Source organism: Crocodylus siamensis, chromosome 4, assembly GCF_052110815.1.
Source record: "Crocodylus siamensis isolate JL-2025a chromosome 4, ASM5211081v1, whole genome shotgun sequence".
Classification (NCBI taxonomy): Eukaryota; Metazoa; Chordata; order Crocodylia; family Crocodylidae; genus Crocodylus; species Crocodylus siamensis.
The window spans coordinates 230303996-230571286 of record NC_143398.1 but is presented as its reverse complement, the minus strand read 5'-3'; the positions used below and the strand labels follow the sequence as shown (position 1 = coordinate 230571286).

Sequence of the window (267291 nt, the reverse complement as noted above, 5' to 3'; positions counted from 1 at the left end):
AGTATAGCAAGAACATGAGCCTAGATACGCCTAGATCATCCCTGACCAATGCCTTTTGAATCTGCTCTTGAACACATGCAATGATGGAGATTCAACAGCTTCTCTAGGCAATCTGTTCTGCTGCCTCACAGTGAAGATATTTTTCCTGGTATTCAAGCTAAGCTTCTTTACTGCAACTTCAGTTCATTTGTCCATGTCTTACTCTCTGCAGCAAGAGAGAAAAAGGTGTTTTTCCTCTTTATGGTAACCTGTGTGATCATGTAAGCAGGTAGTATTATAATGCATACACACAAATGAGTGGCCTTATAACGGCCACAAGTTGTTAGAGAGTAGGTTTAGACTAGACATCCGAAGACACTGCTTCACAGTCAGGGTGGCTAGGATCTGGAACCAGGTCCCAAGGGAAGTGGTGCTGGCTCCTACCCTGGGGGTCTTTAAGAGGAGGCTTGACGTCTACCTGGCTGGGGTCATTTGAGCCTGGTTTTCTCTCCTGCCCAGGGCAGGGGGTTGGAATTGAAGATCTACAAGGTCCCTTCCGACCCTACTTCTATGAATCTATGAGTGAATTTAAGGTCACCTAGGCTGTTGAGTGCTGGACATTGTAACCTTAATATTTGCTTAACATTTTTGTGTATAATTGAGGTTAATACCCATTGGTAGAAAAATAGTCTGGAACTTGTTTCATGATTCCATGTATGTATTTGTGTTATAATATCACGAGAAGGACCCATTTTCCTTTCCCTGGGAAATGGGAAAAATTCTCTCTCGCATGCCCTTAAGGAAGTTCAGTCCAAGAGGTAGGAAGTCCAGTTCAGTCCAGTGTTCTGTGCCAGGGGTATCAAACTTAGTTGTCTCTATGGGCTGGTTCTGGACTGTGGGGTGTCTAGCAGGTTGGATCTGGACCTGGCAGCAGTGCTGGAGTTAGTGCAGTCACTGCCCTTCTTCCCCCTACCTCCTGAGGACATATATGTCCATCAGGCTTCTGTTGGAAATTTGCTAGGTGCCAGGCCCTCTGCCAGCCCTTTGGGCTAGGTGAAACGGTTCTGTGGGCTGGATCTTAGGCATCCCAGCCTGCGATCTAGATTTGCCCCCTAGTGCCATGGGTCTGTGGGGAGCGCTGTGAGCCATGGCTTTGTGCATTAGATCAGGTGTGTGGAGGCAGCACACAGCTCAATCCTGGCATGCAGGGACAGCACAGGTCCCAATCCTAGGACTTGGAATCAGAAAGTTGAGCACCACTGGTCAATAGGATACCCAGTACTGCTAGGGAAGTGAGGCCTTGAGGTAGCCCTCATATCTAGGTCTTCAGAACGTGTGGAGTTGATGGCATGCTACCAGCATCAAAACAGAAATGCATGACCCACCAGAAGAAATGAGCATTTTCAACTATTCAGAGCTTATTTAAATCTGAATTATTTGTGGACTAGTGAAATGGCCTTGGCCATCTTCTGCTGAACTTCAGAACTCCCTTACAAACAACACAGGGTTGCGTTTTTTGTAGTGAACAGCATTTAGACCACCAGAATTGCCGGGGCGGGGGGGTTGCTGCTGGTTGTCTTACAACTGGCCTTAGCTCTTCTGATTCATGAGGGACTAGTTAAGATGGAGTTGCTCTGGGACTATCAAGGTGACACACTGATGGTAGCGAATATTGTGCTTCATAATCTTTTGGCAAGCTCTGAGGGGTGAATGGTGTGCATACGCTCTTTGATTAAAGTACGCTAATTAGTTCTAGCCTGGTGAGTGCGTATATTCCAGTGATCTGAGGGCATCCTATTCATGGTGTTGGCCATTACTGAATCAACTTCCAAACATTCTTGAAATCAGTCTATTAACCAACTAAATTTTATCTCAGAAAAGCCAGACTGAGGCTACCCTAGCCATACCACAGTATTCATTTGAGTTCCTGTGATCCCTGCTGCATGAGAAGCCTCATCTTAGTGGCTTTTTCCCTTTTGTATAACTGTTTTGATAGCGCAACAGGTCTCTTCGCCTTTAGAGAAGGCCTCCTTTATTCTTCCTAGTATTAGTACATATGTGCCCTTCCATCCTGGATGAAACATCCCCATGTGTATTCCAGCTACTGAGTGCTCTTAGTTCTATAGTATATGCTATATGTTTTGACTGGGTTTCATATTCCTGTACATATGTCGAATGTAGTGTTGATGGGGATTCCCAAATAAGAGAGCCTTGGAGCTAACGTTATTACATGCAGACTAAAGCAGAAATCCTTATCTTGGGCTAGTTGGAGGTGTTCATTTAAAGGCACAGTGGGATCTGAGCTGCAATCCCAACAATTGCACTTCTTACTATGCAACACGTGCATGGCAGAATGTGTGATTTTTGGGATCAGAGATGAGATTCTCGGCAGCTCTGGCTGGGGGGAGCCAAAGGACTTCTGCTGCTGGCGATGTTAAACTGTGCACCTGCAGGGATTTTATGCATTGCAATGTATGGGTATCCCAGAATCAGGCTGCCACTCCCCAGTCCTGAGATCCCCGTGTGTTGCAATAAGTAAAAATTGTTGGACTGACCAGCAGTTTTCACAGGTCCTGGAGCATGGAAACATTTAAAAACCACATGTGCAACTGGGCTGTACATTGTTATTGTCTGATGTCTCTGATGCCTGAGGATCATGGAGAGCGCCAGGGGTGTCAGCTAAACATAAGATTTTTAAATGTCCTGATGCCCAGGGAGTCCAAGATCAAGAAGACTTTCCCTAGTCATAGGATCCCATCTCACCAGGGCCTTTGAAAACCATGTGTGCAGCTGGGGACCCTGGGATTGGAGCATGCTAGGACCCTTAAAAACTATTTGTGCAGCCCAGCTGCAAACCAGCTTTTTAAAAGTCTGGGGATCAGTGAGCCTGAGATAGGGGAGATGTCCCTTGATATCAGTTCACAACACCCTCCCACCTGCCTCTAGGGATTGGGAGGGAATGTAGGGTCCAGGAGCTGGTTCTGCCTCCTGCTCCGTCGAGTAGGGGACAACTGCGTCTCGGACCTTGGGGCTGCTTTATGTTGGATCACAACGCTCAGCTGAACATTGAGATCCATCCTAGACTAGCCCCAACCCAACATTAAGCGGAATAACTTTGTGGCTTGTTTACTGTATTACCATGTGATAAATTGACTGAAACTTGTGGCTGGTTTACAATTTAAGGCATAACTTAAGGTTAATCACATCTTCAGTGTAACATGTGACAGGGACCTTAGTTACACTTGAATCTCATTTTCAAATTTTCCTTGCAGCCACATGAGCTATAAATCTTCTCCATGGGAGAAAGGGACTTGGCCGAGCCCACACCTGACCCTGCTGGGGGAGGGCCTGTGGCCTAGACCTAATCCAGTCCTGCAGGAAGGAAGAAGCATGGCTCAGACCTGCAGGGGAAAGGAGGTGTGGCCCAGTGCCATCCTGCCCCATGTGGGAAAGGGAACTTGACAGGGTCTATGGGCAGCGTTTAGGGGGCTTGACTCAACCCCATTTCAGCTTTGCAGGGGAAAGGGGGCGTAGCCTTATCCCAGCCTGGCCCGGCAGGGGGCATGGCCTAGCCCCATGCACCCATGGGAGTGGGAGCAGAGGACATGACCTGGCCCCAGTTGGCTGCACGGGGCTTGGGTTTTGGGAATTTGGCAGCAGGGCTGGGTTGGCCATATTTATTGCCACTGCTTCCTGTTGCCAAATTTCCTGATCTATGGGGAGCCTGTGGGCCAGATATGTATGGTTCTGCATTTAAGCCATGGGCCAGAAGTTGAGCACTCCTGTGCTAGGCTTTCATTACCTGACTCGTGAGCTGAGGCCTTCTTTAGTATATGGTTCTGGTCTTGGACCCTGCATATCATCTGTGGGAATGAATTCAGAAAGGTTTCATTTTTCTGGGCTTTTTTAGCACCTTGTACCCCAAAACTAGGTTTAGATTTTTTTGTGACTGGTGAACAGCTCGGTGTTAAGGAAATCATAAATCAAGAACAGATGCTGATTAAATACTAGTGAAAAAACTATACTGTGGGCCTGCATCTAATTTATTTTGGAAGCTGATAGGACTGTGGATTCCTTTTGGGGATTCAAGTCCAAAATGTGACTTGTAATGGAAACTTGGCAATAGGGAAGTATGGGGTGATTTCCTTCTTATGCCAGTCTACACACAATACTGCAGGCAGTGAATTACAGTAGGCATACATCCATAATAGGTAGGTATACATAAAATAATGATCAGGCTTTGTAATATACTGTATTAGCTGGTTGCAGAATTGAGAGAATATTTGAGCTTGGAATTGCCAGGAGCTTCTATTTGCAAACACCCCCCCCCCAAAAAAAAACAAACAAACAAACAAAGCAACACCTCTCAGTACCACCATCCCCAGCTACTAAAAATGTCTTGGTTAAGGGATTTCTTGTAGGAGCTGCACCAGCTTGGAGACTCTTTCTAGCCATCTCTTGATCTTTGATTGTTACAAAGGGAAGGGAACTTTTTTCTTCCTCCTGATTTAGTATAATTAATCTCTCTTTCTCTTCTATCCCTACACTTCTTTGTCTTCCTCCCATGTCTGTTTTAAATAGTCTTTCCAGTCAGCAATGTGAAGTTGGCATGATGGGTGTCAACCTAAGGGTTCTAATCTTTGGTACCTTGAATAACAGCATAAAGTTGTGATTAATCTTAAATTCTGTTTGCCAGTGGCGTGGGAAAAGTTCAGGTATGGCAGAAGTGATGAATCTGATTTTGTGAGCTCATAAAGACTGCATAGGATTGGTTTTTTTTTTTCGTAAGATTGGTTCCTATGTGAAGGTTTTCTTCACATTTTTCAAACTTTTAGTATGTAGATCTTTTGAACAGATATTTATTTTTTCTGGAAAAAATGAATGGGTTCATCCTTTTCTTCAAATAGATTCTCTTGGTAGGAGCCTGGTGACAGGAGTGCTTCTCAATCCTTCTGGCTAGGTGGCCAGGGATTGTTCATTTTCTCCATCAGAGCATATTTCTTTTCCCCCAGGCCTTTTTATGAGCTTTTTGGGTGGATTTCATATTTCAGAGATCAAGTTTTTATATATAATCCTTCATTTGGAATTATGGGGAGGTAGTAGGGGACTGCCAGCCTTCAGGTGGCTTAACGTGCATTCATGCCCAAAAAAATTTAATTAGCTTTCATTGCCAGGCAGAACAAAAGCAGTACTCTTCATTTATCCTCCATTCAGGGATGTCAGGCTAATCACCTATGACTGGCAGTAACCTGTCCCATCTCCAGAGAGGAAACGAGGTTTATATTTAAGGTAACCATAATAATTTGAGGAAAATTCAAGACAGGATAAGGAAATCCAGGACAGGGAGGTGTGGGGGGACACACGGGATGGGGCATGGACAGTATGGTGTGCACACAGCTCAACCCCAACTCTACTGTGCAAGCGACTCTACTCGTAGCCCAGGTCTGAACAAGGGAACAGACTGTTTGCTGGCCTCCCTGGAGAAAATTGAAGCAAAAGTCCCAGATTGGCATGACCCTACCTGTATGTACCCGGTTCCCGACTCAGGTTCCCACCAACCCGGGACTTTTGCTTCAGTTTTCTCCAATGGCCGTACTGCTGTGACAGCCTCCAAAATCTAGAACAGTCCCAGCCGATCTAGGATACATAGTCACCCTAGCTATATTCCCTATTGTTGCTGGACAAAATTCAGCAAACTGAAGAAAAGTTCTTGTCCTCTGGTATCTCAACAGGTCTATGAAGAAATTAAAGTTCAAAGCAAAGACCTTTGAAGGAGGACTTCATGAAATCACTATATTTAAAGAATATTTACCGCCATAATTCAGCAAGCAAGAAACCTTCATTTCGATAATTTATTTTTAACTTGTTTTGTGCTTAATTTTGCCTTTATAAAAAAAAAAATACTGATTCTCATTTGCTTACACTAAAATAGACCTTGCTTTGCAACTAAATTTGACACTATTTCTTGGACAAGAGGAGACACTATATATACATTCAAGCAATTAAACTTTATCATGTTTATTTATATTCATAATTTTACATGTTATATTAGAAAATTGTGAATATGCTTCTAATGTATTATACTGATTTTGGCTTGTGATATTTGTTGAGTTGCTTTTCATTGAAGATTGAAATTGAATTGCAGTGTAGAAGGCAAATGCGTTTTGATTTGTCTATGAGATAAAGATGCCAGACACATTTATATTTTTAAAAATTCCTTATGTTTTAAATTTAAAACTGATTGTTGCTGTTAAACAAAAATATCAGTATTTGTAGTTAATTAATTGAACTGATTAAATGACATGGTAAATGAAAATAACATTTTTGAATAGTGGATCTCACCCTTGCCACTTAGTTCTTATCTGTAGACTGGACGTTAATTGATCAGTGTACATTGTGATTTTACTTTTGTTTGTTTGGGTTTGGTTTCTTCTTCCCATCTTCTGATCAGTTTCTTAATATGAATGAACTAGTCGAAATTAAAAAAGAATTCACTTTGTACCTGCTAAAGTTTTTTATAACAGCCATTTAAAAGTTGGTTTATCACTTCTGCCCTTTGTTTTAGGTGTTTAGCTAATGATTTCCTCCCATTAAATGGCTTGGCTTCTTCAAGTTTTTGATAAATGTACTGTATAAATACTGTTTTAATTTTATTATAATAGCCTCCATTAAGTTTAAATATCAGTTGTCAAATTGAAGTAGGTGTAATTTCAAAAAGAACATTTTACATTTAAAATATGAGTATATTTAAAGAAAATCTTTTTTTATCCATTTTGGTTAATGCAGTCTTAGTAGCGTCTTTCTCTTGGTATGGAGCTTGGCATAATGTTTTTGAGGAATTTGTCATTACAGGAGAAGGTTAGTAGTTTTGCCCAAAAAATCAGTTTTAAGAGAAGTACTCATTCATTTGCGTTTTTCCCCTCTGGAATCAATAGTCTGTTGTATGGATGTTCTCTAATGGTCCTGTGCTCACATGAGGCCACTGCAGATGTTGGGCAATTGATATATGGGGTGCACTGAGAAGGATTTTTTTTTTTTTTGGCTGATACTGATGGCCAATTATTAACCAGCCATATCCACTGATACCGATCCAGTAGCTGATATGCTGCCAGGCAGCTTGGAGAGCAGCATTTGGCTGTAAGTCTGTGGGAGGGAAGGGAGTGGGGGGGTGGCAATCAAGGCCCCCATGGTGAGAGAGGGAGTGGGGCTGGGCAGGGACAGGCGCTGCCCAACCAGGGCAAGGTAGGGCATGGGACGGAGCTACAGGCGGCTTGTCTGGGTGTCAAATGGGGGTGGTGGAGTGCGGCTCCTGCCACTGCACACAGCCCTGGGAAAGCATGAGGGGCACGTTCCCCACAGATTTGTGTGTAGAGCAAGGGCAGACTGCCCACTGTGGACTTGGGGACAGGGCCTATGACAGCTTCTTCCTGGTGGGGGCCTGTGTCGGGGTTTGGGGCAGGCAGCAGTGACAATGGGAGGCAGGGCTACAGGGTGGCCTATGGCCACTCTCACCATAGACCCCCTCCCAGTGCCACCACCTCCCACTCTCCCCCAGGCTCAGCCCTGGCCTAGCCCCCTGCTGGGAAGAGGCTGCCACAGGCCCCAGCCCTGAGTCCACAGTGGGCAGCCTGCTCTCGCCCCATGCACAAATCCAGGGGGCACATGCCTCCCCCAGAAGTGCACATAGCAGCAGGAGCCACCCCCCATACTGCCCAGACTAGTAACCCATGGCTCCATCCCACACCCCACCATGCCCAGACTGGGCAGCGTCTGCCTTTGCCCATGCCCCACTCCCTCCCTCAGCATGGGGGTCTCAAGCTGCACCCCCCACACCTTTTCCCCCCTACAGACTTACTGGCCAGGCACTGCTTTCCAAGCTGCCAGACTGTATTTCTGGCCACATGCATGCTGCAGCTATGTACATGCATGCAACATTTATCAGTGACATCATTATTGGCTACACTGGCCAAAAAAGCTGATTGCCAATAATGTTGTTTCCTTTTATCAGTGCTGATCCAATATGGACTGATATATTGGTGCACCTCTAATTGATATCGTACAAAAAAGGTTTATTTTATTAAGATAATTGTAAGATTAATTCAGTAGGATCTTAGGTAGAAGGTGGTGTTGTGGCACCTTAGAAACTAATTCAAAAATTTCTCAGAAACAGTCTCTGAGGTGCTGCCCTGCTCTGCCTTCTGCCTGACTTCAGATTAACGCAGGTTAACACCTTCAGATTAACACCTCTCTTAACTAGGATTCTAGTCAGGCTTCACAGTCAGTGAACTGGTCACAAATTATCACACAGGTAATCCTGGGGCCAAGAAGTGCTCATACAAGGTTGAGGACTTTCCTTGGGACCTGATCCAACCAAAAGAGCAAGCACAATATTAACTTGATAAAGCAGTGATTCTCAAGGTTTTTTGCCTCCAAGCACCCCTCAGAAAATGCCAGCTTTTATTTTTCACTCTTTTTTTTTCACTACAAACAATATTAGAGTAATTCTGCTGCAAAGAACTTGGACCATAACAGGCCAGAATATTTTGAACACTCTAGATTTCTGTTTGAAATCTCTGGGTTTATCTTGTGAATCATGCTTGCACACCTGACAGTACTAACATTGTGTTGCACCCCATGGCACCTTTGAAAGGATCTCAAGGCACTCCAGGGTGCTGCGGCACCCTGGTTGGAATCACTGGAATAAAAGGAAAGTCTAATGGGTCTCAGACTTTTTGCTTGCATATCAGGACTCCCCTTATACTGGTCATGATAATCCTGTCATATCAACGGGCAAAAGGAAAGGAAGATGGGCGATATCCACTGTCCTGTTCACTTGGGAAGAAGAAAATCTGTGTTCAGCCAACTCTGTTTCATCTAAAGCGGGGCAGGTAATTATTTTGGACGGAGGGTCACTTACCCAGTTTTGGCAAGCTGTTGAGGTCCGCATGGGTGGCCCCACCCCCTGGTCACCATCTTGGGACCAGTGTTCCAGGGCCAGCACCGATAGGGACCAAAGCAGGGTGCAGGCTGGCAGGGGTCTGTGGAGCCAGACTGCACTGGACGAGCAGGAGGAGGGGGGAGCTGGCCTGGTTCCATGGAGCCCCTGCTGGCTGGGATCCTGTACCCCCACTGCCCTGCTCTGGGCCTTGCTGGCACTGGTCCTGAGACACTGGTACGGGCCCTGTGCTCCTGCGCCCGCTCACTCCCAGTGGCCCCCCACCCTGCCCCGTGGTACAGGCGAGGGGCAGCATATAGCCCTGATGCCCTGTTCTCCAGCAGGGAAGGAGCTGATGCTGAGTGCAGGGGGAAAAGTGGCCCCTCCCGCACCCCATGGCCCGTGTTCCCCGCTACAGCTGCTCGCAGCCCATGCAGGGCTGTCCTGAGCAGGCACAGGCAGCCCCATGTGGGCTGCAAGTGGCTGTAGCGCAGGGCACCAGCCATGGGCTGGGCGAGGGGCTGCTTTTTCCACACACTCAGCACCAGCTTGTAACACGCCCCTGCTGCCAGCCTGGGCCCCGCGCTGGCTCCGGTCTTGCCTGTCGGGGCTGCCTCGCGATGGCAGCAGCCGTGGCCCCCCGCTTGCTGCACCAGGCATTGTTTGCTGTTGCTGCCCACCCGGAGCTTGTGCGCTGGGCAGCGCAGAGGCGGCGGTGGCAGCCTCACCACAGCCTACCACAGCGCGAGCTGCTGCTGTCATGGTGCAACCCTGATGGGCAAGCCTGGAGCTACATGGGGCCCAGACTGGCATTGGAGGAGGGTTACAAGCTGGTGTCAAGTGCAGGGAAAAGTGGCCCCTCCCTCGCACCATAGCTGGCACCCCATGCTGCAGCTGCTTGCAGCCTGGGTGGGGCTGCCTGTGCCTGTTCAGGACTGTCCCGTGCAGGCTGCGAGCAGCTGCAGCAAGGAGCGCTGCCATGGGGCAGGGAAGGGGCCCTTTTCCCACCTGCACTCAGCACCAGCTCGTGTCCTGCCTTCCCCCTGCCACCTTACCTGAGCTTCCTGCCCCAGGGCAGGCCAGAAACCCCTGCTGGAGTTTACGGGTAGGGGCAGGGCTGGGCAGGCCCTGCTCTTGCAGGAGTCCGCTGAGGCTTCCCCTGGGTCCTACTGCCCCTGGTTCTTGTTATCTTTGACAGGAACCAAGGACAGATTAAAAAAAAAAAAATAGAAAATTTAAATTTAGGGGCCCCGCAGGCTGGATCCGGCCCATGGGCCATATTTTGCCCACCCCTGATCTAAGGGAAAATTTAGAGAATATGTAGTTGAGTAGCTTATCAGGCAAAAACTTAATTGTTCAGAATGGCAGCTACATACAGAGGTGGTATTACAACTTCTGGTAAAGGAATTCAGTTTTTCTATGAGAAATCATGCTAACCCTCTGTGTGAACCCAAAGATTCTAGTGCTGTCATCTTCTTGGCCTGGCTGTAAAGTTAAGATGATAGTTCTATAGTAGAAGTGACCAAAGAGATTCATTGTGACAGGGTGCTTGGTGCACACCTGTCAACTTAAGAGGGGAGGCAGCTTGGGGAGCAGCTTGCAGGTGGTGAAGAACGGGGCTGATTAAGGAGTCAGCTGAGCAGAAGGGGGCTGGGCTTGAGGCACATAAGCCCAGGACTTGAGCTTGTCAGGCAGTCTAACCCTGAATGCCACTGAGAGGAGCTCCTGGCAGCAGGGCTGCAACAGGGCTTCTGAAAACTGCTGAGCTGCACTTAAGCAGCACTGAGCCCAGCAACAGACCAGGTCTTGGAACAGGTAGGCCTGGAAATAGGAGTGGGTGAGGCCATAGCCTGGAGGGGCGGGCCTTGGAACACACAGGCCTGGGAACAGGAATGGGTAAACCCCTGGCCTGGAGAGAGGTGGTGGAGAGCGGAGGACCAGGCTGCCCAAAGCTCAGCTAGTGAGTAGAGCAGCACCAGAGAAGGACAATGCAGGCCTGGGAACTTAGCACTTGAGAGTGGTTGAAGCAGGCCTTGGAACAGATAGGCCAGGGACCCAATGCTTGAGAGGGGCTAACCAGGTTTTGGAACAGATAGGCCTGGGAGCAGAGGGGCCAGGGACCCTGTGCCTGAGAAGGCAAGGCAGACCTTGGAACAGATAGGCCTGGGGACAGTAACATGGGCCAAGAGGGTTGCTGAGGAGTGACCTGGTGGTTGTGGATGGGACTGAAGGGGAGATATGGAGGTCCCAATTGGCCCAGTACCCAAGGTGAGGCAAGCAGGTCTTCAAAGAGATAGATCTGAGGCCCAGAGAATGAAGGAGAAAGCTAGAGCCCATAAAGGACAAGGTACTTGGGGAGTATGTCCAGTGCCTGGGGAAGACCACAAGAGTCCAGTGCACAAGCGGGACTAGAACGAGACTGTCTGGTACCTTGAGGATGGAGGGGGACCAGGAGGGTCCGCTGTCCAGGGGGCACTAGGGTGCCCTAAGGGAGCTCAGGGCAGAGCATCAGGCTGGGAGCCCATAGCCCATGAAGGGCGCATGTTAGTAGATAACTTGTGAGGCTTGGGAGTAGGTACTGGAGAGGCTGGAGCCACAAACTAGCCCTTAAGGCAATGACCAGAAATACCTGTGATCATAAGAGTAAGTCCAGGTTTGGGACACCCTGGGGCAGCCTCCCTTTCATCAGAAATTAATAACATCAAGGCATGGCAGCATATAACAGGGAGAAGGCCCCAAGGAAAGCCAGGTTAGCGAGGGCTGAGTGGCCACCCAGGGGAAGGAAAGCCCGGGTCGGGCTGGGCTGGAGCAGAGCAGCCGCTGCAGTGTCCCAGGTGCTGGCATGGTACAGTGCTGTCTGCAGGCTGGGGCCAGGGTGGGCTCTGTAAAAAGTGCCAAATGCCAGAGATATGACTGGGGCAGGGAGGAGTGGGCAGAGATGAGCTGCCTGGCCCAGCTCAGCATGACTCGATCCGTGGTGCCCCGGGGATCTGCGCCCCAGGGACCAGAGCTAGAGCCTGGCGGGGGCCAGGGCAGCACTGGGCTTGCACGGGGCACTTTTACATGTGCTGCAGGAGTTGGGGGGGTGGCAGGGGTGGGAACTGGCTTTTTAATTAGAGCAGCTCCGAGAGTCGCTCTAAAGTGCCACCGTGTTTCTTATGTCAGTGTCCCCACACTTAGAAATGGCATTTGAACTAATGCTTGTTGGACAAGCTGTATTACTAAATATAGGTTATCAGATTGGTATCAGCTGATATGGCTGGTTAATAATTGGCTATCGGTATTTGCTAAGAAAATCTTTATCAGTGCACCCCTAATTCTGTCCCAAGTGCAGGAGGTCATAGTTGTCTTTATTGACTCTTAACTGATTGGTTGCAGAGCATTTTTCCAACTTATCCAGGTCATTCTGGATCCTGGCCCTACCCTCCAGAATATTTGAAGCTCCACTCAACTTGATGTCACCAGCAAACTTGCTAGCCATGCACTCAATCTCGTGATCCCAAATCATTAATAAAGATATTAGACAATACTGGGCCCAAGGCAGACCTCTGGGGAGCCCCACTTGATTCCTACTCCCAATTAGTCTTTTAGTCATTGATGACTACTTGTTGAATATGATGATCCAACCAGTTATGTATCCTTTACAGTACTTTCATTTAGTTTGTATTTCCTTAGTTTGTCAGTGAGAAAGTCTTTAGAGATGTTGTCAAAAGTCTTGCTAAAGTTAAGGTATATAACTCATTAAGTGAAGCTATTATTCTCTCCCCATCCACAGAGTCTGTCACCTTCTCATAGAAGGAAGTTGTGTTGGTCAGGCATGACGTGCTCTTGGTGGATCCATACTGGCTGTTCCTGGTGACCTTGTTGTCTTCTAAGTGTTTCACAATAGATTCCTTGAGGACATAAGCTGGCTAGTCTGTGATGTCCCAGCTCCTCCTCCTTCCCTTTTTTAAAGATGAGTACTATATTTGCCTTTCCAATCATCCAGGACTGCCCCTTTCTTCGACGAATCCTCAAAAAGGACAGCTAATGGCTCTGAAATTACCTTAGCCAATTCCGTCAGTACCCAAAAATACATCCAGTTCAGCCCGGGTAATTTGAAAGGATCTAACTTCTCTAAGTAGTCCCTATCTTGTTCTTCTATGATTCTGAGTTGTTTGACTCCTTCCCTATCTCTGTTGCCAACTGTACTTATCTGGTAGCTGTGCCCCTATTTTTGAAGACTGAAGTAAAAAAAAAAAAAAGCATTAAATATTTCGGCCTTTTCTGCATTGTACGTAGCTAGACTGCTTTTTGCATTCCATCGGGGATCTATGATTTGTTTGGTCTTTCCCTTACTCTTAAAATACTTGTAGGATCCCTTTTTATTGCCTTTTATGTCCTTTGTCAGCTACATCTCAAATTGTGCCTTCACTTTCCTAATTTTCTTCCTGCATGCCCATACAACACTCTTATACTCTTCCCTAGTACTATGACCAATTTTCACTCTTCATAGGATTCTTTTTTGGGTTTCAGTTAATTGAAGACACCTGTCTAGTCAGGCTGGTCTCCTTTTGCACTTTTTGTGACATTGGGATAGTTTGCTCCTGTACCCTTAGGGTACAGGTAGCTCTCCTGGACTCATTTCCCCACCAGAATCGCCTCCCATGGGATCCTGCACACTAGGTCCATGAGTTTGTTAAAGTCTGCTCTTCTAAAGTCCACTGTGCTTATTTTGGTGTTCTCCATCCTTCATCCCCTTAACACCTTAAAAACTATTATTTCGTGGTTACTGTCACTCAAGTTACCTTCCACTTTCACATTCTCAAACTATTCCTTCCCTTGAACAGCAAGTCAAAAAGAGCTTCCCCTTCAGTTGGCCCATCCACCATTTGTATAAAAAACTTATCCCCAACACACTCCAGGAATTTGCTGGACTACTTGTGCACTGTTGTGTTTACATCCCAGCAGATGTCCCAATAGTTAAAGTCCATCATGAAAACCAGGTCCTATTATTTGGAAGCTTCTGTCAGTTGTTTAAAGAAGGCCTTGTCCACCTCCCCTTCCTGTTTTAGAGGCCTGTAGTAGACTCCCACCATTACAATAGCTCTCCCTCCCTACATCGGCTCCCCCCTCTGGCCTTTACATAGAGGCTTTCAACAGGCCTACCTTTGCGCTGTATCTCAGAACACATACCTTATCTTTTTAGATGGACATCTCCTGCTTTTTCCTTCCTGTCTTTCCTGAACAAGCTTTACCCATCCATGACCATATTGTGCTCATGTAAACTATCCCAGCACATCTCCATAATCCCAATTACATCATAATTCTGTGATTTGTACTAGGACCTCCTCTTCTTTCTATTTGTTCTCCATACTTCTTGCATTAATATACAGGCAGTCCTCAGACTTATGACACAGTTAGTTGGTTCCTGAAAACCTCATCTTGAGTCAAAATGTCATAACTCGGAATCAATTTTCCCATAGGAACAATGTTATAAATGGGGGATTGGTTCCTGAACCAAGGCCTATTTTCACCAAAAATAATCCAGAATTTTGTACTCAATCAATTATAGATCAGTAATATAGCTACATTAATATATTTATATTGTAAACAGCAATTTTATTGATTTGGAAGGACATTTGAGGTGACTTTGCTGGACTTTTTGAAGGGCTCTTGGTTGGGCTTTTTGAAGGGCTCTTGGCTGGAGTCTTCTCAGGAGTCTTGGCTCTTTTCTTAAAGTATCCAAGGAGGTTTGGACAGATGATCTCTAGGAAGATGGACAGCACAGCAAACTTGTTCGCTGGCGTGGCATGGCATTGAATCAAGCATCATAAAGTCGAAACTGATGTCAGAAAGTTGAAGCAGGTTGTCAATTTATAAACGTTGTAAGTGTGAAATGTAAGTCGAGGACTGCCTGCATGACCATTAAACAATTAGTATCTAATTGACTGTCCTATCCTTCCCCTGAGAACAATGCGAAAGCTTCCACTTGCTTTCTCATACTAAGTTTTTATCCAAGGCCCGGCGCTCTTTACTTACCTCTGGGCTTTTGCCTGTATCCCTCAGTGTACCTAATTTAAAGCCTCCAACACTAGCTTAGCAAACTTATACACAAAGATACTATTCTGTTTTCATCAGGTGGAACCCATCTCTTCCCAGCAGTCCGTCTTCCCAGAATATGGTGGAAGAAAGCAAAGCCCTGCTGGCAATACCATCTACACAGCCATGTATTAATCTCCAGGATATGTCTCATGCTAGCCAGGCCTTTGTTCTTGATTGGAAGGATTGGAAAGAATGCCACATGGGCCCCTGTCCCTTTTACCTTTGTGTCCAGAGCCATGTAGTCGCTTTTGATCTGCTCAGGTTTACCTCTGGCAGGTATTCCCATCAGTTCCTGTGTGAATGGGCAGCATGGGATAGTAGTTAGAGGGCCAAATGAGTCGGTTGCCATTCAGAAAAAATTGCCCATGAGGTACTGCCATGTTTAAAAGCTGATCCAGGATTTTACAAAGGGGTTGTGGGAGCAGCAGCTGGCTCTACAGGAGTGGCTGTATCCCCTTCTTTCAGCCTCCTTTCCCCATCCCTCCTTCTTTTTAAGTCCCTAAAGCAGGTAAGAATTGCCTCCCTTCTCCTTTGCTCACAGGCGCATCCTCTCCTCTTCTGCCTCCATTCCTCCCTGATCCCCCACCTACTACTGCAAGTATCCTGTGGGGAAGAAGACCTCCCAAGCTGCTCTATCTGGGCTCCATGGAGGCTGGGGCCAGCTCAGAACAATGGCAGCAAAGGCAGTAGATGGACAAGTTTGCTCTTCCCACATCTGCTCCTGGGCTGGCAGGGAAACCCACAGGGGGACCAGGCAGGGCAGGAGGAATCCCATCTGCCTGCCACTGTTGCTTGCCTGGGCTGAGCTCAGCCCCTGTGCAGCCTGGCTGGAGTGGGATGGTAGCTCCCCTTGCCCTCAGGACAGTGGCGGTAGCAGGTAGGGGAAGGGAGAGGGATTCTTACCTTTTTTGGGGATTTGAAGTCCCTGGCTTGTACTGCTGCCAGGTGGTCAGAAAGGAGGATTTCTGGACCCCAACTGGATCTGCCCCCAGTCATGCATCAAAATGTGAAGGGCTGAGCTAGGTGACCGGGCTTGTGAATGGAGCCTATGAAACTGCAAAAGATAGTCAAAAGCAATTTCCATGCATGCATCTAGTCCTAGAAAGAAATCTAGTCACATGGCATAGTTGGGGTCCTTTCTGGTAGGAAAAGCTTTCCCCTCTACAACTGTATGAGCACTAAGATTTTCTGATTTCTTCAAGAAGGAATAGAGAGGTTAAACCTGACAGTTCAGGCATTCACAGGGCAAGTTGCTTTGTCTGGTAAGGAGTACCGGTTTTTGTCTTGTCCAATGTGTTTTGAAACCAGTATCTCTCTGACATCCAAGTTCTTTCATGGAATCTCAACCTATGACTTTAATACCATTTAGGCTCTTCTTCTGAACCTTTCATCAGTGCCTCGTTACCGTAGAACCCTTCAAGTGGCCTGCTTCATAGAATAACATTTCAGCTTGCAAGATGTCTTGGTTGCAACCTCAGTACTGCCCCTCTCGCACAGGTATAGGGTATGCTCTGAACACCACTACCTTTATATAAAATGTTCATTTGGTTCCCTGGATTGTAGAAAATTGTTCTCTTTTCTGCCTGCTCAGCTTATTTGCACCCCAAAGAGAAATTATTGCATATTTTTGATGTCTGTAGAGCTCCCAAGGTCTATTTACATCAGAGCTGAGTTCAGAAAGACAAAATATAAACAAATCATTTATTGTGTAACATCAAAGAAAAAGAAGCCTTTGAAATCTGTTTCCAGGTGGCTAAGATATGTGCAAGTCAAAACAAAACAAAACAAAACCAACATACTCCCATCTTCCAAATTCAGAATTTGCTTCCTCAGATTGGCGGCAGGTTCATGGGTAGTTCCTTCCATCTTGTCCTTCCTCCCACTCGGAAGCAGTGTGGCTATGCCAATCCCAGTGTTATGCGTCTGTGAACTTCATTATAAGAAAAAATAGAAATAGTTTTACTTCTTATCTGAAAACTTCCTTTATTAGTAATTTTTTTTATTATAGTAACACCCAAAAGTGCTAGTCATGACCCAGCACCCTGTTTTTCTGGGCACTGTGCAGTGTCTGCCTCAAAGTTTACTTTCTAAGACAAGAGACTGAATCCTGTGTCCCACTGTCTAAGACTTAACCCATCCTGAATGTGCTGTTTGGGCAAACATATGGGATTATGAAAGGACATTTTCAGGTAGGGACCATATGTTGCTATTTTAGATGTAATTTCCTGTTTTCTGAGGTAAATGCATTAGGGGAGAAAAAGTCTTAAAACTGCATTGCATTTAAATGTTTTGTTTGCCAGTTTGGATCATCAATAGGGTTTGGCCTTTTATATCTTGTAGCAGAAACCTCTGCTGTTTGAGCTAATGGAGGGAAGGTACTTCAGTGAGTTGAAGGTAGTGATGAGATCTCATCTGGAATACTGTATAATTTTGCATACCCTAGTTCAAGAAAAATGTGTATAAACTAGATCACATTCAGAGAAGAGCTACTAGGATGACTGGGAATAAAGAGCCTGTCTTACAGGAACAGACTAAGACAGTTGGTTTATTCAGTCCAGAAAACAAAGGCTGAGAAGGAGAGACTATTTCTCTCCCTGGTCATAATCCCATCGTGTACTTGGAGAGAACAGAGAGATAGTTAAAAGACAATCTTGGCAGAAGAACAGATAGAAACTGGCCATCAATAAATTTAGTCTGGAAACTAAGATGTTTCTGATCATGAGAGGAACAATTTTACAATGAGGACAGTAGGACAGAAAGCCTAGCCACTTTGAAGGTTGAACTTGATTAGTTTATGAAAGAGAAAGTGATGTGGTTGTGTCTTATAATGGGGAATAGGACCTAATCCAAGAGGTCCTGTATTCCTAAATGGCTCTAGAAGTCTGTGGTTATCCTTCACTACGTAAAAGATGAGAGACTTTGCCAAAGACTTTTCATAGCTATTTGCTAGCAAGAGAGGGACAGAAAAACTTGGGGTTTCTGAATTTAATTCCAGGCTATGCAAGAAGGTAGGGCAGGGTGGCACTCTAGAGAATAACTAATTCAGAAATGTATAAGCTTTTGTAGGCAAATTTGTCATATGTTCTGGAAGTGAGTGTACTCCAGTGGTTAAAAGCCAACCTGTCCCTGCTTTACTTAGGGTTCTGTCCTTGTGACTCTCTTTTACCTGTCCCAAACTTCTTGGTACCTGTCCCTACACTCTCAGTCCCTGGCTCGTGTTTCTTTCCCCCAACTTATGCGTTTTCTATGTGCTTTGGCCTCATTCCCTTCTCTCTATCTGTTCATTCCCTCTCTGTATCTGTTCATGCCATGCATTAGTATCATAGGAAATTAGGGTTGGAAGGGACCTCAGGAGATCATCTAGTCCAACCCCCGACTCAAAGCAGGAGTGTCCACAACTAGATCATTCCAGGCAGGGCTTTGTTGAGCCAGGCCTTAAAAACCTCCAAGGATGGAGATTTCACCACTTCTCTAGGTAACCTCTGTTGCTTCACCACCCTCCTACTAAGAGAGTTTTTCGTAATATCCAACCTAAACTTCCCTTTCTGCAGCTTGAGACCATTACTCCTTGTTCTGTCACCTGCCACCACTGAGAACATTCCCTGGTTGCTGCTCTTTCACCTCTTTTGCTTTCCTCTGTTCCCCGCCTGTTCTGTTTCTCCCTATCCTGTGGCTCCTGCAGTAGTCTCTTACTCCCTCCCAGTGTGGTGGCTTCCTCCTCCTTTATACTTTCCAGGGTGCCAGCACGGTGAAAACTGACAGTCTTCCTGCATTCAGGTCCAGTGTTTAGTGCTACAACTCTTCCTAGCAGACAGAAGAAAGAACTGTAGAGAAGAATCTGCCTAGTGCTTGTATCCTGTGAATAGAGAATGTGCAGTTCAGATGGGAGCTTCAGAATATTTAGCTTCCACATTCTAAAAACAGAACAAAAAACCCTCTTCAGATTACGAGTAGGTTATATGATTTCGAGACCTGTAATTTGGCCACATTTTGGCAATTTTTACTATGATGGTAAACGGTGCCTTTCGAAATGGTAGTGCCAGCATTCTTCCCCCTGTCAAATTTCAAGTCCATGCTTAAAAAGTGCTAGGTGTTAAATCTTTTCATTTGACCTGTTGTAATTTTTTTTTTTTTTTTGCATTGGCAGAATAGATTATTTTCCCCAACTGAATTGTTAGTAACAGCAGAAGTTAAAACATCTGGGCATGTTCATTTTAGCCTGAAAGGTTACATTTTGGAAACCTTTTTTATAAGTAAAAGAAATAGTCTTCTAAAAAGTCTAATAAGTATCTGTCCATTTTAACTATAGGCTTTGTTGTCTGTATTAGCTAAGAAAAACACACTAACAATTAGTGAAGAGAGCTTTAATTATCAGGGCAAGAGGAGAGTTGAGGGGCATTTAGTTGACATGAGTATTTTTTCTAATAGCTATTTTTCTAATTCTTCAAAGTTTACTTATGTGTTGTGGCAGCTAGAGGCTGTATTCTGGTTCTTTCTTCTTGGGTGCATGATTTTTAATTTTACTGCATGCAATACTTGTCTGGCCCAAACCAAGTTTAATACAAAAAATTTCACCTCTTTACCTCTTCTAATTTCCTTTTATCCTTCTCTCGGTAGTATTGCTGATTAAAAATAAATAATAAAACACTGGTCTGATCTTTGCTTGCTTTTTGATGCTTCAGATGTTGTAAAGCTGATGTTAAAAGGGGCAAGTTATTAAGAATTCTAATGAAACACAGCTTCTGCAATGCTGTTGAAAGCTGCTGTCAGGGGCTAGAGAGATTAATATTTCCAGTAAAAGTTTAGTTCTTAATTGCAAAGTTACATCTGTGAATTAAGGCTTTCAACTCTCTGCTCTTCACAAAGACTAATTTTTTTTTTTATGCTGCCATTCAACTCCTGAATTTCTTTAGACTCTTAAATTTCAGTTTCTGTACCTGATGTGGTAGGCTTGGGATGATGATTTAGCTGTGATAGTCTAGAAAAAGATCTGACAAGGGGCACATGGTACTCAAAAAGCTTATTTGTATTCCTCCCAGCTATACAGATAGTCCAATAGTCAGAGATGACCCGGGTAGGGTGCAGGGCCCCGCCCCTGGATGCAAGGAAGCCAGTGGCAGATTTTGGGGGGGAGGGGAGGATGCCGAGTGGCCAGAGATGACGCTGGCAGCAGCATGGAGTCACCACACTGCTCCATGGGGCCCCACAAAGCATGGGGCCCAGGCTGGTCACCCTGGTTCATGGCCCCTTAGGGATGGCCATGCCAATAGTCCAAAAAAAACTATCACCCACAAAAATCCTATATCTGTTGTATCACTTCTGTAGTGGTATTCCTGGCTTTGATAATAAGTACTAAGATAAACTACTATATTAAATAAGATACAGTGTTTAAGATCATTTTCTGTTCTCTTCCTTTCTTACTGGTCACCTGCCAGTGATATAACTTGCTCCTTTTTTTGAGGTTTGTGTTGTTGTTTTCTAAGCAGCCCGTTACTGGTCCTTATTATTTCTTTGTTTCTATATAGTTACCTTTGGAAGTAATTCTTATGATATTGTGGCTGTTCTTTCTACCAGATGCCCAGAAATGACTGCTTGAAGATTGATATTAAGAACCATCCCTCCGTAGCTAATATAAAATACTATATTACAACATAAAAGAGTTTGGATTCCATTTTTTTAAGTAGTTTCAAACTGCCAAATAGTATCTTTATAAAATACTGGAGGTTTTTCTTGTTACGTAAATAATTCTGTTCAGTATTAATAAGACTATATCCAACACATTGAATAGAGTAAAATGGATAATTGTATTTTTATTTGTGTGTGTGCATACATGCATGTGCACAATGGCTAGGGTCAGCACCTTGAGTTTTAACTGCAATGAAAGTTGAGGAATTTCAACTTCTCATATGCAGTCAGACTGTTGGCAAGTGTAGTAAGTCTGTGAAAGAGGTTTTAATCTGGATTTTAGTGTAACTAATTATGTTACTAGGTAGGTAGATAGGTTTCAGAGCACACCAAACATGCCCCCAAACATTTCAGTGTCTGCATTTCACCTTTTCTTTCAATAGATTATCTTCAAGTGTTCTGTCTACTGCCAGAAGCTGCTTTCACTGATGCTGCACAGTATTATCCCTCTTCTAAAAATGGGGAAAACTAGGGTGCAGATTGACTAAAGTAAGATCACAGTCATGTAAGTAACTCTTATTTTTCACTCAAGTGATGTAAATGCTGTACTAGGCAATATCCCTTTCACTTATCCTTTTATTAGAGGATAGCATGAGGCAGAATAACGTCACTAGTTTTATGCAGTTTTTCAGTTAATGGAATCTAAGAAGAAACATCCTTATTTACTCAAGCCTTCTTTTGACTAGGAAAAGTGTTTGGGTTTAGCTAAGCATCTATGACCAAAGCCCAGCCTAATCAAAACATGGCCTAATTTGGGGAATTAACTAACCTCTTTATAATGTAGAAAGTAATTTTATACTCAGCAAGATTTGCTTTTCTAAATTCTCTGAGCAGTTATCTAAGGCTTCATGATGTTTTCCCTGCTCTTCCAGGAGAAATCATGAGTGCACAGATGTTCAAGCCTTTTCTGCCAGAGTAAAAATGGCCGCTCCAAGAGAAAAATAATCTGGGAGCAACCAGGTTGAATCACTCCCAGCAGAGCTTCTCCTGGAACAGCAAATGTCTGTATGTAGTATGGCTTCTCCTAGAAGATAGTATAGTCCTCCAGCATTTCATGCATAGGGTCCTCCCCCAGCTGCATAGTTTACCGCTACAAGCTCTCTGCTCTTCAGGGTCTCGGCATTCAAATATCTGTACGCATGGCTCTGGGAAAGTTTCTCTACCAAGAGAATGAGCTTGGGAGAATTGTCCCAGATTATTTGGATGCATGTCTGCAGCCTAAGTGAAATAAATTCAGTAATATTATGTAAGATATTATTTTTGTACTAATTTGTCTAAATATGATACTGTAATCATTTTGATACTTGTGACCCAGAGGTCCTATTTCAAGATTATTTGCTTCCCATTACTTAGTATCTCGTTTTAAGTTTATTTTATGAAAGTCCAAGAAAAACATGTCCTTCAAAGACTTAATTGAAAATTTTACACTTAACTGATGGGCTGTACCTTGTCAAAACGTTTTGTTCTTGAGGCCTCCCCGTTCCAATATAAGATATTAAGAAGTATGACTTTCTTGTCTGCATGATATAAAAATGTTTTATCTCTAGAAATCTAGGTCTCTCTCAAAGGTCAGGAAGTTCAGAATTCAGGTTTCCTAGCAACATCAGCTCTTCTTCTTCTCTTCCCGGGTGCAATAAATAAAATATGGTTTATGTAGGTGTCACAGATCAAAATGTGTAGTTTAAACTAAACAATACAGAGCTCCATTTACTAATCCAGGATTAACAGGAACAGTAGTAAATTCATCTGATTTTTCTAGTAAATTCATCTACTGTTTAACAAACATGATATATCCACTTAAAGTTCTAGAAGGAAATCTTTAGTGCTGAAGAATTGATTACACTCAAGTATCATTTTGTATATTTCTGAAATGGATTAATGTGCACACTTTCAAGTATTGAAGCCTGTAGCTGCTTCTTAGAGGCCTTTGCTTGAACAAGGTCAGACTGATTATGACAAGTAAGACTGTTCTCAAGTATGCATCTGCTACTATTCAGATACTCATTTAATGTTAGTTATAACTTGTTCATCCAAGGATAGGCTGTAGCATCATTGTTTATTTTCTGTACCATTAATATTTATAAAATGGTACATGCACAACAGTTTTGCAAAGTCAGGTGAATTATGATAGGAGCAACAATTTTATAAGTTAAAAATGGCTTCTCTCTTGTTGAAATCAGACCACTGTACATGCTATGTATGACATGAAAAAAAACCCCAAAACAGCGCTTTGAGCTTGGCATGCCTCTACACTGAGTGCAGCACATGCCTAGAAGGGGCATCACCTTAGTTTGACCCAGCTTGTCAAACAGCTATGTAGATCATGTGCTTCAGTGGGACTTTTTGGCACTTTTATCTAATAGGTGATTGAATCAGCTTTAGAAAAAAGTGCCAAAAAGCTCCACTGAAGTGCCTGATCTATACAGACGCTGGGGATCCGGCTCAAACTTATGCGCTTCCTCTTACGGTAAAGCGCTGTTTTAGGTGGGGGGGAGGGTTTCGTGTCTGTCAGCAGCCTATATGTTTATTTTTTAAATTGCGGAAAGATTTGACAATTCGGACATAGGCACAGCTGAAAATATTTTTTTCTACATACTTCTAGGTAGCAGGCAGCTTGTGAATGCTGCGATGCTGGGGCGCATGGAGCATCCCACAGGAGCACAGGGGGCTCCTCTGCATGCTTGGCAGCAGACCCGGAAGTGGACCAGAAGCACTTCTGGTCCTCCAGGTCTGCTGACTGTCCCCCCACCACCCTGGCTTGGTGACTGGTGCCTCCTGAGTCTGTGGGGGGCACCCGGGGTCCCCCTGCAGCTGATTGCAAAGTCGGGCAGGCGTGAAGAGCCCCCCAGCATGCTCCCCAGCGGGTCCAGAAGTGGGCTGGAAGTACTTCCAGTCCACTTCCCTGCTCACCACTGAGCACGTGAAGACCCCCCACACTCCTGTGAGATGCTCCATGCACCCAACCATCGCAGACTTCACAAGCCATGCTGGTACCTCAAGGTATGTAGAAAAACTTTTAAAGGTGTGTCTACGGCTGATTCTCTGAATAGGCATCGAATCTTCAGGTTCGGATTCAGCCAAGTCAGATCATGGACAGTTATTTGAAACACTGTCCCTGATTTGGGCTGAATTCAAATCAAATAGGGCCCGCTTCACACACCCCTAATCTTTATCCCTGTCTAATGTCCCCAGTGACTACTGTTTCAATTTTCTTTGCAAGGTTTAACTCAGCTTCACTGTTGACATTCTCACTCTGTCCTTACATATTCTATCTTCCTAGCATTTTTGCTCATCGGCTCCTTTTTTTTACTCCTCTGTTTCTTCCTGATATCCTTTTAGAGTTACTTATTTATCTACAGGCAGTCCTTGACTTAAGACATTTCAAGTTGCCATGAACGGCACTTATGGTGTTTATAAATTGACACCCTGTTTCAGCTTTCTGACATCAGTTTTGACTTTACGACGGGGTGATCTGATGCGACCCCACACCAGCGAACAAATTTGCTACGTTACCCATCTCCCTGGAGAACATCTGTCCAAACTGCCTTGGACCCTTTCTTTAAGAAAAACCTACAGCCAAGACTCCTGAGAAGACTACAGTCAAGAGCCCTTCAAAAAGTCCAGCAAAGTCTCCTCAAAGCAGTCCTTCCAAATCAATGTTTGCTATTTACAATATAAATACATTGGTGTAGTTATATTACTCATTCATTGGCCACATGTAGGGGGTGCATGCAGGTGCACATGCACCCCCTGAGATTGGCTGCCACTGCCAATGCCAGCAGCGTCAGCGGGCAGTCGCTGTTCACCACTCCCCCTGCCCTCTGCTGCTGACACGGCCAGTGGTGTCTGTGGGTGGTTGCCAATTTCCAGGCGACACTTGCCACCCCCTGCCACCACCACCTCTGTGGCTGCCGCACCCCCGCCACTGACACCACTGCCGACAGGCGGTCACTGTGCCCCCCCCAGCTGTGGGAGCTCCAGGAGTTCACATAAAACTCATCTATAATTGATTGAGTACAAAATTCTGGATTATTTTTGGTGAAAATAGGGTATCGGGCCTTGGTTCAGGAACCAATCCCCCATTTATAACATTATTCCTATGGGAAAATCGGTTCCGAGTTGCAACGTTTCGACTTAAGACGTGGTTTTCAGGAACCAATTGTGTCGTAAGTCTAGGGACTGCCTGTAGTTTGGTTTGTGTTCCTATTTTGCAGGCAAGGCTTGGTTTTTTCCCCCACCTTGCTTGGCATTCTAAATCCAGATTGTGAAGAAATGGTCCCTGCCTTGACAAGCATATAGTCAAAATAAAAAACTTGTCAGAGGTATTAAAAATTATGTGATAGGAATGGTGACATAAATGGTGAAGGGTAAGCAGATACCTAAGCACTGCTATTAGCCATCATTTAAAAAATGCAAAACAAAAAACCACGCTTTACTGAAAGAAGCAGCGTGTTACTTTGCCCCAACTTTGCAGTGTCTCTATAGATCAGGTGCTTCAGTGGGGCTTTTTGGTACTTTTAGCTAAAGCTGATTCATTCAGCTGTTAGATAAAGCGCCAAAAAATTCCCACTAAAGTGCCTGATATATAGAGACATGGGGCAAACTGGGCCTAACTAAGGCACTGCCTCTTCTGGGCAGGCACTGGGCTCAGCACAGGAAGGCACCAACTTTAAAGTGCCACTTTTTTGTTTTTAAACATCTGCAAGCAGCTGACTAACACTTGTTTGTTTCCAAGGTTTCTAATATATCAGGAAGGAACTGTTAGTTTCAGGGCTGCTAACCCACAGCACTCAAAGTTGTGTCATTAATTGAAGAATGTCTATTAAGTTTGTATTACGTGCATACTCTGGATAAATCCATACCCTTTTTTGTAACTGAAACTGTGCATTTGAAGGCAGCATGTTGCATTCAGAATGTTTGTGTTGCCAATTTTTGTCTGACAAAGTTATAATGTACCCTGTGAACACTGAAAACATGAGATTTCCCTTTAGAAATGTTATTTTCTTTTCTCTTCCACTTCTCTCTGAAAATCTCCTCATTTCCAATGTAATGTGTCTTTGTGTGTGTCTGATTGCGGCTGACCATTTGTTAAGCAAGAGGGCAGTTCGGTTTGGTTTTAGTGGGGGAAGAAGAGGGAAGGAAGGAGTAGAGTTTGCGCAAATGTGAAATAATTTGGTGTCTCTGTGGTAAATGGTTGAGAATAAAAGCAGTGTCCATATCTTAAACTCTTCTAATCCATTTTTTTAACATATTAGGTTTTAATGCCTGGGACCAGTTCTGAAGCAGGAAAAGGTGTGCTTGGGAGATTAATTTATTGGTACATTAGGAACTCGAGCATTGCCATGAAGTTGTCAAATGAATGTAAACTTAAACTTTAAAGGGAAAAATAGCCTCTTTGCAGGGATGCTTGGAATGTAAACTAGTCCTTAGGGTTATTGAGCATGGGTATTTCAGGGATTTATTTAAAAAACAAACCCAAAATGTTAGTATTCAGCTCCCAACAGTGAGAATTGCTTCCTCTCTTGCCTAGCCCTGCTGTTATTTTCTCCCTTCCCCATGAACCCACTTTTGGGACAGCTTTAGTTAGAATCTTAATTCTTGGCAGACTTCCTTCACAGGGTTGCTTGTAATTTCAGTGCTGTGCCATGAAGAGAAAATCTTAGTACGTTCCAAAGTCCCCAAATTAACATTGCATCCTTCCCCTTACCTTTATCCCTCTGCTCCTTGGGGAAAATGAAATACAGCAGAAGAGGCTGAGTCCTAAGCAGTCCCCAAGAATGACCTCTCCTGCTCTGAGTACAAACTTTGGGGAATGAAGAAACATCTTTTTTTTCTGTGTGGTATGCCTGGCAGTGAGGCATCAGGCTGTCTGTCATCCCTGTAATAACCTTATCTTGGTGGTGTCTGTGCAGAGGTAGCAGGATATGGATTTTTGATGTACTTCTCCCTTTTAACTTGACCCTTGTAGGTTCTAATATCCTGTGGAGTTTTGGCTTGTTTTGGTTCCTGCCTTCAATGCTAAATACACAGGGTTAGTGATCCTCTGCAAGATTTGTTGCAAATTTATCACATTTGGGCACATCATTGTTTTGTACCTAAAAAAAAAAAAAATATGCATCATGTAGGCACAAATATTATATTTAAATATTCTATTTGATCTTCGTTCCATGACTAACATAGAATGCACATCATGGAACTCATGAAGTACTGATACTTGCAACTAAACCTAGGATTGTCTTCAGGAATTAATGTTTTCATGTCATGAATGTGGAATTTGAGTTGGGGTTGACTGACACTGTCTCGATCAAAATCTCCAGTAGTATTTCCTCCCCTGAAAGCTAATAAACTAATGAAGATCTAATTTGATTGTGGTGATGCAGCTACCATTAGTTATGAGGACTGTCAGTTGAGGAGTGATTTTTTTTTTTTTTTTTTTTTTTAGATACCCGGCTATTCTTGGATGATCATCTTACAGCAGTAATGCCAATTACCTTTTACTATCTGTGTCTGAAAGCAACTTTGATTTTTTTTCTGTTGTGGATTTCAGGTATCCATGCCTTTTGTGACAGAGCTGGTTGTTGCAATACATTCTACATGGTACTAATCCTTCAAACCTGTGAAGAGTTGGTGTAGCTTGCAGTAGCTCAGGCTGAGTTCCAGGATGTGCATTGGTTGTCTATTTTTTTTGTGGGCTTTGACCAGTCAAGTCCTAAACGCCCTGGGACTGGTCTCTTCCTCTTTCTCCAAGACATACTGCTATAGTTCCAGTAAACAGAGAGGCACCTAGGCTGTATGTTCCTCTGTAAAACAAGAATGTTAGCAATCTGTCTGTGTGGGTTCCAGAACTGTGGAATGTATTCCCCTGCCCTTCTCTATGACAACTGTGAATTTGTTAACCTTCAAAGCAAAATGCCAGTGATCTGGTTAGCTGTTGGAGTAAGAGTCTGAAAGGAATGGAAGGATGGAAAGAGTTTTTGTACATGGGTGACTGGCTGAGTTCTTATTACAACTGGTGTTTTAATACTAGCGGGCTTTTTGTTTTTCTGACAAATGCATAACTACTACTTAACAGTTGGCAATCAAACACTACGTTTTTTGCAAATTTAGTGTTGCACTGTCACAATCTGGAGTCTCATCATAGATTCAAGGATTACAAAGAAAGGTGCAGTACCTTTTGTCTTCTAATTTGATCTTGCGTATAACAAGCCACTGGACTTGCCTGAATAAATTCCTTTGTCTATGGAGCACAGCTTTTGGGAAAACATCCCGTTTTGATTTAAAAATTACCAGTGACAAAGAGTCCACAATCTTGAGAGATTATTTCAAAGGTTATTACCTTCACTGGTAAAACGTGTAATTTATTTCTCATCTGAATTTACCTACCTTCAACTTTCAGTCTCTAGACCTTGATTTCATAGATTTCATAGACATCAGGGCTGGAAGGGACCTTGAAGATCATCAAGTCCAGCCCCCCACCCCAAGGGCAGAAAGTCAGCTGGGGTTAATGACCGTTCAACCTCATCATCCCTGGGGGCGTTCTGGTGAATAAACATTCCCCCAGATACTGGTGGTCACCCCTGATAAACTTGTGTACTATTACCTGGTGGACTGAAGGGTGCTTCATATACTTATAAGCATAGGGGTTTATAAACTGACCCAGAAAACTTGTAATCTTCTCTTTGTTGAGTTTGTGAAGTTATCTCTATATAAGGCATGTTTTCCAGTCTTTTAATCATTCTTGAGGTAAGTCCTCTCAAGAGAGTACTTTCAAAAAGTGCAATTTATGGATAAATTGTAATGTTTTCCATATCTCCACCCTACTGTATATAGTGAAATGTTTATTCTGTATATACATTCTCTTCTGCTAAATTGCCTTAGTCCTGACTTCATAGGAAACTGGGTTACTATAGGAGATGTCCTCTAGAAATTTGCCATTGTAGCCTGCTCTTTGCGTAGTAATATACTCAAAATTAGTGTTACATCCATGAAGGATATTTGCTTTCTCTAACAAAGCTCACTACCCCGCATGGATTTTTGTGCGAAGTATATCTTGGATGGAAACTTCTGGTCTCAATCCATTAGTTATAAAATGAAATTTTACGACTGTTTTGTTTCTTCCACTCTTCCTTGTCTACTGATGATAACTTAGCAGTATATTCCTGTACACATAACTCCTCACGTGGACATGCTTACTAGGGCTGTGTGAAGCTTCATGGGCCATAGCAAAGAAAATTCTGTGAAAGGAGGGGAATCTGAGTTTGTGGTCCACACCTCTCAGAGTTCCCCTAGAGGCAGGTCTCCTTCACTGGAAGGCACTTCGGGGGAGATTGTGGAGGCAGGTGGCTCAGCTCCTCCTGTTGTTGTGCCTCTGCCTGGTGAGGAGGGGGTAAGGCAGGATCCCCACCCTCAACTAACATGGAATGCACATCATGGAACTCATGATGTTCTGATACCTGCAGCTAAACCTAGGATTGTCTTTAGGAGTTAATGTTTTCATGTCATGAATGTGCAATTTGAGTTGGGCTTGACTGACACCGTCTTGATCAAAATCTCCAGTAGTATTTCCTCCCCTGAAAGCTAATAAACTAATGAAGATCTAATTTGGTTGTGGTGATACAGCTACCATTAGTTATCAGGACTGTCAGTTGAGGAGCGATTTTTTTTTTTTTAAGATACCCAGCTATTCTTGGGTGGGTAGTATAACGTGGGATCATTTTGAGGTGGCAGATGATCCCCGGTATGCTACCTGCCAGCACTACCAAAAGCAGATCAGCTGGGGTGAGGACATAAAACACTTCACTGCTGCAGCGGTGCTGGTGCATCTCAGGAGGCAGCACCCCTTTGCCCTTGTTCCTCCTCAGCCTGGCTCAGTGGGAGCATGCCCAAAAAGAAGTCTCCCTCTTGCTCCAAAACTCCTGTCCCCAAGAAACAAAGGCAGCCCACCCTGGACCAGTGTGGGAAAGGTGGAGACAAAGGGGGATGCATTCCAAAGGTAAGCAAGGCCACCCAGAGCATTGGGGAGATGCTTACTCTGGATGACCAGCCCTTGTCCTTTGTTGAGCATCCAGGGTTCAGGCAGCTCATGGCCCCATAGTACCAAATGCCTGCATGCACCACCTTTAGCAGAGTGGTGGTGCCCTCCCTATATGAGGCATACAGGGAGTACTTGAGGGAGGAGCTGCAGAAGGCAGGTCTACAGGTGGCCTTGCACTTCACCTTGGACACCTGGAGCAGCCGTGGTGGAGATTTCATAGATTTCATAGACATTTAGGCTGGAAGAGACCTCGGAAGATCATTGAGTCCAGCCCCCTGCCCAAAGGGCAGGAAGTCAGTTGGGGTCATAGGAGATCATGCCTACCTCTCCCTCACAGGGCACTGGTGCGATCAGTCAGGGCATCAGTGGCCTCTCCTTCAAGCGAAGGTGATGGATTAGTCCCGTACAGCAAGGGAGATCATGGTGGCCATGAACTGCGTGATGCAGGGGTGGCTTGTTGGGCAGGGCAAGCTCATCTGAAGGTTCATGGTCACTGGGGCCAATATGGTGAAGGTGGTGCATGATGCTGCTGTGTGGCACACAAGTTCCACCCCGTAGTCAGGCATGCCTTGGAGGGGGAAAGGGCTCCTGGTGACAGTGCCATCACTACCAGTCAGCTTATTTTGAAATGCAGGAAGATGGCAGGCTACTTCCACTGGAGCATCAAGGGGGTCAAGATGCTGCGGGACAAACGGGCAGAGCTGAACATCCTGCAGCATAAAATCATACAGGATGTGGAGACTTGGAACTCCACATACCTGATACTGGAAAGGCTGGTCGAGCAACAGAAAGCCATCCATGAGATGGCCTTGGTCGGGGACTTTGGGATCAGTGGTCCCTTTAACAAAACCTAGTGGGATAGATCGTGGTGGTCCTCAAACCCTTCCTTGAGGCCACCGAGAGCCTCAGCGCTAGCAATGCCCTCCTTAGCCAGGTGATCCCCATAGTAAAGGAGCTTGCGAATGAAATGGACGTGTTCCGGGGGATTGATGTTCCTGGCTGGGACAAGTTGCTTTCACCAGAGGTACAGGCACTGGTGAACCAGCTGAAGGAGGGCATCAAAATTGGCTGGATCCATTGCAGTCCAGTACAGTCCACGTACTAGTGGTCATATGTTACCTGAGGGTGAAGGGGAGTGTCTGCAGTAGTAAAACCTTTGATCACTGGACAGAGATAACTTCATATATAGTTCTTTAAGAGTAGTAACTTTCTGAAAATCATTGGTAAAACAACTTTACAGATCATCTGCAAAAGAGCAAAAAAATAAGCTTGTGCCCCATCTTCTTCCTTTTCCCCCTCACTGTTTCCCTTCCCTTCCCCTCCCCCCCACCCCAAATAAAAATCCCACACCTACATTTTCTTGCTTTTACATCACACTGAGGTCATGGCTAACCGTAATGACATCAGGGAATTAGTAAAATGCTAATAGAAGCCAGGAGAATGATTGCTGACCAGGACAAGGAAGAGATTCTTGATCAGTCATATATATAAACCTGTTTAATACTTGGTTATAATTTCAGAGAAAAAGGCAAAATTCTCTCTCAGCTTTAGCACATGCATCTTTTCAGTTAAGCAGTTGTTTAACAAGATCTTCTTAGACATTCACTTGGTTATGCAGCAAAACCAGGGAAAAACATAATTATTTTTCTTGATATTTCTAAAGAAAAAGTAGCTTACAATTGACAAGGATAGCAGGTTATCATTTTTATATGTAATATTGAAAAGAAGCAAGAAAAAGTCACAAGCCTGTTTTTTCAGGTCTTTTTTTTAAGAAATGGCGACACAAAATTCCCTGCCTTTTGGGTCTGTATGTTGGTCTCTTATTTTTCTCTTTTGAAAAATGACTTAAAATGGTGGTTGTTTTTTTTACCTTTCCCAACTTATTTGTGACTGTTCCGGTTATGTCTGATATATGAATATTATTTACAGAATTTTGCCTAAAAATTAACAAGTATATTAAGCTTTTGGTTTTGGGAAAAATGCTTCTGTGGATCCACTTGTGTTTGTTTCAGAATGTCTCTGAGTTTCTCCAAAGGGTAAGCGGATCACAATACGCTGTTCTTGAAAGGGATCTGATTTTAAACTAATCTCTAAGGCCTGAGATTCTGATTTGCTAGTTATTTCCTTTTATCTTTGGTGTCTTTTGTGAAGCAAGTTTTCTAAATATGTTTCTACCAACTTAGCTGCACTTTAACTTCTTCTTTTAATCTCTCTCTTTTTTTTTCAGTGCCAGACATCTGTTAGCTAGAGGTAGATATAAAACATGAGGTTGGAGAGGAACACAGTGAGAGAACTAAGGAAGTGAGAGAGGTGAAATTTCTACTCTGTTGCTGTTCCTCTAGTCTGCTTGAAGGATCCATCTTTCATGTCTCCCTTGGGTTTTTGGGTATTGGACATCTGAAACACTGTTTCCATGCTTAAAAAGCAGTTAGCTGATTAAAAAGCAGTTTTGTCTCTTCTACCCCTGTAGAGCCTTCTTGCTGCTAACCAGTGGTGATGCGTAGGGGGTGCACAGGGGTGCACCTGAGGGCTACACTCACTGTTTAGGCAATGGGTAGGGGGGGCAGGTGGGATTGCCGGTGCCCCCCCTGCAAGTGCCAGCCAGTGGCTGCACTCGCTGCAGCCACTTTGGCCAGCCCTTGCTCCCAGAAGCGGCTACAGCCATTCCCGGAAGTGGCTGCAGTGAGTGCAGTGATCGGCCACAGCGGACACCCCCCACCCCCGGGACGGCAGGATTGCCTGCGAAGGGACTCATACCCACTCCCCTCCAGTCGGTGGGACCAGTCACAGGTGGGGCACGTGGCCCCACTCCCTGACTAAGGCGGCACCAGTCGCCCATGCTGCCAACTGAGGGGGAAAGAAATTAGAGGCTCAGCTACATCACCCCTCTTTTCAGCATCCTTTTAATTATTTCTCTTCTTTCATGCCTAGCTTCAGCATCTGCTTCTTGTTAGTTGTCACAGCTTTGACAGTCAACAGTAACATGGAATTGACATGGTGCTTAGCAATTTCAGTGCCGTTTTTTACAGGGTTCTGAATAACTGCTGTGAAACTGACCAGAGTCTTATTAACTTCAACCTGTTATAGTTGGGGAAGCTATGAGCACTAGAATTGTTCCTCTGCAGATTGGGTAAGATGAGAACACATTAATTCAAGTCTGGCTCATTTTGGGGAAGCTATCCTTACAAGTATAAGACCTGAGAGATGGGAAAGGGTATGGGGAAAGAGTTATAATGAAAGCTTAGATTTTCTTGAGGCCAACTGTATGGGTCTTCTCATTTACCATGGATGACTGGACATTTGTGCACTTTGACCTAGACCTTGGAGCAAAATTTACCATATTTACTTGAATTCAAGGCATTCTTTTCCCTATTTCATCATGGGGAGAAAGAAGTCCCTCATCTTGGATTCAGGTACAAGTGGGAGGAGGGGTGGTTGTGTGGCTCTGACTTTGGTCCTGGGTTGCAGCTGCAGGCCCTCCTCCCACGCCCTGCAGCCTCTGCTGCCACTGCTTTCATCCCATTGCCACTTCTGCTGTCTTCTTCCCTGCCCTCGCCCCTAATGTTTGCCTTCCTTTCAAGCTCTGGCTCTAGTCATACTCCAGCCCTGAGCACCAAAGCAGTGGCCTCAGCTCTGGGGCCAGGGCCAGGGCTGGAGCTGCCTCCATAACCACTGTTTCCTGGCTAGGCAGGGGCTGGAGCAGGGGTGGGCAAAATGTGACCCATGGGCTGAACCATCCTCTCTGGCCCGTGGGGCCCCTAAAAAATTTAGGAAGTTAATATTTATCTGCCCCTGGCTGCCTGTCATGCAGCCCTCTCCCTGAAATAATTGCCCACCCCTGGGCTGGAGTGACCATGTGCCCTGTGCCTCAGGTTAGAATGGGAGTGGGACAGGGTGGGCAGAGGCAGACAGTGGGCAGGAGCAAGTGGTGGAGGGAGCAGGTGGGGGTGGAAACAGACAGCAGAGGTGGCAGGCACTGTAGGGTCCAGGGCCAGAGCTGCTGCCACTATTGCTGATGTCTGGCTGGGCAGACAGCAGAAGAAGGGGGAAGTGGTGAGGAAGATAGGAAGCAAGGGGCAAGGGACAGGCCTCTTATTGCCTGCCGCCCCTATGCTGCTTGCTATATTGCTGTGGTCATGGTAGGGATGCAAATTTAAGATGACTCTCCAATAATTAGATTCTATGTATAGAAAATGATAACAAATTATAAGTTTTCCATATATAGATTCTAATTATTGGCTGAGAAGTTACCTTGCTTCAGGTGAATGACCTCATAATTTTTTTTTAAACCTGACCCTATATTTGCTGTTTTCCAGTCATCTAGGCTATGTGAGGAGTTTGTTCTGTAGTAGTGCATAATGTTTACAGTGCAGAATTAGAACTGAAAACTTCTAGGTATTAGGTTTGTAGAGAATGGGAAAATTGTAGTTTATATGACAAAAAGTATGTACTCAAGAGGCTAAGTGAGGGTTTGGAGTGCAGATCCATGGAACAGACCTTTAGAAGCTAGTGAAAGGATATAGTTTTGTGTCTTAGGTTCTTAGTGTAGTCTAGTCCTGCACCTGACCACTGGCCTGAGCCTGTGACAGACTACAGGTCCCAGCAAGCAGTGGGAGGGCACCCCGGGAAGTGGTTACAGGGTGCCATGCTTAGCAACAGCAGGACTGTTACCAGGTCCTGCTGCTACCACTGTGGCCAGGCTGTGTGTGCAGCAGGGGTCTGAGTGGCAGGCCTGCCCTGGAGATGGGCTGTGTGCAGGCGGGATAAGGTGCTGCTCGAGGGATGTTCCGCTCTGCCAGGCACTGGTCACCTTTGCATAAGCAGCTTCTTGCTAGTGGCCACAGGAGCTCAGCTGCACAGGGCCTACCAGTGCTGAGGGAGCAGCGTGCTCTAGGGCTCCAAATGCACCCAGTGCTGCTGTCTGCACAGTCGTCTGTGCCATCCACCCAGGATGGCATCACAGACTGCGTGTGGAGCAGGGCTGCAGGTAAGAGCTGTGGGTGAGGGGGTGATGTGTGTGGAAATAAGGCAACCACCTCCTTCCCCATTAAGGGCAGGAGGCAGCTCTGGGTACTTGATGCAACGTTTTGAGTTGCTCTGCGGAGCTCTAATAAAAGGCTTATTTATTTCAGTAGTTTAAAATGCCTTGCACTATTACTAAATATTGATTATCGGATTGGCATTGGCTGACATGGTTGGTTAATCATCAGCTATCATTATCAGCCAAGAAAATCTTTATCAGTGCACCCCTAATTCTCTTTCTCTCTGAGCTTGTATGCAAAATTTAAACCATCAGTGACTGCCACCTATTGGTTACAAATCAGAGTATTCTTGCCATTATCACCATCCCTTTGACACATTCTCTCAGCTATTTACTTGAAATAAATATGGTAATTTTGATCCAAGTTCTAGGTCAAAGTACTAGAACTTGGTCCAGTACTTTTCAACATCTTTATCAGTGATTTGGATATGGGCTGAAGAGCTCACTGGCCAAGTTCACAGACGATACTAGTTACGGGGAAGCATGGTCACGCTTGAAGATAGGCTAAAGGTACAGGTGGGTATAGACATGCTGACAAGTTGGGTGAGTCAGTACCAAATGAAGTTCAACACTGAGAAATGTAAAGTGCTCCATCTGGGGACAAACAACTCCCAACACACCTACAGGCTTGGCGGTACCAAACTGACCAGCACCACGAATGAAAGGGACTTGGGGGTAATAATAGACCACTGTATGAACATGGGTCAGCAGTGCGACACTGTTGCCAGCAGAGCAAATAATACTCTGGCATGCATCCATTGGTGCACCTCCAACAAAACCAAAGAAGTGATTCTTCTGCTTTACTCAACCTTGGTGAAACCCCAAATGGAGTACTGCGTCTAGTTCTGGATGCCACGATTTACCAAGGATGTGGTAAAGCTTGAGAGAGTCCACAGGAGGGCCACCCGTATGACCAGAGAATTGCACAGCAAACCGTACAAGGAAAGGCTGAAGGACCTGGGACCCTTCAGCTTGAAAAAGAGAAGGCTGAGAGAGGACTTGGTAGCAGCTTACTGCTACCTTAGGGGATTACATCAAGGGCTTGCTGAACAACTGTTCACCAGGGCACCCTTGGGGGAAACCAGGAGTAATGGTCACAAACTCCTGGAAGACCATTTCAGGCTCAACATTAGGAAAAACTTCTTCACAGTTAGTGTGCAGACTGTGGAATAAGCTCCCTCCAGAGGTGGTGCAATTGCCTACCCTGGAAATCTTCAAGAGAAGACTGGACAGTCACCTTGCTGGGGTCACCTGACCCCAGTTGTCTTTCCTGCCTGGTGCAGGGGGATGGACCAGATCATCTTCTGAGGTCCCTTCCAGCCCCTTACGATTTCAGTGCACAAATGTTCAGTCATCCATGGTGAATGAGAAGACCCATGTGGTCAGCCTCCAGGAAATCTTAAGTTTTCATTATAACTCTTTTGAGAAAGCAAAAGGAATAAAAGTAGAAGCTAACGTTTTGCACTATAGCCCAAATGCAATCAAATACAGCTCTGTTAAAATACAGAAATGAGTAGGAAATGTCTGAGTGAGAGCCTCCCAGATCTTTCTTGAGACGTTGAACTTGATACTGTATTTATAAACAAATTGCTTTGCGTCAGACAGACATCTAGTACCCCAGCTGTATAAGAGAGGTAAGTGTATAGGAGCTGTAGGCTCCTATACAATTCTTAAAAGTAACATTGCAGTATTATGACTGAATATAAATGACAATTGGAGCAGCTAGCTGAAAGCAGTTCACACTCAACAGAAAAAATTGTTCTAGTTTTCTTAGACAATACAGCCTGTGCTTTTCCAGAGTCTCTACCAGCTGCTGTTTCTGAAAACGTCTGGTTTACAGGAATATGGTATTCTTGGTTGCAGGTACCCCCCTGAAAGAAAAACTTAATCTAGGTGCTGTTTGGTGTCGAGAGAGCATTTGGAGAATTGCCTGAGAACCTCTCGCGTATCCTCAGTGTTCACAAAACCAATGGTCATCTCAATTTGTTCTCTGACACAGGCTTCTAGGTCCATTTATTGCTACCGGGATGACCCCTTTCAGAAGAGTTGTTCTTCCTTTTATAAATGGCCTGAATGCATACCGAAGTAATGCTTTCCTAGCTCTTGGAGACCCATCATTGCTCCAGGAGAAATTCATTAACATTTCTCAGTATTATATTAGTACCTGCATTAGTAAAAATGGAATACTCTGTTACTCTATTGCCTGTAGATTACCTGAAAAGCAGTGTCTAATAGGGAAAGGGTTCGTTGGATTGTGTTGTCTTATCCATGTTTCTTGTCCAGCTTCTGATCAGGAGAAGGTGACTTTTGGGTCTATCATACACACTTTTCCTGGTTCTCTCCAGTGAATCAGCAACTAATGGCAAAATTAGATAATTTCAATGAGATGGAGGGAGATGCTCCTTATTCCTTTCCACTTATTCTGTTTCAAAGTAATTGGTTTGAGTCTCACCATTTTTAATACCATCTTTGTAATTGCATCCTGTTATACAATTCGGAATATACATAGTTCATTCACTGTGATAGCATAAAGTGTCATGTCTCAAATAGGCTTACAGTAGGCAAAAGTATGTAATTACTCAGTGCCTGAACATTATGTAGCTGGTTTACAGGGTAAAATAACAAGGTAGGTCTTTGGGCTACAAAATGCTTTGTTTTAGAAGTTAAACATGTACAAGAATGGATATCAACAGGAATACTTGGGTTAAGAAAGACAAAGTGTTACAGTAACAGCATGAGTTTCTCAGTTTTATGTATTTTGTGTCCAGAACTCTAGTTCGTGATGGATTCTCCCGTTTCTGTAATCTGTTCATTTGCCGTATGACAGTTAATTAGTAAGGCACCTCTGAATCATGTAAAGGTAAAAGGTGTCCTGTTCACAGACTGTTAAGTTCCATTGGGATGGTGAAGGCAGACCTCCACTGTTTCTTGGGGTTTTTTTGGCTTTGTGTTTTTTTTTTAACCATAGGATGAGGAGGAATTGATGTGGTTAGCACCACTCTCTGGATCTTTACCCCCAGATAGCATCTGGTACCCTTTGGACTGGAGGCTGAGTGGGCGATGCTGGAACTAGAAATAATGAATGGAAATCCACTTCCTTCACCTGGAATAGAACCCAGGTTTTTCCAGTCTGTAGCCAGTCACCCTACCAACTGAACTATGTGGCTCCCCTTGATCATGTATAGAAATTTTTTTTAAAGTTTAACTCTATTTGACTTCTGAGGTCCAGAAAATCTGACTGTTCAGAAAATCAACCAGCATGCAGTTAATCATCAAAAGAAAATAACTGGTTCATGTTCCAGATCAATTGCCATGATGGCTTTAAATAAAACTTCTCTGTGCCAAGAGCAGCTTCTCTTGTGTAACATGTCCCTCTGAAACCAAGAATGTGTCTTTTTTTAGCTCTGATATCGCTATATTTTTACCAAAATGTAGGTGTCCCGGGTATTGTGGCAATCAGGTAATCTAATGTTGAACTGGGTGAATGGCTGAATAAATGCAGTTATCACTTCCAAGGACCTTCCATACCATACTTATAACACATTCATTCTAGTTAAGTTTCCTTTGTATTCCACCAGCATGTGACCTTCATTCCTTGTCCAGAACAAAGGGAAACCAGGGTTGGAATGGGAGGAGTGGACACGGTTATTATGTCTTTTCCTGTTTTCACCACCCTTGACTTACGAAAAACGTTCCCTGCACATCCTTGTCTATCTTCTTTCCCCTACTTGCTTCAGTAATGTCAAGACATTTTCCTTTTGAAAAATCTGATCTTTTTAGTGCTAATCTAGTTTCTTGAAAACTTTTGGTAAAATATGTCACAGATGTAGCTCTTGGTGTAGCTAAATGTGTATTAAGTCTGTAGAGTTTACTCATTAGTCTTGTTAGTATGGATTCCCTCTTCCCACCCCCACCATCTCCTTCAGCATAACTGGACTCTGAAAGTATTTTTAAAACTGGCTATGAAGCTGAATATTGTGTCCACTGTGTAACTGTCTCACAGTTTACTGAAAAAGTTTAATCCTTGAGGACAGTTGTCTGCATTGGACAGAGAACCACAACATGGATACTTTTTAGTCTCCACTCCTTAAGACACTTGGAGGTTTCAGTTGCCCTTAGGCCTTATGGCTGCTTCAAGTCATGTCTCTTTTTAATTTATGTAAGAGCCCTAAATTTATGTGGTATTTAGAACTGAATGTAATTAGCAGTCCTAGACCATTAAGTTTTATTAGCATCAGTATTTCTTGCCATACAGTACAGCTTCACTAAAAGCATATAGACCTTCACAGTAATTATCTGCTGACAGTAATGACATATATTTTATTTCATCACTATCTGCATTTGCTAGCATACCCTTGCTGCATTTTCCAGTTCTTATAAATTGGAGAACGCTGTTTTACTTCTGCATAATCCTCAAAAATAATTTAAGAATATTATTGCTTCTAGCAAAAATGAGGCAATAAGGGATGTATGCTTGTTTAGAAGTAAAACAATGGTAATTAGATTATCTGCTTATGGCAGAGAGAAACTGAGTTTGAGAGTGGTTTGGTTTTTGTCCAAAACCATTTGGATTCAGTCACAGTCCTGTTGTGGGTGGGTGGTCTTCTAGTCCAGCCCCTTGCTTAAAGCAGGATTATCCCTGACTAAACCATTCTGGCCAAGTCAAGTGCCTGTCTCTCTATAACAATTGTGGACTATGACATCTGTCTGCATCTCTTTTCCAGTTCACAGAATTCTTGGACAAGTAACGATTAGGATGTTTGTATCCAAAAATGTCTCTACTTTCTAACTGCTTGGAAGATGCATGCCTAAAAGAGTTCAGTTTAAAAAGGTCTGTGTGGATTCTTCTTTGTGCTGCTTAATGGATGTTAATTAATGTGAAACAACTAACTCTGGAGCAGTTTGAGCCAGAGTAAACTGCTTCCAGTCACAGTGTCTACACATTTGCCCAGGACAGCAGCAATTAGAGCTAGGATGGAGCAAGGACTGGGTGGCAGTGGGGGTCAGTTCTAGGTGGCAGCGGCAGGCAGCGGAGGGGCTGGCTGGTGTACGTGGGTGATGCATGTGCAGACTTTTGTGTGGCTAGGTGGCAGCCAGGGGTCTGGCTGGGCTAACTAGGTGCAATTTGCAACCAGGCTCACTATCTACATGTACCTTTAGTCACAGCAAAGTACTCCACCATAATATAGTACTTGTCCCCAGCAGTACTAGCTAACTGTGGTGTTAATTACTTTACTGCAGCATAGTACCACCACACGTGTAAACACTGATGCTGTACTGTGGTGCTAATTAATCCAGTCAGTAAAGCGCACATGCAGATGTACCCAGCATGTATAAGTTAAAGCATTAGGACTGCTAAGTGTCTCCCTTGAACCATTTTATAGAATTGAGAAAAGTCACTCTTTTTCAGTTCATAAGTGAAGATTTATTTTCTTTGTAGTTCTTTATGAGTTGTCTATTCCATGTGTATGAAGAGGATGTATGCCCCATTCATCTCCTGTTAACCCAATTGTTTGTGTTTGTGTTTTTAGTCTTCCCTGAATACTTCTTATTTCTGGTCCATATGTTCGCTGTATTGTACAATTATTGTCTTTTGAGCTCTTCATGACTACCAGAACTGTTCTCCATTTTCAGCCTCTCCTGTGGTCTGAAAACACAATCAGTTCTCAGTCTGTGATTATTCATATCTAAGCCAATTTAAATTAATTTTTAGGGTAAGATTTCATTAGAAGTAGTGTCAAATACTTAAATTAAGTAGCTATCTACTGGTCATCCTGTGGCACAGGCAGCCTCTGTGTGCAGCACACAGCAGATCAGGGAGATAGGGCAGGAAGCAAAATAGGAGATTGGTCAGGGAGTATAGAGTAGGGATAAGAAAGCATTAGGAGTCCATAAGGCAAGGAAGAGGATCTGCCTTTTCATTGTCTGCTAGTATGCCAAGTCTCTTTAACGTTTGTGTCTTTTAATCTGGTAAATTCTGCTCTTATAAATCAGAGGTATCAAAAGCATGTGGCCCTGTGGACTGGATGAGTAGTGCAGGACCAGTCGACGTGCCAGTTGAATGGCACAGGGCATGGACACCTTTCTTCTCACCACACAAGGTGGGTCTGGAGCAGGCTTCATGGGCGCTGGATCTGGCATGGAGGACACCTGGATTGGCCCCAGGCAGATGCCATGTACAGTGCAGCTCTTGGTGTGGGTGCCGTGCAGCTCTTGGTGTGGGTGCAGTGCAGTGTAGTGCATGTCTTGGGCTCTGCATGCAGGGCTAGTCTGGCATGCATTGTCTGTGGTGTATATATATGGGGTCAAGTCGAGACCCAGGGCCAGCACTAGGAGGCAGGTAATGGGGCTCTGTGGGCTGTATCTTTAACCGTGCCTATTATAAATCCATTATGCTTGTTGCTCTGATTTCTTGTATTCTAAAACATAAAGAGATATTTTTTCCTTCTTAATTATTATATAATTTTACTAGGAGCAGAAACTGTGCATATTGATTTGTAAAGTGATTTATGGGATCACTTTATTTCCTAGCTTGAAATAGTTACTATGTTCTTTCATGTCTAGGCTTTCAGCATAGCAGTATATTGGGTTCTTCTATTAAGAGGTTCTTCTATTAATGGTTGGCAACCTTTTCAGGCCGTGGGTTGGAATAACTCAGCATTGGGTCAAAGGCAGGTGGGCAGGTGCTAGAACACAGCTGCAGCTGCTTTCCATTGCTGCATCACAGGGAAAGTGCCTGCTGCCGCTGCTGTTCCCCGTTGTAGCGTGCGAAGTACCCATTGCTTCTCCCCATCATGGCACTGGGGAAGCCTCCGCCACCACCAAACAAGCTAAAGTCCTATATCCAGATCCAGACCATGGGCCATAGATTGCTGACCCCTGATCGAGAGAATCATTTGGAAGTGACTGGTGGTCTGATTGTATCTCACTCTTTTCTAACAGGTCTACAGTTTCAGGGTATCTGATCACTTGCTATTCAGGAAATAAAGAACAGTCATATTGATTATTCATTTATGTATTTGAAGAGTGTTTATTGCTCCTGAAATGTGAATCAAATCAAAAGTTGTTTTGCTGTTGTTTTGATATCTGTTTCTGAGATCAGAATGCCCCACGCTGCTGTTTTTTAAAAATATATTTGTATCCGTAGCTAATGGAGTATCAGTTAGCTTAAGGTAGCTAACATGTTTTTAAAGAATTATGTGGCTACTGCACAATGTGTTCCGATATGAATTTGTCATGCAAGGATACTTCATATTATACCTTCTTTCCTCCTTAAGAGAGAAAGTGTTAGGATAATTATGTTTATTATATTCAAGGTAAGTAAGTTATTATCCTGCCTTGCTTTTTTTTTTTTTTTTTTTTTTTTTTTGGACCTTGTTGAATTATTTTTCTATTCTTTGTACATAGTTCACATTGCATAGTCTCTGCATAAAGCGATTCCTAGCTTTTTAGAGTGTATTACAACATCTAGTGGGGATCTGTTACATTACATGTCTAAGAAGAAAGAAACTAGTTTTGGGTAATGGTTCTCTGTATGATACATACATTGTAATTAAAGACTGATATATCTTCCTAGCGTCTCCTAATATTAGGATCTCTAATCTTAATTTTAAGTATTAAGAATATCATAATTTCTTACCTTTTGCTTAGAAAGGAATTGATTGCTCAATATTCCAATATTTGCTTTAGTTTTATTGCAGTGGAAATAACCAATACCTCCTGCTGACACCAGTGGTTTTGGAATTTGTGGGAATTTTCTGTTGCACTACAGTAGAGATCTGATGCATATCTGTACCTTCAGTGAACAATTCCATGCTTTTTTAAAATTGTTCAGATCTGTTTTGTTCCCCATTCCCTCTTCCCCATCACCCTCTGGTCTCCCTGGTCCGTAATCACTATGTGCTATAGAATACTTTTTGGTGCTAAATTACATTGACTAAATGTAGCTTTTTTTCAGGTTTTGGAAAGGTAAATTTTATGTTTAATCTTGGGGGGGATGGTTTAATCCTTTCCTACTGTCTGTATCTGTAATGACTAAGGATATATAATATAGACATTATTTAGTTGACTGAAGCTTTTACAAATTGTTTCATAGGATCACTCTAGCTATTAGCTGATCACTGTTAATGTTTAGCTGATAAATGCTTTATGCTGACTTGTGGAGTCTTTGAATTGGCTCCAGATTTTAGAATAAAATTAATATCTTACCGGAGTAGCATTGTGTGAATTCACTTAAGCGGTATGCAACTACTAGTGTGGGGACATCTTGGTATACATTTTTTCCATTTATATTTTACCATGATCATTTAATTCAAAAAGACGTCTGGTAGTGATACCAGTTGGCAGACTTCTTTTCCATGGCAAGTACCAGTGTCTAATGATGTGTGGCAAGATTTTTTGTGATCCGTTGTTGTGGTTGGAACTGACGTCTTAAGGTGCCCACAGTTTTCTTCTGCCGGTACTGTGAGTACTTATCTTTGGTTTCTTATAGCATAGGGGGCTGCCATTTTCCCCAAGTTGTAGCACAGATTCACTTCTGTTACGAACAGTGAGAGAACAACCATTTTAAAAGAAGACATTATACCTGAAAGAAACTGAGGCCAGGACGTCCTTGAGACTCTTGGGAGATGTTGGCTGTTTTGAAGCAGTTCTTTCTTCATGGAATTCTCTGAAGAATATTTATCTTAGTCCCTCCCGTAAGTGGAACCTCTAGTTATGAAGATAACAGAAAAAGCTATTATTCCTAATTCATTCTCTTCCCACCCCTATGCCAAACTACCTGTTGGGCTAGAGGGCAGGAAGCATGGGGAAAGTGCATTGTGTTTATACACCCGTGTATGTGCTGGTTGGCTTGGTGCTATCAAGTAGTTGAGGTGGGATGGAGAAAGACCTTTCTCGAGATTTTCCAAAAAGGCTTTTTATAAAGAGAGTCTATTTGCTTTTATTTGTCCCATCACACTTGAGCATGGAGAAAAGTTTGTTTTTTTTCTTTTCTTAGTGAAGGAAGATTCTCTACACAGGAAGAATCTGGTTTTGGGCCAGCTGTACTCAGCAGTATTAATGCTGTGGAGTATAATTGCAGATGATACAAAGCTGACTATGTAGCAGCATATTTCCACTAGTCTGCCCACTCTAGCTTCTGAGAATGATTGGCTGTGATAGTGATGGACAGCATAATACTTGTCTTTTCCAGACATCTTTTTAGTCCCTCCTCTGCCCGTGGATCTGTTGCTCAGATCTTTTTTTGGATGAAGCGACAGTGGAATTGACCTGGTCAGGTTCACAATGGATACAGAGTTCAAACAATAGCAGTTATGATTCATTACTGATGGGGAAGTGAAGTTGTGGCTAGAGCAGGGGCGGGCAGTTATTTCGGGTGGAGGGCCGCTTGCTGAGTTTTGGCAAGCCATCGAGGGCTCCATGACAGGGAGCCCAGGGCAGATAAATATTAATTTTCTAAATTTTTTAGGGGCCCTGCATCCCAGATAGCATGGAGGAAAAATTACAGAGTATCATAATCAGTACACTCTAGTCCAGGGGTAGGCAAAATGTGGCCCACCATGCCATTCTGTTTGACTACAATTTAAAAGGGCAGTAGTCAAAGTAATGGCTTCCAGAAGAGGAATTGTGGGAGTCTGCTAGTTGAATCTCCTGTAAGTTGCACTAGGCATCTACAATATGTCATAGGATATGTGCTAAAATGCTTAGTAGAAACAATGATTAATGAAGACTGAGTTCAGCCCACACTGCCTTGTTATTTCGGTTTTATGTATGTTAGTCATGACAGCTTTATTGAGGTGTACTACTTCTGGAATCCTGGTCCTCTGATAGTGCAGTAAATGATAGGTGGAGCTTTTCTCGTGCATTTAAGTGTTGCTAGTTGTCCTGTTCCAGGCCCAAACACATCCCCTGTTCCAGAGGTGCAAGAAGCTCTAGTTTACCATTCTGCCATGTATCTCAATTCAGGTTTAGGGTATTCTTAATATATTGCTCGGAAAATCTCTGAGTGAGTAGCTTCATCCAGCAAACACCTCGGGGTAGCATGAATGCTGTCATTAGACATTTGTTCTCTTTCTGAGTCTAGCTGCTGGTATACTAAAGTAACTAATTTCTCAAGAGACATGGAGCAACCAAACTGACATATACTCACAGTTTATTTGCCCCTTGCAATTGAAAATGCAATAAAGAAGCGCTCGGCAGTCCAAAAGCTTAGATTCAGCTTCAGACTCCAGTTCAATTCATTGGGTATTAGGCACTTAAATGCCTTTGTGGATCTGGATCTTAATGTTCAGATATTATTGTGATGAGAGCCATATAAGTACTTAAGAGACAAATAGCATTATTATTTTTTGAGTGTTTCTGTGCCAATATTTATGATATAAAATGGAATAAGTAGATTTAGACTGTATTTATATATGGAGTTAGGAGGAAAATGAATACTGCACACAACACTGGTTTCATACAATATTGAATTTTGGGTTAATTAGCAGGAAGAAAAGAGTTGCATAGTATAAACTTTCTGGTGGGAGAAGGTCTGATTGCATGCCCCAGAATTTTAATGGGAAGAATGATTAAAATCCCTACAGCCATTTTATAACACATTCACAGCTTCACAAGGTTTTTGCATCACTTGCTACTGAATTGCTAATGAAGAGCTCAATATAGCCTCTGATGCATTTAGTTTTTCTGTGTGGTGACTGGCTAGAGTGTTACTGACATCACAACATACAGCTGTTGATTTTCTATTGTCTCTCAGGCTTCAGCAAGTGCCTTAACAGACTGCTTGAGCAGGTACCTACAAATGCTTGAATTATCCACTAAGTGTATTTGTTCAGTAAGCTCTTAAAAAGGAGCAATATAGAGCCTTGATATGATACTATGGAAAACCTATCTTCAGTAACTCTGCATAATGAAGGTAAATGCCAGTATGATGGAGGTATGTGAATTTTATAATATAATGTTTAAAAATATTTTGAAAAGAAGCTTTAAAAAGCCTCTACAGACTGATTACAGCCAATGATTATATTCAATTATATTTTTTCTCAAAAGCAGTTTCTAGGCCTAATTCATTAGCATAGAAAATGTAAATAAGCATGTTACAAACAGATAAAAATCCTTATGTATCATTTATTTCAAGGCAGATTAGTTAAAAAAAAAAAGCAAAAAAAAAAAAAAAAGCAGTAATTGTATGGCAGACTGGTTTGATAAAAATAATCTAGCGAAAATAGCATTATAAATTAATACAAAACCAGTGCCAGAATCAGAAAATCATTATAAATATATCATTTTTAAGAAAAAGGCACAATGTGCTTATAGGTTGCAAAATGGGGAGAAAACCTGTTCAGTTAATCAGTTTTTTAAAAAGTATTTTTCTTACATTACTGGCCTCTTGTCATTATAAGTAAGTTTAAGTAAAGTTAAAATATTTTCTTTTATAAAGAAACTAATAGATACATGTTTAAACCAGAAATAGACTCTTTCATCTGTCTTCAGCTTGAGGACAGGCTATACAAGACATGATAGATTTATAAAGCTATGCAAGGCATTAATCTCATTTTTGTATCATGTAAATCCAGTTTAGATGATAGAATCAGGTTGTTTTTTTTTCAGGGAGCGTGGGGATTAGAAATGAGAACTGATAATTTGTTGAAGACTGTGTCATTTCTGGGTTGTTGTGTTGGGTTTTTTTTGTTTGTTTGTTTTTTAAGTTGTAGAACTAACAAACAAAGCCCTGAACTATCATAGCTTTATTATAGCAGAAAGCTGTTTAAGAAAATCTGGTGTTAATCAAAGGACATTAATAGCTTTTTAATTTTTGTTATTCTGCATCTTGGTAATTCCGGCATCTTCATTACCTGTAAATTATATGGGATCAGATAATAGATGGTTACATTTTTTTTAACAAATAGCAAGAGTATGTATGTACAAGCTCTTTTACTGTACTTTTCCATTTTATAAGGCTTCTTGGTAAAATTAATTGATGTTGGCCTATAGAAACTTTGTGACTATGGAACAAAAAATAACAATCTTTCAATAATACAGTAATTTACAGATCACTAAATTGACTTGCTATAAAAATTTTGTGTTAAGACCTATGTTTATCATAATTCCTTTGTTTAAAAATTCCCTGGATATTATCTATTTTGGCTGCTAATATTGTGATGCATGATCCCTACAACCCCTGAATAAATGAAAGGTTTTGATTCTACTAGAATTAGAATACTATTAAAATTGCCAATTGTAGGACTTCAAAACTTAGCGTGTATGTATATCTTACAGAATTTTAGGTATGTATCCTAATTTTTCATTCTTAGGAATGGTGGAGAAATGAAGGGCAAAACATGGACTCCTGGGTTTCAGAGTGAAAATGGGATTGTATATAACCATAGCTTCTGTGTCATTTCTTTTTTAACAGAATTGCTATGCTGCCATTTTAACACGTCAGGTGTGGGATTTTTTTTAATTGAAATAAAAATTTGGGCCATTAGACAAAGCAAATAAATGTTTAAGCTATATCCATTCGAAAAAGGTCACAGGTGGTGCCGACACACATTTTTTAAAAGGATGCATTTGTAAAATATGAATGCAAGAATCAATTTCTGAATGTTTTAAGATTTTTAGGTGACATAAATTATAGTCTGAACACAAAGAAGCTTTTTACTTATAATTCCTGCTCATCGGGCATCACCTATTTTCACATAGACTTTGTGAACAATTTATATTGGATAATAACAGTAATTTTTATTGCATGCAAGGGTTAAAAAAAATGAGTTTTTGTTTTCTGTCTAAAGATTTTACTTAATGTTTTTAATTCTGATGCATTTAAAAATAATTGTAACTGAGCTAAAATAACTATTAGAGAAGATGTTTACTAAAATACATAATTTGGTAAATGTTACTATTTTATACAAAAAATAGGAAAACTTTTTAATAGGTTTTTTCCCCCTAAGGGCAGGGTGGTAAGAACTTTGAATAAGCTGTCATGAATATCACTTTAAAACTGACCTGGCTTTACATAGCTACAGTTTAGAATTTTTTCCATCATAAAAATAATACAGATTAGTGGTATAAGTGCTAATACAGATATTTTTATCTAGTTTTTAATCTTCATTTAAGAAAAGCAAGTGGGGGAAGGAAGCATAGGAAAGCGAGAGGGGATGTTTGTTTTAGTAAAATCTAATAAACAAGAATATCCCAAAGGAAGAAGACCTGCAGTATTTGAAAGCACACCTTGGCCCTGTTTGGCTTTTTTCTTCTCTTTTTCCCAATCCCTACTCTTGCACAAGAAATTCGGGTTCAGAAAGTATTGTGGCATGCATTATTTTAGAGCATGTGTTTAAAGATTATTAGTAGTATAGGTGTATAATTATATATGGTAACATGTAACAGCTAAAATCTACTATTTAATTTCGGCCCTGAAGATTACAATCTAAAGGCACAACCAGGTACCCTCTGGCATTGTACCCTGTGCTTGTATTGCACTGTTTGTTTTCTGTTGTTTGTATGTAGCCATATACCATGAAACAGGAGGGTCGTTTAAAGTTTTGGGCCTTTTCGATAATGAGCAAAAAAGTGTGCGTATAAAACAGCCAAAAAACCCCAAAATAGTATTAGGTAAAACAGACAAAAAGAACAGTCATAGAATGAATGGGTAACATGCAATTTTCAAGAAGGATATAGAGGAGCAGAATTATGTATTGGTTAGAACATAACAAATGTCTTGAGCTTTGGAAACATGAAAGTCAGAAATATGGGGCTGTAACAATAGAGGAGCTTGGCAGCATAATTGAGGTGTAGGATAGGTTAAAGTATATAATATTGGGCTGGCAATGCAATTAAGAGAGATTAATGAACTTTCAAAATACTAAATAATCAAGATGGGTCATGTATATAAGAACATAAGAAATGCCATTTACTGGGTGAGATTACACGTCTATGTAGCCCACTAGCCTTTCTCGAATAGTGGCAGACTGTATGCTGAAGGGGGGTGTGAAAAAGGGATGTCCAGAATTTTCTACCTTCTGCCATTGCAGGGTCTAGCAATTGGGGTTGGGAACTTCCGGTTTGCAGGTTATCTACTATGTTCACTGCCTTGCCAGCCCTGCAAGTGGGGGAGTTCCCACCTCCCGCTGCAGTCCAGCATCGGCTTAGCCCCACCCCCACAGATGCAGGGGAAAAGTCCCTCCAGCCTGGGGCCGGCCCAGGTCTCTGTGCCCTGTCCCAAACAGAGTCCCGTGAGCCAACTTGGGCCCAGGCTGGAGGGACCATTCCCCTTCCTGTACCTGTCCGGGTGAGGCTAAGCTAGCACTGGACCATGCAGAGGGCTGAGAGCAGAGATTTCTCCCTCTGCACCAGCAGCAGGGCTCAGGGGACCCTGCCCACTGGGATCCCTACCCCATGTGGGCTGATGCAGGGCACTGGCATGGCCTTGGGTTGGATGGACTGTCCCCCTGCACCAGCGGCTGGGGGCCAGGTGGCAGGGCAGAGGAACCCCCACTAAGGCACCAGGATCCAAACTGGCCCTGAGCTGGAGGGACTGCTCCCGCCTCCTTCCACCTGAGCATCAGTGACTGCGGGGTGCACATCTGAGGGGAAACACTCCTATCCAGGGATTGGGAAGGGAGCTCTGTTGCCCCTTTTCCCCCACCCCACGGAGCTGACAGGTACAGGCAAGACCAGGGCTGCAGAACAGAGGCTTTGCTGCCTCATCTCTGTGATGGCCTGGGAGTGGGGCTGGCCCTGCCCAGCTGGAGCAGGCAGCACAGGCAAAGGCTAGCCTGCCCACCTTGCCAGGGGGAGGGGAGGTTGCAGAGGAGATGCAAACCATCCTGGGATGCTGGGAGACTAGGAGTTAACTTGAGTTGGGAGGGGATCTGGGACAGAAGTGTGATAGACTGGTTTAATCTAAATCAGTTAAATATGATACTGCATTCATCCAGATCTATCTTAACTGGTTTGGGCCATTTTGAAACCTGTTTATATGAGCTGAACTTCTGTTCTGTTACAGGTTTAAACTGGTTTCTGACCACTTAAACCAGTTTGTTTAATGACTGTCCCTAGCCCAAGGGATAAACCTTCCTCTTTTAAACCAGGTGTCTAGTAGTTTCATTTTGTATCCACTTATTCCTTACAGTTTTGAGGGATCATAAATAATAAATCCCTTTCTCTGTGCTGTTTAATGTTTTGTAGGCTTCTATCATGTCCCTCTTCAAATCTCTCTTTTTCTAAGATGAAAGTCCTAATCTCCATGCCTCTCTGTGATCACCACTACTGTCTTGCTCTGTACTTTTCTAGTTCTTCTGTATCCTTTTGTAGGGTGTGGGGAACAAAGCTGTATATTATTCAAGGTGTGGAAGCCCCACAGATTTATAAAAGGGCATGGTGACTCATTTTGTTTTATGTACAGTTCCCCTTCTAACATTTTATTTGCCTTTTTGACTGCTGCTGAACACTGAGCTGATGTTTTTAACAAGCTGTGTGCAATGACACCAAGATCTCTTTTCTGTGCGATATTAGTCAGAACCCTTTTTTCCTCTATATATTTTTTTTTTTTTTTCCATCTCAAGATTGAATTTAACAGTTTGAGAAATGTTTAATCATCACTCAGCTGGCTATTTCTGTGACTCCATGGCTGAATGCATGTTCACATTTCAGATTTTTTTTGAGTGAATTTGAAATAGTTTTCAAGGTAGGTAAGTGGAAATAATTGAAGGCAGGGCTGTCAGCTCAGGTGTCGGATACAGCCCATAGAGCCCTATCTTTTGGCCCGGGTCGCTGCCCATGGGTTTTGAACTAAATTTGTGCCTTACTGTGGCACGTGCCGAACCAGTCCCACTCAGCCATTGCAGGTAGTACTTGCAGTTGGTCCATGCTGCTGGCTACACTCCAGACTGGTTCTGGGAACATGCTGGATCCAGTGCATGGGGCTGCTCTGCAGGCTTGATCTGGCATGAGGATTGGTTCAGGGCTACTCATTTGGCCACAAGGGTTAATGCCACTGCTATTTGCCATCCTGCTGCTGGCTGTGCCTGCACAACAACTCTAGGAGCCATTCTGACAAGCCCCATGGGCAGGATCTGGCTGATGGACTGGATGTTTGACACCACTGCTTTAAACAAAAGAGAAAAATGCACCCCGAGTGCATGTGACAAAGAGAGAAAATGTCTTTCCTAGGTAGGATGATGATTTCATATCCCGCTTGTTAGTCAAGATCCTTTATCTTGGGTGCATTGGAGCCCATTTCCTCAAAGTGGCTCTTGTGGGCTCAGATCAAGTATAGTCTGTGCTTACTTGGCAAGGGAAACATCGTGACCATGGAGGCAGTCTTCCTAGTTGCACCGGGGGAAACTGTTCTCCTGGCACGGGGACAATATCTGCCACGGTAATGTATAGTAAATCTCCCACTTAGCTGCTGGAGTGGGAAGGTCTTGCTTTTAAGCCCACTTTATGGAAAGACAAGACTTCTCCCTGGCTTGCCCCTGGGGCCTTACGAATGAGGGCAAGTAAAACTCAGTCGCATCTGAACCCCAGCCCTCTGGGCTTGGACCTGCAAGTAGGATGCCTGCCAAAAGTTTTGGAAACATCTGAAGCCCCAGATGGGGGTGGAGATTGTTTGCCAGCAGTTAGGGCCACTTATGGTTCTGGACTGACTCTCAGATTTGCTATTTGTTTGGAATGCGGAAATTAAAAAAAATATATCCTCAGAGTGGCTGTTTCTCTGATCAAACGGGAGGGGTAATCTCGCATATGGAGAAATATAGAACAGCCATATAATCATTTCTGCAAAACACTCCAGGCTTGATTAAATTCCCTTTTCATAGTAGCCTTTAGCAGACTCATCCAGGGCAAGCTCATTTGTAAATGTTTGGAATTAGTAGCCCAAGAGGACCCTTTCTGTGACCTGAAAACACTTCTCTGTGTTTATTTGCTTGCTTAGGCCACATAAGGGTTACTAGACAAAACTGTTGTTTAAAAATTAGTGTCTAGGAATGGAGAAATACGAACACATTTATCTGCTTGTTGATATTCTTTATTACCAGATAAAGAATCTAAATGAGCCACCCAGCCCACAAGCAGTTTGTACCCTAATCCTCCAAAATAATGCATTATCTCTTCATTGACCTCACTGTCTGTTCTCACTGATAGTTTTCAGACAGAAGAGGTATGCGTTTGCATTGTAAATGAAATCAAAATAACTAAATCATCTATTTCATACCTTGGATTATTTTGGTTCCAGTCTGTGTGAACAGTCTTGTTTTTGTTTCATACAAGTATCCACACACTGATTAGGACCAAAATAATGAAAGGTATGAATGGCAAATAACTTGGTTATTTTTGCCTTCATTTATCACATAGACAAGCTCTAAGCTGCAGCAATATTTGTGGTTCCCTTCTAATAGATCAGAAGACTTTCATTCCTTTTGCTGTCCAGTGACACTGTTTGTGAAGAGTTATTTAAACTATATAATAATATAGTAGAACCCAGACGGTTCATATTTGGATAGCTTGCAACCCACTCGGTTTGCAGTGGGCTGCCAAGTTGAGGATGAGCCATGCAGCTATTTAAATGCAACTTCAGCAACTAAGGATGCTCCTTTTCCCCTCAGTTCTAGCACCTCGGTAGTCCCATCCAGTAGTTTGATATGCTGGTTCACACATCCTCACCTTCACAAGAGCTAAGGAACCAAACCCAAAGAATGATCTAGGCTGTACTGTATGTTACCTTTAAGCTGAATGTATCAAAGTGATTTACAAACTTTCTCACATAAACCAAATATTGTGAGTAAACATTCTTCACTTTGCTAGGTCCGGAGATTCCCTACAATGCCTCAGTCTGCAGCATGGGGGCAGAACCGGTCCCGTCAGTCACGTGTCTGCTCTGGATTTTTCCCGTGAGGAGCTCCAAACTTGACGTTTCATTTCAGGCCAGCAGTTTGGCACAAAATGTGTCAGCTGTGTCCTAGGGCTGCAGTTTGCTGTTAGGAGAGATTGTCCACTCAGTTGTGCTTCACCCCATGATGTGTACTCAGTGACTGGCGCTCCTGCTTCTCTGCTTTCATTGCATGTTTCACCAGGGAGTTTGCCTGGCTTTGGACTGAGTTCATGTATCTCACGCAACCAAGTCTGGTGGTGGTTGCATCACCATCTCCTCCTCTTCCTCAGGTAGGGAGGCAGGTAAAATTGAAAAAAAAAAAAGGCTCAATGAGCAAGCAGCTCTTCCAGTTTTACAAAGATCCGGGGGGGACAACACTGTCAGCAGACAGGAAAAATCAGGGCTAAATCCAAAGAGACTGCACCAGTCAATCAGCTATGCTTCTGAGAACAGATCTCAGCTGTCTCCTCCCCTTTGGCTGTCAATCGAGAACACTAACCAACACTGCTAGTACTGCCAGTTCTGTAAGGAGCAGTAAAAGCTTTTGAGCTCAACTCCCTCTCCTTGCTACTGCATCTGTAATGGGCCTCCATGGAACATTATGTCCAAAACAGCAACCTTACAAGTTAAGAAGATGCGTTCAGCCTGAGAAGATTAAAGAAATTTCCCAGAACAGGACTGCTTGGCAAAAACTGACTTCTGCCTTTTGCACCTTTATGGTTTAAGAAATGGATTGGATTGGAAAAATAGTCAACTGAATTTTGTCAGTTTATAAATGTTGAAGCAGGATGCCAGTTCTGTGCAGTATTGTTCTGCTCCTTACTAATACTACCTAGATTTGAAACCTTGCAACAGGTGTGATTTATATTTTATCTTCTGTAGCTACAATCTCTAATCAGATGTTAAAATTGGAAGCCTTTTCTAATAGGAACTTGTATTGTGCGTTTTAAACAGGTAGTCTTCAGAAGTCTCCTGGTATTCATTCTCAATACGAACTCAAGAAGTATTTTTCCTTCTGCTAACCAGCAAAGTCTGTTTTTTGTTTTTTTTTTGAAACACCAGATCAATTCAGGACAGAAATGTTGTGTTTCTTGTACACAAGATTAAGATTAAGATCTTGTACACAGTCACATCACTATCCTGTCTTTTTAGCCAATATAATTTCCTTAAGAGAATTCTTCTTCACCTCTTCCTGCCTAGAATGTGGTTCTCAACCTTTTTAGGTTCAAGGCATCCCTTGGAAAATGCTAGATCTTCGTTTTCACTCCTTTTGACTATAGAAAAATACTAGAGCAATTCTTCTATCGCAAGGAACTCAGAAGGACCACAGCAAGTCAGAATGTTTTTAACACTATGAATTCCTATTTGAAATGGTCTAGGTTTATCTTTTGAATTATGTTTGCACACCTAACATTGTGTAGCACCCCATGGTAACTTTGAAAGGATCTTAAGGCACCGCAGGGTGCCAAGGCAACCTGGTTGATAATCACTGGCCTGGAAGAAAAAGGAAGCTTTTTATATAATACTTTGTCTGCATTTAAAGGGTGATCCCATTTTCTATTTCTTAATCAAAGTGCAGTGACAATTCCATTGTAATGAATCAATGGGCCTTAGCACATTGCAAAATTGGAAAACATATCTGTTCTTACCTGAAAATGTCCTTCTTTCAAATGAGGTCAACAGATCTGGAAACAAAGTAGAAGTGGCATTTGACATCCAAAGATGTTGGTTTCTTTCACTGGGGGAATTTCCCATGCTGTAGAATGAGAAAAATGTGCTTTTTCTTCAAATGTATTCCACCTGTGTAAATTAGGAAAGTAAGACTGAATTATCTTGATTGTAAGATATTTCAGATATAAGGATTTAAGGGCAATGAGGTTTGAAGTGGGCATTTCTTTTCTCCTAGCAACTAACTGGTGTGGTTCTAACCCCAAGCTGCAAGCTGGGTTAAGTACTCTTTTGAAATGGGTTTGTGGACGTGAGTACTGAACGGAAGGAAATTTTCAGGTAAACATGTATATGTTTCCTGTTTATGTTCATTCTACTGATATTTAAACCAAGTAAAGCGTAAAATGTGTGCTTTAGGCTAGGTGTATACATGAAATATGCATTAAGATATCGGTTGATTTTTTTTTTTTTTTTTTTTTTTTAAACTAAGTTGTGGAGAGAGCAAGGAACTATATATTATTCCTCAGGTGCTTCAAATATAATGAAGATTATATAGAGTAGAATCTGCATGTTTTAAATCAGACTACAGGACCGCTTGTACACGTGAGGGTGGGTTTAGTCTCAGTGCGGGGGAAAAGCAGCCCCTCCCGCTACCGGCACTCCCTTGTGTGGCCGCTTGGAGCCTGCGCAGGGCTGCCCTATGTCTGCCCTGTGCTGCCCAATGGGGCAGGTCAAAAGCGGTGGTGATGTGGTGGAGATGGGGGTGGGGGGGGAAGAGAGGCTGCTTTCTCCCCACACTGAGCAGCAGTTTGTCCCCTGCCACCTCTGCTCAGCCCACATGGGTGAGCGCGGGGCACACGGGGTCAGGGCTGCATGTGCTGGTCCTAGCCTGTACCAGGGGTTGGGGTGGGGGGGACTGGGAATGAGATTCCCAAAGTTGTTACAGCCTCTATGAACAGAAACATTGTTTTTAGATCCTGATTCTCCCAGGTTTGCTCTCCACCTTAAAAAGGTGATGTTCTTGCAGCACTGGCAAGAATGGATCTCTTTGTATGTTTTCATTTTGCTTTACCCTTCAGGCAGAATTGTTGCTCCTCAGTTCCTGATGTAAATGGAACAGTGCTGTATGGGAAAGTTGGTACAGGGAGGCAAGAGGAGAAGCAATGTTTAGTTTTCTGCTTTTTTTTTTTTTAAAACTTTGGTGTATTTAAATCCTAACCAATGTACTTTAGTGGCCATTTCTCAGAAACAAAAATGGCCTGCCCTAAAAGTAGGTAGGAGCATTTATTGCTAGTATAAACCTATTATAGAAATTACCAATACATATCACCTCTCGGCTACACAGCACATCAAATCTCATAGACCAAGCATAGTCATACTTGGTCAGAGGCTCCAGGTTCTATCGAATCAACCTGTTGTACTTCTCCAGTATCACTACAGAGGAATGGCTTCAGTGTAACATCAAGAGACAGTTTGTTGCTGAGCTGCTTCCTTTCAGGTGGTCTGTGTAAAATCAACTCCCCAACCACTTGTGATAATTAAAAGATCCTTTAGCATTTGGGGGAGGGAAGGGATACTCATTCCAGTGTACTAGACTACAGTCCAGTTTGGAAATGTTACAGTCTCTGAACCAAAACTCTTTTTGGAGTTTCTGTTGGATACACTATTACACTTCTTCTGAGCTATTGTGAAGTTTGGCTGTGTACAGTTTTAATGGCTGTTCCCTTCCAGCATGGAGCATGGGTGCACCCCAGTGATGGGTGAAGAGATTTCAGTGGATGTAGGTGTATACCTTACTGTGTATGCTGTCATAGTATTTATGTAATGATGTGAATCAAAAAGGACATATCTCTATGTGTGGAACAAGTTTCTTTTTCCTCATGATATAAGGCATTCAGCCAGAATTTGTTGATTTAAATGTTTCTTTTCCATTGTTATATTGACTGTTGTAGTCACCTTGTACTAAGGAAGTAGTACTACTAAATCCACACAGGTGATGCTGTACCATTAAAATTAATTTTCACAATAGGTTGTGTGTCCAGGTTTGTCATATATATCTTTATTCCCAATATCCCTAATGGCTTGATATTTCAAAGTGCTAAAATCCTACTGAGTTAAGGACACTTAGTGTTTCACAAGAGAGGAATTCTGCAATTTCTAGGCTTTGGCCCTATATATTAAGTGAATCTTCAATCACTTGGTTCTAGCGGGGACTTTGCTCTAGAAAATATTCTTTGTGTTGAAATACAATTCTGGATCTGCATGTTTTTGTGTCACTTTGTCCCTTGGTTGATTCCCGAGAATTCTCTGCTTTTTAGGGAATACAGTACAGCACTCATCTTCCAATGTTGTGTTTCAAGATGCCTTACTTAAGTTTAGAGGACAACATTACTTTTTCATGACTTAAGTACTTTTTGCTCTCTGATTCCACCATGTTCACAGATTGTATTTGGTTTAGTGCTCACTTCCTTCTTATATCTAGCACTTCTAATTTCAGCTGTGAGTGGTGTTATTTCTTGATGAGATGACTCTTGGAAAAAAGGGGTGATGGGGAACATTCACTTTTTTAGGATTTGTAAATCTTGACCGAAGGGTAATCATGAAAATGTCCTTTGTAGCAGAAGTTTTTGGCCTTTGAATATGGATGCATATGCTACTATTACACAGTTAACCGGGGTGGGGGGGAAAGAACAGCGCTACAAAATGAGTGCTAATACTAACTCGTTTCATGAATTCCAACAATCAAGAACTACTTCTTTTTTCCCAAGTCTTCCTTATAAAACAATCCTTTATTGTACATTCCATTCCAGAAAGAATGCCATGGGTGAATTATTTTCATCACTGTATAACTAGTAGTACTGTTAAAATGATTCTCTAGTTTGTGTTAATTTGTGTATTGAAATTGGTAAAAATCTTGTGGGGGGGGGAAATTGCAAATTTAAAAAGTAAAGTAAATAAGACAAGCACATTGAATCAAAATGAAAAACGCTGAGTTGTTGTATTTTTTGTTTTAAAAATAGACCTCTCCTTTTCCACTAATGAAAGTTATCAATATTTTTTGTTACTGTAGGCATCTAAAAGGGATGGTATTCTTGAGTCAAGAGAGTATAGTTCAGTCCAGGACTCTACATTGGTGACAAGGACATGGGACTCCTCCTGCCAGATTGCAGATGGTTCATTACAGCTGACATCTTCGTTGACTACTGTGAAAAGGAATTTTGGATTATTTTATTTTATTTTTGTAGAAGAACACACTCCCAAATCTGTAAAATACATCAGGTAACAAGGTCTATGTTTTGTATTTGACAGACTACTCTTAAGACATTTTTCTGATGGTGTGCTTAAAATCCCTTTGTATGTATTCAGTGGTATAACTTTTAGTCTTATCTATTTGTTTCTTTCATAAAATGAAACCTGAAGCACCAGTTGTTAGGAAGTAGTGAATTAGCAAGATAATATCTCCAATAATTTGTTTGGTCATTGAGATATTTCTATGTCTTCCATTGTTACAGGGTGTTATTTTTCCACCACCCTAATTTCCACTGATGTTTCTCTTCCCTTTCTTCTCTTGCTAGAGAGTATTTAATAATTTTGCAGGGGCTAGCTTTATTACCGTTGACATGTAACGTCATAACTGTAATTTTTCATCTGGAAATAGAATTAGGCAAAATGAATCTTCATTAAATTGATGAATTTTGTACACCAGTGGATTATGTTGGCTGCTGATCCACCATATATAATAAAGCATTACTATAAGTAAACGTATAAATAAGGTCTTTCCCCCTTTCAATTAGAAAAAATTAACTTTGCATATTGAAACTGGAGTCAGCTGCTGTATCTGAAATGTCCAATTTATTAGATATTGAGAGAGGGTATAAAGGATCTGCAGGCATCTACTAGCAGAAACGTGTGTGAGAGAGAGGGAATCTTTTTTAATCGGTCTAAAATGTAAAGTCTTCTTGGTAATACATATTTCTGTATCTATATCTACTTTTTCTCTTCCTGAAGGCTTCATATTTCCTGTAGAATTTTAAAGTAAGCTTCTCTAATGAGGATGTCTGATACTGTTCCTGTAAAAGATGAAACTGATGGAATGAAGGGTTCAGAAGCAGAATTTGAAGACATAACCCCTGTTGAAAACCTTATAAAATCAGAAAGCCATGAGCAAACTCAAGGAGAAAAGGATGAAAGTTATTCTGACAACAGAAATGATTTGCCGGTAAGAGATTTTTCTTTAATTTTTTTTTTTTTTTTTTTTTTACCAGTATATCATGTTAAATATGGACCTGTTTCTTGCTCTGCGGTCTTATAATTCGTATTCAAAGGCCAAGGAAGCTTAACCTATTTTTTACAAAACCAGAGGATGTGAGATGTTTTTTCCATTGTTTTACCAGATGCACATTTAATACATTGTCAGTTGTTTTTTAATAAGTTGAAGTCATATGGCCATTTTTCAGTGGAGTAAAAATGTTGCAGTATATCCTTTGAGTACATGTTTGAACTTTGTGGAAAGCTGTGTTTTCCTGGGCATAATGCAAGAGCTCACTTTCTTTCATTGTTTTCTTTATTTCCCCATTGTAGAATCCAGACTAACATTGTTAAATTCAGCAGTTTATAGTGAAACTATTTATTTTGTTTGGCTTTTTTTTTTTGTTAGGTTTTCTAAGGCTTCATGATTGTCAGTTGTAGAAATAAGGGATGTGACTAGGTTCCGTCCTGTTCTGTTTAGTATCAGAAGACAACATGATTTTAAAATGAGCACATCTATTATATAGCAGGGGTGACAGCTTGAGAGCCACAAATATCATGGGAAGCTTCTGTGTGTAGCATGGGTCAGATCAGGAAAGACAGGGAGCACAGCAGTATATTGGGCAGGGAGCGGAAAGCAGAGCAGCAAACTGAGCAGGGAGCACAAAGGAGGGAACAGAAAGCAGTGCATCAGCTTGAGCAGAGAAAGGAGATCCACGTGACACTTGAGCAGGGTGTGAAGCTAATATACATGACAAAAAGATGGCCTTCCTGTTATACAGAATGGCTGTATAACAGGCGAGTTTGGTTTAGAGCGCAATACGGGACTATGAATTGTTTGTCTGGTCCAGGGTCAGTATTGCACAGTCCAGCTATAAATTTGGCTTCCGTCTCCCCAGACGCCTGGGTCTGCCAGGCACATGCTGCTGTGACTGCCAGTGGGTGGCAGTTGCAGAGCAGGAAAGTGCTTTCAGAGATGGCAGCAGCAATTTTTGAGTGAAAAGAAGAAATGAATTTGCAGACCTGTCTGTCAGATGAGACCAAAGAATGGATAGGGGCTTGTAATGTTGGCAATGGAACGAATGCCTCTCTAATACTTTAACACAGCGGTTGCTTCTGCCTAACTGCTTTGTAGAGAGAGTTCACCAGGTTCTTATTTGTGACCAAGCAGCTGTCCTCCAGCTGCATTTGATTGAGCAAGCTGATCCTTTCTTTGGCAAGGAGACCTCCAGGAAGCAGATATTGGAATAGCGGAGAGAGGCTGCTGGGCCGCATTGGTTTGCCTTAGTCAGTTTGGTAGCTACAGGTCTGTTTTATTAGTTGCTACTAATATTAAAGTAATACCAGAGACTGCTGTCAAGATCAAGATTTAGCTATGGTAGATGCTCAGCAGCATCTACCATATACATTCTAATATGATGGGAAGGCGATAGATGGATGCATAGATAGATATGTACACGTACACACATATAATCTATATCTTCTTACTGTAACTCAAGTGCAGATGAGGAATAAAACTAGACAAAGTAGTAAGAGAAATGCTCCAAGAGTGTCACAGAATGTCTTATAATCAAAAGATTGTTGGAAAAAAGCTCATTTTTGTTTTTCTGATTTTCTAAATGGAGGTTTAATGAGCTTTCTGTAGCTATAATACTCCTAAGAGAATGTCTCCTAACTCTTCATTGTACACGTTTAAGCCACAGCTTGGCAAAGTAAAATTGCTTTGCTCAGCATTCCAGTATGAGGCACTGCAGACCAGGAGGGTTTCATTTCTGAAGTGGAGATCGAATCTAACTTGGTTGTTTTGTCCCATTGCTGCTGTGCTGGACAGCACAGACCCCAGTCCTCCTGAAGAGTATTTTGCAGTGGAGAGTCAGTCCTCCCCCAGTGTTACCAAAAGCCTTTCTCCTGAAGTCCTGTCTCAGCTGCCTAGTGTGAATGTTCAGACCAGCTGGTGTGCTGCACATCAATTAAAACAGGGTAATTAGCTACAATATTATTGAACGACTATAATTGTTTAAGCTGTGTAGTGTATTCACTGTCCTCACTTTTCTCTTCTACCTTCCAATGTAATTACCAGGTAACAGTCAATTTAACCACTTGGGTCCTGTTCTTGCTACACTTTCGCAGTGCCCCATGACCATTCAACTGCCCAGAACTATCCACGTTGGGCTTTGTGCACTGCAGGGATTTTGTTCCGTTAGCTTTGGCTGTCCCCATCTGGAGTCCAGGGGAGACATTTTGAAACCTAAATTATCATGACACCGGAGGCCCAAATACCAGATAATTTTGAGTTGCTGTATGTTTATAATTGATTTGCACCTGTACACATTGGTGTAGGTAGGATTTGAACAAGAAAATGACTCGTCAGTCTCCTCAAGAGCACATGAATAGTATTTATAACAGGCTCCTCAAGTAGGGTATGAATAATGTAATCAAATGTAGTGAAAATGATCAGAGAAGATGGCTGATTCTGTGACTGTCATTTATTTTATTATCTCTTAACACACTTCCCCCTCTTATTGCCCCTGCAGCCCTCCCAGAGTTTTCAGGCTGCTTGCTTCCTTTGTATTCTTATTTGACCTTTTGTGCCTGGCGTCCTACTGGCTTCTCTGTTCTGTGTCCCAGTGCATCAGGGATTCCCAAGCCATGCTCATCTGCTCTTAAAACCCTCCTTTAATTTTCCAGTAAAGTAACATTATTGTATTTATTTGTTGTAAATCAAATTAAGAGTAATTTACTTCATGGTTTGGTTAATGCTGTTTTCTGCCTCATCTATTTAGATAATGGCAGGGACCATCCTGTTCTGCATAATACAGATCAAATTGTCTGTTCCAGATATTATGTTTTATGTATGCTGCATAAGAAATCCACTCACTGTTTTAAAGAAGTTACATGGTATGGCCTTGAATTTGTGATTTAGGAAAGCAGTTGCTTTCTGAATTGCCCATCTCTTCCCTAGTGACTATCAAGTTGTATTTCAGCAGGTTTGGAAATGAGAGGCACTCCTGTGAGGAACGTGGTTATAGAACACTATCGTGATATTCTGACTTGTGACCAAACAATTTAAGTGAACTAGTAGCACACAAGATTACACAGTAAAAGTATTCTCTGTGCCAAATTCTTCCTGTAATTACTCTTCTAGTAATTCTGTCAAAGCATGCTAGGAGCAAACTCTGAGCAGTAGGAAAAATTAATTATTCATTTCTCCTTCATATTGTAGCAAACCTCCAATCTACAATCATAATATTATTTAGTAATTATGTATTTATTAATGGTGAAAAATGTTCTGTATGGATTAACAGAGAGAGATGGATACAGTCTCAGTCCTAAGGAACACGTGTGATAAGCGGTACCTTGCCTGGTACTGCCTGTGCTAGTATCCCATCTTTCAGACTGTGTGGCATTATTAGGTATGTTTTGAAAAGCTGTTTCTATGACTTTTCATATTAGCAAATATAATTTTTTAATGCATTAGTTATTATTAAAAGAGGGACCTGCCTTTTTTGTATTTAAGGAGTCTCACATAGTGCAATGTTTGTCATCTTAAATATATTGCTATCTTTATATTAAAAATAATTACTAATTTGTGGATGCGCTTTCTTGTTACTATCCAGTTACTGAAACAGGGCTGAAAACTCATTGTGTGACAAGCAGAGAGAAATGTAGAGGAAAGACTGTTGCTGGAAACTGGGGAAAGAGTACAGGGTCATTAGGCGGTTGGAGTAGCAACAGGCAGTGCAACAAGTGATAGAGGTAACCCACACAGGTAGGGATCTGTGACACTACATAATAAAACAAGACAGATGATATAATACACATGTGCATAATGTGCGCACATCCACATAATATGCATAATGTTTATTATGCAGCATACAATAGTATATAACATAGACAAGATAATTGGGTTTATAGGTCCATTTGGGGTTTATACCAATGATGCAACTCCCACAATCCTTTGACAGTTAGATGACCTCTTTTTTAACAAATGGCACACTCTCTGTCCTCCCTTCTCTCAAATATAAATGCTATACCTTGCATTGCTATGCGTCAGTCAGATGCTCTTGACATCAACTGCTCTTATCTCCTACTGCTCATTTTTTGTTAAGATTCCTGTTTAGGTTTTTTTATTCATCTACAGAATATTTTTTTTTTTATGAAGGCTGACATCAAGGCTCCCATTTCATGCTGTTTAATGCCTATCAGTGTGTTTTTAGTATAAATATTCTGAAATCACAGCCATTTTCTCTGATTAACTGAATTGGACAAAAAGACCAGTGCATGCATTCTTAACACTTTTGTTCTATGTGCCAAATTAAGAGCCCACTTTTTTTGGCTAGCGCTGTACAGCATTGTGCACTGTTACTTTGTATGTTCTATTTTGTACACCGCCTTTGTCCAACCTGACTTAATGATACAGCGATGACTGCTATAAAAATGTTTGTACATTACATTCACATAATGTTTTTGCGTGCAGGCATGACCCTTACACTCCTGACTGTCTTAGTCTTGGTGTCTTATAGTTAGGCTAGAATTCACATTTATGCGTAGTCATGCATAACAGTCCCATCTATTACTATTTGCTCTTATCCCTTGATTCATGTGCTTGTTAACATGGCATCTGAGTTATCTACCTTCCCTATCCCCATTCTTAAAAGTTAGTCTGTCTTAGAATTACTCTGTTCATTTTTATTGCCTTTCTAGCAATCTAGGGTATTTAGTTAAATTCTGTGTGAGCAGAGAGAAGCAGACTAGATGAGCAGCTGTTCAGTAACTCATATTTATACCTTGTGTTTGGATTCCAAAGCCTTGCTGTATGCACCTGAAACATAATGGAAATGTTAGCTCCCATGCAGAACATACTTTTGTAGTACTGCTACGAGGAAAGAGAAAGGAAAGCATGCTTTACTTAAAACTATGCCAAAAGGGAGCTTGAACAAGATACTCAAGAAGCTGTCTCCCCTCCCATTTTTCTTTCTTTTTTCTCGGTTTATTGTAATTCATTGCTGTTGCTAGCTTAATTGAATACGGAACGTAATCAGTTGTGAGGGTAGCATTTCCAGAGTGGACTATTCAGTTCTTTGTTGTGATCAGTGTCTTTGAAAATGCAGGTTGACCAACTACTAACTTCATGGGATATGGTTTTATTTTGCCAGAACTTGTTTATAGTTTTCATAAGTGTTGTCCTGCCTGAGAGGGTTAAATTTGGAATACATATGGGTAACTGGGAAAGAATTTATCTGAGAGAATCCTCAACAAATGAAGCGTGAATAAAAATAGAAAGATCTATTTTAAAATGTATAACTTCAAAAGCTTATTGACCAAATGGTTGGAAAACATTTCTAGTTTGCCTAAACGTAAGAGTTTTTAAACGCTTCTTGTTGTGTATGTGGCTATATATGGCCATGTCATCAATACATATGTTGCCTAGGTAGTCTTAAAGTTCTGTAGCTTTTGTAAAATGTCGTTTTATCCTCCTGTTCAAAAGCTATTTTTGAACTTTGTACATCAGCAATTTACTCATGAATCTCAAGAAGGATTGCTGTGACAACCAGAATAACAATGCTCTGTAGAAGGTCACCATTCACTCCTATATTTCTCCCCCTTCTTTCATCAAACGCTGCACTAATTATGGCACTAGTCCTTCTGCAAACTTGAAACAAGTTGAATTTGTTTGAGGAGAAATTAAATACTGATAAATGGATGTTATCTAGGCCCGTCTTGTCTACATTTTTCACTGTCCAAGAGATGCTACAGAAATATGTAAGGTGGACATGAAAGGTTTCATGCCTGCTCAGTTTTCAATGAGATATCCAGCTTGCTACATTACAGCTTTCTGAAGATTTATGCTGAAGGTGGGGCATACACAAATAAAACTCCAGTGGGTTCTCAGCATTTTCAGAGTTATGGCACCCCTCCACCATGTTTTTTGAAAGACCTGTGGTGCGTAGAGCATAAGTACTTGCTAAGGTTCACATTGGAAGACTGCAGTAGAACAGGGTTTTGAATCCCAGGTCTTTCAAATACTGAACTAGTGCCCTAACCATATGACCACCATTCCTCTCGTGATCGTTGGTGCTATAGGTAGGGCACTGATCTAGTATTTGAAAGACCTGGGGAGTCCAGACCCTGTTCTACTGCAGTCTTCCAGCATGAACCTGAGAAACTACTTAGGTTCTCTGCACCACTGTTCTCACCTGCAACATAATGATAAATAGCATTCCCTACCTTTCGGGGGAGTTGTGAAAATAAATATTTTAAAGAGTGTGAGACCCTCCATCACCATAGCATGTATGTGTCTCTAGGTAGTTCATGGTCCTAGATTGCTCTGGAATAGCTTTTTAGACTGTTGTTCAACAGGATATTGAGCCACCTTTCTAGGGCTGGGAATTTAACTGGAATGTAGCATAATAGACTGACCTTGTCAAGATCAGGCTAGATTTTCAATACCGAGTACAAAATTATAGTCAGCATGCAAAATGGAAAATAGGATACAAAATAGAGGTCATAATTTGATACAGATATATCCCACCCTGTGACAGGAGGTATTTGAAAAACGAGTCCCACGTTGGGGAAGGTCTTTACCTTGAATGCACCAGACAACTTACAGGAGCATGTCAGAAAAAAATCCTTGTACATGTGTTAGATTAATAGAGAATTAAAGTTGTCCATCATATTTTAAACATTAAAACTATAGTGGTTTAAAGCATCCTTATAAAGAATATAGTTTAAATGCTATATCCATTAGCAAAAAATCTTCATAAGCATCTGGTATAATAAAGAATCCATTTGAATCTGAGGTTCTGACTTCACTTTGTTTGCCATGAACAATACGTGTAGTGACAATGACATTTCAATTTCAGCTGCAGTAGGTTTATAGAAACAAACAGGCAAGGAAGAGCTGTGTGTCTGTACACAGGCCTCCCCTCTTCTAATCATAGCGTGTTTCAGCAGCAATATGTTTTTATCTCTCTCTTTTTTTGTAACTACTTAAAAAAATATTTGAGGTGTTGGTTATTACCTCCCTTTCCGTCTTACTGGCCACTGATAATTAATGTGTAAATTAAAGGAGTGATTAATAATGCAACATTAGAAATATATCAACTATATACCACCCCTCTTTTTAACTATGACTACACTGGTGAGCTGTTTGTTGTTTTGTTGGGGGGTTTTTTCCTTCTGCTGCTTATGTACCTGTTGCTGTCAATCTGTAAGGGATCAAAAATTGCTCCATCAGATTTCTGCCTACATTTCTGAGGGAAGGCACAGTGACTTCTGTGATGACTTAAGATTGTACTGCTTAATTCAGACTCATGTTAAATGCGTGAGTAACTGACTGAGTGGACTACATGGGGAATCTTCAACTTGTTTTGAAATGTGTGTTTTGGGCACATTTATTGTAATGAAGAATTCTTTCCAAATGCCTTGGTAATGCAACTCCACCATGTTTCTGCTTCCATAAACATGCAGAAAGTTCAAGTGTCTCTGCTTTTATTCATGGTTCTCTTAAGCAGCCCATGAAAACCGACAGAAGTTCTCATAACCTGTTTGATTGCTGGAGTCCAAAGCTCTTGGGTAGTGAAGTTGACAAGAATCATCTCAATCATGCAGTTGGTTTGATAAAAGGTATCACCCACAAAAATCCTTGCCCCTCATTTATTTCTGGAGCGTCACAGCTACATCTCTCCAATACTACTAGGTATTAAGTTAGCTCCATTTTACACTGTGTGGTATAGTCTGAGCACCACCCTAAGCAGGCACCAGAGAATTAGCTGCAAAGGAGGACCATAAAAGAGAGGGCTGGGAAGGGAATAGGTAAGTGGTGGATGCTTCTGCACAGCATTGGCTCAGGAGGAAGGCAGAATGTACCTGCTCTCTGGCTGGTAGAAGTGAGGCTGGGAGGTGAAAAGATTTCTCTGACTCCTGTTGGATGTGGACTCCAAAAAAAGAGTTCTGGGGTAGTGCTGAATAACCAGCACTGCTAATGGAATAATAGCTACACCCTCAAATGCTCAGAAATGATTGGTAAAAAGCCAGACACTTTCCATAGTCCTGCTGTTGAGTTAGGAGCACCACTTTTGTTTAGCCTTTGGTTACAGAGCACCTCACCAAAGGCTACAGTTCTCATTTGAGGGGAACACCTCATCTTAGTTTAGCCATCTTATTTAGAGAGTTAGTATCCGTCTTAAACTTCTTAAGATGCATGGAGGATGCTCTAGGTAAGAATAAGTGCACTGAAATGAATGGAAAGAATGCATGCAGGTGGATAGAGACATGAGAGTTTTGAAGGTGGAAAAGCTGAACAATGTGGAGAAGAATATGTAAAGGTGAACTATAAGATATAAGAACAGAGAAGGTAAAAGGAGGAAGAAGAATTAAAAATACAATAGAAAAAGCTCAGCCCATGGCATATAAAGTACCTGAGTAATTTGCAAGTTACAGTTGACTTTTTCAACAGGACTTCTGTATCTTGAAATTCCTTTATGGTCTTCCATTGCAGTGATTTCCCGAACTCTGATTCCTCTTTTGCAATCCAAAACATGTGGCAGGCATCTGCTAAAAATGAACTATTGCATGGTGCTGGCTTTTCTCATTATTTTTGATTGACATGAAGAATGCTCTGGTTGACTGACTTCTTTCAAAAGGAAGAAAAATCTGAATCATAAATCGTCAGCAATCCCTCAATTTGAGGTTTATCTCTACTACAGCTCATTGATGGATTTTGAAGTGGCTTAAGAGTCCAATCCTTGAGTCACAAATCCAGCTATAGAAGTTGCAGGCCTTTCCACAGGGGTGAGTGGGCTGTAAGCCAGGATTTTTCTCCTTTTTCTTCCTCCACTCTCTCCTTTCCATTTTGATGCTTTGCCTCAAAATGGACTGCCACTTGTTTGAGGTTGTGGCACCATTGGAGTTGGTTGGCAGCCAGCTCCTCCTGGTTTTTGATGTTGGCATCCATTTTCTTGAGATATGCCTTCAGTATGTCCTTGTAGCGTTTCCTGTGGCCACCGTGAGAGCTCAGGCCATTACAAAGTTGGGAATAGAGTGCTTGTTTTGGGAGTTACGAGTCAGACATTGCACGTAACATCTGGTCCAGCGACGCTGGTGCCTCTCCACGGACCGAGTGAAGAGGTCTGTGTCCCCCAATGATCCTCAGTGCTATGTTACTCATACTCCTGTTGGAGACGCCCAAGGCAAACAGGCCTGAGGGAAGGTTCCAGACAAACCATGGTTCAGCCCCAAGTCCTCAACAGTGGATCAGGAAGAAGATGAGATCAGGATCTCAGTGGCTGTAAAGATAGAAGAAGGTTGCAGCAAAATGGAGGCCTCCTGTTATCCCCGGGTTTCTCCTTTGCCACTGGGCCCAGACCTCCACCGTGTCAAGATAGCGTTTCCACGCACCAGTTTCCTCATATTAAAAAGTCATGCTCAGATTTCTACCACAGGAAACAAAAATCTTAATATAACATTAAAGATTAGCTATGTAATATTTTCTCAATGGTACTTTTTACAAACACAGTTGGGGGTGTGGGCACAAGTGGCGGGCTTAAACAACCCATCTTGAGTCCAAAATGGATCAGCACTTCAACACTTCCAACCTGCCTGCTTTTACCACAGCTATTGCTCACAGTCTTAGTGCAGGAAGTCCATATTTTCCAGAACATCTCCATACCTTCCTGACTTGACAGGCTATATCTGGCTCTGGGCTAGAAGTTGCTGACTCTTGCATTAGAAGGTTGGACTGATTTTTAACTATTTAGTTTAGAAAGTGACATAGTTAAACTAGTACAAAAACTAAGTGTAGACTAACTGTAGTTAAGTGTCTTCAACATGGTAGAAAACAATGGTAAAGCTCCTGTATCGCAAGGAAGAATAATTAAGTTAATCCAGGTGTAATAAAAGCCAGAGATGCATGGCAGGTTACTACTATAATTAAAAAAATGGGAAATGGGCAGTTGATATGACATGTTCCACCTAACTCTCTTCAGGTGTCAGGCTTTGTGATTCTTGCAGAGGACGGGATTGGTAGAGATGTTTCTGTTCTGGTTAGTAGTCATAGCCACTCCATTTATCAAAGCACCGCTTCTTAAATAATCAGTTCTACAGGTAGAACTGTCTTAGGAAATGGGAGCAAGAAAGATAAAGCCTGGTTTCATGTTATGTTGTCACAGAAATCATATAATGAGAACTGCAGGCATAGGAATGCCCTGAGACAGTTAACTGTCAAGATTTATTGGGCAAAACAATTGCATAGAAGTGGTAATGGGTTTTTCCCCCCGTGTCTATATATTGTAACATGATAAATGAAGAAGAAAAAAATAAGATCTCTCTCACTGAAAATGGGACAGTTTATAGTCCTTAGGCCAAAGATACTTAAATGTATTAAATGTAAATGATGATAACTGTGCAACTGCTTTCTCTCTGCCATGCAGACTTTTGTAATAAAAAATGGCTCGTACAGTCTGAAGTTTAATATGAACCTTTTTTGTTGTGCTTACCGTTCAGCGGCCAGTGCAGTCTTTTGGACAGACAGGAAAAAGGTCAAAGGTACAGTAGATGTGTGTGCTGGCATGCTAAGGAAGCCTTGCAATTTTGTGAATAGTGCCTTGAATTTACTTTTATCCTTTATTTTTGGCAATAAAGTTCTGGGTTTTTTTGGATTTTTGTCTTGCCTAGTTGTCTGCTTTTGTGATTTGCCTTTATATTTTTGGTGGCTGCTTATTGCTGTAGAGAGGGAAAGCTTTCAGTGCTTCTCATTTACTTTTTTATTAATTGGAATTGCTCTGTTGTGCTGGATGCTATGACTACTACAAACCTGTGACTGCTTATTTTCCCCCTTCAAAAAATAATTGATGATATTTTAAAATATTATACATAAACATTTCTGCCATTTCTATATCAACTTGGCAGTAAATTGAATGGAATAGACCCAGCTTGTGAGGTTCTGAAATATATATATTTGGGGGGGTGTTTTAACCGTAGTTTTTAATTGTAAATATTTTCTTTAGTCAAGTACAAAGTTAAAACTAGTTCGGAGCCTTGCTGTGTGTGAAGAATCTCCACCACCTCCCACAGCTGAAATAACACAGGACATCCAGGTAACAATTATGTGACTAAAGTTTGTGAAACCTAGCTAAAGTTTTTCTTCTTAAAGAATGTTTTAAAGCAAGACTTAATTGTACTCTAGTAGACTTCTATAAATATTCGAAGTAATTTACATTTTTCATACTCCTTTCACAGGGGGCAATCCTATGTATTTAGCAAAGAAATCTTTTTTCCCTCTTATAAATGTCAAATAAAAAGATCAGAATGTCCATTGGCTTAGGTAGTGATTAATCCATAAGTATGACTTAGAAAAACGATGTAGACTTGAAGACTTTTTTTTTTTTAATTTCCTATTGCCTTACCAAGGTTTTGAGGCAGCTTTAAACTTTCCAAGCACAAGTATTGTTGGTCTTAATTACTAATAATTGCATTCTTCTATGCCCAAAATGTCTATAGTTAGTCTATAGAAATTAAGGTTAATTGTTACTTTATTCAGGGCTTTTTTTTTTTTTTAAGAGAGGCTTACAAATGCTGTCTGGGTGAAATTATTATTTTTTTAACTTAGCTTTTTCTCTTTATTGTGTAATTTTTCCTGACTTCCTGTAGGTATGGGCATCCATACAGTTTGAGTCCTTTCAGAAGGGAAACAGTTCAAAACAGTAGCACTTGTTAGGTTCCAATTGCTACTGTGAACTAGTCAAGAACTATACAAATGTAGCAAAAACTGATCCAACTTTCACACTGCTTCAGCCAGGGTTCAAGTTGGAAAAGTTTTTTGGTGGATTTGCATCATTCTCAGCTCCAAATATATAGTGGCCCTGTGGAATTGCCAGACGTAGCAGTAGATCTGCTGTGTTTATGCCCATAGGAAGAGCATCTGCTATTTCTCATGGCTGGTCCACATTCTTTGCTGCCTCTTCTTCTGGCAGGTCTCCTCATTCTAGGAGGAACGCTAGGTCTCTGCTGCCTGTTCACCATTCTGTTATGGCCCATGCCTACACACCAGCTGGTTGCAGAATCAGTTTTATCCACGTCACTGTGTAGATACTCAATCCTGTTCCAGATGCCTGAGCTATATGCTCCCTCTGGGGTCCCAGGCCGAGTTTTGAAATTGTCACCTTGGTGCAGGATGCAGTGGTAACATGTAAACACCGTTCTTTGATTTCCCTTTGTTTGACTTTTATTTTCAGCCATCCTGTAGTGTAGATAATTGATAAACGAAGTTAAAAGGCATTAATAAAAAATTACTTGTGACAATATATAGAAGAGTTTTAATAGCCTGATTTTTTCGTAACTGCAGGCTGGCTAGCTTTATACTAGTCCTAAGCAAATTTTTGGAAAGGTTGCTAAGTGAAGCTAACAGTAAAAAAATTTAAAAATGGCAGCATCAGAATTAAAAGGTGCTAGACAACTTGGCTTTGGGGAAAATAGAGCCTGCCATGCAAACTTGATATATTTTCTTATGAGTTCACAAGTTTAGTTGATGAAGGTAGCTCTGACGCAATACATTTTCATAAGGCATTTGACTTTATACCATGTCATATTCTGATTTAGAAAAAAAACACTATACAAACACATTCAGTAGATTGAAACAAACTAAAGAATGTCATAAAATTGTCTGTGAACAACCACTATCTAATGAGGGTATTTCTGTTGGTGTTTCCCCTGAATTTGCGGCCTAGTATTATTAAATATCTTAATCGTTGACTTGAATAAGTCCTAAAATCATGGGTAGTTCAAGTTTTCAGTTGACACAAGTTGGAAAAGTACTAAGTAACTGGGGGGAAATTGCAGTTTTATAGAGCAATCTGATACTTATACATATATGAGGGGAATTAGCATGAGGAATTGTTTTGCAACCATCTGTGATATCAGTGGAACAGTAGCTGAAATAAGTTTTCTAGTTTTGGTATACATTTTTAGAATGGATTGTGTTAATTTTGAAAAGGTTCAAAAAAACTATTAAAATTAATTGAAAAATAAAAAAGAACCTTCTTTCTGCTTATAAGTACTTTATAATCTCAAAGCTGTAGCATTTATATTCTCAGGTTTAATAAACTTAATCTCTGTCTCTAATTATGTAAAGCAGGGATCTCAAACTCATCTGGCCCCACAAGCCAGAGGAGGGGCACAGGTCTGGTTTGCAGGCTGGATCAGACCCACAGACCAGCCTCTTGCACTGTAGCCAGTGCGCAGAGCCAGTCTGGCATGGGCAGCCCATGTAGCATGTTCCCCAGACCAGCCCTGCACACTGCACATGCCAAAACCAATCCAGGGCTTATATACAGAGCCAGCACAGGTCTTGCACTGCATAAGGTGCCATACTGGACTATTCTGTAGGCCTGATTTGGACTGGCTGTGGAACCAGCGTGCAGGGCCAGTTTGGCAGGGCACTGCATGCAGCGCACATCCTGGATTGGCCTGTGCCACATGCAGCTGGTCCAGCCCCATGCGCCACGTGTAGCTTGCCCCAGCCCTGGTCTAGGGCTCATGCTGAATGCAGTGTGTAGGACCCAGCATAGAACATTTGCAACATGTGATGCCTGTGTCCTGTCTGTGCACAGAGATGGTCTGTGGGCCAAAACCACAAAAACAGATTCCTCCCAGGTTAGCTGTGGCCATGACAAACTGTATAGTGTTTAAAAATATCCATGTTATCCTGAAGAATAGACATGAAAAGAAAGGTGCCTTCATGATACTAGAGCAATTTTAGAGGATACTGTTCCAAAAGTTTTCTTTATCAAAGCCTTTCCAAACGTCCTGTGAAGAGTAGAATCGGTGGTATGCCTGGTAGTCTAGGTTGTTACTTGATCTGCATATAGACTTTGTTTTTAAAGGTTAATTGTCTAAGAACAGCTACTCTGAGGGCAGCAATAGACTGTCCAAGGAGGTTAAAGTGTTCTGCCACAGGCCTATGCGTCTTTCTGGAGCTGATGTCAGATCAGTTCAGCTGCTTGCAAACATTAAAATAAAAAACAAAAACCCATGCTTTACCAGAAGAAGTGGCATGTTACTTCGACTTGGCTCTGCAGCGTCTGTATAGATCGGGGGCCTCACCAGGCCTTTTTGGCACTTTTAGCTAAAGCTGATTCAGTTAGCTAATAGCTAAAAGCCCCACTAAAGCGCCCGATTTATACAGACATTGCAGAGCCAGGTCCAGCTAAGGCACTGCCTCTTCTGGGCATGTGTTAGACTTGGCGTGAGAATGTGCCAAGTTTAAAGTAAAGTGCCTTTTTGATTTTGTTTTGTTTTTTTTAAGCATGTGTAAGCAGCCTTCATTCTTGCATGTAGGGGTCAGCCAGTCTGTCCAATGTAGACAATGGGCACTGTAAGCAGAGGATGGCATATATAATGATGGTAGAGGTGCTGCTGAATGAACCCTGGATGTTGTCATTCTTGTTGTTTGGTCCAGTGTTCAGTATTGATGAGGGGGCACAGATTGCGTGTCTGTTGCAAGGCCTAGTGCACCACCTGGTTTTCACCATGCTGACGTGTGGGGAGTTCATCAGCTGGTCCAAGTTGCTGGGTCCCATGGGAGCTGCTGAACAAGGCATGTTGAGGACTCAGGTTGCAGTAAGCCCTTCAGCTCACCACAGGCTGGCATGTTGCTTGCCTTTTCCTGCGTATCCCTTGGGCACTGTGGAGCGAGGCATGTTGAGGTGTAGTGTCCCAGTGAACAGTGGCCTGGTACTTGAAAGATCCTTGCCCCTCAGCTCCCAAGGGAGCTTTGAGAGAAAGCAGCCAACCAGCTGGACTTGTCTGTGCCTGGCGGGGCTGCTGGGCATGGGGAGACAGTTCAGCTCCCCAGGAGTCTCTTGGCTTCTCTAGGCAGGAATCTTGCTAACTCTCATTGGGTTGCAAAGTTAAAATAATGGCACAGTTGGGTTCGGTTCCTGATCCCAACAGTTGCACATCCTGCCATGTACATTTGGCATGACAGGATGCGCAATTGTTGGGCTTGGGGATCAGATCCCATTGCACCCTTATTTTAATGTCTGCCGCAGTCAAAAAGGTTTGAGCTTTCCTAAGCAACAACCTACTGTGTGAAAGCATAGAGGCCATCGCCTACAAAAGCTTATGCCTTTCTACATGAGGTAGTTCCTAAGGGGCCACCATGTCCTGCCTTCTGGGTGTTAGGAACTATATTTAGTACAACTTATCTTCCAAAATATTTATAGAGATATCTTATCTTATTTAGACAAATGATAACCATTAAAGAGCTGCTTTTTGTCCAGACTATATACCCTGAGATACTGTGCAAATTCTAGGAGATATAAATCCACATCAACTACATAGAGGAGGAAGGAGCCTTTCCTCTATTATTTATTTGCTTATGATCCATAAAAGTCTGTCTTTTCTCTAGATCAAGGCTGTCCAACCAGCAACATGTGAGCCTTGTGCAGTCAGCAAGGGTTAGTTAATATGCAGCCCCCAAGCTCCTATCCAGCCACTGCTCCCCCTATTGCTTCTAGCTTCTCCCTTTCTTCCTCATGTTTTGCTACCTGCTCTGACCCCTGGGGGTGGTGCAGCACAGCCCGTGGTGCTGAGCAAGCCCACAGTGTGGTGCAGGAAAGGAGCTGTGCAGGGTAGGGTGCTGTGGAGTGCAGTGGGAGGTGTGCTTCAGCCACAGGGCAACCCCTGGCTCCCAGTAGTGCAGCCCCCACTAGTGCAGCTTGTGTCGCATGCATCCCCCACCACCTAGAAGTTGGACAGCCTTGTTCTAGAGCAAGGGCTGTCAGTACCCCCGGGGGTACTTGGGAAGGCCCTAGGGGGTACTCATAGGCAGGTGGGGACCGAGCACTGCCACCCACTACCCTGTGCTGCTGCCTCCCAGGAGCAGGGGGCAGGGGGAGAGGGGGAGGGCAGCAGCACCCCTCTTTGGGCCACACAGGCACTGTCTGGCTGGCTGGACACGAGTTGGGAGGGAAGCTTGCACACAGCAGCCACTGTCGCTGCCCACCACCCCATGCTGCCGCCTCTCCACGTCCGGCTATGTGCCATCTCCCCCTCACTCCCCCCATCTGCTCTTCATCCAGCCACTGGAGGTACACTTATTAAAAAAGGCTGAAGACCCCTGTTCTAGAGCAACAAACCAACCCAAAGAGAAAATGAGTGCAGGACAGAACTGTTTTGTTTGTTGGCCTCTTTGGTAATGCTAGAGATGGTTAATGAATGCAGAAACCAGGCCATGGATCTTTTTTTAAATCACATTCTGTAATACCTCAAACCTCCAAGTCCGTTTCCCAAGCTGGAGTAATTTATTTACAAGCAGTCTAGTCAGAAATCTGGCTTCGGTGATAATTGCTTCCACTGCTATCCTACAATTGTTAGTATGTCTAAGAACAATAGTATTGGAAAGGTGTTGAAGCCCAAAGCCAAGTTAGCAGCAAGTGGTAGGTGCATTGCAAATTGGAATGACTTTTTAGACTCTTTTACTTACTGAGAGCTGTTAATAACGAATGTGAATAATATCTTGTTGACATTTTTATGTGAACAGACCAGAGAATTGAAAGTCCTGATGGCAAAGTTGGATCTGAGTTGCAGTGAGGATTCTATTAAGGCAGCATGCCTACCGTAGAATTGGCTGACCTAACAGTGTGTAAGGCTGAACCTAGGCAATGAAAGCTAAAACCAGATTTTTCTGCAACTTTCCAGGGAAGTGCAGTATTTCATTAGGTGCAACAGTTCTTACACCAAACAAAGCAGAAAGCATGGGAAGCTGTATATTTAGTAATAATGCATGATCTCAGAAAATTGATGTTGGTGGAGAAAATGTGTTTTTCCAAATGGGATGTTCCCTTTTGATCAGTCTGCATTGTTACAGGTTATATTTGGGAAAGAACTTAAAGTTTAATTATTTTCTTAGGTGTTTAACCTAAACAAATTTTGCATATTTTTCATGTTGAGAGAATTCAGACTAAGCAATTGCTAGATGAAACGTGATTAAGGTGAAAAAGCATGATTGGCATTGATGTTTTATGAATATTTTCCTGCTTCCTAAAACATACAAGTTTTGACTTGTAAAGAGGAGTGGCATCTTATTAGTGAACAAAAGTCATACAAACACAATCTCCTAGTAAGAAATTAGCTTGCTTTTATACACTTCCTTGAAAATGACTGTGTAGGTAACTAGAGAGCAGCCAAAGTCCAGCTTATTTGGTAGGGGGGAATGGATTGCATATGATATGTGCATTTGGGTTTATGATGAGCTGAGAAAAAACAAAAGTTTGTGTCAGGAACTAAAAGTCTTCCCTTTGACTGGAAAATAAATATGTAGAGAAATAATATGGTTGTGTTTAGTAGCATCTTTAGTACTAACTTAAAGATAGAGAGAGGAAAAAACCCAGCATATATAGTAGCTAAGTAGACCAATTCAATATTATTCTCCCCTGCTGTTTTGGATACAATCTAGGAAGTAAGCAACCTCATTAGAAATATAAATTTTAAAAAATCAGTGATTGTGCATAGAATTGTTATCTATTTATTGAAATGAAATAATAGAAGTTACTTGCTAGTATGCAAGTGCTGCAATCCTCCAAACGCTTTTTTGGAACTTTGTGCTTACTGTTATCCTTGTTGGCTATCTCAGAAGATTAAATAGGCATAAAAGCAAAATTATCCATTTTACTCATTGTTATAAGTCAGTCTAATTTAAAAAGCAAAATTACCGTATTTATTCAATTCCAAGACAAGTTTTATTCCCCCAGTTGGCATGGGCAAAAAGGCCCTCGTCTTATAATCAAATACAAGGAAACCTCATTAAATAGCAGTCTATCATTAAACTGCTGCCAGAAGCATCGTGTGCTCAACAATAGAAACCAGCTATGAAGTTGGTTAAATGCAGCCAACACTGAGCATAACTATAAAACAAATGGCCCACATTGGGCAAATATTGCAACCCATCTGAATAAGCCCTAAGATTTTGCTCTTTAATTGCAGTTTTCCTCACTGCTGAGACTTTTTCAAGTCATGGTGAGCTACTACATTGCATACCCAGAATCCCTCTGTTGGCCCCTCTTAGTCTGGTGCATGTGATTAATGTGGCCCCACCCATCACAAGCTAAAGCTGGACCTGGTTGCCCTGTGCCTCATCTGCACATAAGTTTTTGGAGACTCCCAGGACTTGTGACAAGAACACCCGGTTGCAGTCATGAGTGAGGACTAATGAGCACATGGATCTTTCGTAGCGGGTATCTGGAGCATATATACACACTCAGCAGTGCTGAGCTGTGGGGTCACTGGGGAGTGGAGAGCCATACTAATTGTGTGCGCCAGGGTGAGAGGGGTTGAAAGAGAGATTCTGGGTATACAATGTCATGGCTCTCCATGACTTCAAATGCTGTTGACTCTGGTGGCGCCCAGCCCAATGAACTACATGGTAAATCATGAGCCTTTTGGCTTTGGATTAATACTGTGCATAGTTCATGATCATGAAAGTAGTTTTCCTAGGATGAGGCCTGTCTCTTGCATTCCAGGCAGGCTGACCTTTGTGAGTTTCCCCAAATGTGGAAAACTTAGCTGCACAATTTTATGGTGATGGAGCTTACACCTAGATACCTGTAGTGAATTTGAGGAGTATCTAAAGCCCCAGACAGATGGGTCTGGGAAGGAGAATATTTGCCCAGTGGTACAGCCACACAGATTTAAACAATTGAGCTCTGCTCAGTGACATTTTAGAACTTGATTCAAAGTGAATTTGGAACTGATTTGGCCATTGAAAAGAAACTTGAAAAAAAAAATTTATACTAGATGTAAAAAAATAGGTGCCAAAGTGCTGCTCAAAAGTGTGTTTATGAAATACCTGTGCTAAAACTTGCAGCAGTTTTTTTAAAAAGGTAACACGCATCAATTGTGGATGAATTAAGTTTGTAAGTACTGTGTGCAAATTGCTACAGCCATGTTTAATTTCAAGGTTATTGTTTTCAAATTTGCTTCTCATTTCCATTTGCTCAGGGAGAGCAGGGTGTGACAATAAGGGGTGGGGGAAGGGGCTGCCAGGGAAAAAGGCGGGGAAGTAGAGAGCAAAGAACTACCTGATCCTCTAAATTTATTTTCCCCGCTGTAACAGTGAAAGGGGGACAAATTCCAGGCAGACTGCCAATAATTAGATTCTATACCTGGAAAATTATAACAAATTTTCCATATATGGAATCTAATTATTTGGAGTTTGTCTTATAATCAGGGCCACTTTCTATTCAAGTAAATACAGTATTTGTCTTTGTGAAATTAAATCTAGTTTGTATCTATTTGTATTTAAACATTTGGATTTTGGGATGGATTATGTAGGATTATACTTTTCCAGGAAAATATATATTAATGTTTAAAGTAAGAATTCTAGGCTTGGATAACGGTTGTAAAATCTGCTGTTAATACATGAAAGTATGTACTGTAAAAGAACGGTAAGTTGGAGTTTCACTGTGATAGCTTATTTTAAGAGTTCAGACTCTAGTTCCTTAGTTGGGGAGATATGTGATCATTTGAAATAAAAAACCTAATTGGTGATTGAGTGAGCAGTTCACTATTTAAAAATTAAGCCTGCACTATGTTTACTTAGGCATACAACATATATTCACACAATCTTGATTGATCTTTTTAAAATTTATTTTAAAATAGCAAACATGTTTTGAAGTGTATGTGGATTATAAAACATTAAAATGTATCATGTTCTATAGCCTAATTTTAATATTTTTTTAAACACTTGGATGCTGAAAGGATAAGAAGATAATTATTTATGGTTCCTTTTCTATTATACAACTAACATGTTACAAAGCAGTTTTAGGGTACAGCTATGGAGCAGTTGAAAATAGTTTACAGTATGACTGATTTTACTTTTCAACAGGAGAAAATTCAGATCCAGTTATTGCAGTCTTTTGAAAGAGAAGAGAAGCCCACAAAAGATGAAACGGAAAAGGAAAAATCCTGTGATAAATTATCCAGAAAAATGTTATCAAGAGGTTTGCTATCTATCAGTCTGTTTTATTTAATTGTATGTTTAGTTTATCTAGAAGTCCTTAATAACCTAGAGTGACTTTGGTGGTAAAGTAACTACTGTGACTGTTTCCATGGTGTTGAATGTCAAATTCATATTGACTTTTTACCCAAGACTAAAGGCTTAATTCTTCATAAGAACCACAGTCTGTGCTTGTGTACATGCTAATTTTGTGTGTATGCATACAATTTTTGATGCACTAATATAAGTGCACTTAAGTGATAGAAGTTATACATGTAAAATCCATTTTTGCAAATAATCTTGCTGTTAACAGGATTTAGTGTATCAATATTATTCATGCTGATGGAGATTATTTGCTGAAAATCAGGTCCCTTTTATCTCTTTTCCATGACTGCTCTTGAAAAGAGAGAGGAATTTATTTTATGTATTTTAGTGTCAGGACTGAAAAGCCCAAATGTGACTTGTCTGCAAGTGTTTTGGGTTTGTTTGTGTGCCCAGTATTACTATTTGTATTTGGTTAAAAAAATGTTTTAAGGTTATTGATTGCCAGAATCCCAGTATTAGCAAGGTAATATGCATGCACCATGCATAGAGAATAGGGCAGTTCATTACCTAAATTATTTAATTTTAACCTCCCAACATGCTAGCACATTATAGACTGAAATAATTTATATGAAATGAATGAAGAATATCAGAGATGGGCTTTTTGGAGGGAAGAATCCATTTTGGGAGGTGCAGTTTCTTTGAGGAGCTTTCTGATCTTCAGGATTGTTTTATACGGCTTCTCTTCTAATACGCAGGTTGACGTGGGGGTTTATGAAGCCAGTGTCTCGGTTCCCTGAACCCTCTACTTGACTTTACCCTTTTGGATAGTTGACTGAACTAGGACAATATAAAAGAGTCACCCTTGAGCTCCCATGAGCTTGGGCTGAGATTATGTCCTACTTTGTGTGGAAAATACTGATGGGTAATGCTTTGTTTTGGTAGTACCAAAGATGAAAAAGAAGTCTAGGGTCTGTGGACTGAAGGTGGAGGAGATGGAATAGCAGGAGTAAAAATAATCTCAGCGTTAAATTATTTTTTTTTTCAGTTTGCCAAAACCCAGTAGTCTTATAACTAGAGAAGACATGACAAAAAAATAATAGACATTTGTCCTTGTTGATGGCTTGGGCACTTTTTTAAGTAGCAAAACTTTGTATATATGCATTAGCTCATGAGTGAATCCGAGAAGCTAAAAAACAGGTTTTGTTTCAATAAATTGTACAGAAATATTAATCCAAACACTTTGAATTAACTACACTGTGTTTAGGAATTTCTTAAACAAAAAGAAAAAGGGGGGGAGGGTTCTTCCTTTAAACTACCCCAGTTCACTCACCCATTATTATGAGAATATTCCCAAAACAGATCATAAAATGATTCTCTCGTTAATGCGGAGCTGAAGGAAGAGAGTACTGAAATAGTGGAGATGGACAGCTGTTTTAGGTCCAGCTCAAGATCTGTCCTGTGATAGCTAAACATTCTCCAAACTGAGGGTGCTGAAAATGACAAGGTGTCTAATTTTAGGGACCAGTTTCCCGGTAATGATCATGGTTATGATATTGTTACTCACTTAAACTACTAATTATGCATACATGGCAAAGGAATAAAAATTAAGCATACTGCATTTTTCAACTTCTGACAAATGTTTTATCATAAGTGCCCCTTGCAGCCTGCCTTCTGGTTTTCAGATTTAAGAACCAGACTGAACTAAGTGCCCTGAGCACTTCTGACTGTCCTTGGTTCCATTGTTACCCTACCAGTGTGTGTTGGGAGTGTGGAGAGGGGCAACAAATCACACAGATTGCCCACATAAACAGTCTCCTATGCTGGTGAAAGTGCTGTTACTCACATGGCTTCAGAGGGTCTGGAGTCCTTCCAGGAAAACTCAGGTTTCAGCTCTTACCTGGATGAGCACAGAACTCTTTCATATGCCAAATCTTCACCACCAAAGAGATGATGGTCCTGACCTCTACTACTACTTCAAACAGAAGGGCTGGTATTGGACCCATTTTCCATGAACTTTTGTCTGTTAAGCTTTATGATTGGAACAGAATATAATGGGTGTCTGCACAAACCCTCGGAGCATTAGAATTGCTTTGTGTGGCAACTACTGAATCACAAAGACTACCCCATGGTCTAACAGAGCAGGGATGTCAAACTTAAAGCCTGCAGGTTGGATCTGGTGCACAGAACTAGGTCATTTGGCCAGAGGGGCTTGCAGAGGTGCCAGGAATTTGGCAGTGATGCAAGTAGGGATGAGGCCTGCTGCTGAAATACGGGGCACAGAGCCTTCCATTGACAATGTGTGTTGGCAGTGGGGGTGAGCAACAACTGTGTTAACCCCTGTGCCACCACTTGCTTTGCCACTGCCATCACTCACTTGCCTGCTGCTGCCACCACATCCAGATTCAGCCCACAAGAAGCCCAGTGGTCCAGTCCCGCCTGAAGGGGGGGATGAGTTTGACAGCATAGCCAGAAAGTGGGCTAGGTAATCTCAAACATCCTATTCCTTGAGGTGATGCTTCGAACTTCTTGAAGAAGCTCTCTTCTTAATGTGTAGTTCCATTGAAGGAGAGGCATGGAGAATGAAAGTTTCTAACAATACAAATCATGAATCTTTTTAAGGGTAAATTGTTACTGGCTAGCATCTGCAGCAATTGTGTAATGCTGGAAAGTTTGTTAACTGATAATATTTAGTTTTAACTACAATTTGAACCTGAGGACTGAAACTTTAGTTGTGTCTTATTTGGCTCTTGGAAGATATATTTGGGGATGATGTCGTGATCAGTTAATGAAGGGGATAATTATGGATCTATTCCATTTATCTGATTCCTAATTTTAATTATTATTTTGTATGTACTTTTACAGAGTGAGAGCAATATGTGTGAAAGAATCAATATTTATTTTGTTTAACAGTGTTGTATTATATATTTCTTTTAGATTCCAGTCAAGAATATACAGATTCAACTGGCATAGATCTACATGAATTTTTAGTAAATACATTAAAAAATAATCCCAGGTAAATTGAATGAAATATTTTGGATTGATTTAATGTTGACAATTCTTTAATTGAGAACAAAGTTCTATAGTTTAAAAAATAGTGAAGATATTCAAAAGTCACATTTTACTAAATCTAATATATAATCATGCTTTAAATGCCTTCATGTTGCACTGTTCATCTTCGAGGAGAGGTCAGTCTGACAGGGTCACTGATCTTGTGCAGGGCTCTACCTCCCCTTCACCCTGCCCCTGTCCTCTCAGGTTGATGGTAGATGCTCCGTGTTGGTTTAGAGTGGGGGATGCCCAGGAAAGTCTCTTCTCAGGTTCTGCCAAAGTTTATTTTTACAGCTCCTTGACATCTGCTTCCTCTAGCTGAATCTCTCCTTAGCTTAGCCAGTTGTGCTATTGCTGGGCTGCGCTGCACTTCACTTCGCTTCTCTCTCTTATTGTCTCTGTGCCTTCCTTCACAAACTCAAAATTTCTATAATTATCCTTGTATCAACTTATTTAACTCTTCCCTGTCTCTTCTTGACCTTACTTCAGGCCCTACAGACTTAATCTCCTTGAAGACCCTAGGTGGAGGATATAGAGCTCTGTTTAACTATAAATCAAATCCTTTGGGAATCCTTCTCCTCAGCTGTTCTTCATTTACATGGGGAAAGTAAATTCAAAAGGAATTTCTTATTCCCAGCCCCCAATGCTTCCAATTCCTTCACACACAAAAAAATCCCTCTTGTTTCTTGTTTTGATGGCTCAGGCTGTCACCATCTGGCTCATGCCCTGCTTTTCTTAACTCAGGTGCACTGTGCAAATAAATCCCTTCTTTTCTCTGGCCACCTCAGTTTCCCTCGACTCCATTCCTTTCAGCAGCTCCATACTCTCCCTCTTCCCAGCCAGTCCCTGCCAGCCATCCCATGGGGGATATCTCCTGTTTGGTCCCGGCTCTAAGGATTTGCTGGGAGAACCCACACTACCCCGCCATCTGCTTTTACTTATCTCTTTGGGGAGGTGTGGGTAATCCTCACTTGTGGCTCATCAGGGTCTTAATGGCTCATGAGGGTTTGGCTGGCTGGGATCTCTTCTCCTTTAGTCTTCACAGCTCCTGGTCTCACTGGGTTGTTCCCACTCTGGGGGACACCAAACACCAGGTCTTTCTTCAGCGTCCTCTTTTAAACTACTTGGTTCTCTCTCTGGACCAGTCGGTGCAGGCTTCTTGGGGCATATGTTCTCATGCCCTCGGGGCCTGCCTATTTCCTGGGTTTTCCCTGGACCCTCTTCCCCAGCACACTGGAAACATGCTGCTCCCCCAGACCCATCATGGTAAGTTTCACGCCAGTGCAGCTGGCTCCCTGGGGATATAGCAGGCTATAGCACCATTCACGAATCAAGATCTGGAACCATTTGAGAGTCCTTCTGGAGCAGAGCAACTACCATGATAGTAGTTTCCTTTCACCTGGGAGCACCATCTCATCCACCATAATTTCTTCTGACCCTGGTGGTTAATGACATTGAAAAGGATGTTTGTCTTCTGCTTCCTTCACGACAAGAGAACACATTGTCACTTAGTTGGTCCAGTAGAATATAGCTCAACAGAAGACAGTAAACATTTGGCTTCTGAAAATACCTGTTCCAAAATGCTTACAAATGCAGAGATGTTTTGTGATCCTGCTGCTAATTTGCCATTGTTACCTGGTCCTTATTTGAACAAACCTATGGGGGTTTTTTTGCCTTTCATACATTTGCAGTTGTTGAAGAATCTTATTTATGAGATGTGTTGTATGTTTTTATTTTCAGGGACAGAATGATGCTGCTGAAATTAGAACAGGAAATTTTAGATTTCATTGGTAATAATGAGTAAGTGCTGCATTCTTTTAAAGAAAAAATATTCAAAATCATTCTTGTTGTTTTGTAAAACCAATATTTCTTTTCTTTCAGAATTCCACGAAAGAAATTCCCTCCAATGACCTCTTACCATAGGATGCTATTGCACAGAGTAGCTGCTTACTTTGGATTGGAGCACAACGTGGACCAGAGTGGGAAGTCAGTCATAATAAATAAAACTAGCAGTACAAGAATGTAAGTACAGTTGTTTTTGAAAAAAATTCTTCCATTTTAATACATGGGTTTGACAGGCAATGGAGTTCAGACAATGATAACAACCTCCATCAGTTCAACTCTTGGGGCTTGCTCAAGCAAGTGGTGGTGCCAAATAGATCTTCATACTCCAGATGTAATGTGGAATATGAACTGCTTCACTTAGAGAGCTTTGTATAAAACCCTAACCCCTTGTGACATGAGAGTATTGATTGCAGTCCTGGCTGAGTCCCACCATGGGGTAATTCTTTGCATTTCAATATGAATTTATATCAGTTATTTCTCTTACACTCTAAATATATGCACGCTAATTTTGGATGCATTCCCAAAGGAGACGGGCACCAGATGTATGCACACGTATGTTCTAGATAGTCTCAAAAAAATGAGCACCAGATCTTGATTGGTGGCACGCTGGCTTGAACCTTCCCTGTTTACTTTGTTACTACTTGTATTTCTGTCTCTTGTATGAATTTTATCTTGGCTGTTTAAAGACAGAAACTAGAGATGAATTGTATTAAAATATAGTTTCCTGATTGCCGTCAGAATTTAAGAATCCAAGTATAAAGAACAGTTGGACAATTTTGAAAAAACTTTCAATCTTACTTTAATACGGTACCTTTCAACCTAAAGATTGGTGTTTAGTAATTAACAGGATTGTCTTCCCCAAAGAGACAGGACCTAACGTGCTCTACAAAAGAGGTATGCATGTGACATAAAAGCGAGCATCGTTTGGGTAGACAGTAGCGAGCATCGTTTGGGTAGACAGTAGCAACCAGATTGACAACCAGCTACGGTCTGCATCATGGTGGATAGGACATGGGTAACATGGGAACACGCGATCTCTACAATTCACCCAGCTGCTTAATTCAGATAACTCACCTGTTTTCACACATACTTGTCTATATTCACATGCTTTCTCTCTCTCTGTCTTTTTCTCAGAAATATGAAGGACTAAATTTTTCCTTAGAGCATAGCTGTAGGAAGCCTGTATCTCTTTCCATATTATTGTTCATTACTTTAATTATCCAATACATTTTAGTGAAACTTGATTGTTGAGCAAGGGATACTAGGAAACTGGATGTCCTGAATTTTAATCCCATGGAGTACCTCTGATTTGCTCCTCAATTTTGTAATCTGGAAAACAACAAATGAAGGCATTTGGTTTTATTATTAGTCAGTGTTTTTAAAGCACTGTAAAAATGAAAAGTAAATAAATGTCAAGATGTGCCAATTTTTTTGATGGCTGTTCAGTATTTTCAGAGCATCTATTTGAAGCCTTTTGCTTTAGCTTTGAATTCTAAGTTGGTGTATCTCATCTATATACCCACCAATTCTGATACCTTAGACTAAAGAGTGTGATAATTTCAGGTAGGGAATAAGTAGCATTCACAGATTAACTCTTTTTATTCATTTTTATTTCAAATATTTTTATTCTTTCCAACCCCCCTTCCTCCTCCCAAAACAACAGCAATAAACCTACCCAAACATGAAACAACCCCCCCAAAAATATACCCCATCTTACAAATGGCCTCTAGAAGCCCTCATAAACATAATTACTAATTAGCAGGCATTTCATTTAACCTATAGACAATAGAATGATTCTTTAATGTTTTCAGTATTCTTATTTTAAATCACATGGGATATAAAATAAGAATTTAGAAAGGCAGCCTTGGAGGAGATCTGCTCCATATTGAATAAAACCAAACTTGCCTTTTCCTCATAGGCAGATTCCCCGCTCCAGCGCCGATCAGTGATGTTACTGACATCAACAACCCAGTGCACACTGGGACGTCTCAGTGGAGTGGGAAGTTGGTGATGGCAGGGCAATAAATTCAGGGACCTTTAAAAGAAAGAGGTAAGACAGTCTAAAGGTTCTCGGAAATGCCTGCTAATTAAGTTTGGGCATCCAGTAATCGTTAGTTAGGTTTCGTTAAAAGTACCACAGTTAACTTCTTACAGAAAAAAATAGATCCAGATTTTATACAAATGCCCCAAATAATAAATGAAGCAAGAAATACAGATTATACAAATATATAATGTTTATACCCTTGGATAGTTGCATTATTTTCAGTTGTCTGAGAACAGATTAGGGCTGTAAATTGTAAAAATTGTCCTTATAGGTAGACAGTGGTTTTGGAAACAACAGTTTGGAGAAAGTCCCATGATCTTTTCATGAAACTGATTTATATATATATTTTTATTTTACTCTAATTCTGACTTCTGGTTACGTTCTTGTGAAATCCTGGCTGTCTCAGTGACTTTATGATTTAGTTTCCTTCTGCTTTTGTTTTAAAGGTTTGTGTGTGTTCCATCACTCCCATCTCCTATCCTCTGGTACACCTCAAAATGAGTTTGCAGGTGTTTTTGTCTAACTGATTTACCTTCAGTCTCATGAATGCCTGAGGTCCCTTGTATGGCTACTGCTGTGGATTCATGGGGGAACTTCTGAGTCCTCAGTGGTATCTGTTTGCTTGACTCCTTTCTTTGGAAATTGAATATGTGCTTTGAAGGAGGAGCTGATTTGGTATGCTGCATGGCAGCAAGTGTATGGAAGGATTTAGGTAACTTTTTGAATTAACAGGACAATAAACTTTTACTGAAACCTATCATTTCAGTCGGGATAATATACTTGATATAAGCCATACTGTTTTTGACACGTCTGTTTCCTTTGGTATCAGTGTATCCTCTTTAAATGTGTAAGTGCATATGCTGTATATGAATGTATGAATTACTTGCAATCTGTCTCAAAGACAACTTTTTCTTTCTAAATACTGTTCTAGACCTGATCAGAAGTTTTGTGAGCATATAAAGGATGAGAAAAGTGAAGATTTTCAGAAACGGTACATCCTTAAGAGAGATAACTCTAGTTTAGACAAAGATGATAACCAGGTAAATATAAGAAATTTTAATTTGTTTTAAATAGATGCCTTGATTACAAATTCATACTACTCTCCTGTAGAAATTGGTACTTAATCGCTTATTTAATTTAGATGCGAATACGATTAAAAGATGACAGAAGAAGCAAATCCATAGAAGAACGAGAAGAAGAGTACCAGAGAGCTAGAGAACGAATATTTGCACAAGATGTAGGTATTAAATGAAGAGGAAAGCTCAATGGCCTACTTATCCAAGGAACCTTTTATTTCAGCCTAACCACTTCAAAAATACATGTATACACAGTTCAGAATTTGTGTATAAATATTTTTTCTAATGGTATTGCTTTCCTTCTTTGTGCAAGGGGCACAGTTTTGCCAAAAGTATTGTTTGGTAGTGTACAAAAGGCATAATCTAAAGGTAATTTGAATTATGGGGAACTTAGTTTACTTTAACAGGATCTGGAACAGGCTCACAGTACTTGCTTCCAATTTTCTCCTGTTTCTGTGTAGTCTCTTCCCTCCTCCTGATACAATATCTGTGGAATTTGGACAAGCAGTGCATTAAAGGTTTTAATCTGACAAGTAACTGTATGAAGTAGATTACCAGGTTTCACTATCGTGTCTTAATTCCATATCAAATTTGCCTATTTTTCAAGTTGCAATATGATATTTTTATTCCTGGTGCTATGGATTCTGTCATAGATCTAAAAATCAGTTGGTCTGTGTCTCACTTGCACATTATCAAACAATGAAGATTCTGCAACTATGATTTAGTTAATAGTTCTCGATGATGTTTGAGGAACATTATGAAGATGCAGGGGACAGAAAAGTATCTTAGGCTCTCCTAGAGTGGCATTAATTCCACATTACTAACTTTAGGAGATGAATTTTACTGCATCCAGATATTTTGAAATGCATTTATATTCATACATATTATCTATCAACATACAAACAGCCTACTGCTTTTAGCTCTATATTTGTCTCTCTTAGCTTTTATATATTCACTTTCTCTGTCGTGTCTCATTAGAAAGTGTTTACCTGAATATAAGAAACAATAGTTAAACTAAAAATACTCAGAAGAGTTCTTTGAGTACATGTCTCTGTATATCCAGTGTTGGTATGTTTGCAGCCCATATACTCCAGTTTGGATTTTTTTAGGCCTGCAGTGTCTATTAGGGCCATGCCCATGCCATGTCAAAAAGTCTGTACTGCTTCCATTGCACTCTCAAGAAGGAAACCTTGACATGTGGTGGAGTGGCTGCTCCAAGGGGGCATTTCTTGAGCTGCTCTCAGGCTTGCTGGAGGTCTTGGAAGTGCCCACATGAGTATGTATTAATGGATGAGAGATGCTTGAGTGTCCTATCCTTAGAGCACCACAGAAGGGTGCAGACATACCATGAGTGTCCTTGTGCCTCCCACTTGAGGTCATAAATGAGAGATTGACCCCAAACATCCTTAAGTTCTTTCTTACTGCTGTGGCTACATGTCAGAGTGGTATCCTTTTCTTCATTATGTAGATCACTTTCTGTTGTTTTAAGCATCTTTAAATACTTGTTCAGATTAGGATTTTTTTAAATTCTGAAATGCAAGTCTAATCTTCATGACAGAGCAGAAGTTGTGGAGAAAGGAGTACCACTCCCTCATGGGCATAGAGCTAATTTCACCTTCTTGAGTATCATAGTGCTTAGGGTTGGAAGGGACCTAAACAGATCATCAGGTCTGACCCCCTGCCCCGGGCAGGAACAGGTGCCAGGGTCATATCACCCCAGCCAAATATCTGTCCAGCCTCTTGAGGACCCCCAAGGTAGGAGAGAATACCACCTCACTTGGGAGCCCATTCCAGAGTCTTAGCATTAAAAAGCAGAAATCCTGTTATAATGCTTTTAAGCTAATTCAGAGCCCCAGAAGTGTTCAGTTAGTATATACACAAGTGCTCATCACTATGCCTTGAGTACTGCTCCTTTGAGAAGTCATGTATCATGTGGTTCCAACTTTTTCCAATTCCAATATCATCACCTAAAGCAGTCTTTGAGTCTGTGTCATTGATTCATATGCTGCCTGTATCTAGTTGCTAAGCTTTTTGTACTAACTGAAATCTTCAACATTCTTTTGGCACCAGAGTCGCTGCTATTGTCAGCGGTCAAAAATTTTTCGTTTTGTACTTTCCACTTGGAACTTGGTCCGTTGACTTCAACAGAAGCCAGATTTTACTCAACATGTTTTCTGGACAAGTTGTATTCTTCTGACATTCAGTAGTACTGGTTAAATAAATGTACTGAGGGTTTACCTGCCACTCCCTCTCACATGGCTCATGCCTAGAAGAGGAGCACTCTTTCTGCTTCTCGAGTTTAGATAACAGGGAGGTGACACCATCTCATGCTCAATAAGATAGATGTGCTAGGTATGGCCAGGCCACTTAATCCCCATACCTCATAAATACTAAGCCTTACTACAATTATCCAAGAGCAGGAATTTTGAAAACTCCCTTAGTACTTTCTTCATCGGTCATACCATCATACTTACACCAGCTTCCTTGGCTTTTTTGGGCATCATGGGGCTCACAACCAGCCAGGAAGTCAGCCAACAACTAGATTTTCCTCTCTGCCAAGAAACAGGGAGCACTGTAAGCAGCTTAGACACTCTGACAAGATGCTACAAACTGCCAATCTCACAATTTCATCCTTTAGCATCAAGTACATTATTACATAGGATTGGTGGGGGGGGGCACATCCTGCAGATTCCAAAAGAAGTTGTCCCAGAAAAACTGCATGATTTCCTGTACATGTTCATATTAAGAAACTTCGTAATGCCCATAAATGAGGCCATTTTGGAGCCAGTTGGGCTTGATTCCACTCCATTTCCAGCCATTTTCTGGAACCCACTCCCATGAGAGCTTGTTGTTTTAGTTGAATTTCTTTTTCCATGGATTCAGTTTCAAGACAGTAACTCTGGCCTCCGTAAGTCCATCTCTAGGTTCATAGGACTTGTACACAGCTCTCAGCATTATCTATGTTTTATTTTCGTATAGCAAACATAGGAGGTACTTAAAATTCTGGATTAGCAATCCAGAGTTCTGCCATTTGATCTGTCATTTCCAAAGACTTATCTGTACCTAAGCAACTAGCTCACTTGCAAAAAGTCCCTATCACAGGTAACAGGCTCCATACAGACTCCATTTGCTTAATTCCTTAAGAGTTAGAACCAGATAAGGAAACTCCATATGAATTTCAAAAGGATAAATTTTTGTAGCAGCAGTTCCAGGATGTTCGATGGCAAAGGTATTTCTGTCCCAGGACAGATTCTGCTTCATAGCTGGTCTTATTAGTGATTTATATACCTGTTTTGTGAACGTAGCATGCAGCTCAGCACCGTTCCTGGGCTCAAAACAGAGGCCATGCAGAAAAACTTTGAGTGTATAGCTGTTTGTTTCTTTTTTTTATTTGTCCATTAAGACAGTCTTTGTTGTAACAGAATTATTGTCTTAATGGTGGAAATCATTCAAGTTTCAGGGCAAGAACTCTATGCTTTATTTCTTAGGGACAGGGACAACTTTAGGTTGCCCCTAATTTTTTTGCTGAATATAATCTATGGCCATCTCAACTCAGTTTTACTTATTTTATTTTACAAGCTGCATTCCAATGAAGGACAAGTTAAACTTCCCCCTAACCTGCACTTCTGGTGCTATCCTTCTGAGGTAATACCAAGCTGTTCAAGATATCCCTCAAGTTTTTTGGGTTTTTTTTAGCTTATGCACATATAATCCAAGTGTGACAGTCATATCTGCCTGAAGTTATGTTCAGGAATGGCTTAGGTCCTTCATTGAGGATTATTCCCATGTCCCAGTGCCTCAGCCAGCTGCTGTGGCTTCCATGAAAAGTGTTTCACTAATGGAAATGTGTAGGGTAGAAGTTTGAAGTTCAGTGCATACATTAATTCTGAAATTAGCTCTGAGCAGAAGCACTGAAGTTTTATGGTTATATTGGACATTTCTCTTCCATTTGCTGTTTGCATAGACTCTTGTGGTTTAAGGAACTGATCATGCATCTCCAACAATGGAATATATATTGGTTCTTCCCCTACAGTCACTGTAAGTCACGTGTGCTGGCAAGATGTGCTATCCATGTCTATTCCATGACCTATCCTCCTTCCCCACTGCTATTAATGTTTTAGAACACCTGGATTCTGCACTGGCAAAGAAACTGAGGGATGGTTGCGGCCTTGCCTCACTCATTATGCCTTTGTATGGGAGACACTAGGACACTTGGGTTGCAGGTGTAGTCCTAATGAATACTGCTGGCAAAAAGAATCCAAACCTGAGTGTATAGGATATAAAGTTTACCAATAGCAGAATATATATTGACAGCAGATATTAAAGAACCACAATTGTTGTAAGGTAAGTACATGTTTGTTATACCTGCTTTTATATATGACCAAAATAAAATCAAAAGATACCCTGCCATGAAAACAGAATATTCCTGTTTTGTGAATTACTGTTCAGTACAAAAGAACAGAACTTAGATAATTTTGACTTTATCTTGGCATTTGTTTTTTGGCATAATCTTAATATTTCAAAATATATATTTGAACTGAATAGTCATCAAAATGTTTCCATATTGATTAAATAGATATCTGAAGTTTTGATTTTCTCTTAATAGTCCATAAGCCTTTCACACTATTAATAATTGATTTCTGTGGGGAGATGGAAAAGATGTTATTTAACTTTTCAGATAAATAGCACATTTTTTAGCAGCCTGACTGTAGTGATTCTTATTGATTAAATCTTACTCTTCTACACTCATAAGATTTAAAAATAACTAATTGGTTAGTAACAGTTCGAGTCAAGGAGAGGTTGTTCTTTTATTTAAAAAAACATACAAACAAACAAAAACACCTTTCTGTTGCTACATTGGTTGGATACTAAGTCTCAAGCTTCTAGTATGAGATGCAGACAAATTTCCCTAATGTTGTGGGATATTTGTAGAGGCATAACGGGCCAGTACTGAGCCCTGGGTGGTAGCTGTTTGTGGGAAGCAGCTAAAGGTTTGCTTCCATGGGAGGAAGTCTTATCATTTTTTTTTTTTTGCCATCAGCACCTGTGTTAAGTAACTATTTAAACAATGACTTTTGGCAGCAAAAAAAGAGAAGCTGTATCTCCTCTCCACTGCTCCTGCGTCATGCATCACCAGTGCTGCTGTGCTGCCGTCATTGCTACCAGAACCAGAGCCATGGCAGGGAATGGCATGGCATGGGGAATGGGATGATGAGGCACTCACTTAGCTCCATTCTGGTGCCCCTGCCTCCCGCTGTTAGGCCCATTGGCCTACCCATTGTTACACTATGGGTATTTGTTGTTTTGTGGCACTGGTCAGCTTGTCTATCTAATTCCCTTTGGTTTCCATCCAGAACCACCTAAAAAGCTCCATACTGGAACAGTGGCTGTGTATACATATTCATAGACACCTCTTCTAGATTTTTTTTTCCTGCAAGAAAAACTGACCTGTACAGAAGTTCAGACAGAGAAGTAAAGAGCCTACAGTGTGAATGCTGGGCTCCCTAGAGCACACAGCCCAGAGAACTTTGCAGGCATTTTATTAAGTTGATGAGGGCAGGGATCCCCAGGGCCAGCGAAGGTGGGTGGCATGGTCTGTGCTGTGCACAGAGGAGTTCTCCAACTTTTCCCTTCTTTCATGCTGTGCTCCAGCTCAGCTGTGGCTGGACAGGGAGTATGCTTGTATGTGTCCTGGCCCCCAAATGCGGCAGTATGATTCAGGCAGGGAACAAGCCAGGAGTAGAACACTACTCCTAAGTGCTTCAGCACTGGGCTTTTCCAGCTGGAGGCACCAAAGCATGTTCTGCTCCCAGCTTGGCTGGGACTCATGAATGCTCTCACTCCCACTGTGGAATGGGGAGGAAAAAGCAGCAAAGCACACTGGCTACCTGTACAGAATTTCTGTCTCCTACTTTGGGGAGCCACTTCATTCTGCTTCTGAGTTATTTTTATTCTAGATGTCCGCTTTTGCTCTGGGAGAAAAAATATGAACTTCTGTACACTCATTGTTTCTCCTGAAAGATTAGGGACTCTCCCTGGATAAATTAAATGTCTCAGAGCTAGTGCGATTTCTAGGAGGTGGGTGGAAATATGAAGGAAAAAAAACTGTATTAAAATCATTTTAATCTAACCAGGGACCCAAAAAACCTCACTGAAATGAACTGATCATTATTATAATTGCAATTACAGAACAGAACTAAAATGGCATAATTGTGAGTTTCCATACCTTAATGTGTTTGGTTTTCTTTTGCATTGAACTGTAGTGGTAAAATTCTGTTTAATTTTTTAAATATTTTTGTGGGAATAATTAATGCATATTTTTGAATAATTAAAGCATATTTTTATCCTTAAATTGTTATTTGTACTTTACACCCTTCCATTTTTCAGTAATTTTCCATTGAGAAATTAAATTCGGGTATTGTCAGATTTGATTTTTCCAGAAAGACTTTGTGGATGATCCAAAAACTAGTGAGTTTGGCAAATATGAGAGATGAAGCAGATGATACAGATTTTTGACGCGTCAAAACTGTTTTACATTAAGACATTTATCCTATGTGTCACATAAAACAGTTGGATAAAGTGACCATTTTTAACTCCTAGTTATTGGGGGGAAAAAAAGGACTGGTCTGATTTTAAAAAGAAAACCAGCAGGACTAATATTTTGCTGGTATGAAAAAGATTCTTTTAGATCTGCTTTATATCTAGAAGAAGCAAAAAACCAAAACAAAGTCCCCTAAAACCTGTATAGTATTTCTCAAGAATTAGTAACGCTTTGGGACCTTGTCTGCCTAAAGCTTTGGAATGAACTTCTGTGACTTGATGATCTGCTCAGGTCCCTTCCGACCCCACCAACTGTGACTTGAATCATTGTTTTTGCGGTTATTTGCTGTTATTAATCTAGTTCACCTGATATGTTTGGATTCATTAAATCTTTAGTTACATTTTACTGCAACTGACAAGTCTTTTGAACTTTGCATGCAGAAATATTTCTAAAGCTGCAAAAAGCAGAAATCCTTTAAAGAAAAAATGTATGGGTCACCATTAATTGCTTGCCCTTGTCCCTGGTAGGTTTTTCAGTTTTGCTGTACAAGTTTACAGATAACCGGTGTCTTTGCTCCTGTAGCTTTGGTGTACTTTGAATCATCTATATCTCTGAAGAGATTGGTGTTTATGGACCTTTCATTTGTGTTGAGATAAGTCCTAGGGTTTATCTGATGCAGAGTGAGGCTGTGATCTCAGTACTTCTGTTAAACGAGACTCTTCAAAGCAGTGTGATAAACTTGGCAGTGTGTCAGAAGGCCTTTTGAGATAGCAGACTATTATTTATCAGTTTAAGGCCAGAAATCCAGTCAGATAGTATTTTCAGAGAAACAGTATTGCAGGTAAGCCAGTTCAGGTGTACGCTGCACAATTTTGGAAATAAAGTTAGGTTGGTGTGGGGCCCCACCTATGAAGAGGTGTAACTTGTGACCAACACAGTAGTGTCAGCTGAAGGTCCTTGTGTAGATGTAACTTATGGTGATAGAAGCAAAGTTTTTTTCCAATATAGCTGATTCTGGTTAAGGGATTGGAGGCCAAACTAAACAGTATTCAGCTGAAGCATTTTGCAGGTAGGGAAGCTGTAGCTATACTTGGAGTGATTTGCTCTAGTTACAAGGATAGCTGTGCCAAGCAAACATTGGTCTTACCCTCTTATAGAGTGTCATGATTATATCTTAGAGTCAACCCCCTTAACTTTCTTTCATAATCTTTGAGGAACAATCACAAAAAGGAATTGAAGGCAAAATAGTACAGGGAAAATGGAATTGATTTTGCTGCAGTTTTCCAGGTCTTTTTTCCATTATGTTTAATGTGCAGTAGATAAGATTCTCACACCCAGCCATCCCAATGGGAAATGTTTTGCATAGACAACAGCTCAACTTCTGAGACAGTTTTGTAGTGGACAGTGAGAGTCATCCCAAAACCTATGTAGAAAAAAAATAGACTGAGAATTGGGACATGTTTTTTTAGACTGTGAGTTTAGTAGAGCAGGGGCTAGCACTATATACATAAACCGTGCGTAGAACAATAGCACCTCATCTTGACTAGGACCTCTAGGAATCATTAATACTAATTTTTATTCTGTACTTTTTTCCTTAGTCCCTATGTTCCCAAGAGAATTATCTTATTGAAAAAAGGTAAGAACTTTCACAATTAAAATTTAATTCCTATGTAAATTTTACTAATAAATATTAAGCTATTTTATTAAAAATGTCAACAGAATCCTGGAGGAGGAAACTAATAGTACACAGCAAAGACGGCAGATATTTAGGTATTTATTGCATTATTTTAAATCCCCAACTGTTCTGCATGCATTTCACCTTCATATTTATATCTTATCTTGCAATGGGGATGTGTGTTTAAAGCTTAGTTTATAAATTACAGAGTCAATAAGGAAGCATCAGGAAGATCAGCCAACAGCCATCAAAGCAGTACTGAGAATGAGCTGAAGTACTCTGAACCCCGTCCCTGGAGCAGCACGGACTCTGATAGTTCCATCCGCAATCTGAAGCCAGCTGTAACCAAAGCCAGCAGCTTCAGTGGGATTTCGGTTTTGACAAGAGGAGATAGCTCTGGAAGCAGCAAAAGCACAGGCAGGCTGTCTAAGACAGGTATAATAAACTGTACAAGTAAACGGTTGTGTAACAGTAAAGTAATAGTTTATCTATACTTAATGCATATTGCATATGAGTGCATAGACAGTCTTATAGCTGCTGCATTCCCAGAAATCCCATTGACTTCTTCAATGGGTGTTGCATATAGAGGTTGACTACAGGATTAGGCCTACTGTACAGGACGTTCATAGAGTGAGAGAATTCAGATAGGTAGTGAAAAAGACCTCTGAACTCCTATTATGTAGGCAGTAGTGGTGAGTTATAGGATGTCTTTGCTAGCTCATGATGTTTATTCTGTATTCTGCAAAAAGGACTTGAAAGCATTTGTCAGCATAAAACAACAGGCTGGTCTGTTATAAATAAAAATAGAATTAAACTCTGTATTGTTTCAATCTGAATTCATTTCTTCAGTTTAAGTGTGGCAAACCTGAATTGTAAAATAATGGGAAGCTGCCTGTTGCTCTGCCACTATTTACTACAAATTCAGTAGCAAAGTCTGTGACTCGTTTTTTATATTTGTTGTGACCTTTTAATTACTAGTACTAAGAAATTATTTAGATGTGGGTAAAGTTTCCATTTAATTTAGACTACATCCCAGTAATTTAAGTGTTCAGGATAGCAAAATGTTTTACTGGGGGACTCAGAAAATTTGGGAGGATGTACTCTTCCTGTAAGAGAGCATGGTTCAAAGGTTTGCTAACTGGCAATTATTTAATGTGAAAGAGAATTTCAGAAGACATGTTCAAGTCTTGTTGGAACCAAAACTGATATAAATTGGTAGCCTCTTTAGTGGGTTGGACATGTTACCTATATTCCAAAATGAGCCAACGATTTGGCATTCTTTACTATGGAGAGCTTCAGGGTTTGAATTAGGTAGGCAGATATAATGATCAGATCAGATTTATAAGACAATAAAAGAAAGATGAGGGGTTTTTTGTATTCATCCTTGTCTTTAGTCAGTGTATTAGAGTATTGTTTTTAGTGAGGCTCTATTAACCATTCACCTCCCTTTAAACCACCACTACCCCATAAGGTAATTGATGCTTTACACGTAATGTATTAAAATTAGTATTTTATGAAAAAATAATTGATACAGTTGTGTTGGTGAAATGTTTAGTAATCTTGTATACTTTTCAAAATTTGTAGCATGAATTTGGTTTATATAGTTTAGTAATTAAATAGCCTTCTTTGGTAACTTTTGAAAAGTTAATTACAGCTGCACCACAACATACATGGGGTAAGTTTTAGAAAGATTTTTACTATGCCACATTAAAATAAAATAAAATACAAACAATATTTTTCATTGAAAAACTTTCATATTGGTTTAACTTCAGAATATCTGTGCTGGAGGTTATTGCTTTGCTGCATGTATTGGTTGTGGTGTTTTTTAAAAAAAAAGGGGCCGAATGTATGTAATTTAGCTTTAATTATGTTGATTTCAGTCAGTCTGATTTCTCTGCATAATCTAGAAGTTGATATAATCAAACTGTGAAAACAAAAAAGCAAGTAAGTGAAAACTGATTACAGTACTGAGATGCAGTAATTGTGGAATGGGCAAATTACTTAATTTTGTTGTGTCTCAGTTATTCTACCTGTAAAATAATACCCATCTGTAAGTGCTTGGAGATGTATGAAACTTTTCACCAATATAAGAGTGAATAATTACAATTTCACATGGCTGCAAAGGCAGTTACAAGTAATTTAAAAATAGTTCCATTGATTTTAAATGATTGCTAGATTTCACCCTAGCATTGTTTTCAGTCTTATTGTCTCTTCTAGATTATATAGAGGCCACTGATCAAGAATACTTATGCTTAAATGTTTATATTTTCTGCCTTAAATGTTATACTGCTAGCATAGCAGAAGTAGACAATGATGAACTGTGGATTTATAGAAATCTTTAAGAAAAGACAAGTTCTGTTAATTTACTAGTTAAATAATTGTGGAGGCAAGTGCAAGGAGCTTCCTAGGGCCTTGATTTATTAGAAGTTTGCTTTTAGCTGCATGTGTTGCCTGCCAACAACTCAGGGCCTGACTCTACTGCCTTGCACCTTATGTTAGTCGTGCTTATGCAGAGAGGTGTGATGCACTACCATTTTATTTGGTTGTGTTTCATATTCACTTTGCACTGTTGCAAACGATATCTCAAAGTGCAAAGCTGTATAGGTTTGACCCTCAGTTTACAATGGATCATAATTGCACTGTGAGGGAGGGAGGGGAAACTTCATTGAAAAGGCCGTTGTTTAATACTGTAGCCACATGCTGTGTTTTGTATGCAGGGTAAGCATTTAAAATTATATATTTAAATGAGCATGCTGTTTATGTCTGTAGGTAAAAACAATTTCTCATTACTCCTTTCCTAGGTTCAGAGTCTTCTAGTAGTGTAGGGTCATCCACGGGTTCTCTTTCTCACACCCAGCAGCCTCTTCCAGTCACAGCTCTAAGCCAGCCTTCTCATGGCACACCTGCCGTCTATCCAACTGTCAGCACTAGTAATTCTCTTTCCTTTGATGGTGGCATAAGTGGGCAAGTGGCACCTACTAGCACTAGCTTCTTTTTGCTTCCCTTGGAAGCAGCAGGCATACCACCTGGCAGTATTCTGATCAACCCTCAAACAGGTTGGTATTCAGTTGTGGATGTTTTAATTGCAGTTTAGAGCTCAGGAATAACCTGTAAATCGTTTCACTTGTGAGTGTATTTAAGTGTTGTCTTTTCCTTTTATTTTTCTCCTTAATTTTTGCAGTGTCATTTTGTGTTTGCTCAATGCAGAAAACGATTTTGATATGTAAAAATATAAGTTAAAACTGTATTTTCTCTACTTGCTATAAATGTGGTTTGCATGTAGCATTCGAATTGACAATTCTCCTAATGAGTATTAGACTCTCTATGGCTACTGTTAAGAAAACAGCATAACTTTGGTCTATTTATAATTTTAAAGTCTTTTCTCTCAAAGTCTAATTTTGAAGTCTTTTATAATTTTATTAGTAAAAGTAAATAAACCTGAGATGATTAGTATTTACTCTTTTGATTTCTAAATCTGTTTTAACATGCCAGATTTAGAAAGCACTCAGTTGGTTATGTTTTTGGCAATCTGTTGCCAAAATGTGGAGAATAAAATGTTAGGTTACAGTAAACATTATCACATACAAGTTTTCAAAGTTATGCTTCCATCTTACTAAGTAGAGAGAGTGGTTACTCCACAAAAATGATGAGAGGTGAGGGGGAGGGCAGCCCTATGTTACCTGTTGGTATTTGTCCAGTGGTTACAGAAATAATAATAACAGTGCATGCTTGGGTAACACTATCAGTGAAATTCAACAGCACTCAAACATTTATGATTTAATGTATGTTTAATTGTATAAGGCATGTTTTAAAAATTAGGGAAACTTTTGATATAATTTAAGTGTTATAAACACAAGACTTGAGGTTTTTTCTTTTTTTTAATTCTGGAAAAGGAAGACAGTGGGTGTATTCTTATTTTTTTTTAATCTGTGCCTGTAAGTGGCCACTTATTTATGTGCCATTATTTCACTTTTAAAAGAACCTTTTTACATTTAAATAAGACTGAAAATATTAGATGCTTTTCTAATTTACTTTTTCTTCAAATAAATTGGTGGTTACCAAATTACAGAGAAGGTTTAATATTATTTTGTTTATTATTGTAATAGTTATGAAAAGTTTATGTCTTTCTTACAAACGAAATGGCTACAGTAAGCCATGCCTTAAATTGATAAGCTAGTGTTCAGACATAGCATGTAATTCACAATTCCCACATGCTCATTATGATATGAAGATGATAAAGTTGCTATGCGAGGGCTTGGTCCTGGGGATGGTACTATACACTTCCCTGGTATAGTCATAAAGTGACAGCTGGCCCACTAAGTTAATCATTTCTTGTTTCTGTTGACCATGCATCTGTGCTACAGTTAGTCATTAGCAAAGTGAAGCATTTGCGCCAGAAAAATAAGCATTTTCAGGATTTGTGTATACCAGGGTTAAAACAGTTTAGACCGAACCAAGCATAGACAAGTTGCTTCCTAGCAAGTGAATGATGCTTTCTTTGCCCAGGGTTCTAAGCTAGTTTTAACTGTAGCATGGCTATAAGTTCGTGGTGTATATAATTCCTTTCTAAACCTACATTCTTGATATTTAATGCATTAAAGTTATCAGTTAGTTAACTTTCCTGTATTAACTGGGTATAATAGTGCCATGCTGTAAAAGTTTTTTCAGCATCTTCACAAGAATGAGTAAATGTTGCTGCAAAAAAAATGTATTTGTTTTTAGAGATTAAAGAAAAGTTAGTTTTCTGAAGGCTTTTTTTCTAGTTTACATACTTTGTGTTTGACAGCATTTTGTATGTGATCACTTTCTGCTTTTTGTTTCCCTGGGTTGTGTTTGTGGGTCTTCTGTGTAGTAATAGATGGGGGGCTCACATTTATTTTTAAACGAAGATCTACAGCGAAATCTGGTTCACAGTCACTAGAATAACTGTTCACAATGGTCTTGGAGCACAAAATCCTACTAGAGCCTTACTGATTTATAACAGATTAACAAAGCTAATCCTAAATCAGTAGGATTAGCAAAAATCCTACTGATTCATACCAAAGCATTTTGTGTACATGTTAAAGCAGAACTAGTCATTTCCAAACGTGGATGCTTACTAAATCAGAATGGAATTAATTCCTGATAATTAGTCATTTCAAAAGATACTGGCTGTACCCTGCAAGCCAGCTAAAGTTTGGAAAGCACTTGAGACTCTTCAGCTTTTCATGGCTCAACAAGGCATTAGATGATTATTTGTTCGGTTTTGCAGACTTGTCCTCTATTTTTGGTGATGAGTGCATGTCAAAGTACAAAACAAATATCTTTGACTGATTATTTTAGTCTCTCATAATTATGTGATTCTTATACAGAACGTTCTGGATTTTTGTAGTAAGAAACTGTGCATTAAGTATTACCTGTATACAGTTCTTAGAGCGAGCCAGAGGACACAGTTTGCACTCAGAATATTTGTAGCATTTTTTTTTTCTTTATTACAAGTGTCACAAGCAGGTGTTGGCTACTTTTTGCTACCATGGCCAGAGCTCAGGCCACCTACACTTACCCTACTTGCATATACCCAGCTCCTCTGCAGTGAGGGTAAGCACAGCCACAAGAGAGCGACATGGAGGGCTGCGGAGGAGTGTGTTGTGGAGAGGATGAACTTCATGGCATATTCCTATCCATTTGATTTTCCTCTGTGCTGTCCCAGGCCACATCAGACCTTCCTGGGTTGGATCCAACCTCTTTGGGGAATGGATTCAACTTACAAGCCATAGGTTGATGACCCTTGTTTAAAAACAGTCCCATTATGTCTTGTTATGGCATGCAAAATATACCTTATACAAAAACTAAAAATGGCTAACTAATGATAACTAGTAAGTGACGAGTAATTAGCCATCATTGGAGCGAATTAACCAGATTTGACTATAAATGTGAACTTTCCCAAATTCACAGAGAACTTAACTGGTTTTAGTAGTACTGTACTCGATACTACTTTTAACTCGCTCTTGAAAATTGACTTGCGTTCAGTTTGTTTCAGGCTGTATCCCTTTTATATATTTTAATTTTTTTACAGTGTAGGACATCTAGATGATACATATTTCAAGAAAGAACCCTTCAGTTGTAGTGGTTGAATGAGCTTTACACCCTTTCTGAGCAGTGTGAATAACAGTGATATATAGGGTCAGATAAAGTCCTGTTTTGTAACTAATATTTATGGACAGATGAATTATTAAGAAAAATGATGGATTGTTTTTAGCTTTTTGAGAGCTGGAGAGAATAGATAGAATTGGATTAATTTCTCACCCTCCTTCACAGTGATTTCTGCACTTAGAATTCCTTTACCCTCCTGCTTGTTCACCATTGGAAAAAGGTGAAAGAACCTTCATTCCTCGTCTGGGTAGGGAGGAGGTTGGCCTTAATGAGCCCAGGAGCAGAGAAGAAAATCCTTGACTCCTTACAGATGTGACGATCACTGGAATGCCAATTCCTGAGTTATAAAGAGAAATATTAGGCCAGAGCTGGGTCCAATATGTGACTGAAAATTTGCAAACCACTGGCACAGTGGTGCTTGGAAGTTTGGTTCCCCAGGGACAACCAGCAGCTGCACACCTTGTGCTACTGCTAGTTGTCTCCAGGGAATGCCTGGGCCAAACACCCTCTGGGGGCCTCCCAGGGCTGCAGCAACAGTGATCCTGCTGCTCGGAGCCTGGCCAGCAGCTGCAGTGCAATTCCAGCCAGCCAGACTCTGGTTTTGAGTTGCACGAGCAGCCCCCCACATGCACTGCTCCAATTTTTTTTTTCTGCAGCTTTTTTTGACCCCCAGATATCCAGGGTTCAACCCCCCTGTGCTGCTCCCTTGCAGCACAGAGAACAACTGAACATGCAGTATGTGGCGCTGCAGATGTCTGCAGCACCACGTATCACACAGCCGCACATGTCTGGCCATGGTCACTGGAGTCTGTTTGAGCCATTTTATTTGTTCTTTTCAATCTAAGTTCTAGTGTGTGCCCCTTTTTGAAATATCTGGGCATGTGAGAATTAATTTTTTTTTTGTCTTTGTAAGAATGTGACCCAGTCTATACATAAAACTACAGAAGGTTTCATTAACATAAATCATGTAGCTAATATTTTTATACATTGTTTATGTTCTGTTTCCTTGCTGCATCTTGCTTAGCTTGAACAAAGAAAGGTATTAGTCACATTCACCTTGTTTTTGGCCATCTTTTAAACATGGTCACTTTTTTTTTCTCCATTGCAAGATAATGTAACACGGGCTGCAAATATTGGATAGGAGCATTATATTAAACAATTATTTCAATTGAGATTTAAAACATTCACATTGGCAGGTGACTTTTTCAAAATATCATCATTAGCTGCAAGAAAGTAATTGTAATTACTATTTTATGGGAAGAGAAGTAATTTAACTCCCTTTATTATTACATTTTGGCTGGTGGATTTACGTCCCAAGATTTGACAACTTGCAGCCCATGGGCTGTATTCAGCCTTCGAAGAGGTCTGATCCAGCATGGGATGGGGGATTAGTGGCACGGAGGTGCACCATGCTAGTCATCCCCTTCCCGGCGCTCCTCTTTGTTGTGAAGTGTGCTGTTCCATCACATCTGCATTTACCCTCACTGCAGAGGGAATGGGGATCAGCAGTAAGGATAAGCAGAGGGAGCTGGCTGCTCTAGGGGCTAATACTTGTGGCCCATGGTGAAGCCCTGCATTAGCAAAGATTGCTGACCGCTATCCTAGGTGATTGAAATTGATTCCTGGAATTACTTCTTCAAGGTTCATAAAACAGATGTCCTTCTCTCATTCTTTTATTTTTCTCCCTACATTTCTTTCAATCCATGTAATTGAAAATTAACTTTGAAGACCAACCCCAATACATATTCGTCATCCATTTTAGTCTACGTTTAGTCTTTGCTAGCTTATTTTAGGGCATGGTAGTTATTTGCCACAAAAATGCATGTATTTATAGTTAAATACTGTCAAATGAGTTGTGTGGTTATTGCCATTCTAACCATAACTGCAATCATTAAGAAATTATAACAACAATCTGGCATATAATACAGTAGTTGTGGTTGTTATATACTCAAGTTTTAGTCATTTTTTTTTACTTTGTGTTATGTAATACGGTCAGCTCAGCCTGCCTCAAACCTGAATAAAGTTTATCTTTTTTTTTTCTTCCCTCCACCCTCTAGGTCAACCATTCATAAACCCAGATGGCACTCCAGTTGTGTATAACCCTCCTATGCCTCAGCAACCTGTCAGAACCCAAGTGCCTGGACCTCCACAACAGCCACCTCCTCCCCCACCACCCCAGCCGCAACCAGCAGCTAATCACATCATATCACAGGTGCACACATCAAATACCTGATGCTCAACTGAGCAGTCTTTCCATCTAACAATAAGGAAATGATAGACTGTTTTGTTATGGAATGTGTTAGCTAGCCATATGCTTGTAACTGGATATGGAGATCTAGGCCTACAAACAACATGGCAGGCCATCATATTTTCTTCCAGCTTATAGAAAGCAGAAATAAGAACTGGAGAACAAAAGTATTTGAACCAGAGCTCAAATGGTAAACTTTTAACAAGAGACCCACTTTCCTTTGCCTTCTGCCTACTCTGTCAGTCAGGCTAGTTTATTTTAAAGTGGAGGGCTGCGTTCCACCTTGTTCTCACTCCCAAATATCTTATAAACCAACTTCATGACATTTTTAAAGGATTAATTTGTATATTTGATAGCAGTTAATAACAGCACTGTAGAACTGGAAGCATTTTAACCTCCTGGTGCTGGGTTACTGGTGAAATAGAAATAGACAAGTTAAAGAAAGACCCAAACCTGCAAAATAATCCTCTCTTGCTCCTCACTATTCCTTCTTTACAACAGTGATTCCTGGCACCAAAGCTAAAACTGTTGTCTCGTGAGCCATAAGCAATGAGATGTAGCATTTTTCAGACTTGCTGGGATGTTATTCAGGGAACCTTTACATTCACTTTTGTCCTGGTTCATTTTCCTTATGTTATATCCTTTGCCCAGTGTGCTCAAGTTGTACCTGCACTGTAGCTTCACCTCTGTTCAGAGTTGACTGTCTTCTGGAAACTAAGGCTTGCCTGTGCACCCTGTTATCTGCATGTGGTATACTAAAGCAGTAAAGCATGCACCTTTTTCTTCCCTCTGAGGTTAATAATTGCCTTCTCCGTAACGGCAGCAGGTTCTGGAGACTTTCTTGTATGATACGATACTCTCACATTAAATATACCGTATTGTGCAAGCGATTGCTATGCCAAAGCTTTTTTCACCTTTACAAAATATATTATTCATATACTGCAAGTCCTTGTTAGTAATGATAATACCTTGGTATACTTAGTGTTCCTACTATACTTAACACTGTAGTAATGATAAATTTCAAGTGCATTTCACAGGATATCTTGGAAGTGCTGTGTTTTGATCTATGTTTAGTACTTGTTTAGTTTGAGTTTAAAAACTATGAGGCATCCTCATTACTTTGTGACTTGAAAACAAAATATTTGTATATAACTATTGAATGTGACATTTTAAAATTAAGCCAACCATTTGCTGCTTTATTTTACAGTAATATATAACAATTATAAGCAAATTCCCACTCATATTAGGAGATGGATGCATGTAAAACCACTTCATTTTTTACTATATGCAGCATTTTGATTTTAAATATTTTCCAGTTGTGTAATTTTTAATATCAGTGTTTTAAATAGTTGTCTTACAACATTGAAAAAGACTAACTGGTTCCTCTTTTTTTTTACTTGTCTTTTTACATTGGTATTAACTGTGTTTATGAAACTGCTACTTCTTCAGCCTATCCGGCCTCTGCAATCCTCTTCACAGCCTGTTCAGTACTCTGCCGTCTCTTATCCACCCCCGCTCCTGCCAGTGTCATCTACCCAGCAATATACTGTGGTACTATATTTTCTATTCATCTCTTCTCTGCAAGGGTGATATTAGTGGATGTTGACCTTTGGTTAGTTTGTGTGTGTGGGTGTATTTAACACAGATGTTGACTGGCTATAGTTTCCGCTGTAGTAAAATATTGCCTAAGCTAGCGAAATAGTGCCTAAGATCCTGGCACTACCTGAAGGTTGAGAATAACTTGCACTATTGAGGAGAGGGGATTTTTTTTTTCCTCTCAGGAGGCAGTTCTTCACTCCTCTTGCCTCCATAGCCGGTCATTCTTTATTTTGTTATGCCTCTTGATTTTCATCTTGCCCCTTTTCCATTTCTTCCCAGGTATTTCTTTCTATGTCTAGTCCCTCTCCCTGCCTTGTTGTCTTTGTGTAGTGCCATATTTCAGCCAGAACAATAAAGAGCTCTGTTTTCCAGTTAAGTCCCAAAAACATCTTCACGCAATGAAAATTGAAACGGTAAATGTTCCTTCAGCTGTGCTGGCCAGCTCTTCTTAGCAACATTTCCTCCTTAGATGCTAACACTGGCTTTCGTGACGCGTAATCCTAAAATGTTAACTATATGGGTGAACAGATCTGGCTGTCTTAATGCCAATTGGCATTGAGGGATGAGATTTACTGGCAAACAGATCTACTGACTAGGGGCTCCTGATGGTGGCATTTAGTATCAGGGGCTCATGTCAGGCAAAAGTTTGCAGGAGATTGTACTGAATAGCTTGATAAAGAATGTAATCTAATAAGCATTATCCCTCTGATTGAAATGACAATTAACCTGCTTAGTTAAAAAAATAAATAAAAATTTCAGAGTTGTTAATTATATATACAAAAAGGGTGTGAGAGATGCTAACAAAAACACAGGATGTGGTAAAATTTTGGGGTTTTACCATTTTTGTTTGTTTTTAGTGTTTAGAAACAATTGCAGTATAAGTTCTGGTAATATCCTTTCTCTCTCTCTTTTTTTACGTGCCTTGAAACGGTATATGATAGCAACAAAAATTTCCGCTGTTAATACCTTGTATCATCACAATGCCAGTCACAAGGCAGGATAGTAGGGGTGTGTGAAATGGGCTGTATTTGATTCGGATTCAGATTTAGCCTGAATCAGGAGACAGTGATGCTGTTCAGCCACATCTGAAGATTCAGTGCTGATTTGGAGATCAGTGATTCGGCCATAGACCCAGCTTTAAACGTTTTTTTTTACATATCTCGAGGTACCAGGTGCGGCTCATGAACGCTGAGATGGTGGGGTGGATGGAGCGTCCCACAGGAGTGCAGGGGGGGCCCCCCGTGCTCAGTGACGGACCCGGAAGTGGACTGGAAGTACTTCCGGTCCACTTCTGGGTCCACCACCAAGCACATGGGGGAACCCCTCCCCCCCCCATCAGACCCAGACCCAGGAGGCATGAGTCACTGGGAAAGGGGGGCCCCCATGTGGTCTACGGTGACCGGAAGTGGACTGGAAGTGCTTCTGGTCCACTTCCGGGTCCACCACCAGGCGCACTGGGGACCCCGCCACGCTCCCGTGGGACGCTCCATCCACCCCGGCATCTTGGCATTTGTGGGCTGCCTGATACCTTGAGGTATGCAGAATAAACATTTAAAGCTGTGTCTGTGTCCGAATCATCAAAATCTCTCTGAATCGAATAGGAGAGAGAGAGGGTTTCCTGATTTGATTCAGATCTGGATTTTCGGCCCCTGAATTGGGCTGAATCTCTGTTGAATCGAATCAGCGACCAAAGCTTCGCACAGACCTATAGGATAGATATGTACCTTTAGACTAACTAAATAAGATGTGTATATGTTCCTATAGAGAGAGTGAGTGAGTGTGCAAGCTTTCACAAACCCAAGTTCTCCTTGTCAGATGCTTTGAAAGGATGTACAGAAAGCATTATAAGGAGGAGAGAGAAAATAGAATACAAAAGACAGGGGTTGAAGGTAGGGGGAAGGGAGCAGTGCTGGGTAACAAGCAGATGAGCAATAAACCCATAGGAACGAAAGGGGTAACAAAAGCTAATCCAGGTAATGAGATAAAAATCCATAGTCCCTGGTAAACTATTAGGCTGCTGACAGACGTGAAAAAAACCCAAAACAAAACAGTACTTTACTGGAAGAGGCAGTGCATTAATTTGACCCAGCTCCACAGCATCTATAAAATTGCATGCTTCAGTAGGGCTTTTTTGGTGCTTTTATCTAATAGCTGATTGAATCAAATGGTATTAGATAAAAGCGCCAAAAAAGCCCTGCTGAAGCGCCTGATCTATACAGACATTGTGCAAGCTGGATCAAACTAATGCAGTGCCTCTTCTGGGCATGCGCTGGGCTTGGTGTGGGGACATTCAGAGTTTAAAGTAAAGCACTATTGGGTTTTCTTTTTGTTTTGTTTTGGTTTTTTTACATCTCTAAGCAGCCTTACAGGTTAGCTTCCACATACTGCAGAGTAGAGCAGATGGATTGCTCTTCAATGCAGCTGAATTTCTCTTAGTGTTCTCTCTCTCTCTCCCAAATCAGTATAATTGTTTAATGAATCCAAATGTATTTTGAAGTCCTGCACACCTGAAAAAGTACTCTGAGGGCTCACAACTGACCATACATGTCAGCAATGGATCATTATGCCCTAGTGTTGAAAACAGTATGTATAGGACAAAAACATTTTCAGCACTAAGGCAAGAAGTGTTCTTCAGTTTCCAACTGATGTATCCCCTTCTATTTTAGCAGGTAAACAGTTCCTACCCTAATGGTTGAGGCCCATTATTGATAAGCTTGGCCTTTTAGGATTTGTACTTCTGTGTTTAAAAATGTTTATTGCATTCACTGGGTATGATACCTTCAGAGTGCTCTGCAAACATTAGTACAATAGGGATGTGAGATATGTAGAAGTATAGTTTTGTATTAGGCTAATGTTGTAATGTAGTCCAGAAATACATTCTTTAATAAAGAATGTGCAGATGTGCCTTAGTTCATTGAGCTCCATATAATCAAAAGTACTTAATTAGTTACTATTATATATATTTAAATGTACAGTTTTGAAAGAGAAAAATAACTTCACTATAATTTTATTTTTTAACATAAGATTCTTTGATTTTGTGTTTCAAATTTTTGGGATCTCTACATTGGTCACACTGTAACATTCCCTTTTCAGTATGGTGCTCAGCTGCAATATTCCCCACCTCTTCCACAGACCAAGGACTGCTTGCTCTAGGGAATAGGTTGGGGTCTTTGCCTCCTGTTCCCTCTGCTCCTGAGGAAGCTGTAGGCACCAGCTTTGAAGTGCCATTTGGGGAACTAGCTGCCCCCTGTACAGCACTTGGGTACTGCTCCTACAGCCCTACGTCAGGGCTGTGGTCACCAGCCTTGAAATGGTGCACGACTTTCCCCAGGACTGGGAGATGCGGAGCAACCTCTGCTCCTCACACCTTCCTCATGCTGGAGTAGTGAAGAGGAGGCAGTTGCAGGAAATTTCTCAAAAATTTTCACCACTGGAAATGAACACTTGTTTCTTCTGACTAGGTGTTGTGTTCAGCAGGCTGGTTGGTGGTATTCAGTTTGGTCTGGTAATAGATTCAGAGCATTTCACCTCTGGGTCACCAGTTCAAATGTGAACCAAGCTGGTAATCTTCAAAATGTATTTCTTACAGATGGCTGGTAGTAAAATAAGCTGATGGTCTCTGTCCAGAATATATGTGATAAGTGCCCGTAACCCATAAAAAGACCTGCAGTTTCCTTTTAGTAGTAGTATCAACAGAAAGATATCATGGTGAATGGCCCATAAAAACTGAATTGCTATGTGATCTTTGTCGGGTGAACTCTTCCAGCTTATAGTTTAGTTATACTGATAGTGTGATGTAAATAAGCTTCTGTTTTCTCAGCCTGTACTGTGTTGAAACAGTTGGAAAGGTGTTCATACTCCAATTTCAATCTCTTCAGGAACACTAGCTTCCTTCTAAATTATGCATCTTGAAAAGCAGACCTTGAGTTAAAATGCGTGCGTGCTGAGGGCTGAGCTTGAGAGCTGAGTCGATAGGCAAGCAATGAGCTAAAAACAATAGCTAAAATATTACAAATAGTTTTAATTACAATGAAAATCTACCAGTAATTTCATTAGGAATATGCTCAGCTTTAGCATTATTGTATTTTGTGGTGTAAAGTGTGATGTAGTTCTGCAAAATACAGGAGTCACACAAAAATGTAAGGAAAATACTTGTATGTAATTTGGATGATTTTCTAAATCCATTATCTGCTTTGCAGAATGAAGAACTTACATTTCAGCCATTTGATCTTCTTCACTACAAACTGAGGAAGGCCCGGTGTCCATAATATAGCTATGGCATGATGTCTGTGTATGCCACTGCCTTTTTTAAAGTCCAAGATTGAGGTGTGAAGTGAAGCTTCCAGGTTAAAAAAAGACATAATATGGAAAGAGTTGGAACTTCACTGAACATTTCCAGTGTCTATAAAATGGACCCCAATTCTTAATTGTAGAATATCAGTGTTATCATGCTACAGATAAAAATAAATGACACACACACTCATTGAAAATTTGAAAATAAAGTCCCTTTCCCATTCAGTAATTTTTTTGTATTTTTTTTTTATTTTGCTCTGTAAAAACCAAAATGCAAAATTAGATTCATCAGCACTTATTCACGATTGATATATGCTCATTAGTTTTCTTCTGTGGCAATACTGTGTGCATCCTGCTCTTTCTCTGAGAATTAAGTATTTTCACTTGGCTTTTGCTTCAGATCAGAAAATACTGATAAATACAGTAATTGTATAAAATACAACAATTGTGGATCTAATTTATAGCAGCTTGATATTTTACCCTCACAATATGGAGAATGACATACCTAAATAAAACCTATTCTTTGTTTCAAATATTAAACCTTGAAATGATTATATTTGAGCATAATTTCTCCACAAATTACCTTAATAATAATTCCTATGTTTGGTTTCTGTTCTGAAGCTTTACTTGTCATTATTTTTCTTTATGTTGTTAATACCGTATATAACTGGATATTGTCATTTTACACTTACTGAAGAATTGACCTAACAAGTACTCTTCACCTATTTTCAAAGTGGAATTTAATTTTACCGTCTTTTTTTTTATCATTATAGCAAGACAACCTAGGGTCACAATTTAGCCATATGAGTCTTGCTCGCCAGCCATCTTCTGATACTGCTGAAGCTCACACCATGTTCCAGTCCACTGTAGTACTTCAGCCCCCACAGCAGTCTGGCTATATCATAGCAGCAGCCCCACCTCCTCCACCACCACCAAGCCAACCAGTTCCTGCTCCTGGCTATTCTGCATCCAGTCATCCTGTTAACCAGCAGGTGCTCCAGCAACAGGGATATATGCAGCAACCGATATCACAGGTATATAAACTGTGTTTTCCCTTACAGCACAACTTAAATGTTGGCCATGGCATCTTTAATGAGCATATTCATTAAGGGATTAAGCTAATACAGGGGTATTAAACATACAGCCAGCTGAGCTACTGGCAGGCCTAGTAATATGGGGCATAACTAGGGGTGGGCATAGCCTGACACACAGTGCAGGACTCTGGAGCCCTGTGGACATGACCATCAGCAGCAGATGTGTGAGGAGCCACGTGGTCCAGATCCAGCCCAGGGGGCAAGGTGAGCTCCATACCCCTAGGTTAGTGGATCTTTTTTTGCTTGTTTTGCTTACGTGCCTTGAAGCCAAATTACAAAATGAACAGCCATCCAGGTTTCATGCTTGTCTACTCATAACTGATAGAGACTTATGAGTGACAGTGGGCGTGTCTGCATGAGATGCTGTGTCACCATAGCAATGCACTACGGCAACATAGCATCGGTGGGTGCAAACCCTAACGCTGCAGCTACATCACTGTAGCAACACACTCCCTCGCTATAGCATTTTTCTGCAGCGACATAGCAGCTAAAAATGACTGCGCACCACTGGCACAGCACAGTATGAGCTTTTACTGTGCCATCATTTAGTACCACAGGTAGAAGCACCCAGTAAAAAATAAATCTGTATCATTAGCAGTGAGATTTAATATCTAACATAATATAAAATATGCATATATCTGCTCTGTTTTTAAAATGTTTTAATTTTATTCTTTTAAACAATAAACTTGTTTACAGTGGAAAAATCATCGTCTTTTTAGTACACCCACTCGGGTACATAAAGATGAAATAGCTGCTTATTTTGGCCTCACCCTATTTGTAAAACAACAACAATTAATAGACCTCCACAGAGCCTGTTCCAAAATTTACTGAAAATTATTGATGATGCCAGTATAGGGAATGCAGAAAACAAACGAGTTGCATTCCTTTTTGCCATGCCAGAAATACACCATAATGCGCTTTACTGAATGAAAGATAAAATTGAAACAAAATGAATACTCTGTCTTTAAGCATCTTTTATTGTGGGGCTGTCCAACTTCAAAGTGGCCAGGGCCACATGCCCAATGGGCTGCACTAAGTGGTGGTTGCACACCTCAGGAGGGCACTTGGGGTTGGCCACAGGCACACACCTGTGGGCCCTTTGTCCAGCTGTACCACATGTGAAGGTGGGGACTCCATACTCCATTACATGGGCATGCAGATGCCCCTCCCTGCATGGCGTGGCACCCCTTCAGCTTCTTGTGGGCTCCTCTGTGGCCCTGTGCCACATAAGTACTCTGGGCTGCTGGCTCCCCTAGCACCATGGGACTACACCACTCCATTCTTTCCCATTCCCTGGGGATGGAGCATGCAGCAGAAGCCAGGGAGTTCCCAGTCCCCAGCTACTGCTGTAGCTGAAACAATAGCAGCAGCAGTGACCAAGGGGCTGTTAACCCCACCAGCTGGACAGCCACGTTTTATTTAATTATGCATATTTTGCCTGAATTGCCATTATTATATGCATCTTTTTGCTGCAGCACAGAAACTGCCTCTCTCTTCTTTCAGCATTCATTGTTTTTCTGCTGCCTTTTATAAACTTGAAAATGTGAATTTCCTAAATGTTGATCTTTTTTCAGATGCCAACTTGTTATTGTGCTCCTGGCCAGTATCCACACTCCAGTCAGCAATATCGACAAGTTACTTCTGTCCATTACAACACACAGCAAAGCCAACCACTGCCACAGCCTGCACAACAGACAGGTTTGCTGAGTTTTTTCACTGCTTTTTGTGCTTACAGGCTTTTAAGAATACTGCTGATGCTTTCAGATATTTAATTTCAGCAAAGCAACATCAGCTAGTTATGCAGAAACATTTTTCAGTTCATAAAACTTGAATAGATTGCACATGAAACTTGACATTTGTAGAACTTCGGGGGTCATCTAGCTCAGTCCTAGTCTTCCGACCAGGTGTAGGATTTGCTCTTTCTGAACCATCCCAAACATACCTACCCAGCATTTTTTTAAAACTTCAAATGAGACAGATTCCACAAATTCCCTATAAGCAGCTTGTTCTATGTCTTAATTTTAGCCCATAAAATTAATATAAATAAGTCCATCCTGTAACTTGAGTTTCATGGTTCCTTATTTCTTCAGTTGCTGAATTAAATATTCTTCAAATCTCAGGGGGGAATTTATGTGCAAATAGGTAGCTTTGGGGTTAAGATTCCATTTCTCAAACTGAGGGACATTTGAATGGCATGTCCACTTCTTCAGAAGTTACCTACCTACCCTCCCAAATGGGGTTGGGAGGGTAGGTACCAGCAGCCAGTCCCGGAGCAGTGGTCACATGCAGAGTAGCGGTGTGGAGTGGTGGATGGCAGTGCCAGCCACTGTGTACAAGCTTCCCCCTCTGCTGCTCTGGGACTGGCTGCCACTACTGCACGATGTAGTGTATTTTTAAAAGTGCTGGATTTTCGAGAATTCCGGATTTTTCGTATCCAGATTTATGAGGTTATACTGTAGTATTAATTCTTCTGCTACTTTTTGTTTGTAAGAGGCTGCAGCTGCAAAAGTATCAACTGATACTTTTTAGTCTATATATCATTTGTGATATAATGAGATCTAGATGTCAAAGAAATTACTATATCTGTTCATGATTTAAGTCCTTTGGCATTACATATCAAGTCAGTCCTGTTTCTGGTAACGGCCGCTCTTCTGTGTTTGTAACATCTCTGGTAAAATCCCACAGGACTAATTTCTGGTCTCTTCTCCTCTATTTTCTCTCCACCTTTCCCTTCCAGATCACCTTTAATTTTAACTACTGCTTTAAATCTTCTGATAATTTTGAATTTTCTGAATTGCTAGGAATGTTTAGATTCCAAAAGTAGATTATTTGCTTTTGGTGAGAGAAATGAATTGAGATATGAGCCAAACTTCATCAGAAGTGACCAGTGATATTAAAAGTGCAGCTTATGGGCATCTATACATGTGCTCCAGGATGGAGTATGGGGGCTCCCAAGAGCCGCTCTAATTAAAATGCCCACAACGTCTCGTGTATTCAGCATACTTTGTTTAAAAATGGTGATGGGGGTGTTTTATCTAAAGTTCATTCAACAACTTTAGGTAGTTAAAGCACCCCTACCACCATTTAGAAACATGGGACACTGAATACACAAGACACTGCAACACACTGGAGTATTTTGATTAGAATCAGAATGTGTCCAACCACGTGTAAAAGTGCCTTGCAGGACACAGCCTCTAAATTAAGCCTTTTAACTTGGTAACTTGAAATTCGAGATACATTCTCAACTTACTAGCAATCTGGGTAAGTTAACCCTACAGTCAGAATGCTTAATATTCTACTCATTTATTTCCTTAATTTATGAAGGTCCTATTGAACACACTTAGGACCAGGTATAGTTGATTGTACAGCTTAAAATTTTGACAGCTTCAGAATGTTTGTATTTCCAAAGCGAAGTTGTTCACTCTCTCAGACTGTTCCAGGATGTTTTTTCCTCCACCACAATATACTGCCATGGGCTATGGCTATTAATCTGTAACTCCCAGTAAAGCTGCTGTGCTTCTGGAATCACACAAGAGTTTGCTAACAGAGGATCCAAGTATTACAGTTTGAGGCCACCGCAGAAGCGCTTACAGTGCAGCCTGTGAGATTCAACAAGTCTGCAAATTACACTAAATACCTTGTGATAAAGACATGGAAAAGAAAGGGAAAGGAAGGAAGTGATGCTTTTTACAGAAATGTGCATGAACAGTAATAATTTTTCTGCTTTTACAACTCAAGGTGATGTCTCTTATTTCAAAGACACTTTGCTGCAAGGTATACTGTAGATACTACAAATTCCCTATCTGATGAGAGAGTGCTTTTATTGACTGTGAAAATTCTTTCCTTAAACAGTTACTAATTTTACTATTCTGTAATAGTTTAACTATGTCTACAATAGTTTAACTTCTTTACAGATTCTGTCCACCTCAGATAAGTTATAGTGGCAAATCTGGAAGTTTCATACACTGTATTTTTAAAATGTTAACTGTGCCTTCTAACCACCTTTGATGCCTGTATTGACCAGTTTCAGTTGGATAGAAGTGCTGCTTTTGAACATGAGAAAAGTACCTTCAAGCAACCTTCATGAAGGTTGTTTTCTTTCCTGAGTTAACAATGACAATTACTTCCACTATCTAGTTATAAATGTAACCTTTGGCTCTGACCTTTCAACCTTGGCCCAAATGTATTAACATCTACAGATTTACATTCTGAAATCTGCATCAGGCCCCTTTTACAAATCAAAATTGTACCCAAAGTTCACTTATCTACAATTTGTCATATCCACAAAATGTTGTTATAAATGAAGGCGTGTTGTTGGTAAGAACAATGCAGATAAATGCAAGTAGGTTATAAATATGTGTGAAGTGCAAAACCATAGTAGCAGTTAGCACTTCAGTTATATAATTGAATTTCATTTTATGTATGAATTTATGGAAATCATGGGTGTCAGGAAACATAACTTTAGTGTAACTACAGTGTGATTAAATTTCAGTATAAAATGTAACATTTTTAGAATGTATTTTTAAATCTAATCTTTTTGGGATACAGATGCCTTCCCTCTATGTAGCCCAGAATTTACCTGTGTCTAACAAAGTAAGAGGAAAATTGAATTAGGACTGTGCAAGGGGGAGTTAGAATTTGTTTGCAAGGGTTGGTGAATTTTTTTGACTAAAACTTATGTGTATATGGTGCCAGTAAAATACTGAAGTTTAGAGCCTTTCATTCCTGTCCATATTCTGCATAAGCAAGGTACTTTCATTTTGAAGAATAACTGCAGCTTTTTATTTACTTGAAAAATTAGGAACAATGGGTGCTGATTCTAGTTACTTTGTGATGCCATGTCAAAAATGGTTAGTTGCAAAGCTGTCTGTCTGAACAAAAAGTAGGACTGATTTAAAAAAAAAAGAAGGGGGTTTTCTACTTCATATATTACAAAAACATATATATGGCACTAGAGATGACCCAAGCAGGGTGCGGAGCCCGGGGCAAATCAGCCTGTGCGGGGCCCTGCCCCTGGATGCAAGGAAGCTGACGGTGGATTTGGCAGCGGGGGTGAGGGGGTGCTGAACTGCCAGATGTGCAGCCGGCAGCAGCATGGAGTTACCACGCTGCTCTGCCTGGCTCTGCGGGGCCTGGGGCAGTTGCCCTGATTTTTGCGCTCCACCCCCCACCCCCACCCCCACGGGACTGACCTGTATGGCACCTTCATATAGAGGAACAGTGTGTGTGGCTGGAAGGAGCGTTTGAAGAACTGGCAAAGGTAGCAAGATGCCTATTTTACTCTTAGCTCTCTCTCTGCTGTTACATGACCCTCAGTAACTCATTAAACTGCCCCAATTATCTATGGCAAAATGGGTATTAAGTGGTTGTCTATATATATTCCATCTTTGGATGCATATGCTGATCCTTATAGCTTTGGGCATCCCCCTACCTCAGTGATAAGAAGCATAAAGACAACCACACTTGTGGGTGCACATGCATTGTCCAAGCTGCTTGCTCATGGTCTACCACTTCACTATGAATAGCAGTAAATAGTTACTTCCCAGTTTGTTATTGATTGTATTTTAGGGCAAAAAACATTCTGAAATTGTAGTGTTTCCTCTTCTGGAGGAAGAAAACCTGATGAGTATATTTTTTTCATTTTTGTTGTGTTGTTTTGTTACTTGGGAGTCTGCTTTAGGACTATGACCAATCATTATGACTGAATAACTCCAGGCTTTAAAACTTGCCCTTTATATAAGACTATGAAGTTATCTGTTGATGGACACACCACATGTTTATTGTGTCTACATGTGAGACATAGCAAGTAGATATACATTTTAAATGTATAAGGGAACCTAAAGAGTAGTGCGTCTGGAGATTTAACATCTGGAGAGATTCATGCATCTCTCTTCTGACCCCTTGAGAATCAACGTTTCTGAGCAAACATCCTGAAAAAAATATTAATTGACTCCTTTGCTCGTGGAACTTAATCATAGAAAATTAGGGTTGGAACGGACCTGAGAAGGTCATCTAGTCCAACCCCCTGCTCAAAACAGGACCCTGCCCAACTGTATCATTGCAGCCAAGGCTGTGTCAATCCTCCTTAGTTGCTAAGACTTCAGAACAAGGGATAGAACAGGTCGTGACCCTTAAAAGGAAAAAATGTCTAGGCTTCTTTCCCACCACTTCCTTGAGAAGTCAGTCATCTAACCCTTTCCAAGAGTGTAAACAAGCCTTGCATTTCTCTCCAAGTGAGGAAGCCTTTTGTTCCAGGATCCTATAGACATACCAGTCCATTGTCCCACTTCATGTACCTGTGAAATAGGCAAGATAAAATGTACTTACACTTTTTTCCAGAGATAATGCTGTGTGTGTGTCTAAGTTAACAGTGGTTCATTCAAATTGCCAGTTATTCCAGAGACAAACCTGTCAGGCTGTGTGCTCTCTCTGGCCACTGAGCAGCAAGACAGCTTGTAAAGGGCCATGCCACTCCTCTTTTGTCCTGAGTTTTGACTTCATCAGTTGGGACTGCCTCATATGGGACTTTGGTGTATAGCTTAAGAATGGAAGGGTGGTTCAGTCTCTAATTCTGTTGCATTACAGGCTTCTTATCTGAGTACGCAACAACAGTAAAACTTATGATGATGGATTTCATGATGTCAAAATCTGTCCAGATAGTACTTGCATTAAGACCATGTTGCCATTTGTTACTGCTGTAGGCAGACTTGGACTGGCATCTAACAGATGAAGGGCTCAATATTCTGGTTTCAGTTCCCTGAGTAAATCACGTTAACGTACCTGGTCTTTTGTGGTGGATCTTTTGAATATTTGTTTAAGAAATCTAAAAGGTTGTTCTATTACATGACACAAAGCTGAACCTGAAATAGTTGTTGTTCCATTATAGCAGGAGCAGCAGCATTCTCTGTATTCATGGCAGCAATATCCTACCTAAGGAGACGAGTTAATAAATCTTACTTCTCATTGTACTGTTTAATACCTTTTAATTGTATTTATACTATAATGCATTTAATAGCTATAAAATGATCTGTTTCTCTGGGTTTCTTTAACATTTGTTGTGCATAGTAATGTGATGCATCTTCCTGAGGATATTGTAAATGAAGCCATGTTTGTTTAATATTTAGGAACGGTTTGACCTTATTCATGAGCTGTTGGATTCGGGGCCGTAACACTGTCTGAGAGGGTTACATTTCTCACAGTGAACCGGTCTCTTTTTCAGCTGCTTCCTGGCTTCCTTTTTAAGGAATTTCAGGTGCGTTTGTCTTGTGTTCCATTTCTCAATAAAATTGCTTGTACATATTTTGTGAACCTAAAACATTTAAGAAGATAGTGCTTTTGCTGATCAGAGAAGTGGCTTCTCCTAAGGGACCTATGATTTGGATAAGGGGGGAGTTAAACCAGCTTCTGCTTTTCAACCTCCAAGTTCAAATATAAACACTCCTCATCATTTCCCTGGATTTTTCATTTATTTTGGTATGAAGGTTATGTTTCTTTCCCTTGACGTGGTTTTTCACAAAATGCATAAGAAAGCTTTTATTTCTGTTTTACTTATAAAGATTTAAAATCATAGTATTAGTTACCGTATTGTATTAATATTGAGAAGCATGTGTTCTTTGATTGTAGCTGCCATGTCAAACTATTTTTCTAAAAGAAAACAGTGTGTTACAGCAGGTGCAGCCTTTTTTGCTGAGTGCTGCATTTCTATCATACTTTCTCTGCCGTGGTGAAGTAGTGAGGCTAAAAATAGAACCTTCTTTGGAACCCCGTAGGGAAACATCTTAGCAATCAATTTATATTGTCCCAGTTCTTCTCTCAGCTTGGAAAATTGATTGAGTCTGTCTGAAAGTGCCAAAAGAAGCTGAAAAATATTCAAAGCAACATTGCAGTTGCTTGGAAATGAGAATGTTACGTTGCAGCACTATTGATTGCATCCATCACATACTGGAACTTCAATATTACTGCTGTTACTCATGTTAGACTGCTTTTTAGATGTGATAGATTATATAGTAACTTAGTACATTAAGGTATCTCTTTTGTTAGAAAGTATCTTTTAGAGCAATTGAGGGATGAAAAGTTTATATGTAGTTTGAAATTGCAAATTTCTTCATATTAAATGGCATTGCTTTGGTGTCCCTCAGCACTGTTGCAAAGTAAAAATTAAAATGAAGTTACAAAGTTGATATTTCTATGCAAAGTACATGGTGAATTTTATTCTGATACGTGTTCTCTTAATTTTGTCTATTTGATAATAAAACTAAGGCTCGCCTTGTATTCAAGACCTGTGTACATTTCAAGAGCACTGACTTCAATGAATGTATAAAGGAAAAAAGTGTGGCTGTCATGTTTCAGCATTATAAATGTTGCTAACTAGGCAAGGAATCTTAAACATCTCTACAAAAAATTTACCTGAAAGAGTCAAACTATATTTTGCCAGCTGCTACTATATTTCACTTCCAAGTAATAAATGTCTGAAAGCAAAAACTTGATTCTTCACCTGAGTTAGTTCCAGGGAGAATGTATTTATATTCTTCATGGTCCTTCCTTTGGCAGTCATAATGTTCTTGTAGCAGTAAGGCTTTACTTTGCACCCTAGGTTTGTCTCCACTGAGATTTGTAACACTACTATAATATATAAATTGAAAAAAAATGGGCACATTGTGCTGAAGTTTATTGCTCTCAACTGCCACGTTTACATGTGCACCCGGGACTGTGGCATGTTGAGCCAGGTCAGTCAGCTTGCCAGCTCGGGCCTGCTCCGACAGCTCCAGATGCTGCAGAAGGGCTGGTTGGGGCACAAGGTGAACCTTAGTTTTATTATTAGTGCTTTTTCCCCCCTTTTTATTAAAGCTGTATTTGTTTTCACACTTAAATTTCAGGTCCTTTTTTTAAAAAAAAATGTCTTGGATTTCACTGGAGTTTGGTATAATGTAGCCCATGTTTATTTATTTAGCTGTGCCATTTTAAAAGGTAAAGTACACTTGCTTATGTAAAAAAAACTAACCAAATAAACAGCTAAAGGATAGAGAGGAACATCACAGGTTCTAAACACTTCAGAGTTATTTTTTCTTACTTTTATCTTCAAAGTTTAGGTTATCTAAAGATGCATGGACACATCTACACAAGACATTTTCTGTGGAGCTGCCTAATTAGCTTCGAAGTACTACACGTGCAGCTCTATTAGGCACCAGTAAACTAATTAGCTGTGCTGCAGGTTAGTACTTGTAAATACAAGTACTATCCTGCAGTGGCATTATTTAGTGCATAGCATCACACATGTAGATGCTTAAGGGGCTGGCTGGGGCACAGGGTGCTTCAGCATGCGGGCTGCCTGCTGGCTGGCTCTGCACTAGAGCACCCTTGAGCCCCAACCAGGCCTTCTGCAGCATCTGGAGCTGTCAGAGCAGGCCCGAGCTGGCAGGCTGACCAACCCAGCTCAACATGCCGCAGTCCCGGGTGCACGTGTAAACGTGGCAGTTGAGAGCAATAAACTTCAGCGCAATGTGCCCATTTTTTTTCAGTTTATATATTATAGTACTGTTACAGATTTGAGTGGAGGCAAACCTCGTGTGCAAAGTAAAGCCTGCCTGCTACAAGAGCATTATGATTGCCAAAGGAAGGACCATTAAGAATATAAATACATTCTCCCTGGAACTGACTCAGGTGAAGAATCAAGTTTTTGCTTTCAGACATTTATTACTTGGAAGTGAAATACAGTAGTAGCTGGCAAAATATAGTTTGGCTCTTTCAGGTAAATTTTTTGTAGAGATGTTTAAGATTCCTTGCCTAGTTAGCAACATTTATAATGCTGAAACATGACAGCCACACTTTTTTCCTTTATACATTCATTGAAGTCAGTGCTCTTGAAATGTACACAGGTCTTGAATATGAATGCAGTTCATATGTGCCGTTTCTCTAACAGAAGATAATTCTACCCGAGTCCTTGACTGAAATTGTCTTTGCTTGTTTATAGAACTAGCACAGTTTAGATCAGGGAATGCCATCATCTTATGCACTCAACTCTGGACAAAAGTTAAGTATTTGAGAATGGTCTTTTATGACTTATAAGAATAGAAATACACTAGCTCAGTACCCAACTGAGACTTTTCATTTTTTCAGCCAGCCAAATATCTCTCTTACATGGTCCTTATGAAGCCTCTGATAGGTAAAAGGTTGAAGAAAAATTCTGTTTTCAACCAGCTGGGCATATGACATATAATATACAATTTCAGCAGTATCACTGATGGCTCTTAAAAATCATTATTTATCTTTTCTTAGAGGGTAAGAGTTCCAGTGGCTAGTTGGGGACAAATTGTAAATATGAAAACTGAAGTGCTATTGCTTCACCTTGTGTTATTCCCTCTAATTTCTTTCCACAGTACCTTAACGTAAGGTAGAATTTTGTCTCTGGAGTTGCATTTCATCAACTTTTTAGTTCAAATTTACTGAACTGTCATTTTTTTTTTTTTAAATTTAGATTTTATAAAAAGTGGGACTTTGGAAAGCACACATTTTACTGATGGCTTAGCTTTGAATCTCACTATTTTTCCCTTTTTTCTGTTTTGGAATTTAGCAGTTGCTTCATTGCATTCATCAAGAAGTGTGTATACTTCATTATGTGCAAAGAACAAATGGCTTTTTGCACAATCTTCTGTGCAGTTTAAACAGAGACTTGAACAGTTTGTTTACGAATGAATGTGATGTCTATTGCCCACTAAAATACTTAACTTATGATTTAAACTAACATATTTACTCAAATATAAGACAAGGGTTTTCCCCCCAGTCAACATGGGGGCAGAAAACCCTTCATCTTACATTCTCATACAAGTACACCTCACTAAATGCATTGTCTAACATTAAACATCTGCCAAAAGCAGCATGTGCTCAGTAATGGAAACCAACTATAAAGTTGATTAAATGAAGCCAACACTGAGTATGACTATGAAACACATGGCCCATCTGCAGTAAACGTACAGATGGGAATCTTTTTGTATTTACATATTTTATTAAAAACACATTTATCACCCTGTACTTACAAAGCTTGACATATTGAGCATCCTTATTTTACCAAAACTTCATATTGCAAAAACAACTACATGCATCTAAAAAGATACTACATACATTAAACACTTAAACAACATACTTCTGCTTCCCACAAAAAAAAACCCCAACCCTTATAGGCTCTCTTTCTTCATACCATGAAAACCTATTACCTCAGTAACCACCTGAAACTCTCTGCCCCTCCCATCAGTTCTCTTTCTTGGTTCAGTGAAACAAGTGAATCCAGTCTTTTTTCCTCCACTTTTCTACCTCTTCTCTGACTACTTCTTTCTCCCAGTCAATGTAGTATTTCAATTAATGTAGTCCCAGCTTCAGGCACCTTTCTTTCAGTGAAACCCAAACACTTAAAAACCCAGGGGCTTCTACCTTCCATAAACTAGTTTTAACGCATGCCAATGAAATCCTTAATAACATTGCCTCTGGTCCCTTTGGTACGAGTCCATATAGTACCATCTCCTGTGCTAACAACAGGTTTATTTTGGTGACGCTCAGAGGAGCAGAGGAGTTCTACAGCAGGGCTTTTCAACCGAGGGTACATGTACCCCTCGGGGTACTTTGGAAGGCCTCAGGGGTTGTGGCAGTGGCACAGAGAAGCTGGCGGCACTTCCAGTCTTGCTGCTGCATGCTGCGCAGAGGACACCCCCACCCCGCCCGCCCGCCCGCTTGTTGACTGGTTTCCAGGTGTACCCCTACCAAAAAAGCCCTGTTCTACAGAATTCTACAGTATGTGTGTGTGTGCATGTCTGTCGAAGTTTTTTGCCTTTACAATTTCGAAATAACCAACTTTGTTATTTTGAACACTGTTTATTGAAGGCATTTCTCTAGCCACTGTCGTCATTGTATCTAAGTGCCATGCAAACCTAAAGCCATGTTATTTATGTCAGTAAGGTAGAACTCTCCTCTCTCCATCTGAATTTCCTGATAAATCCCAGAGTGGAAAATGGACGAGGTACAACTTGGGATCAGCTTTTGTGTATGGGAAAGGTTTTTGTTAGAGCAGTCATTTTGCTCTTGAGCATGGATCCTGATTTTTTTTTTTTTTTTGCAGAGGATGGTATATTTAGCTTTACATACTGTTTCCTTTAAGTTTTATGTTCAACCCAGTGTGGTGGGAACTAAATTCATAGTTTCATAGTAGCTAGGGTCAGGAGGGACCTGAACAGCATCTAGCCTGACCCCCTGCCACAGGCAGGAATGAATGCTGGGTTCACAGACCCCAGACAGGTAATCATGTAACCTCTTCTTGAATTTACCCAAGGTAGGGGTGAGGACCACTTCCCTAGGAAGTTGGTTCCAGATTTTGGCTACCCTAACAGTAAAATGTTGCCTCCTGATCTCTAACCTAAACCTATTCTCCATCAGCTTATTACTATTGTTCCTTGTCACCCCAGGTGGTGCTGGGGAGAAAAGGGCTCTACCTGTTTGCTGTTGATCTCCCCTGATGAGTTTGTAGGCAGCCACCAGGTTCCCCTTCATCCTCTTCTTGCCAAAGCTGAACAAGTTCAGGTCCCTCAGTCTCTCCTCATAGGACCTGTCCTGCAGCCCTCTCACCAAGCGGGTGGCCCTCCTCTGAACCCTCTCCAGGCTGGCCACATCCTTTTCAAAGTACTGGTTGCAGTGCTCTGGTTGCGGCCTGACCAAAGTCTCATAGAGGGGGAGCATCACCTCTCTGGACCGGCTTGAGATGCATCTTTGGATGTATGACAAGATATGGCTGGCCTTGCTGGCTGCGATCTGGCATTGGCAGCTCATGTTCTTTTTGGAGTCAGTAATGACTCCTGGATCCCATTCTGCCCCTGTGCTTTCAAGAGGGGACCTCCCCAGCCTGTATGTATGCTGTGGATTCCTTTTCCCAAGGTGCAGCACCCTGCATTTGTCTACGTTGAACACCATCGTCTTCTCGTCTGTCCACTTTTGTAGTCTGTCTAAATCTGGTTGCAGCCTCTCTCTCCCTTCAAGTGTGCCCACCTCACCCCACGTCTTAGTGTCATCAGCAAACTTGGACAGCGTGCTTTCCACCCCCTCGTCCAAGTCGCTGATGAAGATGTTAAACAGTGCGGGCCTGAGGACTGAGCCCTGGGGTACCCCACTGCTCACATCTCGCTGAGTTGTGTACAATCTGTCCACCACTACTCTCTGGGTGTGCCCCATCAGCCAATTTTTTTACCCATCTGACTGTGTAGGCATCAATGCCACAGTTGCTTAATTTATTAATGAGAATGGGGTGAGAGGCAGTGTTAAAGGCCTTCTTAAAGTCTGGAAAGACTATATCCACAGCTACACCTGCACCCAAGGATTTTGTTTCTTGGTCACAAAAGGGAATCAGATTGGTCAGGCAGGGCCTGCCTTTGATAAACCCATGGTGATGGCCCTTGCTGCCCCCCCTGATGTGCTCCTTGATGATTCTCTCCAAGATCTTCCCAAGGACCAAGGTGAGGCTTACAGGCCTATAGTTACTTGGGTCCTCCTTCCCCACTTTCTAAAAAATGGGGACCACATTAGCTAGTTTCCAATCCCCTGGCACCTGGCCAAATGACCATGAATGGTCATACAGCTGGGCCAAGGGCTCCACGATGACCCCTGCCAGCTCCCTCAGCACCCTTGGGTGGAGGGCATCTGGACCTGCAGATTTAAAAATGTCCAGCCCTTCCAGAAGATCACTAACTACATCTGTACTGACTGAAGGCCTGACAGAGCTATCCCTGAGATTTGTCCCTGCCTCTGATAGGATGGATGTCCCAGTCCCTGTTTAAGAAAACAGAGGCAAAGAAACTGTTAAAAATACTGGCTTTCTCATCTGGTGTAGCCACAGAATTACCATTTGCGTCTTGCAGGGGCCCTACACTGCCTGGTGCCCTCTTCTTGCTCCCAGTGTACTTGAAAAAGGACTTTTTGTTGTCCTTAATCCTGGACGCTAGCCCAAGTTCCATCTCTGCCTTGGCCTTCCTAATAGCCCTCCTACACTCACAGGCCAAGGAGGAGTACTCCTCCTTGGTGACAGCTCCTCCCTTCCTCTGGTTGTACGCCCCCCTTTTAGTCCTCAGGCATTCCTGAATGCCCTTGCTGAGCCAAGGGGGTTTCTGAGCACTCTTACCCCCCTTGCTTCTCTCAGGGACTGTTACCCTTTGGGCCTGGAGGATCGCCCCCTTAAGGTATGACCATCCCTCATGGACTCCCATCTCTTCTATGTTTTGGGCCCTCAGTGCCTCCCCCACTAATCTCCTAAGCTCATTGAAGTTGGCCCTTCTGAAGTCAAGGACTTCAGTCTTGTTATAAATCCTTGGCATCCTGTGCTGGATAGTGAATTCCAGCAGGTGATGATCACTATTGCCCAGGTGGTCAAGGACCTGCAGTCCCCTCACCAGATCATCCACAGTGGCCAGGACCAGGTCCAGCAAGGCGTTACCCCTAGTGAGGCTGTGGACCTCCTGGATAAGATGAAGGTCCTGTAATGCAGCCAGGAACCTACGCGAGCGGTCAGACCTGGCTGTCTGTGCCTCCCAGCAAACGTCTGGGTAGTTTAGGTCACCCATGACAATGATATCCCTTGACCTAACCACCTCCATAAGATGACCGGAGAAGTCCCGGTCCAGCTTTTCCCCCAGCTTTTTCATCATCACCTGCTGGAATTCGCTATCCAGCACAGGGTGCCAAGGATTTATAACAAGACTAAAGTCCTTGACTTCAGAAGGGGCAACTTCAATGAGCTTTGGAGATTAGTGGGGGTTGGGTGGTCTGTAGTAGACACCCACTGTGAGGTCCCTTTCACCATGCCCCCCTTGTAGTTTGACCCACAGTGTCTCCACCCAACCCTCCTCTAACCTGAAGCTAATCCTTGATGATGTGAGTTGCTCTTTGACATAGAGGGCGACCCCCAACCGCCTGCCTTTCCTCTCTGTGAATTCATCACTAACATGGTTAATTTCTTTCTTTGATTTCCATGCATTACACCCAATCTTCTATGAAAACTGAAAATGGGGCTAGCAAACAGCTGACTGAATTCATTATAGACAGAATCCCATGTTCAGTTTATACAGCTGTATAAAATATTAGGTAGTTATCTTTCTTTTTCGATGTTCTACATAAGTGTTTCATAATAATTCTGCAAGTGTTTAGTATAGGGGTGGTCAAATTAACCTTTCAGATCCGATGCAGAGGCATCAATCTGTAGCACAAATACATGCCAGTTTCATGCTGTCACTCTTTCAGATGGAACAGCAGCCATGCTTTTGGTACCTGCTACAAACGTTCAGTAAAATTTAGGGGTGCACTCGAATAGAATTTTGGGGCCAGTACTGATGGCCAGTATTTAAGGAGCCATATCGGCTGATACTGATCCAATTCCAGTATGCAGCCGGGCAATGTAGAGAGGGGTGTCCAGCTGGTAAATATGTTGTGGGAAAAGGGGCGAGGAGGGAAGGAAGGGGCATGGGGGGAGGGGCAGACTGAGGCCCCCACAGTGAGGGAGGGAGTGGGGCTGTGGCAGGCGCTGCGGAGTTAGGGTGGGCCACAGGATGGAGCTACGAGCATCTCATCTGGGGAACTCTAGGGGGGCAGGGGAGTGGTTCCTGCCACAGTGTGCACCCGGGGAGGGCATGTGCCCCTGGATCTGTGTGCAGAGTGAGGGTGGGCCGCCACTGCGAGCTGAGGCCAGGGCTGGGCCAGGAGCTTGGAGTGGGCGGTGGCAGTGCTGGGAGGGGATTATGGGGGGGCTGCAGCCACCTCAAAATTCACCATAATCTCTCCTCCTCCCATAACCCCCTCCAAAGGCACCAAAGGGCACCAAAATACGAGTTTGCCCAGGGCACTAGACTCACGCACACACAAGCAGCCCATGCTCACTGCAGGATTTCCTGCTACCCTGCCCCGGCAGATCCCCACCCCAGGCAGGAGGGGAAGCAGCGCACCTCCAGCTGCAGCTCAGGAGGAGCCAAGACAGTGCAGGCAGGGTGGCACCAATCCAGGACTTTTGTTGCCATTTTCATCAACTAGCTGGGAATGCTAGGACAGCCTGTGAAATCCAGGACTGTCCCAGCCGAAATGGGACATGGTTACTCTACTTAAAGGCCAAATCAATTGGATTTATTGCCTGTTGATATACTTTGTAACTAACATAGAATAGGAGCCCCATACAGGTTTTAATGATATCATAGCCACTTTTAAAGTATAGGGCTGACAAGTAGTGCATTATTGTTCCACTTTCTTCACTGTAAACCATTTCTTGGAGGATCAAACCTTCAAGATGAAAGGTAATCCGTTTCCATGCTGGTATTGTTCTCATTAATACAGACTAATCTAATTGAGAATTGAATAGAGTAGAGTAGATGGCTAACCTGCAGCACAGGTGCATAAGCACCCTCTTTAAGTGGTTTGTGACAGATCAGGGAGTGGAGAGGCAGCACAATAGCAGATAAAACAGAAAGGAGAGCATCAGCTTAGTCGGGGAATACAGGGCAGGGAGCAGACCGTAGACCACCAGATTAGGCAGGGGAGAGGGGATCAGAGTGGTGCTTGGGGGTCCTATTTGTGACATGCGTGTGAAAAAAGTTGGTTCACACTGGAGTAGAGAATGGGTCTAATTAGTAACCAACTGTACTGGCTTGTACTTGGTATTCTAATGTGTAGACAGATGGGTCCAGGTGAGGGAGCTTATCAGATTCATGTCAACTTTCTTACACGCTGGTCAGTTTCATAGTTTCTAGGGTCGGAAGGGACCTGAGCAGATCATCAAGTCCGACCCCCTGCCATGGCAGGAAAGAGTACTGGGGTCAAACGACCCCAGCAAGGTCGGCATCAAGCCTCCTCTTAAAGACCTCCAGGGTAGAAGCCTGCACCACTTCTCTTGGAAGCTGGTTCCAGACCCTAGCCGCCCTGACCGTGAAGTAGCACCTCCTGATATCTAACCTAAACCTACCCTCTGCCAGCTTGTGACCGTTATTCCTGGTCACTCCTGGCAGTGGTCAGGGGAACAGGGACTCCCCCAATGCCTGCTGGTCTCCTCTGTCTAGTTTGTAACAGGCCACTAGATCCCCCCTCAGCCTTCTCTTGTGGAGGCTGAACAGGTTCAGGTCCTGTAGCCTCTCCTTGTAGGCCCTGTCCTGCTGCCCCGATCATGCGGTGGCCCTCCTCTGGACCCTCTCCATGTTGTCCACATCCCTCCTGAAGTGCAGTGCCCGGAACTGGACACAGTACTCCAGCTGCGGCCTGACCAGTGCTGCCTAGAGGGGGAGGATCACCTCCTTGGACCTGCTTGAGATGCATCTGTGGATGCAAGGCAAGGTGCAGTTGGCCTTCCTGACTGCATCCCCACACTGCCCGCCCATGTTCATCTTGGAGTCAATGACGACTCCAAGATCCTTTTCTGCCTCTGTACTGATGAGAAGGGAGCTCCCCAGCCTGTAGGTATGCTGCTGGTTCTTCCTCCCTAGGTGCTGCACCTTGCACTTGTCAGTGTTGAATCCCATCCTGTTTTCATCCACCCACCCCTGTAACCTTTCTAGGTCTGATTGCAGCCTATTCCTCCCTTCTAGCATGCCCACGTCCCCTCACATCTTAATGTCATCAGCAAACTTGAACAGGGTGCTTTTTACCCCCTTGTCCAAGTCACTGATGAAGATGTTGAACAGTGAGGGACCCCACTGCCCACATCCCTCCAGGTCAAAAATGACCCGTCCACCCCCACTCTCTGGGTGCGGCCCTCCAGCCAGTTGGTGACCCATTTGACTGTGTGGGTGTCAACACCACAGCCCCCCAGTTTTTTAATGAGAATGGGGTGAGAGACAGTGTCGAAGGCCTTCCGAAAGTCCAGGAAGACTATGTCCACTGCTACCCCTGCATCTAAGAGTTTACAGTTGAGTTTACAGCCTACCAGAAATAATTCACAATATGCGTTCCTTCAGAAAAACTCCTACTTGCACTTTTATTTTTACTAAGCTCTGCTGAGACTTGTCTACAGGTTTCTCCAGCTGTAGATGAATATCACTGTTCATGTTTAAAAATAAATAAAAGCATTTCCTTATCACTGCTTATTAAAACACCTTATTAAAACTTACAGAGTATATAAAGTCAAGTTCAATTTTTTTGCGTTCATAATTTAATTAAAAACTCTAATCACTAAACACCGAATTCACTTTCTAGTCAGTTTCATTTTCTGGTTCTCTTCTAATGATGTCGTAATATAGTAATGCCAGGGTTGCAAAGACATCTGCAACTATATGGCCTATTTTTTGTTGTTAGTTTAATTTTCCATTGTAAGTTAAAATTCTAATAACATTTGTGTTGCTCTTAATTCTTGTGTAAGTTGGTTCTATCAGACCTTATATCAGTCCGTCATTCCTGTGAAAATGTTCCATTAGAAACCTGAATAAAGTTGTATATCCTCTTTATATGTGCATTTTTGTTTGAAATGTGTTTAAATATTATTTGTTTTCAAATCATTTAAATATTTGTGTAATTACAGGTTACCAAGTTATGCCTAACCAGCAGCAAAACTACCAGGCATTAGTTGGAGTTCAGCAGCCTCAGAATCAAAATCTAGTCAGTGGCCAACACAACAACATTGGAAACCAGATCCAAGGTGTCGTTGTCTCGTATCCTTCAGTGCCAACTTATCAGGTGAGTTCATAGCTCTATCTTCAGTTCATATCTTTAATCATAGCTTTTTCTTCAGTTTACATTTAAAATGTGTATATCTATATAAAACCTTTTAAGCTGTAAAAAGCTACCAACAGAAGCTAGAGGATCTAAAGAGAGGGAGTTTTCTTTTGAAGTAGAAATAATAGAGAATACATAGTTGTCCTTTTTAATAGTTCTAATAATGTCATGGCTGATACAGACCAAACATAATATTAAAAGGGGTACAGAGTACATAAAAACACCCTTAAGAGTTGTGTCTCCTGTTACAGGGCAAATTGCTCTGCTTATTTCTGGTGTCCTGGGGAACCAGTTTTTCCACTGCTTACAACAAAATAACATATAAATCTTTTTTTGGTGTGCTGTTGTCATCTATTTTTCTTTGATTTACTGAATGCCAGAATAAGTCCATTTTCTTATCTTATCTGGACAGTTTGTCATGAAAGTTGTCAGTTAATGGAATCGTAGATCTTTGGTAAATGAGAATTTCCAGTACAAGATAACTTCATGTAAATTGTTCGTTCATCAGCTTTCTATCTTGCCAGATCATGTTTTTGCATTCTCCACTTATACTTTCAACTTAAATGCTTTTAAAGTACTTATATAAAATGTGTTTCACAATACTAATTGACGTAGCCAAGGTAAAACTTTTACTTTTCTATTTATTTTTAAAATAATACAAATATCTGCACAACCTTTTAAACTGTAAAAAGCTACCAAAAGAAATTATTGTACAAGATTACTTGCGTTATGAAAATATTCTAACTCTTATGAAACACTTACAAAATATTGTTAAGTATTATCCCTGTTTTACAGAAGGAGCAACTGAGGCCTTGGCAGGTGTTAACATTACTGTTAATCAAGTCTTAACTAGTTACCCAGCCACACGTTCATTCAATTAATGGTGGAATAAAACAAGGAATAAGCACAAAGTTATTACACAAAATGTATTTAAAAATTCCCATCACACTGTAAATTGTGAATGTGTGGCCAGTTAATCTGTACTCCCAGCCCTAGGAGCTCTTTGCTCTAGTGTAGGGGTCAGCAATGTTTTTGGGCACAATGCCAAAAACACCTGCAGCTTCAACTTGTGAGGTGTTGGTATTCCAGGGGCAGGCAATGGGGGAACCAGAAGCAGCCCGATCCTTGTGGCAGCACAGCCCTGGCCCCTTCCCCACTGTCAGTCCTGAGACGCACGTGCGAAGCAAAATGTCTTTGTGTACCATGCTCTGGCACCTGTGCTGGGGGTTGCCTACGCCTGCTGTAGTGCCTTCCTGAGGCCAAGACTGCCCATCAGATGATCGGTGCTTCAAGTTGGAGGAACCAGGCACCTGGCTTGCTGTCGTGATCCTGGGCTCCCCCTTGCATTGGCAATAGAGCACAATTGGGATCTAATCCATGATCCCAACAGTTGCGCTTCCTGCCTTGCATGTGGCATGGTTAGCAGCATGATTATTGGGATTGTTGATAAGATTTTGTCACACCTTTAATTGAATGTCTGCCAGGAGCCTGAGACAGAGAATTTAATTGATTTGTCTGAGGGCACACCGTAAGTTGGAAACAGAATAAGGATCTACTGTCTCCCTATTCCAGCACACTTTTTCTATTAGAAGGCCCTGTCAGCTTGTCCTCAGTAGCTTTCCTGAGTAACAGTGCTTATCCTTATCACTAAGTCTGTTTAAAAAAATAATACCTTTGATCCCTAGCTGTCATGTAACTTTTCATATCCTCTTCTAACATCAGATAATATTGCCATTTAACTAAATAGATAATTAATCATGATGATCTCTGACAATTCTGTAAAAATATTCAGTATAGATTAGATAACTAAGATGTCCTGGGTTTAGATTTTAATCAGGTTTTTTTTATGAAGACAGTGGAAGCTGAGCAATTGTTAGTAGATTGTCAACATATATTCCACCCTGTGAGATGAGGTGTTTTGTGGCAGCAGTGTTTGTTGAGACCATATGTGTGTGCCATAGATACTCATATGTCCCCTTGCTTGAGTGCAAAAAGGGGAGAACAGACCATGCCATCCCCCTCTTTTTATTGTTGATGGCTCAGGCAGAACCCCTGTAGTGTCTGCCTGGGTCATTGTGCACTGTTAGTCTCGTTGACTGTTGACAAAAGAAATTCTTATTTTAGCCATCTGGACTGCCTAGCTCCATGGCTATTTACTAAGCTCTTCTGCCCAAATATGCATGATTTGAATTGAGATAAATTAGCTTCTTCCTGTGCTATTGAGGTGGCTTATCCACAAGTTAAGAAGGATAACCAATTACCTTCAGTTCCTTACAGGCTGTGCTGGACACATCCGCTGTACTGGCAAATACTGTGGCCATGGACATGCATTACATTTGTGCTGGAAGAAAAACCATTCTCCCAGCACAAAGAGTGTGTACAGCTGTTCAAAGAGTTTATTGTGGAAGAGGACTGGCTCTTCCACAAGAAATTTAGATCAGTGCCTACCAAGAAGATCTCCTTCCTCTCTCTAACAGTCCTGAAATGGATTTCCACTGCAGGAGAATGCCCCCCAATCAATTGGATGATTGGCAGGAAAGGAGGGGCATTCTTCTGCGACTACAACCCTTCCCAGACCCCCCAGAGGATTGCCACTGTAAGAAAATCCCCCTGCTCCTCCCCAATTCCCTGCGCTTCTCTGTGTCAGCTTAAAGGAATGTAGCAGGTAGGTGGCAGGTAGCTGTGCCATAGTGGCCACCTTCCCAAGGCTTCACGAGAATTGCCAGTACCAAAGAATGCACTGCTCCAATGCACTGCTCCAATCCCCATCACTCCTTCCGGGTCATCTCAGAGTAATACATGAGAAAACGGGCCATAGGAAGAAAATCAGGTATGATAGAAGTACCACTGGCCCCTATACCAGCAGGGAATTTACTAGGGCTTCTGGCAGACATTGCACTTTAAGTTAATCCATTTTAAGTAGTAAGCTGGCTACATGCTTAAGCCGTTACATAATATGTATACTAACTTTGTGGCTGATTCCCATCACACCTTGTATTGAATGTGTGGTTGCTCCCAGCCTTGGGAGTGTCCTGGAGCCTTTCAGAACTGATTGCCAGCCATGCATTTGTGGCATAGCAGGAGGCAAGATTATTGGGATTGCAGATCAGATCCCATGGTGCCTTTTTATAATTGATTCTTTGTTGGGGCCTAGGTAAAATAAAGGACACCTCAAACTACAGAGGAAAGCTGAAAAATCCCAGCAGTCCTGTCAACTGGACCCGAAGGAAAATTTCCCCAAATTAGTTGATCAAATTTGATTCTGAGTGCATGAGATGCACACATGTTCAGGTGCATTCCATGTGAATAATCACTTGAAGTATTAAAAATGGTTGCTTATCTTAGAGCAACTGTTTCCTCATGGTGTGCAGTGCACCTAGATTGCACAACCTGTTCTTACCCCACTGTGATTCTGTAATGGTCAAGGTACTGAGAGATGGTTAGAATTGGTTTGCCCTTTATTCCCTTACATCAGGGTGGGCAAAATGCGGCCTGGGGGCCGGATGTGGCCCGTCAGGCCATTCTGTCTGGCCCATGGGGCCCCTAAAAAATTTAGAAAATTAGTATTTATCTGCCCTGGGCTGCCTGTCATGTGGCCCTCAATGGCTTGCCCAAACTCAGTAAGCGGCCCTCTGCCCAAAATAACAGCCCACCCCTGCCTTATGTGGTGGGACACTAAAGCAGTCTAAGAAAGAAGACACTCGCTGTTAGCTGAAGAATTTGATTTCATTCAGATGTGGACAACACATCCCAAGAACCAGGCATTTTTAAAGTTCAGTAATTGTTCTTTTGCTACTAGAGGAAGCTCCAACACAAGTTGAAAAGCATCCTGATATTTTTAAGCAATTCATCTCATGTCTCCATAGTTGGATAGCTATTCTAGATTGCTTTTTCATTTGTTTTTATTCATCTGTATTTTAGACTGCTGCGTTCATCTGCATCTTTGCTACTGCTACTCTGCTATTCTACATTCTTAAGACAACCAGTTTGTCTGTTAAAGTAACTGAGGAAAATATACCATCACTCTTAGTGTATATATAGGTTAAATAGTTCCGAAATAGAAATTTGGCTCAGGGTTCTTCCTTGACCCTCCAAACAAAGTATCAGGCTCGCTTCTTAAATGTGATAGCGTACTCTTGTATGGAGGTTGATTTCTTATTTTGCCTAGGTCCTTAGTCAGCCTTCACAGTCACCTCTTCACTAATAATAAGCTATACACTGAATCACAGCAAAAATGAAATCGGAGTATAGAAAACCAAACAAAGTTTTGCCTGATAAGTTGTTGAAATCATCGTTAGCTCTTTGCTTTACCTTCCTCTGTATAGATAAGCTTATGGTTTTAGCTGTTTCAAGCTGTAAACTTAGCCTGATGGCTTTACATATTTAATAAGATCTGTATTATTTTACTTGGTTTTTTAATTACACAAATGTTAAATCTGTTGCAGTCCCATCTGCTTGAAGTACATCATATTGCACAAGATCATCAGATAACCTTAGAATACTAGCTACAAATTAGGGAGTTGTCTAGACTGGATTATTTCTCAAGTAAAAAAAAAAAAAAAAAAAAAGATGGGATTACTGTATATTTTATCGTATAAGGTTAGATATATTTTTAACAAACTCATATAAATGATTGAGTAATCAGGAGACAGAGGAGAACTTGTCTGCAAAAGAAAGTAAGTCTTAATGCTCTCAATCTTTAGGTTTCAATGCCTCAAGGTTCCCAAGGAATGTCCCAGCAGACATATCAGCAGCCTGTTATAATTCCCAATCAGGCAAATCAAGGATTGCCCACAACAGGAATGCCAGTTTACTACAGTGTCATTCCATCAGGTCAACAGAATAATTTAAGGTGAGTTTAACTCAATGACTTGATCTTGAGTAACCCAGCAGCAGCAGTATGCCCGAGCAGTTTCCTTGTACTATCTAACACTTTCAGTATTTGCTTTAGGATCACCTTTTACAGCTAGAATGATAAAGATACAGTTTTGTTACCAATCTTCACTTCCTTTTATATGTGCAAGTAAAATAGAACAACTTGTGTCTGCTCTAATAGGAAACTACTCATTTCTGACCACAAAAGTGCTGTGAAATATTTTTATAGCACTTCCCATAGCAGTTCTCATATACTTAGGTGTTCCATTTTGGGTATTTATTTGTGGGAAACGTTTTTACATGAAACACCAGGATTTTTGCAGTGGTACATTAAACCATTGGGGGAAATGTTTTTGGTCGGTAGTTTTGTCACAAAAGTGACTTTGGGAAGGGACAGCCATAGAGAATTGAGGCCCCAAAGCAGGCTGAGAGTAGTGACTTACACTCTTGTTGGAGGGTTTTCTGGCAAATCTTTCCTTTGCTACACAAATGCACAGCCTTTTAAAATTTGCACAGTTCTGTCAGGCGTAATACATTAAGAAATTGTGGTAAACTGATGACATTTGCAAAAGGCTTATTTTTTTTCCTATTTTTAGCTAAAACGACCTTCCCTCTTTCATTAGCACAGTATAAGATGGAAGTTCATGTACTGCAGCTCTGAAGGAATTATCACTACACAGCTGCTTCTACTTGAATAAGCCTGAATGCCTTACCTTTGTGTATTGCAGTCCTTTCTCATGTCACTTTGTTGCTAAACTTCCAAAGCAATAACATTTGTTGCTGAGTGTAGTATTGTATCTGGGCTATGCTTTACTTCAACAAGAAGCACTATAGTGTGATATAGGCAGGCAAGGTTCTTTGGGTAGATGTGATATCTTTTATTAGACCAGCTGTAGTGTGGCAGTCAGAAATGACTGTCCAGAACACAGTGGTTCTCAGCCTTTTTAGACTCAAGGTACCAGATCTGAGGCATTTTCTGAGGGGCGCCAACTCTTAGACTTCACTCTCTTCCTGACTACAGAAAACTAATAGAGCAATTTTTCAGTGGCGTAGAACTCAGATCACAGCAGGTCAAGAATGTTTTTAACACTGTGGATTCCTGTTTGAAAAATCTGGGTTTATCTTATGAATCATGTTTGCATACCTAACAGTGCTAAAACTACATGGCTCTGCATAGCACCCTTGAAAGGATCTCAAGGCACAGCAGGGTGCCATGGCATCCTGGTTGAGAATCAGTTGTCTAGAAGCTAATGACATCAATTTGCTATTATCAAAATAGATTTTTGGGTTGGGTCATTTAAATAGGGAAAATAGAACACCCTCCTGCTCTGTTCTGTACCAAATACTTAAACTTGTACCAGGACACTCTTGGCAAGATATGCACATACTGTGAACACAAGAATGTGTGTGCATGCATGCATGTGGGTCTGTGTGTGTGTGCAATGTGTGTTCTACTTACTGGAATGGAAGTTGTTCAGTAAATATAATAGTTAATAAAGTCAATAGTATAGAAGATTTCTTTCAATAGTAAAGGGCATATCTTTTTCATCTAAACACTTCTCAGAACCTATTTGATTTTCCCCAACTCATAGTTTAAGTAGTCTCCCTAAACTGCATTAGTATTTGGGCCGAGAGAGTCAAGTTTTAGGTTGTGTGAGGTGCTGGTTTTTTATTTTTTGTTGTTTGTTTTGGGCTTTTAATTATGATCATCATTTTGTCTTCCACAGTTCAAAATAATGGAAATAGAATAAGAGATGGAGTAGTTTAATGTTTTTATGCAAATCTTGTTTTTTTCTCAGTTGTGTTGAGTTCTAACTGAAGTTTCATGTTCATTTTCTGTCCTTGATCTTGCTTTGTTTTCTCAGGTGAATGTCTGTGTCTGTCTGTCTGTTTCTCTTTCAGATGCCTGACCCCATTTTGCCTACTTCTTTCACTGTGTTTTTCTTGGTGTCTCATGGATCAGTTTGTCACACAAACTTCCTTAGAAGTAACTGTCCTCTCCCTTTTCCTGCTTCCATTTGGAGTCTATGTGAAACCACATCCCCATGGATACTTCATTATTAAAAACTAGTTAGTGGTTATTTAAACAAGATACTTTTAAAGTTTTACGGAATAATGTTGTAAAGAATTGTTAGTCTAGGCTGGAAGGAATGATAAAACAGGAAGGATTGCCTATCCCATCTGATTCTTTACATCAGGGCTGTCCAGCTGTTCACATCTGGCCCCAGAGGAGTTAACTTGTGCATTGCTTTCCTACTGATGCTGCTGGAGCCTCTGGGCTCCCCCTCCCTTCTGCTTCCACTGCCAGCTCGAGGCATGGGGTGGTACAGCATGGCCGACAGGGCTGAGGAAAGGGGGGATACATAGCACAGTGTAATACAGTGAGCAGGCACTCATGGCAGGGGGATGAATGTGGAAGTGTAGTGGGGGGAAAGGGACACCTGTGCCACAGAACTTGGACAGCCCTGCTTTCTATTGGAAGCTGGTTCTCCAGATGGGATACGCCAGGGTTGTGCACGTGTGCGTGTGTATGTCTATTTTTAATTGAAGTTGCTATCCTATTTCTGCTATCTGTCAATATTTTTGTCTTCAGAGACCTTGTCTGTGTCTTTTAGAGCACTGTGTACACAGAGGTCTATTAAGATAATAGATAATCACATCATGCCTGATGATACAGCTCTGTAAAATCTTTATATCCCCTAGAAGCTGCAGAAAAAATGTAGATTCAGTCAAAATAAACAGTTTCAAGACCTCCTTTCAAAACAGGCTTGCTAAAGGCTTAGTTTCTTATTAGACAAATTGATTCAAAGAAGAAAAGCAGCCCAGGGTCAGGATTTGCCAGTGTATGAACTCAGATGTATCGCTCTTGAAATTGAGATTCTTTTTGTCACAGCAGTCTAGACTGCAAAAACACGTTTGCTCAGAGTTTTCTACTGATCTCAATAAGAAAAACAGCTGTAAACATCATTTTTTCTTTAATAAATATTTCTTCAGGTCATGAATGGCCCTAAGTGTGACCATTCCTCACTCTCAGTAAATAGAAGGGATAGAGGGGCAGGTCAGACCATCTGTTTTAACAAGGCTTGGTAAAGAAGTCTTGGGTAAAGGCCTGTTTTTCCTTCTGTAGGTTTTTTCTATTTAAAAAAGCGCTGGCAATTAACACCCAGAAAGCATAAAGGGTAGTCTCTAATAAAATAAGAAAACAAATATATCAGGACTATACAGTTGTAAGAACAAACAAACTGTGCTAAACCAAATTCAGTATTTGTTTTTATATATTAAGGTACAAAAAAAATGAGAGGAATGTACAAGATTCACTTGGTACTCTATGCATTTATAATCTTAACAAATGTAACCCAGATTTCTGTGGATTCCAGCATTGTAACCTGGATCAAAAATGGCTGAAGAATTTAAACAATAGGGATAAAGATAATAAGTGGCTGGGGGAACTTTCCAAAGGTGGCTGATGCTTGTCCTTGCTTTTTTTAGCATCATTGGTTAGCTACAATAAATCTGTAACAGCGTATTAATTTAAGTCTTACAGATGCATATAAACTGTGAAGTTGTTCTAAATACCAGCAAGAACAAAAGAATAAATACAAGTAGGCATTAAAATGTTGACTATGGTGGGAAATAATAAAACAAGACTTTAAAATTATAATTGGATGGAAATTAGGATATTCAGAGTGAGGAAGAAATCAGAAAAGAAGTAATAACTGAGCTTAGCTTGCAAAATGACATATTAGCTGAGAAGCCTAAGTGCACATGTTTTGAGCTACTTATAAGTTGACCTTATGTAAAAATGGCAAGGGAACTGATCAGTCCTTTCCATAGGGCACTGGTGAAGTTACTCCTAAAAGGCCTGTGAACTTTTCCATAGCTCAGTGCCAGCAAAATGTCAAGAAAATTGTCAGAGTCCTTCAACTGAAAGAATCCATTTATGAGGAAAGATGCTTTATTCAATGACACATCGTTTGGGGATTTGACAGTTATCAACAATTACTTCAGAAGTACATGCATTAAGTGCTTGCTCCTGCATAAGTGCCATTGAAGATGGAGAGAGAGTAGGACTGTTGAGCACAATCTTATTTTCTAACCCAATTTACTGAAGCAAGATAGAGACACTTTGACAGCAAGAACTGTATGCTTGGCATACATGATTAGGCAGCAGGGATCTGGCTGAGAGGGATACCACTTTCTGAATCTCTGGTGGTTTCAGTCAGTGCCCAGCCTCCATGGCAGTGCCGGTTCTTTCTTTATGCTATGTGTAACAGTGAATAACACTACTCTTGGTTGGCAGTTGGAGTTGTTTGATTTTTTCAAAAACTGCCTACCGTGCATGTCATTTTTTTTATTAAGTGGATTGTTGCTCAGTTATTGCAATTATTGATTAATTATTGCTTAATTTCTTAAGTAATTCCATAGCTACACCTAACTTTTTTCCTATCACTCATTATATCATTACCAGTTTAATTTCAGGGTAACCGTAAGTTCTTGCTCACACTCTGCACTACCATCATTTTTTAAATATTTGGTTGTATAGAATTTCAGAATACGTACTGAAAGCCGACTCGGCTAGCTCATGGACTTTCAAGAGTGCACAGTAGAATGCAGAATGCCACAAAGAAATAATGTGGACAGTCTTCTTGTAGGGAGTGATAGGCAAACAGACTATCTACAAAATTGTTCACATGTCAAAGGGTTTGTCTATACAGGAAGATTCAGAAAAGCTAAACCAGATTCATTAAAGGTATGAATTTACGGTGTATTAAAGCTTATTAAAACCATGCCTTGGGGCTCTCATTCAGAAGTACAATGGTTTGAATTAATTTTAGTTTAATTTGCTTCCAAAGGAATCTTAGAAACGCTGCTGGTAATGACTCTTGTCCTATGTCTGTTTACACTGTACCGTCTATCAGTAGCTATACGTACATTGTTGTAACCTGATTTTTTTTAGCTCTGTTTTTAATTAAAAACTGCATCCTCATTTGAGAAATCAGTTTTGCTGTTGTTGAATTAAAACAGAAACTTATTTTAACGTCTTGACAGAGCTGTTGATTGTTATAAAAATAAACTGTCCAGATAAGCTAGCAAGGGAGTGAGGGCTTTTTTCCTTTAATTATTCCTGAATATCAGCTCACTGAAAGGGCATGGTAGGAAGATCAGCATCAGGGACCAGTCTCACATACAGTTGCATAAATAAGATCTGACAAATTTTATTTCAGTTCCCAAGAATCTCTTTAGCCTGGTATGGCAGAATCTGTGATTTTTGGGATCCAAGATAAAATTCTTCCCAGATTAGATTAGATCCCAGTCACGCAATTAAATTAACATGTTCCAGGAACCTTATATTCAAACATTTATCATTACTCTACCTGTTTTCTGATTTATGAAATTCTTTTCATCTTTGTCTCACTTTCACAGTGTACTTTAAAAACTGCTTTATTACAAATTTTTGCAGTCTCCATTACTATTAATATTATACTAATAGCAAACTTCAGAGTAATTTCATCCTTTGTGTAAACCAGCACATGAATTTTCACAGAAAGATAAGAGATATATCTGAGAAGAGATGTCTCAGTGTTTTACGTTCAGGGTAGTGCACTCTCTCTCATTTTAACTTGTGCTGATTTGTTCAGTTTAAACTGAAGTGATATTTGTTTTGCTCTAAATTAATAGTATCTGTTTAAATTGTCAGGCAAATAGCAAAGTAGAATAGATATGATAAGACAATGGCAGATATTAAAAACCAGCAAGGTCTCTGTTTTATTATTTTTGCAATAGGTAATATTAAAAAATATATTTTCCATCCCTTCATTGGTGTTTTTTTACCTGCCATCCATCACTGAAATGGAGTATAGCAGTGGTGCCTGGCCTTCTGGCCCCACCACATGGATGAGTGGTGCGAGTTTGGTCTGTAGGCTAGATCCAGTCCATGTGCTCACATCTGACCTGCTGACCCAGCACTGGCCCCATGTGTGCTAGATCAGGCCCAGGCACAGGGCTATATCATCCTGCCCACAAAGCTTTGGTGGTGGGAGAATGGTACCAGCATCAGTTGCCAGCATTCCCCCAGTGCCAAATTGCTGGACCTTTGGGGAGTCCCACAGGCTGGATCACACAGCTCTGCAGGCTGAGCATCCCTGAAATATAGGAACACAGAGGTGTGACCTTGAGTCAAACTCATAGTCCCATTTTAATATTACAGTTCTGACAGCAGCCTTAATACTGATACCGATACTTCAGGTTGTTCCCTCCAGAGACGCACATACATTGTACACCTAGTCAGTTAGGCAAGTGGCGTCCAACTTGTCTGGCCCAAGTGGCGCAGGGCCAGCTTATGGGTTGGATCCAAAGCACAAGGCTGGTTTGCAGGCTGGCATTATCTAATCTGCCAAGCTGAAACTTGGCAGTGACAGTATGAATTGCTGTGGTTTCTGGAGCCATGGCAGTCATCATTCTTCCCAGCACCAAATTTCCAGCCCATGGGCCAGGTAATGTGGCTTCATGTTAGATATCTGGCCTGCAGGGCTGGAGATTTGGTGGTAGGGCAAGCAACAGCAATATCCATTGCCACAGCTCTGGGAGCCACTGCAGTTAACTCTGTGATGCTCACCATGCTACCAAATTTTCAGGACTGTGGAGAGTCTCTTGGGTTGGATGAGATGGCTTTGTGGGGCTCATGGGGTGTTTTCTTGAGTTTGTTGTACTGATATGGCATTCATAGTCTGTACAGATATTGTAGGTAGTGTCAAGCCATATTTAGCCTCATTGACCTTTTATTTATATGCATTGTGGTATTTGATATAAAATGTATTTTTTATATGTTATGAGAGACTCAGGTTTGTGCAATGTGATACTGCTGGTTTTCAAGTGATAAACCATGCCTTTCTTTGGCACCTAGGAGAGATACAAAGCCTAAATGGCTGAAGAACAGTAATTGTTGAGAATTAACATTTGACGTGAGTTGTTTACTCATCTCTGTTGCTGAATTGCTCTGCGACACAGGAACCAGGGTCTTTCAGGCCATCCTGAATTTGTTGCAAAAGAAGAATAACACCTGGCTATTCAAGTGACTGGGAGGAGGACATCTCTCAGAGTGGAGAGACTAAGTGCGAGACAGGATAATTAGGATATTGGATTCTTCATGTCTGAAAGGATGCACATATTCTCTTGGTTGTAATTACACCAGGAAAGATTTCTGCTCTGGTAAACATGCACCTCTGGGGGAACAAGAAGTTAGATGCATAGTATAGGTTCCTTGAGACTCTAGTGAGGAAGGTATGTAAATAGCGAGATAATAAATTGTCCTCAATTGTAATTGTACTTGAGAACATTGGTTTGTCTCTAGTTTTCCCGGGACACAGGAAAACATTGGAGTCCTTCAGCTAGACGGCTAAGTTGAAACTACCTTTTTTGGATTTATGGGGCGGGATAAGAACAGGTTAGTGTTCTGATTAGTTTCTTTCCTTTGTTTATCCTTTTAGCACTGTCTGGATCTCAGCATGTGGTTACAATTTTCTTATGCTTGTTTTCGTTTTTATAATAAACACTTTTGTTATCTAACTCGCCTATTGTCAGTGTTAATTTGGATCTTGGAGCGCTTGCCCATCCAGGCCAACCTCTTTTCCAGAAGAGGGAACCATCTTCTTTGAGCACATGACCAGAGAACAGTTTAGTTCTTTTAGCTGGCAGAAATCCTCTCTTCTAAGAGCTGGCAAGGCCTGGGTGAGAGGCTTAGCTGAGGTTTCATAGGACAGTAAGGTGACTTTTGCAGCATCTCAGTCTGTTTTTGGCAGTCGAGCAGCAGATGGCAGGGGGTTTGCACCTGGATGGTGCCCCTGAAGGTCTATGTGAGCACTCTAGTAGTGTCTTTCAGAGGTGCACCTGGCCACATCCAGGGTCAGAGAATGTCACAGGGCTATAATCTGGTCACCCCTGAGTTAGGATGTAGTGAAGGTGAAATGCCAGCATCTCATCTTGGCACCAAAAGCCCTCAGTTTGGCAGTGATGCACCAATCTGTCTATATTCAGCAAAGTATTTAAGGACCAACCTAAAGGTTATGTTTTTGTTAGTATGTTGCTGTGTAGGGTTGAAGTACATGCTAATTCTTTGCTAAGTAGCGGACTCAAAGGATTGAGTGAAGTACTTTCTTCCCAGGCCCTTGATTCTGTGATGCAGGAGAGAAGGTATGAATCAAGTTTTAAACAGTAAAAGGGGCGAGAAATTAACACAAGCAGCAAATGGATGAAATATTTGAAAATAGGTGATAAGAGGGATGTGTAGAATCCTAGCCCTTTAATTCATTATTTTTGAGAAGACTCTTGTTGCATCTATGATGGAATCGGATGCTTTCCAAAATGTTGTGTATAGAATGCAGAGTTGAAAATTCCCTTTTGCTGGTACTATAGATGTGTGAAAACTGAGTATAGCAATTAGATTTGTATTTATCATTATCGTGAGCGTAGTAATGTGGTTCAAGATGCAGTTTTCCATATTACTGAAAAATGGTACTAAGTAGAACTTAGTTTACAGTACCATACTTTCTTACAGACCACAGCCTTCCCCTCCCTCCCGCCCCCCAAAATAAGACCTGCATCATGTTTTTGGAAGACAGGATATAGGGGGAAAGATTTTTCCAGAGTCGTGGCTCACTGTGTGACATGGACTAAGTCCTTCTGAAAACAATGTCCAGGAAGTGCAGCATCCCAGGAGATGGTCTAAGTGAGGCAGCAGGGACTTCCTTGTATAGCAGGACCCAGCAACAAGGCAAGGCTCCAGACCCTTTCAAGGACAACATGCAAGGCCATTACTCCTTTGCTGTAAATAGTTCTTTATATAAATTCCTGTAAATAATAAAATGTTGTTTCCAAGCCACAAGCCCCATCAAGATATTACCGTCTGCGTGTAGATTTCATTGAGCTAGCTCAGTTGCTGCTTCTGGCACAAGCTAGCTGCTACAGTGCCAACATCCAGTGTGCCTGTAGCTACTCCAAGTCTCTTAGCCGTTGGGAGAGGATTAACACTGAACTCTGCCCCTTTTGCTTGGTGGGCTACACAGAAGCAGAGACATTCTACCACAGCATCTCCATGCTTCTAGTCCAGCAAGGAAAAATCAGTTTCCTGCATAAGATGCGTACCCCGGTTTTGAAGGACTTATTTTCATAGATTTCATAGACATTAGGGCTGGAAGGGACCTCAGAAGATCATCAAGTCCAGCCCCCTGTCTCAGGGGCAGGAAGTCAGCTGGGGCCATAGGATCCCAGCAAGGTAAACATCCAGATTTCTTTTGAAGGCATTCAAAGAAATTTTGGAGAAACAGATGCATATGGTGTGCAACCAAATACGGTATTGTCTGTGTATCTACCAGTTTTCTCCGCTTTAGAACCTGAATGCATACTAATGGCAACCTGAGAGCAATACAACCTTCACAAGAATATCTGTTCTTTTTAAAAGACTGCAAGTAGTGATGTTAATCTTACTCTGAAATTTCCAATGACATTCTAGTATTCACTGCTCGTGGTACAATCTTTCTTAGAGATCCCAAGTAGTTCCAGTATATTATATTATTTGTCAGTAGTCTGTGGTGTTTCATTATCATACTTTTTATTTTTTAACATAGACATCTGTATAAGTAGATCACACCAGTTGTAAAATGTGCTTGCATATTATGGCCCTAGGCATTTTGAGTTCAAAATACAAGTATAATATACAGCTTTATATCATGGTTTATGATGCTTTTTTTCCCACTCCAGGTCATTTAACATGCTCTTCTTTTATCTAGGAATACTTGTTGCTGTTACTGATGGTCATTAATTGTTTCCAAGCTCATACACAAGTAATATTTAATGTAAATATTCAAATGAAATTATATAAAAACAGAACACTTTTTACATAATAGGTGAAGCAGAATATAACTACAGCATAGTTTACTGTTAGGTATCTTAGGACTGACCTTACTTTTCACATCCCTATTTCTCTTCCAGCAAAAGAGATTGGTAGTATTCATTGTATAAGCAAAATGCCATGACTAAAGGTCCAACCTCATGGGAATAATTGGAAAAGTAAATTCATGCAAGTGAGATCCTCTGTACAACCAACAGTCCTTTCAGGGAAAAAATTCCTGGTCATGAAGTGTTACAACTTAGATTTTTCAGGGAAGTGTTAGGGTAAAGACATCTATGCAACAAAAGATATTCACAGTATTTCAGCCCTATACTGACCTCTGTATTTACTTTCATTATTCATAGTATCTATTCAAGCTAGAGGCCTTTTATTTGCATCTAAAATGTTGAGGGATCATGTCCTCCTGGCTTCTACATTTATTTTTGTTTAAATTAACCCTTTACTTTAAAACTTCCTGCACTGGGAGCCTGGTATAGTTTATCTTTTCAGGTTGCACAGATTTTCCATTTACACTTTCTTGATTCTACCAAGTTTTGTCACTAACATTTCAAAATTATTCTTATATGTTTGCAAGACTTTACATTATTGCAAAATTCACAAGTGAAAATTTTTACCCTGTAGTATTCTGAGGGCCTGTCTATTCCTAACCGTATAAACCATACCCCAACCACACACACAATGTGATTTCCCAATCACCCCCAACACCTTTTAAATAGTTTTATCAACCCCTAAGGTTGATACCATTTATATGGTTTAGAAGTGTCTTAAAAGCTGTATAGAATCATAGAGCAGTAGGGCTGAAAGGGACTTCTAGAGGTCATCTAGTCCAAACTCCTTGCAAGAGGCAAGATCAGCCCTATTCAGATCATCCCATACAAGTGCATTGTTTAACCTCCTCGCAAAACTACATAGTCAACCCAGGCACAACACAAGACATAGCCTAACCTGCCACGAGTAAAGCAGAGGAACTACAGTGGCCAGCATTCTGCTGCTACAAGCATTGTTAAAATACCCTTGAGAGATCCCAGAAAGAGGATCTCTCTGACCCCAGTCACAGAAGAAAGCTAAACCACCTACAGTCTACAGTAGTCTGACCAGAGGTGAAATTCCTTCCTGACCCCAGATGTGGCAATCAGTCTGAGCTTGAAGGGCAAAACCTTCTATCCAGGAACCACGGGGTTTAAGTCCTGGAAGGGAAAAGGTAAATCAGTATAGCGCTTCTTCGCAGTAAACTTTGGTTAATCTGCAACTCCAAAAAGAATGCAAATAATGACTAATTATCAGGTAGTGACTCAGATGGCCATTAAATCATAATAGGAAATTTAGCCCAAAGGCAAATTAATTCTGCAAAGCTAACCAAGTAAACTCTGTACCAATGTAACTGCATCTATGCTAGACTAGCAAAAGTGGCAAAGTTTTCTGGGGTAGGCAGGTCATAAGTTCTGAGGTGCAGTTTCTTCTTTGTTCTTTTGTCTTTTTAAAAAAAAGGCGATGCTCCATAAAAATTAAAAGGAATTCTGAAGAAGGAATTGTTACAGGAATCGTATCTGCAGCATGTGTAGCTAATTCAAGTTAAAGTTTGAAATTATAAATGTGTGTGCGCGTGCTTTAAATGCTCATGTGTATCTCTTTTTTATTATTTATTTTTCCTGCAGTTCATCAGTAGGATATTTGCAGCCTCCAGGATCAGAGCAGTTACAGTTTCCTAGAACATCTTCCCCTTGCAACTCCCAGCAGCTTCAAGGACAACAGTGTGCAGGTGTGGGAAGATAATCTTTGGTGGTTGGGAAACATAAACAGAATTGCCTTTGTTGAATGGCCAAGAAAAGTTCTAGCCATTATTATGTTGTGTAATTTGATACATGCTGCTGAAGGGTATGTTTTAGGATTAATTACTATGTTAGCTTAATAGAAATCATTTTAATTCTAGCATTTAATGCATTTCAGTTACCCTGAGGGGTTAGCCTGACTTCTTACTTTTCTGCTTCACGTCATAGAAAGTTTGCAGATTGTTTCATTAAAGTATAATGATTTATGCTAAAATACACTACTTGAATATATGCTTCTCAGAATTGAGACCAGTTAAAAGCTGCAGGCAGAAACTAAATTCTGAGTGAAAAGATTTGTTTGAAAGACAATAAATTTACTAGAATATTTCTCCTTACTCATCATTTGTAACTTGCATTGCATTAATGTTGAGAACTTCCGTGCAGCTCCAGGTGTTTAATTTTCTGAAACCTTGACAGGATGTAAAGCTTTCAGTAGCCTAGATTCTGCATATATTTTGAGAAGTAATGCAGCTTAAAATTACGTTGTGAATCTCTTTAAAAGGATCATCCTGCAGAGATGATTGGACTGCCCTCTCTTGAGACCTGAGCTTGCACCTGATCTAACATAGTGTAGATTTCATCAGCTGAACCAGGAGTAGCGCTGAGTAGCTTTGAAGAGATAGTCCTGGAAAGGTAGTAGAAATAGCAGGTATTCTCTGGGCTGTAGGCAGGAGTAAAGTAAACCTCTGGACTAGAGTGCAAAGACAATTAACCCCTCACATTTTTTTGTCTGATAGGCTTATTTATTGTTTTCATTTTCATAGTTCATATCATCATTTGAGTCAGCAGCCACCACCTGATTCACTATTGCTGCATTTATCATAGTCAGACCTATAACAGTCTTTCCCTTCTGCAGTGTGGTGTGTAGTGTCTCCACCTTTATCATGTCAGAATTCACCTGCTGATTTTTCAATCATGCAGCCAATAGAAGGGATACTTCCTTAGGGTTTTTATATAAGCTGCTCTGTCCAAAGAAATACAGTAAATTATTACATTGTTCTGTCTCTTAGCCAAGAACTTGGCTGGAATCTAGTGCGTTTTTTCTAGCTGAGGTATACTTGCTGATTCGTTCATTCCGTGTTATATCAATCCACTGACATAAAATGAAAACATGAAATTCTAAACTGTATAACAAGTCAAGTTCATAGGCAGGTGCCTCAGCAGATAAGAATGTGACTTAATGGAGCCACCTGTTTAATGTCATAGATGTCATAGGCATTAGGGCTGGAAGGGACCTCATAAGATTGTTGGGTCCAGGCCACTGCCCCGGGGCAGAAAGTCAGCTGGGGTCAAAGGATCCCAGCAAGATAAACATCCAAATGCTTCTTAAAGGAGTCTAGTGTAGGTGCTTGCACCATCTCTTGTGGGGAGCGGGGGGCGGAATCTGTTCCAGGTCTTGGGGGCTCAGACAGTAAAGAAGCATTTCCTTATCTCCAGGCTAAAACAGTCTTGCAGCAGTCTGTGACTGTTGGACCTTGTCATGCCCTGAGGTGCTCTGGTGAGCAGGCATTCCTCGAGATCCTGATGCACACCCCTTATGTACTTATAGGCTGCCAGGTCACCCCTGAGCCTGCACTTCCCCAGGCTGAAGAGTCCCATAGCTTGCAGCGTCTCTTCATAAGACCTGTTCTCATGCCCTCTGATCATGTGCGTGGATCTCCTCTGGACACCCTCAAGCTTGTCCACATCCTTCCTAAATTATGGAGCCCAAAATTGGATGCAGTACTGCAGCTGTGGCCTCACCAAGGCTGAGTAGAGCGGGAGGATAACATCCTGGGTCTTGCTTGAGACGCATCGATAGATACAAGCTAGAGTTTTGTTCACTTTGCCAGCTGCAGTATTGCATTGGTGGCTCATCTTGTGGTCAATTTAACTTTAAATACACTTCAATATTTGATTCTAACAAAATGGCATATGTGTGAAGGCACTGAAATAAATAGTAAACTCTATAGGTGATTGTAATAGCAGTGACAGAGCTTTTCAGTCCAACATGTTTTTACAAATGTTGACTGATATCCTAAGAGTTTGATGCAATTAAACACTTAGCAACTTCAGTCTTTACTGAAAACAGTAGGACTGTTCATGAAATTCAAAGCCTTTAGGGTTAGGACCTAGTATGTTATGCAGCAGTGCTACAATCAAGTTAGTGGTGCTCTTATTTTATTAACCAGTGAACTTGATACATTGGGGAAAATCACTTAACTCCTAAGCCAAGTTTATAAATATCTTTTCTTCCTGTGACCATACCAATAGATCGCACTTCTCCCTGTTAGAGACCTTAATTGCCCTGTAACTAGGTTTCATATTAATAATTTATTTTGTTAGATCATTTCCGTGCCCCACATATTATTGGGCTTACTGATGAAGAGGAAGGGGTTACTTTCAGTATGGTGGCAAGATGGCAGACATTTTAGCAGCACGTTGTTTTTAGTTCCTCGGCAGTATTTTTTTCTTTCTGTTTGAAGCTTGGCTGTCTGTGATTCTTGAAGAGTGAGTCACTTCAGAATGCCTAAAAATAAACCAGACAGTCTAATGAGTCACTAATGTGTTTTCCCACTCTGGCTAGACAATAATCCGTCCTGACCATTTTGGTTTAATGCCACTGGGAGTCGTGGATTAGAGCTATCAAACAGAATTTAAAAAAGAAAAAATTGAGAGAACTGGGAGAAAAGGGGGCAATTCAGGCAATAGTGACATTCAGGGACAAGCATTTACATGCAACTCAAAGAGTCTACTTCAGAGATGACAGACAGGGTATTCTCAGCAGTCTAAAGGGAGTATGAGGAGACAAGGAGCTGGGAGCATCTTCTCGGAAATGAATTATATCGGACTGGGCTTGAATCCCTTCAACTGCTTTGAAAGACAATCTTGGTTTTCCTCCTGATGTATCATAAATGATAATAAAGGTTCTGCAACCCAACTTACGTTTGTTCAGGGATAATAAATTGGAATGGACTTAAAAAATATGTTGCACAACATGAAATAAAATCCAGCTTTTCCCTCTCAATGGTGGGAGAGGGCTAACAGGAATAGAAAAAAGCAAGTAGTTTGTTATCAAAATTAGCAGATAGGCCTGAGCTCCACACACAGCACATCATCACTTCGTATATTTTCAAATGGTGAAACTGTTTAGAAATACCGTCTGGAGTAACTTTAATTTTTTTTAAAGTGTTGTTATTTTGTCCTTCCAAGATATGAACAACTGGGGGTGGGTGGGTGTTTGGCAAATATTAAAAAAAAATAAATAAATAAAAATCAAACAGCTTTAATGTAAAAATCATACCTAGACTGCATGGTCATGATCTGTAATTCAGATGTTTAATTGGCACACTTTGAAGATGAAAGGCCTTATTCATTTTTGGCTTTGCCACTTCAGAATGGTATTAGTCGCACATATCCAGTGAAACCTACCACCATGCTGTGTCGTGCCATACATACATGTCTTCTTCGTATATTTAGTTGCATATTTAGATAAATTATGTCAGAAATGTTTATTTTCTTCTGTGTAATAAAAAAAAAAAAAAAAGTTTTGCTCCAGATCAAAAGGCCATAGGGATCAGCCTCCAGATCATGCTGTCTCTTATTTGGTAGTATGATCTGGAAGTTAAAGGAATAAATCAAATGAAGAGTTCTGATTTTTTTTGTTTGTTTGTTCATTTGTTCATGTGCTGTCATTAACTCCATTAGTGACCCTGGCAAATTCTTCTAATTACACTGTTCTTCTGTCTCCCTTTCTGTAAAATGTGGAAATGTGGATAGTGCTTCCCTGGTACTGTAAGTGCCTTTGGATCCTAGGATGGAAGGAAACGTGTTTAAATTATTACTGGTTTTTATTTATTTTGATGTGCCGCTTTTAAGGATTTTATAACACTTCATGTAGTAAAATTTTTATAGCATAGTACAGAAAAGAAACATAGGTTAGGGTCCATGAGGGGTCATTGGAGTCCCCTTTTGTTAATTATTTGTTTAGGAGAGGAGCAAAACCACTGCTTTTTTTTAACAGAAACCTGTAAAGATTTTAATAACTTTGAAATATAAAAATGCAAGTGTTCAGTGTCTAAAATATGCTGAAAGATCCAAATAGTAAAACAGTATATGGTAGAAAATGTGAACTGTAGTCAGCCCTGCCCTTCCTAAAGATGGACATTTATTAAAATTGTGACACTTGTGAACCCATTAGCTTTATCTTTTTTTTTTTTTTTTAATGATGTGAATAGTTTAGGTCAGGAACAGGCAAAATGCGGCCTGCAGCTTGGACTTGGCACACCAGGCCATTCTATCCTGGGGAAGCTGGTGGCAGAACTAAGCCCTGGTAGCAAATCTGCACCTCCCTCCCCAATCCAAGCCAGAAGCCTCTGCCTAGCAGGGACTTCTGTGGCAGGGGCTTCTGGCCTGGGGCTGTTCCTGCCTCCCCGCACCTAGGGAAATACAGATAAGGGGGAGGGAGCCAAGGAAGGACTGTGGATGATCGACCCAGTCCTCAGGGCCAGGCCTGACTGGCTCTTTGAGTCCCAGTGATGCAGCTGGGAACCACATGTTGCTGGAGCTGCCAATGCATGGGTGAGCAGGGGAGGAGTGGGGATATGGCTGCGGCAGTTTGGGGGAAGGGGCAGTGAGCAAGCACGGACTGCAGCAGCAGCTGGGCAGGAGTGTGGAGCCCCGTGCTCGTGCTGCCCTGCTCTTGGCCCTACCGGCACTGGCCCTGGGACACCAGTGCAGGCCCTGCACTCTCGTCCGGCTGCCTCTGGCTCCTGCACACCCGCTCACTCCCAGTCCACCTCACCCCAGCCCCATGGTACAGGCAGGGCCCAGGCTGAGCAGCAGTGGCGCTGGGCAAACTGCTTATGGGAGAAAAGTGGCCCCTCCTACTGCTGGCACTTCCTGGTGCAGCTCCCTGGAGCCCACACAGGGCTGTCCTGCATCTCCACCATGTCACCACTGCCTCTGGGCTGCCCCATGGAGCAGTGGTGGCAGTGGAGAGCAGGCACGGACAACCCTGTGTGGGCTCTGAGCAGCTGCACCAGGGAAGGGGGCTGCTTTTCTTCCATGCTGAGCAGCAGTTTGACTTGCACCGCTGCTGCTCAGCCTGGGCCCCACGCCGGCTTCAGGTTCACACGTTGTTGCTGAGCTACAGCAGCAGCTGGACAGAAACTGCTGCTTGGCATGGGGAAAGCACCTCCCCCACCCCAGTGGTGCCAGGCAGCTTTAGCTATGTCCGCCCGGAGCTCATTCCTCACTAGGCTGCGGTTCAGCTCCTTCACTGCTGTTGTGAGCTGCCTTGTGGCAGCTCCACACAGCCACTGCTGCTGCACTGGGCAGCACAGAGACAGCAGTGAAGGAGCTGCACCACAGCCTTGTGTGGCGCGGGCTCCAGGAGGATGCAGCTAAAACTACCTGGTGGCGGCAAGAGAGGGGGCTGCTTTCCTCTGTGCTGAGCAGCAGTTTCTGCCTAGGAGCACAGGGTCTGGGCTGGCAGGGGCTGTTTAGAGCTGGGCTGCGCTGCTCAAGCAGGAAGAGGAGGAGCAAGCCTGGCTCCGTAGACCCCTGCCAGCCTGGACCCTGCGCTCCTGCCACCCCGCTCTGGGCCTTGTCAGCACTGGCCCTGGTGCACTGGTGCAGCCCCCACGCTCCCACCCAGCTGTTGTTGCGCTCTGTGCTCCCGCTTGCTGCTCCTTCCCCCTGCCTGCTGCAACCATTTCCCCACTCCCCCTCTTGCTTGCCCGCCAGTGGCTCTGGTACCACTTGATGCCCGGCTGCATCACTGGGACTGCAGAAGCAGCTGGGATGTGGTGCTAGAATGGTTAAGGGGCTGGGGGATGCAGAAGTGGCAGGAGAAGGACAGTGACGGCAAACAGGGAAGTGGCTGTGAACGGGAGAATGGGGCCCACGCCAGTGCCCCAGGGCCAGGAGCAGCAGAAGCGTGGAGCCCAGGCTTGCAGGAATGCTGGCGGGGGCTCTGTCCGCCGCAGGGTGGGGGTGGGTTTTGGGTAAACCCTCCCCCTCCACCCAAGTCACAACCCTCCCCAGCCACCCTTTCCCCACAGACTCACAGCCCCCTGCAAAATCCACATCCCCCACACAGCCACACCCCCATGCCTATTCACCACCCACCAAAAACTACACAGACACCCACACCCCACATACCCACAAACCTATACCCACCCTCCCACAATATACAAGAGTTAAGACTTCATTTTAAGCTATTATACTATCACCTTTATGTACACTACACAAATGCATGTAAATCAGGACAAAAATATTTTTTGAAATGAGATTAATTAATGTTGTAGTACTTTTTAGAATATAATTTGGTATTTTTCTGTTTCGGAGAAGGCAAACCCTGTTGCTGAAAGCACTTCCAGGGGTCAAGGCATGGGTGACTGGTGCCTCCTTAGTTGGGGGGTGGGGGGAGGGGCACGTGCCCCCACTGCAAACAGTCCCACTGACTGGAAGGGGGGGTTCCCTGCAGGTGATCCTGTGGTCTGGGGGTGTGGGAAGATCCCCGTGGGCAATCCTGCGGTCCCAGAGGGGGTCCCTTGCAGGCAATCTTGTGCTCGCTGCAGCCACTTCCAGGAGTGGCTGCAGCCCAGCCACTTCTGGGAGCAAGCGCCAGCCGATTGCTGCAGCCGCTCCCAGAAGCAGCCGCAGTCACTCCCAAAAGCAGCTGCAGCGAGCACGGTGATCAACTGGTGCTTGCAGGGGGGGGCACTGGCGTTCCCGCCTGTCGCCCCTGCCCATTGCCTAAGTGTCAAGCATGGCTGTCAGGGGGTGCACCAGAGCTCTCAGGGGGTGCATGTGCACCCCCTACATGTTGCCACTGGGCCAAAGGGAGGGACTTCTGGTGGTGGGGGTTAGGGGTCAGGACTTCTGATCCCAAGATGGTGACCAGGGGCCAGGGCACCCATCAAGGGGTGGGCTATCCATGTGGCCCTCGATGACTTGCCAGAACTCAGTAAGTGGCCCTCCGCCCAAAATAATTCCCCGTTCCTGGTCAGATAGCTTACTGATTGCCATTTCTAATATCGAAGAAGACAGGCCATTATTTACCCTTTCTGGCCTGTATTCCACCATAACTGGGCAGAACCCAAACAGCGTTTCCAGACCTTCCTTTTCTGCGTGGCACCAGCATCCTTTCAACCCCTCCTGTGTGGGCCTGGTGACAGACCAGCCAGGGGGCAAGTTTCTTTCTCAGCAAGCCTTTGTTTGGAGAGTTGCTTTTGAAAACCAAGACAAAGTTAAACTACTTTCCTCAAGGAGATTTTTTGAAAAGGATGGTGACAGTTTTGATCACCCCAGGCCATGTAAACTTGCCTCTCATTTTTCTTGTAGCTGCCCCCACAGGAACATGGGGACATCATTTTTCATACTTTGCCCATAGAAATAAACCTGACCCTATCTGTGAATGAAGGTAAAGTATAGTAGATTTAGTGCATTTTCAACTATTGTGCTATAGAACAATTTGGTTTAAGAAAGGTTTTAATATTTGATACTAAGTTTTTCAATAGCTTAACCTGTCTTTCTGAATCCTGGTAATTTATTTTTCAGCGATCTAAAAAGATTTGATCTGTTAATGGAAGTAAAATATTCCACAGAATATAAATTCCCATGCATCTAGAAACCAACAGTTTACTCTCTCGTGGGTTCTGCATGTTGACCGCTTTCTTATTTGTTTTTTCAATTTTGACACAATAAAGCTGTGGCTAGAGGAGCTACTCTTTAACAAGATCCTTCACTTTTCTTGTATTGCAGCGGTAGCACCCCCACCAGGTGGAGGAGTAGTAATGATGCAGCTAAATATACCTAACAATCCCCAGCCCCGACCCCACTCACCTCCGCAGTGGAAGCAGAATAAATATTATTGTGACCATCAAAGGGGACAGAAATCTACAGAGTTTAGCACTTTAGACAGTGCTGCACAGGTATGGATTTTTTTCCCCTCGGGAGAATTTGTCATGAATCTTGTATCTAAAAAGAAAGGAATCAGTTTTGGGGAGGAACAAAAACCTATTTCAGCAGTGCTCACAAACAGTTATATTACATTTATTGTTTCCTGACTTAAATATTGTAAATGTCATGTAGTATATTCAGGTAAATATATTTAAAACACTTGCGAGAGCCAAATACACTTACTTATGTATAACATTTATTCCAGTTACAGCATAGTCCTCAACTAGGTAGTCCTGTCACCTCACCAGCCCAATCACCAGCACCAGCTCAGCTATCAAATCTGAAAAACATCCGTCCCACGTTAACACCTCTTTCTATTGTGCCCCAGTTTTCTAGACCTTTTGTCCCTGGACCAGGTAAGGCTTTCACTGTATAACTCATAAAGATGTATTCAGTTTTTCCAGATGATCATGTATAAATATTTTGTTTTATGGGAGCAAGTTATGGTCAACTAAAAAGTGATCATTTTTTGGCTAGTGTGTTCAAAAACTGTATTCCTTGAATGTCATAAGAATTAATACTACCCTTTGGCACCCAAGTCCCTCCCCTTGCCTCAAAAGAACAAACTATCTTTCAGCAGTGCAGAATTTAAAATTGAAATAGTTTTGTGTAATTTTAATTAAATTTATTTTAAGTTTTGAACTGAAAATAGACATTTAAATATCAAATAAAAGTAGGCTTATGGTACTAATGGTAGCATTAGAAAAGATCATCTAGTCCTACATGCCCATGTACTGCAGTTGATGGGTTTGATGTGGTCAATAAACAAGGTGGATCTTAATCCTACAATTCTGCTTTCTGCTAAACTCTTTATTCTCGATTCTTCCTTTATTGATTACAATGTAAGTAGTAGTTTGATCGCTAGATTAAATCTTTGTAACACAATGAGACTATGGCCTCTGCATTATAACAGTAGTCCTGCTACTTGCAAAGTATGACATTTGATGTACAGCTATGAGAGTGATATCCCATTATTGTATTTGTCTGGCTACAGAGAGCGAGCCATGCTATCCCTCTCTGATGACCCCTGTCCTAGCGCAATAATAGAGCTAGGTACAAAGGATGGCCAACACTCTGACCTGGCTGCTCTTCTCCTCTTGCCATATTGCCTTCAACCTTCCACCGAGGTTAGTCTTACCTTGGTCCTAGGGAAGCTCTTCGAGAAAATTATCCAGGAGCACATCTGTGAGGGACCAGCAGGGCCGTGTATGGTTAGGAGCAACCACCGTGGGTTGATCAGAGGCAGGTCCTGTCAGACCAACCTGGTGGCCTTCTATGATCAGGTCACTAAATCCTTGGACACAGGCGTTGCGGTGGACATAGTCTTTCTGGACTTCAGAAAAGCCTTCGACACTGTCTCTCACCCCATTCTCATTAAAAAATTAGGCGACTGTGGTATCGATCCCTATGCGGTCAGATGGGTCACCAATTTGCTGGAGGGCCATACCCAGAGAGTGGTGGGGGACGGGTCTTTTCCAACCTGGAAGGATGTGGGCAGTGGGGTTCCCCAGGGCTTGGTCCTCAGGCCTACGCTATTCAATATCTTCATCAGTGACTTGGACAAGGGGCTGAATAGCACCTTGTTCGAATTCACAGATGACACTAAGATATAGAGGGAGGTGGGTACGCTAGAGGGGAGGGACAATCAGTTCTGGACAGGTTACAGAGATGGGCAGATGAGAATGAGATGGGTTTCAACATTGACAAATGCAAGGTGCTGCACCTGGGGAGGAAGAACCAGCAGCATACCTATAGGCTGGGGAACTCCCTTCTCACCGGCACAGAGGCAGAAAAAGATCTCGGAGTCATTATTGAACATGGACCGGCAGTGTGGGGATGCAGTCAGAAAGGCTAACCTCACCATATCGTGCATCCACAGATGCATCTCAAGCAGGTCCAAGGAGGTGATCCTCCCCCTCTATGTGGCACTGGTCAGGCTGCAGCTGGAGTACTGCGTCCAGTTCTGGGCACCGCACTTCAAGAGGGATGTGGACAACATGGAGAGGGTCCAGAGGAGGGCCATTCGCATGATCAGGGGACAGCAGGGCAGGCCCTATGAGGAGAGGCTACGGGACCTGAACCTGTTCAGCCTCCACAAGAGAAGGCTGAGGGGGGATCTAGTGGCCTGTTACAAACTAGTCAGGGGGACCAGCAGGCACTGGAGAAGTCCCTGTTCCCCCGAGCACTACCAGGAGTGACCAGGAATAACGGTCACAAGCTGGCAGAGGGTAGGTTTAGGTTAGAGATCAGGAGGTGCTACTTCACGGTCAGGGTGGCTAGGGTCTGGAACCAACTTCCAAGAGAAGTGGTGCAGGCTTCTACTCTGGGGGTCTTTAAGAGGAGGCTTGATGCCTACCTTGCTGGGGTTGTTTGACCCCAGTACTCTTTCCTGCCATGGCAGGGGGTCGGACTAGATGATCTACTCAGGTCCCTTCTGACCCTAGAAACTATGAAACTATGTAGAGGCTGCTGGCATGCATTAATTAACATGCTTCAGCAGACTCAATTAATTGCTGCACTGTAATTACTTATTACAAAGATACTAGAGATGCTGCTGCTACTTTGTAAATGAAGGGTAAAATGCAGTTCTCCTATTTTACTTCAACGTGTTTTGTTATATGAAAAATATAGCAAAATACTATATGGGAAAATCCATAGCCTTCTTTTCAGAAATAAATCATAGTTTCCCTAGTAAATTTGGTCATTTTGTTAATCATTTCAGAAATTTTTTTTTGACTGTCCGCTGTGAATCTTGCCTCAGCTTTCTTAACCTCTCTCATAATTGTATATATTTCTGTTCAGTCATCTTATGGGGTCTCCCAGTAGGTGGAGATGCAAGATGCAATTCTTCTTGAGTAATGCTGGGCACTGCAACAAGAACTTTAATCTCATTGAAAATTCTTTGAGATCTGAATCCAAGTGAGACTCTGGTAGACTCAAAAACTAAAAAAACATACTTTTTAAAATATCCATTTTAAATGCAAAGAACCCTGGGTTTATGCTTTCTCAACTTCATAGTTTGTATAAATTGATTTATGGTTTCCATATGCAATTACCGTAATCAGGAAATTCTTTAAATGCCTCTTTCCTCAGTTTATATACAATACCTCACTTTACTTTGTTTATCTTATTTGTGAGGTGTAGACTGTCACTGTTAGAGATTTTATACTAAGCAAGACAAAGTCTTAAAACCTTTTCCTTGTTTTCAGGAGATGCCAGATACCCATTGCTCGGCCAGCCATTGCAATACAACCCTCCACCATTGTTACATGGGCAAGTAACAGGCCAACAGGTAGGAAAAGCCAGCACCTAGTAAACTGCAAATACTGTAATACAAGGCTGCAGCAATAATAAACCACGATGACAGTGATATACTTTTGCTTTGGAACTGCATCTGCTTTCCACATCAATTTTTATTCCACATTGTTACCTTGTCCCTGGCTCCCATCATTCTCATTTACTACAGAAATACAGAGCAGCATTCTCAGGAATGTAGCACTGTTATTCCTGGTAAATAAAGCTTTCCCAAGGTGGAAACCAAGGCTGGGTCAGTAACCCTTTTTTTTTTGGTTTCCAGCAGTTCCAAAATCAAGAAAAGAGTTAAGAGGAACGTTGCAGTTAAAATTCATTTCATGGATGTTTCAGACTTTTTAAGAATAAAATTGAAGGATGTTTCTAAACAAAATGTTGCTTTTAATTTGGAAAAAAAAGTGGTTTTATGTATCAAATTCAGAAAAATTTAAATGAAACAACTTGGTGAAACCTACACAAGTTTGTGGGACACTTTGAGGTTGTCAAATCTGGGGGGAGGTTGCTTTAAAAATGTTTAGGCAAAAAAAAAAATTGCCCAGCTTTAGCTGCGGGAAGATGAAAGAGTCACTGCAAAAATTGCAAGAGGCTTTTCTGCCCTTTCCTGACTTTTGCCTTTGCCTGAGGACTGTGTGCTTGGTCACAGTATTGGTAGGACCCAGGAATAAAAAAGGACCTAGAAATCTGCTCCTTTCCACTACCACCAAAGCTGAAGTTGGAACTACAGGGTCTCCAGGACACCCCATCCTAAATTGTTACTTGTCTTAATGTCACAAATATGTGAGAGTCGAGGATTTCTTAGGATATCCTTTTTGAATCAACTGCATAGTTGGAATAGTTAGACAGGCTCTTAAATGCAAAATATTTTTCATCAGGTCACCTGATCCACCTGATAAAGAATGTCTTGCATTCAAAAGCTTGTCTAACTATATCCCAATTGTGCAGTTAGTTGAATAAAAGATACTACCATAAGAAATCTTTGTTTCACATAACTCCTGGACCATCACAGCTACAGCATCACTCTAGCCTGTCATAAATATGTCATTTGTCTAACCAAGTGATGTATGTCTGACTTCACAGTGTCAACCTGGAAATAGGCATGGAAATAGAGGAAAGAAACCAGCAAAGAAGGCAGCCTCAGCAGATCTTGGCGCAGGGGAACCAGGTATGTTCCCCTGTTGGGTGGGACTGCATTCTGGTAGATCGTTTAAATGAAAATTGAAGCATTGAGAATGTATTTATCTCATACACTTATTGTATTATATCAACCTGTGCAGGGGAATTGGAGCTGTCTGAAATTTGATTGGGAATTGAATTTACAGGAGGGAGGTAAGGATATAAGTGGGTGCTTCTGCGTGAGGTACAGGAGAGTAGAGGGTGCCTTTGGTGGAGCTGTATATTTGTGCAGGATGGTTGGGAAGGTTGTAGGACAGTGGAGGTTGTTTGGGGCCATGGGGATTTCAACTAAATACTAAAGGCATGACTGTAAGGGTGAGGTATTTGAGGAATATCCATGTTGAGTGCAGAGAGATAGTGTAGAGGGTTCCTTTTAGGAGGATTTGTTATTGAGCTCAGGGTGCAGTAAGTGAAGGGTAAATGGAAGGAAGATGAGAATGAATAGTGACAGGGCAAAAAGGGGGAAGGCAAATATGGGAAAAGTTAGGGATGAAGGAAAAGAATATATTAATAAAAAAGTAAAGGAAAGAGTGAGAGAATGAAAATAAAAGTTCACAGTAGATAGGGAAAAATAGAAAGGACAGGGAAAACCAAAATCAGAGGGAAGGCAGTTTAATTTTCTTAATACATAACGGTTCATAGGATCATCAGAAAGTAGAGCTGGAAAGAACATCACAAGATCATCTAGTCCAACCTCCTGCTCAAGGCAGGTTATTTCTGACTAAACCAACCCTAGCTAGCTCTTTCAGTCATTCCTGATAAGCCACACTTCCTGTGCCTCTAACCATTTTTGTTGCTCTAGACTGGACTCTTTCCAATCTGTTCACATGTTTCTTGAAGTGTGGCTTGCAAATCTGGACACAGTACTCCAGAAGAGGCCTTATCAATGCTCAGTAGAGTACAAGAATTACATCCCTTGATTTGCAAGTGACACTCCTGTTAATACAGCCCAGTTTTATGTTGGCCTTTTTTGAAGCAGGAGCACAGTGTTGGGTCCTGTTCATTTTATAGTTTACTGTAATCCCCAGGTCCTTCTCTGCAGTACTAGCAACCTAGCCAGTCATTCTGCCAGTATTTGTGCATGCAGTTATTTCATCTCGAAAGCAGGACTTTGCCCTTGTCCTTGTTGAATCTCACTTCATTGATTGCAGACCACTTTTTTTCAGTCTGTCCAAGTTATTCTGGATCCTAGCCTCGCTCTCCACGGTGTCTGCAACTCCACCCAACTTGGTGTCATCTGCAAATTTGCTAAGTGTGCATTCGATCCCTTCATCCAAATCATTCATGAAAGTATTAAACAATACTGGACCCCGGACAGAACCCTGAAAAACCCCACTTGATAACTAGACACTGAGCCACTGAAGACTACTTGCTGAGTATGATGATCCAACCAGTTATGTATCCACCTTGCAGTACTTATCTACTCTGTATTTCCTTAGCTTGTTAATGAGAATGTTGTGGAAGACAGTGTTGAAAGCCTTAGAATCATAGACAGTTAAGGTTGAAAGGGACCTCAGGAGGTCATCTAGTCCAAAGTCTTTCCTGCCCAAGTGCAGGGGGGCTGGACCTGATGATCTACCTAGGTCCCTTCCGACTCTAGCTACTATGAAACTATGAAACTATGAAACTATCTGTATGGTCCCTTCCAGCCCCTGACACCTATGAAACCCCCTGCTCAGAGCAGGATCATCCTCAACTAAATCATCCCAGCCAAAGTTTTGTGTAGCTGAGTCTTGAAACCTCCAAGAATGGAGATTCAACCACCACTCTGGGTAACCTGTTCTAGTATTTTACTACCCTCCTAGTGAGAACATTCTTCCTAATAGCTAATCTAAACCTCCCTTGCTGCAACTTGAGACCATTGCTCCTTATTCTGTGATCTGCCACCACTTGGAACAGTTTAGATCCATCTTCTTTGGAACCCAGCTTCAGGTAGTTGAAGGCTGCTATTAAGTCTCCCCTTCCCTAGACTAAATAAGCCAAGTTCCCTCCGTCTTTCCTCAGAAATCATGTCTCCCAGCCCCCTCACCATTTTTTTTGTCCTCCACTGGACTCTCTCCAGTATCTCCACATCTTTTCTGTAGCAGGGGGGCCCAAAGCTGAATACACTACTCCAGCCTTGCTAAAGTCAAGGTATATCACATCCATGGCTTCCATCCACAGAGTCTGTCACCTTCTTATAGAAGGATATCAAGCTGATCAGGCCTGACTTTCTTTTGGTGTCCGTGCTGGCTGTTTCTGACCACCTTGTTGTCCTCTAGTTGCTTTACAGTAGATTTCTTGAGAACTCCATGATCCTTCCAGGTATAATGGACAGGTCTGTAATTTCCAGATCCTCCTCTTTCCCTTTCTTAAAATGGGTACTCTATTTGCCCATTTCCAGGGCCTCCCCTGACCTCCATGAGTTTTCAAAGTGGATAGCCTGTGGCTCTGAAATTACCTCTGCCAATTCTTTCAGTACCTCTGGGTGCATCCTGTGTGGCCTGACTGATTTGAAAACATCTAGCTTCTCTGAGTAATCCCTAACCTGTTCTGCCACTACTCTAAGCTGTTTTGGCTCCTTCCCTATCTTTGTTGCCAAATACATTCATCACTGGTAGCTGCCCCTGTTTGTGAGATTGAAGTAAAAGAGGCATTAAATACTTTAGCCTGCAACTAGATCGCCTTCTGCATTTTTAAGAGACCTGTGGTTTGTTTGGCTTTCCTAGAATCATAGAATCAGTGATTCGGAAGGGACCTAGACAGATCAACGAGTCCGACCCCCTGCCACGGGCAGGAAGGAGCACTGTGGGTGGGAGGGGTCATAAGACCCCAGCCAGGTGCCTGTCCAGTCTCCTCTTGAAGATTTCCAGGGAAGGTGAGAGCACCACCTCTCTGGGAACCTTATTCCAGGCTCTGGCCACCCTTACAGTGAAGTAGTTCTTCCTAATATCTAACCTAAACCTGTCCTCCCTCAGCTTGTGGCCATTGTTCCTGGTGACTCCAGGGGGAGCCCTGGTGAACAGACTTTCCCCGAGTCCCTGCTGCTGGCTCCTGATAAGGTTGTAGGCAGCCACAAGATCCCCCCTCAGTCTCCTCTTGTGGAGACTGAAGAGATTCAGGTCCCTCAGCCTCTCCTCACAGGGCTGGCCACAGAGGCCCTCAACCATACGAGTGGCCTCCTCTGGACCCTCTCCAGGTTCTCCACGTCCTTCTTGAAGTGTGGCCCCCAGAACTGGACACAGGACTCCAGCTGTGGCCTGACCAGCGCCGCATAGAGGGGGAGCAAGACCTGTCTGGACCTGTTAGTGATGCCCCTGTTGATGCATGACAGGCTGCGGTTGGCTCTGCCTATTGCTTCATCGCATTGGCGACTCATATTCATCCTGGAGTCAATCCTGACTCCAAGATCCCCCTCTGCCTCTGTGCTACTGAGAAGGGCAGCCCCTAACCTGTAACCATAATGCTGGTTCCCGCTCCCCAGGTGCAGCACCCTGCACTTGTCGTTGTTGAACCGCATCCTGTTCAGATCCGCCCACTTCTCTAACCTATGCCGGTCTGCCTGGATGCGGTCCCTGCCTGCCCGTGTATTCACTTTACCCCACAGCTTGGTGTCATTAGCAAACTTGAACAGGGTGCTCTCCACACCCTCGTCCAGGTCGCTAATGAAGATGTTGAACAGCACCAGCCCAAGGACTGAGCCCTGGGGGACTCCGCTGCCCACACCCTCCCAGGTCGACATCGACCCATGCACCACCACCCTCTGGATGCGCCCCTGGAGCCAGTTTGCCACCCATGTGACTGTGCATTCGTCAGTGCCACAGTCCCTCAGCATGCCCACCAGAATCGGGGGGGACACTGTGTCGAAAACCTTCTGGAAGTCCGAGAAGATGACATCGACTTCCTCCTTCCCATCTAAGCTCTTTGTTACCTGGTCATAGAAAGAGACCAGGTTAGTCAGGCAGGATCGGCCTGGCACGAACCCATGCTGGTTACCCCTCAACATCACTTCCCCTGCAGGGCTCTCACAAATGTGGCCCTTGATAATTTTTTCCAAGACCTTCCCCAGGATAGAAGTGAGGCTAACTGGCCTGTAGTTGCCAGGCTCTTCCTTCCTCCCCTTCTTGAAAATAGGGACCACATTGGCCTTTTTCCAGTCCTCAGGGACTCGGTCCGAGCACCAGGAGTCCTCAAACAGCCATGCCAATGGCTCCGTGATGACACCAGCCAATTCCCTCAGCACCTGTGGATGAAGGTCATCCAGGCCCGCCGACTTGGACACATCCAAGCCCTCCAGGTAATCCTTAACTAGGTCTGAACTAACAGTGGGGGGACTGGCATCCTTCCCGGGCCTCTCTACACTGTCACCCGAGAGCACCCCATTGTCAGCAGACAGAAACACGGAGGCAAAGAACTTGTTGAAGAGTTCTGCCTTCTCTCGTGCGTCCGTCACCAACTGCCCTGCCCTGCTTCGTAGGGGTCCAGTGTTACCCCGAGACTTCTTCTTGCTACATGTATACTTGAAGAAGGACTTTTTGTTATCCTTAATCCCAGAATCTAATCTAAACTCCAGTGCTGCTTTAGCCTCCCTTACCAAATCCCTACAAGCTTGGGTCAGGGAGGTGTACTCCTCCTTTGTCCCTGCCTCCTGCTTCCACCGCCAGTACGCTTTTTTTCTTTGCCCTCAGGCCAGCCTGGATATCTGCGCTCATCCATGAAGGTTTCTTGAACCTTTTTCCCGCTTTCCTGTGCAGAGGAATTGCATCCTGCTGTGCCCCAAGGAGAGCTTCCTTGAGGAAGAACCACCTTTCCTGGACCCCCATACTAGCTACACCCTGGGCTCCAAATGCCTCCCTGACTACTGCCCTGAGCACATCTTACTTCTGACATACTTGTAGAATCTTTCTTGCCTTTTTTGTTTGTTGAGTCGCATCTCCAATTGTACCTTAGCCTTTCTAACATTTTCCCTACATGCCTGTATGTTACTTTTATACTCTTCCCATGTACCATGACCAAATTTCCACTTCTTACAGATTCATTTTTTGAGTTTAACACGTGGAAGAGATCGCTGTCTAGCATTTGGGATGTGACCTTGAAAGGGCCCCTTGAAAGTAGAGCCAGCTCTCCTAGATTCCTTTTCTCCTCAAACCTGCTTTTCATAGAGGACCCTGCCCACCAGTTTCTCAACTCCAGTGTCCTTGTGCTGCTCTCCTTCTTTCCTTTAGGATTTTGAACTCTATCATTTCATGGTCACTGTCACCCAAGTTACATTCCACTTTGATATTCTCAACCAATTCCTCCATATTTGTGAGCAGCAAATTGGGAAGAGCTTCACCCCCACTGATATTATCTGTATCAAAATGTTATCCCCAACACACTCCGAGAATTTGCTGTTAGTAACAAAACACTTTAAAATTATATAAACTTTTTCATCAAGTGACTGTCTATAGGCATATTTTTTCTGCATGAATGTACAGTTGTATCTCAAGCAAGCGTTTAAAGGCTTTTTGCATTAGCAATACCTGTTGCCCTTGAATCCTTATGGCCTGCCCACAGGGACTTAGAGCAGCATACACTTTCTGCTTCTTGGTTCTTCTCAACTACTTTTGTTATGAGTTGGAGATTCTTTTTGGCAGAGGTGCTTAAGGATCTAAGTTTCTGTCCCTAAGTAAGATTCCATCTCAACTAATGTATCAACTTGGTGGAGTTTTTTCCAAGATTTTATTCCTCTTGAGCTGAGAGATCCCTGTGTTGGAGAAGGACAGAACCCATGTCATATGCACAGGACTTTCTGAAAGCATCCACAGCTACTTGTTTCCTTAGCTGAGTGATCTAATAGCCCCATGTGCTGCACACAGCACCTGCTCCAGCTTGCATCTTGGAGTGGCCACTGTGTGCAGCACAGTGCTGGAGCAACCTCATGGTATTCTGGAGCCATACTACACTCCTTGGAGACTCTGGGGCTGTGCAGTGAAGACCTGGAGTGGCCGGAGCCCACTCTGGCCACTGCACAGCTCACACTGAAATGTGGAATCAGTCTCTCCATCCAGTCCAACTTATAGTCTGGGCCCATGTCATTCATCTAGCTCGTGGGGCTGAATGACTACCATCCCTGACCTAGGGGATTCTGGTACCCACTTCCAAGTGCACAGCTGCTGTTTGGAGTCACCCACAGTGAGTATGTACATATGAGCCATCATTCAAAAGAAGATAAATTACCTGTTGCTTTCTCTGGCTGGGTTGTCCATCTGTATATGTTTTCCTCTCTCTTCATCTTTGGAGTTGCATGTACTATGTGACTCTACAATGGAAAGAAAACTGAGGAACGGAAAATACTTGCTGCCCTTTTGTCCCCTTGAAGTGGGCCCAAGGAGAAAGAGGGCTGAGTGCTGCATAGGCAAAGTGTGATCCAGTAACAGCATCATATGAACAGCCATCATTTTCCTCAGCTTAACAGATCTATGAATATTTTACCAGGGCTGTCCAGCTCCTAAGTGGCTTGGGGCCTCTGGTCCCCCAGCCACGTACTGTACAAACCACACACAATCTAGGCGAGTGTCGCATGGGCCTCACTCTGCACTGTGCAACCTCCTGCTTCCCATACCATGCCACACGGGCTGCTGATATGCCACATGAACCCCCCAGAATGGAAGCTTGGGTGGTGGGGGTGGGGAGGAACCCATGGACTTGGACATCAGAGCAAACAGGGGAGCAGCACCTGGACCAGTGGCCTTGTGCAGCTTGTGGGCCACCAGTTAGACAGTGCTGTTTTATATGAACTAAATTTATTTCAAGGTCATGTGAGTTCTACCCTGACATAAAGCAGCACGTAGTATCTCTTGGGCCGTTAAGTCTGCTGTGTCACAAAGGTGTAACCTTTTGCCACACCAGGGTCTGCAGCCAACTTTTACTACCTAGTAAACAAGGAAACCTGATACATCCCTGCTTCTGTAGCAAGCATGACATGCAGAACTACTTCTGGCTGGGATGGCTTAGAAAAATAATTTAAGCCATTCAGCTTACCTATCCTTGAAATGGATACTATAAGGTATATCTATTGTAAATAATTGTGAGATGAGACATTCTGTTGTGATGGCAAAAAATGATGTGTGCATGACTTCTTGTCCCTGCAGAGTGGTTAAGTTCAAAGGGAGGCTGGGTTCTTTTCACTGCTTTTTCTTAGAAAGTGCCCCTCATGGCAGCAGCAGGCTAAAGCCATGCTTTACCATAAGAAATTTTATATTTCTCTGAGTAAAGGGTGCCCAGTCCTCCTCTGTTGTCTCCACATTTTTATTACACCCACATTGCTTGTTGCAGGCAACAGGCGAGTCAGGTGCAGCCTGAGGTGTCTGACCAAAATTAAAGGCTTGTTTACAAATGTTTTGAAATGAAGTGCATTTGGTTAACTTAGGAGTTTTTCTTCTTGTTTCAGTTGTTGGAAAAGTCTTAGAAATTACTGAACTGCCCGACGGAATAACTCGTATGGAAGCTGAAAAATTATTTGGAGAACTTTGTAAAGTTGGTGCCAAGATTCGGTGGCTAAGGGATCCCCAGTGTCTACAGACACAGCAGCAACATCACCGTCATTACTGTGGCAGTGGAGATAGTAATGTGAACGCTGAACCCTCCAAACCTAGTGACTTGGCTTCCACATACACAGTTCTAGCTACCTTCCCTACAATGTCAGCAGCTCAAAATGCTTTGAAGAAACAAAGTAACTCAGTTAACAAGTTTAGGCTGAGAACAAGCAAGAAGCACTACGACTTTCGTGTTCTGGAAAGGGCTAGTTCTCAGTAGCAGCTACATCATTGGACATTCAGCCTTTATTACTTCCACGTCCTTCTCTCCTCTACTTGATTGGCTTGATATTATAGGGTTTCTGTTCCCTTCATAAAGACTCCTGGGATGTATTGTCACATGACATTGTAGCCTTTGGGGGGGAAAAAAAAACCCAGTGATCCAGCAAGAAGAAGAAAAAAATACATTTAATCCCAGGCGACTGTAAGAACCCATTCTGACATACGGAGAGGCAGCTTTCTATAAAGGATGCTGTTATAATGCCCCTCACTTTTATAATAGTTTTGTTTTATATTTCTGAATTCTTGTATTGGATCCAAAGCTCTATTGTACAGGAAACTTTTGTTCATAATGAATACCCAAGCTCAGATCTGTATTTTGTAATCCCTTTTCACAGCCAGCACACAGCTATCCATTTTAGGACAGGGGTTAGGGTGGGGGGAAAGGAGAGGAACTGTTAAGGAATTGCACTCTATTTTCTAGCTAACTACCCAAAAGTCTCAAGTTATCTATTCCTCTTCCTTGTATTTCTTACTAAAAAAATCACTAAGTACTACTAACCTCCTTAGACAGTCCTTTCCTTTTGAGATTTATTTAGACAGCATCAAAGAAAATTACAAATAAATTTATATTCTTGAATGACTCATTTCTGATCAAACAGGTTAGTGTGAGTATTAAAGAGGAATATGAACGAACTGTGAAGAATGTTCATTGTATCCCATTTGTTTTTAGGAAAATGGTGAAGAAACTAAAATGCATCTTCCCAAATGACAAAATGTTTGCACTTTAATTGTGTTCCCACCAGATGGATCTTTTTCTTTTCACTTTAAGATAATTGCATTCAGTAAGTGCTGGAAACTTCTTAAATGGTTTAAATATGTTTGCATATTTGCAGAGGATCACTGGACATCAAAAGATACATTGCACATACAAACACCCTTTTTCAATTTCTGTGTATTTGCAAGGCTGTACAATGTGTGCTGATGCAAGCCTTTTTTCAGTTCAAGAAAATAAATGTTTACAATACAAACTTCTTCTAGTGCACTTGTTTCAACTATTGACCTGTATGAAGCTGAGTAAATCTGTATTGATTAGATAGCTACCATTTCAAACATGAGAAAAGACTGTAGAATGGTATATTATTATTAGAATTTTTTTTCAAGACCCACCATCTCTGTTCCTTTTGTTGAAGTACCATTAACTTTTATGGCATTTGAAAATTGTATTTATATCTATCTAGAAAAGGAAAAAGGAAGAAATTATTAGAGTTAGACTCCAGAAACTCAGGTACTAACTTGCTATGTAAAAAAGTCACTTAATGATTTTGTCCTTTGCTCTGCTTACAGGTGGTGTATAACTTGTTTAAACATACAGATCTCATTTTCACAAGCCTGAAAGTCAAAATTAGGGTAATACTTGTTTTTCATTTTTATTTTATTTTTAGAGAGTAAAGATGAAGAATTATAGTGCCAAAAAGCCTCAACTCTAACCCTATAACATAGAAATCAGAGCCATACACTGGTGCCCCCATAATTGCAGTTGCACACAGACAGAACAGCACATACATTTATAGTTAGGATCAATGCTAAGAAATGGAAAAGGCCCGGCTCATTAAAAAAACATCATAGTTTACTGGATTAGACATAATTGAGTCTACAACGTATTTTGTTGGGACCACTCATGCTCAAAATTAAGTCTGCGCACAAGTACTTTGCTGGAGTGGAGTCAGATTGTACAGCCAAACCGGAACTGCAAACCAGAGTAGTGCATTAATTCCTGTCTGCCTTACCAAAAGGTATGCTGCCTGGATGAAGATCCTGATTACAAGTCTAGATCTCATCACTTCTGGTTGGACTATTGACAGTGTCAAAGCCCGTGAAGGTAATACTAACTCCAGGATCATATGCTGCTATTGAACAATAGCATATAATTCCCCTCTTTAACTGATGAAATAGAAAATGTGTCACACCAGTTCACTACACTCATAACTGCCTCCCACTGTTTTCCCCTACAAGCTGAAGCCTCTAGGCTTAGTGGCCAACAAAATGGCTGCCTCCTGTGGCTTACAAAATCTAGGACAAAGCTGAAAGTTGTAAAGTATCTGTATCCAAGAGCTTCCCTCTTTGGAATAACTTACCAGAGAAGTTAAGACTGAGATCAAGTCCAACCACTTTTATGGTGCCAATTTTCCTTCTCAAAAAATTTGTCATGCTGCTAAATTTGCTTCTCACAGAACTTTCTTCCAATAACTGAAGGAGGAGGGGGAAGCATGGAGAAAACAGTACAGGGAGAAAAGCGCACACTCTGAACAAAGTAGATCAATCTTAATTATTACTTTCTATTTTAATAGATATTATTTTATAACTTATCAGCCACTCAAGTAATGGATTCCCTAAAACTACTTAAGTTGGGTTCTATTACTTATTTTGCCACTTACTTCCTGCAAGACACTTAACTTGTCTGAGCCTCTTTTCCTCATGGTGAAAAAGAGAAAGTTGTTTTCCAACATGTTTGCTGCAAGTACTTATTTCGAAAAAGACTGTAAAAGTCACAGCTGGGAAGGGTTGTTAGTAGCAAACTTAAGCATAAACCTCCAAATTTTTTGCCTTACAGTGTTGTGTTTATTCTTTTTAACATCAACCTCTCTGGCATTCAGTTGCCAATGTAAATAATATAGTTAGTGGAGTTTGGAAGAAATCAGTTAATGATTTGTTTAGGGAAAGCCTTACCAGACCCTTCCCTCCACCTGTATAGTCCTCCCCACATCTGAGACAAGGTCTACTTTCCAGTCCCTGAAATGCTTAATTTTTAAGATTTGATGCACATCTTAAGGGAAAAAAAACTTGTTACAGCATAGCAGACACTCTATATACTATTAATCATATGCTGCTATTGTTCAAAGGAAGGTTTAAAGTGATAATATAGGTTAGGGTATGATAATGGCTTATGAACATGACAGAGGTAGGATATCTGTTTATGACTAAGAGATGAAGGGATGTACAACTGGTCCAATAAGACAGCTGGTTTCAGCCCTGTCTATGAAGAGACTCCTGTTTCTGCATAGTATTTTTCTAACTTATAAAAAGTGTCTATCACCTCCCAGCACTTCCACATATTGTATAATTGCATAGTAGAATGTTTTGTTTTGTGCATATCCTGAAAAGACACTTTGTTAGTTCAAGTCCTAACCCCTACACACTATTTTGTGAGTATGCACAAGAAGATTCATGTGGAAGATCTTAACGGCACATATGAGGATTCTACTCATGACCCTCGAAGTATCTGAGAGGTAGTTGGCTGTGTTCTCAAGTTTTCCATGCTACAGTAAGCAGACTGGATTTTTGGACAAAGATCAAGTCAACTTTGAAAAGAATAGCTTTCTTGACTAGCTGACAGGGATTTCTGTCTATAATCTCTAAGGAAGGAAGGACAGCACTGTGCTGTACCAGATGCTGCAAAAATGTTCAGTTTCTGAGAGTTTCTAGGACATTTGAGAACAGTACAGGGCTTCTGCAACATGGAGGCATGGAGATTCAAATTTCAAGCCATGAGTCAAGCAATGGCAGCATGCACATGAGAACTTAATCCTATCAAAATGAGAAAAGAATCAATTGTGCTGGATGAAACTGGGCAACATACCACTTTCTAAAAAGCTTCTTTTTCATGTGTGCTATAAACAAACTGATCTGTGCCTTTGTCACTTGGTATAATACAAGCCATGTTTCTCCCAAAATGGAATCGCGAAGTGTTTTCATATTCCTATACTCATTTGTGCCTTAAAATGTCATGGCTATTGTGTAGGTTGGTATTGGATGTGCTGTTTGCTTCGAGTTAATTCCCCCTCCCCTCCAAAAAACTTTTTTGCTTGTAGTTTTCCATGGATGTTGTAGGCTTATGTACAACTAAGATTGCAACTAACTTCTATTATGGTCTCACTGTAGCACCACCCTCCTGTAATTTTTGTTTAGAAAATTGGTTGCCTAGAAATTAATGCATTTACCCTTGAGGCAAAGGAGGATGTTTATGTAAGGCTTGAAAAAAGTTGGCCAAGCTGTTTTTCTGCTACAGGTCATTGAAAATATCCTGATAGAAATTTTGTAGGTTTTGTTGTCACCTGCTCAGAAAGGGATGTATTATGTGCCCTACAGTGTTTCACAGTTAAGTCAGCCTGAATGTTGATGTCCTGACTGTACTGGAAGAAAATTCTTTGTGGCGAAGCAAAAACTATTTGGTATCAGATAATCGTGGATAATTATTAGTTTCCTCTCATTGCATCCATAAAAAGCAATCCTAATCCCATTACATCAGCCAGAGACTTTGGCCATAGATTTCAGTAGATCAGTATCAGGCAGGAGGACCAAATTAAAAAAACAAAAGACAAATCTTGGAATTAGGGATGTCTAAGCTTTCAGCACTTTCTGAAAATCAAGTCCCTTTATTTCTTAATGGGTATCTGGGGTCATTGGTCACTTCTGAAAATCTTGGTCTCTTTGCCTATGTGACTGACACCCTTTTTCAACTGGAAGAAAACTAAAACTATTGTGATAATCCTTTTATAGCTACCAAGTATCTTCTTTTGGGTCAAGTAGTAAAACCACATGCGTGTAGAGTTGTAAGACCAGTTTTACTCCTAAATCTAGATTTGTGGTTTAATATGGAGAGGTGGTAGCCTCATAGTAATAAAGGCTTGTTTTGGTCCTCCTAGTAGTTCCTTCATTTTTCTGGCCCTGTTTGCTTATTAATATTCCTTGGGTTGGGACTGTTTTTGCTTTGTTGCTAGAGATATTCGAACGCATGGAAGTGCACAGTTTGATACAGGAAATGAGTACATTTTAGTCTCAGTTTTTTCCTTTTATCAGTTGTACTGGTAATGAATACTTGAACATAGTGATTGTGAGATGCATGCAACTGTATTGAATTGTTTATGCACTGCTGAAGAGAGTTTGAATGTCAGATGAGACTAGCGCTGTAAACCAAAGACACAGGAAAAGCTGTATGTTGTTGATAGTCATGTGCGCTTCAGAATTGGTCAAAAGTATAAAAATAAACTACACTGAGTCAAATAACATTGTGTGTAATAATTAATATCCAGGTTTGTTTTTCATTCCCAAGCCCTGAGCAGCTTACAACTCTGAGTTAAAGAGAAAACACAATAATGAGAAAATGCCAGGAAACTTTCAGTACTTCTGCATGCAGGAGAGAGGGAAAGATTGATAGTTTCTGGAAAGCAGACTGATCTCAACACAAGGACCTTGTAATTGCATCCATAATGATGTGCAATTGATTTCACATCATTATGTTAACATCAATATAAGGAAAGAGCAATATTGTGTACTGCTATATTACACAGCAGAAAATGTCATGCTAATTAGGTGAAGAAGCATTTGAGATGAGTAGGAGATTGGAGAGGGGCATCATTTTGACTTGAATCCTAATTTAATCACAGGAACTTTGTCTGGGGTTGTGATGACACCAAGTTGTGGCTGGAACTAGCCTCCTTGAGGTTGGGTTTTATCTGGGGGGGTGTTTTTAGCTGTCCTTTCTTCCTCCTACTCGACTGAAGTTTCAGGTAGGTATGCATGTCCTATCACCTTCAGGCAAGTGGTGTAGGTGTGACTTTAGCCTGCTGTAAGCCAGCATCCGATTTAGGCGGAAATCACAACGGGAGCAAGTGGCTTTCTTGTGGCGACCTGCATCTGTCCTGGTCTGCTGCCCCCTGCTCCTGCCTTTGGCTCAAGAAGTTTGTTCGAAGCCATCAGCAAAACGTTGCCCCTCTGCTTCTCTTCAAGTAAACCTCATGAGGGCACTGAGAGGCCAGCCTGGCTCACTTGGAGTAACTTTGACCCCATGTGGAGGTTGGCGCGTGTCCTTGGGCCCTGCTACACTGCAAATTAAAACTGGTGAGAAACCAGCTGTAGGCTCCTCACACGTTTTCAAGCTGGTTGTGTTATAGTCCGAGACTCCCTCCTAGCCTGGGACGGTTATGTAGTGCGCGTGGCCTGCCTGCATTTATTGCAAGATTGGCCACTGAGTCGCATCAAAGATGTAACGTGGCCCACAGTTACATATGAATTGCATCAATGATGAATAATGAATTATGTCAGTGATGTAATGTGTGGCCCACATTTTACATGCAAATTGTGCCTATTATGAATGAATAATGAATCGTGTCAATAATGTAATAGGTAGGCCACACTGTTACATCACTGACGCTATTTAGTGGCCAATGGTGCAACAAGTATAGGCAGCCCCGCGTGGCAGGGGCCTGCGTCTGCCCGTCAAGCCCGAGGGGCGGTTATTCCCCCTCCCACCCGGGGCCTGGGCATGGGAGGCTACACGGGGCGGCCATGAGGCGAATCTGCCGCCCCCAAGCGCGCGACCCGCGAAAGCGCCAGCGGGGACAATCTGCGGCCGCGAAACACCGCTGTGGTTTCCCCAGCAGCCGCCTCCTCACCCTGCGGCGCATGCGCCCCGCGGCGGCTGCCAGGGGTTGGTCACGTCACGACTCCCAAGGAGGCGCATGCGCGGGGGCGCGGCCGGGTCTGAGCAGCGAGCAGGAGCAGGAGCCCGCGGCGCCTCGAGCCCGAGCCCGAGCCCGAGCTCGAGCCCGCGGCGGACCATGCTGTGGTTCCGCGGCGCCATCCCGGCCGCCATCGCCGCCGCCAAGCAGCGCAGCTCCGTCTTCGTCGTGTTCGTGGCAGGTAGGCCTGGCGGCGCGCCCCGTCGCCCCGCAGATGACGTAGCGTCCCCCCTCCCCCCCCAACATACATCCTCCCGGCCGGGCCGGTCCCGCGGGGGCTGGTTTGTTTATCCCCGAAAACGCCGCCTCCCCCGCGGTTGTAAACAGTGGCCAGAAACCCCGGGCCTGGTGTCGCGAGGCCTGGCAGCAGCGGCGAGCCGTGACTGGGCTGAAGCCGGCTTGGCTTGGCTTTTCCGCCCCCCCCCCGCTTTCGCAAATTTTGGGGGGCCGTTCCTGAGTGCACACTGCCAGACAGGATGCGTTAACTAGTGTACAGCCCTGCTGTTTGGACTCTCTGGGAAACCCACATTTGAATAATAATCTGATTTGAATAACGTGAATAATAATAATCTGGGCCACTTATCTAGGGCTGGAGGGGAGTGGGGTTGTTTTTTGTTTGAGGTATTTTAGGTGAACAGAAAAATGTAGGTAGCTGCAGCCTGTCAGTTGGTTTATGGACGGAGCTGTGCAGCTTGTGAGGGGGTTGCTTAACTGGCATTGGTTTAAAATACTTGCTAGGTGAGAACAGTTTTGCTAAGGGTTAGAGCCCTATTTATTCAGTTATTTAAGGGTTGTTTTTTTTTTTTAAATCTTTTTTTTTTTTTTTTTTAATTATCTGGGGTGTTGTTCCTCCTTTGCAAGCAAAGATGGCCACATCCAGCAGGGTGGGGGAGAAGAGAGAAAGGAACCAGGAAAGAAAAAGGGAGAAAGAAATGAAAAAGGAGTAAGAAGAGAGAGAAGGATAGGGGCTAGGTCATGTGAGTACGCAGGTGACTTATAAACCCAGTCTTTGCCCTGAACAATGTGCTGCAGCTGGTAAAATTGATCTGGGATAAAATTTTTCAGTAGCTAGAATGCTGGGGATCTTGATTCTGTAGCTGACTCTAGGAGCAGGTTTCCTGCCTGCTGTAAATAGAGCACTTTCAGTGCAGGATCGTTTGCAAGAGGAGTCTTAGTCTTGTCCCAGAAGTCAATATTTTGGGAAAAGTTTCATAACTTAAGAAGAATCAAGTGACTTTATTTACTAATTTAAAATATTACTCCTTTTAACAGTTCAAGTGGGCTTGCTTTAAACCTCCAGTCTTATGGATTGGACTCCAGTGTGAAGGAGAAATGTGCGCTGCACCTTATTAACGAAGGACAAATTCAGGAGGGAATAGTTGAAAACTATGTATGCAGCTTTCCTTGCTCACATAAACATGGATGGGTGTTCATAAGCCAGTGGTATATTTGTAGTTGTGTATGGTTGTATTATTGCAGGCACTTCGTTGCTGTATTGCAAGTGTCCTGATTTTTTTTTTTTTTCCTAAGATTCCTTTGCAGAGAAGAATGGTGCAGGTCCTTCTGCTCTTTCAGATCACTTCTCAGGCACGAACTATATCTCTTGAGTCCAAGTGTGTTGCTTAGAACAATTATCCTGGGGCTGACCTGATCAGAAGGCAGTTTCATGTGTTTAAGCTAGTAGAGAAGATGGAGGAACATAAGTTACTCATTGAATTCAGTGGTGCTCAACCTACAGTTCATGAGTCGAATCTAGCCCCGTGATTTGACTAGATCTGACTCATGGCACAGAGGATCAACAGCAAGCAGCTTGGCCCAGTTCATCTCTTTGCCTGTCCTGCACAGTGCTGCTGATTCCTTGCACAGCCTGGAAGTAATCTCTCTTCCTCCTCCCCTCCCCCCTCACACTGGCAGCCACCTGCTTCTCCCCTCCCTTACTGGCCATAGCCTGTCACTAAAAGATTGAGCTCCACTGGTCTAGGTCCTACATTTGAAAAGAGGATTGGCAATGACTGTATTTAAGGACCTTGGATACCTCAGTGATAGTAGAAAAATAAAGTCTTAGCAGTAGCTGTCACAAACCTACCCACGGGTGAGCACCAGAGCCCCAAATTTATCTCTGCTGTGCTGCTATTTCCACAGGCAATTGGTAAGGAGGCAAACGACAAAAAGGTTTATTACGTAGGATGAAAGAGTTATACAAGCAAAACCAAATATGCCAGGGATCAGGACCCCCTGGCACACATGCCAACATGGCACACGAGGCCATTTTGCTAGGCATGCCATGGCAGGTCCGGGCTTGGGGCAGCTGCTGCCAGCCACGGAGCCAGGGTTGCCCCCCACAAGTGGCTAGTAGTCTGCAAGCCTTGCTGCAAGCAGCCTGAGTTCTGTGGCTGGCAGCAGCTACTCAAAGCTTGGGCCGGTTGCAGGGGCAGTGCTAGTCTCTTCCTAGTGCGGGGGGCTCAGGGAGGACTGTGCTATGGGCAGGAGCAGGTGCGCTTAGGTGTGTGGGGTGGGTGGGTAAAGGCACTGGAGGGTTGACTATGAGGAGGGCCCTCCCGAGCTCGTCTAGCACCACCCCTGTCTACCAGGCTCCAGAGTCCCCGCCAGGCTTTGTGCCAGCAGTGGCTGCATGCACCCCTTGGATGAACAGTGGGGGAGAGGCGGGAGGCAGCGCAATCCTGGACTCCTCCCACACTGTCAGCTCTGAGGTGCACATGCAGTCACTGCCAGTGTTCCTTACGCCTGGCACCAACTCCGTGCTGACGTCAACTGCCACACATGCCTTGGGGTGCAGGACTGGGGATGAGCTTGGGCAGTGCATGCATGCAGGCTTCTGGGTGGACGGTAGTGGAGGTTCTGGGGTTGGAGCTGCCTCAGCCTTTCTCCTTCCCTGTGCCACAGGGCATGTGTTTCAGTCGGCACCAGTTCCTTGCTGGTGGCAACTGCATGCACACCTCAGAGCAGATGGTGGGGTGCACAGGGCTGGTGCTCAGGGAGCTATGGCTACCCCATAATTTGCCTGAGGCTGCCACCCCTCCAGCACTGCCCAGGGAGTGCTGCACCTTTGTGGGCTCAGCTGCACAGGGCGGGCGGCAGCTGTGCTGAGAGGGTTGGCTATAAGGGGACTAAGGCAAATTTTGGGGTGGCCATATCCCTTTCCCCCCCAGCACTGCCCCCGTAGCTGCCTGATGGGCGGCCTCCGGGCCAGAGCTGTGCTGCGGGCCAGAGCTGTGCTGCAGCCCATGAGCCAGCTCCCTGGGGAAGCACAAGTGCTACAGTGGGCCTGTGGCATAGTCTGGTCAGACTTTGTCCTGCAGCCCAGTAGACAAGCCACGTGCATGTGTGTCTGGTTCTGTGTACGTGTACACGTGTGTTCTGTACATTTCTGTCTGTATGTGTGTGGTTCTGTGTGTGTGCATGCGTGCACTTGTGTCTGGTTCTGGGTGTGCGTGCAAGGGTGTCTGTTATGTGTGTGGTTCTGTGTCCACACACATGCACATGTCTGGTTCTCTCTTCCCTTCTTTTTTCCCTTCTTCCTCTTTCTCTTTCTTTTTGTTTCTTTCTTTTTGTCTCTTTCTTTCTCCTTTCTGTCTCCTTTCAGAATATGGTAGTATATGAAGTTTTATTTATTGTCACCAGGTTTAGAATTTTTAGAAAACCACATATTTACTGTACAAGTTTATCAGGGGTGACCACCAGGATCTGGGGGAACATCTGTTCACCAGAGCGCCCCATGGGATGACGAGGTCGAACGGTCACAAACTCCTGCAAGACCGTTTCAGGCTGGACATAAGGAAGAATTTCTTTACTGTCCGAGCCCCCAAGGTCTGGAACAGTCTGCCAGCGGAGGTGGTTCAAGCGCCTACATTGAACACATTCAGGAGTAAATTGGATGCTTATCTTGCTGGGATCCTATGACCCCAGCTGACTTCCTGCCCTTTGGGCAGGGGGCTGGACTCGATGATCTCCCGAGGTCCCTTCCAGCCCTAATGTCTATGAAAATCTATGAAATCTATGAAAAAAAGAAAAAAAATAAGTAGCATTTATGATTATTAAGTACATTAATATGCAGTGCATCCTGTCATGTACCCCTGGCCTGGTTTTGTTTTTCTGGCATGCCAGCACTCTGGCTCCTTACAAGGTAGACGTTGCAGTTTTTTTGGCACCCCAGCCAAAAACGTTGTCTACCCCTGAACTATACTTTTGGAGACATAAAGGCAAAACAAGCAGTTTCTTACCTTCTCATCTGCCTACAGCTTAACCCTTCTGAGAGACCTACCAATATTTTTAGAGATAAGTCATACTGCTCATTCTAATTGCCCTGGCAACTGGGGCCTCCAACCCTTCCCCCAGCTTGGGAAAAATCAAAAAATTAAGTGAACAGCCAGCTGCCCAAATTACTTCCAACCAGCATTCTCCTGAGTCACCAAAGTGCTCCAGAGGTTTCTTGTGTCTGTGGAAGGCCTCTCTCATGGGAAGGCCTTTTTTCTCTGTTACAGAGTTGATTTCCCCATCACAGGCAGACAGTGTCTTGGGTGCGTGCTAAATCCCTCACTTGATTATTTTCCAGTAAGATCAGGAAACTACAAAAGTACATTTGTATCCAATATCATAATATATACCGATATGAAAATGACTAAACTGAATCCAGCTTCAGTCTAGCTGCGAATAGAGTAAATGTAATTTAGGAAACCATCCATGCATCCCACAGTTAATTGTGAAGGCATCTTTGTTTTGGGCTGTATCTGTTTCAGTGGCAAATTTTTTTTAACAGTTTGTCATGCATGCTTTAGGCCAGCAGTCTACTCTAAGGTAGTTTGACGACATTATCATAAAAAGTATTGGTCCGTGCTGGTCAGAGAAGGCATTTTAGAACCATGGTATCGGCAAGAAACCATATTTAAACGTTCACATTACTTCCACAGTTTTACTAGCTTCCTTTATAGAAAAGAAATGTAGTAAAAAGAAGCTAAAGTAGAAACCATTTTTTAAATTCCAGAATGGAAATTGTAACGGATAATTCTTAGTTCAGTAACTTAAACCATACTAGAACTAGAAATCAATTGTCCATTCCCATTTTAAAAGCTTTGATTTTTCTTGCACCTCCTGAACAGGCAACAGAAAACAAAGGACCAAACCAAACAAAGGACCACATTTTCTTCCCACTGGTTCTAGAAAATGTATGTTTGAGAAAGATGTGAATATTACTATTTCTCCTTTGTAGGGCTGGAGTGTTGTGGTAACCCTAATGGTCTAGGAAATATACAAGAAGTGAGGATTTTTGTGATGCCTCTTATTGAACCAGTTGAATAGCGGGGAGAGCTGTTAGACCAGCTTTTGTCTGTCTTGAGCCCCAAAAGCTTGTCCAAGAGCTCTTCCTGCTGTGTAGCTGGTCCAATAAAAAGTATTACAAAAATGTCTTGCCTCTCTTCTGTCTCAGACTTTATCTTGCTCTCTTCATCCCTTTCTTATGAGCTTAACCACTTCAGTTTCCTCAACCCTGTTTTCTTGAAACAATAGTCGTAAATAATTACTTTCTTAGTTTAAAAAGTTTAACAATAACTCAAACACAGCAGCTATCACTTTTAAGTAAAGTAAATTGTGCCGTTCATGTGATGTTGTAATGTAAGGAACAGAACTCCCAGTTTTAAAGGACTGTAAGTAACATGCTGCTGCAACCTAGATAACTTGGCTTTACATGTTAAATAATTGGATTAGAGACTCCTACAGAAAACCAGTTCAGGAAAGTATCTGTTGTGAACCAGAACATTACTCAGTGGGATTGCATAACTGCTATCATGCTGAACCGCTGTATAACTATAAGCAGATTCTGCAGGATCTCGTGGGTTTGGATTTGTTTCATCTTTTGTTGGAATTAATTCCTCTGAAGCTAATCCTTCATTTGATGTGAAACTCACTCTTGCTGTTGTTTTCTGTACCTCCAGCAGTCTTTACAGAATGTGGTCTTGACAGAATATGCTTACATTTCTATGCTTGACTTGACATGGCACTATCATTATAAGTCCACTTTTTTTAGAGACTGGTAATCTTTTTGTAAACAATACCACTTAAATTTATCATCTTTCTTGCCTGAGAGGGCATTTTTTAGAGGGGAGATGATAGCTAGCGTTAAGATTAGGTAGCTAAAGTAGTTGTCTCTTGGACAAAATCTTGTGGAACTATACTACTTAATTTCTGGTAAATAAATATGAGTAATTTCAAGGGAAAAAACAGTATTTTCTCCATGCTTTATATACAGTAAAATCAATCTAAAACAGAACCTATAAAAGCAGGAAACCTGCTCAAGCCAGAAAAGGTTTAGTCCCAGCATGCTTTATGAGGAATTAATACATATTTTGTATACATTAGCTATCTAAATTGAAAATGGAAAGGAAATTTGGAGGCCACGTGTAGAATTATCCTGTATATCCTGGAACGTAAATACCTCCTTTGTTTGTGTGTGCATGCATGTTACGAGGAGGAAGTTAGTACTTGGGTTAGGCTGGGCTAGGATGTTGAGAGAAATAGAAATAGTAGAGCAGAGAAGCTGGTATATGGCAGACTCTGAGTAGGGAGCAGAGGGGATGCAAAGACAAAACTGTTTTAGTTTGAACTTTTTCCTGGTTTCTTGTGATTTCATCTTAGATAGGTTTCATTGTACAATGAAGTTAGTGGGATAAGAGCCAACAATTTAATAGAATGCTCTAAACCATCCTTGGTGGAGAAATTCAGGCAATCTCTTGTCTTTACAAAAATAATGTCACAGAATTTTTACTCTGAATGAAGAGCCAGTGGGACTCTTAAGATCTTTGCCAGAAGGTGAGCAGAGAGAAAGAACAATAGTGGAGTTGTTTAAGGATGGAAAAGTGGAAGTAATCCACCCAGAACTGAAAGCTGTAGTTCCCAGCAAAGCTAGATATTCAGTACCTGTAAAGCTGTGGCTGCTTGTCATACTACACTTGATAGTCATGTGTAGTTTTATACAGAATTGAGATTATGGATTGTATAGGATGATTTGGATAGGAATGATTCTGCCTCAGGCAGGTTGGACTAGATCACCTCTAGCCCTACATTTCTATGATTTTCTGATTTCAAGTGCAGATTTTTCTGTTTTTTTGGCTCCTTAGTTATTGTAAGTCAAATAGAAAGTAACCTCCAACGTGTGTTTTAATTCAGCTTTATCATGTGTGTCTTAAAGGCCTGCTGAACACCAGAAGAAATGAGAAATTTAGTTTTAGGATATAGTGAATTCCTTATTTCTTAAGAGCCACTAAGTATTGGTTTATTTTATTATAAAGGAGTCAGGAATCAACACATTTAACCTATTTGACTAAGGGTGCATCAGTAAAGATTTTTTGGGGCCAATAATGATGGCCGATTATTGACCAGCCGTATTGACTGGTACCAGTCCAATTGCTGATATGCAGCCCAGCAGCTTGAAGAGCAGTGTCCAGCTGGTAAATCGGTGGGAGGGCGGAGAGCAGAATCAAAGTCCCCGCAGTGAGGGAGGGAGTGGGGCAGAGGCAGGGTAGGTACTGCTCAGCCAGAGTGGAGCCAGGTGCAGGACATAGCCAGCAGCTCATATGGGGGCAAGGGGGTGGTTCCCGCCACTGTACTTGCCCTTGAGGGAGGCATGGGGGGTCAGGATGGGCTACCGCTGCAAGTTCAGGGTTGGGGCTACTCCAGCTTCTTCATAGTTGCTGTGCTTGAGCCAAGTGGGGTGGGCAGAGGCAGTGCTGGGGGGGGGTACAGTGAATTTTGGGGTGGCTCTAGCCCCCCCAGCCCCACTCCCAGTGTTGCTGCCACCCACCCCATCCAGCCCAAGTACAGCTGCTGGGAAGAGGCTGGAACAGCTCCGCCCCTGAGTGCGCAATGGCAGGCTATTCTTGCCCCCCAGACAAATCCAGTGGTGCACACCCCCACCCCTCCCCATGTCTTCCCTGGGAGTGCGTGCAGTGGCGGGAGCCACCCACCCTCCCGCACCCTCCAGATGAGTCCCTGGCTATGTCCCACGCCTGTCCCTGTTCTGGCTGCACAGCACCTGCTCCGGTCCCATTCCCTCCCTCACTCGGGGGTGGGGGTGGGGGGGAAGACTCAATCTGTTCCTCCCCATGCCCCTTTTGCCCAACAGACTTACTAGCTGGATGCTGCTCTGCAAGCTGCCAGGCTGCACTCCTGGCCCCGTGCATACTGTTGCTGTGCGCATGAAGCGGCATTTATCGGCAGCATTATCGGCCACATCAGACAAAATCAGACAAAATAAGCCGATTATTGATAATGTCAATTTTCCCCTTATTGGTGCCGATACAGTATGGACCGATATAGTGGGGTACCTCTATATTTGACAGTTCATGCCAATTCTTGAGAAGCTAAATGGTCTTTGCCTGTTATCGGGAATATTTAAGTTTCCTGCAGTCCTTGCCTATAACGGAAAATGCATACATCCTTCCTCTCTGTGGATCTTTGTATTTATTAAGCAAGCTAAAGAGGAGCAGTCACTATTTGAGCCATACCAGTGCTGTGATCATCTGCTATAGAAATACTGAAGTGATGTTTTTCCCATCTTGGAAACCAAAGAGCTAGCTCCGACAGACAGGGGTCTCAAGATATTTTTAGCAATCTGGAACTCTGTTGCGTAGATTTTTAATTCGCTTTTTAACTGGATGTTTTATAGAGCAATACTCATTTTATATATTTGTGTGGGTGGTGGGGGTTAGAAGTTTCAAGACACAATTATTCAGTAGGAAATATTAGATAAACTTTACTTCTGAAATAGGAAAGGATTATATAAACAACAATACACATGACTTAGCAATTTAATTTAAATTATGGTCACAGACCTTAAAATAAGTACAATGAGATGTTTATATAATACAGGTTTTCCATTTTTTCATTTGTGAATTCCCATCTTAATATGAGTGTATTGTTGATAACCTCATGAGTCATGACCAATTTGTGATCTCACAAAATTACTTTGGGAACCACAGCATTCGTTTACCAGAGGAAGTTAATGTTAAGCAAGTATTTAGGTATTTTTAGCAGTTTAATAGGATAAGCATGTGTCCTTTCTGGGAGGTGGAAAGGAATCATTTTGCAGCCTGATTCATGCATCTAAATATTTTGAAACAAGGAAGAGGAGCCAGCATTGTGAGATCAAATGGCTCTTAGGAAACTAGCAGCCTCTGGGCACCTATACACAAACAGCGGGACTGCCCCAATGCACTGGAATTACAGCGCGTTAATTACATTAATCAAGTCTGCTGGAGCAAGGTAATTACTACACTCCAGCAGACTCCAGCGTCTTGTTCTTGCAGACTCAAGCGACTCCAGCATTCAACGAGCTTTAGTTAAAGCACTCCCACCGCCATTTTTAAGCGTGGGGACGCTAATGCGCGAGATGCTCTGGGAGCTTTAATTAGCGCACTTCTCAGAGCCACTCTAGTTAGTGCCCCTCCCCCCCACTCCTAGAGCATGTGTATAAATGCCTTCTGTCCCTAAACTGTACACTGGTGTCAAAGGAGAACAAGATAGATATTTCTAGGTCAACTAATTGTATAGCTCCTTGTGTTTACAAGGAGAAATATTGTTATATCATTTTTGCATTACACCTGCTATCAGTAGCACTTGAGATGAATAACATGGTGAAGTGGTGATGAATAAAATAGTCCCAGTGGTAACTAGGAAAATTGTGTTAACTAATGTGATGGGTACCATATTTTCTCACATGCAACACTTGCCTCTTCTCCCAAAACTAGCTGCTGGAAATTGGAGTGTACATTTTATATGCAGGGAATACAGTAGTATCAAGTTCTGCTATTTATTAGTTGAAACTGAAAATAAAATCTGCAGAGATCCACAGGGACCAAACCGGTGAGCAGGCTTGGCTCTCAGTAAAATTGTGACTGAGTTTTACCACAAGAGAAGAGCTTTTTTCTTTGTTGTGCCTTTCAGAAACAACATTTGTATTATAATCTGGGACATGTTGCATGCAAAAAAGATGGTACTACATGGTGAAAACCCAGTACATAAAAGTTTGCAGTTCTTGTACATCAGCAGGCTGGGATAAATACTGGAAAAGGAGAGTATAAATTGTATCTCAGCCTGGGAACGTTTTGACATGTTTTTTTACTGGGATTTTTCTATTTATTGCTGAAGCAATTTAGTAAGGAAGAAGCTGTTGCTCATACCCACTTTCAAAAAGCCAAGAGGTTCATAGCAGGGTGGATTCAGTTGAAATCATGACTGAAGTCATTGGTCAGGAAGCCTCAATTTAATCCGTTTTCTACAAAAGGCACATTCTTGTTGTTTGATATCCTTTCTTCATTTAACTTCTTAACACTTAGCACTTTAGAGAGAGGTAAGGGCTTGACTCTGAGTACACAAACTTGCAGAGAGCTAAGAGAGCTGATACGTAAGTAATCAGTCAGGTCTGTTATCTTTCCTTTTCACATACTGCTGTTAACAAGGACATTCTCTCTGGAGACACACATCCATGTTTTTTTGAGAACTGAAACTAAGCATCACAGAGATGCTTACGGGGATCTTCTGCTGAGCACTGAGTCCTATTGGGTAGAATGGTTTTCTTCACTCTTTACTGATCTATAAAGGAGCCTCTGGGAACCCCATAAAATTGGGCCCCTAGTATAGGCCATGGCCTGTTGTGACGTATTTATAGAACTTTTCTACAAAGGTTATATGAATGTATTGTCTCAGATAGTGTATATAATTAGCAGTTATAATCCCTATTCCATGATGATATCTCTGAGCTTTAACATATCTTACATTAAAGCTATCTTTATATAGGGTGTTTTTTTTAATCATCTTAGCCAAAAAAATCTGATTTAAATAAAAAAATCCAGTTTTTTAATTTAAAAAACATGATTTTTATCCACCCAGTTCCTAGCTAGAAAATGTCTTTTTGCTCAGGGTGTTGCTGATTTGGGATCAGGAAGGAATTTGTCTTTTATCTCAGATCAGCGAGGATGCCTGTCCCTTTCCTATGAGGCATGGTCTTTTTTTTTTCCCCTAAGGACTTCTGAGCATATATTGAGAAGCTACTTCTCTATCATTGCAGTGAGAAGACACTGAGAGTGCCCTCATTTACCCTGCTTTTTACTAGGGCATGATGAACAGAGTTCTTAGGGTTTCGGGCGTTGTCCCTTGTAGTTGTAGGAGTGTTTGGAGTGGCAGTGTTGGGGATTCTTTATGTAACTGGTAGCCTACAAACACAGGGTCTCCTGGGCCACTGAATCCAGTGCCCTTTCTAAGCCTATGTTCCTAAACACACTTGCCTCAGTGTAAGGATGATGCTTCTGAGCAGCGTGTTGTTTTGAGTTCATCTTACTGAGTGTAGATGATTTTAATCTTTTCCCTTAGTAATTAAAACAAAAACAAAAACTGTTCTGAAACTGGCTGTGATGGGGACAATACCATACTGCATGTGTGTACTTGATTCCTACTTAATTTTGAAGCCCTGCCTGTGAGCAGCTCCTAGTGTCTGTCTCTGACCCAAGGTATGTCATTCTGCCCCACAGCTTTATGTTCGCACCCCTGTGAAAGTATTTTCTCTCAAACCAAAAAAGAAAAAAACCTCAATGGATTTACTCCAGATTTTCTAGAATTAGTTAATTAATTTATCATTAAAAATGAGACTTTCCCAGTGGGTAATTTTCAGGGTTAGAATATTGTAGTCTTCTGTAAGCAAGAATTTAGAATCAGAGTTACTTCTGATTAGCAGCAGTGCTGTTTTATGAGTACTGTATTTGCTGTCTGCTAATATCAGTACTGCTCAACCTCCTGGCCACAGGCTGGATGAGTAGCGCAGGGCTGATTCCCGTGCTGCCTCTGCTTGGCCCCTGAATGCCTGGGATCAGGTACTGCACTGCCTGTGCCCAGGTTGGGCCCTATCTGGCTTGCTGGGCTCCCTATGGAGCCAGAAATTTGGCAGCAGTCTTGAGCACCCAGGTGCCAGAGGCATCAAAACAGAAGTTTCTTTCATTAGCTGTAATGAATTTGTCTTCTGTTGCAGTAATTGCAATGTAGATCTCTGTGCATACTACACACACAATGATTATCGTACTATATTAGATTTGCTAGGTTCTGGGAGGAAGATGGGGTGGTAAATTGCCTGTTCTAAACTATAGCAAAAGTATTTAAATAAATAAGACTCGTTTTTTGATGAACAGTTTGGCAAGCTAATAGAGTCTTTGCCAAATATAATAATTGACTTTAAGCAAATTGGCACAGACTACTTGCTTTAAAATGCTTCAGGACTCTTTAATGCACATGTAAAACGTCTTAGTGATTGGATACATCTTCTGCTATATCCCATATTTCACAGAATACAGATTACATTTTCAAGGTTGGTATGAAATATTAAAATAACTTCCATGTGTCTCTTCCCCCTAAAAATTACTGGGTGTTTTACTAATATATATTGCATTTTAGGCTTTTTGGTTGTTTCTGACCGGTTTGAGTTCTGTAGTTTAAATTCTTCAAGCAAATCTCAAATCACTTGGAATATCAACTTTAGTTTATGAAGTTTGCAGTCCCTTTCAAATCCAGACAGTTCTGGGAGTATCATAACAAAACTTGCAGTTTGTTGCATGTTTTAACTTTCTACGTGTATTCTGTCTTGTAGGTGATGATGAACAATCTACACAAATGGCTGCTAGTTGGGGGGATGAGAAGGTGACTGAAGCAGCCTCGGAGGGTTTTGTTGCTATTAAAATTCATACCAAAAGGTTTGATCAGATTCTAATACTTTACATTTTGTAGAGTCTTTTTCAGTCATTTAATAACAACAAGAAGAAGAATACCTAGTTTTTTAAGACCATACCCCTGATTTGGAGATAGCCCTCCTTGCTTCAGAACAGAGGTTGGCATTCTAGGACTGGATCTGGCCTGCTGAACCATTGGGTCTGGCCTGCGAATGTTGGGCTTTGGGGGCAGGCACTCTCTTTTTGCCACTGTGGGCAAGTCCTAGCATCCGTCTCTAACCCAAGGTGGCCTGCAGTCAGAAAATTACTACCGCTGCTGTAAAACAATGGCTCCTGACCTTTTTGAACCAACAGATGACTTTGTGAGACATTTTGAGAGCAAATTTATCATCAAACAGTAATTGAAAAGAGCTGGGGAAAGATGGGTGCTGAGGTTAATGGATCACTTAGAGACTCGCAGGCCACTGGCGGTCTACAGGCCATTGTTTGGGAATAACTAACTGCTCCAAAACTTTCTAAGTGATCTCAGTAGTTTTGATGCAGCTGTAGGCTGAAAAAAAGTAGATTATGAAAGTTTTTCTTCACCTTTGTATAGAATATCATAGTTACATTTCTAATGCTGTATTTTTAGCACCAGCCAAATCAAGGTGAGATTGATGCTTTTTCTCTTTTTGAAAGTGTAGAGCCATAATGAAATCAAAAAAATTAGACACAATGCAAGTACTCCAGAATTGTCAAGTAGAAAACTACTTGGGAAATTTGCATTACTCTCAGAAACTAATATTCTCATTGTCCCAACAGAAGAACCCAGAACAGAAGTGGCCCACTATGGTGATTATAGGGACACAGTACAAAGATACACGGGTGTTTCGTTAGTTACGTTGGTCATAAAAGTAGCATCGTTTTTTGTGCCACCTGTTGACTCTAGTCAAGACGTCTGTTACTTTACAGCACTCGGTGGGTTTTATGTAAATTTCATGAGATATAAGCAGTCAGTAAGTTGGATGTGTGCTGTCAGAGATCCAAAACCAGTTGTGGCTCACTCTGTTGTGCTCAACATTTTTTCTCTAAACCATCTAATGTGGACTTCATTCCTGGCTGAAGTAGTCAGTATAGCAGTAATTCCTGGATGTTTCTGAAGCATCAGTCAGAAAGTGTAATATAAGTTCACTGTCAGTAATGTATCAGGTATTTAAATAGTGCTGTGTGCAGTGGTAGTGTGTCACTTAGTTTGTGATGTGATAAAAGAGCTTGTTAACTCTTTAATCTAGGATGTAAACCGTGTTCCCTGCTGAACATCTCTTTTTGTTTTGTACAGTGAAGCATGTCTGCAGTTTTCACAGATCTGTATCCTTTTAAAATAAGTTCACGTTATATTTGACTACTATTGTATAACTACTGATTGGCAGGGCAAGGTGGAACCTTAGCACCTGACTGGGTCAGAGAGTTATAGACTTTTGTAGGAAAAAAGATGGTATGAATAGACTATATATATAGCATAAGCTTTTGCGAGCCCAAGCTCACTTCATCATATGCTGTAAAAGGACTGCTGATTATGCTATAAGGTGTCATTCTACCCTGCCTTCTGCCTGATTTCAGATTAACGCAGCTAGCTAACGGCTCATTATGTGATATACCATCCATCAGTTATTCAGGTGAATCTACATAATTGAGTGTGTATAGATCATTCTATGCTTGGCCTCTTCCTTACACTCCTCCTCTGAGGCATGTTCTACTTGATGTTTTTTAAGACAGGAAGCTGGGCTAGATTGTCATTTCTCTGACCACATGTGACTGTTACTATGTTCCTGTATATCAACCGCATAATGTCCCTAAACAGAAGATTCCTTCTTTTTTTTTAACTTTATTAAAAATAAGCCAGTCGCAGCCACAAAAAACTATGTATGGTAATGTGTACTAGTACTGATGATTAGCTTTTAAATATGAAACTTGAAATTATCAATTTGAATGTGCCGTGGAGGATGAGAGGAACAAAAGAAGTTGGACTTGGGCTGAATTTGCTTTCATTTACAGAGATGTAAATTCAGAGGACCTCTGTTATGCATAATAAAGAGCATACTGTTTAAAACTCAAGCAGTCCTTCATGGTAGAGACGTACAAGACCAGCTCTCAGTATTGTATAATAACACTTAATGTTTCTTTTTATTTGATTGGTCTTTCTACATCATGACTAAAATCCAACTAAATGTTAGTATTACGTTGGGTATGCTGCATCCTCTGCTGGCTGGTTATTTGCAGAAAGGATTTCTTTGTGGTTAACACTAAACCATAAATTAGTTTTTGTTTTGGTTCTCCCCTCCCGCCCCAGCAAGAAACAATCAGGTTTTCTGTCATGTCCATACATAATCTCGTACTTTTGCTTGGGGACGTTTATGAATTCTTTCACAAACATTGATTCAAAGATATGCTTGATAACTCCCTCCTAAATGTTGTGTTAGAGAATATTCAAATTTAAATCACTTCAGAAACCGAGTAGGAAGACTGGACTGTTTCATAATTGTATGTATACCTTATTTTCCTTTTTTGGTTTACTTCTACATCTTTCCTTTAAATTTGCTGCTTAAACTACGTCCCATGTATTGGCCTTTACAAATTACCATTCAGATCCTGTAGTGTGTGTTCCATCCAGTTTCTTCATAGGAGACAATGGGGTTCCCTTGGAAGTAATTGCTGGCAGCGTCTCTGCTGAGGAGCTTATCACTAGAATCCACAAAGTGAAACAGGTATAAATGCTTATGAATTGGCTTTATTGGTAAGATGCTAACCTAAGGTCTGTGCCTTTCCCCAGTTTAAGATAACAAGGGTCATTGGATTCAAGTGTATGTCCAGAGTAGCATAAGCTAGCTGTTAGATCCTATCCTTTTTTTGACAATGTTTTTACCCTTTTCACATCATAACACATTTTGAAAGCTGTTTCCGTTATGTAAAACAATTTCAAAGAGGAATCTATCTACCTAAGAGTTGCGCAAGATGGATAGATGTGCTAAATCAGGGGTGCCCAACCACAGGCCAAATATGCATGCTGTGGAGCCAGTGCATCTGGTCTGCAGGGCTCTGCTCCGGTCCATGAATTTGGCAACAGAGGAAGAGTGGCCGTTAATATTCTCCCCCCCCCACACCATTCTCTGCATGACTGTTGGAATGCAAGTTACGTGCCCCGCTCCCGTGGGGCCAAGCCATGCCTCTCCACCCCTTCTTGTGGGTTTAGGGATGAGCCATGTCCCCTACCCTTCCTCTGGGACTAGGCTATGCCCAATTTCCCACCCCTGTCCCCACCCCTATTAGGGCTGGGCAATGCCTCCTTCCCCTTGCCCTGTTGGGGCCAGGTCACATCCCTGTCCCCTGTGGGGTTGCTTTGGGGCTGGCCTGCCCTACCCTTCCCTCCACTGCACAGGCAGATAGTGCCTGCTGCACTGCCCGAGCACTGGCTGGATCCAGCACACACATACTGGGCACTGCCAGTCCAGCTCGCTGGGCAAAAAGCTTGGACACCACTATTTTAAAGAAATTTTAGTCCAAGCTATCTCCTAGGCCAGTGGTCTCCAAACTTTTTTGATCGTGCACCCCATCAGTAAAAAATTTTTGAGCACGCGCCTCCAATATAGGTATATTTATATCCGCGCACCCCTATCAGTAAAAATGTTTTGAGCACGGACCCCCAATATAGGTATATTTATGTAAATATAAATAGAAGTTCTAATATTTTCTTCCCGCACCCCAATGGATCATCTTGTGCACACCCCACTTTGGAGACCACTCCCCTAGGCTACTCTGCTAGCTGGGGTCAGAAAACAAAATGGCTTCCAGTATTTGTATCACATTAAGCTTTTAAAAGCGATGCAAGTGATTAGTATTAAACTATGTTATGACAATGAGCATATCCCACCCATGCCTGTATCTTTGTGCCAGTCAGGATAAAAATAATGTGAAGGAATTGATGTAAACATAATACCAGCACTTATTTTTGTATTCTGGTGTTCATGAGTTGCTGTACTTGAGGTGTACAAGACTTGTTTGCCCTCCAGAGAGAAGAAGGGTTGGTGAGGTTTGAGTTTTAAGCCTAAGAAGATAACCAGAATTTTGTTATCCTTTTATTACTGCAGTTGTTTTCTTCTTTCGTAGATGCACACAGTAAAAAATCAAGCGCTGGAAAATGAGAGTCAGTTGTCTGGTCCATGTCCTTCTTTTCAGTCTAATAGCCCTTCAGAAAATGTTCGTTCCAGAGCAGATGAGCTTTGTTCAATGCAACCTGAGACTGTAAGCTCTTCTGCAGGTAATTTTAATAAGCAGGTTTATGAGCGCTACCTAATATACTTTTAAAATATTAATGCTCTGATTTGTTATTTCTTAAAATTAATATAAATGGTCGTAAGACATCGTGGCCTTTGGCTATCACAATGCCCTCAGAGTGCATCTTGCAGAGAGTGCACTGAGCCAAATATCTGCTCTGTAATATGTAAAATATGATGTTTATAAGGTAACAGTTAAAAATGATGCAAGTATCGTATTCATAAAACTTAGGCCCCATTTTGAGGGTCACCAACCTTTCTAGTAATGTATTTTCTTTATATGCTTGGTAAACAATAGTTTGCAACAAAAGATGGCAGAAGCTGGCCAGGATATTAACTAGTGTGACAATGGGGTTTCGTTATAGCTTTTCTGCGATCATAAATTTGACTCCTATTTTTCCCCTTCTGTGCCTTAAAACTTGAAGATAAAGCATGTGCAGATCAGGCGAGTCAGCTTCAAGACACAGGTAGTTCTTCAGATGAGAGAGTGACTGATATTCAGCCTGTGAATGACCTTGCAGTCAAAGTGGAAAGGTTTGTACTTCTTTGGACTTTCCATCTGAATTAATGTGCTTAATACATTTCTTGAATACTAAATGAAGTGAAAGAATCAGTTCCCTTGACTTGCAAATGACACACCTGTTTCTGCAAGGACATACTGTTGGCTCATATTCATCTCATGGTCTAATGTAACCCCCAGGGCTGAGTACAGACAGTCAGAAAGCCTGAGGCTGAGTTGATTCAGTCTTTGCAGGTTAGTCTAAGCCAGGGGTTTTCAACCTTTTTTGAGCAGTGGTCAAGGAGCTGGGGAGGGGAGGGTGGCAGCAGTCTCGCACAAAGTGGCAGTGCGGGGTGATGGCTGCTGCATTCAAGCTTCTCCCCCCACATCCAGCCAGCTGGGCGGTGCCTGTTAGGCCCACAGTGGCGTGCCACTGCCCTCACCCCACCCCAGCCCTGCTTGTGAGGCAGCAGTGTGGGGTGGTGGCACTCCATCCCCACTCACCCGCACTTACCCCTGAGACCTTTCAAAGTACTCATGAGGGTACATGTACTGACAACACCTGGTCTAAACTGCACAGATTAAATTGAAACAAGTGAATAGATGCCTACCTTTGACTCAGGAAGTGCAGCCACACTCTGGCTGTGTGTTCACTTCCTTTTCCTGCTGCCCCCGAGGTCTCTGGGATTTGCAATCCAGAGTTACAGCAGCAGGACTCTGCAGGATTGCTCATCACTTACCTTTCCCACTTCCAGGTGCCTCTGGGATTTGTAGTCCACAGTCTCAGCCAGCAGTAAGTTTGGGCAAGGGAAGGGGCATTTTAACCCCCACTTCCTGGCCCCAGACCCCAGCTGGGGGTTGCCTGGGTGGGGGGGACAGTCCCATCGTGCCCGCCCTCCCCCCCCAGGACCTCTTGCTAGCCAGCCCTCACTGCTCCAGCTAGGGAGCAGAGGGGCAGGGTCAGCCCTGCTCTCTGGAGCAGACAGCACAGCTCAGCCCAGGGCTGCAAAATGCTGGGATGCTGGGGGACTCTGATTTAACTTAAACCAGGAAGGGGTCTGGGACAGAGGTTCCATAAAGCGGTTTGACCCAAATCAGTTAAATCTGATACCACATTCAACCAGGTTTATCTTAAATCAGTTTCAGCCATTTTGAAACTGGTTTATGTGCACTGAGCTTCTGTCCTGTTACAGGTTTAAACCAGTTTCTGATCACTTAAACCAGTTTATTTGTAACTCTTGTCCCTAGCCCAGGTCTGTCTCTGCAGTACTGCAGCTCCGCTGTTCGTTCCCCGGACTTAGTGTCATCTGCAAATTTGCTAAGTGTGTACTCAGTCCCAATCTCCAAATCCATTAGTAAAGATATTTAAAAAAATGCTGGACCCAGGACCGACCCCTGGGGAGCCCCAGTTGATACCTCTTCCTAAGTAGACATTGTGCTATTGATGACTAATTGTCGGACGTGATGATTTGGCCAATTTTGCATCCACCTTGGGTTGGATTCAAAACGCCTTATTACGTCTCACTGCGTCAAAGTGTAAATACTTTTGTAGTGGGTGGGACAAGATTACAAAGCTATTCAGTTACCTAATGGGGAATAATAGAAGGAATAATAAAACTGATAACCTTAAAAATATTGGAGATTGGAACTTAATTGGCAAGTTGCCATGTCAGGCAAAATGTATTTTTAAATTCAGTTTGTTGCTACTATGGCCCCACTTTAATACAATTCATGGTTATTCTCGCTTTCCCTCTTTGTAAAATTTTAGATGGTGTTTTATTATCACATCCTTTTAAATGCTAATTCCGTAAAAGCAAAAAATTAAATAAAATGTAAATATTTCAAGCTGTAATTGTAAGTGTATTTGTCTTTTGTTATTTTTTTTTATACAGGCTAACAAAAAAGCTTGAAGAAAGACGAGAAGAGAAAAAGAAAGAGGAAGAACACGTAAAATATAACTAGATTTATCACTTAGCTATGCTTTTCTTTTTTCTTTTGGTTGTGCTTTCATTATCTAACACTTTAAAAAATAATATTCGTAATTATATAGAAATCCCACTGTCTTCAAGTGACGCATCTAACATTATTAAGTCAAGTTTCATTCCAGTCTGTAGAAATATTTTGATGTTCCACTAATGCAAGTTATGTTCCCTTCAGAAAGAAATTAAAAAGGAAATTGAACGAAGAAAAACTGGGAAAGAGATGCTGGAGTACAAGAGACGACAAGAAGAAGAATTGACAAAACGAATGTTAGAGGAAAGGAACAGAGAGAAGGCGGAAGAAAAAGCAGCAAGAGAGCGTATAAGACAGCAGATTGCAATGGTAGAGTTTTTTTGTCTTATAAACATGGATAAAGTAATCTCATGATTTGGGTTTATTAAATCTCTGCAAGGACCCTAAGTATCCTGGAAACTTAAGATAGCTGATTCTAGTGCATCTGACCTTATTTTGCTTTTCTGAGCTGGCTTTCAGGTAATAGGGACTATTATTCTTAGGATGTACATTTGAGAAGGATCCAGTGTTTTGATTTGACACAATGTTTTTCTTTTTTTTTAAATTTCAAAATAAACTACTGTGTTCGCATATGCACTGAACACACTAAACTATATAAGCTCCTTTTCCTGAAATACCAGATAGAAATGGTGTTGGCACATGACATGGGCCAGAACAACTTTTTGGAGTATAAAAATGGGATTGAGCAGCACTAACGTAATAGATTTTGAACTGATGCTAGTAAAGTTAGAGATATGGTAAATTAAAAGTATTTTGGAGGGGATTTTGTTGAGAGGGGGAACTGGGTAGTTCACACTTCTTGCACTTGACCGTAGGCTCATCAACTAGCCTTTTTATCATTACAAATACATAGATTTACAACCCTGTAATTGTATCTCCTTAACATTTTAAAAAGTAAAATAACAGAGGGTTTTCCCTAAAACTTACCAGAGGTAAAGCTGCTAGAGGTATTGCCCATCAGTTGGTGATCATATTGTACCTTTGTTTCAAATCCATGATTCTTAAATCCCCAGACTTAAAATTAGCTTTGTGTAGGTGGATCCTGCACTGCCTTACTCCTTTCAGGGTCAGTGTTAAAACTTCCGTGTTGGCAAAAAAATACTTAAGCTCTTCAGAAAAAAACCTTTTCTTTTACAGTGCAATATTCAAGACTCTTCTGTTATTTCCCTTTGAAGTCTCTAAAGGCTTGTATTATAACTACTTTGCACATTTGGTTTCTTTAATAACAATAATTTACTATATTGAAAATGCCCTTTCAATTATACCTCTCAATATATTTGTGAGCTGCACTCTTACACGTGTGTTTGCTTTTTCACGCTGAAATTAGGTATACAAAATTGCTGGTAAATCTTGTTATTGACTTAGTTCTACCAAAATTTGTCTTTTACATGCAGAAATTGAATTTAGATTCTGGTATTCAGCAGAAGGTAAATAGCTTTTCAAATAGCAATAAGACACAGAAAAACTTGGCTGTCAGCTTGTTTTTTCTTCTTTATGATCTATTCAAGCCAAATGCATTTGAGTGTTAATTGCAGGTTGTATTAGTTATTTTTTCTTAACACAGAGTATGGTAGAAATCCAGTTTTCTGTTTGGTCCTTTTAAAGGATCGTGCTGAAAGAGCAGCTCGCTTTGCAAAGAATAAAGAAGAAGCAGAAGCTGCCAAGGCTGCAGCTCTCCAAGCTAAGCAGGCTGAAATAGAGGCAAGGAAAGAAGCATCTCAAAAGGAAAGGAGGTGAGTGCCATGTTTTTGGAGACAGAAGAGGAAACTGTATCAGCCACAGCTTGATAGTAGCTTATTGTCACACTGATCCTGTATTTTTCCTGGCTGTCCTTATTGGCCTGCTGTCCTTACTCATTAGTATATAAAATGATAGCAGACTTGCCAAACTTTTTCTTCGAATTCTAGGATCTTCTTCCCTTCCCTGAATTTGCAGCCTAGCAATCCCATTTGCTGTCTACATTAGTATGTTTCAAGATATTTCCCACATTTGGAGTACTGCTAGTGCACCTTTCATTCTTATTGCTGGGTTGTTTTGCTTACTGTGAGCAGATCTAGATAATACTGTTAAGAAGACAATAGCTTTTTCTCTCTCTACTGGTGCTTGCAACTGCAGTAAGCGTCCTGAAAATGCTTGTGTAAGCATCTTGTCTGGATCCCCAGTTGTGGTAAAGCATGTGTTCTCAGAATTGAATCTAAGAAGAGGAGTAGTGAAAGTTGCATTTTCCTGTCTTCTAAAGCCATGCATAACGGAGGAAAGAAGGTTCCTTTTACCAGGTGTAATTTAAAGAATATCTTCATGGATTCCACTCTAGCTACTTGTGTCCCACATAGACAAAAACTGAACATGGCTGGTCAAAATAATTCACTGGGCCAGGGACCAGGGCTGTGTTCAGGATGTCCTTGCTTTTTCCCAACCTAGAGTATGAAGGTTAGGGCAGGCCTAGTTGTCCCTCTGTTCCTTTATACCTTCAAAGGCAATTTGCATTCTTTGGCCACTGGCACAGGTTTATGTAACGGCTCAATGGACCTGATCCGTGATGCAGACAATCACACCTCTTGCCGTGCCACGCATGCATGGAAGGACGCGAGATTTTCAGAACAGGGGTCAGATCCTGATGGCACCATTGCTACGTGCCTGTGCAGGGGGAGCCTAAGATCCCAGGCTCCTCTGACACCAGCAAGTTGAAATCTGGGTACCCGCAGCCTGACTGAACCAAAGTGGTCTTGGGACCAGGACCAACAATCGGCTGATTTCAGTTCCAGCCCCAGGACTGCACTCAGGCTGGATCAAGACTGGTACAGTCGCAGGGCCAGGATTGTGCCAGTCTTGACTCAGCTTTGATAACCCTGCCACACATTCAGTTTGAGGCATGATGAAAACTGGCAACAAAAATGCTACATGTTTTATGGATATTTTTGTGACTGGCTTATCATTTTGTTGCAGCATTAATTCCTTGAATTACTATTTATGGTGCGATTTAACAGTCTTAGTTATAATGTGTCCAGGGGTCTTTGCTACATACCTCTCTCAAGGCTGTGGATCTCTCCTGAACAGTTACCTGAATTGAAGTAACTTTTATGTATTTGAATTCTACCATGTTGAAATCGTCGAAACACTTGCCAGAGAATGGATGCACTGACTAAATGTGAACTGTCTCCCACAGTGCTATAGCAAGGATTCAGTTCCGTCTCCCAGATGGATCTTCCTTTACTAATCAGTTTCCTTCAGAAGCACACTTGGAAGAAGCTAGGCAATTTGCTGCACAGGTAAAGAGATGTCTTTTTATTTTCAAATTTTCCAAGGAGGCAATCCCAGAACATTTATAATTGTCTGCTGTTGCAGACATCTATCCCTCCTAACAAATTGATTTCTTCAGTGCTGGATTCTCTCTTGGGCAGTTTGCTCTCTCTCATTGTTCAGATGATGGGTTCTTTAGGCTGACTGATATTGAGGATTGCTTGTACGTTTACACGTGCCATTTTGAACACTAACCCTTCTGGACTTTATTAGTAACCTTTCCTGCACCATCTACTACCTGCTTAGTAGGTTGGCATTAACTTTTCCTTAAGAGAATACTTATTGCATAAAATGAATAGTTTAGTTAACAGAAAAATCATAACCTGCCTCTTTGCAGGTAGGGACTGGAATAAATGCCCTTTGAAGCCCTCTCCACCAAATGATTGATGCACTTCTGTATTGAGCTTACTGGGTGCTTATAGGAAAGCAAATGAAGAGACAAATCTTCTGTTTCCTTTTCTGAAAATAAGTTATTACCAATGTAAATATATTGGGAGATGCAAAGAGGTTTCTTGTATCTGAATGGGGGTGGCAGTTGGGACATGTGATTGGGATCAGCTGGAGGGTTTACTTGTGAGGCAGTCTGAGCAGGGAGGCAATGCTGGAGCTCTCAGGCTTTGTGGTACTGTGTAGGGAAGCCTCTTTGGGTGGGTTGGCTATTGTAAACTGCTCTGAGCTCTTTTGGATAGCTTTATATTTATTTTTAGATTTATATCCCACCCTAACTGAATTGTTCCATTCTCACAGACAGTTGGCAACACTTATGGCAACTTTTCCTTGGCCACAATGTTTCCCAGAAGGGAGTTTACCAAAGAAGATTATGGAAAGAAATTATCAGAGCTAGAGCTTGCACCAAGTGCTTCAGTAGTATTGTTGCCGGCAAGTATTTATATTGTTCAGTTCACACGGCATAGATATTTAATCATGTGTCTTTCATTATAAGTAGTAGACAAGGTAATTTTACGTAGTGTAATTCTGTAGTTCTTGGAGTATTTCTGCCAGTAATTCTTTAAAACTCTTCTTGTTAAGGTTTTAGTCTAATAAAGAAGGATTTTCCCGTTCTATTGCTAAGTACAGATGCATTTAAATACCAGAGATAGAGTTGTATGGATACTTGCACTTTTTGTAGGCATGTGTGCCCTTTTGTTTGGGGAGAGACTGAATTTTTACCAAACTTAAGAATATGTTTGGGAATTCAGGAGTCAAAGTGCTGTGAATCTGTGCAGAATTTAGACTTGTGCCCTCAACTTTTTCATGTCAGAAATGACAATTTGTTTGAAAAAGGGAAATGCTAAATGTTCCTGAAGCTCTCAGTTAAATCTCAGATAGACTCGCTCTTAGATACTGGCACAATTACTTACCATTTTGATCTGTACTGAAGGAAAGGAATTAAAAACCTACCACTTCCCAGCATTGGCAATGACACAAGGGGAAGTGTGAGCTCTTCACTGCCTCTTTTGGCTCATGAGCCCCAAAGAGCAGCCTGCTTTTCTGCTGTGCCCCATAAGCTGTTCTTGGATAGTCTTATTCTTAAACTGGCTTCAGTCCTCAGTAGATCTGGTAGGGCTCACCCAGAGGAATGGGTCTGGGAGCAGAAAGGATTGGATTACAGTTTGGGACGACTTGGGACTACAGTGTGGGACAACTAATCAGAAGTGAGTTGCAAAATAAGGTGTTTGGCTCAAAGTAAGCCTGCTTGTATAGTCAGAACCCAGAACTCACATCTAGTGCCTGTTTCATAACGGTGGGATTGGCTATTTGGGTGTTTTCACATAGGTACTGAACAATAGCTTTGCGAAGCTTCAGTCCCTGATTCAGTTCAGTGGAGATTTGGCCCAGTTCGGTGGGCAAATCTCCAAAATCGAATTGAAGGACCCTTTAATTTGCCCAAATCAAATTGGAACCCTCCGAATCGATTCGGAAAGATTTGGAGATTTGGACATAGACACAGCTTTAAATGTGTTTTCTACATACCTCTCGGTAGCAGGGGCTCATGAACACTGTGATGCTGGGGCGCATGGAGTGTCCCACAGAAGCACAGTGCGCTTGGCAGCAGACCCGGAAGTGCACCAGAAGCACTTCCGGGTCCCCTCCGTGGCCCCCCGGCTTGGTGACTGGTGCCTCCTGGGTCTGGGGGGGGGGCACCCGGAGTCCCCCTGCAGCCGATCACAGAGTTGGGTGGGTGCAGGGGGCCCCCAGCGCATTCCCTGGCAGACCCGGAAGTGGGTCCCCCTGCACTCCTGTGGGACTCTCCATGTGCCCCAGCATCACAGCGATCATGAGCTGTGCCTGCTATCTCAGGGTATGTAGATTAAACTTTTAAAGCTGTGTCTGTGAACCGCTGATTCTCCAAATTGGCATCGAATCTTCAGATTCGGATTCGGCTGAATTGAATTGAGGACAGTGATCTAAATCAATGAATCTAACCTGGCAGTTCATAAAATATCCTTTGCAAATCTCCAGCTCTGCACAGTCTTAATTTTCTGTTCTTTGTTCATGAATAGGCTGGAAGACCAGCAACTTCAGTGGTACAGGCCTCAGGTGGAGACTTTTGGAAGTTCCTGGGCACAATACTTTATCCGCTCATTGCTGTCTGGAGGCTTATTAGCAACTTCATATTCACCAGTCCTCCCCCCTCACAATCTACAGTGAGAACAGCACATCAGCAAGAACATTCAAATCCTTCAGCATCCAGCAGTATGGAGCCAAGCAGGTAACTGCTCCTGACTAGGTTGTTCTGTTGCTAATGGCACCAGCTAAAATTGCCCTCGTCTGGTTCAGTGAACTGTTGGCCCACAATATCACAAGGATGGTGTCAGGGATAGGGCACTGGACTAGAACTCAGAGATTTTTGTTTGTTTTTTGGCTCAGTCAGTGCTGTCCTGTTGGGCAAGTCTGGTGCACCATCGTGCTTTTGGGCCCCTGTTGTAAAAGGGGAATAGTACTGCGCTGTTCATGATTGAGCTACTTGTATGCATGGATGAGTTTCATTTGATCCACTACTTTGGAGGTCAACATGCTTTTCAAGAAGAAATGAACTATGTGAAACAGTAAGGTGTCTGCTGGGAGATAACACGGTTGCCAGACTGGCAGGGGATTTCATTACTGTAGCCCAGCCATCAGACAGGTTCTTGATGCCTTGAGCTTTGGTGCTGTGCTGTGATTATTCTTGCATTAGTAGCTAAGAACTGTTATGTTTTGTTTCTTAGTCAGCTCTGGGGAAATGCATCTTCTCTGAGTGGTGTGTAAAGAATAAAAGACCTGGAAGGATTAGCAGTAGGACCCCTACAACCTTTCTCAGAGTAACCAGTTGCTAATAAAAGCATGCTCTTCTCCTCTCTTTTTCCAGTCATCTTGTCCAATCTTCTCAAGCTGTGATTATACAGGAATATTACATGTACCATACATTATTCTAATTTGTTCTGGAGCTCCAAGAAGTAGAGAGCAGGCGGTCTTGAGTATCTGGACAGAGTCAGGGAGAACTCCAGATCAGATTTGCTGCTTACGGCTGGGTGGTGGTTTTGCTCCTATGGAAGCCCTCACTTCCACCTGTTACAGATGTAGGATCTGTGTGACTCCTTAAATTGTGATTTTTATTTATTTTCTAGCACAGTTGAGCCGTTTTCTCTAGGAAAGCACTAGATGCTCTGATTGGGACAAAATGATGCAAGCCATTTTTGGTGGGAGACATGTTTGACAGAGTAAATGCAGTTACTGCCAAGGAAATTGTTCATAACTTGTATTTCCTTTTCTATCTAGGCAAGCAGTTAGGAAACGAGTGCTGGAAAAGCGTGGGGAGGACTTTAAAAAAGAAGGCAAAATATATAGATTGAGGACTCAAGATGATGGAGAAGATGAAAACAATACTTGGAATGGAAATTCAACCCAGCAAATGTAGTTTTGAGTAATGGTGCAATAATCATTGGGTTTGTTTTGTTTTTTCCTTATTTGATTTAAGCAAACTAAAATTTCTGCTGGAGACATAAGGCTTGTATCTTAAACTGACTCAGCCACACTACTTCTATTCTTGCCATGGGATATGAAGTTGCCTAAATCAAAAAACAAGAGGTGTAGCTGTCTGCTACAATACTGCATATGGTAACAGTTGCTACAGGCTCAGAGGATTGAGAATTTCCATCAGCTTTCAGTATTCCGTAATTATTAGCCCTACAGTCATCTGAAGGCACTTTTATCTATGAATATTCTGCTATATAAATCTAAAGCCCAGCCATTGATATAAAGTTCTTGGTAGGTCAGTGAATGAGTGAGTAAATTGAGCGCACCAGAAGCATTATTAGCAAATCAGATTAACTAATTTATGTTTAACTTTCTTGCTTCTGCAACTGCAAGCACAACCTTGTAGTTTTTAATTCTCAAGCACTCAATAAAATGTTTTTCAAAAAAAACCCGACTCTAACATTTCTCATGGAGACCTTACAGATGCTGTTCCTTTTCAGCTGCACTAAACAGTTCCCTTTGTTGTAAAACTAAACTTAACCCTTTGGCTCTTGTGTAGGGTGGATGGTTATATATGCAGATTGCAGCTGCTCCAGCATGGTAGTATTTCAGGACTAACTTTTTTACTTGTAGCATCTGCAAGTAAAGCATAGTTTAAATATGTCATGAAATGTGCAGTGTTTGCATTCTGGAAGCTGCCACACCTAGCTCAGACGGGGAAGATCTGCCCTTCCCATCTCTAGACGCTGATAATATGCTGTTTTCCCTACAGTGGAACCTTCTAGAGACTCTGTGTTTTCCCTACAGTTTAAGTCCACATCTCCCAGAGTAGCTTTCCTACCCTCTGCAGGTACGGTGCAGTATCGGTGCCCCCTGAAGCGCACTAGTGAGCAAATGAATGCTAGCAAATATTGAATTCATGCAAGAGCGTCTTTGTAGTTCAGCCCTCTGTGATGGCTGTAGATTGCCACCGTACTGTTCTCATCTTCACATGCATCATCATGGCATCTGAAGTTGACTGTCACCTACAGAAACTCATGCCTCTAACTAAGTGTTTAAGGTGCTGCCCTGCCCTAGCTTCAGGCTAACATGACTAGCTACCACTCTGTATCTTTACCTGTTAGGCTTAATAGTTAGATTAAAGGCAGCACAAGAATGCTTCCCCACTGCTACAACGCTGGCTTGCAGCATATACTGTGCTTAAGTTGGAGATCTAAGGTGCACTGCTTTCTATTCGAACCAAATTTCAAGTGCAAATGTAAGGCAGGGTGAAACTGAAAGGTGCCAGAGGTAAGATATTTAACATCACAATTTATTTTAAACTGGTGCTGCTCATGTGTGTGGGTCACTCCATTAACTTACCTTTTGGAAATTAACTTTAGACGGCTAATGGACACACTGGCCAGCGCAAAGCAGTGTGGACTAACAAACTGACATCTCTAGCTGTAAACGTAAGAGAGGAGAGGCAGTAAGAATTCTTGAATCATCAGAATTGAACTGCACTTCTTGTAAGTTCATGTTGGTAAAGAATGTGCATCTAATAGGAACCATCCAGACCAGCATTAGTACAAAACAGACAAACCTTGTTTGATGCAAGAGAATTTTATTGGCTTACAAATAAGTGCAATTACAAGCTGCCCATGTTTTAAGCTCTCAGGGTAATTTGTACAATGCCTAGTACCCTGGGGGGTTAGCTATTACTGTTAGACAAACAATTAACATGAGAGCAGACCATCATCTTGCAGTGTCATTACAGAGTTTTTAAAGACACTGTCATTCCTGTTGGTATCCATAGAAAGAATGCAGTATGATGCAGCGTTCTTGGAAAGACTGGGGTGCTGGCAGTGGGAAGAGTTAAGTTCATTACAATTTGTTGTAGGTTTCCAATTTTCTGTTACTACACACTTGTATAAGTCAAATGTGACTATAAAGTCCATCTGATGTTGGCAGGAAGAGCAAGATCTGTGTTTTGGTTAGTTTCTTCCAGCAGTCTTGATGCCTTGGGAGCAGGTGTCCTGTGCCTCTGGCTGGTAACCTATTCTTTAATGTTATGCTAGAAGTGCAATTAAGTTGCCTCTCAAAAGCAGGATGCAACATGCAGACAATTTGTGGGGGAGGGGAGAGCAGGAAACGGGCAAAAGCCGCTCTTGTAAAATGCAGTGATCCGATACAGCTGGAGGCAACAAAAGTTTTCATGTTAACTGTCATCTTAAAGGAATGATTGTGTAGGCCAGTCGTCTAATGCATCTCAGCCCTCCCTGAGAGAGAGACTGAAGACAGCAGAGGGCTTGTCTGCGCTTTGTTTTATATAGCTGTAAATAGCTATTTGAAACTGAGTGTTAATTGGTTAGTGTTCAGTGGTGTGCTTAGCTGGGGGCAAGAGATTAAAAAAAACCTTTAAAACATGACCGAAATCTGAGTGGGCTGCCCTGCTACTCAGGCTTCAAAAACTTACAATCTATTTAGCTCTAGGTGTGGTGGTTTGTGGACTCTTTTGGATAGTTTCCCATATTTATAGAAGAAAAGCGCAAATGTTAACAGATCAACCAGAAGGAGAGCAAAGAGTACATACAGCGCTATTTCCGCATTTGATGAAGCTAACTCAAATCCCAAAAACCGTACTTTCTGGCTGGGTGCATTCAGCACAGGCCCCATTATGGTAGCTGTAGAAGCAGTTGGTGTCACAGTACCTAGGAGCACAAGAAGTGAATACATCAGCATGAGCATTGCTCTCTCAAACCACCTTGTGTACATTAAGCTTACAGTGGGCTCTGAGGATTGTTAGCATCCACCTTGCAACATGTGGTGACTTGACTAGAATTGAAGCTTCACATATAGCTGTAGGTCAGGCCCCTGCTGCACTTTTAATGCTGAAATTTAAATGTGGGGTAAAGAAGGGTGCATCACAAGTTCTTAAGTCATTTTAATTCTTGCAGTAAGGAACCCACTCTCTAGAAAGGTTGATATAAAACAAGCTTGCTCAAAAAAATAATCACCCATCACCCACGATTAATTTTTCTGTTTGTAGAATTCCTAAGCTTTTTTTTTTTTTTAAAAGCATTGTACCCTACTGCTACTCTTCCTTGTATGTGCAGACAGGAACTCAAGCTACACAAGTGTAGCTCTCAGAGCAATTTGGAAATGGAGCAAAAGCAGAACCTAAACGTTAGAACACTTATGTTCCTTCCTTTCCATTCATGACTCTTATAAACAAAGCATGGAAGTTGCCTGCAAAAGCCACTTGATTTAAATCTCTATTTGACTTTTAGTGCATTACTTACCTTCAGGCTGGGGTTGAAGACATGGATGTGGTCCAGTTGCTGGGTCTGGGAATCCATTGCATTGTATGATGGATGAGTAATACTTGGCAGATTCCTTTGGAATGCGAGGCAGAGCAGGGTCCGTGTAGTTGGTGTAATGCAAACCAAACCTTTCAGCAAAGCCTGTCGCCCATTCAAAGTTGTCCATCAGAGACCAGGCTGTGTACCCTCGCAGATCAACGCCATCCAGTACAACAGCTATTGCAATGTGCCAAATGGAAAGAGGGAGTTAGCCCCACAGGTTGTGAACATGGAAATGCCTGTTATCTACTAGGTTTATCTTGCTAGTTATCAATATAGAAGACAGTCCACTGTACTGCGTAAGTGGTGTGCAAAGTGCTGATCAATTAGAATGAGCATTTTAAACCTCCCTTCCATGTTTTATGCCTCATCCAGTCCTGAATCCTAATTCAGCAGGAGCTGGGATCAGGTGAACAAACTCCTTAATTCAGTCACACAAGTCTGTCTTTGCTGTAACTTGGAGGACTGAACTGGGCAGTTACTATCCTCTGTTCCTTTAAGCTTTTACTTAAAAAGAAAATGCTCTAAGACCATCAAAAGAGCTTTTGAACCAGTGCTTCAACAGCTGCTGTCATCTCTCTGCTAGAGAAAGACAACTGATTATATTTTGAACAGCTGACTACTTATGGTCCACAGTAGTCATTTTAACTTGTCAGTGGCCGTGGGCATAGCTTAGAATAGTACCTCAGTCTTCCCTAAGGGCAAACAATGTGTTTTACAGAGACAGCCTAGAAACAGCCTTCAGGAAAAAAAATCTGATTTTTCAGGCATTGTGTGGCCTGTGTAGTTAAACACCTCAGAGGTAACTTGTACTTTGTGAATAAAAATGTGAATGCAAGGGCCAGCTGGTAGAGCAGATGGGAGTCTTCAGTGAAGGCCACCGAAGGGTCCGCACATGCCAGAATTAGTGGACACAGATGGGATGGCTGGTGCTGTCTTCCTGCCCTTGCGACAGGCATGTGGACGAAGGTTGTCAGAGTGCCTGTGAGGCAGCTAGAGGGCATGATGCAATCTGTATAAAGGAGCAAGTTAAGTACCCAACTGTCTGACATTAGTAAGGGATTCAGACCAATGAGTCTGGCTTATTGGAGGCTGGAACTTTGTGTAATTGTCTTCTGGTGGGACACTGGGCTAAGATGGGCAGCTTCTGCAAGATGAGCCCCATCACCTTGCTGATGGCCACATTGCTCACGCTTAGAACAATCATCAGATTGTTAGTTTTACACTAAAAGGATGTGTAAAAGCATTATCCTGTTCAGCAGCAGCAGCCTAGCTCTCCATGGGTCCAGTTGACCAGTTTTTAAGCACTCTGGAAGGGAGCTACCTTTTAGCGCTTCGTTAATGTAACTCTTGTAGTAGTGCATTCGCCAAGTGTCATTGAGGCCTGTGTAGCCACGTTCAGAAATGCCATTCTCAGTCACGTAAATTGGAGGGTTGTTGTACTCCTCCTTTATCCACCTCAGGATCTTTCTGAAGCCAAACGGGGTCACCTTTAACCAGAAGGAGCCAGAGCCCAGCCAGCTGCGGTCTGTTATGGAAGCCACGCCCCTGGGGATGAGAACTTGAATGAGACCAGGATCAGACTTCTGGAGCTTTGCCCAAGAATGAATTGTACTTTAAAAGTTGCTCACATTCACAAATGAAAAGACACCAGAAACTCCATGAAGAGGTCAGAGTCCCATACAGCCAAACCCTTCCTTTTTTAAAGAGCTTACTATAGTTCAAAGTGTAAGATGACAAACTTGTAAAGGACATCACTGGCTTTGTGATGAAGGATAATGAGTACATTGAACTGAAATAATTTCACTCCCAGGCGAAAGGGAGGCCGTGAGACAGTGATGGGCTGGGGGGAAGTCTCTGCCCTGAACTGGAGCACAAGTCAGATTGGGCCTGAGCTCCAGGACACTGGGGCTAAGGGAAGGGGGCATGACACGAAGAGAGCAAGTTGTGGGGCCTCTGAGTTTCCTTGCAAATGGTTTAATAGCTCTGCAAAGCTTTATACTCATTTTGTGTTTTGAAGATTAGCAGGTCATGCCTTGAGCATGCCACTGAACTTTGGGGGTGGGGGCTCTGAAGCCTGTCCCTGGTATTGCAACTTGAGCCCCCTTGTTAAGTAACACCCCAAACCTCACAGAATAACAGCCTCAGGACTGCAGTGCTTGTCCCCTGACAACTGCCACTGACTCTGTGTCCCAGCACACCTGCAATGCAGGCTAGAGCCTACCATCTTGGGGGTTGTAAAGCCTGTGGCTAGAGACAAGATTTAAAAAATCTTGGCAGGGCAACTGCATATTCACACAAGAAAATTTCCACCTGGCTCTGAGTAAAGATAAAGGAACTGGATATGTCCGTTGTCTGCCCAACTACAGAAAACAGTTGTTTACGTGGGACCAAATGAAGAGAAGAATTACGAGTCCTTCTGCTTCCTCTAAAAATGATTAGCAAATGCAGGCTTTTTAGCTACCGAAACTAGGCCAAGTGAATATTAAAATAAGAAAGCTTTGTCTATGTAAGCTTAGCACTTAAATGATTAAACCTATGTTCCTTTATAGTGTGTGTGTGTGTGTGTGTGTGTGTGTAATAATGGAATGTGGGCACCGACTTGCTTAAGGCAACCACAAGTGTAATCTCACATCTCCAAATCTAGATTGCCAGAGGATCATTGAGACAGTCTGTCTAGTCACACTTGTATCAAGTGCTAATTTACTTTCCTTTATTAGTGGCTGTGTTCTTAACTGAGTGTGTTAAAAATGTCAGAGCAATACACATGACCTGTAGCAGATGACTAGGTCTGTGGAGCCAGAGGAAGCAAGTATCATTTATTTCTCAAATGTTGAATAGTCAAAGTTCTGGGAGACTGAATCGCTATCCGAAAGGCCGGGCTTGGAGAATTGATTTTGTTATTTGACAGCAACCAAACCGGCACCAGCTTGAAGAATGTGTTTCATTTAGCTACAACTTCACGCTCATGTCTTACCTATCGGAGTCATAGGAGGAAACACCAGCAGCATAGTTCAGGTTAGATGCCAGGATGGTTGTGTAATGATTGAAGCCAAAGTAGTCAAATGTGCCCTTAATTCTCTGTTTTTCACTCTCAGTAAATTCTGGGAGTCTGCATTAAAAGGAGGAAAATAAGAGAAACAGTTCTTTCACTACATCATGTTTAAAAGATTAAGTTGACCATAAAGGATATTGGGATAGTTGTCACACAAACACCCACCCCTCTTCTACAGACCTACAAGCTTATTAGATAGTGTTAGTAATTATTCATTGAATGTGCACAGCTGTCTGTGGAGCAAAAGGTTCTTACACATCATTTTACTAAGCTTTAGGTCTTCTGATGAGTATTAAAATATGCATTTCATTAACTGGATACCAGTGCCTGGGATGGTAAAGGACTTGCCCACAGGCACAGCAAGTTAAAGGGAAAAATGCAGCTAATGAAAGACCTTTGACAACCAGCTGCTTACTCCTGCCATGTTTCTTCCTGACTTCAGAACACAACCCATGAAGTTCGACCTGCTGCGACTACCAGACTGCTCCGCTCCCAGAGCATGGGGGTCCTTCAATACCAGATTCCCACAGAAAATGCTCCTCTGCAGCTCAGGTTCAGCAATTGCTGGGGCTGGTGTCCGGGTTTTGCGATTTGCTACACCTCCTGTTTTCACAGCTGATCAGTTCAGTGCATCCTCTCTAACAGCTGCTGAAAGCAACATTCAAGGCATCTCTGGAGGAGCATTAGGTCCTCTGGTGCAGAGCAGCCAGCTCTGTGCATCCCTTGTCATTGCCCCAAAGCAGCTTTTGAAGTAAGCGATTTATAAAATTAATTTGGTTTGTGAGAAACATGGACAGAACTTGTCTCAACAGGAAGTTCCCTGCAATGAAGAGCTTTCCAGGTGACTGAGCAACCCTAGGATGAAGATCTCTACAGCAAGCTTACTGCACAAGCATCTCACCCTAAGGAATAAGAACTGTTTCCTTAGCCTGGAAATCAGAAGAGATACAATGCTCTAAACAAGCCATGTCCATGGGGCCATCATCTTGTGCGTGGATGGGAAGAGGACTCTTCTCACGGGTTTCTCTGGTGTTCAAAGGTCGGGACAAACCCCACTGTTGCAGTGGTGCAAGGGAAGGAGGGGCCTGACCCCGAGATCTCCCTGCTGCAGCCAAAGCCTTTTCTAACACCTCGTATAGCAAAACACCTGAAAGCGTCTGTCCTGGAATTAAGGTTTTGAGCTGCTGCTGGGGAACAGATTGAACAGGCACATGGCAATTCTCATCTTTGTTTGCTTGGAAACACAGTGGGATCCCATCCCCGCAGAACAAAGCCAGCTTACAGGACATCCCTAGGCCATTACTTACTTCCTGTAAGTATCCGGGGGAGGCACTAATTTACATGTAATCCCTAGGCTCAGTTGTATCTGCGAACGTACCAGCTTGAGCATAAGGATCCCATCCCTCTTGCCCACCTAGCCCCAGTCTGCAGAACAAGTAGAGCGCGTGCACTCTGAATCTTGCAAGCAGGTGTCAAGACACAAGGCCAAGTGCTGCTAGGCTCTTACCGAGACTCGTTGAGCCCTTGGGCCAGGCTGCGCTCCCGTATCCTCCTCTTCATAACCTCATTGTAGTCACCATTTTTGAAAATGGGGTGAGCGAACCAGCCACCGTAAAACTAGGCCAAGAGGACAAAAGCAGGGGTGATGTGCATCTGCAGCAGAGTGCTCTGAAAGGGCGTTAACTCGATGGATCTGCACAGCCCAGGGTTAGGGACATGCCACATCATTTATGATAGTGGAACTGAACGCGAGTGCGCTCAGCGAGGCCAGGAGGCACTGCACGTTATTCAGCAAAATGCAGTAAGGGGTGCTGCTTTACAAGGGGGGTTTAATCTCCGCTACCTGCTATACAGGGTCAGCTACAGTGCATTATCCAGGAGAGGTTGGGTTCCCTTGGAGGAGGCAAGACTTGATGCCAATTTTACACAATCAAGCCCACTGGTTTGTGCAAAGAGATCAGGAACCTCACTGTCAAGCCCGGCTCAGCCCTATCTTGGAGATCCCCTCCAGGAAGGCAGCGATCTCATGCTGGACATCTCCGTATCCCCAAGGGGGTAGATCCCAATTCCCACAGCTGTGTGATTAGGTACCTGCACATATCGCCTGGCAGCATCAATATCCTCCTGCTTGTCGGGGTTCCTTGGTTCTGCCCAGTCAGAGTTGATGGTAATGGAGATTAATCCTTGTTGTTTAGGACGGTAGGTTGTGTTGTACAGGTGCCAGACTTCAGCATGGGCCTTTATCAAGTTGTGCCCTACTGTGTACGGGGCTCGACCTGGCCTGAAAGAGATTCCTGAAGAGACAGTAATAGCAGAGATGGATCAAACTGCAGCATCCACAGCCAGCGTGTGTTTCAGGAGGGTGACAAACAAAGCAAGCAGGAGTCACCTGCAAATGTTGCCTTTGGCATCCTAAGGGCCAACCTGAATGGCTAAGGGGGCACGGACAGTCCAGAGAGAGAGCACTAGGGGAAAAACTCCCTTCACAGGGATCCAGCCCCAAGGGAAGGATTTCAAGGGGGCAATCAGTGAGGGTGGCAGACTGCCCAGCCCCTTGCAGACATTTCACCTCCTTGCAGGTGAGACTGAGCCCTTCTCAATTCTGCATCCCGCCCTCATCACCGCAGAGCCCGAGCATCTCGTGTTAATCAGCCTCCTCTAAAAGCTGCTTTGCAAAGGCAAGTAACACCTTGCAAAGCCCCGCGGTTATGAGAGCTTCAGGTGTTCTCTGCATTCGTAGCAGACTGCCCACCGGCAGTGCACCTTCACGATGCCTTCCCCTGACCCACACCATCTAAACTACCCCCCCCGTTTCACAGCCTAGGACCAAGGGGCAGAACTGAAGTGACTTGCCTGAGCTGAGGGACAAAATCTGTGACAAATGGAGGAACTGAACCCAGGACACTTGGACATAATCAAGTACCTTAACTTCCAGGCCAGCCTTTAACTCAAGCTGACGGTTTGGCCAAGTGTCTTGCTTTTGCAGAGCACCCCTTACAGATGAGGCTGTTACCTGAGTGCGATGGCCTTACCTGGAGCTGATGTGCCATAGCCATAGCCAAGGTTTGCAATGATGTAGGGTTCATTGAGGGTGATCCAGAATTTCACCTTATCTCCCAGCCTCTGGAAAAGGACTTCAGCATACTCTTTAAACCTCTGGACTATAGTTTCGTTCTCCCACCCTCCAATGTTCTGCAGGGCCTGGGGGAGGTCCCAGTGGTAAATAGTTACCTATGAAAAGAGACCATTACACAGTCAGCTACTTGCTAATTCAATCCTTTATAGAAGTACAGATAAATGGAAGGATGTTACTTCAGCTATAAACCCTGTCTTAATATTGCAGGACTATCCCTTGCTAAAGGGTACTTATGTTCACTGACTTTTCACAAAAAGCATCTTCTGCAGCCAGCATTGCATGTAACTGGCTACAGCAGTCACAAAATAAAGTAATCTTTCCTGCAGTGCGTGTCAGGCAACAGTAAAAATACAGCTCTGGAGCTGCATGGTATTATTAATACCATGTCTGGATTTGACCCCCCCCCCCCAACTTAACCAAGGTTACAAACAGTCCCATGAAGGCAAGCGTTGTGATCCCAACAATTCAGGAACTGTCAGTGAGCCAGGCTAGAAGTAGAAAAACAGAAAACAGAGGAAGCAAAACCGCATAAAATAAGGGGGTGGGAAGAGGGGACAAAATCTAAAGCATGCCCATATTCCCTGGGTATTGGCACCTCTTCTCTTCCTCACGTCAGGAAGATGGCAGGTGAAAGTCTCAACTAGTTTCTCCTCACCCACTTAAATAAAATCCCTATAATGGTCCAAGTTAAGATTTTTCTATTGTTATATTGTAACAGAAAAAAACCCAAACCACCTCAATAACTTTGGTTCTGCTGTTCACATACATGGACCCAATCCTATAGCCAACAGCTCAATTCTCCCACACATGCATAAGACCAAGGGGTACGCAGCAGCTCTTAAGATCAGGATTTCTGAACAGGACAGTCCAAGAACGAAGAATTTAGTCCCTAGTGTCAACATTTCTTTTAGCCTTGTCTTGTTGGATCCCATTTCCCAGGCTCGTGATTACCTGAGGCTTTATGTCAGCAGCAAGAAGGGCATCAATAAGCCTCTCATAGTAGTTTAATCCAACTTCATTTATAAGTTTAGTAGTTCCATCAGGGAGAACACGGGGCCAGGAGATGGAAAAGCGATAGTGAGTCACTTTGAGGCCTTTCAGAATAGCCAAGTCCTCCTCAATTTTGTGGTAGCTGTCACAGGCAATGTCTGCAGTTTCATCGTTGCTAATTTTCAGGGGAGTGTGAGCAAATTGGTCCCAAATACTGAGTCCTTTCCCATCCTCTCTCCAGGCCCCTTCAATCTATATGGATATATTAAAAAAATAATAATAAAATAGTAACTCCGAATTTTGCAAGACAGACCAACTTAGAACACACTTTATTCTTAAAACATCTGGGCTGCCCAGTCTGTTAGTAGCCAACATAAGCCCCCCTGTCTTACAAGAGCTTTGGTTATACATACATACTCATCAACTGCTTGCACAATCCCAGGATCATACCATGGTTTGCTAACCTGATACGCTGCACTTGCTACACTCCATGAGAAGTTCTTTGGAAACTCCCCATATACAAACTCATCCTCTTTTGGCAGCGGGATCCCGTTGTTGCGAATGACTTCAGCATAGTACAGGGCAGAGCGCTTGGGCGTTCTCGGCCTGCTGGGATGTTTAAAATCCACCTGATGCAATCCAAACCGTGGTTCATACCCGTTCAGCCATTCAAAACTGTCCATGAGAGACCAAGCAATGTAGCCTCGAAGATTAACACCATCCAGTCTGGAAGCTAAAAACATTTTTGAGAGTTGCTAGGACAGCATGCGTACTGGAACGACACGAGCTCAATATCACGCGTTAAATTATAAATGAACAGCAAAGGATACAGGCTCAAACAGCCACCAGAACAAATCATACTCCTTCAGCGAGGTGGGACTAAAATCCTTGTTCTCAAGCAAAATGAACTTCTTGTACCTATCCGCACTAAAAAACATCCTTTCTCCTCTTTGTGGGCTGACGTGTGGAGGACATTACTGTAACCTACAGACTGTAGGTATTAGAGGACAATGAAGAGGGTATTTTACAAAACTGTCTTTTCTATTTGTTCTAGCTTAGGGATTAAAGCCTCAAATGTGAAATCTCTGGGGCAAATTCAGCCACGCTTTGTGGCTTAGCGTGTTGTTTCTAGATGAGATACCGCAGCGAGTCACTGGTGTTCGTCCTCTCCCTGCCCTCGCCGAGGTCCGGGCACGGAAGATCCAGGCTTCACAGCCGAGAACCGCCGGGCTGCTCCGAAACAACGTTCAGCTGCTACAGTCCCTTAAAGGAGCTGTTCAATGGCTAAACCGTATTGGGATGCTGGGCTTTTCCTCCATGCCCTCATTTCCTGGGCACACCCTAATGCAAGAGTAGGAAAGGTGAAAACCTGACCTTGCCACTGGTTTGCCCCTTGGAGATATTCCCCAAACCAGGAGACTCCCCAGCTGGCGTCCGCTTCCTGAGGTTGTGGCCACAGAAGGGACCGCCGGAGCGCGAGCTTCCTAACATTGACCCACTGTCAAATGGGAGGTGCTGACCCAGTCAACAACCCCCCAGCCAGGTGGGGCTGACTCCAAGCAAGGGCCAAGGGAAGAAGAGCGTAGGGGAAACTGGAGAAAGCCAAATTTTGAAGTATACTTAATACTTCCACAGACTTACTTGCCTCGTACAGGATACGACTCACTGGGAAAAAGAAAGAGAGTCTGGAATCTGAGGGGGACGCATATCGTTGTGCAAACACTACAAGCCACTTACATACCTTTCAGAGCTTCGTCGATATAGGTTTTATAGTAAAATATCCTGTTGGTGTCATCAACGTCAGGCGTGGCCTTTATTCCTACCCCATTTTCAGTTATATAAATCGGAGGGTTCTCGTACTCCTCTTTGATCCAGTTCAGCAGCCTCCTGAGACCCCAGGCCACAGGCCTCATATTAGCAACTGCTGAGGTTGGCCAGGATGAATCAACTTCTGCCGATAGCTCTTGGTCATCCTCGTAGGAGAACGGTTTCAGCCTGGGGGTCTTATGCTTTACAATTCTGGAGGTGTAAGCGTTGATGCAGAAGACGTCTGCTGTGCCCCTGATGTACTCTCGCTCCTGTGCTGTGAAAACTGGCAAGCGGGATGAAGGCAGGTTTTGTAGCTCACTCCTGTTTCCCACGGTCCATTTCATGGCCTCTGGATAGTCACCATTTTTGAAAATTGGGTGGGCAAACCATCCTAACATAAACTGCAGGGACCGATCTGCAGCTTTGGTGTCTTCAGGGTCATCTAAGGTCTTTGGCTCAACCCAGTCAGCATTAAGGCTCAAAGAAATAACCCCACTCTGACTTGCTCTGTATTTGCGGTCATATGTATGGTAGACTCTAGCATGAGCTTTCAGTAAGGTGTGAGCAATCTTATAGGGAGCATAACCAGGATCATTCTTTACATTTGGTGGAAACTGTCCTAAACCATACTCTATCCAGGCAGTGACGAAGGGCTCATTTAGAGTCATCCAAAATTTTACCCTATCCCCAAAAGTCTGGAAACAGAAGTCTGCAAAGCTATTAAATAAATCTATCAGTGACTCATTTGCCCAGCCACCAATGTCCTGGAGAGCTTGAGGCAGATCCCAGTGGTATAGTGTGACCATTGGTGTGATATTATTTGCAGTCAAGCCATCAATTAGCTGGTTGTAATAGTCAACCCCATGACTATTTATGGAATTATTTCTTCCAGTAGGAAATATTCGAGGCCAAGACAGTGAGAAGCGATAGCTCTTTACCCCTAACGCTCTGAGCATATAAAGATCTTCATCTACCTTGTGGTAGCTATCACATGCAGTATCTCCAGTATCACTATTTTTTATGTTCCCTGGGATGTGGGTAAAGTTATCCCAAATGCTGGGCCCTTTGCCATCTGCATCCCACCCTCCTTCAATCTGGTAGGCAGAAGATGACACTCCCCATGCAAAATCTTCTGGGAAGTTTCCATAAAAGTACATATCTCTTTCAAACTTTGTTTGGGGTGAGAATTTTTCCCAAACAATTTTTGCCTTTGAGGGCACTTCAGATGCCGGTAAACCAAGTAACCTCGTTGCTCGGGCCGCCCCAAACGTCGGTGGCTTAAAGGATCTGTGCGAGACTTTGCTGGGGAAACCATTCTTTTCAATAATATTAGAGAAGTAGTAAGCCGACTTCTTTGGAGTCCTTTGTCTGTTGCTATCTCCAAATTCCACATGATGAAGCCCAAACCTTTGACTGTAACCCACTGGGCCTTCAAAGCCATCAATCAGGGATCGGACAACGTATGACCGAACATCCACTGCATCAAGCTTTACAGCTGTTAAAGCAGAGTAGAGAACTATGTTAGACTTTGACCCAGGTTTGGTACAACAGATAATATTACACAACAAGGGTAACTGTGAAACACCTGAGAATGCATTGTGAAGCCAAGGAAAAAAAACACCTCCAGTATCTGAGCATCGATTCGAGCAGATCAGAAAGTTTTCAGTGGGACATTATTCTGTCCAAAATATCTCTCTCTCTTTTTTGGGGGGGTGTCAAAAGTTGAATGTTTTGCAGAAATGTTTCAGTTTTAGTAAAGACGGTGTCAAGGAAATTTGCCAAGATGAAACTTCCAGTCCAACTGAGAAAGACACAGACCTTGTCATTCATTCCCAACATAAGGCTGGTGGTCAGAGCACTGGCTTGTGATTTGGGCAACTCAAGCCATGTGCAGACATTATGTTTCGTCAGGGAGGACTGTGGGCCTCCCAGTAGAAATTGCTGATGTATGGTCATTCGTGCAGTTTCTCCTGAAAAGAATGGTGTCCCACCCAAGACAACGATCTTCCAGGTTGACATCTGGAAGACTTCCAGACCTCCCTGCAAGTCTCTTTGCTACAGTGAACACCTGTACACTTGACTCCTCTGGATCATGGAAGTCAAGCAGCAGCTTTCCCTGTGCCTTCCTCAGACCAGGAGATCCAGTCTGGGGAAGCTTTGGGATACTTCCCCCCAGCTCAGATCCTCCTGATTGTGGACGAGTTGGGTTGCTGCTGTTCCACTGCCCCCGCAGGGCATAGGCAGAGCCCAGCTGCAGCTTCGCCTGTATCCTTCCCAAACCAGGGGACCCTGATCTGCAGAAGGTGCTCTGAACAGCTGCTCAACTCCGTCCAGGACTGCTAGAGATGGCTCTCCATGAGCCTCACAGACCAGGGACACACTGGTCTGGGGAACACACAAGGAACATTGCTCTGCAGCTCCTCCTTTGGGAGATGGGGAGCAGTGGAGCAGAATCACTCCCCTCTGGGGAAGACACAGGGAGCAGAGGAGAGGGAGTGACTGCAGGCTCCAACACCTGCATGCGCCCTCTCTCAGAAAGGTTTCTAGCGCTAGAAATACCCCTAGGCATAATCCCTGCTCCATCTGATTCAGAGCAAAGACTTGAGACCCCAAGTATCATGCATCGCAGGCAAAAGCTGTTATCATTAGTTTATAGAGTCCATCACTGTGGAGCAATAGATATTTAATTGCTTATACAAATGAGCTATTCCCTTTGCTGCCACTGGAGCTATTTAGGGAGAGAATGTTAATTCGACTCCAAAATACTGCCGTAGGCACTTCAAGAATCACTGTGCTTTTGCTAGCTGGTCTTCAGTCCCCCAAAACAATCACGAAGAGGCAGTGGCAAAGGCATCTTTCAGAGCATGTTATTTGGGATTAAGAATATTAAAATTAAAAACATATTTTGCTTGATTTACTTTTTTGGAGATGCACTTGCCCAAGGAAAGGCAAATACATTCCCAAAACTAAAGCAGTTCCTTTAAGTCTTTTCCCTGATTATTTTATCTTCAAGAAGTATAAACCAGCTCAAGCCTCCGTGGACAGCCAGACTCCGGGAGCAATATCTTGTTTCTCACAGAAAATAACAATTAGCAAGGTACTGTGTTGTATTTACCAAGCTAGGGGTTAGGAGGGGGAAAAAATTAAAATAAAAAAAAAATATATTAATTGTCCCTGTGCATGGATCCCAAGACTGCAGGAATAGGCCGGCCCTCACACTGGCCCGCCAGACAGATTTTTCAAAGATGTTAAAGGCTAACTTGTTACATCCCTATACTCCCTTTAAAACGGGAAGGGAAATTAGTGCCTAGTACTAGCCCACTATAGTTAGTGCCTAGTACTAGCCCATTATACCTTTGAAAGATTTCATCTTCATCCTTGTTTGACTTCTTGCTAGTTGAGGCAATGCAGTGACATTTGGCATTTTGAAGGCAAAGTGCTATTAGCCAATGAAAAGATCTCTTATGCACCTACTACTGTATTTAAACAAAAATGGCCTGCAAATTTAGTGCGGGCTTGACTTCCCCAGAGAAAGACTGTCTCTGTTTAACTTCAGAAGAAATGATACCAATAGAAGCAATGTCAGCTTTCTCACGCTGCTGTACCCAAGCACATCCATCCCTGGCGAGAAGGCAGTTCACTCTCTGTGCATTCAGTCGACGTGTTGGGAACCGGACAGAACATCTATACAGGCCAGCAATGTGGTTATCACAGGAGAACTTCCCATCCTTACCAGTTCATGGATCTGAAGGGACACTGAGGGGAAGAAAGCTCTGCCTCTTCCAGCAGGCAAGTTATTACAGATGTAGAAAGGCACATTGCACATGTGTATTAGCCCTGAAGCCAATTTATATATCCATTTCTCCCACCCTCTCAAATCTCCAAGCTGCAATGCTAAGGGCTGCCATCAAATAGGCGTCGTATATTAAAATAAGTCTTTGATCCCTAGTTCTGTAAATGAGGTTTTTGTATGCTTGACTGGGATGCTCCAGCCTTCTGCACTGTAGGCGACACATCAGGGTGGTATTGGGGCGGTGAGGGGGTGGAGTACACCCCCATATTTCTCTGCCAACAATGGGGCACAGGGCATGGGGCTGCAGGCTGGCCACAACCAGGACCTGGCAGCAATGGGGGTGGTGGCAGCAGCACAATTTCTGTGCCAACAGTGGGGCTGGAGTCCTGCCGGACCCAATGGCCAGCAGCAGCAGGGGCAGTAGCGGCAGTGCAGTTGTGCCCCTCTACAGTCACACTTATGTTCTGCACTTCAGCCATAACCTTGCAATTAAATCCATGCTAGTGGGCACCTACCCACTAAACCCCTCTTAAGTTTAGCAGGACTCTGTAGGAGAGGCTTCTCCATTTGCTTCTTCCATTGTGTAGGGAAAGTGTTTATTTTCTCTGCTAAGCAGGAGCCTGGAAAACAGACCCCGTCAAGAACATGGGATCATATGACAATAGCTGCAGTTTGAAGGTATAGGTTTAATATTACTACAGAACTGGGGATGTTTCCCAGGTAAACAAATTGGAGAAACCAGAGAGCTTCTGGCAATCAAATCAGCAAACTAACACCCCTTACCTTTCAGAGCCTCGTTGATGTACAGACGGAAGTAATCCATTCTCTCCGTGTCATTAACAGCATCCCCTCCTGCTCCTGTAGGCATGCCACTCCCTGCTATGTAAATTGGGACCTTTGTCCCTGTGTACTCCTGAGAAACAAAATTCAGCAGCCTCCTCAGTCCCCAAGGGACCACTCGGATCCAGGAGGACACTGTCTGTGGCCAAGAAGGATCAACATGTTGGGAAAAGTTCCCAAATGTCTCATAGCCTGGACTGCAAGTGTCATTAGCCCCAGCGCTGATCAGTTGGGAAGTGTAATGGGAAAGGCCAAAGAAGTCTGCAGTCCCTTTCACCAACAACTTCTCTTCCTCTGTAAATGAAGGGAGGTGGGCAACTGGGCTAGAGCAATGCTGATTTGTCTGCTGGATCTGGGACTTCAGGATATCTGGGTAATCACCATTAACAAATATAGGGTGAGCAAACCAGCCCAGCATGAAATGCATGTAGCGTTCAGCTGCCTTCACGTCATCCAAACTGGCTGGGGACCTGGGTTCAGCCCAATCCGAGTTTAGGACAAGTCCCACCTTGCCATGCTGTTGAGAGCGATACTTGTCATCATACAAGTGCCAAGCCTTGGCATGAGCCTTGAGAATTGTATGAGCCACCTCGAGGGGGGGGAAAAAAGCCAAAGTGAGTCATACTACATCACACTCAAGTTCACAGCCTAAGAATGACTGCATAAATATTCGACCTCTGTAAAAACGACATTTCCTGCAACACCCACCACCACATAAACCCCACAAAGCATCCCCAACACAATCAAGTTTAAAGAGTGGCTGATCTATCAATTTGAATCATACAAGGAAAGAAATGCTACCATGGCCCCAGACTGATCCGAATTTGAGGTTTGAAAAAGTTCAATCTGACAACTGCATAGTGACAAACAGTTATAAAGCTGCCACATCCCACCCAGATACAGCTTCAGTTCAGTGGAGTGGAGTGTTTTCTTCCCTCCATACATGTCAAATGTTTTGGACAACAACGATATAAATCCTCTTGGCCAATGAAAGATTAGTGCCTCCAGAAACTGAGCTATTCAGAGAGTAGCTTTAGACAGGTAGGTGTGAAAACTTTGTTTTAAATGTATATTTAAATCCTTTTGGAATAAAAAAGCAAACAGAACAAAGGAGAATGCGTTTTTCCCTTTTATCTTTGCACATCCCTAAGTGGGAGTGTCCAGACTCTAGAAAAGAAGCTGTTATGCCCAGTATATCCCAGGCTGAGTAGTCTGTCTGCATGGTAGAAACACCAGAAACCTTGAGAGCCCCTGGGGCCAAGTTTGGCAGAGAGATTCAGGTAGTTCAGACATGCAGCCAAGTTTGCAGGTATGTATTTGAATTTCCAAACTTTTGCTATTAACATGTGCATGGGAATAAGCACACAGCTGGCCCAGAGTCAGTGTCCATTTGTGGCAGGTATTGTATGAAAATTGGGAGAAACGAAGTACCCATTCTGAAGGGCTTGCAAGAGGCTGTTTTTTCAAAGGAAGGTAAGGGAGTTTGTTGCCCAGCTCCCTCGGGCTCCTTTGCAGAGCTTAGTTTAAGATTATTAGTGACATCACAAGCAACAAGTTGTTTAAGACAGCAATACAAATATTACCAGTCTCCTTTTGTTTTACTACAATTTAGCTTCAGCTGTCTCTGACAAAGCCTAATTCTTGCTAATTAGCCATGTTAAGTGTTCTAAATGAGTGTATAGTGGCCTTATAAATCATTTGAGGTCTGCCAGTCATAAAAGTCACAGGATCAACACAACCAGAATATAACTGAAGGAAAAGCTAAACTGAAATGGCTACAACAGTGCAGCTTACAAATGCAGTTACCTTATAGGATGCAACTCCTGGATTAGTGATTCCTGGGGGGTGCTTTCCAGTGCCATAGCCTGCATAGCTAATGACCCAGGGCTCATGGAAGGTAATCCACAACTTAACCCGGTCCCCAAAGGTGGCGAAGCAGAAGTCAGCATAAGCTGCAAAAGCATCTACAATACTATCATTTTGCCATCCACCGAGATCCTGCAGGGCCTGTGGGAGGTCCCAGTGGAACAAGGTGATCATGGGCTCAATGTTGGAGTCCTGCAAGCTGTTTATTAGCTTGTTGTAGTAGTCCACACCTCGAGGGTTCAAGCTTGCTTTAAGGCCAGAAGGAAAAATTCTGGACCAGGATATAGAAAACTTGTACAGCTTTGACTGAAGACCTCTGAGCAGGTAAACATCATAGTTAGTTTTGTGATAGCTGTCGCAGGCCACGTCTGCCGTTTGATTCATGTAGGCATGACCTTGGTGCCCAAACTGGTCCCAAATGCTCTCTCCTTTTCCATCCTCTGCCCAGCCTCCTTCAATGTTAAAGGCACCTGTGGACACGCCCCAGAGGAAACCACTTGGGAAAACATCACGCAGAAAAGAATCTCTTTCCAAGGCAGTCTGGTTGGCGAAGCTTTCCCAAACTTTCTGATAGGAAGAGAGGGGAGCAGCAGCAGCTTGGCCTTCTTGTAGTGCAGTTCCTGCATAGGAACTAGGGATAAAAGGTTGCAGCAATCATGGGATGCAGTAGATTAACTACTGAGGTGCTGAAAAGTTGCCTTTCTGTCTAAGCCAACATTTGAGATGGTCTTGGCTTGACTAATTATATCCTAGTCACAGATGGAGATGAAACCTTGCAGCATGTATAAGCACCACCTGGTATGAGCCACTAAATTGTGTGGACAGTAGAACTGTGTCCTTGTGGGGACAAACAGCTGTCATCAATGCCAAGGCAGTTCCTACCTAAAGGCTCTCTGTGCAGTGCCAACTACCATCCAGTCTCCATGTCACCAACTTGCTTCATATAAAATGGCAGTGCCTTTTAGAAAATGTCAGGTCACTAAAATTAGCAAAGAAGTGGGGTGCACAGAAGGATAGATGGCTCCCCTACTGCTCATGGTGGATAAATAGGGAAGACCAAACTGAATGGAAACACGTGACATGGTTGCTTGCTGTACCAGGGACTGGACCAGACCCAGTAGATCCCTCCCATTCCTATAACCACGAGAACAGAATTCAATATTTAAAAACAGCCTTTTGTTTCAAAATGATTTGAAGTCATACTTCTTTTTACAAGAATTTCCCTGAGGAACAAAAGCTGTGTACCTAAATGCACGAGCTGATGAAGAGTCTAAGAATTTATTAACATCGTATCCCATTGTCAAGGCCTCCTCTTTGATAATGGCTGAAAGATAAGAAGAGAAAAAGATAAAAAAGAATGCTATTTAATGGCTTTAGGACATGTGACTTCTGAAAGAAGCTAGTTCAGTTCCCCCATAAAATGCACCTCGTATCTCCTGGTTTATCCTATACAGACTGGGCTGGCTAAGCACTAACTAGAGGCAAGGCAAGATTTTCTCCTCATTACTGTGTCTTCCTCAATTTAATTTTTGCAGCTTCTTTCATCCTTAACTACCTCAAAAACTGCTTAAATGACTTGCCTTCACCGGGGCGATAATACAAACTCTTAACCAGCGTCTCCTGGACCCAGCTCCAGTCCACACATATGAATCTCTCACCCCAGTGGTGCTCAACCTTCCAGCCCCACAGGCAGAACGAGTGGCATGGCATCAGTCTGCCAGCCTGAGCCAGTGCAGGGCCAATCTGTGAGTGCTATTCAGCACACAGGCCTGGACCTCCATGCTGGATCTGGCCACAGAGTGACCCTATGCACTGGACTGCTCTGGTACACAGACTGGTGTCATCTGGCCCACGAGGTTCCCCATAGGTCTGGAAATTTGGCAGAGGGTGAAAGCAGCGGCAACATTAATTGCCATAGCTCTAGAGGCCAAGGTAATTACCACTAAATTCCCAGACTGTGGGGAGCCTCACAGCCCAGATGACGGCTCCATGGGCCGGAGGTTGAGCACCAAATGTAGTGGCGCTTTACACCACTGACACACCCTGGGATATAGACTATAGTCTGAGAGCTGATAACCCAGCCCTTCTCAGAGTGAATTCAGGCTAAATTGCTGAAGCCCTGATGGGTATTCAATTGTCCTGCCGCTGAACTCACACAGCGCTGCTCAGCAGCAATTCTTAAAGGTCTATGCCCCTACAAGTCCTGGACCAAATGGATGTTGTGCTCATGCAAATGCAAAAAATACAATAACCTGGCTTTCACTCTCATGCTCGAAGCCCATGTTTGAAAATGTCCTAAGAGATCAGATCTCTCTCTGAGTGATTGGGGCTTCAATACATAAGTGTGTTAGATGCTTTGGAAAAGGTTATCCTTAATCTCCCTCTTTTGCAAACAACTTATTGGTAACCTTTTTGTCTTCCAATCTAGCATTGATTTTTTCTTTAATTAACTATTTTTAAGGTCAGGTGCTTTGGGTCACTTGGAGCATAGATATGACATGGTGCAGAATAAGAAAAAGGGAAGCCAGTGGGCCAAGCCGTTGAGGCATATTGCTATAATTCTGAAAATGAAAGTTCAAGCCCAGCTTTGGACTCATACCAAAGGCTGCCTACATATGGATCAGCTGTGAATGGGTATCTGGTCATTTGGACCGGAGGTACAAACCAATTTTTCCTCTGCATGTAGTGCTTACCTTTGAATAGAGCAGCAACTGGTATAGGCAGATTCTCTGTCTTGGAATTGCAGTCATGAAATGTTAAACTAAAGAGTAGGACAGCCATGTTCTTCCAGATATTCTGCAAAAATAGACACATTGAAAAAATCATATCATATCAAGCTATGGAAGTGATAAAGGACAAACTGCGAAGACACAACCCTGGCATTTTCTGTTTTTATCAGGTAAGATAAAATGCCTAGAGAAATGCATGTCAATGATAAAAGCATTTAAAGGCAGATTAATGAGTAATTGTAGTGGGGGGGAGCACGGTTACACCAATCAGCAGTGGTTGTGCTACACGCACAGACTTTGTCACTATGAACCTCTGGGGGAGAGGCCTGCAGGGGGTCCTATGGCTCACTGGGTCTGGCAATCCTGCCAGCCTGCCTAGAGACCTTATCTGGACACTGGCTGCTGCTGGGTGTTTTTGCTCCATCTTGGGACAAGTGCTGGAAAGGGTGGCAAAGTTCAAGACAGTGGCATGGATGGGCTGCAGTGCATCTGGCAGAGGCCAGAGTTGCCCTATTTTCAGGATGTATCAGAATAAAGGAGGAAATAGGTCAAGGCCCTTTTGGCTACTTAGGGTGGAGACAGTCAGTGCCTGAGAAAGATGCAGTTAAAGGCTCCTTCAACTACCAGCAAGATGAGAGAAGAAGAATAAAATGGTAGATTGGGACAAGGGAAGGAACTGAGAACTCAGACTCAGTCTGCATCCCTCACTATAACCACATGCATGCATCAGGGTAATAGTTTTAAGCAGGGCTGGTCAAAGTGCTAGTTATTTTTCCCTACCAAAAAGAAAAGGAATGTGCCTTTCTTAAACAACCCACCCCAAAAGTTAATAATGCTGAATATTTTCAACAAAAAATCCCAAACACCCTTTTGCTTTAAAAACTGTTTGTTGGGGAACTTTCAGGTAACCCAGCCCAGTCTTAAGGGCTTGCTGCAACACAGAAAGCTCTTAGGCTGTACATAGACCTTACATTTGACATCATGGGAGAAAGCCTTTTGTCCAGGGAGCCTACAGATATACAAGGCTATTGACCCACTTCAATTCAGATCCCTCAGACGGATGTGGGATAAGATGTGCTAATGTTTTTCCCGGAACGTGGCTGTGTGTATCTCTACGGTTATCACAGGTCATTCCAGGGACTATTACGTGCTTCCTCTTGCCACCTGTTGACAGGAGCAGCAATGCAACTTGGAAGGGCAACTTGTATAAATGACTGAGCTGCACCTATTTGGAGCAGGGTCAAACTCCAGGACAGTCGGGTCCATCTCAAATGAGATGCCCATTTACAGCCTTGGAGGCAATGCTTGGGCAGACAGGGGACGTGGAAATCCTGCGTTCCACTGTGGCCTCTGCATCTGTTTTTGGACATATCAACTCTAACATGTTTGGCAGCTGTAATTCACTACCTATGGTGACAGTGCTAATCTAGGGACACCCCTGTGCCTTTGCTGCCATGTCATACATGCTATGAATAGAACAAAAAAAAGTTTCCTGTATTTAAAATGGTGGCAGAAGTCCTAGCCTGACTCAGTGATGCGAGAGAGGCAGCAAGGCGTTAAGAGCTCAGATGAAAGCACTGTGTAAACCCAGATGCATCAACGAACACTACCCAAAGCGTGCAATTCCTGCAAGTTTCAAACACCTGTTTCTACACGGTCAGCCAATAAACAGCATGCAGCTGTTTCCTAGGCCAGCCACGGTGAGAGCTATATTGACAAAACAGAACTATTTGGACACGCTTCAGGGAGCCTGGTTTTCCCCTGCTGCATATATCCTGTATTGTCAGCAACGGCCACATTCTTGAGACTTTGCGGGTTTTGCAAAAAACCATCCATAAACAGCTTTCTATGCCTTTCCCTTCCATTTTTAGTGTGGCCACGATCGTAACATTTGGGTGCTACGAGACACAAGCGTCACAGGACAGGGAAGCAGTAGGAGACTTCTCATTGTTACAGTAGCCTGAGCAAGACAAAAATAGGATAAATATGCCTCCAGCACCCAGAGGACTTGAGGGGGAAAATCCCTGCAAAATAACAAAATTCCTTGTATAGATCTTGCTGCAGATGTGCATTAGGTGTAAAAGAGGTTATTTTTACTGAGGAGTCTCAGATGTTGCTGGAATCCATGCCGAAGGATAGCAGGCAGTTTCAAGTCAAATCAGCAGAGTTATAGGGGAAACGCCAGACTTACTCCTAGTATCCAGTCACTGATACATTGACCCACGAGTACACTAACCTCCCAAAATAATTCTTTCCATTTCCCTTGTGGGCCCTTGAAAGGCAATTATAAAAGAGTATGTGTTTCTTACAGGCACAACATGTTTTAAACATTTCCCTTTGTTGAAGGGAAGAATATTTGTAGATGATATTTTTATTGGACCAACTTTATGGTTGGTGTAGACATAGGCAAGCTTTTGGGTATCACAGTACCCTCCCTCGGGCTTCCCTTTGTTTAAGATCTCAACATAATACTTTAAATGGGAAAATTTGCTTTAAAACATCAAGTTTACCTGGAAGTTTTTCAAATTCTTTTGTAAAGTTTCTTCATTTCTGCAATCATAATGCAGGCTGAGAGAGAGAAAGTCCACAGAGTCCTGCAAACAAGGCAAGACACATTGTTATTCCACTTTTTTTTTTTTGCTGTTAAAGACTGCTCAGAAAAATGCACACTGTCAATGTTTCTTCAAGCTGCCATTCTTATAATCAAATGCAACACACCTGTAGATGAAATGATTTACACAGACTGTAGTTTTAGAAGTCAGAAGTCCCCTAAAAACCCCAAATAAGGGGTGGGGAGGGGTTTCTGGTTTACCCACTTGATGGGACAGTGTGGAAACAAAGTCAGAGTTCAGCAGCACTCCCTGACATCAATCAGATCCGTTTTGTCTATTTGACTTTAAAAAGCTAATCATCATCCACAATTAGTTCTCAAAATGGCAAGATCGAGGGAGTCTTGGCCAGGTAGATAAACCTTTGCCACTGACTACAGGGTTCAGAGCAGCTTATCAATACACCCAGGGACAAAAGTCCATTTTCAGAAACCTTCAGTTAATTCCACACCTGCAAGCACTTTCCTATTATTAATTTAAAAGCCCATGAAAACAATAGGAGGATACTAAAACTTGTTTGCTGATTTCAATCTTAGCCTATTCTGGTACCCGAAAGCTGGTAGGGATGACTTTTCTCAGGAGATCACTCTCTCCCCCAACAGTGTCAGCAATATAAACTTGGCTTACAAAGTATGTATAGTTGAAGCTGGATCCATTAGTATCCTCAAAGCTTCTACAGCCTTTTAGAACGGCAGTTAGGAAAAAATACAGGCAGGAATTAAGATGTACTAAGTGGATTTTTATTTATTAAGGGCTATTCAAATATGAACTCCTTTTTTTACAAGGCTATTCATAGGAACCATATGGAAGGCAACAGTTTGACAATGCCTCTTTATTGCTATACCTAACTGGTAACCCTTATAACAGGTAAACGTTTAAAGCTCACGCACACATCTGTAGTATGTCCTTATGTGGGACCACTCGTGAAAATAATTCTGTTCACATCTGTACTTTGCAGGTGAAGGTTTACAGCTTTCACCATGTTTTAATTAATGCTTACAAACCAAAATCACAGTTTTGTTTAAAAAACAACAACTCAGTTTCACATCACCAATCATATAGGCCTTAGTGATTCAGATTGATTTTAAAAATCAAAAGGATTAAACCATTTCAGGTAATGTTAACTGGATCTGTCTTGAATCACATGATACTTAATAGCAAAGAACTGCAAAATACAATACATCACCCTAAGAGAGGCTGAGAGAGACTCCAATGGCATCGTCTCAAAATGATGATTAATTTCTAATGCAATTGACAGTTTTCCACCTGAAAAATACAGAATGCCTGGTGTTATTACCGAGCACGGGAAATGAAAAATGAAGATTCATTGTACTTAATAAGGAAAGAGAAGTTTTTGTTTAAAAACTAATTGGAAGTCGTAAGTAGTAAGTCAGTCCTAGCCTGCTTTCACAAGGCACTAGAAGAAAGCAGGAGTTCAAGGGAATAGTTTAGGTTTAAATGTTGTCACCATGGTCTTGATAAGTTCACTGACAGTATTACAAGAAGACTGCCTGTGATAAAACGGGGATGGACCCAACTCCTAGGTCCCATCCCATCCTACATTTCCAAGCAAGGCTTTTGGGACCAAAAGCAGTTCTCATGCTAAGTGCAAAAAAAGTGTGCGTTTTTAAGCCATTCAGTTATAAACCAAGGTGAACTGAATGAAGAGACCTTCAAAACTAACATCTTCCAGAGGATACACCTCCTCACTAAAGAAACCTTCTGACATGCAGGGCTGCCCAGCTCCCCGCTCCCCATCCGTATGCCAGACAGGCTCCTGGCAGAACAAAACCAGCAACAAATCTTCTGTGTCAAATTTCACTTTGACAAATCCACAAACTATTCATGAAGAGGCGTTTCATTCAAATTTTTTTAACCAACTTGGGAACAAGATAACCCTGTCCTAGAAGAGGCAGACTTGCTCCAAGATGCTGTCACAGGGCAGACAGTTGAAGCAGGTGGTACTGTGCAGCATCAGGGACTCTGCAACGGTTTACGAACTTGAAGAGCAGCACAAAGACAAGCTGTTATTCCACTGGAATGGAGGCAATGTGAAAGTCTTTGCACCAGCTGCAAAGGAAGCTTTCGCCCAAAACTAGCTAGAAAGACAAGTAAAGATTAAACATGAATTTTTACCACAATTTATGTAGGTTGTCTGTTTGCAAAAGAAATATTCTGTTTGATCGTGCCCGGTGTAGTCCAAATGGAGGCAATCTCCCCTCTCTCTAGACTCTGCATAGCCCCCATGCAAAAAAATTAAAAGAAAAACCCTCCCAGTTTCAACCAGTCTAACCAGCACTCTGAAAAGAAGCTGCTGGCTATGACGCAAGTACTCTTCTGTGGTGATACTACAACTCACTTTTCTCACCAAAATTGGGTATTTTTACCTGCTCACTGTTAATTCCACTGTACATCAGCTAAAGCGTCCTACTTATTTTTGTAGTGGATCTTATTTTAAATTCGTCGTATTAAAAAAAAACCAGTTGGGTTTAATAAAGCCCACGGCCACCCATGTTCCAATACAGACCCTAGCTTTTAGTGCAAGCTCTGAAAGGGAAAACAGAAAACTTATATTAAACAGCTTACAATGCTCAATTTAGATACTCTTTTTCACCCTTAAAAACACCCACTATAAAACATCTGCTGCTTTTAAATTCCTCTTGAGAAAAACTCAAATGTGGGTCAATTTTAAATCAAAGAGATTTTATAGCAACTGAAAACCCATTTCCAGAGAGATTTACTCTATCCATACAGGTATGATCGGGGAAGAGAACGAGGAAAGAAACTGGGATGTGGGGAAGATAAGTTTTATCGTATCCAAACCTTTAGGAAATATACATGCGACCATCCCCGTTTGGGCTCTCTTTACCTGTTGAAGAGTATTTTTCATGGTAGCGCGTATAAGTTCTTTCATGAGCAGCAACAAGAGCCTGGAGAGAGGATGAGGGGTCGTCATAAGGCAAGCTCTGAAGGACCTCAGGTAGGTGACTGAAGGTCAGCCACACGTCAACCAAGTCACCAAAAGAACGGAAATTAAACTCAGCATATTCCACAAAGAGGTCCACAAAGGTGCTCGCCTTCACCATGGAGCGGGTGATGATGACACCAGGTAAATTCTTGTGATGCAGAATAACCACTGGCTTAATGCTTGCAGCAGTAATAGCCATCAGAAGTTGTCTATAGCATTGCACTTTAGTCTCATCTGGAGTCCTGAAATTCCCCTCTGGAAGAACATGTATCCATGGCATAAAGATTTTATAATGTGTCACACCATTTGCATGCAGGTAGGAGAGGTACTGTGGCAGGAAAGCCACATAAGGCTGATCACACAAATAAGAGTGTAGATCACCATCAACCATTTCATTACCAGGACCCTGTTTTTCTATGAATTTCTTTTGAAAATTCAAAGGACTCACAAACTCGCTGGTTAGAGGACTAGCAATTGCAGTAACAGTCTGAGCAAATTCCCACTCTGTCCCACAGCCAGGAGAAAAGAAAAGAAAAAGTAAGACCACCTTACAAACCAGCTCCATCTTTGAACCTGCTTCAGAGTGCAGCTGCTTTATGTTATTTATGTTACAGCAGAAATTCAATTAATATTTAACTCACACTATCTAGTGTGCAGATAAACCTGCCCATAAGCAACTGATACTCAGATATCACAAAGGTTTAATTTTCTCAGTAAACTACAAAAACCCCAAACAACTTCAAAGTTGCAGCCCTTATCTGAAGAAAGGTCAAACAGAATATCAGTTCAGTATTTTCTAACCAGTCATGAAGATATGTAGGTCCCTAATTGCCCTTTAGGCTAGGGACAAAAGTTACAAACATACCAGTTTAAGTGATCAGAAACTGGTTTAAACCTGTAACCAGACAAGTTCAGTGCATGTAAACCAGTTTCAAAATGGCAGAATTCCTATAAAACTCACATCTTCATGGGCTACCACTGCTTGTTATTAAACCTTTCACATTTACAGTTTGTCACAGAGTCGCAGCCAGCTAGGGAAGGCCCCGTGGCCACCTGCTTCGGCTGGGGCCGGCTGCGGGTACTGCCGAGGGCCAGCACGGAGCGGCCGGCCTGGCCTGCGGAGGCAGTGCCCTTCCCAGCCAGCTGTGGCTTGCTGGCAGCCAGGCCTGACCCGGGAGCAGGGACCAATCTGGCTGCTATTGGTGATGCGTAGGGCACGTGCACCCCGGGATTGGCCTGGCGACATCTACGGGTGGTTACTGATCGCCACCCCCTCTCCCCTCGCCGCCAACACTGCTGCAGGCACCTGCAGAAGCTCCCTGCTCACCACCACCACCACCTGCGGACAGTCGCCATGCTCCCCCCACCTTGGGAGCACGCAACATTCATGCTGGCTGCTCAGCTCCTTTGGCCCCAGCCAGCTGGGAAGGGCCCTGCCCCTGGCCCCGCTCAGCCCCGCCATGTTTGCCTTGCCTCGGGCAGCCCCAGCCCATGGGCACTGCTGATGGTGGGTGCGGAGGGGCTGGGCCCTTTCCAGCCAGTTTTGGCTGGGGCTGCGGGATCGCTCCCGGCTCCCCATGCCCAGGCTGGGCCGTCAGGGAGAGGCCGAGGCAGCCCCACACAGAGCCCCACTCCGTCCCCTGGCTGGGGCGGGGCACAAAGGGAGAGCCCTGCCCGCTGCAACGGCTCCCTGGCAGCCCAGAGCAAACGGGACTGGGCCGCGGGGGCAGAGCTCTTTCCAACTGGAGGTGGGGCCGTGGGCCCAGATTGTTCCCGGCCCCGCACGCCTGGACCAGGCTGGGCTGTCAGGGAGCTGCTGCCCTGTGAGCAGGGCTCTACCCCGCGTCTCTGCCACAGGGGTGGGGTCTGGCCATACCCCCACTCTCGCTGCCTGGTGCCTGCTGGGGGCCAGGGTCTGGCCACGCTCCCTCTTCCCCACCCTGTCCAAAAAGCCTGGCAAGGACTGCTTCACCCCTCCCCCTCCAGGCACACCCCAGCTGGGGTCCCTGCAGGCCAGGGTGGGGGTTTAAACCCCTCCTCAATCATACTTAGGCCTGTGGGGGCCTGGCCACATCCCCCTCAGCTCAGCTTCCCTTGGCCACTGCTGGAGAGAGGGGAGCGCATGCTCTAGCACCCCTGGCTTCTGGCCTGAGCCACTGCAGGCACGTGCCTGCATTGCCAGATTCAAAAGTGCATGTCTATTCACTTGCAAATTGGTTCAATCTACACCGGTCAGAGTAACCTGCAAAGACTGAATCAATTTTTGAATGTCCGTACCTAGCCTTAATGTAGACAAGCATTTACTAGGATTGTCTCTTTGTTTAAAACCTAACCCCCCCCACAAATTACCAATTTATTTTTGCCTTTTTCCACATAGGATGCTAGGGTAGGCTCCTGTGTCCATTGAGAATAAGAGATCCGATTTAAGATTTGAAGGTTAAAAGAGTTACCAAGTCACAAAAAACCTCACCCTCAGAATCCACAGGTACGCGGCTTCACCTTTCAGCTAATTCACAAAGCAGGACGCATGAAGTTCTCTGCCCTTCTCAGGCAGAAATCACATTTTGGACCTGGTGAGTTTGACTATTCTTGCACGTTTCAAGTAAAGCAAAGTGTATAGCTTAAACAAAGTGAAACAATAGATAATCTAGTTCCTGCAAGTGGGAAGAGTAAAACTACTTTTAAAAGGTTTGTGTTAACTTGACAGAACTGAAAAAAATTATCTTCAGTACAAAACATGAATATCATTAAACTTTCAAATTTAAGAGCAGAGCGAAGCAACAAAGGAAACCTGCAAACAGAACAGGCCCACAGAGAACAAAGCACTGACAGTCCACACACATACATTTAGCAAACTTTTATTGATTTAATAAGAAAAATACTTAAAAATCAACACAGTAAAATCCTACTAACCAAATGCTATAGACAAACAATGCAAAATTTCCTTCTGTTAAAAACTGAAGCACCTGAATAACTCCCTGGTAAACAGGCTTTGTTTGTATTGCCAGGCCTTGTTTAGAAACGGACTACTAAAATATGGAACAATATATAGCATTTGCATAAAGGCAAATCCCAGGAATGTGCAACATCTGCGAATGGACAGCTATTACCAAGACAGTATTTCTCCATTGCACAGGATAGCGCTCATACAGCTTTGAGTTAGCTATTCAGCAGGTACTGCAGTAATGTACAAAGAACAAGTTTTCCAATAAGCTGAAGTCCTGTGCTTTTATTCATAATCCTTAGTCTTCCATCAGATAGTTGGGGTTTACTACCAAAAATGGGTCTTCATCTAAGCTTTCTTCTTCCATGGAGCCTTTCAGCCCAGACTGCGTGAGTTCTATGAGAATGTGGTCCTGAAATCAACACAGAAGCACTTACTCAGACAAGGCTTAAAAACTGGTGTTTGTCCTTTGAGAAAAGGAAAAAGTCAGTCCACTGCATTTAGTCTTCTCCCCCTACTCCCGTGTGTACGATTCCATCTATAGCATTGAGATGGCTACGCAGCTATGGAAGTATTTACACAGCAAGTTAATTTACACCTTTGCTGTTTAACAGAAAGCTTGCCAAACACAACGTCTCTAGGGCAGGAGACAGCCTCTCTCACCAAGTCACAGTTTTCAGTCAGACTTTCAATTAAAGCATGCAACGCAGTTTTCCTGACTGCAGTCCTTTTGCTATAGCAAAGGGTGCCATGTTGCACAGCGACTCATGTCATCAGGCCCTATAGCCAACTCAGAAGTAAAAGTATTTTAGCTCTGCAGGCAAGAAGGTAACGAGGCAGGCCCTCAGGAGGCACATATTTACCAAAAGTTTCAGTCGCTGTGAGAGGGCTGTCAGGAGAAAAGATGGACTCTGAGAGGAAAAGAGCACAATTCCTACAAAACTCACATCTTCGTAGGTTACCATTGCCTGTTATTACCCCTTTCACATTTACACAAACAAGGAGACCTACTACTTGGAAAGGAAAAACATCTAGTGTCTGAAGATATCACCATACCCAACACTTTCTTTCCAAGTTCTTGGCCTGACATCTACAAGATGCAAGTTAAAGTACCTTTTTACTGCTCTAAACTTTGAGCACAAAACACACTTCACAAGCTCTGATGAACACCCTGCATCAGAAATAAATATTTGTTAATTCTTAACCTAAAACATCCATGCAATTTTTTACGTACATAGTGTGTAAGTCGGTGAATGACTCTCTCTATGATCTTCTTTTTATTTATCAGTTCTTCTTCAGACTCTATTTCTGATTCAATTTCCTTTAAGTACCAATTAATAAGCTCACTCTTCTTTAACGAGGAATCATCATCTTCTGCAAAAGAAGTCAAGATGGTTGGAGTTACAATTCCATTCCACATTTCCAACACACGCACAGCCATGCCAGGAAACCAATCAAACTCTCAAAGAGAGAGTTAGTGCAGTAATATTTACAATGCTGAAAACTGAAACCCAAAATAATCTGTTAGATTATTTTATCAGGGAGTTATGATTTGCCATGAAATAAAGTTCTCATGATAGATTACATACCACAAAACAAATTATTCCACATAGAGGGGGAGGTTTTGCTCTCCCCCTCTATGCGGCGCTGGTCAGGCTGCAGCTGGAGTCCTGTGTCCAGTTCTGGGTGCCACACTTCAAGAGAGACTTGGGGAACCTGGAGAGAGTCCAGAGGAGGCCACTCGTATGGTTGGGGGCCTCCGTGGCCAGCCCTGTGAGGAGAGGCTGAGGGACCTGAATCTCTTCAGTCTCCACAAGAGGAGACTGAGGGGGGATCTTGTGGCTGCTTACAACCTTATCAGGGGCAGCAGCAGGGACTCGGGGAAAGTCTGTTCACCAGGATCCCCCTTGGAGTCACCAGGAACAATGGCCACAAGCTGAGGGAGGACAGGTTTAGGTTAGATATTAGGAAGAACAACTTCACGGTAAGGGTGGCCAGAGCCTGGAATGGGCTTCCCAGAGAGGTGGTGCTCTCACCTTCCCTGGAAATCTTCAAGAGGAGACTGGACAGGCACCTGGCTGGGGTCTTATGACCCGTCCCACCCCCAGTGCTCCTTCCTGCCCATGGCAGGGGGTCGGGCTCAATGATCTGTCTAGGTCCCTTCCGACTCATTGATTCTATGATTCTTTTCAGGTAGAAATAAAAGTTTAAATTCTCAATCCCTGTCTGCACACAAACTAGATTTCTGCTTTTCCTAGGCAGCTCATCTAAAGATTCAAAAGGGGAGAGTCAGGAGGCAGTTTGTTTAGTTTCATCTAAATTAAGATGACATTAAAAAAAAAAAAGGTCACAGCTTTGCCCAAAGCTGAAGACACCAAAATCTTCTAGGCAGGCAGAAAACGCAGTAATTGCACATCACTCTTGCCATTTTAAACGGACATTGTAATCTCCATATCCCATCCAAATACTGTATGGAAAACTGACACACTAGCAAGCAACTGCCAAGTTTCACCAGAGCAATGACTTCATCACAGCTGATATCTTCTATCATGCCTTCTGCTTGCCCCAGTTCATATCTTGCTTGCCAGCAGATGCCAACAGGTGTCCTATCAGATCTTCACTAGTATAATTACCTATGCTAGCTAAGGCAAGCTGCCACATGAGGCAAATCACTTATTTTGCTGTGACTTTTCAGGTTATGCAAAAATCAGGATAAGATGGTAGTATTAGGCACCAACACATTCTTCAGAGAGGCACAATCTTTCATAGGCTACAGCCTACTTCATCATAGCATCTGCCAAAGTATGCTGTATCTTATTAAAGCTCATGTTTCTCTGAATGAACCACTCTGTAAGGTACCACCCTGCCCTACCTTCTGCCCAACTTCAAACTAATATGGCTAATTAAGTCCATCTTTTCAAGTTATGACACTGAACTCAGCCAGACAGAGGGCACCATATCAGACAGGCATAAGGAACTTTTTTAAGGGGCCCCGTAGCAGCTGGGACTTTTGAACACATGCGTCATCTGAAAAAACATTATCTGCATGCAAGATACCACCTGTCACAATATTTAACACATTACATAAGAGAAATGCAAGAAGGAAAGAGGCTGCAGACATGGACTGTTAGGGGCTCTAGGATTCTGTGAGCACTCCAAACCCTTCTGTGGGTGCAACGTAAACTTAAGTAATTACCAGTGCTTGGCACCGCAGAAGAGAAGGCAAACCCTTGCTCTAGCATCTGAGACAGAAGGAGAAATTTGTTAATGGAATTGAGGCTGGGAGGGGGAATGCAGTTTAAGGCAAGCCATCCTCATTCCTTTGCTCAACTAACAGTTTCTGACCTGGCTGGGGATAAAAAAAAAAAAAAAAGAATCAGACTACGCATTCCTTAACACCCAAAGAGAACTTCCCTCACCGGATGCAGGCAAACCGTTTTTTCCCCCCAACAGACTGATGTGCATTTGTTGGCAATGCTCATTGAATTCCCGGTTTAATAAAGTTCTTACCTTCCTCTGCTTTCCTGAGGTGCAGCACAAGGAGGTTAGAGATGCGGCGATATTCAGAGAACCCAAGTTTCAGGGAAGCCTTGGGAGCTGTCTCTTTGCTGGTATCCTCAGAGCGGCCGTCGAGTCCATTCACAAGACCGTTGACACCAGCTGGAGCTTCTGCCTCACCTGCTTCAACAATAACATTTTAAACCTAAAGCATCATTTACCAGTGGACTGCAGCACACTTCAATGGTTACCTCCAAGGGTTTTGAGAGGTTTAACTGGAACTTGTACACGTAGGCGGTGGAAGTGGGGAGGCGGCGGGGGAGGGGGGCTAACAGGACTCAGCCCCGCCAAATGCAGGGCAGCAACAGGCAGGGTCTTAGGGCAGCCTGGCTGCCAGTGGGGAGGGGGCAGGCACACTCCGCTACCCTGAGCACTTGCAGACAGGATCACAGCAAGTCCAGTCGCAGACAGGTAAGTTTCTTTTAATCTGGTTTTTTTTTTTTTTATTATTTCCATGGGCGGGGGGGGAGAAGAGAGGATGAAGGACAGATCGAGACCCCCGCAGTGCAGGAGTGCACACACTCAGCCCCCTCCCATTTTTTCTTCCTCCGCCCATGGTTGTACACCTACAGAGAAGCTGAAGTGCAAAATATCAAGGACTAAAGAAAGGCAACGGCAGAACTGAGTCAAGATTCCCAGGCTACTCCTCCAGCTAATGAGGGGAGAGCAAGAAACGAAGGTTAGAAAAAGAAGAGATGCACTCTGATCAAAAAAGTGAAGAATTAAATGTTGGAACCGTTTCCCCCCATTCACAGACCAAGCCACTGACCACTGATTCCGTCATGGTCCTCTTGGTCCTCCATTTGCTGTTCATCATCTTGGTCGAAATTGATATCTGGAGTCTCAACTCTGATGATAGATTTGTTTAACAACCGGAATGCTTCCTTCACATGCTTTGGATGAACCTGGGAAAGATTTGCAAAGTATATGCACATAGGGTCAAAACCAAAGACTGTGAGAAATCTACCCTAAGAAATGACTTAACAATAGTATTGTGAGGGGCTCCTTATTTGCTGGGTCTCCCCGATTCTGTATTAAAGGGGAAACATTTTTGCCTTCCAGTCCAAGAACCCTAGGTTCTGATGGTCAGGCAACTGCTGTAATCAGGAAGAATCTGCAGGCAAAATTTCGATGCTTTTCAACACCTGTGCAACTCTTTCGGTAAGCCTGGCAAGAGTAAGAGCCCTGCAGAACCCAGTCCACCATCAACTCAACAGTTATGGTAATATCCCTGGTAGGACAGGCAATTTGAAAGAAGTTATTTTTCCTCAAACAGAGCCTACTTGAAATAAAGAAACTGAAAAAAACCAATGTGGAGTCCCACGATTTTTGAAGTCAAGTCATTAATATCACAAGCAATATTACCCATGTTAAATAATCCCTTGGTTACCCAATTAAAACGAGATGGTTAAAATTAAAATTTTACCATGTACTCTGCTAGTAGGATGTATATGTATATTTTTAAACATGTATTAACATCATTTTTAACAATGAAAATTGTATTTAGCTCATTTCATCAACAGGTTTCAGTCAACCAATACAACAGTGAAATGTATGACAAGCAACAACATGCAAGAATCTAATTTTTAATGAAAAAATTTCCCCATTGAAGCTGGAAATCAGTTAATTAGAAATGTGTCCACTTACCTGATAGTGGATTATAAGATTTAAAAAATATATAATTTAATCAAAATGTAACCCTAGACATCATCTTTTTAACATAACCAGTAAACTCATGTGTCACATTTAGACATAGGACATAATGGGTACACATCTACATGAGATGCTTTACTGCAGAGCTGGCTAATTAGCTCCACAGTAAAGCATCACCATCTACACGTGCAGAGCAATTAGGAAGGTTTAGGTTGGATATTAGGAAAAACTCTCACTAGGTGGGCGGTGAAGCACTGGAACAATTACCAAGAGAGGTGGTGAAATCTCCATCCTTGGAAGCTTTTAAGACATGATCCTACAGCAGAGTTATTTACTGTTGCAACTCACTCCCACTGGCTAGCCCTGCACTGTAGCACCCTTGTGCCCCAGCCAGTCCCTCTCCAACACGCTGAGGTAGGCTGGAGCAGCCCTGGGCTGGCAGGCTGACCCTCAGGGCCCCCTAATAGCTGAGGCTGCTCCACCCCAGCTGGACGTGCCAGAGTGCTATGAACAGTGCCAGAGTTTATTGCAACAAATTAATTTAATGTGTAGATGCAACCAACATGTCAAAAAGAGGCTGAAGTCTTTTTCACGTGCTGAAGCAGCTGGATTTTTAGGTAAGGAGCAGATGGACAAAGTCAATGCTACTCTATTAAGCCTATCCCACACAAGACACCAGTTTTGGTTGAGCTGAGCAAGGGCACAAATACAATCATGCTTAGTGGGCTCAGCTCCTCTTCAGTACCTCCAAATGCACATGCATGCTCTGCTGGTCTCCCTACGCTTTTGTGCTCTCCCAGGGAGCTGTGCTACCCTACTAGACTTAGACAATAAACATATAGTGCAGATTGTGCGGCTCTTCCCAACCTAACCATTCCTTTTCTTCCTGGAATGCTTCGATAAGCAGTCGGTTAACATTGCTGACATTCAGGACGTGACTGAGTTCTCCTTTTGAACTGACTGATCTGAGAGAGCCACAATACGCTTTTCCATAGTAAAGACAAACCCTTGAAGTACTACAATATTGCTAGGATTATGAACACCAGATGAGGCTGGTAACACTTCACTTAACCTAGAAGACATGATCAAGTCCATCTCCTCAATTATACTACCTAGTGACTTATATTACCACTACCAGACCCCAAATCCCAAACTTTAACTGCACGTTTTGGGCTCCCAACTACTGAAAGGATGTGGACAAATTGGAGAGTCCAGCAGACGGCAATGAAAATGGTCAGAGGACTGGAGCATGACTTCTGAGCAGGGGCTGAGGAAACTGGGCTTACTTAGCCTGGAGAAGAGAAGACTGAGGGGGAGGAACATAGAGCAGCATTCACCTACCTGAAGGGAAGGGTGGTTCTTAAGACGATAGAGCTAGCCTGCCGCCACTGAGAACAGTCAAGAAGGAACAACAGTTTGAAGTTGCAGCACGTGAAGTTTGGGTTAGATATTAGGAAAAACTCTCGCTAGGAGAGTAGTAAAATATTGGAACAGGCTACCCAGAAAGGTTACAGAATCTCTATCCATGAAGGTTTTCAAAACCTAGGTAGACAAAGCCTTGGATGGAATGATATATTTGGGGATGGTCCTGCTATGAGCAAGGGGTTGGATTAGATGACTTCCTGAGGGTCTAACCAACAGTAATTTTCTATGATTCTATGCGTATATGTTTTAGTGATCTAAAACAGGGATGTCAAATATACAGCCCACAGGCTGGATACTAGAGGTGCACCAATATACTGATCCATATTGCATCAGCATTGATAAAAAAGAAAACTGACATTATTAGTAATTGGCTTTTTTTTCCACTGATGTGGCTGATAATGTCACCGATAAATGCTGCGTGCATGCACACAGCTAAGAGTGCAGCCCAGCAGCCTGGAGAACAGTGTCCAGCTGGTAGTTCTGTTGTGGGGGAAAGGGTGCTGGGGGGAGACAGGGGCAGAGCAGATTTAGGCCCCTGCAGTGAAGGATGGAGTAGGGCTGGGGCAGTGCCCCCAGCTAGGGTGGGGTGGGGCTTGGGATGGAGTCAGCGGCTCATCCAGAGGGCAGGGAGGGCGGCTCCCATTGTTGCGCATACCCCTAGGGCAGGCATGGAGGCACGTGTGGAGGGTGAGGGTGGGCTGCCTGCTGTGCACTTGGGGCTGCTCCAGCCTCTTCCCAGGGGCTGCACTCAAGCCAGGCAGGGCCAAGCAAGTGGCCATGGCACTGGGAGGAGGGGTTATGGGGGAGCACACTAAAGCCACCCCAAAATTCACAGTAGCCCTCCCTCCAAGCACCACCACTGCCCACCCTGGCCAAGTGCAGATGCTGGGAAGAGACTGGAGCAGCCCCAGCTCCAAGCACACAGCAAGCAGCCCTCTCTTGCACTGAGTACAGAACGGGGGGGAGCACATGTCCCTTAATGCCTCCTGCAGGGGTGTGCAGTGATGGGAGCCACCCCCTCCCCGGATGAGCCACTGGTTCCGTCCCATACCCTGCCCCACCCTGGCTGGGCAGTGCCTGGCCCTGCCCTGATTCCAGCCCCACTCCCCACCTCACCATGGGGGCCTCAACCTCCCCACCCCCATCCCTTTCCCCTAGCAGACTTACCAGCCGGATGCTGCTCTCCATGCTGCTGGGCTGTAGATCAGCAGTCAGATCAGTATCAGCCAATATGGCTGGTCAATAAATTGGCCATCAGTATCAGCCCCCCCAAATCTTTATTGGTGTAACCCTACTGAATACAGTCTGCAGAGCCCTATTATCCACCACCAGGGGTGGGCATGCAGGCAGCATTGTCCATGGATCCTGGACGGGACCTACACCATCCCACTATGGTGTGTGCTGAACTGGTGCTTGTACTGTGCAGAAGGAGCATGGGGCTGGTCTGGTATGTTGCAGACAGTGTGCGGGGGCCAGTCTCGGATGCAGGCATGCTGCTGCCAGAAGATTAGGCCAGTGCCACTCAGTTGGCCTATGGGACATCCCTGATGTAAAAAACAAAAAACTACGTTACCTCATCACAGCAGTGCATTCGTGCCATAGCTTCAGACAGTCGAATCATGCTTTCCAGTTGCCTCACAGTGATTCTCCAGGATGATTTTGAGACACCAGAGCATCCATCACGCTGACGTAGTCGTTTATACTGCTCAACTATGAAGTCCTCGGACTCTTTAGAAATCTGTTTGACGTAACATATAACCATCTCTCAGGACAGACTGACAGAAGTATACTGAAAACTTCAGTGTATCCACCTAAAGCCAATGTTACGATTGGAACTTAATTGGGACTAAGTTCCAAAATTCTGTGTTCAAAGCCATTCTTCCCCATGTGCAGTAGTTTACCATGCAGAGAGAACTGAAAGGTTGTTTTTTCTTAATAAAAGAAAAAAAAAATCTCAAACAACTGCTTTTATCAAGCAGAAAGGAAGAATTTTGATAAAATCAGGCAGTGTTTGAAGCACGGATATACTAGAGACATGAATTCACCATGAAGCTACTCTTCCATTCCTCTTAGAAGATTTTTGTACAGAGACTGAAGTTCTTAAACTCCCTGACTATTGCACGGTACTAACTGTGCTGCCTGAGACTCTACGCTCTATAAGAAAATCCATGCTTCTGGATCACGGGTGAAATAATCTGTTATATGGCAGCATCAGTTTATGGAGCTTCTCTTCATCTGTGCAAGAGATTACGATGCAGATTAACTCTGCATTTTTAGGCCTGTCTGTATTGTATGGCAAGATATGAAAACTCAAGTTACCTTTGGTTTAAACTGTCTTGCAAAAAGCAGATACCTCCTGATGTCATCTAGTGAATAGACACGATCAACAGATTCTTCAATTCGCGAATGCAGATCCACTATACGTCTGGCAATGGCATAATCCGTAACCTAAGGAGTCACTCTCAGTTAAAGCATTCTTAACCATTAGGTTATCAGATTCCTAACACACAATGAAAGGACATTACTCCTTCCCTTCCTCCTACCACATTTACACTCTTCATGGCACAGCCTTTCCAGAAGCGCAACTGTGTGTCATGATACACAGGACCAAGTATCAAAAACTTAATGAAAAAAGGGAATGGAAAGAAGCTGTATTAATAAAAAATCTAGCCTTGTATCATGAATTTTGAAGCTTATGCAGATAAAGTTCCAAGTTCAGCTAAAATTTTATTGTTGAATTTTTTTCCTTCATCTTAGCCTAGATGCACTGTCCCCTGACTCCATCTCAGTTTCAGAGACAGCCTTAGGGAAAGAGTGGAAAGAAAAGTGTTGAACCAACTCCCACTCTACATCTCAATGTGTGTGTACTTAAGGTAAATATCACCTGGGCTGATGGCAGTTTTGTCTTCTCTGACCAGCCATTTAAAAAATGATTCAGGCTGTCATTTTACAGATCAAATTATTACTGGAAAAATCCAAAGATCAATATCCTCTCATTCAATTCAGTAGAATTTGTACATATTTATATCTGGAAGAAAATCAGATATAAGCATCTACAGATAGGTACTGGCCTTGTAATTACCTCATTACATTCATCTACAAGAATGAAGAAAAGATCAAATCTGGACATGATGGGAGCTGATAAGTTTATGTTCTGTTTCAGAGACTTCGATCTGTCATAACGTCCACCAACTGGATTTGCTGCAGCCAAAATGGAGGTCCTGGCATTCAGAGTTGCCTGACAACGTGGGAAAGATACAAGTTAGAAAACACCACTTGTCAGGGGCATTTGTGAAAGAAGCCCAACAAATTAAAGCTTTTTTTCCAAGCTGTCAGTGCAGAATTTAGCCATCTGTCCAATACTGCAGTCCCTATACTAAACATAGCCAGGACTTTGTAACAGTCCTACTGATTTAGAGTCAGCTAAGAAAAAACAGCTCATAAAAGCAACAGAAATTAAGCCAGAACTGGGCTAAGAGTTGATTAATGGCACACTGCACTGACATACTGCTCATATTGAAGGAGTTGACATTTTAACAGCTACCAAGCTGGGATCTCAAATATTGCAGCTGGCACTTTGCAAGCACCATGTGTTCACAATACACCATGGTTAGGTTTTCTCAGTTCTATAAGTGGGAGAAACTAAGGCCCAGAAAGGTAAAGTGACTTCCCAAGTCAGCAATGGAGCTTAGCACAGATCTGACACAATATAGCACTAAGTGGACAGTTGTTATGCGTGTACAAGGATCTCCCATGGTATAATGATTGAAAGAATTCCTCGAGTTACCTTAACACCTGCTTTAGTTATAGATATAGTCTGCTGCTCCATTGCTTCATGAATGGCAACCTGATCCCGCAAATCCATTTTGTCAAATTCATCAATGCAACAAACCCCCTGTAAAACAGAAGGAAACACAGATAAGGTAACTGCCTAGCTTTAACTAGTTTTGCAGTAACTGTACTACTGAAGTCAAAATATTTGCAAAACTGTTTAAAGTAAATTAAAAAAAAAAAAAATCACAGAAAGGAAGACTGCAGCTTGCTATATTTCCATCAGTCTTAATATTTAGTTCCTGGACTTACATTATCTGCCAACATCAGTGCTCCTGCTTCAATGACAAACTCATGAGACTCCTCATCTTTCACTACAGCAGCTGTCAGACCAGCAGCACTGGAGGCTTTCCCGCTGGTGTATACAGCACGGGGACTAAACTCTTCCACGTGCCTGTTGGTAAGAGGTACCAGTAAGTGATTAACCTGCACAAAATATCTTCTCTAAAGTGATGCAAGAGATGCAGATATGAGAACTTCTATACTGTGACGCCTTTGACTTCTCAAGCCAATGTAAGACTGGTTACTTCCTTTAAGAAAATGGAAGAGATAAAAATCAAGTAATGTCAAATTTACAGCAGAACCTCACTAGTTTCTGCTGTAATCTATCCTTAAATGTTCAAGAACTCCAAGTGCTAGACAGACAATAAACCTATCAAAAAAATGAAGTGCTGTGGTTACTGTAACTATTCCAACTTTACAGACGGAATGAAAAGATACAGAGATATTAAGTAAGATGCTAAGTCAGTATAGACATGGCAGGAAATATACTGCTTAACAACATGCATTTGGTATATTACAACCTTCTTTCCCAGAGGACATTCTTAGCTGTAAGTTATTCTTGGACACACTGAAGTGCTGAGGATGAAAAGAGACGCTTACTTGAGAAATTGACTTTTGGCCGTACTTGGATCACCAACAATGCAGACATTGATGTCTCCACGCAATGAAGTACCTTCTGCGGTCGTCTTAGGGACTCCTCCAAAAAGCATGAGCAGAACTCCTCGTTTCACTTCATCATTACCTGGCCCCACAAAGAGACAAGTTAACAGAGCAAGCGTGTGCAAAAATACAGCTCATGGGCTGGATCCAGCCTGAGGAGGGACTTTGACCGCCTGCAGTGGGTCCCTCAGTCTCGCTTGGCCCAGGCACCATCCAGCCTGTGGCGCATGTCCCAAACTTGCAGTGGGGCTGGGGTGGCTCTTTCTGGTAGCCACCCCCAGCCTTAGCCCCATGAAGACCTGTGTGCACAGGCCTGGTGCTAGCCCACCCCACCCCACCAGCACTACCTGTGGGCCAGCCAGTGGGGCAGTGGTGGCAGCAAAGGAGCCACAGGGCAGCCCAGGCACAGGCTCTGGGTGGCCACAGCAAGAAGGGCCCGGCAGCAGCAAGGGCGTAGTGACTGTTTTTCCTCTGTGCCATGCCCAGAAACAGCTTCTGCCCAGCCACCACCACTCATCATGGGCAGGCCTGTCCAGAGCAGGCCGGTGCTTTGCACGTGGGTCCTGGGCTGGTCTGGAGCTGGTTTGCTACGGCTGGGGCAGGCTGAGGCCAGGAACAGGGCTGTGCACCTGAGTCCTCGCTGCTCTGCTCCAGGCTGGGGCCAGGGCTGTGGGCACCGGTGACAGAGGCAGGGAGAAGCCAAAGGTCTGGTGGGCTCCAAGTTTGGTGAGCTGTTGTAGGGGAAGGAGGGATGCTGACCAGCTTGCAACTATCCAAAACTGTCTATGTGGCACCTGGGCCCAAATAACTGACCACCCCTGTAATAGAGGGTCATAAAGCAGCTTTGGGTTGTTTCACTTTTTGCAGGTAAAACAAACAAGCCATTTTGCTCAATAGAAGTTTAGAATGCTTTTGTGAGCATCTTCTCAGAATTGATATTTAAGCATTTACTGCTCTTGTCCATGCTTGTTGCTCTATGAGAGACAGAGTGACTAACAAGGAAGCAGAACTCTAGTGCGCCACGTTGGCTGAGAATATCTGAATAAAATCTTTAGCTTTTTCCAAAAAGTCAGTATCTGCAATGAAACTGAAAGCAATTGCTCTGAGCCAACAATGGCAAAACTGGCTAATAGCAGAGAACAACTGCAGCATGAAAAATATTTTAACCAATACAGAACTACGATACTTTAAGTCTTAGTTGTTAAATGTTCTATGAGCCTCTTTACCAAACAAAGTTTACAACCAGCTGCTAAAATTGTAGGGTTTACTGAACATTTAACAAACAGGTCTCCAAGCACTCAAAATTACTCTCTCATCCATTTAAAAGTTTTAACATTACAAGTAGTCAGACGAAAAATACTGCCATCTTGCAGAGCACTATGAACACCGGATATGTGGATGTAAGATAGTTACATAGTCACAGTAGCTAATACAGTTAATAATGCAATCAGTTCACCCTGCCAGGCCAGGTGAACTCTTACCGTGTATAGTAGGGAAGAGGCTGGTACAGAGATTGTGGTAAAGGTTTTTATCCTGGCTCATTTCAAACACCTTTTCCCATTCCTTTACAGACATTTGGTTTTTAATGCTCTCTGCAGTCTGTTCCTCATCTCGAAGTTCTTTTCCACCAAACTAAACAAAGATTAAAAACTAGAGAGTGAGTGAATGAATGACAAATGCAAAATATGGCAATTACTGAAAGAGAACACTGCAAGCCTGAGCTCATATAAATTTGATTTTGCAAAAGCCACAGAAGGTTTCTGTTCAAAGTGACCCACTGAAAGCTCTACAGAATACGGATATTTAATAGGGAAACTAGTCCATATTACTAGAAACAAGAGGCTTAGAACAAGAAGTTTTATGCCTTAATTTCCATGACAAAGGTAATTTTTACTAAAACTACCCTATTCTGTAGCATTCCTCCTGCTTTCCTTGCTGCAGACAAAAAAAAAAGTCCACTGCAAGGAGAACTTCTTTAACCCTTTAACTCTTAAGGCTGTACAGTGTACATCCTAAGGCTATACAAGCAGAACTGTAAATTTAGCAACAGAGAATTCAGCAGCGAAAGGAATTAAAAAGTCCAAGCTAAATGGCTGTCCTTTCCATACCCTGTTGAAGTTAATTGACAATAAAAGGCACATCAGTAAATGTGAAAGAAAACAGCACTTTAGTCACCAGCAAATTTAAGAAAGATTCAAATACCATGTCTTGGCCAACTGTCAAGCTGCAAGTGAAATTATAGGCTGGAACTGATCATACCCTGCTAAAAATCCATCCCTAGCTAGTTTTTAAAAAGGTTAATTATTTGTACTGTGATAGCACTCAAGGTCCATAAAGAAAAAAAGACAAAAGGAACTAAAGTACAAGTACAAAGCTCTTTCTCTCCTGTCACATTTAAACTGACTTTCTGAAACTCAGGAGAAGAGGGGGAAAAAAAAAAAAGAGATGTACACACGAATGGAAGGACATGGGCCATTTAATAACTTGTTATAAAGATCTAAAAGTGAGATTGTCACATTTATGATGATTCCATAAAAAAGGACATGGAAGGGGATGAATTTACTACCATAAAAATAGAAAAGGATCATTAACAGTAGCTATAAGGTCACATTCAGAGTAAAATGGAAAGCAGATATAAACTAATGCTTCACATTCACTGTGAGTAAACAAGGAAGATCATTTAAGGCTATTTTTCCTCCAAGACTCACCCGTGGATTTGTGGGAGCAACATAGCATGCTAGGAAGACTAGCTTATACGACAGCTCTCTGACTCCAAGTGCACGAAGTCCTCGGACTCCTTCAGTTTCATAACCTTCTTTACCACTGACACGGGAACCAGTCTCTGCACGCACACCTATTGTTAGAAAAAGAGTTGTAGTTGAATCTCAAGAGCTGGTAGGTAGGACAAACTTGAACTGCAATTCTCAAAGAGCAACACACCTGGAACGGATAGCTGAGACACATCAGGCACCACAATTAGTGATCCTGTGAAGTCGCACTTGTCACCAGCCTGAGCAGACTCTACTGCTTCAGCACGCAAGATCACTTCAACACTGCGAGGAATGCTTCCCCGCGGCAGCTCAGCCTGTGTCTCTTGAATGCGAACCTACAGAGAAAGAGAACGTTGTAACACTCTGCTGAAAAAACAACAACCTTTTCGGAATGGCTAAGAACAGATTTTTAAACATCTAATGCACATAGACATTTGTGTACCGGAAACATCAACATTAAGCAGTTTCATTTTAAAATTTTAAAAAAAGTTCCCATTCAAAATTTCCCACAGGAGCAGAGAATTAAGAAAACTGGTGAGCAAAGCAGCTATAAACAGCATAAAGGAGCATCATCAAAGTTCCTCTAAGGGCTAGAGGAAACATCCTATCACAAGAGACTTAAAAGAGTCTAACCTGACTGATCAAACAGAATACTGAGGGGGGACTTGATTACAAGTACGTTCTGAGTGAGAAAATACCACTAAAGAGCTCTCTAATCTGGTAGGCAGTGTCATGGTAACAGGTGGATGCTGAAGCCAAATAGATTCAAATTAGAAATATGGTGCAAATATTTAGCAGTGACAGTGGTTAGCTACTGGAACAGACTCCAAAGGAAAATTAAGGAAAATTTTTGATACTTTCAAATCAATAGGATGTGGCCAGCCTGGAGAGGGTCCAGAGGAGAGCCACCTGCTAGGTGAGAGAGCAGCAGGACAGGCCCTATGAGGAGAGACTGCGGGACCCGAACTTGTTCAGCCTCGGCAAGAGAAGGCTGAGGGGGAACCTGGTGGCTGCCTATAAACTCATCAGGGGAGATCAACAGCAAATAGGTAGAGCCCTTTTCTCCCCAGCACTACCCGGGGTGATGAGGAACAATGGTAATAAGCTGATGGAGAATAGGCAAGCTGCACGGGCTGTCCCCAGCTCGTCCAGTCAGGCCTGGGGCTTGGTAGAACAGAGGTGGCGGGCTGGACGGGGCTGATGCCGGGGTTGCCATATTTACAGGTCCCCAAGACACCCCGCCCCCAGCCGTGCTGCTGCCCCCCACTCTCTACCTGGGTCTATCTTAAATTTAAGTTATTTTTGAAGTTAAGACTATTTTACATTGTAAATATGTTTGAAGGAAGGAAAGGAGGGAGGAAGGGAGGGAGGAAGGCAGGCAGCAGTGCATTTTTCCCTAAGAAGAGATGAAGGCTACACAGCGAAACAGTCCATGTTATAATCAAGCCATGTTAACAGGCTTGGACTCCATTTTAGCCGCACAGATGTGCAATGATCTTTTCTATGTTGGCATAAAACAAATCAAACATCCTACTTTTCACAAGAGCTCAACACTGACACAAACATGCAAGTCTTCTCTTTCTTACTCGCATAAAAACAACAAATCTCACATTCAAAAATTCCTTCAATTTAAATCAGTCCACAAACACTTATAAATAAGTCTTCTAGACAAGGAAAGAAAATAGCCATCAAAAGTTCCACTGTCTTTGATTGGGACTGAGAAAATCCTGACCCTCTATAATCATGTTTATGTCAGGACTGTCCAATGGATGGGCTGCAGGCCCTAGTGGCCACCTCTTTTGCTGCTGCATAGCAGAGGAAGGCCTTGGGGTCCACACCTGTTACCTGTGTGGTAGCCTGTGCTGTATGGGGTGCTCATTTAGGGAGCTTGCAGCCTGTACAGTGCAGCCTGCGGGATGTACACCAGCATCACGTGTGACTTCGTTAGACAGCCTTGATTTACAACCGTGTGAAGCAGCAGCAATGGCATCTTCTAAGCATGTCAAATAAAGTTCCAAGACAGACAGGGAAATACCTTTTGAAAGTCAACAAATCTTGATTTGTTTGTGTCCAGCAGGAATCTCCTTCTGTTGGCACAGACTGGGTTTCTGCAGATGTTTGGCTGTGTGTATTTAAACTGCTGCTCCACCTCTTTAATCACCGTCTGACAGTCCAGGCACAGGAAGGTTCCACTGACAAGCTCTGGATGAACTGGATGGGTACGAACCACCTGTCCACTTATACGCATCAGCGAGCCGATTCTGGCTGATGTCAACTCCCGAATTCTGTTTCAAAACATAAAATTAATAGCTGCTTAATTCCTAGGGGACTGGGCATTCCAGGTTTGGGCTTCACTCCAGCAAAGTAATTAAGCACCTGTTAAAGATGTGCTTATGTTTCTTGGATTTCCATGGGACTCAGGCACATGTTTTACTTAACCAGTCTTTAAACATTCATCATTGTACCACTATAATTAAAGAACAGACATGCTGGTGTTGCTATCATGCTAAGCATTACCAAAACACTCTCACGCTTCTGTGTTTTTATGCAAAAAACAGTTTAGATTATCTCTGAAATTTAAGCTATACATTTAAAAGGTACATCAGCTGTATTTTGAAAACAACATCCTTTAAAACAAAACAAAAAATGAACCCCTTCCCCCCACCGAGCACTGTCTAATCATCCAAGCAGGGGCCAGACCAGACCATCGCCTGACATGCCTTCTAGCTCTACCTTTTTGCGATTTGCAAGTGACACAATGCCACAGAAAATATTTTTTTCATGACTCACTAATTTATGCATGTTTTCATAGATATAGTGTGTTTTTTGCTAAGTCATTATTATGTCTGGATACTTCAATCATCTAAATTACTGGAAAAAGCAGGATCTTACTTGTGTCTGGTAGGCAGATCCTGGAACGCAACATAAAAGTCCTTGTTTGGAGGAACATTTCCATGGTCTCTGGCAAACGTCTTTACTGCTCGGCACAGGTAAGGATAAACTCTGAAATACAGGGGGAAAAAAAATCATATTTTATAGAAGTTACCAAACCCAACTTTCCCTTTAGACCCATTCAATGATTTTTATCACAGATCTACAAGCTCTGGCATAGTGCTCCTGGATCCACACAAAAGCAAGTCTAAACATCTTACATGTGCAGTTAACAAACAATAGCACCATTTTGTCTTCGGTATGAGTGAGCCCAGTGCATTTTATTTTACAACACAATTGTCTGGGTCAAGCTTATGCTTAACCTTTAATATCAAAATTACGTACAAGTTCAATGCAATATTGATAAGACATTTGAATCACCTTACATCAAATAAGATATACATGTCCTATCAATAAAATATATACATATAGATCTATAGATATAGATACCCTATCAACATGTCCCATCTATATCTATATATTTTATTGATAGGGCATGTATATCTTATTTAATCTAATACATAGATATCAATATCCATAAATATTGATCTATAGATATAGATACCCTATCAACATGTCCCATCTATATCTATATATTTTATTGATAGGGCATGTATATCTTATTTAATCTAATACATAGATATCAATATCCATAAATATTGATCTATAGATATAGATACCCTATCAACATGTCCCATCTATATCTATATATTTTATTGATAGGGCATGTATATCTTATTTAATATAATATATAGATATCAATATAAAGATATTGATATTCAATAGCAGTAAGAATACACTCTATTATACATTTTTGAAGTACTGGGCTCTGTAATGGATGGCTGCATTTTGTATCCAACCGTATGTTATCAGTTTCCCCTACTCCCATAATGTAAAGACAGTTGTTAATTAATTCAAGTTTTGTGACGGTTCTGAATACAGAACCCAGAGCAGTTGTAACGAACCAGAACTGGGCCCATCAGCAGGGAATTCTTACATAACCCTGTTTTCACCTTTAACAGCCAAGTCACGCTGCCCAGCTCTCAGGTAAACCTTACCTGTAGAACTCCTCCTGGACAGTGGTAGAGAGCTGCTGATTGAACTGTTCCAGATCCACAAAGCTTACGATCAACGTGTTCCTCTCTGGGCGAATCAGCTCTTCAGCATCACGCAAGTATTTGACTTCTCCATCACTATTCTGGAATCTGAGAAAGTCACAGGAAAAATGTTTTGCAGATGAATACCATTCTTGACCCACCCTGTTCATCAGAGCATTTTACTTCTGGTTCATCAATGGCCTATCTAGAGAAAAAGTCCTGTTCTCCCCTCGCCCTCTTTCTTCTTTACACCCTTTAAGGATTCTGTGAAAAATATCACGACCTGGCCTCTTGGAGGACATATTTTGCTAATTTCCCATGGCTGTAATACAAAAAAAGCAACACAATAACGCTTCAGCAAGAGAGAGGTGACAGGACTCTTAACCCCAACTCTTATTAACCAGTGGCTGAACTAGGATCTCCTGACAACGGCTTGGAAGGAAAGCTTCCTCAGACAAGGCTGGTGGACTTTGGCAGGTACCTTTGGAGAGACACTGGGCCGGGTAGAACGACATGTCATGGGGAACAGAGCTGAAATGCAGCCCACATTCAGCCTGCAATGATCCAGTGTGTTGGGTCTGTGTTGCACCAGGGCTGACAGCAGCTCAGATTAGGAACTGTGGTTCGAATGGGGATGATCCATCCTGCTGCATGCAGGGGGTTCATCATAAAGCAGCTGGGCTGGAAAGCACCTCCACAGCTCATCTAGTCTAGAGGGTCTCAACCTTTTCTGTATGTATTAGGACCTACTTGTAAACACGGATGTCCAGTCCTGACCCTAATGCCCCTCAGCTGCAGCCCCCCACGAGCAGTGCAGGGAGTAGAGAGCGATCTGCAGGTCGGGAGTGAGGGGCACCAGCAGGGCAGGGGGCTGCGCGTCAGGAGTGAGGGGCACAGGGGAGGGGCGACCGTGGGTTGAGCGTGCAGGGCGCCGGCAGCGCCAGGGGGCTGCGGGTCGGGAGTGGGGGGCAGCAGCACGGCTGGGGGCGGGGTGTCTTGGGGACCTGTAAATATGGCAACCCCGGCATCAGCCCCGTCCAGCCCGCCACCTCTGCTCTACCAAGCCAGCCATCAGCCCTGCCGCAGGGAAGCGCCCGGCCTGTGAGCGGTTGTCACCGTGGCGGGGAGAGGCGACCCCTCCCCCCACGCCCTGGGGGGTGAGTCCTTCCTGCCCCAAACCTGCCGGGTTGCGGCCCCCGCCCCGGCGGCCCCGCGCTCACTCCTCCAGGAAGTCCTGGAACAGCTTCTGGCACTTCTCGGCCACCTCATCGCGCAGCTGCTGATGAGCAGCCGCTGCGGCCTCCGCCGCCGCCAGGTCCATGTCCGTGCTCTGCCGCGCTCCGCGCCCACGTGGCGGGAGGGCGCCGGAACCCGCCAATCGGCTGTGCCGCCGCCTCGCCCCGCCCCCCCGGGCGGAGGTTTTCGCGCCAAATCTTCAAGGGCGGCACCGGCGGCGCATGCGCGGGGCGGGGCGTTCTGTCCCTTCTCCCGCGCTCTGCTCAGTCCCAGCGGGTGCATGACGTCACTCCCCTCCGCGCCAGCCCCGCGGTGCAGGGGGCGCGCCCGCCTCGGCCGCCTGCCCGTGGGCGTCCCACGCGGGCGCGGGGAGAGCCCTGGGGGAACGAGGCTCCCCGTCCCCACGCGGCGTTCCCATTGCCAACCCGCCGGGATAGCCCTGGAGTCCCAACGCGTCTCCAGGAGTCACCTGGGAGAGGAAGGACCGGGCGTCCATTCAAATTCATGTTAAAAGTTGTGTCTGGGTTTTTTAAAGGGAATCGTGGCGCGCGGCCACCTTTGCACTGCGATGCATGTCACGACATCGTGGGACGAGACCGCCTGCAATACAGTCAAGCGGAGTTGGCGACCCAATGTGTGGCCCTTTGGTGGCATGGCCTGCGGCTCTGTGGGGGCCGGCCGGCCAGCCAAACCTCACACCGGCTTGGCCCCGGCTCTTTTCTTCACCTTTAAATAAGGGAAATGGTGTGTACTCGGGCTGGATCCACCTTCGGCCCTTTTCTGGCCTGCGGGCGTAGGATCCTTCCGCCCATCGCTCTAGCGCGGATGGCCGACCTGCGGCACTTCACGCCCAGCCGCTGTTCCTGGTGATGTAAAAATCACGGTTTGTTTCTTTGGAGGCTCAATGAATATTAATGATCCTTTAGGCACACATTGTTGGTGATACAAAAGGTATATATTTGCAAATAGGGTCAGAGAGAGAAGACAAAAGATCAAAACCCTCTGCCCGCGGGGAACATTCCTCAGCAGGCTTTTATCCCCTCTCTCCTGAGCACGTGAAGAGAAGCAGGAACTCTTACAACTCATTTCCGGTTCATACAAACATGCATGTGAATACGTCACATCATACATCGCATGTGTATTATAATTAACTACTTAAGTATGCGGGGCGGATAGGCTTATATGTATTAGTTAATTGCGCTTGCCCAGAAAGCACTTCAGTTTACAAAAGTTCAAACCTCTCCTGCCTTCAAGGGCAGAACCAAAAAAAATGGCAATTTACTCTTATCTGCATGAGAACGCTAAGGAGTATAAGCTTTACTGTAACAAAGAGATAGTAAATTTGCAAAACAAAGAGAGAGTGATACCTTAGTACAAAGAGCCCTTAGTATCCTCCCCTCCAACCCCCTCCTTCTTACACCAGGGAGACAAGAAGAGCTGGCAGCCGTGCTTATTCTGACAACACTATTGATGGGAGCTAACAGCTGTTTTAACAATACTATTGATAATGCATTTTCGATAATATTTCTAACACTGGCGTGCAGCCGATCGGGCGGAGTAGACGAGTCAAGTAGGCAGGAAAGTGACCTGCAGGATGGGGCTGGGGTAAAAGCAGTAGGGTAGGGAGGGGCTAAAAAGCCAACGAAGGAGGGAGTGCGGATCACGCTGATTCCCGTTCATTGTTAGAAATATTATTATTAGGGATGCATAATGAATATAGAGTGTCATTGAAACTGCACGGTCTGCAGTTTCTGCCTCATATCTGATAAAGGGAAACACTATCAAAAACCCATTGTGCTAAAAAGTAACACTCCCTTCTACTGTATTGACCAATCTGTCAGCCTTTCTATGCTAAATCACACTCCCCTGACAATCCACATGAAGGATACAGACACTGTAATTCAATCAACTAACTCCTTGGAGGGGCGGGGGGAAAGGGGGATTTTCAACCTTTGGTAACCTAGAGGGCTTTCTGGGCATGCGTAATTAGCTGATGCATATAAGCCTACCCGCCCCGCATACTTAAATAGTTAATTATAATGCACATGGGATGTATGACGTGACGTCATTAACATATATGTTTGTATGAACCGGAAAATGTTGTAAGAGTTCCTGTTTCTGCCCATGTGCTCAGGAGAGAGGGTATATAAGCTCCGGTTTGGGGTTTCCTCGGTGGTTCAGAGTAATCTGAGATTTTCTGTCTCTGCTCTGACCCTATTTGCAAATACATCTTTGGTGCTGCTAAAAAATGTGTGCCTGAGGAATTATTATTCGCGAGCTTCCAAAAGAAATGAACCGCGATTTCTGCTTCACATTTTTAGCTAGATTTCTGTGACGTTAATTTTTTTAATAGCTAAGTATCGTGAACTGAATTCCCCTCATGTAAATGTGATGTTAATATTAATGATGGAATTCGTCATTTTAAATTTATTCCTTTTTTTTGTGGAAAGTAAAAGGATGACCACTTTAGGAATGTCATAGACAATAATCAAGGTCCTAATCATAATCTCATGAATTCAGCAGGTGGTTGGCAATTTACTTATGTCAGAACAGGATTCTTTCATTCGTTACTTTTATTCCCTTCCCTGCCTTTGGTTTTCTGTACTGAAAATTTGTGGTTTTGAGTAAACTGTAGATTGCTGTGCAAGTTTCATGGGTTCAGGCAGTACAAATGATGTCGCAACTAATTAAATTGTACCAAGCAAGACAGGGTGGCACATCAGAGCAGTGACTCTTACAATTCAGATCCTTTTGAGGGTGCCACATAATATTAGCACCATTAGGGGTGTAACATGATTCACAAGAGAAACACAGAGATTTCAGATAGGAATCCACAGTGTCAGCAATGTTCTGGCCTGTTGGGATCTTTCTGAGCCCTTTGCAACAGAAGAATTGCTCTTTATTTTTCAGTTTAAAAAAACCTGTGAAAACTTCAGATCTGACATTTTCCAAGGGATACATTGAGTCTAATGAGGTTGAGAACCACTGCCTTCAAGGCTAACTAGTTCAGGGAGGCATGAGCTTTCATAGGCAACAGCCTATGAAATAATGAAAGAATCCTACATGAGGAGTCAACATCCTACAGCTTGCAAAGCCATTTCACTCAGCCCATGGACATGGCTTCAGTAGTGGTTGGTTTCTCCTGGCCAGCCCAGGGGGAAGCGACAGTTGTGGTTGGGCTAGCATCCTTCTTCTTATGATCCCAGCTGGGTCATTCTGGCTTATAACTAGTAAAGGTTATTTCAACAGTAGCATCTGGCAAAGTAAGCCACTGCTTATGAAAGCTCAGGCCTGCCTGAACCAGTTAGTGTCCTGACCTCAGACAAGCAGGGCTCTCAGTGAAGTGGCACGAGATCAGTGGTGGTCCAGGTTTCTGGAGTAGTTATGGCCCCTTAGCAAGCCTACTATGTCAAAAAAAAAATGTGAGGAAGACGTATGGAAATTCAATCCGCGTGGGAGGAACGGTTCATGTTCATCCAGGACAAGTCTTCAAGGCAACGTGCCTGGTGTGCAGTGCTATGGATGCGGTACTCAAAAAGTTAAATTTGGAGCTGTACTTCAAGCAAGCTCCTGGTGAGCTGAATGAAAAGTATACTCCTGGGTCAGCTGTGTGAACTGATATAATTAAAAAAAAACAAACAGGAGCAGTTTGCCTGTGCAGCAGTCTTGTTGTTCAGATGAAGGAGGAAACGAGCTATGACAAAGGCTTCGTGTGAAACGTCACTATTGCTAGCAAGAAAGAAAAAGACATGTTCAGATGGTGAAGAGGTGGTAAAACAAAGACTGTTGATGTTTGCAGACTATGTTGGTGATCAGAAAATTACGAATGTAGAAAATGACATTGCGCTTTCTTGAAATACTATTATGATTATGAGAATGGCTGAGGGAATGGCCAACAATATGACAGAGCAAATAAAATTTTCAGTCTCTGCTTGCAAACACTTTTCACTAGCCATTAACAGAAGTTGGGATGCTATGGACACAGTACAGCTCAGTGGTTTTATCACGTGTGAATGAAATTTTTGTCGTAACACAGGAATTGGTCTCCATCAACTAGTTTCTACCGGAGAATCAGATACTTTTGAACAACTGAAAAATTGTGTTGGAGAAAATCATTTTGATGGTCTAAACAGGAAACAATGGATAAGGGTGATGCATTAGCCGTGGTAGGAAAAAAAGATGGTGGTGCTGAATTACTGAAAAAGTATATGGACTGAAACGTATTTGCATATCACTGCATAATACGCCAAGCAGTTCTCTTCGCTAAGGATGTGAGCTTTCACATGTTATTGAATCTGTTGTGTAGTGCATTAATGAAACTCAGGAACGTGCACTTAATCACAAAGACTTTCATACATTGCTTATTGGGGTTACGGAGGACGAAGGGCTTCTGCCTCACTGCAGTGTTAGATGGCTGTTGAAAGATGCTTGAAAGATTTTAGAAACTGAAATTGCAGCTGCTGAAGTTTTTGGATGAATGTAGGCTCCTGAAGGATAAAAGCTGGCTTTGTGACTTAGCTTTCACCGTGCATGTTGACAGTCATCTTAACCTTAACGTGTCATTGCAGAGCAGAAAAACACTTTTCCCAACGTTGTTCAGTCTTGTTGCTTGTTTTAAAAGCAAGCTTAATTTATTCATGAGTGGTTTGTTTTGGAAAAACACAGATCATTTTCTTCTTTTGCAAGAACTGCAGCAAGGTGGCGATATTGTCATTCACTTTGGAAAATGTGTGGCTGCAGTTTCATCACTCATAAATTCATTTGCAAACCATTTCACTGTTTTTGGAGACAGGCAAAAAGACTGTGGAACTTCTTTTTGATCCATGGTTTGTGGCCAGGTTTGGATCAATGTATGTCTGTGAGTAAATCTTTTCAACAAAGATCTTAATAAAAAAATAGTTCATAGTTTCATAGTTCGGTTCACAGCTGACATAATCATGTGAAAAAATCGCTTCTTCTGTCTTGTTCAAAACAGAACCCCAGAATTGACCAGATTATTGATTAGAACAAGTGCAAAAGCCTCATTAAATGCTTTATGTACATGTTTTACTTATTTGTCAGTAGCAATTGCCCACTGTGGTGGTGGTATCTAATGCTGATTCGTAGAGCGGTTCTATCTCATACTTTGGACTTTGTTCACAGCACACTTGCCAAAACTACTTCTCTAGAACCACTAAAGTCTGAGGCTGTCAGTAGGACTGATGGTGACCCAACTGAGCTGACAAAAATCACCTCTTTATTAAAGTGCAGGATATTAAGGCAGGATCCACGGCCTAAGTGAGCTGTCAAAGAATATGGAGTGAATCTATTTCAAAGGCACAACTGGAAAAAAGAGCATGAATTCCTGCACTAATCGTAATGTTTTCTAGATCTATTTACAATATCCCCACCTCTGTAAAAAGCTGACTCTTGTTTTTCCAAAATGTGAATCTTATTATCATCTCTGTTCTAAGCAATCACTACTAATCCTCGATTTTGGCTTAAAAGGGCATTTTATTGGTTTCTACCTAATACTGTTTAGTTAAAACTGAAACACCTTACGAAAAAACAAAAGCAAACAAACAAAAAAACCCACCCCTTGCTGATGCTTAATTAGTAAAACTTTAGGAGGTCTCTTGACTGATTACACTTATTTTAAACTTAGCTAATTGCCAAGTCCGAGGAAAAAAAGCATTGTTGATTTTTCATCAAATCTTTCCTTGTCCATCTTTTCCCCCCTCCTAACTGGTCTAGCCCTGTGTCAGTGTCTTGAAGCAAATATTCTGGGAATTATAGTTGCCTGTTGTGAACATATATAATTATTCATAAAGTTTACTCATTCATGCTTAAAAGTTTACCCATACTTGTACGTGGTGGAATAATGAACAGAGTATAGGTGAGGCAGTTTTATCTAGCTGTGCAATTTGTGGAAGCTGCTCCACTAAGCAGGTAGCTATATATTAGCTTAGTGGTTAATTTTTGGAGCAGGTACTCTATCTTTTTTCAGTCTAATAATGCCAAGTACAATGAGGCTGTAAGCTTGTATCTAGGGGAAGGCAACTTTTCCCACTGTGGGCCGGAATGACTTGCCTCCGGTCAGAGGCAAGCAGGAGGGCACTAGCACCTACCCCCAGCTGACACTTCTTCCTGCAGTGGCATAGGGAAAGCACATGCAGTTGAAACCCCACATCTGCCGGCCAGCTCTATGGGCTAGATCCGGCCTCATGGGCTGTACTTTGCTAACCTCTGCTCTGTACACTAGGACAGTACATAGACTACTGATTCTCAGCCGGGGTGCCACAGCACCCTGGGCTGCCTTGAGAGTCTTTCCAGGGTGTCATGGGTTGCCTTGCAGTGTTAAAACTATTAGGTGTACAAACATATTTCCTAAGATAAATAACAATTCCAAATAAGAATCAATGGTATTTAAAATATTCTGACCTGCTGTGGTCTTTTTGAGGTTTTATTAAAACAGAAATATTGCTATATTATTTTTCTGCAGTCAAAAAATGAGTGAAAACTAAAACATGGCATTTTCCCAAGGATGCCTTGAGGACCCTAACAAGGATCCTTGAGTCTAAAAAGGTTGAGAACCACTCACATAGACGCACGGAAATTTTACAATATTGTTCAAATGTTGCCTGTCCATACGATTAAGATTTAAACCATTTATGTGACCATGAATGGATAGAAAGAATTGTAAGATACTTCTGTGCACTTCACTAAATTGCTTGGAGCCAAATTCTGGGTTCCTTTGTACTCTCTGCAGTCCTAATGAATTTGGTCTGGATTTGTTGGGCTTTTACAGACTGTGTGCCTCTGTACTGGCCACCTGCTACAAGTATGAGGGTAGCAATGTTCCTGATCATCTCTAATGTCATTATCTTTGGAACTCCCCTGTGATGGAAGGTGCTGTTATCTCCATTGTACAAATGATTCCCGCCGCACCAACAAGCAGCAAGCTTGTCTCCTTGCACTCCCCAGCTTGGCAGCCGCAGTCGGCAGATCAGAGCTTCCAGCCATTGGAGCATACCGTGCTGATCGGGGCTGTCAGACCAGGGATGTACACAGGAGTCCTGAAGGGCTCCAGTGTGCTCTGGACGCTGGGACCACTGGTCACACGTTCCATTAAAGGAGTGCTAGGAACCAGCCACAAAGTTATTGCAGATATTTTGTGAAATACCTTTGTGGTTTCCTCATTTTATCACGCCATTAATTGACTGAACATGTGCCGGATCACTACTTAAGAGAAGATTAACTAGTTAATCACATCTTAAATGCAACATCTGTCAAGGGCCTTTGAAAAGCTGGGCTCAGAACAGCTGTGAAGGCTGTACCCGAGGTGCTGAAACAAACTGTATGGGAAGCCATAGATTTTTTTTTCTTGTGATGAATGAATCTTAGTTTGTTGTTTTGAAGCTTTAAACATAGTTAAAATTGGCCATTTCCAATATTGTTTAAAAAGGCTGAAGATTACAGTCTGTTTCAAAGGAAGATTAAAATGATCTGGGACTGGGAATTGAGAGGGAAATCTCACAGCACACTCAAAGCCATGTCTTCCCATCCTGCCATTTTCTTCATATGCAGTCTTGTGGGGTTGGGCAGACATTACTTGATCATTACATTTCTTATGAGACCTCAGGGACTCATTTCAAGAACTGCAAACGCCTGCAAAGACTGGAGTCTTGGAAAAGGAAGCATTTAAAAATCACTTTATTAGTGCCTTTCTACTCCATTAATTGCTTGTCAGAGGTGCCAGGATTACAGTCTGGAGCCACTTGTTTATTTGCAGTACTATACAGAGGTGAGAGGGTAGTTAGGGTTATGACCTACCAATCAGTGGCCATTTAGGGCAATCATTTTTATGTTATGGATGTTTGTTTACTAGGAACAGATGGAGACACACTCATTTACTTAAGCTGGTAGTTTTCAACCTCATTAGACTCAAGGCACTCCTCAGCAAATGCTAGCTCTTAGTTTTCACTTTTTCTTTTGACTGTAGAAAAACAATAGAACAATTCTTGCGTCGCAAAGAACTCAAAAAGACCACAACAGATCAGTATGATTTAATGCTATTAACTCCTATTTGAAATCTCCAGCTGAAAACAGATGTCTGGTTTATCCCAGGTCTGATTGTCCTGGACTTTGACTCCCTTTACACAGGCAGCTTGAATGGCAATTTACCCAAATTAGCTTGAATTGTCTCAGGGAAGAAGTGTTACTTCTCAGTACTCCCAGGTACTTAAAGCAGGATAATAGGCTTGTACCTCTGCAGTATCCCAGGATAAAAGGCTTTGTTCTGGGAGAAATCTGTTGTCTGTTTTTAGCCTTTGGGTTTGTCATGTGAATCATGTTTGCATGCAGTAACAGTGCTAGGTACCCTGAGGTACCTTGAAAGGATCTCAAGGCAATCCAAAGTGCTGCATCAGCCTAGTTGAAAGGACCAAAGCCCTCAAAAATGTGGATAGAAGTATTCAGACTGCTGGGCAAGGGAACAAACCAAAAACCTGTGCTTTACCAGAAGTAGTAGCATGTTAGCTTGATCTGGCTCTGCAGTGTCTGTATAGATTGGGTTTTTTTGGGTGCTTTTATCCAATATCCTGATCTATACAGATGTTGGGCAAGTTGCGTCCAGCTAACATGATGCCTCTTCTGGACATGGCCTGGCCTGGACTTGACGTGGGAGCATGCCAAGTTTAAAATAAAGCACTGTTTTGTTTTGTTTTTTTCACATCTGCAAGCAGCCATCTGTGGCTGCCATTCTGGGATGTTTGCCACCAGCTTTATGCATGAAAACACTCTACCTTCATATACATGTCTTCAACTCCATGTGTTCCTTTTATAACCAGTAACCTTCTTACAAATGTCAGTGAAGATCTTCAACTCCAGACAACAAATGCATGACTCAGCTGAAGAAAGAAGTATTACAACTGTGTCTTTAAGCCAGCTTCATGTTTTGCAGATATTGTATTGCTGCTGGCTAGTTTAGTCTCCCCTAGTAAGTTAGAGCAACCTGAAGACTGCACTAACTAGTGTCAACATCCTCAGGGGGGCAGATACAGCAGCTGGGGTAGAGCCCTAGGTAGATCAAGGTGCAAAGTATGCACTCATAGATGATAAGCCCATAGCAGGAAGCTAAATGAATACTTTGCATTCGTGTTTACTGCAGCAGCCACTGGGGAAATTTCCATGTTATATCAATCCTTTCTAGTGATGCGTCTGAAGAGTTGAACTACACTGAAGTGACAACAGAAGAAGTTTTAGACCAAATCGATAGACTAAATATGAATAAGTCACCAGGACCGGATGGCATTCACTTGAGAGCTCTGAAGGAACTCAGAAGGTGAAATTGCAGAATTGCTGGCAATAATATGTAACCTATCATTAGAAAAAGTCTCTGTGCCAGAGGACTAGCAGGTTACCAACATGACACTCACCTTCAAAAAGGGCTCCAGAGGTGAACCTGGGAACTACAGACCAGTGAGTTCCTTTTCCATCCCTGGAAAGTTAACAGAAACTATAATAAAAAATAAAATCAGCACCACATTACTGGGGAAGAGCCAACATATTTTTTTAAAAGGAAAATACTGCTTTACCAGTCTGCTGGAGTCCTCTGAGGTTGTCAACAAGCATGTGGACAAGGGGGGATCCAGCTGACATGACATATTTGGACTTTCAGTAAACATTAGACAAAGTCCCTCACCAAAGGCTTTTAAAAAACTGCATTGCCATGGGATTGAAGGAAAGGTTCTTTTGTGGTCTGAGAGTTAGCTGGTTAAAAGACAGAAAGCAAAGGGTAGGCCTAAATAGTCACTTTTCAGAAGGAGGAAGGTCCAAAGTGGGTCCTGCAGGATCTGTGCCGAACCCTAATTTGTTCAACATTTTCATTGATGACCTGGAAATGGGGGTGCACAGTGAAATCTCCAAGTAAATTATCATACCAAATTATTTTGGGTAATCAAGTCCCAAACTGATGGCGATGAGCTCACCAAACTAAGCAAGAGGACAAAAGAACGGCAGATGAACCTCGGTATCAACAAGTGCAAGGGGATGCACCTGGGGAAAAATAACCTAAACTATATGTGCACAATGCTGGGTTCTGAATGAGCTGTTATGACTCAGGAAAGAGACCTTGGAGTCACTGTAGATAGCTTTTTTAAAAATGTCAGCTCAAGATGCAGCAGCTACCAAAAAAGCCAATAAAATGTTGGGCATCAAGATTCATAGATTTTAAGGGGCTGGAAGGGACCTTGTACAGGCATACCTCGTTTTATTGTGCTTCGCTTTATTGCGCTTCCCAGATATTGCGTTGTTTTACAAATTGAAGGTTTGTGGCAACCCTGCGTCGAGCAAGTCTATTGGCGCCATTTTTCCATCGGCGCCATTGTTCCAACAGCATTTGCTCACTTCGTGTCTCTGTGTCACATTTTGGTAATTCTCACAATATTTCAAACTTTTTCATTATTATTATATTTGTTATGGTGATCTGTGATCTTTTGAAAGAAGTTCTACTGTGGGTAAAATGCTATCAAACAGCATCGCATGCTACAGAGAAATCTTTCGTGAAAGGAAGAGTCAATCGATGCGGCAAACTTCATTGTTGTCTTATTTTAAGAAATTGCCACAGCCACCCCAACCTTCAGCGACCACCACCCTGATCAGTCAGCAGCCATCAACATCGAGGCAAGACCCTCCACCAGCAAAAAAGATTACAATTTGCTAAAGGCTCAGATGATGGTTAGCATTTTTTAGCGATAAAGTATTTTTTAATTAAGGTCTGTACATTGTTTTTTTAGACATAATGCTATTGCACTCTTAATAGACTATAGTATAGTGTAAACATCACTTTTATATGCACTGGGAAACCAAAAAATTCGTGTGACTCGCTTTATTGCGATATTCGCTTTATTGCGGTGGTCTGGAACTGAACCCACAATATCTCCGAGGTATGCCTGTAGATCATTGGGTCCAGTCCCCCTGCACCAGGCAGGAAAAGACAACTGGGGTCAAGTGACCCCAGTGAGGTGATTGTCCAGTCTCCTTTTGAAGATTTCCAGGGTAGGCGACTGCACCACCACTGGAGGGAGTTTATTCCACAGTCTGGACATCCTGACTGTGAAGGGGCCTTCCAGGAGTTTGTATCCATTGCTCCTGGTCTTCCCCAGGGATGCCCCGGTGAACAGCTGTTCACCTTGTTCTTGATGTACTCCCCTGATGTACCAGTAAGCTGCTACCAAGTTCCCTTTCAGACTTCACTTCTGTAGGCTGAAGAGGCCCAAGTCCCTCAGCCTTTCCTCATACGGCTTGTCTTGCAAGTCCCTGATCATACGGGTGGCTCTTCTCTGGACCCTCTCAAGTTTTTCCACATCCTTGCTGAAGTGCAGTGGCCAGAACTGGACGTAGTACTCCAGGTGCGGTCTCACCAGTGCAGAGTAGTGGGAGTATCACTTACTTAGTTTTGCATGAGATGCAAAGGTTAATGCATGCCAGAGTATTGTTTACCCTGCTGGCCACAGCATTGCACTGCCAGCTCACGTTCATGCGGTGGTTTCAGCTGTGGTGCAAGTCAAATTGTCGGCCCTGAGCCTGTAAGTATGGTGGGGATTGTTTGCCTCCAGATGGAGCACCTTACACTTACGAGTATTGAACTTTATCTGGTTTTGGTCTGCTCAAATCTCCAGCCTGTCCAGGTCCACCTGTATCTGCAATGTATCTTCTGGCATGACCACACTCCCCCGTAACTTGGTGTCATCTGCAAATTTGGCCAGCGAGCTTTTCACCCCACATCCAAATCATTGATAAAGATGTTTAAAAGCACCAGTCCAAGCACGGACCCCTGAGGGACACCACTGGCTACTTCTCGCCAGGATGACAGATCTGTTCATGAAAACTTTCTGGGTCCTAGGTTTAAAAAGGGATTTGTTACTGGATGCTAATATTAGAATTTTGATAGTAGCACTGAAGTCATAAAATGCCTGAACAAGAATAGTTCGTTCTCTGAAGAAAACATTTATGGATCACAGCAATTTGCAATTTTAAGCATAAGACAAAGAAATGATAAAAAAACTCTGCCTGAGTTAAGACAAAACAGGCTACAGAACAACAAGAACTCTGCTTAGGTCAAAATGCAACACGTTAAGCCACAAAGATAACAGAAAACTGTGTACAGGTCTTACATAATCCTAAGGACAGTGCGTCTTTTTGCAGCCAGGTATTCAGAAGATATTTCTGGGGATCTACAGATCTTCTGCATAGGTGAGGCAGAGATGCCACAGGCCTCATCGTTGCCTGGATTTTTATAGGCTGTTCAGCATCCCCTTTTCCTCCTTGGGTGCCTTGAGAATGGCATGCTTTTCACATCTATCAAGTATCCCATGGCTCACGTATTCAATACCTCTATCTCTTGCCTCTTCTCAGACGTTCCAGTCTCTCATCCCTTACAGGTTCTACTTTAAAATGCAAATGTAGTCCACTGCTTCCTTATGCATCTATTCAATATCCTCCTCCATCAGAAGGCCTACACTTATTATGACTGTGCCAGGTCTTTGCCAACAGACTAGATAAATTAATGGATGCTAGATTTATGAATGACAATTGAACCAAATGGTTGGAGATGTTTCCTCTGGCATCTCTAAACCAAGCAATGACGGATGCCAGAGAGGGTATTGAATAGTGGGTAGAGCACTCTAAAGAGCCAGTCTGGTATTCTCCTTGTACAGCGTCTACCTCTGCCACTATGGGAGATAGTATACTGGGCTAGATGGACCATTGGTGAGATCCAGTATGTCACTTCTTCTGCTCTTATGTCACCGTCAGGGAGAGGCAAGGTGGTGAGTTGTTCCTATGCTTGCTGTATGCTGCCAGACCATTCTCTGCTCTAGTGCAATACTCTGGAGTTAGCTGTATTGATTTTAAAGCTGTGTGGGGTTTAGCTTGTATGTGCCATTGTAAGGCAGCTGTATGGTTTAAAGGACCTGATTCTCACCACAAATGAGAATCAGGCCCTTAGACTGCCAGCTGATCAATGTGTGGAGCATGTCTTACCACTTGTTTGTGAAGCCCAATGCCAAATTTTAAGGCACTGTTAAAAGACAGCATTTGCCAAGAGATGTCAAGGTTGTCAGTCCCTACTGATGGATAGCTGTTGGCAAATGCTGATTTCCAGTGGCAACTACTTTAATATTTATAGGCAATTGCTTAGAATGGCTTTGCCACCTGGAAGTAAATTAATGTGTCTGCCAAGGTGGGAGCCTGTGCCGCAATTAAAGCAGCCTGGGATTGAATTTTTTAAATTTTGAAATTCTTCAGAATGTACAAGCGATAATCGTTTTCTGCTTGCAGTGAAATCCTCACGGTATGCCCTCCTGTATCTGCCCCACGCTGCCCAGAAGCTTGCCATAATTGCAGAGGGACACAGGGCTGTTATCCTGAAGAAGCAGGATAACATTTTGCACAGTTCACTTAGATGAGCATGGACCAAATCAATCTATTGCAGAGGGCGAAGATTAGAAATCCCAGCTGGATCAATCTTCCCTGAAAGCACATGCTGTTTTTTATGTGAATTACTGTAACATGGCTCACAACATTCAAATAGAGCTGAACATTGAAACAAGGTAGAGAAGGAAGACAGACCATGCACAGATTTTAAAATTGATTGCACACGTACATGCCAGCATTTCTGAAGTCCTGAGAGAAATAAGGAAGTAGTAGTCAGCTGTATAATTCAGCATGAGTAAATGGAGAATAAGTTCATTTCGCTAGCATCTCCAGTCATACTGCTGTTTGGATGAAGAGCAATTTGGCTGCGTACCCTGATGAATATCAGTATGAATTCATATGTCTCCGAATCCTGGAATGTGCATTATAGTTTCTTTTTCAAAAACATTCAAGTGGGGAAGCAGAAGTCTAACTTCAGGGCCTAGGGCTCTGGTTATTCTCTTCACTTGGCATGTATATATACCAATATATACATGTTGGTATATATTGTATATATACATGTATATCTATGTATGGACACAAAGACTAGGAAATAATGAAAGGAAACCAGTTATGAATGCCACCAACCTGGAAAAGTTTGTCCAAGTTATTCAGCAAATATTTCCAAAAACAAACACATCTGTAGAAGTTGTGACCGATCTTTGAAGAAAGTTGCAAATGGAAGACAGAAAAGTTGCCAATAAATACCATGTGTGACATTCATCCAGCTGCTGAAGGGAAGATGCTCAGTGCAACCTGTGTGTATTTATACAAGGAAGGGAAAAGCTTGTTTTGGGAGGAAAAACTGAAGACCCCATCTCTGTGACTGCAGAGGGGTTAGCAGTCTGAAGGACCTGAATTACAGCCTGCAATCAGTATCTTATCAGTCCCGGGAGACTCATTCCAAGCAGAGTCTAGTGCTGTGTTGACAGCTGTCTCTAAATGAGTTACATTTACAAACAACCTGCTGGAGCCAATTGACCCACAGTGCTGCCCTCCTGCAGGTTATTTAGTACAGCTTTTGATGCCCTTTCCCTTATCAGCCCTTATAGTGAGAGGTTTACTGCTGTTATAAAATGCTCCTTTAGGTCAGAGCCAGTATGTTAGTGGCCATAGAGGACACTAGAAAAACCCAGTCTGCTCAACATCAACAAAACTTCCATTTTTTCTTTTTGGTCCTACCTGCGCTGAACAGCTAGATGTATTCTTCTAGCTAGGGATGCACATTCTTGAGGAAAAATGACACAGGCTAACTGTAAATTACAGGTTATATTTCAGGGAATTAACTCCTGGTGAGAGATCAGCTGTTTGAATGGTTCAGGCATGGATGTAGATGGAGATTGCACTGCACTGCACTGCACTGCACTGCACTGCACTGCACTGCACAGAGGTTGACAGAGCTGGAGGTTTTGCACCCGTGGACAAAGCAGCATGCTCTAGTTTGTTCCAAAGTACTTTTGCACAAGCTCTATAGCACTTTTGGACATGACTAGATGGACCTAGGGTTACCAAAGGTCCAGGTTTTCCCAGACACATCCTCTTGTTGAGTCCTCCCAACTCCATTGGGGCAGTTTTTATTATCAAATGTCTGGGATTTTGCTCTGCTCTGCTTCAGTTTTTCCCAGCACTTCCTGGCTTGCCCTAGCAACGAGCTGCTTGGGACTGGGGGGAGCAGGGGAGGGTGACTGGAGGCAGGGTGCACATGCATGTGGCAGGTGTGCAGCCAGGCAGGGAGGTGGGAGCAGCCCCAGCAGCCGCATGCAGGTAAGTCTGTGGGAGGTGGGAGTTGGAGGGCCAGGGCTTGGGGGTGGGCTGGGTGTGTGTGTGTGTGGAGGGGTCTGCCAGCGCTAGGGGAAGCTGTCTGAGTGCTGGGGCTGCATCAGCACAAGGAAGGCAGGGGGGATGTCAGACCCTCCACTGGGGGAAGGGGGCCCTTCCGGAGCAGCATGGAGCTGCGTGGCTGGACCGGTGGCACTAGGGCCAGTGCCCTTGTTTGAAGAGGCAGGACAGCTGGGAGGCACTGGAGGGAGCAGGGGGCACTGTGGCTTGGGTGTGAGGGGCATCAGGCTGGGTGGGTGACTGTGGGTTGGAAGTGTGGGGAACTAGTGCTGCGGGTTGGGAGTGAGGGGCACGAGCATGGCCCAGGGACAGGGTACTGCAGGTTGAGAGTGAGGGGCATTGGCAGGGCCAGCAGTCTGTGAGTCGGGAGTGAGGGGCAATGGAATGGGCAGGGGGAGGGCATCAACATATCACTACCCCCTACAATCATATACCCTGCCCCCCCATGTGACAAGTGTGCTCTTTGTAACTGGAAATATGGTAACCCCAGGTGTCACCACTTACAGTAGGGGTGTCTAACTCATCCAGACCCACGGACCATAAGAATGGTATGGGGCTGGTCTGCAGGCAGAATCGGGCCCTTTCCCTGCAGACCTGATATAGTGCCTGCAATATCCAGTCTGGGACCTGGATCCTGCAGTGGACAGAACAAGTGCTGTATGCTGTGCAGTCCAGATGAAGCAGCTGTCACACTGCACCAGGGCAGTGGCTACCAGGGCAGCTCTGGGACTGGGCTGCATGCAATGCCTGCTCTAGCCAGTCTGGGACCCATACTGTACACAGTGTGTGTCAGCAGAGTGCAGTGCAGGTCCCAGACCAGCCGAAGTGGGTGCTGTGCGGTGTGCAGCCAGAACAGGCACCTTATGTGGCATGGTCGGGTCACCACATGCAGCCCGGGTGCTGTTCTAGCCAGACTGCACCACACCCAGCACCTGTTCCAGCCACTCTGGGATCTGCACCGTATGCCAAGCAGGTCCCAGACCAGCTGGAGTGGCTGCTGGATCAGGTACGCTGGGGGAAGTGGAAGGGTAGGGGGTCAGTGGACCAGGCCCAGGCAATAGACCAGCCCTGCTTGTGCACTGTGCCCTTTGGGTCCAATCAGACCCAGAGACAGCAACAGGGGCTGGGTGGCGGGGCTCTGCAAGCTATACACCTCTGCCTTACAGGTATGGAAATAACCAGAGAGATGAAGAGCACCACTCTATTCTACCCATTTCAAATTCCTAAAAGACTTGATACGGGAAAGGCATAGATCCTGGTTTTCCTCAGTGCTTTTTTGTGATTTATGGGTAAGAGGGTGGTATGCTATAAAAGCAGATGCATTGCTTTTTTCTGCTTAGACACAGTGGAATAGAATCACACTTAGATGTTTTATGTTCATTTAGGCAGACAATGGTCTTTGGCTAAATGTGATATCTTTTATTACACCAACTAAGTAGTTGTAAAATTGTTCTTTGCAAGCTTTCAGCAAAGCTGAAATCTGGGTGACATCTGGGGTTACTATATTTCCCGTTACAAACACCCTTCTTCAGGCACAGGGAGAGCCTGCTGGTGTTTGTGTGCTCTCCTGGGTGGAATAGAAACCAATATGCAATACGCAGATCTGTGAAAATGCAAATGCATAGCAGTGAAGATCAGAGGTGAACACTTATGCATCTATTAAGTAGACTAGACTGATTCTAAGCATATTACTGTGCCACTTCAGACGTCTGTGGCGTTGTAAGAACACGTTTCTACCGTCCTCCTCCGTTCTTTGACACTATGGTACCAGAAGAAACATGGGAAACAAGAGCATTCCAAGAGCTACATTAGGAGCACCAAACAAGTACATAGCATCATCTGAGAAATATATTTGCTAGGAGGTTTGCTCAAAGGTTTGCCAGGAAGCCTATTTTATTACCCTCAAGGAGGTTGCAGAAATACAGGATCAGAGTGCAACGTTAGCAGTACTTCTCTCCTGAAACACCAGATATGTGCAGCTGCAATGTGTTCTATCGAAAGAACAGACTGATAAAATGTGCAAGTTGCCAGGATGAACAAGAGTAAAAAAACTCTCAAGATCCAGTATGGTCAGCAGTAAGACTATCAGTCTTGTGGAGATAACAGAATGTGAAGACTGCTACAGATACAGTCAGTGCGGTAAAAGCGTAAGGGAATTAGAGTTTATGAGATTTAACTACACTTGAAGTAAACACAAAAGGTAATAACATTTTAAAGAAATACTTTAATTTCTTCCAGGCCGGGTCCACACTGAATGAGTTAGTTACTTTCAACTACCATGACTTTAACAGTGCTTGAGTTTTTTCATTTTAATCATGGATGTTGGGGAGAAAGCTACCGCTTGCAACCAAGAAAAATGTAACAGGTAAGTCAACCATTTTCTCCATGCTCGTGATAAATCACTAATATGAATGACAGCATCTAGTATTTTAGTTTGTCTTAGCAATGCTCTTTATAGTGATGTAAACATGTTGCGCAGATCAGCTGCCCAGGGTAGAGTTACCTTCACCTTTTTGGTGGAACTAGTCCTGCTACTTTCAGGTAAGATATGGTAAAATTAACTAGTTATATCAATCAGTAGTGTATTATGAGCTTCACAGGCATGTAGAAAGATAATCTTTTTCAGAGGGTTTACATCCCCAGGGGTAGGGTCATGTAAGGTGCTATGCATCTAATTCCGATCTAGCAAAGAACAGCAAGGTATGTTTGAAGGTAAGCACACATTAAATGCTTTGGCAGATTAGATCAGATAAACATCACCTTGGAAGCAATCACAGACTACATACAAAAGGAGATGGTGAGGACAAGGACTGGCTTAATGAGGAAGTTCTAAAGTCAAAAGCACATGGGGAGGATGGAGAAAGAAGAAGAGAGTAGAAAAAAAAATGACAGAAAATAACAGGTTCGGAAATGCACGTTTCATTTTTTTAAATCTGTATGCCATTAACCTTATCTTCCTTATCTAGGTTGAGATTGGAGATCTTTGTTCTTAAAACTCAAGGAATACTTTTTTTCTTCTAAAAGTACAATTGTTTATATTCTTTAATTTTTTTTCTTTATTACTCGTTCTTCAGCGGCTAATTCTCCTGATATGAGAAATTAAAGTTTTGGTCCAATGAGACTGTAACAGAAGGAAGGATATTTTGGGACATCTGAGGAACCAAGATGTATGCTCTGGAAAAAAAAAAAAAAAAAAGGGTGTAGCTTCTCACTTAGATGCAGATGGTAGCTTCTGTCTCCACTTCTCCTTTGATCTTAGTACATGCTAATATAAAGGGCTCATTATGTTTCTCCGCTATATTGTCTATATAGCTGGAAATGGAAATGTTGACCCTTCACGTAAATGCAAAGTGAAATTATAGAAATGAATACATTTATTCACAACCTCTCCCCGCCCCAAGTTTACTTTACTTTTCTGGCACGATGAAATGCTTTACAGGGGC

The 267291-nt window shown here is 42.6% G+C and overlaps 4 protein-coding genes across 12 annotated transcripts; 2 read left to right on the top strand and 2 right to left on the bottom strand.

Annotated features, from left to right (window-relative positions):
* The first annotated feature begins 57439 nt into the window (after positions 1 to 57439).
* Positions 57440 to 166739, top strand: R3HDM1 (R3H domain containing 1). Of its 8 annotated transcripts, none has more exons than XM_090045857.1 (26): positions 57440 to 57577; positions 58307 to 58517; positions 69050 to 69091; positions 69553 to 69642; positions 78429 to 78543; positions 81519 to 81597; positions 83373 to 83432; positions 83514 to 83654; positions 86453 to 86561; positions 86663 to 86758; positions 94737 to 94774; positions 94858 to 94908; positions 95022 to 95248; positions 97615 to 97869; positions 103003 to 103157; positions 104643 to 104741; positions 109859 to 110119; positions 111754 to 111877; positions 128697 to 128851; positions 133594 to 133742; positions 145328 to 145431; positions 153251 to 153420; positions 153654 to 153804; positions 156658 to 156740; positions 157838 to 157922; positions 165345 to 166739. In XM_090045857.1, exons 2-26 carry the CDS (start codon positions 58347 to 58349, stop codon positions 165707 to 165709), a joined length of 3375 nt encoding a protein of 1124 aa, XP_089901983.1. In that variant the 5' UTR covers positions 57440 to 57577; positions 58307 to 58346; the 3' UTR covers positions 165710 to 166739. The 8 variants fall into 8 exon arrangements, with proteins under 8 accessions (XP_089901983.1, XP_089901982.1, XP_089901984.1 ...); XM_090045856.1 differs by having other exon boundaries at positions 104643 to 104744; XM_090045858.1 differs by lacking the exon at positions 69050 to 69091 and having other exon boundaries at positions 104643 to 104744.
* A 5467-nt stretch (positions 166740 to 172206) lies between these two features.
* Positions 172207 to 198971, top strand: UBXN4 (UBX domain protein 4). The gene is made up of 13 exons (XM_090045849.1): positions 172207 to 172410; positions 184873 to 184975; positions 186270 to 186298; positions 187577 to 187695; positions 189095 to 189245; positions 189687 to 189795; positions 191653 to 191707; positions 191918 to 192082; positions 193379 to 193506; positions 194940 to 195042; positions 195821 to 195952; positions 197578 to 197786; positions 198833 to 198971. Exons 1-13 carry the CDS (start codon positions 172230 to 172232, stop codon positions 198969 to 198971), a joined length of 1623 nt encoding a protein of 540 aa, XP_089901975.1. The 5' UTR covers positions 172207 to 172229.
* On the bottom strand, positions 198880 to 226731 carry LCT (lactase). 2 transcript variants are annotated; one of them, XM_090045847.1, is made up of 17 exons: positions 226068 to 226731; positions 224385 to 224464; positions 223100 to 223183; positions 220554 to 220656; positions 219106 to 219184; positions 217801 to 218491; positions 215938 to 216583; positions 211294 to 212856; positions 210017 to 210285; positions 209514 to 209804; positions 208459 to 208657; positions 207518 to 207720; positions 206934 to 207043; positions 205349 to 205483; positions 203696 to 203919; positions 202312 to 202548; positions 198880 to 201720 (listed from the first exon to the last, which is right to left on the bottom strand). In XM_090045847.1, the coding sequence occupies exons 1-17, from the start codon at positions 226729 to 226731 to the stop codon at positions 201482 to 201484; spliced, it is 5817 nt and encodes a 1938-aa protein (XP_089901973.1). In that variant the 3' UTR covers positions 198880 to 201481. The 2 variants fall into 2 exon arrangements, with proteins under 2 accessions (XP_089901973.1, XP_089901974.1); XM_090045848.1 differs by having other exon boundaries at positions 198880 to 201693.
* A 2277-nt stretch (positions 226732 to 229008) lies between these two features.
* On the bottom strand, positions 229009 to 248697 carry MCM6 (minichromosome maintenance complex component 6). The gene is made up of 17 exons (XM_090045846.1): positions 248539 to 248697; positions 247280 to 247426; positions 246183 to 246293; positions 245326 to 245575; positions 243460 to 243625; positions 243228 to 243373; positions 242001 to 242151; positions 240460 to 240601; positions 239830 to 239971; positions 239534 to 239641; positions 238829 to 238984; positions 238066 to 238194; positions 237320 to 237484; positions 233438 to 233573; positions 232621 to 232788; positions 230345 to 230484; positions 229009 to 229522 (listed from the first exon to the last, which is right to left on the bottom strand). The coding sequence occupies exons 1-17, from the start codon at positions 248637 to 248639 to the stop codon at positions 229409 to 229411; spliced, it is 2472 nt and encodes an 823-aa protein (XP_089901972.1). The 5' UTR covers positions 248640 to 248697; the 3' UTR covers positions 229009 to 229408.
* Between the last annotated feature and the right edge of the window lie 18594 nt (positions 248698 to 267291).

Bases quoted from the DNA above. Each gene is read 5' to 3' on its own strand.
- R3HDM1 (XM_090045856.1), top strand. From the start codon at position 58,347: ATGAGGATGTCTGATACTGTTCCTGTAAAAGATGAAACTGATGGAATG. The intron at 86,562-86,662 runs GTAAATATAAGA...TATTTAATTTAG, and splicing joins TAGACAAAGATGATAACCAG to ATGCGAATACGATTAAAAGA. The intron at 153,805-156,657 runs GTAAGGCTTTCA...CCTTGTTTTCAG, and splicing joins ACCTTTTGTCCCTGGACCAG to GAGATGCCAGATACCCATTG.
- UBXN4 (XM_090045849.1), top strand. From the start codon at position 172,230: ATGCGCGGGGGCGCGGCCGGGTCTGAGCAGCGAGCAGGAGCAGGAGCC. The intron at 192,083-193,378 runs GTAGAGTTTTTT...GTCCTTTTAAAG, and splicing joins TAAGACAGCAGATTGCAATG to GATCGTGCTGAAAGAGCAGC. The intron at 197,787-198,832 runs GTAACTGCTCCT...TTTTCTATCTAG, and splicing joins AGCAGTATGGAGCCAAGCAG to GCAAGCAGTTAGGAAACGAG.
- LCT (XM_090045847.1), bottom strand. From the start codon at position 226,731: ATGGAGCTGGTTTGTAAGGTGGTCTTACTTTTTCTTTTCTTTTCTCCT. The intron at 220,657-223,099 runs GTAAACTTGATG...CTATTTTTGCAG, and splicing joins AGAATTTGAAAAACTTCCAG to AATATCTGGAAGAACATGGC. The intron at 208,658-209,513 runs GTAATCACGAGC...CTCTTTTCATAG, and splicing joins CTGCTGACATAAAGCCTCAG to GTAACTATTTACCACTGGGA.
- MCM6 (XM_090045846.1), bottom strand. From the start codon at position 248,639: ATGGACCTGGCGGCGGCGGAGGCCGCAGCGGCTGCTCATCAGCAGCTG. The intron at 238,985-239,533 runs GTAACTCGAGGA...CCACGTTGTCAG, and splicing joins TAACTAAAGCAGGTGTTAAG to GCAACTCTGAATGCCAGGAC. The intron at 232,789-233,437 runs GTCAGTGGCTTG...TTGTTGAAGCAG, and splicing joins GGACCATGACGGAATCAGTG to GTGAGGCAGAAGCTCCAGCT.